The sequence below is a fragment of the Pongo abelii genome, chromosome 6 (assembly GCF_028885655.2).
Source record: "Pongo abelii isolate AG06213 chromosome 6, NHGRI_mPonAbe1-v2.0_pri, whole genome shotgun sequence".
Lineage (NCBI taxonomy): Eukaryota > Metazoa > Chordata > Mammalia > Primates > Hominidae > Pongo > Pongo abelii.
This window is the reverse complement of record NC_071991.2, coordinates 61330212-61542016: the sequence shown is the minus strand read 5'-3', so window position 1 is coordinate 61542016 and position 211805 is coordinate 61330212. Positions and strand designations below refer to the sequence as shown.

General features: G+C 38.5%; 2 protein-coding genes and 1 pseudogene across 7 annotated transcripts; 2 read left to right on the top strand and 1 right to left on the bottom strand.

Moving 5' to 3' along the window:
* Positions 1–19616: 19616 nt before the first annotated feature.
* Positions 19617–45607, top strand: FAM221A (family with sequence similarity 221 member A). Of its 5 annotated transcripts, none has more exons than XM_002818141.4 (7): positions 19617–19824; positions 23997–24170; positions 28742–28932; positions 30825–31031; positions 37662–37769; positions 40224–40306; positions 45501–45607. In XM_002818141.4, exons 1-7 carry the CDS (start codon positions 19760–19762, stop codon positions 45567–45569), a joined length of 897 nt encoding a protein of 298 aa, XP_002818187.2. In that variant the 5' UTR covers positions 19617–19759; the 3' UTR covers positions 45570–45607. The 5 variants fall into 5 exon arrangements, with proteins under 5 accessions (XP_002818187.2, XP_054415360.1, XP_054415361.1 ...); XM_054559385.1 differs by having other exon boundaries at positions 19663–19824; positions 40227–40306; XM_054559386.1 differs by lacking the exon at positions 40224–40306 and having other exon boundaries at positions 19663–19824.
* Positions 45608–46084: 477 nt separating this feature from the next.
* Positions 46085–188548, top strand: STK31 (serine/threonine kinase 31). 2 transcript variants are annotated; one of them, XM_054559383.2, is made up of 24 exons: positions 46085–53647; positions 55508–55554; positions 55643–55695; positions 60868–60966; positions 73674–73748; positions 75505–75663; positions 81959–82317; positions 83313–83487; positions 101682–101797; positions 103275–103434; positions 111383–111505; positions 117541–117720; positions 118178–118294; positions 119543–119662; positions 120683–120814; positions 135769–135870; positions 137954–138034; positions 139847–139972; positions 140874–140999; positions 141204–141290; positions 142323–142472; positions 145233–145355; positions 169796–169864; positions 187430–188548. In XM_054559383.2, exons 1-24 carry the CDS (start codon positions 53586–53588, stop codon positions 187658–187660), a joined length of 3072 nt encoding a protein of 1023 aa, XP_054415358.1. In that variant the 5' UTR covers positions 46085–53585; the 3' UTR covers positions 187661–188548. The 2 variants fall into 2 exon arrangements, with proteins under 2 accessions (XP_054415358.1, XP_009241222.2); XM_009242947.4 differs by having other exon boundaries at positions 46085–53746.
* Positions 165796–166214, bottom strand: LOC103891152 (translationally-controlled tumor protein-like; annotated as a pseudogene).
* Positions 188549–211805: the final 23257 nt, after the last annotated feature.

The following is a 211805-nucleotide window of genomic DNA, read 5'->3' as shown; positions in this document are numbered from 1 at the left end:
AAAAGTTTATAGGATGTTATAGCATAAATCAGCAGTTCATTTATTGTATTGCTGAGTAGTATTGAAACTGCCTTTGCAAAACTTAGAATAGTGAGAAATTTATGACAGTGAAGGAGATCTGATCTCACCAACCCCCATCTTGCCTTTAACTCCCAAATTGTCCTTAATCTTCCTAGGCGTGGGCCAAGTTAATTTTGGGAGAAATTTAGTTTGTAATTTAAATGATAATAGCCATTCCCCAGAACTATACTGCCTTTGTAAAGCTAATGAAAGACTACCAGATTAGAAGGATGAGAGGAGTCTGAATTCTGCTAAAGTGTAGACATTAACAGTTACCAGCCATTATTCCAGGGGTCACAAGATTTGCAACTTCCCCAATTCCTCCTGCAGGTAACATCATTATTGTAGAACCTAAGATTGGCCTTTTGAGATGTATTTCCAGGCTTTTGCATTTCTGACTACTGATGGCCTCACCCACACCGCGCCAACTGGTCCTGGGACCCGACCAGAAGCAGATTCAGTGCTTCTCAGAAGAGGACTTTTCCCACACCACTATGATTGCACCCCCAACCAATCAGCAGCACGTATTCCCTAGCCACTCCCCTCTCCCCAAACTATCTTTGAAAAACCCTAGCCTCCAAATTTTCAAGGAGGCTGATTTGAGTAATTACAGAGCTCCAGTCTCCCATTTAGCTGGATGTAGGTGCATCAAACTTTTAATCTTTTGCGCTTCTCCTGTCTTGATAAATTGGCTCTATCTGGGCAGTGGGCAAAACACTTTGGGTGGTTACAGTATTCCGTTGTATAAATGTACCATAATTTGTTTATCCATTCACCAGTTGATGGACATTTGGGCTATTTTATTATAGTTTCTTGTGATTATGAGTAAAATTAATATAAACATTTATGTGTAGGCCTTTACGTGTTTATATATATTTTTATTTCTCTTAAGTAAATGCCCAGGAGTGTTGGCATTTTTGGGTCATATGATAAGTGCGTGTTTAACTGTATAAGAAACTATGAAACTGTTTTCCAGAGTGGCTGTACAATTTTGTATTCCCAACAGCAGTGCATGAAGAGTTCTAGTTCTGCTTCTTCATCAACATTTGATATGGTCAGTTTGAAAAATTTTAGCAATTCTAATCACTATGACTAAATCACTGTCATAAAGCATTCTGATCAGTACTCAGTGGAAGACTTCCCTGCCTTGCAAATTCTAGCTGCACTGGCTTTGCTGAATTCTCAACCTTTCCTTTTCAATTTGGAGAGAATGGCCCTGTTTGCGTTCCCTTTCCCTGTGCTGTGGCCTGGAAACTCTCTTGCAGTGTGCTGGCGGCAATTACAGGGCTTACTTCATTTGTTTTCCTTCTCTCAGGGATCACTGTTCTGTGGTTCCTGTTGTTCAACATCTAAAACTGTTTTATATGTTTTTTCCTGGATTTTTGTTTGTTTAAAGTGGAGGAAGGGTGTATTAACAAAATCACCACAAATTTGGTGGATTAAAATGTCGGCCTAAAGGAAGAAACTGAGGCACAAAATATAATTTTAAAGAGTTGACTTGAGCCAGAATGAGGACAGTTGCCTGGAAGACAGACCCAAGTAACCTTGGATAGGTTGAACTCCATTAGACCTTTGTTACAAGCAGGTTTTTAAAGGCAAAAACGGAGAGGAGGAGTGGGCTGCTACAAAGCTATTTGTCAGGAATTCTCATGGCTTTCCAGAAAATAACACTGATTAGTAATTGGCTATACATTGTTGAACTTCAGGGTGTGGGTTGTGGTGTCCATGGTGACAGTCTAGAGCGGGGCTCCCCAACTCTCAGGCCGTGAACCTGCACCGGTCTGTGGCCTATTAGAAACTGGGAGCACAGCAGGAGGTGAGCAGCGGTGAGCAAGCATTATCACCTGAGCTCTGCCTCCTGTCAGATCAGCAGCAGCATTAGATTCTCATAGGAGTGCAGACACTATTGCACATGTGAGGGATCTAGGTTGCATGCTCCTTATGAGAATCTAACTAATGCCTGATGATCTGAGGTGGAACAGTTTCATCCCCAAACCATCCTACCCCACCTCCCCGGTCCGTGGAAATTTGTCTTCCATGAAACTGGTCCCTGGTGCCAAAAAGGTTGGGGACCACTGGTCTAGAGTCCACATAGCAAGCAGCTTCTATAGATGATTACTTAGCTCAGAGAGGGGAAGGGTGACGTGATGTGACTGCTGTCACATTTCCCATGCCTCTCTGGCCTGGTAATTTAGAAGAGGCTCAATTTCTCACATAAAAAGTTTCCTTTCTTTCTCAAAAACAATACATTTATTTTCGTAGAGTTCCGGAAGTCAGAAATCTGAAATTGGTTACGCTGACTGAAATCAAGGTGTTGGCAGGGCTGAGCTCCCCTGGAAGCTCTAGGGGAGAATATTTTCTTGCCTTTTCAGCTTCTAGAGCTTCATTCCTTGCATTCCTTGGCTTTAGGCCCCTTTTCCCATTTCCAAAGCCAGCAGCAGAGCATCTTGCTTCAGTCATCACATTGCCTCTGTTTCTGTTGTCAAATCTCTCTCTGCCTCCCTCTTATAAGGACACTTGTGACTACATTTAGTGTCCATTAGATAATCTCCTCATTGCAAGATCCTTAGTTTAATCTTCAAAGCCTCTTTTGCCATATAAGGTAACATTCACAGGTTCTAGGGATTTGGGCTTGGATATTTTGGGGGGTCATTATTCAGCCTACCACAGAGGGTAAATCTAGTTCCTATTTCTCTCTCACAGCTGGAAGTGGAAGTTCTTTTTTTGAATATGCCTGTTTTTGTGTATGTGCTTTTTTCCCTCATGCTTTGGATTTTTTCAAAAATAATAATAGATGTTGTAAACCAAAAATAAAATTCTAAGCCTCATGACCACCTGAAAGGACCCCTCCTCTCACAAAGGGTATTCCAAAGCTAACCTGAAAAACTGTTTCAGGCCATGATGGGAAGGGGGTGGTCGGACATGCCTCATTATATTCTTCTCCCTTTTAGAATTAATGATAGAACAGACTCATTAAGTCTGATAAGAAACGTTAACAATCTGTTCTCTCTGAGGCCTGCTACCTGGAGGCTTCACCTGCATGATAAAATCTTGGTCTCCACACCCTTATCTTAACCCAGATATTCCTAAGTCTTTAGACAATAATTTTTTCAACCAATGGCCAGTCAGAAAATCTTTGAATCTACCTATCACCTGGAAGCATCCCCTGCTTCCAGTTGTCCCACATTTCCAGACTGAACCAGTGTACATCTTACATGTATTTGATTAATGTCTCATGTCTCTCTAAAATGTATAAAACCAAGCTCTTCCCCAACCTTCTTGGGCACATGTTCTCAGGATCTCCTGAGGGCTGTGCTTTGGGCCATTGGTCACTCTTATTTGGCTCAGAATAAATCTCTTCAGATATTTTCGAGTTTGACTATTTTTGTTGACAATGTACTTATTTTGTTGCTGGAGGGCTTAGGTGGGTTTCCAGAAGCTGGTGAGACCCCAGCCCCAGCCAGTTTCCAGGTTCTTGACACTATCTCGAGAAAGAATTCAGGGATGAGTTGGAATGAAGCAAAAGGCAATAAGCTTTTATTGTCAAGTAAAAGTACACACTTAAGAGAGAAGTGTGGGCATGCTTGTGAGAATGAGTTGTGCACAGTGGAGTTTGGGTTTCTAATTTTATGGGTTCTTAAAAATTAGGTGGTGGAATAATCACTAGTTATTCTGGAAAAGGAGGGGATTTCAGGGACCCCCCCCATCCTCATTACCACCCCCTTTTATCCCTTATTTGGGGTTGCCTGGAGAGTCACAGACATGTCACCCTGACCAGGGTTTTGACTGTTTTCTGTCCCTCATTTTGGGTTTTCTGTTATCTATGGTTTCATTGCCTACTTCCTGTTTTATACCCAGTGCTATTCGTATCTCTGTTTCATAGTCTCAATCTATAAAATCCTATTATTATAATTGCCTGGTAGGTTCTTCCTGCCCACTGCACAGGCAAAACTAATTCACTGAGACCATGATATTGCAATAAAGAAAGAGTTTTACACATGGCCAGCCACACCACACAGGACACAGAGTTATTACTCAAATCAGTTTCCCTGAAAATTTGGAGGCAAGGGTTTTCCAAGGATAGTTTGGCAGTCAAGGGAATGAGTGATGCTGATTGGTTGGGGATACAATCATAGGGGTGTGGAAAATGGTCCTTGTATACTGAGTCTGCTTCTGGGTGAGGGCCACAGGACCAGTTGAGCCAAGAGTCGTGGGTCTTGGTGGGGCCATCCAGTCATCAGAAATGCAAAAGCCTGAAAGGAGATCTCAGAAGGCCAATCTTAGGTTCTACAATAGTGAACTGGGGAAGTTGCACATCTTGTGACCTCTGGAATAATGGCTGGTAATCATTTAACTATGCTTACATCTTAGCAGAATTCAGGCCCCTCTCATCTTCCTAACCTCTTGGCCTTTTGTTAGTTTTACAAAGGCAGTTTAGTTTTTGGAAAGGGCTATTATCATTTAAAATATAAACTAAATTTCTCCCAAAGTTAGCTTGGCCTACACCCAAGAATGAACCAGGGCAGTTTAGGAGGTTAGAAGCAAGATGGAGTTGGATAGATCAGATCTCTTTTACTGTCATAATTTTCTCATTGTTGTAATTTTTGCGAAGGTGGTTTCATTATTTAAAGTTCTTGGTGGTTTAAACCTGCTGTTTGTTGTAACTACGGATATTAATTCATGACAGTTTGTTCCTTATTTCTTTGTAATTTTGGATTGTGATCTCATGTTCAATGTCTTTTGTAGTGGGAATCCTGCCAGGCCTGGGCTGAAGTTTGTATCCTGATAGTCATTTTGCATTTGCTTTCTACCAGGTATCCTGGGAGTGTTGCTATCCCTCTAGGATTAATTTTTATCTTTTTATTTTGGTGGTTACAAGATTAGGTAGTTATGATGAATTAAACCTGAAACTCCTGTGAGGACAGGCTTCAAACACCTCCTTGAAACACATTTTTTACTTGTCTTCTGTGGCATACTTTTTCTTGTGTTTCATTTTCTTTTTTATCTTACTGGGGGCTTCTACTCAGTCTCTTTTCCTGGTTCCTCCTTTTCCTGCTCTAAACTTGGAAGTATCCGAGGACCTCTGTTCTACTCTATTCGCATTCACCTCCTACTAAACTCATCTTGTTTCATAGTTTTAAATACCAACGATTTTCTGACTTTCTGACTTTCAGTTTATGTCTCCTGCCTGGACTTCTTTCCTGAATTGCAGATCTAGATAGCCAGCTCTTTATTTATCATCTCCACTTGGGTGTCTAATAGGTAGTTTAAATTTAACATGTCCAAAAATGAACTCTTGATTACCACCCAACTATTCCTTTGGCAGCGTCCCCTGTTTCAGTAAAAGGCAACTGCATTATTTTGTTCAGGTATAATACCTTGAAGTTATTCCTGATTCTTCTCTCTCAAATCGCATATATCCATCAGTGTATCTTGTCAGCTTCTACCTTTGAAATATGCTGAGGATCCAATCAATCTTCCATTTCTCACCATCTCCACTGCCATCGCCCCAGGCTAAGTTGCCACTGGTTTGCCTGGATTATTGTGATAGCCTTGTAACAGGTCTTCGGGTTTCCATCCATGCTTCTCCTCCAAAATATTCAGGGTTTGGGGAGAGTGGGTGGAGATACAGGTGAATTAAGATTGGCCATGTATTGGCTGGGCACAGTGGCTCACGCCTGTAATCCTAGCACTTTGGGAGGCTGAGGGGCAGGCAGATCACTTGGGGTCACGTGTCTGAGATCAGCCTGGCCAACATGGCAAAACCCTGTCTCTACCAAAAATACAAAAAATAGCCAGGTGTGATGGCATGTGCCTTTAATCCCAGCTACTCAGGAGGCTGAGGCAGGAGAATCTCTTGAACCCGGGAGATGGAGGCTGCAGTGAGCTGAGATCATGCCACTGCACTCTAGCCAGGGCAACATAGCAAGACTCTGTCTCAAAAAAAAAAAAAAAAAAGAAAAAGAAGAAGATTGGCCATGTATTGCTAATTACTGAAATCTGGTGAGAGCAACATGGAGTTCATTATGCTGTTCTCTTTATTTTGGTGTAGTTTTCCCTTTACAATTTTCAATGCTTTACAATTTTCTATGCCTGCATAGTCCAATATGGTAGCTACCATATGTAACTATTGAGTACTTGAAACGTGGCTAGTCTGTATTGAGATGTGCTGTGAGTATAAGATACATGCTGGACTTTAAAGACTTAGCAAGAAAGAAAAAAATAAAAGATCTCATTAATATTTTGTTATATTGATTACATGTGGAGATGATAATATTTTGGTTATATAAGGTCAATTAAAATGTGTTATTAAAATTAATTTCACTTGCTTCTTTTCACTTTTTAAATACGGCTACTAGAAAATTTAAAATTACCTATGTGGCTCATGTCATCTTTCCGTTGGATGTATCAGGCCCTATGTGTTCTGGACCCTGCTTCCTCTCTGACCGCATCTCCTACCATTTTTCTCATCTTTATTCACACCATTTCAACCACACTAATTTCATTGCTTAGAACAGGCAAAATACATTTCTGCCTCATGTCCTTTGCACTTACTAATGTGTCTGCCTGGAGCTCTCTTTCTCGGTGTCTGTGTGACTCACTCCCTCGCTTCCTTCAGGATTCTGCTCAAGTCACCAACTTTTGAGAGATACTTACCTGATCTTTAGAACACCCCATCACCTTCACTCTCTACTCTCCTTAGTCTGCGTTCTTTTTCTTTTTCTTTTCTTTTCTTTCCTTTTTTTTTTTCAGACGGAATCTCGCTCTGTCGCCAGGCTGGAGTGCAGTGGTGTGATCTCAGCTCACTGCAACCTCCGTCTCCCGGGTTAAGTGATTCTCATGCCTCAGCCTCCCGAGTAGCTGGGATTACAGGCATGTACCACCGCACCCAGCTAATTCTTGTATTTTTGGTAGAGATGGGGTTTCACCATGTTGACCAGGATGGTCTCGATCTCCTGACCTCGTGATTTGCCTGCCTCAGCCTCCCACAGTGCTGCGTAAGCCACCGCGCCCGGCCCTTTTTCTTTATAATACTTAATACTTACCACCACTGATGCTTTTTTTTTTTTTTTTTTTTTGAGATGGGGGTCTCACTCTTTTGTCCAGGCTGGAGTGCAGTGGCGCGATTTTGACTCACTGCAACCTCCACCTCCCAGGTTCAAGCAACCCTCCCTCCTCAGTCTCCCGAGTAGCTGGGATTACAGGCATGTGCCACCATGTCTGGCTAATATTTTTGTATTTTAGTAGATACAGTGTTTCACCATGTTGGCCAGGCTGGTCTCAAACTCCTGACCTCAAGTGATCTGCCTGCCTTGGCCTTCCAAGGTGTTGGGATTACAGGCGTGAACCACCGTGCTTGGCTATGATGCTTTTATTTGTAGTCCTATATCCTGACTACTTAGTATAATGCTTGATACAGAATAGGCATTTACTAACAAATTGTGAAATGAATAGCTATAGATTGTGAAGATTTTATGTCAAGTTCAATATTGACTTCTTCCGCAATAAAGTTCAGGTTCCCTAAATATATAAAGAGTAAAATAAACTCTAAATTACTTATAACTACATGAAATTCCCTAAATAAGAAAACAGGCCAGGCATGGTGGCTCACATCTGTAATCCGAGCACTTTAGGAGGCTGAGGCTGGAGGATTGCTTGAGCCCAGGAGTTTGAGACCAGCCTGGGCAACATGGTGAAACCCCATCTCTACCAAAAATAAAAAATAAAAATTTAGCTGAGTGTGGTAGTGCATGCCTGTAGTCCCAGCTATTTGGGAGACTTAGGTGGGAGGATCACTCACCTGTGCCTGGGAAGTTGAAGCTGCAGTAAGCTGTGATTATGCCACTGCATTCCATCCTGAGTGACAGAGCGAGACCCTATCTCCAAAAAAAAAAAAAAAAAAAAAAAAAAAAGCTTTATAAAATAAGATGGAATGAATGGCTGTTTTATTCCTTTCAAAGGAATTAAGGTAAAATAAACAACTTAGTACTACTCAGTGTTTATATGTATTTGTAATTAGTAGCATGGAGAGTTTTAGAGATACTGGTGAGGAATTCAAGAAAGTAAATGAAATACAGATCAAGAGATACGTGAGAGTCAGAAACGACTTTTCCCCCATAGGTAAAATCCCATTTCTCAAAGGAATTTTTCAAATTCTTTTGTTGCTCTGGCATTTTTTATTGTATTAATAGTAATCCAGTAAATTGGATAATGTTAAGGAGCTTAGAAATTTTTGGGATACACTGAAATTTTTGTTGTGCTGGTAATTATTAACAAAACTTAATCTGGTTATAAAATAAATTTTTGAAAGCAGTCATTATTCTTTATTCAAAGCTTAAATGATGAGGCAGGGAAAGGAACAAAAAAGGGAAAAATGAGGACTATTTTTAACTTTGTCCTAATTTTTTAAATGTAAGATGACTATGACTAGGTACGGTGGCTCACACCTGTAATTCCAGCACTTTGGGAGGCTGAGGTGGGTGGACTGCCTGAGCTCAAGAGTTTGAAACCAGCCTGGGCAACATGGTGAAACCCTGTCTCTACTAAAATACAAAAAATTAGCCGGGCGTGGTGGCACATGCCTGTAGTCCCTGCTACTTGGGAGGCTGAGGCAGGAGAATTGCTTGAATCCGGTAGACAGACGTTGCAGTGAGCCGAGATTACACCACTGCATTAGAGCCTGGGCAACAGAGCAAGACTCTGTCTCCAAACGAATAAATAAATAAATGGTAAGATGACTAAATGTCTTAATGAAATAAAAGCAAAGGGATCTTGTCCTGAATATATTTATTAGGTTGGTACAAAAGTAATTGCTTTTTTATTACTTTTATGGCAAAAAACGCAATTACTTTTGCACCAAACTAATGCTTTTCTATTTCAGTTTCAGTCTTGAGCACAGCATCCCCTTCAAATGTAACTGGAAAAATGAAATGACACCAACATGATATATGACAATTTGGACTGCGAAATTTATTTTTGAGTCAAGGTCTTGCTCTGTTGCCCAGGCTGGAGTGCCATGGCATGAACACAGCTGATTGCAGCCTCTACCTCCTGGGCTCAAGTGACCCTCCCACCTCAGCCTCCCAAGTAGCTGGAACCACAGGTGTGCACCACCATGCCCAGCTAATTTTTAAAGTTTTTGTAGAGACAGGGTTTCCCTAGGTTGCCCAGGCTGGTCTCAAATTCCTGGGCCCAAGTGATCCTCTCACCTCGGCCTCCCAAAGTACTGAGATTACAGGTGTAAGCCACTATGCCTGGCCAGATTGTGAAATGTAAATAGATGAAATTGACAAATCAAGGCTAGCAGTACATTAAAGACTTTTAACTAACACTTTTAAAGTATATCTCCAGTGGGCTTTTTGGATATATTATTTTGTACTCATTTAAAAAACATTTATTAAATGTATATTGTATGCTAACAATGTGCCAACTACCCAAGGATAAAAAATTATACTTTTATAGTGGTATCCTTTACCGAGAGCTAACAATGTCAAGTAAGTTCTTTGCAAGGATTTCTCAGTCAGTTCTCATAGGAGAGGTAATTTTATTATTCTCAATACACAAATGAGGAGACAAAGACTTTTCAAAGAGTTTTGCTTTCAAAGAGTTCACCACCTTGAGAGATGAGAACAAGCATAAATTTAATAGAAGGTGCCAAATGCTACAATAGAGAGTGCAGAAAGATTGCCTTTAGGGGTGGCAATGAGGGAAGGCCTTCCAGAGGACAAGATGCTTGTCCTGAATTTGACAGGGGTAGGTGTTTGCAGGGTGGAGAAAAAGAGTGGAAATTATTGCTACCACATGCAAAGGCATTAAAATCTGAAATGATTTGAGCATTAATGAAAACTTTTCCATCGGTCTTTGAGTTATTCATTATGTAACACACATTTTGGGCAATGAAGGATCATCTGCTTGAGTTATTGCTGGGGGCCTGTAGTGCTGTCAGGGCTTGTTAGGATCAGTATATTGGTTAGAACTTCACGTCCTAGGCTCGGGCCTTAACTTTGCAGGTCAGTCAGGCAGATTCCACACCGAATAGCACAGAGGTTAGGAAAATAGATTCTGTGCCAGACTGCCTGAGTTTAAATCTCAGCTCTGTCACTAATTACCAGTGAATGTGACCTTTAAAAAATTGCCTAACATTTTTATGATTTAGTATCTTCATTCACAAAATGAGAACAGCAACAGAATCTACTTTATCATAGGACTATTATAAGAATAAAAGGAGTCAATATAGATAAAGCTCTGAGAACAGAGCCTGGTACATAGGAAACTCTACATAAGTGTTAGTTACTAGTATTACTTGAGACTGGTATTTAAACAGAAAGCTATTTTGTTCATTCAGAATAAACTTTGTTCCTTTCTAATGATGCCCCAGTCTCCTAGCATAGTACTTTTTAAATGTTAAGATACCTAAGAAGATAAATTTTGATTAAGAAAGTTGTTTGGAGGAAATAGGCTTAGAATATTTATTCCAAGCTCTGGTAAAGGCCAGTGAGATATTCCTACACCATAATAAAGACAAATTCACTATTGATTAGGTTACTTCTGTCTCCCAGAATCATTATCTTACTCCTGAGTTTCTTCCTGCCCATGTACAGCTAGTGGTTCAGGGTGGGGAGAAGATAGAATCAGGAAAGAATCCCAGAAGTGCTAGACATTAAGCTAAGATCTTTTTGATAATATACCAGGGTGACCTGTTTGAAGAACTACTGTGCTCTACTCCACTAACTCCCTTGGGTGGAATGTGGTTTGGGTTCCTAAGCTGTGGAAGGACTTTGGAATAGTCAAGGAAATCTAAGAATTGCTAAATGTCCCTGACAGACTAGAGAGAAGGAAGGTTTCACCATAGAACTAGAACTCTTTTTTTTTTTCTTTTCTTTTTTTAAGACAGTGTCTCGTTCCGTTACCCAGGCGGGAGTGCAGTGGTGCCATCTCGGCTCACTGCAGCCTCAAACTCCCAGGCTCAAGCAATCCTCCCACCTCAGCCTCCTGAGTAGCTGGGACTACAGGCACACACCACCACACCTGGATAATGTTTGTATTTTTTGTAGAGACGAGGTTTTGCCATGTTGCCCAGGCTTGTCTCAAACTCCTGGGCTCAAGCAATCTGCCCACCTTGGCCTTCCAAAGTGCTGGGATTACAGGCCTGAGCCACCATGCCTGGCCTACTATAGAACTGTTGTTACATTCTTTGGAACCCTCTACTAAGTAGTTGGCTCAGGAACTTTACCTTGTGGGTCTCAAAAACATGTTTTTCTAGGTTTGGCTTGGAGATGATGCTTCCATAAACCATCAGAGATTCATGACATGTTGGGTTGAAAAGACTGTAGTGGGATAGAGTTTACGTGACCAATAACCTTGTCAGCCTTAAGTCCTCCAAGACACTGGCCATAAATGCTTGAACAAGTGAAGGCAATATATAATCCAAATAATAGCGCAATGTGTTCACACTGATCAAGCCTTGTCTGGAAGTTTTTCTACTTGATTCCTTCTGGAATGAAGGTAAGTTTATAGGCACACTGGAGTTCTTATTTAGTAAAGACCCTCCTGTTCCAGGAGGCTGATTCAGAAGGCCAGAGATCAGTGGCATCCAATAACTCATGGATGGACCAGTTTGAGACTTCTACTGTGGCCATAGACACAAAGTTTATCTTCTTTTATTCTCACGAAGAACTGCTGGGGCTATCTCTGGGATCTCGAAGGACTTTTTATCGGCTGTCTAGAGGGGAGAGACGAGTCATACAAAGTAAAATGCCAAGTTCTAAAAAAGAGAGTTTAGAGAAAAATCTGTTGTTGGGAAGTGGGAATCAAGGAAGGTCTCAAAGAAGACAAGTTGCTTGTACTGAATTTTAAAGCTGAGGAGGAGCTTGCATAGTGGACAAGGGAGCAGAAAGACGAGTGTTGCAGGAATACAGCTTGCATAACCAAAGATTCAGAAATCTGAAATCATCTGAATCTTAGTCAAAACATTTCACATTATACTCTTAGCAATTTCAATATGTTTTGAAAGGGCCTAATACTGCAGGGCTGGGAAAGAAAGTTATTCTCTTTCCAGAGAAGAGGAAGTTTGAGCTGAGTGCTGAGGACAGGTGTTTGATAAATAGAATGCGATGGAGGAGGGCTGATACTGCATCCACCATTCTGTGATAACGAAGGAAAGGCTGAGGACACTGCAGCGATGTCAGCAATGACGTCTTCCAGCTACTGAACCGGTTACATTTTGTTTAGGACACTTAAGTTGAGTTTTCTGTTATTTTTATAAAATGAATTCCTAGCTATGGAGAATTCAGTATGATAAGTGGAGTGCTAAAGGTAAGAGACTCTGAAATATGAAACTGGCTGACTAGAGGGGTTACAATCACAGGGTTTGAGGATCTACAACTTTTATAGGCTAGTGGTAACAGTGGAAAAATTGGTCAAATTATTATCTACTGTGTCTTGGGACCAAGACTATGTAGTAACAGCATGGCTATAGTTTTAGGGAAAATGTTTGGAAAAATCTCAGGTTTTCAATGTGTGTTACCTATTACTTGCAGTTGAAGAGATAGGAAAGGATATATAATCAAAATAAAGTTGGGGGTCATTTTATTAATATAAAGTAAAATAGACTTCAAAACAAGAAAAAATTACCAGAAAGTTTTATTTCTTGTTGATATACAGTTTAATGCACCGAGAAAGTGTAGCATTTTAACAATTCTAAACCTAACACTGTCTAATACAAGTTTTGAATACTTGTATTTAAATACAAGTTTACTTATTTATTTATTTTTTGAAATGGAGACTCATTCTATTCCCCAGGCTAGAGTGCAGTGGTGTGATCTCGACTAACTGCAATGTCTGCCTCCTGGGTTCAAGCAATTCTCGTGCCTCAGCCTCCTGAGTAGGTGGGATTACAGGCACCTGCCACCACGCCTGGCTAATTTTTGTATTTTTAGTACAGAATGGGTTTTGCCATGTTGGCCAGGCTGGTCTCGAACTCCTGACTTCAAATGATCCACCCGCCTCGGCCTCCCAAAGTGCTGGGATTATAGGCGTGAGACACTGTGCCTGGCAAAATACAAGTTTAGTCTTCAAAATATGTAAAGCAAAAACTGAAGGAAGTAACTAGGTGAAAAGAGAAATTAGAGGACATATGGATCGGGCTGGCAACAACTCATCTCAGTGACCAATCTTTTAAAAAATTAAATATTTATTATTTTAGAGACGGGGTCTTATTCTGTCACCCAAGCTGGCGTGAAGTGGTGCTACCATAGCTCACTGCAACCTAGAACTCCTGGGCTTAAGTGATCCTCCTGCCTCAGCCTCCTGAGTAGCTAGGACTACAGGCAAGTACCTCCATGCTAGGCTAATTAAAAAATTTTTTTGTAGAGGCAGGGCGTTTTAACGTTGCCCAGGCTGGTCTTGAACTCCTGGCCTCAAGTGATCCTCTTGCTTTGGCTTCCCAAAGCGCTGCTATTACAGGCATGAGCCACTGTGTCTGGCCTAAAATTTTTTTTAATTGATATGTATTAGTTGTACATATTTATGAGGTACATGTGGTATTTTGAGGCGTACGTACAGGTGTATTGGTCAAATAAGGTTATTTAGGATATCCATCAACTCAAACATTTATAATTTCTTTGTGTTGGGAAGATTTCAAATCTTCCCTTCCAACTATTTCAAAATATACAATAAATTACTGTCAAGTAAAGTTACCCTCCCATGTTATTGAACACTAGAACTTACTCCTTCTGTCTAATTGTATTTTTATACCCATTAACCAATTTTTCTTTCTCCCGACCTTCTTCTTCCCAGCCTCTGGTAACCATCATTCTACTCTCTACCTCTATGAGATCAACTTTTTTAGCTTTCACATATGAGACAGAACATTTGATATTTCTCTTTCTGTGCCTGGCTTATTTCACATAAAATAATGACCTGCAGTTCCATCATGTTGCTGTAAATGACAGGATTTCATTTTTTTTTTTTTTTACAGCTGAACAATATTGTGTACATATACCATATTTTTCTTTATTCATTTGTCTATTGATGAACACTTAGGTTGATTCCAAATCTTGGCTATTGTGAATAATGCTACAATAAACATGCAAGTATAGGTATCATTTTGATATACTGATTTCTTTTCCTTTGGATAAATACCCAGTAAAGGGATTGCTGGATCCTATGGTAGTTGTATTTTTAGTTTTTTGAGAAACCTTCATACCGTTTTTCCTAATGACTATACTAATGTACATTCCCACCAACAGTGTATAAGAGTTCCTCTGTTCTCTGCATCCTTGCCAGCATTTGTTATTTTTAGTCTTTTTAATGATAGCCAGTCTAACAGGGGTAAGATGGTATGCCATGGTTTACATTTTGTCATATACCTCTTGGCCACCTGTATGTCTTCTTTTGAGAAATGTCTATTCATGTCTTTTGCCTGCCCACTTTTCAATGGGATTATGTGGATTTTTACTGTTGGATTGAGTTCCTTGTATTTTCTGTATATTAGTCCCTTGTTAGATGAATAGTTTGCAAATATTTTCCCTCATTCTACAGGCTGTTTCTTCAATTTGTTGATTGTTTCCTTGGCAGTGCAGAAGCTTTTTAGTTTAATCTAGTCCTATTTATCTATTTTTGGTTTTGTTGCCTGTGCTTTTGAAGTCTTAGCTATAAAATCTTTGCCTGGATCAATGTCCTGAAGCATTTCCCTATGTTTTCTTCTAGTAGTTTTATAGTTTCAGGTCTTACTTTTAAGTCTTTAATCCACAAGTTAGTTTTTGTATATGGTGAGAGATAGGAGTCTAATTTCATTCTTCTGCATATGGTTATACAGTTTTCCCAATGTATCATTTGTTGAAGAGACTGTCCTTTATCCAATGTATATTCTTGGCACCTTTGTCAAAAATCAGTTGGCTGTAAATATGTAGGTTTGTTTCTGGGTTCTCTATTCTCTTCCATTGGTCTATCTGTCTGTTTTTATACCAATACCATACTGTTTTGGTTACCATAGCTTTGTAGTATGTTTTGAAGTCAGGTAGTGTGATGCTTCCACGTTTGTTCTTTTTATTCAGCATTGCTTTGGCTATTCAGGGTTTTTTGTGGGTCCACATAAATTTTAGGATTGTTTTTCTATTTACGTAAAGAATGTCATTGGCATTTTGACAGGTATTGCGTTGACTCTGTAGATTGCTTTGGGTAGTGTGGTCATTTTAACAATATTAATCCATTAGCATGGGATGTCTTTCTATTTGTTTGTGTTCTCTTCAATGTTTTTTGTCAGTGTTTTGTAGTTTTCCTTGGGGAGTTCTTTCTCCTCCTTGGTTAAATTTATTACTAGGTATTTTATGTGTTTTTGGTAGCTATTGTAAATGAGATTGCTTTCTTGATTTCTTTTTCAGCTAGTTCATTATTGGTGTATAGAAACTTTATTTGTTTTTGTATGTTGATTTTGTATACTGCAACTTTACTGAATTTGTTTATCAGTTCTAACAGTTTTTATGATGGAGTCTAGGTTTTTCTCTATATAAGATCATGTCCTTTGCACCGAAGGACAATTTGACTTTCTTTATTTCCAATTTGAGTGCCTTTTGTTTATTTCTCTTGTCTGATTGCTCTGGCTAGGACTTTCAGTAGTATGTTGAATATGAGTGGTGTAAGTGGGCATCCATGTCTTGTTCCAGTTCCTAGATGAAATGCTATCATCTTTTCCCCATTTAGTATGATGTTAGCTGTGGGTTTTTCATAAATAGTCTTTATTCAGTTCAGGTATGTTCCTTCTGTGCCTAATTTGTTGAAAGTTTTTATCACCAAGGGATAACTGTAAGTCCAATCAAACCTCTTTCTTTTGTAAACTGCTCAGTCTCGGGTATGTCTTTATCGGCAGCATGAAAATGGACTAATACATGGCCCTTATGAGAATTTGCAGCCCCAATTCATCTCACCTGGGCTGTTCACAAAATTTCAATTTATGAATTCAGGACATAGCACTATCAATAAAGTGCTCTTCTGAGAAGACCTGCTCCTGACTCTAAATACCTACTCAAGTCTCAAGACTGATGTACAAATTTACAGGAAATACAGGGGATAAAGAACATAGTAAGTGATGCCTTTCTGTAAACAACCAAATTCAGAAAGATATTCTACAGGAAAAGTGATCCAAATTCTTCAACAAATTAATGGCACAAAAAATTGGGGTAGGAGAAAGGGAACTGTCTAAAATTGCAAAAGACTCGTAATATATTAAACGCATGTAAACCAAAGGTAGTATAGGCCTTGGTTGAATTCTAATTAGTATAAAACTAGGTTTATTAGATGATATCTAATAGATGATATCTAGGCTGGGTATTATTAGATGATATCAAGGAATTATTGTTTAATTTGTTAGGTGTGATAATGGCATTGTGGATTTTAAAACAAGTTATTGGCCAGGCACGGTAGCTCATGCCTGTAATCCTAGCACGTTGGGAGACCGAAGCAGGCAGATCATGAGGTCAAGAAATTGAGACCATCCTGGCCTACATGGTGAAACCCCGTCTCTACTAAAAATAGAAAAATTAGCTGGGCGTGGTGGTGCGCGTCTGTAGTCCCAGCTACTCAGGAGGCTGAAGCAGGAGAATCGCTTGAACTCAGGAGGTGGAGCCTGCAGTGAGCTGAGATTACACCACTGCACTCCAGCCTGGTGACAGAGTGAGACTCCATCTCAAAAAACAAAAAACAAAACAAAAACAAAAACAAAAACAAAAAACAAACAAGTTATCTGTTAGAGATACATACTGAATAATTATCTTTCTTGTCTTGTAGCTATCAACTGTGAAACCATTAAGACAATAAGAATCAGGCTGATCAGGATTAAGAATGACTGAGAGAAGATTGCAGAGACTTAGACTTTAAGCTGGGTGCAGTAGCTGGTTGAGATTTTGGGACTGCCTTACTTAGAGGTCTGATTACTAAATGCCTTTAGTGTACAATGCGTGCATGGGAAGAAGGGTATGCATGGATATTAATCAGTTTAAGGATAAGCTGTCGCCAACCATGTTTCATGGTGAACTAAATACATTTTTAACCCAACACACATTTCTTTTTTTTTTTTTTTGAGACGGAGTTTCACTCTTATCACCCAGGCTGGAGTGCAATGGCACCATCTCAGCTCACTGTAACCTCTGCCTCCTGGGTTCAAGCAATTCTCCTGCCTCGGCCACCCCAGTAGCTGGAATTACAGGCATGAGCCACCACGCCTGGCTAATTTTTGTATTTTTAGTGGAGATGGTGTTTCGCCATGTTCGCCAGGCTGGTCACGTACTCCTGACCTCGGGTGACCCACCTGCCTTGGCCTCCCAAAGTGCTGGGATTACAGGCATGAGCCACCGTGCCCTGCCCCAACACACATTTCTAACCCTCTCCTTGACAATTGCCATCATAGAGCCTGGAAAACTAAGTACTGGATTGGCTTTCCCAGTTTTCTTTATACCAAGGGGTGGCCACGTGAGACATAAATGAAAATCTTTTTGCAGAGAGGCCTCTAGGAAAACTCTTTGATAAAAGAAACAAATGATGTTGGTGGCCCTCCTTTTTCCTTTCTTGAATTTGGATATGATTTCTGGAGCTGTAACAGCTCTTGCAACCATGAGGAAAATGCTCTGAACCAATGTGAGCAACTACCTACCCCCACTCTTCTTTAGAGCAATAAAAAATAAAATTTATGTTTAATTAAGCCACTGTTAGTTGAATTATTCTGTTATTTTCAGAAGAAAGCATTCCTAACCTATACATCACAGCAAAATGCTGGCAAATCCTATCTCATAAACTTTCATGAGGATTGAATAAATAAAATGCCTAACACTTGCCTAGGCAATTTACATGTTCCTCTGTCCACCCTACTTCCTAGATCAATTTAGCTACACATTGGGAGGAAGTTATAGTTTGATTATACCTTTTTATTAAAGCAGAGGTGAGTACTATATACGGTATTTTAATTTGCAAAGCTGTCAGTTTTATGTAAGGTTAGGATAACATTTTCTAGTTTGTTCCATACTCATTCATCATGCTCAATATTTTTGTTGACTTCTTTGGCCAGAAGAGTTTACTGCTCCAGCATCTTCCTGGAAGAGTCCACAATTGGGCTAAATCTATTTTAACCATTTCCCTCTAGATTTTTAAATTGTACTTGCCTACACAGACATTCTCCTGCCACTTTTCTGTAAGCCTGCAGAGCATGGCGTTTTCTTCTATTTTTCTTTGTTAGTTTAGTTGCTGCCTAAAAGCAAGACTAGGCTCTCATAGAGGTAGAATGGGGCTGGGCGTGGTGGCTCACGCCTGTAATCCTAGCACTTTGGGAGGCTGAGGCAGGCAAATCACGAGGTCAGGAGATCGAGACCAGCCTGGCCAACATGGTGAACCCCGTCTCTACTAAAAATACAAAAAAAAAAAAAAAAAAAAAAAAAAAAAGCCAGGCGTGGTGGCTCGTGCCTGTAATCCCAGCTACTCAGGAGGCTGAGGCAGGAGAATTGCTTGAACCTAGGAGGCAGAGGTTGCAGTGAGTCGAGATCTCGCCACTGCACTCCAGCCTTGGAGACAGAGCAAGACCCCATCTGGGAGGTGTCGGGGGGAAGAGGTAAAATGGACAGCAGCAAACCACAGGTGTGATAGGAGAGAATACTGAGCTGAGATCAGTCTCCTAAAATATGAATCCTATTTCAGGATCACTCATTTATCTGACTGTCAAGAACGCTTCTGAACAGGAGGAAGACTTTGGGGAGAGTGTGGGGTTTGTTGAAAGGGCACTGAGAAGGGAGGGGGTGGTACCCAAACAATTTGTTTACATAATGTTTTTTGGACCTGAAATATGTAGAAAAGTACTTTGAAACTGAAGTTTAATTATTTTTCTTATTTGCTTATTCTCCCTCTCAGATACTTTACAGAGGGCGCTAAAGCTGATCCCTGGGAGCTTCAGAGTTTAATGACTTCGTCTGAAGATTTCCTATTCTTTTCCACAACGTGCTAAGTCAAATTATGGCCAAATTACCAATCGCATGGTAATTCAGCTTCTAAATATATTTTGCAGAGTGTTTCCAAAAGTTGAAAAAAAAACAACAAAATTTTACCTAAATTGTTTTTACTTGCTTCACCTTAAATCAGTTATTCGGTTCCTTTGAAGAACATGTTGCTTTAGCAACCCCGAAAGTAAACCCAGATACCCGGGACTACTGATTGTTACATCAGAGTTTTTGAAAACGCCAATACTGGAAACAGGCTGACAGTTAAGGAGAGGCAGGCCTCAAACTAAAGCAGAACCTTCTCAAAACCACTTATATTTCAAGAGATGGATTAAGCGAAAAGAGCTGTACAAAGAAATAAGCCGTTTTCTGTGTGCCTGTTATATGCAAGGCACTGCACTCCCTTGTCACTTGTTAATTTACAAGAAGACTCGCCGGTCCAGGGAAGGGAGAGGGGAACAGCGGCAAGGTTTGTGGAGGGCGGCAAACTGCACTCCACGTGGCGCGGGGCTGCGCTTGCGGAGATCCGGGTTCTGGTGCCTGGCGCCGGCAGCCAGTAGGGGCGCGCGTCCTGCGCAGTTGCCGCGCGCGGCCTCCTCGGGCTTCGGGCCAGGCCAATCAGGAGGTGGGCGGGAGGGGGCGCGGTACCGGGAGGGAGCCTGGCTGCGTCAGGCTTCGCTGTCGGCTGGCCGCTAGGGAAACCTTTGGCTTCCCCACCGGCCATGGAGCGGCTGACGTTGCCTCCCGGCGGCGTGGCGGCGGTGGACGAGTACCTGGAGTACCGGAGGTGAGACTGTGGCTCCGGGCCTGCCCCCCGCCACTCCAAGGGGCCAGGATCCCTGGGCTGGGGGCGCGGACAGGGGCCCGGCCGGCGTCCGCGGGGGTTCCCGGCATCTGTGCCTGGGCTGTTGGGGGAGGCCTAGATGAATTCCAGTTAAGTCTGCCTAATTAAATACTGTAGGGCCACGCAGTTCTATGCAGTGATGAGTCTTCCGATAACATTTAAGAGGTCCCTCTGCTCCCTTCCAGAAGAGTGACTAACTCTAGATTGATACAGAGGTCCAGCTGCTCTTTAAATGGCCATTGAAAACATGCACATCGAGTACTCGGGGCTATAGAAGTTAGCCATACATCAAATTAACCCAGTAATAGGGTCAACCGTGAAGTTCTGAACGCGCTCCCCACCCCGAGGTGCTGGTTTTAGGAGGAAGGCACCGACTGGTGTTTGGTGTTCTGGAGAAACCCCTTCCGAAACTGGAAACGTAGTCGCTCCTTTGGCCTGAGGACGCAGTTCATTGTCCTGGGTCCTGACCGAGGCTGGTGCACCTGCAGCGAGGCGCTCTTTTTCCGCTTCCTGGGGTTTTTGATCGTCCGGAATCTGGGCGGATGGGAAGTCCTGGAGAGGACCGCCTGAGGACGCCGAGTTGGGGCGGGAGGATGTGTGTGTTCAAGCAAAGGGGAGACGCTCCAGGTTCGGCCGGGGAGGCCAGAGCGAGCGACAGGGCCTCCTCTGCGGCATCGTAGGCGGCCCGGATGACCCAGAGGTGTGCTCGCAGAAGGCCCCCCAGCTGACTGCTCTCCCTCGCTCTGACTGCCCCGTTGGTGTAGTTTTGGGTCACCCTTAGAACTGCCTGGAGATTCTGAGCCAGAAGAAAAAGGGCTAGGAGCTTGATGGGGTCAGTTCCCACGACCGGTTCAGGGTCAGAACAACCATCATCCCGTCCTCGCCCAGAGCAGAGCCGGCTCCTTGAGCCTCCAGTTCTCCAGAGCTTTTGCCTGGGAGCAAGTTGCTGGAGCTGGTGTTGACTGATAACTTGGATATTTAGATATGTGAATTGTGGGCCTCCAGTTGACTCTTGCCTAGCTCCGAACATGTTAGGGCAGACCTGGTGAGAAATTATGTAGTTATTTATTTTATTGAGACAGGGTCTGACTCTTTCCCAGGCTGGAGTGCAGTGGCGCGATCTCGGCTCACCGCAATCTCCGCCTCCTGGGTTCAAGTGATTCTCCTGCCTCAGCCTCCCGAGTAGCTGGGACTACAGGCGGCCAGCTAATTTTTGTATTTCCTGTAGAGACGGGATTTCACCATGTTGCCCAGGGTGGTCTTGAACTCCTGGACTCGAGCTATCCACCTGCCTCGGCCTCCTATAGTGTTGGGATTACAGGCCTGGGCCGCCGCGCCCGGCTGGGAAATTATTTTTGCAATAGTAAATAACTTGAAACACTTCCCTCTGAAAGAGATTATCAGGTCCTTTACTGACGTCAGAATTTTAGAAAAGTGGGGAAAACAGGACTTGAGTGCCTGGATATGAAAAGGTGGGCTGGGAAGGTGGGGTGGGAAGATGAGTCAAAATATGAGTTTAGAAGGAAACAAACTTTCCTTCTTAAGAGTTTTCCTGGATTTGGTCTTGCCTAGGTACTTCAGTGGGAGTCAGTTGGGAGGGGAAGCATGCAGCCTTGTTACTCACACTGTGGGAGGCCCTGACCAGTGTCCTGGCATCATCTGTTAGCTTGTTAGAAAAGCAGAATCTCAGGCCCACTCCAGACCTATTATTATTATTATTGTTATTATTTAGAGTCTCGCTCTGTCTCCCAGGCTGGAGTGCAGTGGCACTGTAATGGCTGACTGCAACCTTGACCTCCTGAGCTGAAGCAACTCTCTCTTCTCAGCCTCCTAACTAGCTAGGACTACAGGCATGCATCACCACACCCAGCCAATTTTAAAATTTTTGGTAGAGATGGGATCTCACTAGGATGCCCAGGCTCATCTTGGGATCCTGGCCTCAAGCAATCCTCCCACCTCAGCCTCGCAAAGTGCTGGGATTACAGATGTGAGCCACCACACCTGGCCTTATTGTGTGTGTGTGTGTGTGTGTGTGTGTGTGTGTGTGTATTTTTTTTTTGGATAGAGTCTTGCTCTGCTGCCCAGGCTGGAGTGCAGTGGCGCTATCTCAGCTCACTCTAACCTCTGCCTCTGCGGTTCAAGCGATTCTCAGTGCCTCAGTTTCCAGAGTAGTTGGGATTATAGGCGCCCACCACCAAGCCCTACTAATTTTTGTATTATTGGTAGAGACAGGGTTTTGCTATATTGGCCAGGCTGGGCTCGAACTCCTGACCTCAAGTGATCTGCCTGCTTCGGCCTCCCAAAGTGCTGGGATTACAGGCATGAGCCACTGCCCTGTGAATCTTAATCTGCATTTGAGCAAGATCCCCTGGGGATTCTGTAAGTAAAATAAAATTTGAGTTGCACTGGTCTAGAACTTAAATACCAATGACATCTTACTTTTAAAAGATCTTTTAAAGATCCATATTTATCTTAAAATCTTAATACCTGTTGGTATTCTTGGTAGCTACAAGAAAGTGAAATGGCCCAAAATTTATCTCAGAATTAAATGCCCTTTGTTTCTTTACTATTACGTATCTAGATTGTTTATGTAAAGAAGGAGGTTTTGATTATTTCATAGCTTATAAATTGGTTTTTCTTTTTTTCTAATGGCAAGTACATAGAGCAATGGTTTTTATTTTCTACCGCAGCTAAAGTCTTCAAAGTATGGAAAAAAGCATGTATTGCACAAAAAAGTATGTAGCATTCTACAAACATCACTTTTTGTGACTTTTCAAGGGGAGTATTTTCAGGGAGAAATGTCTTCAGTTTTGGAAAAACTTCTTTTAATCGTGCTTTCTTTTCCTCCAGGGAGGCCAACTCTTAATTTCTTTTCATACAAATAGTGGGGGCTTAATGTTTTCCCATAATATTTTGGGTTCTTACTTCTGAAATTAAACAATGATAAATTTGATTACTTAACACACAAATGTGGTTTTAGCTTGTGCTGAACCAAGTGTGTATTTAGGTTCCGCATTAGTTTAAACCCCTGGCCAGGGTTTGGAGACAGGTATGGAAATTAGTCATGTTGGCTTCTGCTTTGATGTTTTTTGTACTTTTCTGGGATACATTTTCAAAGGAGGTAAATGTTAGAATTTTTAGCAGTTAAGGCTCTACCTTTAATGAGAGGTATGAGCATCTTTGCTTCAGTATCAAAGGAAGAACTGAGATGAATATGTGGTAATCCTCTGTTGATAAACCTGGATCAGTAAAGTTTCATTATGAATTCATTGTCTTTCCTATTTGTAACCCTCTTATATAGGAAGTGGAGGGGAGAAAAGATTTCTTTTCTCACCCATCGCTGGGTTCATGGCTGAGGCACCTATGTTTCTGGATCAAACCAAGGGTTGGGCTGCCTATTCTCGTGGCCCAGTAATGCGATTCAGATGAACTGGGAAAGAAGGGAGATTATTTCTGTAACTGGTTTTAGGGAGAAGGCCTGGAAGATATCGCCAGACCAATTCAAAATTACGTATGTTTATATGTATATATATGTTTATGTGTAAGTGTGCATTTATCTAAAGATATAAATGATTAACTTCTAATCTATAACTAAGATCTGAGTCCTGAAGACCTTCCTCTGGAGCCTCAGTAAATTTACTTAATCTAAATGGGTCCAGGTGCTGGGGTGATTACTCTCGTCTTGTCTCCTGCTAAATCATGGAGGTTTGGGGAGTTCCTTCAGACCCCCAGTAAACTTGTTTGTGGAGGTCTGGGGAGTTTCTTCAGACCCCCAGTAAAACTTGTTTAGTCCCAGACGGGTCCTTTAAGAATTCCTTTGTTATCTTGTTATGCTTCAAGGCCCAGGAAAGGCCTGGGCAAACGCTTGGTGGGCTTTTGTTACATTCCAGCCTTTGTATAAGGACCCTGGTTCTATCAGCTTTTAATATTTAACTTAACCACTCAGTCAGTGCTGAAACAGTTGTTACGGAGACCTGGCCTGCCACATCTGTAAGAAAAGACAGATTTACAAAATAAAAGCTTACAAATTTATTTAATATTTGCAGTGGCCTTGTCATAGCTCACCCGGAAAATAAATACTCAAAGCTTAAGAGAAATATATATTTTTGTTGTAGAATTGTTGGTGAGGATGATGGAGGGAAACTTTTTACTCCTGAAGAATATGAAGAATACAAAAGAAAAGTTTTACCTCTGCGCTTACAAAACAGATTATTTGTGAGCTGGCGGTCACCAACAGGGATGGATTGTAAACTTGTGGGCCCAGAGACACTGTGTTTTTGTACACATAGGTAAGATACTTTATTGCAAAATTTTTTGATAATTAGAAAATAAAAAGCTAAGCATATCTTACGTCTGCAAATTGTAGTGACTGAGAAACATTTAACAATTGTCCTTTATATAGTAGAGTAGAAATTATCCGCTGGGGATGGTGGCTCACATCTATGTTATCCCAGAACTTTGGGAGACCGAGGCAGGAGGACTGCTTGAGCCTAGGAGTTTAGTCTGCAGTGAGCTATGATTGTGCAACTGCATTCCAGCCTGGGTGACAGAGAGTGAAACCTTTTCTCTTAAAAAACAAAAACTGGCCAGGCGCAGTGGCTCATGCCTGTAACTCCAGCACTTTGGGAGGCTGAGGTGGGTGGATCATGAGGTCAGGAATTCGCGACCAGTCTGGCCAACATAGTGAAACCCTGTCTCTACTAAAAATACAAAAAATTAGCTGGGTGTGGTGGCACGCGCCTGTAATCCTAGCTACGTGGGAGGCTGAGGCAGGAGAATCGCTTGAGCGTGGGAGGTGAGGTTGCAGTCAGCCGAGATCACACCACTGCATACCACCCTGGGCGACAGTGTGAGACGCTGTCTCAAAACAAAACCAAACAAAACAAAACAAAAAACCCCACAAAAATTATCTAAAGGTTTTTAAAGCTATAATTAAAAATTTTCCATCATATCCTATTAGCGCTCATCATGGAGTCTATCACCTTAAGCAGTTCTCTTGCCATTGGCAAAAATGTTTGGTGGCCCTGTGGCTTTGCCAGGGGTCTTTCGGTTTGACTGGGGAGAGGAGTCTACTGACATCTCACATCATTGGAGAAGGTAGAGAATGGGTCATCAGATTGAGGAACTACTTTAAGCGTTGCTTGAATTGACCCACACTGATCATGCTGTCCATCTGTAAGTATAAACATTTCTCCTCAGATATACTAATCGCCTTTTATACCTTAAGGATCTGCTGTGTTGATACCTTTCTTTAAACAAACAAGCACACTGCTTTGCATTACAAATGGTCATGTTCCAAGAAAAGTGCCTAAAGGAAAGGAAATAGTGAGGCTCCAGTTTTTGACTTGAGTTGTATCTGAAGTTTGCATTTTGCTGTGTGTATGCTCTACTTTAAATTTTGCTACTGTCTCACAGTTGTCAAGTGCAGAATACTTAAGCTGCTTCACAGAAAAGTCTCTGAACCTGTTCCATGTTTTCAGGCAGCAACTTTAACTTTCGGTTCCAAGAGGAACCACCCTATTCTGATAGCAATTTCTGGGGCTCTTTCACAAAGACTCTTTGTATAGTTGCTATTTACAGAGTTGCAGTTTGCCAAAGTTTGTTAGGCAGTTGCTGGGATGAGTAATGTTGTATATAGATTGACTATAAATTTATTTAGCAACTCCAAGTAAAAACACTGAGGAGGAATGGAGGATAAGGGATGTGTTGATATCTTTCAGAATTAAAGAGGGGTTTGGTAAGTTTGTGATAGTTTTATAATTTATTCTTACACAAATTTAGTGCCACTGTGTAATCTCTGTATGACTTATACAGCATGGACTTGAACGTCAGAATTGATCCAACTCAGCTTTTTTGTTTTTTGAGACAGGGCCTTACCCTTTCACTCAGGTTGGAGTGCAGTGGCACGATCTTGGCTCATTGCAGCCTCGACCTCCTGGGCTCCAGCGATCCTTCGATTTCAGCCTCCCAAGTAGCTGGGACCACAGGCATGTGCCACCACATCCAGCTAATTTTTGTATTTTTTTGTAGAGAAGCGGTTTGGCTTTGTTGCCCAGACTGGTCTGGAGCTCCTGGGCTCAAGTTGTCTGTCTACCTTGGGCTTTCCAAAGTACTCAGATTACACGTGTGCACCACCATGCTCAGCTGACCAAACTCAACTTTGATGGAGAAGTTATTATATTTAGTACTGATCCACTGAGTGAGATTTCTTCCAAACTTTTTCCCCCCACTATAAAAGTGATACATGATTATCAAGGAAAATGGGGGATATATAGAAACATAGAATATATTCTATATACAATATATAGAAGCAGCTCACTACCCAAAGCCAGCTGCTAGTTTTTTTTTTTTTTTTTTTTTTTTTACAATATCTGTATGATTTTTCTTTTTTCTTTTTTTTCTGAGACGGAGTTTCACTCTTGTTGCCCAGGCTGGAGTGCAATAGCGTGATCTCAGCTCACTACAACCTCTGCCTCGTGGGTTCAAGCGATTCTCCTGCCTCAGCCTCCCGAGTAGCTGGGATTACAGGCATGCACCACCATGCCCGGCTAATTTTGTATTTTTAGAAGAGACGGGGTTTCTCCATGTTGGTCAGGCTGGTCTCAAACTCCTGACCTCAACTGATCCACCCACCTCAGCCTCCCAAAGTGCTAGGATTACAGGCGTGAGTCACTGTGCCATTTAACTGTTGTTAAGTATGTGTGTGCATAAAATACTGAGCCACTTTTTAATGACAGAATCATAGAAATATGTTTCCACATTGTTATTTGCTGATCAAAAACAAGATTTTTAATACCTGCCAGCTAGTCCAGCTAGTCCAGTGGTGTTTATCTGTGTTCTCCGGAGCTGTGAGGGAGCCTTGGGGGTGTGCCAGGTGGAAGGGCAGGTTAGGAGAAGGGGAAACTCTATTCTGTTCTTCCTCTCGCTTTAACCAATTCTGCATTTGTTTTATGTACTCTGGTTCTATAAAAGATTTTATTTGACAAAAGGGTGTCACTGCTAAAAGGTTTGAAAACTGTTGTCTAGTAATTTACTTACTGGTTCTCTTATGTTGTGTGGGTGTGTGTATAATGTAGCTGATGTAAGTACTATGGCTAATATTATTGGTATGCATAAAGCTTTTTCTATATATGGAATTATTTTCTTAGGGTATGTTTTCCAAAAATGAAATTTCTGGTTCAAAGAATGGACCTTTTCAAGTTTCTTGAAACATTATTAAATAGAATTTGTTCTTTTGTAACATTCTTTTTTTTTTGAGACAGAGCCTCGCCTGTTGCCCAGGCTGGAGTACAGTGGTGCCATCTCAGCTCACTGCAACCTCTGCCTCCCGGGTTCAAGGGATTCTCCTGCCTCAGCCTCCCGAGTAGCTGGGACTACAGGCATGCATCACCATGCCGGGCTAATTTTTGTATTTTTAGTAGAGATGGGGTTTCATCATGTTGCCCAGGTTGGTCTTGAACTCCTGAGCTCAAGCGATCTACCTGCCTTGGCCTCCCAAAGTGTTGGGGTTACAGGCATGTGCCACCGGCTCCTGACCCTTTCGTAACACTCTTGATAGCATTGTGTGTTACATATAGTTTTAAAAAACTTTGACTCTTTTTGCTAAGTTAAAATGGTATCTCATTTTAATTTGCATTTCTTTCTTTTTTTTTTTTCTTTTGAGACGGAGTCTTTCTCTGTTGCCCAGGCTGGAGTGCAGTGGCTCGATCTTGGCTCACTGCAAGGTCCACCTCCCAGGTTCACGCCATTCTCCTGCCTCAGCCTCCCAAGTAGCTGGGACTACAGGCGCCCACCACCACGCTTGGCTAATGTTTTGTATTTTTAGTAGAGACCGGGTTTCACCGTGTTAGCCAAGATGGTCTCGATCTCCTGACCTTGTGATCCGCCCGCCTCAGCCTCCCAAAGTGCTGGGATTACAGGCGTGAGCCACCGCACCCGGCCTTTAATTTGCATTTCTTTGATTAATATTGAGAATAATAAATTTAGTATTATTTTACTGAATATCACCTATGAGAAGAAAGTGAGTGATCTATTTAAGAAAATTACAATACTATAAGAAGGAGCTTTGGCTTTCAAAAATATTGATAATTTATTTTGAAGTCAAAAGTTATATTAAATTACATCAATACACGTTTATTGAATATATTTCTATTTTAAGTAGCAAACATGCAAATAAATTTAAGTAATGCACTTTGATAAAAATAACATTGGTAAAGAACTTTTTCTTTTCTTTTTTTTTTTTTTGAGACGGAGTTTCGCTCTTGTTGCCCAGGGTGGAGTGCAATGGTGCAGTCTGGGCTCACCGCAACCTCTGCCTCCTGGATTCAAGCAGTTCTCCTGCCTCAGCCTCCTGAGTAGCTGGGGTTACAGGCATGTGCCACAACAGCCAGCTAATTTTTTATTTTTAGTAGAGACGGGGTTTCTCTATATTGGTCAGGCTGGTCTCAAACTCCCGACCTCAGGTGATCCGCCCACCTCAGCCTCCCAAAGTGCTGGGATTACAGGCATGAACCACTGCGCCCGGCCTGAACTTTTTCATACTCTTAGGCTGTGCTTCTCTCTTAAGGAATCTGTAGAAGTAAGTGTTTTAAGGAAATTATATAATTATTCTTTGTATTGCTGTGAAACAGCTTCTTAAATAACTAAAAATAGAAATCTAAAAGAGTAAAGATTTCCTCTGACCAAAGCAACATAGGTGATACAAGTACTATATGTAGGAGAGTTTATTTTTACCTTACTATGAAGAATAATAAAGCAATAATAATTTAAAAAATCATGTCTGCCTTTAATATAATAGAAATTGTAATTTTTGATAATACCTGTATTGTGTTTGTATTTCTCTCTCTTTCTCCTTTTTTAGGTATAAACAACATAAAACTGACTTGGAAATGATTCCTCAGCAGCGCCCCATTGATCTGCCCTGCCAAGTGACTGGCTGCCAGTGCAGGGCTTACCTTTATGTCCCCTTGAATGGTAGCCAGCCCATTCGCTGCAGGTGCAAACACTTTGCTGATCAGCACAGTGCTGCGCCTGGCTTTACATGCAATACATGTGAGTTATATTATTATAAACACAGAAACTTCTGTTTATATGTCTTCCTTGAATATTTAACGTGCTTTTTTACTGGTTGTAGAGTTAATATTCAGTTATAGCGTTAATATTAAACAACTAAGGAGAATTCAATGGATAGATACTCTAAGATTTCATTTTTGTGGAAGAACTCAGAGTTAATGGTATGCTTGATAATCATAAACCCTCATCTCATGTAGTTCAGATAATTTAAGTAATAGTAATGGATTTTAAAGAATTACCAGATGTGATCTGATACAAATTTTTGGATATGGGAGTTGAAGCAACTAAATTCTATTCATAGATTTTAAAAAAGCGTTTTATAAGTCAAAAAACTTTTATGGTTTGCTGATAGATTAACACAGCATGATCATTTTAATGCTTTGTATGCAGTAATACCCTTACCTTAATACCTGTACCCAAATTCCAACCTCTACCCCTTTTGCCCTTACACTGGATCATCCACTGAACTAGGTAGAGTGCTAGTCCATTAGTTTCCTTCAGGAGATAGTCAATCCAGTTGTTTTTATAGTAGTTTGAGTTGAAATCTTATGATGAAGTATGTAATAAAACATTTTTAATGACAGTGGCAGGAATAAATGTTTCATTGGCTGAATATGGAAGTAGTTGGAAAAAACTGACTTATTTATATGTCTTGGTTCATATATATATATATATTTATTATTATTATTTTTTTTACGGAGTTTTGCTCTTGTCACCCAGGCTCTTGTCACCAGGAGTGCAGTGGTGTGATCTTGGCTCACTGCAACCTCTGCCTCCAGGGTTCAAGTGATTCTTTTGCCTCAGCCTCCCAAGTAGCTGAGATTATAGGCGCCTGCCACCACGCCCGGCTAATTTTTGTATTTTTATTAGAGACGGGGTTTTGCCATGTTGGCCAGGCTGTTCTCAAACCCCTGAACTCAAGTGATCTGCCCGCCTCGGCCTCCCAAAGTGCTGGGATTCCAGGCGTGAGCCACCGTGCTTAGCTGTTCCCATATATGTTTGTCAGAGGTGTGAATGGGTAAAGATTTTGTTAATGGTATATTCTGGCCTCCATTACAATGTGGCTTGATTTTTTTTATACAACAACTTTTTAAAGACGTAATTCACATGTCATACAATTAGCCTATTTAAAATGTGCAGTTTAGTGATTTTTAATATATAATCAGCATGAATGTTGTGTAACCACCAGCACAGTACATTTCAGAACATTTTTCTCACCCCAAAAAGAAACTCCATATTCACTAGGAGTCCTTCCTTACTTTTCTCTCTCCCCAGCCCTAGGCAACCCATAATCTACTTTCTTTTTCTGGATTTGCCTATTCTGGACATTTTATGTAAATAGAATCATAGAATATGTGGTCTTTTGTGACTGGCTTCTTTCATTTAGCATGATGTTTTCATGATTCATCCATATAGCCTATATCAATACTTCTTTCCTTTTTATTGCTGAACAAGATTCCACTACACCCTTTCTGTGTCTACAGGCTGGCCTTCTAATTTGACTTCTATGGTGAGTTGATCTGTAGGAAGATTTCTACATTATCTCTTCACCTGGTCCTGGCCACCGGGGTGTCCCCGCCATGCCTGCTTATAATTCAGTTTTTGAGGAGAAGGTCTACATTACCTGGCTCTTCAATTTCTTTTAGTCCTTGTTGTGTTTTGCAGTTTTTTTTTTTTCTGTGTTGTATCTGGTTACTACTTTAGCATGTTTTAGAAGTAAGAACAGTGGCTAGGAAGGAGTTCAGTGGCTGGAGGTAAGAGTTATAGGGGCCAGAAGATCTAGATTCAGCTGGCTTTTGCCAGGCTAAGTGTCTTTAGGGTAGACAACATAGTACCTTTAAGAATTTAACTCCCTTTACATCTTGATTCAGGTTCCAAGTGTTCAGGATTCCATAGCTGCTTCACTTGTGCTTGTGGTCAGCCTGCATATGCCCATGACACAGTAGTGGAAACTAAGCAAGAAAGATTGGCTCAGGGAAAACCAGTGGGACAGGACGTTCCTTATGCAGCCATGGGAGGATTAACTGGTTTCAGCTCGCTGGCGGAAGGCTACATGCGGTTAGATGACAGTGGGATTGGTAAGTGATACTATATGAAATGTGAGCCCATCGTATTGTTTTTATGTGTGCTAACAATAGTGAAGCCTTATATTTGTTAAGCAATTTATAGTATTTTTCTTTCAGAAAACATTCTCTCATTTGATTTTTATTTTTTAAAAGAGGTTTTTAAAATTTTTATTTTATTTTTTATTTTTTCAGACCTATTTAGTATCCATAAAAGAGGTTTTATTGCTACTATACAATGTATTGTCACTACAGAATTTAGAAAGCATGTGGCAGAGATCATTCCCATCCCAATACTTGTACTCAAATTTGAATCCACATCTCCATTGTTTGTATAGCTGAATAATATTTATTTTATTTGATATGATAAAGTTTACCTGTTACTCTACTGTATGTAACTTATGCTATTATATCCATTTCGTTTTGGAAACAATAGGCTTATGTTCATGTGTGTATATGAACATACATGTATATACATGTAATCACGTCTGTAGTAAAATATGTATGTATGTGTGTGCACATACATATATCTTCCTGCATACATATATGTTGTAAATAATGTAGGGAAAGTTTAATAGGATCTATTCTAAACTATTAAAGGTAGATGGATCCTTCTGAGAGCTGAGTGGGACTGGGGAGCAGAATGTGTTCCCTGTCTACTTGAAACACATGTGTGTAAGTTTTTTTTTCTTTTTTACAACAAGCATGTATTTTTTCATTTAAAAATTACATAAATACAAGTGTATATTTTCTTTTCTTTCTTTTTTTTTCGTTGAGATGGAGTTTTGCTCTTGTTGCCCAGGCTGGAGTGCAATAGCGTGATCTCGGCTCACCACAACCTCTGCCTCCCGGGTTCAAGCGATTCTCCTGCCTCAGCCTCCTGAGTAGCTGGGATTACAGGCATGCGCCACCACGCCCGGCTAATTTTGTATTTTTAGTAGAGATGGGGGTTTCTCCATGTTGGTCAGGCTGGTCTCGAACTCCCGACCTCAGGTGATCCGCCCGCCTCAGCCTCCCAAAGTGCTGGGATTACAGGCTTGAGCCACCACGCCAGGCCCATACAAGTGTATATTTTCTTGTAAAAGATTCAAACAATAGAAATTAAGTGGAAAAAAAAAAAAGAAAGTAAGTGCAAAGCACCCTTGAATACTTCTCTTTGTCTGATTCTTTCCCCGAGGGTAATTTGCTATCATCAATTAATTTTTCTCTTTAACATATAATTTTACTATTTACTTTTTAATTTTTAAAAATTATTGGTATATATTGTTTAAGAGATAGGGTCTTGCTATGGTGGTAGGCTAGGTTTGAACTCCTGGGTTCAAGCGATCCTCCAGTCTCAGCCTTCCTAGTAGCTGGGATTACAGGCATGCATCACGATACCTGGCTTTACTTTTTTAACTTAGAAAAATGTGAAGGCCTATTGTGTCAGGACACACAAGTCTACTTCATTCTTTTTAACTGCTGTATGGTATTCCACACTGTAGATAAAGCAGTTTATCTAACCATTTCCTTGTTCATGGCATTTAGATTTCCGTCTTTGAATTTGTCTGCCTGTATCCTTGCATGAATTTGACTCTAAGGTAGATACGGAGAAGTAAAACTATTGGAGCGTGTTAACCTGTAAAATTCTAATACATTCTGCCAAAATGTCCTCCAAAAATGCTCTTCTTGTTTTTACATCCTCTACTGATGCTTTAGCTTGCCTGTTTCCTCACATTTAGGCCAATCATTGATATTATTAAACTTGATTTTTTTGCCAGTCTGATGTGTAAAATTGTTATTGTTGTTTCAATTTGATTTCCCTGGTTATTAGTGAGATAGGGATCTTTTCATATTTATTGGCCATTTCACTTTCTGTGAATTGCCTGTTCATATCCCTTGCTCATTTTTTTTTTGTTTTTATCTTTTATCATTGACTTATAGGAAGTCTTTTTATATATTCTGTATTTTTTTGTTATTTATTTTGCAGACATTTTCTCCCAACCTGTCATTTGTCTCTTAACTTTTTTTTTTTTTTTTTACAGTTTAGAAATTTTGGAGACAGGCCTTTCGTATTTCAGTTTTATAAATATATTCTCCTGCATTTTATTTTAATACTTTTTTATGTTGAGCTTTTTCATATATCTGTAATTTATTTTTTGTGAAAGTATGAGGTAGATGTTTCTAACTTCAGTTTTTGTCTAAATTGATGGCCAGTTATTCAAGCACCATTCTTTCTCAAATCATTTGAAACTCTACCATGTTCTTTATTTTTATTTTACTTTAAGTTCTGGGATACATGTGCAGAACATGCAGGTTTGTTACCTAGGTATACATGTGCCATGGTGATCTGCTGCACCTATCAACCCATCATCTAGGTTTTAAGCCCTGCATGCATTAGCTATTTGTCCTAATGCCCTCCCTCCGCTCGCCTCCCACCCTCTGACAGGCGCCTTGTATGTGATGTTGCCCTCCTCGTGTCCATGTGTTCTCATTGTTCAACTCCCACTTGTGAGTGAGAACATGCGGTGTTTAGTTTTCTGTTCCTGCATTAGTTTGCTGTGAATGATGGCTTCCAGCTTCATCCATGTCCCTGCAAAGTACATGAACTCATTCTTTTTTATGGCTGCATAGTATTCTGTGGAAACTCTACCATATTCTGTCATATTCTCCATTTTGTTCCATTGGCCCATTTGTCTATCCTGTGCCAATATTATATATTTATATAACATATATTTTTTATGATAGCTTCCTGGTATGTCATGATATTTGATATGGTAAATTCCTCCTGTTTGTGATTGTTTTCAAGATTGTCTTGATATTTTTGTGCATTTTCTCTTCTAGGTAATTTTATAACTAGCTTGTTAAATTTCATAAGTAAATTCTTTTGCAGTTTTACGGGTGCATAATTGTGTTAGGCTCAAGCAACAGCTAAAGAAAACCCAACTACTAGTGTCAAAAAATGATGATGATGATGATCATGTTTGATGACTGCAGCTTTGTACTACCAGCAGTTGTTTGAGCCACATCACATATATTACTTCACTTAATCCTCACAACAACTCTGTGAGTTAGATTGTTATTCCTATTTTACAGATGAGGATACGCAGCACAGAGAAGTAAAATAACTTGCTCAGTGTTATTCAACTAGGAAGTAGCAGGGTTGGGTTCAACCGGAAGATTTCTGTGGGCTCCCTAGTCTGCCACATTGTTGGCTATTTGTGTACAGCTACGATATTGTTTTCATTACTGCAGCTTTATAATAAATAAATTAGTTAATATTTATGACTTCATTTTATTGCTTCAGAATTTTCTCGACCTGTTCTTATGTTTTAATTCTTTCAGAACTTTGGCATCATTTTGTTAAGGTATTAAAAACTCTATTATTTTAATTGAGATCACATTGAATATGTAGATGAATGTAGAAATAATTTTTTTTTTAAAGATGGGGTTTTGCTTTGTTTCCCAGGCTGTACTGCGGTAGTATGATTATAGCTCACTGCAGCCTTGAACTCCTGGGCTCAAGCAGTCCTCCCACCCAACCTCCCGAGTAGCTGCGCCCATGGGCACATGCCACTATGCCTGGCTAATATTTTACATTTTATATTTTTTTTAGAGACAGAGTCTTACTGTATTGCTCAGGTTGGTCTCAAACTCCTAAGGTCAAGTAATCCTCCCACCTCAGCCTCCTGAGTAGCTGGGACTACAGGTGTGATCCACCATGTAAAATTGATATTTTTAAATATTGTCTTTCCATTTATTTGTCATCTGTGCAGCTAAGTGGAATTCTGAAGTTGTTTTCCCAGAAGTCTTGCACAATCTTATTAGGTTTATTTCTAGGTATTTAATTTTTTTTTTGAGATGGAATCTTGCTCTGTCTCCCAGGCTGGAGTGCAGTGGCACGATCTTGGCTCACTGCAATCTCTGCCTCCTGGGTTCAAGTGATTCTCCTGCCTCGGCCTCCTGAGTAGCTGGGATTACAGGTGTGTGCCACCATGCCTGGCTAATTTTTGTGTTTTTAGTAGAGGTGTGGTTTCACTATGTTGGCCAGGCTGATCTTGAACTCCTGACCTCAGGTGATCTGCCCGCCTTGGCCTCCCAAAGTGCTGGGATTACAGGTGTAAGCCCCTATTCCTGGCCAATTTTTTTTCACTGGTATCATACATGAGATATTTTTTCTTCTATTATATCTTCTTACTGATTATGGTTTGTTTATAAAAAAGCAAGTGTTTCATTGCTTTTGTTACCATTCTTATTACTTAATCTTAGAGTTTTTACTCAATTTTTAGTTTATTTTATAAAAATAATGTTTTTTCCTCTTCCTTTCCAATATTTATGACTCTTCTTATTCTTGACTAGTCAAAATGCCTAGTACTTCCAGAACAATGCTAAATAATGGTGGTAGCTGGCATCTTTGCCCTTTAGTGACTTCTAGTATTTTAACACTAAGTATCTTCAAGGTATAGTCATGTGCCACTAAATGATGGGGATACATTCTGGAAAATGCATTGTTAGTTGATGTTCGTTATGTGAACATCATAGAGTGTACTTACATAAACCTAGATGGTAGAGCGTACTACACACCTAGCTACATGGTATAGCCTTTTGTTCCTAGGCAACAAACTTGTTCATCATGCTACTGTACTGAATGCTGTAGACAATTGTAACACAATGGTGAGTATTTGTATATCTAAATTTTTCTAAATATAGAAAAGGTACAGTAAAAATATGGCATAAAAAATAAAATTGGCTGTGTGCAGTGGCTCATGCCTGTAATCCCAGCATTTTGGGAGGCTGAGGCAGGCAAATTGCTTGAGCCCAGGAGTTTGAGACCAGCCTGGGCAACATGGCGAAACCCTGTCTCTACAAAAATACAAAAAATTAGCTGGGCGTGGTATTGTGTGTGTGCCTGTAATCCCAGCTACTTGGTGAGGGCTGAGGTGAGAGGATCACCTGAGCCTGGGATGTAGAGGTTGCAATGAGCTGTGATGGCACCATTGCCCTCCAGCCTGGGTGACAGAGCGAGACCCTGCCTCAAAATAAATAAATAAAATGTTACACTTTTATAGGGCACCTCTGTTACAATCTTATGGGGCCACCATTGTATATGCAGTCCATTGTTGACCAAAATGCCTTATGTAACACATGATTTCACAGGGAAAGAAAGCCTCTTCCTTTTGGCCCACGAAAGAAGGTGAGGTGAAGAAAGGTGAGAGTAAGGAGAGGAAATAAAAGATGTTTTTGTTCTGATTTCAGGTATAGAGGAACCTAGGGGCAGAGGGACTCCAGATTTTTAGCCATGTAGATACCTAGACCAAGGAAACCTCTTGCTGGAATTTGGTTCCTTTTTGATGTGGAAGGAGTCCATAATTCCCAGCTCTCTGGGGGTGTGGGAAGGCAGGTGACCTGTGAGTCAGTGGGCCAGTCATGCATCTATCATAGCAGGGGGCACAGCTGGAGGTGGGTCCCCTAAGCTGGGGGACTCAATAGAGGAAGTGACAGGTATTGAGGGGGTCTGTATTTATAGTGGGAGCAAGCATGAGGCTACCAGGCCCTATCAAGCTGAGAGACCAACTTATTAAATACAAGTTGAGCATTTGAGATCAGTAGCACATGCAGCCACCAGAGGGCAGCACAAGGACCTGCGTGGGCCAGAGCCCCTTCTCCCATATTCCCACATGCCCCATGGGAGCCACTGGGGATAAGAGCGGGGAGAGACAGAGCAATAGTCCCACACTGTTTATAAGATGGGGCTAACTTCTAACCCAATTAGGACCACCTGTGGTATAGAGATAGCGGTGTCGGGGGAAGGTGGTGGTTTGTGAAGAAGATAGAGCAGCTACACATTTCCTCCGCAGCTTCCTTCCTTTCGGTCCAAACGTCAATGTATTTAGCAATTAGTCTTTGTAGTTTACGGTTTGGAGTTGTGGATGTTTCCTCATTTCATTGAAGAAGGTACTTTCTTCTTTATTTTTCATACTTTGTTTTTAGATGGTTTCCTAGTAAGGAATAGAGTAAAAATACACTTATTCTACCCTTTTCAGCCAGAGGTTCCTTATTGTGAATGTCTTGCTTTTTTGATAGTGTTTTATAACTATTATATATTAGGGTTTTGAACTTCTATGCTAACATAGGTACATAATATTCTTTTTTTCTGTGAAAAAGTTCTCAGAAATGTGCAGAATACTTTTACCCATTTGCTTTTACTTTATATGTCAGACAAAAATCTAAATAAAAAGAGTCTCACAGTGTTGCCCAGGCTGGATCCAGTGAAGTGATGTGATCATAGCTCACTGCAGCCTTAAATTCCTGGGCTCAAGTGATCTTCCTGCTTTACCCTTCCAAGTAGGTAGGACTACAGGCACACACTACCATGTCCAACTAATTTTTGTATTTTATTTATTTATTTTTTTGGTAGAGATGGGGGTCTCCCTATGTTACCAAGACTGGTCTTGAACTCCTGGCCTCAAGTAATTCTCTTGCTTTGGCTTTCCAAAGTGTTGGCATTACAGGCATGAGCCATTACACCCAGTCTAAAATTTTTTTTTTATAGAAAGAATTTCTAATAATTCTGCTGAGGTTCCAATTTATTTTACATTAGAAGTAATAACTTGTTTGTATCCCTGTAAATATTTAATTTTTATTCTCCATGTATTGTTTTCTCAGGTGCACCTTCAGTTGAATTTTTAGAATCTCCCATTACGGCAGTAGACAGCCCATTCCTAAAAGCATTTCAAGCATCATCTAGTTCTTCTCCAGAAACGTTAACAGATGGTAATGAAATGAAGTTTAGAACTGTTTTTGGATGTAGTAAATTGGAATACGGAGCTTTGATTTGTTTTCTAGGCATCTCTCTTTTTTTCATTATTATGATAATTTAACTTCAAGTTAAGCTATCATTTTACTTTCTTTTATGTAAGCCACACACTGAGAAAGAGCAAGCAACTTCATTTTGTATTGGGAAAAATAGCTAACTCTGAGAATGTCGAGGATTCTGATACTACTATAATTTGAAGTTTTAAACCTTGTTCTGGTACATGCTGTTGCTCTGGTGTTTGAATAAGAGGGCCCTCTGGCGGACTAATTGCCTTTGGGTTTTCCCAAAGAGGCGTAATCCAGTGATAACCATAGGTTAGCAGGGTTTTATCATTTATAAATTAAGAGCAAGTAGAATTCATTTTTAAGCACCAGTATTCTATATTTTCCTTACTGAAAACAGGAAGAATGAATTTGTATGACTTATTAGGTATTTAAAACATAGTATTTTAGAATATTTTAAAATGAGAATTTTCTTTATCTGTATTTTCATACACCTAGACGTTCCCCACAAGGGATTTTAAGGCTGTTTGCCTTAAAACATACAACTTAGTACATAATGATAAAATATATATACAAGTAAGAAGCCAAGAAAAGGACACAGCTGTGGCAGCTTTCAAGGTTGATGTAATTGCTTTGTTTAAACTTCAGTTTTGACTCAGTTTAGTGGCAGCCAAGACACAGAGGAAAGTGCAATGAATTAAATGCTTTTCTTTATTAGACAGGAGGAAGCCTGAGTTCCTCAGTGCTAATGAATGTTACACCAATGCTGGAATTTTTTTTTTTTTGAGACAAGTTCTCTGCAGTGGTGTGATCATGGCTCACTGTTACCTTGAACTCCAGGGTTCAAGTGATCTTCCTGCCTCAGCCTTCCACGTAGCTAGGAGTACAGGTGTGCCCCCACACCTGGGTAATTAAAAAAACTTTTTTTTTTGCAGCAGCAGGGTCTTGCTATGTTGATTAGGCTGGTCTCAAACTCCTGGCCTCAAGCTAGCCTCCTGCCTCAGCTTCCCAAAGCACTGGGATTATAGCTATGTGTCACTGCTCCTGGCCTGGCATGCTGGATTTTAAGTTAGTATAGTGACCCTCAGTGATTAGTGGCCAAGGTAAAAGCTTTTTTTCAGCAAATACGGCAGACAGTTGCTTGTTTCTGATAGTCACCTTTTCCTTTTTTTTTTTTTTTTTGAGACAGAGTCTTGCTCTCTTACCCAGGCTGGAGTATAGTGGTGTGATCTTGGCTTACTGCAACCTCCGCCTCCCTGGCTCAAGTGATCTCCCACCTCAGCCTCCTGAGTAGCTGGGACTATAGGAATGCACCACCATGTCCAGCTAAATTTTGAATTTTTTGTAGAGACAGGGTTTTGCCATGTTGTCCAGGCTGGTCTCGAACTCCTGAGCTCAAGCAATCCACCTGCCTCCACCTCCCAAAGTGCTGGGACTACAGGCGTGAATCACTGCACCTGGCCTGATAGTCACCTTTGAAGAGTTTGTGATACACCATTTTACTAGATAAATGGTAATATGCCATTATAATGCAACTCAATGTAGATGAGTCTGGAAGAGGCTGGGCTCAAATGGTCCCACATGATCCAGGGATAGACCCAGAGTTTCCAGAGGAATGGGTGGATAACACTTATTTGAATAAGAATCCCTTGTTACTCTTCTCAATAAGACTTTTGTCAAAGATAGTCAACAGATTGTAGCTGTACTCTGTGGTGATTGTCTGGAGTTACATGTTGCTGATGGAGGGTGAATTCATATGCTTTAGAAACTAGAAGCGCAAGTGTTCAGGTTGCTAGTCTGCTTTGGAAATGAAGGGACCCAGTGAAGACCTTCACTCGCAATGAAGGTGTACTTTTCTATGAAATTAGGCTCTTGGGGTACCTACCAAGAAAACCAGATGTTTTCCTACTTAAGCGATTTTAAAAATTCCTTTCAGCATATAAATTAGTGCTTGATCCATTTTACAAAGTGAGTACCGTAAAAAATGGATAAAATAGTTCAGTTTCAAAAGATTTTGAAGCAGGTACTATCATTACTTATGGTTGCCTGTACCAAGTCTCAATAATTACTTTTGTGCATTATCTCAAAGTGTAACATGGATTTCTAGTTATAAAATGTAAAAAGTTGTTGGACAAAACTAAGTGTACTCTTATACGGAATAGCTATATGGTGCTATTTAATATGAACTGTGGAATATTTGGAGAATGTTTGCTAGTGAAAAACACTTCTGTCCTGTGATGCCATTCTCTCTAAAAGAGAATGAGATAGTAGGACCAATTATTCATTTAGGCCATTTTTGGTTTGAAAAATAAAACATTATCACCGAGCAGAAGAAAACTTTTCTTTCTTTTATTTCAGAGGAATATGTAATGATATAAATACATTACTTGGATTTTTTTTCCTTGTTAGTAGGTACAAGTAGTCAAGTTTCTTCTTTAAGGACACTTGAAGAGGATGATATGGCTTTCTTTGAAAGACGATACCAGGAAAGGGTAGGTTTTTGAGGAAATCCACTTGCATTAAGCATTTACTTGTAGCAAAAGCACTAGAACCATTATACGTTGAATGTGGAACATCCTTGAAAATAATTTATAAAGTCTTTACTTACAGTTGGTGTTAGGCCTTGAGGCTTATTAGAATAATTTACACAGAAACAGGGCTAAAGAATAACATGATATTTAATACACTGGTTGATTTATGAAGGCCATAAAGATTGGATAAATACGCAGATAAAATTGTCAGTAATAAACATCAATATCAGCAGATTTGTAAATTATATGTATCTTGAATTCCTTTTTTTATACATGTACCTTTATTTTTTATTTAAAAATATTTGCCAAATAAAGATTCAATATATTTTGAATTCTTTTTTTTTTTTTTGAGATGGAGTCTCGGTCTGTCGCCCAGGCTGGAGTGCAGTGGCGCCATCTCGGCTCACTGCAAGCTCCGCCTCCCGGGTTCACGCCATTCTCCTGCCTCAGCCTCCCGAGTAGCTGGGACTACAGGCGCCCGCTGCCACGCCCGGCTAATTTTTTGTATTTTTAGTAGAGACCGGGTTTCACCGTGTTAGCCAGGATGGTCTGGATCTCCTGACCTCGTGATCCGCCCGCCTCGGCCTCCCAAAGTGCTGGGATTACAGGCGTGAGCCACCGCACCTGGTGCCTATTTTGAATTCTTAATATGTATTATTTATTCTTCTTAGAGGCTTTTAGGTGTATCCAGACTCGTTAAAATTACCCAATATACATCTGGGCACAGTGGCTCACGCCTGTAATCCCAGCACTTTGGGAGGCCGAGGCGGGCGGATCACCTGAGGTTAGGAGTTTGGGACCAGGCTGTCCAACATGGCGAGACCCCGTCTCTACTAAAAAAAATACAACAATTAGTCAGGCATGGTGGTATACGCCTGTAATCCCAGCTATTTGGGAGGCCGAGGCAGGAGAATCGCTTGAACCTGGGAGGCAGAGATTGCAGTGAGCCAAGATCGTGCTACTGCACTCCAGCCTGGGTGACAGTGAAACTCCATCTAAAAAAAAAATTACCCAATATTCTTTAAGAAACGAACATTAAACAAACATATTTTAACAATTTCCAGGGCTCAACAAGTGAAGTCTTGATGTGTTCACAGCTTTAAGTAATAGTGACTCAGTTCACCAGTGTGTAAATGCCTTGGAGATAAGCATAGTGTTTTATTCATCTTTGTATTTTCCCTAGCACCTAGCACAGTGCTTTGTATGTAATAGGTTTTTAGTGAATTATGAATTTATGGAAAATTGAAAAAAATTAACACAAATATAATTGATACTTTCATACATGTCAACTTCTTATACTTTTGATATGTTTCATGGCCATGTTCATATTTGAGAATTTTATTTTGTTTTTATGTTTTACTAGATGAAAGAATGTTGGCTTAATGAGGTGTGGGGAATAGCATTTCAGCCATATGGCTGCAAGTACTTTCTTTAGGGTTGTTGTTTTGTGGGCATCATTATCTCTCCAGCCAGGTAATAAACGCCACAAAAGTAAAGATACTCCTGCCACTTTTTGTTGTATCCTGTACGACTCTTAGACAAGAGCTTGCTGAGTAACTGAAAGTGTGGAAAAAGTTGAGCATTAAGTAAATTCAGGAAGTAAGTTGGAGACAGGGTAGCTTAAGAATTTTGAAGTCGAAGGGGAGAGGACAGGATTTAAGTCAGAGACAGAAAATAGAGCTTTTTGCAGTGATGGAAACATTCTATATCCATGCTTTAGTCACTCTCCATATGGGGCTCTATAAGGCTAAATTTAAATTTTAAAAATTTAATGTTTATTTCCTCAGTCATACTAGCCACATTTCAAGTGCTTAGTGGCCCCATGTGGCTAGCGGCTTCCTTATTGGATAGCACAAGGCATTTCCATCACCGCAGATTTCAAAAGCTCTGGTCTAAGGGTGTCTTAGTCTGTTTGGGCTGCTGTAACAAAATACCGTAAAGCTGGATGGGTTATAAACAATAGACATTTATTGCTCACAGTTTCAGAGACTAGGAAGTCTAAGATCAAGGTGCCGGCAGATTTGGTGTCTCATGGAGGCCTGCTTCCTGGTCGGCAGATAGCATCTTGCCGTGTCCTCATATGGTAAAAGGGGCATGATGGGTCTTGAGGCCTCTTTTATAAGGGCACTTATCCCATTCATGAGGGCTCTGCCCTCATGATCTAATCACTGCCCACAGGGCCCATCTCCTAATACCGCTACATTGGAGATGAGGATTTCAACATGAAACATTCAGACCATAGCAAGGGGAAAGAGTTGTGGTAGGATGTCAGCGAGGGAGATGAAATGGTGAGAGTGATGGAAGAAAAGGCAGCTTTTGCAGCAGCATCAGGGTATAAACTTATAATCAAATCACTCTTCATTCTTGGAACACACACACACAAGCCAAGTTTTAGTTTTTCCTCACAGGCTTATGGGAGACTAGGTTCTAGAATTCCTTCCATCCCTTCTCCAGAAGCCTGCAGTTTTGGCTGCCTTGAAAACATGCCAATGGTGTTTGCTTGTGGGAAGATAAGGAGAGGAATTCTTATTTGTGAATGTTTTAAAGGATATACCTGGCCTGTCAAGATTGCTTATTATAGGCCGGGTGTATTATGCCTATAATCCCAGCACTTTGGGAGGCCGAGGTGGGTGGATTATGAGGTCAGGAGTTTGAGACCAGCCTGGCCAACACGGTGAAACCCCATCTCTACTAAACACACACACACGCACGCACGCACGCACGCACACACACACACAGAGTTAGCTGGGCATGGTGGCATGCGCCTGTAATCCCAGCTACTCAGGAGGCTGAGGCAGGAGAATTGCTTGAACCCAGGAGGCAAGGTTGCAGTGAGCTGAGATCGCGCTACTGCACTCCAGCCTGGGCAACAGAGCAACACTCTGTCTCGAGAGAAAAAAAAAAGATTACTTGACATAAACAAACCTGGAATTTGTGGCTTTATGAGATGTAGTTTATAACTTTCTAGCCTCTGTGATTTATAGATTTATGAGATATAGCTTATAAACTCTCCACCATGTGTGATTAATGGAGTATAAAAACTAAGACGCCTATACCTAAATAACTTCCTCTGAGGTGACATGGACTATACGTGCTATTAGTAGTCGTCTTTTACTCCAAAACCGTTTGGATGATTAAGAAGCTGTGCGTCTGATAGTTCAGAGCCTCTCTCAAGAGCAATGCCATTGTGTGTATCTGGTTTCTGCCTGCATTCTTTGCTAATCATTGGTAACATCTGGCAGGGAAGACTCTATGATGAGTGTAAGTCGGCTTTGACAAGTGAGGCCTTTGTGGTAACATAGTTTACCAGCTGCTTTTAGATACTCTTGAAAAGTTGCTTTTATATATCAGTTCAAGTTATTTTCTTCTGCTGTGGATGATTCTTGGTCTGTTTTCCCCAAGAAAGGAGAATTTTATTAAGGAAACAAATATCAAAGGTCTACTAGGTGCAAAGCACTGTATTCCTGCCAGGAAATTTAAAAAACAAAACAAAACAAAATAAACAAAACAAAACAAATCAAAAGAGGAGGTATCTTTGCTTTTAAGACTCTAGATGGTTTGCTGGGTGCGGTGGCTCACGCCTGTAATTCCAGCACTTCAGTAGGCCGAGGTGGGCGGATCACTTGGGGTCAGGAGTTCAAGACCAGCCTGGTGAACATGGTGAAACCCTGTCTCTACTAAAAATACAAAAATTAGCTGGGTGTGATGGTGCGTGCCTGTAATCCCAGCTACTTGGGAGGCTGAGGCAGGAGAATCACTTGAACCTAGGAGGTGGAGGTTGCAGTGAGCTGAGATTGTGCCACTGCACTCCAGCCTGGGTGACAGAGCAAGACTTTGTCTCAAAAAGAAAAAAAAAGAAGACTAGATGGTTGATGGATGTATTTGCTACCCACTATTTCAAATGACAAACACTGCTTTGGTTTTTGTTTGTATTTTAGCATTTTTGCTTCTTAAAAATTTATGTTCCTACGAATCTAGCACTTGGCTTTAAATGAGTGAGGAAAAGTGTCTAGCGTTTATCGAGTGCTTAAGTGCCTAGATCTTTATATATATTATTTACAGCTTTAGAACAACCCTGAGGAGTAGCTATTACTATGACATTTTTTACAAATGTAAAACTGTTAAATAAATTGCCCCAAATGCTTAATAAATGGTAGAAGTAGGATTCACATTCTCTTCTATTTGACATCAAAACTTATAATTTTTGCTCTAGAATAGGGTATTTTTGGGGGTCCTTCAGATGATCTGTTGTTTGATATGGTTTGCAGGAATGATATGAGTGTATGGTGTCTGAATGAGGTTCCCAACCCAACTCAAAGAGGCGAGAGAGGGAATAAATGTGGAGGAGACAGAGGTTAGATTAATCTGGTTTTGTGATTGGAAACTTTTATTATTTGCAGTTTGATGGGATTGGATAGACTGGTTTTTCCAGGTCTCTCCTGGTTTCTTGATATTATTCCTGTCAGTTCAGAAGGTCGGAGGCCCTGCCTTCTTCTACCATGGGCCCTGACTTCCTCTCCCCTTCTCTTGCAGGGGTAAGGCAGTGGGGTTGCCTCTGGAAATTGGTGTGTGTGAATGTGAGTGGTGGTGAGTAAGAGGCAGGTTGGATTTGTGTTCTCTGGGGTTTTTAATCCCATGGAAAAGGTCTCTATGTGTCTCAAAAGTTAGAATGCCACTGCTTAGGGTATGTGTGCTGCTTTTTTGCTTTAACTACAATGAAGGAGGAAAAGACTTTCAGAAAGGTAACTGTGGGAATGTAGAAACCACAATTATAGAAAACTATCCTTAAAGCAGTCCACGTTCCAGAGAGAATCCAGCTGGATTAGGTGCATTATGTAACTCTGTAGGGAAGGTGCATAGGCTGGATGTAAGTTTAGTCATTTTAAGCACTTGTAATTTTAGTGGCAATTGAAATTAATTTTTTTCTCTAAAGCAATATTCATATGTTACTTTTATTAAAATGTTTCTGTAAAATTAAAATAAAACCACTTGAAAATGTGTAATTATGTCCCTTTAACAGATTTTGGCTTTAGTATTTAGCAGCTTAATAACTGTGGAATGGCTGTGACATGAATCTGAATGAGTTTTCTGCAGGTTTTTTTTTCTTTAGAATGGTTTACAAGTTATTATATCAATAAATATGTTAAATTTACAGATGAAAATGGAAAAGGCTGCTAAGTTGAAAGGAAAAGCTCCGTTGCCATCAGCTACAAAACCCTCATGAAGACTACTGGAGAAATTAAAACTATTATCCAAGTATCTTTTTCATGTTTATTTAAATGTAATAATACAGTTTATTTTTCCTGAAATTATTTACTTTTTTTTTTACTGTATAAATGTCTTTTGGGATGTTTCCGTAATTTATTTAAATAAATAACTAAAAATGCCTATTACTTTTGTCAAAACTCCTAATTTACTACTTTGTATGTACCTTTCTCTCTCTTGACAAATGAGGTTATTTTATATGAGTCTGTCTGAGAGTACAGTAAATATTTTTAGTACATAATGATTTAACTGTTTCAGGTATTTAAAAAATTAAAGATATTATCAAGGGTTTTGGACAAATATATGAGCCTTTTTTTGTCATTCAAAATAGTAAGTTAAAAACAAGAAAACAAAACAAAAAAATAGTTAAAATCATTAATTTTTTTATTTTTCAAACTTTGTAATGTTATGTTTTTAAATAAAAAGTGTATCTTAAAATTATATAACCATTTTCTAGTGATATTACTGATTTTTTTTTCAATCATCTTTCTCAGGCCAAATATATCTACTGATTTTTAAGTTGTGTTGTCAACTACCCATTGTCTATAACTGTACTGGACACATCTTGTGTGCCACTGCAAATCCTGTTGGCCCCATTTCTTACTCCATTACTGCTGTGGAACACTTTCCAGCAGGCTTCTGGTAGTGGAAGCCATTTGATGGCACCTTGTCTTGGGCGCCTGTCACAGCTCTCTTGCTTCCTTCTGCAGGGATCTTCTGACACTGTGGCTTGGGATGCCCACTGGAACCCCACTGTGTCATACATATGCAGCCCAAAGATGTTGGGGAGCTAGTGACTTTGGGGCCACTCTTGATTAATGGGCGGTGGAAGCCCAATAGATAAGTGCTCTCCCGTCTGTTGGGACGACAATTCTGAAATGCATTTCATAAACTTCCTCAGAAAATCCTATCGAGCTCCAGTCACCCATAGCAGTGGCCAACTCAATAATAACATATCCTTATGTTATCTTTTTCTTTTTTCCTTTTCCACTCCTCTACCCCTCCCTCTGTTTCCCTCAGATCACTTCCCAAATAAATTACTTGCATAACAACACTTACAGGTATAAGAACATTTGTCTTAGGCTTTGCTTTTGGGCAAGGGATAAACTCAGGCTAAGATGGTTAGTACCAGGAACGGCCTTTGACAGCAAAGACTCAGGATAGTATCCTGTGACTGGATCAGTTACTGCAGTGGATTTGGATGAAGTGCAGGTGGGAGGTGAAGTGCTAGGTTATGCAGTAGTTGTGCCATTACAGTGAAATGGGACTAGTGGAAATTATAAAGATTAAGTATTCACTTGCTACTGTAAAATGCTTTAGGAGCTTTGAAAAAGAAAATGACACAGGCTCATGATAGCCATTTAACTCAAGGAATGCTGTGAAAGCCAGAGTCCCTCTATAGCACTTTCAGGAAACTCATCTGCAGATGCAGAGCAGACTGTGCTGCCAGTGAGGCCCAAATCTAATAGTAAAGGTGGCAAGGCTGCAGAGGAGACAGAATGCACAGCCTTGCTAGTCCGCAGCAAACTCAGTGCTGACACAAAAAGAATGGAATCCTAAATCACAGGATGGGGACATTTGTGTCGGTGAGCCTGAGAATCTTGAATCCTCAGGTTTCCATGAACTCTGAGCTGGCAAAAGCCGTGTCCTCCAATTTTCTAGTGGAGAATAGCCTGCCCGTACCTTGAGATTCTGTAAAGGCTTTATCTGAGGCAGTTGCATCACAAGATAACACTTTTTCTCCTCAAGATCCACCCTTGTTACCTCTCATTGACTCCAAAGTAATAACTAGGATCAGGTCTTAGCAAACCCTAAGTTGGGGAATACAGTCCTTCCTCTAGGAGGATAGGTTTCACTCTGAATCAACTGCAGATTCTGGTTAAAATGTATTGGGAGGAACCCAGGAAACATGTCTGAGAGTAGATCTTGAGGATATTGAGTCAAGGGGTGGGGTGGAGGTGGAATATAAGGCTTGACAGGAGAGAGTAACATGGGAGCACTCACTCATGATGTGTGATTTAATTCCCTGGCAAGAATCTGGAGTTGCTCCTGACACAATGCAAGGATGGCATATAGAAGATATGATAGGCATGCTAGCAGTTATCAGACATAGTATTGAGGAAGCGGTCAGAAAGCTCAGGGATGTATTTGTTGTTTGAAACTGGAGAAGTTATCACCCGACTTTTCCCCGGGAGGGCCCAGATGATATTCATAACTAAGGCAAAAAAATATATAATGGTAGTCAGGTGCAGTGGATCACACCTGTAATCCCAGCACTTTGGGAGGCTGAGGTGAGAGGATTGCTTGAGCCCAGGAGTTCAAGACCAACCTGGGCAACATAATGAGAGCTCATCTATAAACACACACACACACACACACACACACCACACACACACACACACACACACACACACACACGGTGGGCATGGTGGTGCATGCCTGTAGTCCTAGCTTCTTGGGAGGCTGAGGTGGGAGGACTGCTTGAGCCAGGAGGTTGAGGCTGCAGTGATACTTGATCATGCCAATACACTAGCCTGGGTGACAGAGTGAGATCCTGTCTCAAATAACAACAAACAGAAATGTAATGGTGAAGAGTATACTGTAAACTTTGAAAAGCTTGGCAATGGTTGATTGACCTCTACAGGCTAGAACTGATGATGGAAGATGCTGTCATGACAATGGGCTCTGTGGTATCAATGTAGATAGATGATGGGATGCCAAAATTTTGAAGGCCAAGTTGCAGAACTTAACTGTCAGGGGCCCAGTGGACATAATTAACTTAATGGGCACCTAGGCATGAATCTGTGAACAAGGTAAAGTTCATGATGCTCCAAGGGGCAAGACAGAAGGACAGCTGATTAGGATGTTATTTGAGTTGTATAATTGACTTGTTATATAATGATGTTGATTGAGTTGTATATTTGACTCCTCTTACCCCTCAAAAAAGAAAATTGAGAATTGGCAAGGAGAAGGCTGACATCAATCTTGGTAATGAAAAACCATAGCTCCCCATCCAGTTTCCAGATCTAAAGCTCATGATGCAAGGGAAGGCCCAGATCCCCTTGAGGAAGGATCATCCAATATATTTGGTAAATATCCCCCTAATCCTTTCTCCAAGGGGCAGTCACGTACCATCATTTACCAGGGTAACTCTGCAATGGATAAAAAGGAATAGTCAGATTTTTTTTTTCAACCAAGGACTGTTGGATACAGTGCCTGACCTGACATGGATTCCAGAGGACCCAAAATACCATTGTGGTTCACTGGTTACAGTAGGGAAGCTCAGTGACAAATGGAGTCCTGGCCAAAGTTCATCTCACAGAATGTAAAATGGGTCTGGTCCCACTCTTTATTTCTACTCTCCCTATATATACATAATTGAGATAGATATACTTTGAGGCTGACAGAACCCTTGGACCTACACTGATGGCTCTTGCTTCTTGTCCCAGGGCTTCTTAGATGCTGTAGGACGGAGTTAATGACCTAGATGCTTCTCTTGACCAATGGGTCATGTCGACATAAAGTCAGTAAGGATATAGAAGACTTGAACAACAGTATTAACCAACTTCACCTAATTGACATTTATAGAACACACTAACCAAGAACAGCAGAAAACACATTTTTTTTTAGTGCAAATGGAACATTTACTAAGATTGACCATATTTTAGGCCATAAAACAAGGCCCAGTATTCTTAAGATGATTCAGATCTTAAAGTATATCCCCTGACCACAGTGGAATTAAATTATAAATCTATAACAAAGATATATGGAAAAATCTCAAATGTTTGAAAATTATATAACACATGTAAATGATCCATGGGCCAAAGAAAAAAAAGTCAAAATGGGAATAAAAGCACTTTTAATTGAAAGGCAATGAAAACACAACATCATATTTGTGGGATGCAGCTATGTAGAGGAAAATTTATAGCACCAAAATGCCTTCATCAGTAATGAAGAAAAATCTCAAATTTCAAAGAAAATGAAACGAAAATAGATAGAAAAGGGAAAATAAGACCAGAGTATAAATTGAAATAGAAAACAAAAGCAAGAGAGAAAATCAATAAAACCAATAAAATTTATAAACCTCTAGCCTGACTAATACGAGAGAGAGAGAGAGAGAGAGAGAGAGAGAGAGAGAGAAGGCACAAATTATCCATGTTAGGAGTGAGAGTGGTGACATCACTATAGACTCTACAGATATTAAAAGGATACTAAGGGAATACTATAAATAACTATGCCAATTATTTTGACAACTCAGATGAAATGGACAAATTCCTTAAAAAAACACTGTGTTGTAAGTCCCCTTTGTGGGGTGTTTAAGGATCATTCCAGTTTGGCCATGGAAATTTCAGAGAGGCATATAAAATTAAAGACATTATTATACTCATTTGTTCTAGAAAAGGGAGGCATGACATGCCACATGGGGGCTACATATAAGGTTTGAACGCCAAGGGAGCATGCTCGAGCTTAGAGAGAGTGAGGACCCATGGGCAAGTGCCTTTACTGGGGGTCAGAGCAGAGTACACAAGAAAACCTGGGAAGGGATTTCATTGGTGCTTTTTGAATGTCATTAGGTCACAGTCGGGAGGTGGCAGGAACTAGCCTATCACCCTGGTACACCTGGTCACTTGGGCAGGGTGGTTATAGCCTATTTGTGGGGATATTGAGGCACCAGGAAAATATAAAGTTAAAAAAATTACAATATAGACACAACTATCAAGCTCATTAAATACTAAATGGGTAACATGATTAGCCCTATATCTATTAAAGATATTGAATTGGTAGTTAAAAACCTTATCACAAAGAAAATTCTAGATGGCTAGAATGTGCACTAGAGGAAATGATGCCTAGATGGCTAGATGGCCGCACAGTGAATTTTACCAAGCCTTAAAGGAACAAAGAATATCAATTCTATAAGACTCTTCCAGAAAACTGAAGTTGGGAATTCTTTGCGACTTATTCTATATGGCCAGCATCACTCTGATATCAAAACCAGACAAAGCCATTATGAGAAGAGAAAATTTCAGACCAATATTCCTCTTGAACACAGATGCAAAAATTCTTAACAATTTTAGCAAACCTAATAGAATATATAAAAAGGATAATACATCATGACCAAGTGAATTTTATCCCAGAAATGTAAGGTTGCTATAACATTTGAAAATTAATTGATGTAATTCAGCATATTAATAAACTAAAGAAGAACCACATGATCATCTCAATAGATATGAAAAGAAGTATTTGGCAAAATTCAACACACATTCATGATAAAAACTTTCAGCAAACTCAGGATAGAAAGTAACTTCCTTAATCTATTAAAGGTATCTACTATAAACCCACAGCAAACATCATACTTAATGGTGAAAGGAAAATGCTTTCCTCTTAAGAATAGGAACATGGCAAGGGTGTCTGCTCTCAGCACTTATTTTCAGCATTACACTGCAGGATCTAGCCACTGCAATATGGCAAGATAAAAATAAATAAAAGACTTCCAGATTGTAAAGGAGAAAGTAAAAACAGCCTTTATTTGCATAAGACATGATCATCTATGTAGATAATTCTGTTAAATTTATTTTAAAAACTATCACTAGAAATAGGCTAGACTCAGTGCCTAATACCAGCACTTTGGGAGACTGAGGCAGGAGGCTTGCTTAAGCCCGGGAGCTCAAGGCTGCAATGACCTGTGATAGCAGTGCAGCTCTCTCACCTGGGTGACAGAGCGAGACCCTGTCTTACACACACACACCCACCCACAAAAAAACTATCACAGAAATAATACACAATATACTAAAGTTATATTTCTATATACTAGCAACAAAACAAACAGAAGTTGAAATTAAGAAAATAATACAATTTACAACGGCATGAAAAATGAAATTCTTAGGGATAAATCAGACAAAAGTAAAACTTTTATAATGAAAAGCATAAAACATCACTCAGAGAGATAAAATAAGACCTAAATAAATATACTGTGCTCATGGATCAGAAGACTCAATATAGCTAAGATGTCCATTCTCCTCAAATGGTGTATACATTCAATATGATCCCAATCAAAATCACAGCAGGCTCTGTGTGTGTGTGTGTGTGTGTATGTGTGTGTATGTGTAGATGCTGACAAATTGGTTCTACGATCGCATGAAATAAAACTACAGTAATTAAGACAGTGTGGTATTAGTCTAAAGAAAGCAAATAGATCAGTGTAACAGAACAGAGAATCCAGAAATAGACTTGCATATGTATGGTTAATTGATCTCTGACAATAGTGCAAAGACAATTCAATAGACAAATGACAGTGTTTTCAACAAATGATGCTGGAAAAATTCGGTATCCATATGCAATAAAATAAAATTTGATTGTTTCACGTTATAAAAATAAACTCAAAAAGGACTATATATCAAAATGTAAAGCTTGAACATGTAAAATTTCTAGAAGAAAATATAGAAGAAAACTTTTGTGAACCAGGCTAGTCGGAGATTCCTTACATACAACACAAAAGCATGAACCATAAGACAAAACCGATAAATTAGACTTTATTGAAATTAAGTTTTGTTCTTTGAAGTACCCTTTTTAGAAAGCAAAAAGACAGCTGTAGACTGGGAGAAAATATTTTCAAACCTGAAGGAGTTTTATCCATAGTATATAAAGAACTGTCAAAACTCAATAATAAATTCAGTTAGAAAACAGGAAAAAGCTTGAACAGACACCTCATTTAGGAAGATCTGGATGGAAAATAAACATAAGAAAAGTTTCTCAACATTTTTAGTTAGTAGAGAAATAAATGCAAATTAAAACCACAAGGAGATACCACTTTAAACATTTATACATGAATGTTTAAACTTAAAAACACAGACCATATCAAATGATGGTGAGGATATAGAGCAACTAGAACTCTGAAACCTGCTGGTGGGAATATAAAATAGTACAACTATGTAAAACTATGCGGCAATTTTTTAAGCACATATACAATTCTATGACTTGGCCATTCCACTCCTAGGTACTAACCCATGAGATATGAAAACATATGTCCATACAAAGACTTGCACACAATAGCAGCTTTATTTGCAACAATTCAAAACTGGAAGCAGTCCAAACACCTATTAAAAGGTAGATAAACAAATTGTGTTATATTCATGCAATAGAATAGTAACAGCAATAAAACCCAAGAAAATCTTGATACATAGGATGAAATTTATCAATCAAAATAATTATGCTATTGGAAAGAAGCTAGATTAAATGTTCATACTGTATGATTCTATTATTGTAAAATCCTAGAAAATGCAAACTAATATGTGGTGACAGAAAGCAGAACGGGAGCTGGGAGGAGTCAGGTATTACAATCGGGCATGAGGAAACTCTGAGGTGATGGAAAAGTTTATCTTAATTGTGGAGGTGATTTCAACAGTGTATACATATGTTCACCCTTAACAAATTATGCACTTTTGATATCTGCAGTTTATTGTACTTTAACCTTCAAGCTGTTAAAAATTAACCGGAGATAATTTTCAGTTGTGTAAGGTTTGCCACAAAGTGTAGTATCTGCAAAGAAGCAGACAGCTAATTTTTTCTTCTTAAGATTGTGGAAAAAGTTGTAATACTACAGAGAGCTGTGGAATCTAAGGATTAGTTGACCAACGCTTGTAAACCTACTAATCTGAAAAACACATTTTCAGTTACCAAAGTTATTTTCTCTCTTCCATCGTGTAAACAGAATGTCGGGGTTCTTCTAATTTGGATGTTTCTAAAATTTAAATCCACGTGAACAGATTAGGAAAGACCACGAAATCCTACGTCACCTCTAACGTCACCGCTTGAAGCCTTGCGAAAGAAACTGGCCCCGGACCCCACCCCAGCCTATAAATCACCAGGGCGCAGCCTCAGTGCGTGGGGGTCGGCAGCAGCCAGCGTCAGGCGGCTACCCGCACGCTTCTTCCTAGGCGGTAGGCCGTGGCTGCCACGTGACTCCCGCTAACACCGAATGATGGCGCAGCGCTGTGCACGCAGGCGCAGTGTGGGGCCCTTGCGGTCGAAGCTCACGCGGTAAGCCGCTGCACGTGTGCTACGGCGGGCGGAGGGCCGAAAACCCAGTATGTGGGGCCAGGGTCACTTTTCTAGAGCTTCTGCAACGGAAAGTGTGAGGTCAGTAGTAGTTTTTGTGGTACGTGCAGTGGTGGCCGCTTCAAGGACTATTTTCGTCGCTGCTTGCGTTTTAAGTCTCCAATCCTGGGACGAGGCCCATTTCAGGGTTTTCTGTCACCTTCTAGCCGCCCGCCACCCCAGAGAGGTGCCAGATGCCCCAGTTTTTGAGTGCGTGCAGGCAGGCGAAAGTGGCTTGAAAAGACCTCGGGCCTGAATAATCTCCATGAAGACGAGGTCCCGCAGCCTCCACACTCTCTTCCCCTTCTCGAAAATTCTGTGCCATTTAAGTTTCAAAATCCCTTGTAAAATAAGTGTCAGAGAGCTACGTGTACCCGTTTCTTCCAAATTTTCATCACGAAGTGGAGATTTGGACGTACCGTTTTGTGATCTCTGTTTGCAGAAAGTGGGTACGGCATCAGTGCCTTCATAATCAGGGCAAGTCATTTTAAAATAAGATTTAAAAACTACTCTAGAATTAGCTTCTTGGAGTGTGTGGAGAGATTTCCAAAGTAATTTTAACTTTTACTGAATTTAAGCCTTAATGCCTTCCATGGGAATATATAGTCTCCCTAAAAGTTTTTACAGCTTTTCAGTCAGTTGAATTTAAAAACTGCTTTTTGACCAGTGGAAAATAACCCTTGTTTTGGAGACATTTTCATGCCACTTACGAAGAATTTTTTAAAAAAATTAAGTTGTAACAAAAGTAATCCATTTTTAAAATTTTGTTTTTCTGTGATGAGTTAATGTTTTCCTTTTCATGATGAGAGAGCATTTGAAACTTTAGTATAGTGGTGTTCCTAGACAACTTTTAAAGCTCTTAAAAAATTGCAGTGGCTTAGGCCTGTAATCCCAGCACTTTGAGAGGCCGAGGTGGGCAAATCACAAGGTCAGGAGTTCAAGACCAGCCTGGCCAACATGGTGAAACCCCGTCTTTACTAAAAATACAAAAATTAGCTGGACGTGGTGTCACGCGCCGGTAATCTCAGCTACTTGGGAGGATGAGGCAGGAGAATTGCTTGAACCCTGGAAGTGGAGGTTGCAGTGAGCTAAGATCTCCAGCCTGAGCGACAGAGCAAGACTTCGTTTGGGGGAAAAAAAAAAAACCATAAAAAAAATCTGTGTTTTAATTTTCCTTCAACACTTATGAATGGAAAATGCAATATCCTAGTATATTACAGATAACATTACATAGTAGTGTACATTTATTTTGGAATATTTTTGCATTTGATAAAGTATATTATGTAATGAAAATTATTTTTGAAGTAATAGGCAAAATTCTATGTATTTTTGCAGTCTTTAATCCCACGGAATCTTCAAAAATAGTAACCAGCGTGCCTTTTACATAAAATAGAGTACCAGTTTAAAGCATTTGTTCTATTACTTGTAATGTTTCTCTTTGTTTACATTGTGGAAGTCCTTTTTATGGGAGGATATTTTCTAAAAAAAGAATAGGTACATTGTTTCAAAGTATTGATTTATGTAAGTGATCAAAATGTATATGAGTTGTTCAGTATAAATTTGTAAAAGTTTGGCTAAAGAGGTAATTTTAAGGATAGAGATTATATATGATAAAATTGCATCTACTACAAAATACTCAAAAGAATTAGTGAAGGAAATATTGAGTTCATTTTTAATATAGAGTTTGAATTTTGATAACTGCATTTAGGACAAAACATTTGTAAGAATTGAACATGATGTAGTTTAGTCTTCATTCATTATTAATGGTGGATTATTATAATCTAATTTAAGGTATTGTTCTAGTTTTTCAGGAGTTGTTCAAATGGATGAAGATACACATTACGATAAAGGTACTGACACTAAAAATTATTTTGGGGTGTAAGAGCTAGATGGTACTGATTAATTTCTAATTTTCCTTGTATTGTGATTTGATTTTAGTGGAAGATGTGGTTGGAAGTCACATAGAAGATGCAGTAACATTTTGGGCCCAGGTAAATGGCAAACTGGTTGATATCCCCCCTCACCTCCTCCAATCCAGTTCCTCCCCAACAAAAACAAAAATAAAACACAGGAATAAATACATTTATTATTCTCATTGCCTAATATTTATTAAATTATTTGTCACCAGGCATTATTAGAGGACAAATGTTGACAGCTGTGACGTTACTTGACTCATGAATATTATGCGCATAATACACCAAGTTTGAAAAAAAGAAAATTGTCAAGATTGTGATTTCAGAATTCCACTCAATTCTAGGCTGCTTTTGCTGGAGTCTGAGAGCCTGTTGTATTTGTGAAGTTGTAGCCCCATCTAGGGGTCTTTTATAAGATTGTTTCTTGAAGGAGGATAAGTTAAAAATCTCGGTCGTTTTTTCTAATGGCTTAAATTTGAGATGTGGTATTTTTCTCATCATAAAATTGGAAGCATGAATGAAACATTTCTGATTTTCTGTCAGTTAGGTAAGGTTACTCAGTTTTAAATACAAAGCAGGCACTGAAGGGCTGTGTTCCACAATTTAAGAAGGTAAATTCCTCTGATGCACAGAATGACCTAATTTTTGGTTTTGTAAACTATACATGATACAGAAAGGAAAGAAATTACATTTTCTATACTCCCTGCAGCATGGGAACTCCTTTTGGTGGGGGGTGAGGTGAACTCTTAATGTGGGAAATAAGGAGAATATATGAGAAGAAAGTTCTAGAAGAATATGATTAACCCAGAGTTCTTAAATATATAGTCATGCATCACTTAATGACTGGGGTACATACAGAGAAATGCATCATTAGGCAACTGCGTCGCTGTATGAACATCGTAGAATGTACTTAGAGAAACCTGGATGATATAGCCTACCACATACCTAGGCCATGTGGTGTACCTCTACCCCATGTTACTGTACTGAATGCTGCAGACAATTGTAACACAATAATAAGTCTTTATGTATCTAAACATAAAGGTACAGTAAAAACATTTTATAAAAGATTAAAAAATAGTACACCTGTATAGGGCACTTACCATGAGTGGAGCTTGCAGGATTAGAAATTGCTTTGGGTGAGTCATTGAGTGAGTAGTGAGGAATGTGAAGGCCTGGGACATTACTGTACACTACTGTATACTTTATAAATACCATACACTTAGTCTACACTAAATTTATAAAAATATTTTTCTTCAATAAACCTTAGCTTACTGTAACTTTTAATAAACTTTTGACTCATTTGTAATAACAGCTTAAAACAAACATTGTAGAGCTGTGCAAAAATATTCCTTATGTCCTTATTCTAAAGCTTTCTTCTCTTTTTAAACTTTTAATTTTTTTTACTTTAAAAACTTTTTGGTTAAAAACGAAGACACAAGATCTTCAATATCACTGTCTTTCACCTCCACTTCTTGTCCTACTAGAAGGTCTTCAGGGTCAGTAATGTGCCTGGAGCTGTCATCTTCTGTAATAATAATAATGCCCTTTTGGAATACCTTCAGAAGGACTTGAGGCGGCTGTACAATTAACTTTTTTAAATAAGTAGGAGTAGAGTAAAATGAGAAAAATTATAGTTATATATATATACACACACACACACCAGTGATATAGTTGTTTATTTTCATTACCAAGTATTATGTACTGTACATAATTGTATGTGCTGTGCTTTTGTAAGACTGGGGCACAGTAGGTTTACACCAGCATCACCACAAATATGTGAGTAATGCATTGCTCTATGATGTTACAATGCCTAGGACTACACTAGGCAATAGGAATTTTTCAGCTTCATTATAATCTTATGGGACTACTGTAGTGTATGTGGTTCATTCTTGACCAAAATGTCACTATGTGGGGCATGGCTGCATGTAAAAAAAAACTGTAGAAGGGTGATGTTATAGAAAACTTGGGGCAAATTCGTGTGTCTGCTTATGCACATATATTTGGCAAATTTGTTTCTGCTTATGCATATTCTCTAAAGGTTGCTCACATGTTCTGGTTCCATGCCCATTGTCTCTGTATTAGTGACAACTGCATTACTCTCAACAGTGTCCCAGGGTGGATGATAAATTATATTTAAGCTTATTATATAGAAACATCATTTATCAGTGTAAAAAGATTTTCTAGACTAGTGCTGTCTAGTAGAAATGTATGAGCCACGTAAGTAATTTTAAAACATTTTTCGCAGCCACATTGAAGAAACTAAAAATAGCAGGTGACATTTTAATAAGTACATTTTATTTAACTCAATATATCCAAAATATTGTTTCAAAATATAATTAGCATAAAAATGTGAACAGGATAGTTTATATTTCCTTTTTAATATTGTCTTTGAAATCCAGTGTGCATATTAGACTTACAGCTTATCTCCTTAGTCTAGCCATATTTCAAGTGGGTATTGGCTGTTGTATTCACTAGTGCAGCTCTAGACTTTGATTTCAGTTTACTTTATTTGTGAATATGTTGATTGAATTTGGAGCAAATTCAAGAGTCAGCAGTTTTTTTTCTGTAAAGGATCAGATGATGAATATTTTACCATTTTTAGGCCATATAGTTTGTTTTGCAGCTATTCAATTTCGCGAACATAGTGCAAAGCAGCCATAGACATAATGTGAATGAGTGTGTGTAGCTGTGATGCAGTAAACTTTATTTACTACAACAGACGGCTGTAATTTGCCAACCTCTGAGTTAAACCATGAAGTTGAGGCTCTTGTAGAAGAACGTTTAAAACAGGAAACATGCACATGAAAATATTAAACATTAAAACTACTAATGGTATATAAATGAATGTAGTGGTTATTTCAGTAAGCAAATTGGCAAATTTGGTTGGGGTTATGGTGGGATATAGGCATAGAGAAGACTAAGTAGAGATTTGGAAATATGCGTAGGCAGATTAGGATGAAAATCTGCTCACATATATTCTCCATTTTTTTTGCCCTGTGGGCTTCTGCCTTATAAACCACTTATAAGCAGACGCTTCAGATTGGATGAGTGGCAGCTGAAGGAATCTGACATATTTGACTCCACCTGTTTCTTTGAAAGAACAAGCTTCTGGTCAGGCATGGTGGCTCATGCCTGTAATCCCAACACTTTGGGAGACCTATGTGAGAGGATCGCCTGAGCCCAGGAGTTTGAGACCAGCCTTGGCGACATAGTGAGACCTTGTCACTACAAAAAAAAAAAAAAAAAAAAAAAAAAAATTAGCCGGGCATGGTGGTGCATGCCTGTGTTCCCAGCTATGTGGGAGGCTGAGGGTGGGAGGATTGCCTGGGCCCAGGAGATTGAGACTGCAGTGAGCTGAGATTGCACCAAACAAACAAACAAAGAGCTCCTATTTGTTTTAGTCTGTATAGTGAAAAAATATAGTTATATGGAATATTTTGATTCCAGGGGTTTGTTCACAAAGGCTGCTTCTATTGTTTCTCAGGGTCAGTTTGAATTCAATTCCTGTTCTATGCTGAGACTTTGATATTCATAATGATGTTTTTTGAACTGCTCTTTCAGAGTTTTTTTTCAGTCATCACGGATAATCATGTTCTTTCTAGCATTATTGAATATTTTGTTGGTATATTTCTTTAGAACATATATATATATTTAACATTTTATTTTGAAGAAACTTTGACTTACAGGAATGTTGCAAAATTAGTACAGAGGCTAGAATGTGGCTCTGTATACTCTTCACCCAGCTTCCTTTAATGCTAATGTGTTATATAACCACAGTACAGTGATCAAAGCCAGGGAATTAACATTAGTACAATGCTATTAACTAAACTACAGCCCTTATTTAAATTTTAGCAGTTTTTTGTCTTTTTGTGTTCCAGGATCCAATACAGAATCCCAAATTGTATTTAGTTGTGTATCTTTGGTTTCCTTTAACCTCTGAATGTTCCTCAATTTTTCCTTGTATTTCAAGACTTTTGACATTTCTGATGAATATTAGTAATTTTGTAGAGTATCTTTTAATTTGGGTTTGTTTGATGATTTCTTATGAATAGATTAGCAAGAGTTCCACAGAACTGATATTGTAGTCCTCTCAGTATATCATATTGGGGTTTCATGATGTGATATACCTTCTTATTGATGATAACCTTGATTCACTTGGGTAAGGTGGCAACTTCCAGGTTTTTTCACTGTAAAGTTACTCTTTTCTTTTGTAATTAATAAATGTTTTAGGAGACTTATTGTGGCTGTCTAATCCAGTTTCTCTTCAGCTTTTCACCCATGAATTTTATTGTTTATTGCTCTAGTGCTTGCCTAATGATGATTTTCTATTCCCTTCATTCCTTCCACATTTATTAATTGGAATTCTTCTATAAGGAAGAGCTGTCTCTTCTCTGCCATTTATTTATTCAATTATTTATATTAATATAAACTCAAGGATATTTATTCTGTGGGTTATAATCCTATGCTATCATTATTTATTTTGTTGTTTAAATTATTCCGCCTTGGCCATTGGGACAAAGTTCACCAAAGAACACAGATTGGTACTTGTCCTTAAACGTCTCCTATTCTTTTTTGAGCACTTTTTTTTTTTTTTCAAGACAGGATCTCCATCACCAAGGCTAGAGTGCAGTAGTGTGATCATGGCTCACTGCAGTCTCGAACTTCTGGGCTCAAGCAATCCTCCCACCTCATCTTCCTGTGTAGTTGGGACTATAGGTGCACACTACCATGCCCGGCTAATTTTTTGTATTATTTTTGTAGAGACAGGGTTTCACCATGTTGCCAAGCTAGTCTCAAACTCCTGGGCTCAAAAATGATCCTCCCACCTCGGCTCTCCAAAGTGCTGGGATTACAGGTGTGAGCCATTGCAACCCGTTTTGTTTTGTTTTGTTTTTAGCATTTCTTTACTTTCTGGCGCCATCAAATGTTCCAGAATCATCTTTTATTTCCCAGTTTGAGCTCTGCAATCAAATCAATCTTTAAGGAATCCTTTCCATATGATTTAGTTATATTTGGTATCTTGTTTGAATTCTACCTAATTTGAACATATTGGGAAGTAAACTTTTTCTATGGCCTAGTCTCATTTCTTATAAATAACTCATTTAAATTATGAAAAAATACAGACATAAGAACTTGATTTAATTTGTAATGGCCTAAAATCTTTTAAGTTTATCATGCTTAGAACCCTCAAGTGTGTAACACTATAAAATAATATTTTATTGTATCTTATACTATATCTGATCTTTCTAGAGTATCAGTAGAAATAAGGATATCATGAAGATTGGTTGCTCACTGTCTGAAGTTTGCCCCCAGGCCAGTTCAGTTTTGGGGAATCTTGACCCAAACAAGGTGAGCCATATTCTTGAATATAATTATTTCATTCGTCCTGTCAGCTTTCCTATGTCTTAGATATTTAGTTTTTGGAGTTTCTGGTATATTTGAAAAGAAGAGGCTGATTTTTGGAATTTGTATAAACTACTGTTATGATACATTTATTAATTCAAAAATACTTATGGACTGAATATTACTCAGTCTTGAAAGGAAATTTGACGTAAGCTACAACATGGATGAATCTTCAGGACATTAGCTAAATAAAATAAGCCAGTCACAAAAGGACAAATACCGTTATGGTTCTACTTGTATGAAGTACTTAGAGTAGTCAAAATCATAGAGAGAAAAAGTGAGTGATGGTTATCAGGGACTGGGGGAAGATTGGGGATGGGGAGTTACTGATTAATGGGTATAGAGTTTCAGTTTTACAACATGAAAAGAGCTGTGGAGATGGATGATGAATGGTGGCGAAGGTTGCAAAACAGTATGAGTGTACTTAATGCCACTGAACTGTACACTTAACAATGGTCAGCATAGTCAATTTTATGTTATGTATAGTTTACTACAGTTAAAAATAGGAAAAGTAGAATTAAAAGCTACTCTATTCTAGCCAAAAAAACAAAAGTGAAGAAAACGTATGTACTGTCTGCCATGTACCTGGCACTGTATTAAGCATTAAGTATGCAGTGGTGAACAAACTAGGTTCCTTGCCTTTGACTTTGATTCACAAAAAATTTGTAAGATGCATCTTTATGCAGAGCAATTTGGCTTTTTTCTTTTTTACTGAGGTATAACTTGTATACAGTAAGGTATATATCTCTTAAGATCCTAAGTATATAGCTTGGTGAGTTTTTACGTATGTATGTATCCATGTAACCACCATCCAGATCAACATATGGTTCCATCATTTCAGAAAATTCCTTCAGGCCCCTTCTCAGTCAATTCTTAGTCAGTAGTTTCTCCATCAGAGGTATAACCATCATTCTGACACTATCACCATAGATTCATATGTCTGTTCTTAAATCATGCAGTATGTAGTTTATTGTATGTATCTGGCTTCTTTTGTTGAACATAGTTTCTGAGATTCATTTATATTGTTGTGTGTATTAGTGTATTGGTAGTCTGTTCTTTTTTAAGCTATTTAACATTCATTGTATAAATATAACACAATTTATTGATCTGTTCTCCTTTGATGGGCATTTGGATTTTTTGCAGTTTTTAACTACTCTGAATGAAACTGCTGTAAAATCCTTATATAAGTCTTCTGCTGGATGTATTGACTCATTTCTTTTGCACATATATCTAGAGTAGAATCGCAAAATTTCAGGGTAGGCATGTTTCTGCCAAAGTAGATACTGCCAAACAGCTTTGCAAAAGTGTTGAACCAATTTACATTCTTATCAGCAATTTATGAGAGTTATAGTTCCTCCATGTCCTCACTAGCTCCCTGGTTTGCTAGTGTACTGAGGTTGTGTTTTAATATTTTTATTAGCCCTTTGGAAGGGGTCTTGTGAAGTACCTATTCACATCTTTTCCCCATTTTTAAATTAGGTTATTTGTCTTGATTGATTTGTAGGCATTCTGTATATTTTTTTCACTTTAATTTTCATTTTTATTTCTACCTCTTAAAGTAAATGATAAAGTCACAACTGTAAAATGAATGCATTTAAAAAATAAAAGATATATTTCAATGACAAAAAGTATGCAATGATCATGAAAATCTACTGTACACTTTGCCAAGGCCAAAGAATGAAAGACAATGTGAAAAAGCCAATCTTCAAATATATCCTCAACAAAAACTCCCTCCTAAATAGTTATACCATCACTATTTATTGAAAAGACCATCTTTTCTTTGCTGAATTGTATTGGCATGTTTGTTTTAAATCAAGTGACTATATATGAGTATTAACCATCTTTTTCAATATAATAGGTAACTGTAATCTTGAGTGCATCAGATTCTCTGCCAAAAATTTACCCTGGGACATTTCTATAAGTAGACAAAGATGTTTGTACAAAGATATTCATTGGCAGCTAGTAGGCAAAACTGGAGATTAACTAAATGTCCTTTATATAATACAATAGTAGTAGTAATTATAATAGTATTTATTTCCTTTGTGAGGTAGTGCCAGATATTCTAAGCATTTTGTGTGTACTAACTCATTTAATGCTCACAGCATCCTTATGAGGCAGGTGTTATTTTTTACACCTTTTTTGAAATTCAGGCATAGCCAGGATAACTTTATGAAAGTCACTAGCTAATTAATGGTAGATCAAGTATAAAAACCCACAGAACCTATCTCCTTAACTGTTGCCCTACTTAGAAAAATGAACAAATTGTGGTAGAGCCTTATTTTTTTTCTTTTTCTTTTAATTGGCAAACATTCCTCAATTTTTTTCTCCTTCCCTTTCCTTTTTTTCTTTTTTTTAAATTATATTTTAAGTTCTAAGGTGTATGTGCACAACGTGCAGCTTTGTTACATATATACATGTGCTATGTTGGTGTGCTGCACCCGTTAACTCGTCATTTACATTAGGTATATCTCCTAATGCTATCCCTCCCCCCTCCCCCCACCCCATGACTGGCCCAGGTGTGTGATGTTCCCCACCCTGTATCCAAGTGTTCTCATTGTTCATTTCCCACCTATGAGTGAGACCATGCGGTGTTTGGTTTTCTGTCCTTGTGATAGTTTACTCAGAATGATGGTTTCTGCCTTCATCCATGTCCCTACAAAGGACATGAACTCATCCTTTTTTATGGCTGCATAGTATTCCATGGTGTATATGTGCCACATTTTCTTAATCCAGTCTATCATTGATGGACATATGGGTTGGTTCCAAGTCTTTGCTGTTGTGAATAGTGCCACAGTAAACATATGTGTGCATGTGTCTTTATAGCAGCATGATTTATAATCCTTTGGGTATATGCCCAGTAATGGGATGGCTGGGTCAAAATGGTATTTCTAGTTCTAGATCCTTGAGGAATTGCCACACTGTGTTCCACAATGGTTGAACTAGTTTACAGTCCCACCAACAGTGTAAAAGTGTTCCTGTTTCTCCACATCCTCTCCACCATCTGTTGTTTCCTGACTTTTTAATGTTCGCCATTCTAACTGGTGTGAGATGGCATCTCATTGTGGTTTTGATTTGCATTTCTCTGATGACCAGTGATGATGAGCATTTTTTCATGTGTCTTTTGGCTGCATAAATGTCTTCTTTTGAGAAGTGTCTGTTCATATCCTTTGCCCACTTTGATGGGGTTGTTTGATTTTTTGTTGTAAATTTGTTTAAGTTCTTTGTAGAGTCTGTTTATTAGCCCTTTGTCAGATGGGTAGATTGTAAAAATTTTCTCCCATTCTGTAGGTTGCCTATTCACTCTGATGGTAGTTATTTTGCTGTGCAGAAGCTCTTTAGTTTAATTACATCCCATTTGTCAATTTTGGCTTTTGTTGCCATTGCTTTTGGTGTTTTAGTCATGAAGTGTTTGCCCATGTCTGTGTCCTGAATGGTATTGCCTAGGTTTTCTTCTAGGGTTTTTATGGTTTTAGGTCTAACATTTAAGTCTTTAATCCATCTTGAATTAATTTTTGTGTAAGGTGTAAGGAAGGGATCCAGTTTCAGCTTTATACATATGGCTAGCCAGTTTTCCCAGCACCATTTATTAAATAGGAAATCCTTTCCCCATTTCTTGTTTTTGTCAGGTTTGTCAAAGATCAGATGGTTGTAGATGTGTGGTATCATTTCCGAGGGCTCTGTTCTGTTCCATTGATCTATATCTCTGTTTTGGTACCAGTACCATGCTGTTTTGGTTACTGTAGCCTTGTAGTATAGTTTGAAGTCAGGTAGCGTGATGCCTCCAGCTTTGTTCTTTTTGCTTAGGATTGTCTTGGCAGTGCAGGCTCTTTTTCGGTTCCATATGAACTTTAAAGTAGTTTTTTCCAATTCTGTGAAGAAAGTCATTGGTAGCTTGATGGAGATGGCACTGAATCTATAGATTACTTTGGGCAGTATGGCCATTTTCACGATATTGATTCTTCCTCTCCATGAGCATGGAACGTTCTTCCATTTGTGTCCTCTTTTATTTCGTCGAGCAGTGGTTTATAGTTCTCCTTAAAGAGTTCCTTCACATCCCTTGTAAGTTGGATTCCTAGGTATTTTATTCTTTTTGTAGCAGTTGTGAATGGGAGTTCACTCATGATTTGGCTCTCTGTCTGTTATTGGTGTATAGGAATGCTTGTGATTTTTGCACATCGATTTTGTATCCTGAGACTTTGCTGAAGGTGCTTATCAGCTTAAGGAGCTTTTGGGCTGAGACAATGGGGTTTGCTAATATGCAATCATGTCCTCTGCAAACAAGGACAATTTGACTTCCTCTTTTTCTAATTGAATACCCTTTATTTCTTTCTCTTGCCCGATTCCCCTGGCCAGAACTTCGAACACTATGTTGAATAGGAGTAGTGAGAGAGGGCATCCCTGTCTTGTGCAGTTTTCAAAGGGAATGCTTCCAGTTTTTGCCCATTCAGTATGATATTGGCTGTGGGGTTTGTCATAAATAGCTCTTATTATTTTGAGATACGTTCCTTCAGTACCTAGTTTATTGAGAGTTTTTAGCATGAAGGGCTGTTGAATTTTGTCAAAGGCCTTTTCTGCATCTATTGAGATAATCATGTGGTTTTTGTCTTTGGTCCTCTTTTTATGATGGCTACGTTTATTGATATGGGTATGTTGAACCAGCCTTGCATCTTGGGGGATGAAGCCAACGTGATCGTGGTGGATAAGCTTTTTGATGTGCTGCTGGATTCGGTTTGCCAGTATTTTATTGAGGATTTTTTCATCAATGTTCATCAGGAATATTGGTCTAAAATTCTCTTTTTTTGTTGTGTCTCTGCCAGGCTTTGGTATCAGGATGATGTTGGCCTCATAAAATGAATTAGGGAGGATTCTCTCTTTTTCTATTGTTTGGAATTGTTTCAGAAAGAATGGTACTAGCTTCTCTTTGTATTTCTGGTAGAATTCGGCTGTGAATCTGTCTGGTCCTCGACTTTTTTTTAGTTGGTAGGCTATTAATTATTGTCTCAATTTCAGAACCTGTTATTGGTCTATTTAGGGATTCAACTTTTTCCTGGTTTCGTTTGGGAGGGTGTATGTGTCCAGGAATTTATCCATTTCTTCTAGATTTTCTAGTTTATTTGTGTAGAGGTGTTTATAGTATTCTCTGATGGTAGTTTGTATTTCTGTGGGATCGGTGGTGATATCTCCTTTATCATTTTTTATTGCGTCTATTTGATTCTTCTCTCTTTTTCATTAGTCTTGCTAGCAGTCTATCAATTTTGTTGATCTTTTCAAAAAACCAGCTCCTGGATTCATTGATTTTTTGAAGAGTTTTTTGTGTCTCTATTTCCTTCAGTCCTGCTGTGATCTTAGTTATTTCTTGCTTTCTGCTAGGTTTTGAATGTGTTTGAGAAGCAGTTTGTTATAATTTCTGTTCTTTTACATTTGCTGAGGAGTGCTTTACTTCCAACTATGTGGTCAGTTTTGGAATAAGTGTGATGTGGTGCTGAGAAGAATGTATATTCTGTTGATTTGAGGTGGAAACTTCTGTGGATGTCTGTTAGGTCCACTTGGTGCAGAGCTGAGTTCAATTCCTGTATATCCTTGTTAACTTTCTGTCTCGTTGATCTGTCTAATGTTGACAGTGGGGTGTTAAAGTCTCCCATTATTATTGTGTGGGAGTCTAAGTCTCTTTGTATGTCTCTAAGGACTTGCTTTATGAATCTGGGTGCTCCTGTATTGGGTGCATATATATTTAGGATAGTTAGCTCTTCTTGTTGAATTGATCCCTTTACCAGTATGTAATGGCCTTCTTTGTCTCTTTTGATCTTTGTTGGTTTAAATTCTGTTTTATCAGAGACTAGGATTGCAACCCCTGACTTTTTTTTTTGTTTTCCATTTGCTTGGTAGATCTTGCTCCATCCCTTTATTTTGAGCCTATGTGTGTCTCTGCACGTGAGATGGGTCTCCTGAATACAGCACACTGATGGGTCTTGACTGTTTTTATTATTATTATTTTTGAGATGGAGTCTTGCTCTGTTGCCCAGGCTAGAGTGCGGTGGTGTGATCTCGGCTCACTGCAAGTTCAGCCTCCCACTTTCACGCCATTCTCCTGCCTCAGCCTCCTGAGTAGGTGGGACTACAGGTGCCCGCCACCACGCCCAGCTAATTTTTTGTATTTTTAGTAGAGACGGAGTTTCTCCATGTTAGCCAGGAAGGTCTCGATCTCCTGACCTTGTGATCCGCCTGCCTCGGCCTCCCAAAGTGCTGGGATTACAGGCGTGAGCCACTGTGCCCAGCTGGGTCTTGACTCTTTATCCAATTTACCAGTCTGTGTCTTTTAATTGTATTGGAGCATTTAGCCCATTTACATTTAAGGTGAATATTGTTATGTGTGAATTTGATCCTGTCATTGTGATGTTAGCTGGTTATTTTGCTCGTTAGTTGATGCAGTTTCTTCCTAGTATTGGTGGTCTTTACAATTTGTCATGTTTTTGCAGTGGCTGGTACCGATTGTTCCTTTCCATGTTTAGTGCTTGCTTCAGGAGCTCTTGTAAGGCAGGCCTGGTGGTGACAGAATCTCTCAGCATTTGTCTGTCTGTAAAGGATTTTATTTCTCCTTCACTTATGAAGCTTAGTTTGGCTGGATATGAAATTCTGGGTTGAAAATTCTTTTCTTTAAGAATGTTGAATATTGGCCCCCACTCTCTTCTGGCTTGTAGAGTTTCTGCCGAGAGATCCGCTATTAGTCTGATGGGCTTCCCTTTGTGGGTAACCCGACCTTTCTCTGTGGCTGCCGTTAACATTTTTTCCTTCATTTCAACTTTGGTGAATCTGACAATTATGTGTCTTGGAGTTGTTCCTCTCGAGGAGTGTCTTTGTGGCGTTCTGTGTATTTCCTGAATTTGAATGTTGACCTGCTTTGCTAGGTTGGGGAATTTCTCCTGGATAATATCCTTAAGAATGTTTTCCAACTTGGTTCTATTCACCCTGTCACTTTGAGGTACACCAGTCAGACATAGATTTGGTCTTTTCACATAGTCCCATATTTCTGGAGGCTTTGTTTGTTTCTTTTTACTCTTTTCTCTCTAAACTTCTCTTCTTGCTTCATTTCATTCATTTGCTCTTCAATCACTGATACCCTTTCTTCCACTTGATCAAATCAGCTACTGAAGCTTGTGCATTTGTCATGTAGTTCTCATGCCATGGTTCTCAGCTCCATCAGGTCATTAAGGACTTCTCTACACTGTTTATTCTAGTTAGCCATTCGTCTAATTTTTTTCCAAGGTTTTTAGCTTCTTTGCAATGGGTTCGAACATCCTCCTTTAGCTTGGAGAAGTTTGTTATTACCAATCGTCTGAAGCGTTCTTCTCTCAACTTGTCAAAGTCATTCTCCATCCAGCTTTGTTCCGTTGCTGGCGAGGAGCTGCGTTCTTTTGGAGGAGAAGAGGCGCTCTGATTTTTAGAATTTTCAGCTTTTCTGCTTTGGTTTCTCCCCATCTTTGTGGTTTTATCTACTTTTTGTCTTTGATGATGGTGACGTACAGATGGGGTTTTGGTGTGGATGTCCTTTCTGTTTGTTAGTTTTCCTTCTAACAGTCAGGACCTTCAGGTCCTCAGCTGCAGGTCTGTTGGAGTTTGCTGGAGGTCCACTCCATACCCTGTTTGCCTGGGTATCACCAGCGGAGGCTGCAGAACAGCAAATATTGCAGAACGGCAGATGTTGCTGCCTGATCGTTCCTCTGGAAGCTTCGTCTCAGAGGGGCACCTGGCTGTATGAGGTGTCAGTCTGCCCCTACTGGGGGGTGCCTCCCAGTTAGGCTACTCGGCGGTCAGGGACCCACTTGAGGAAGCAGTCTGTCTGTTCTGAGATCTCAGAGTCTGTGCTGGGAGAACCACCACTCTCTTCAAAGCTGTCAAACAGGGACGTTTAAGTCTGCAGAAGTTTCTGCTGCCTTTTGTTCAGCTATGCCCTGCCTCCAGAGGTGGAGTCTACAGAGGCAGGCAGGCCTTCTTGAGCTGCGATGGGCCACACCCAGTTCAAGCTTCCCTGCTGTTTTGTTTACCTACTCAAGCCTCAGTGATGGCGGATGCCCCTCCCCTAGCCTTGCTGCCACCTTGCGGTTCGATCTGAGACTGCTATGCTAGCAGTGAGCGAGGCTCCGTGGGCGTGGGACCCTCTGAGCCAGGCGTGGGATATAATCTCCTCGTGTGCCGTTGGCTAAGGCTATTGGAAAAGTGCAGTATTAGGGTGAGAGTGTCCCGAATTTCCAGGTACCATCTGTCACGGCTTCCCTTTGCTAGGAAAGGGAATTTCCTGACCCCTTGCACTTCCTGGGTGAGGTGATACCCCGCCCTGCTCCGTGGGCTGCACCCACTGTCTGACAAGCCCCAGTGAGATGAACCCGGTACCTCAGTTGGAAATGCAGAAATCACCCGTCTTCTGCGTCGCTCACGCTGGGAGCTTCAGACTGGAGCTGTTCCTATTCGGCCATCTTGGAACCTCTCTCTCCTCTTTTCTTTATAAATCTGATTTTACTTTTATTTGCTGAAACAATCTAATGCCAATTCTGCCTTCTATATTAATGGAGAATGAGCATGCAGATAAGTGTCTCTATATGATTCTTTGACAGATTTATTTCAGAGACTTGTCTATAAAAATTAGCCCATCTGAGACCCATCATTGGAGCCAACCCATTCCTCAATTTTTAAAATTTTTTTTATGGGGGGATTACAGGTGTGAGCCACTGTGCCTGACCTATGACTGTGTTGAATATTGTTATAAATTAAGACATACTCCTTTTCTTCTATTGAATATAAAATTAATTACATTATCAAAAATTTAAACAAGTGTCAGTAATAGGCATCTGATTATAAGTGATTAATCAGCTACTTCTGATTGTTCATAAATGGATTATACTTTGTCAGTTTTCCTTGGTGATCTAAATGGTTCTCTCCCTTTGCCACCATGTAGGAGGGTCATAGGCTGTGAACAATGGAGTTGTGGGAGGAGAAGATTGGGCCCAGGCACAATGAGAGTGAATATATAGTTTTCACTATGTCATGAGAACAGATAAGTCTATCTGGGATAGATTTGTATGTTTTGGTGGTTGTATTACACTAACAGAGCCGCGAACTTCAGATTCTTCACTTTGTTGAGTACTGTTATACCTACGCGAGTTAGAGAAAATGCCCCACACTGAGACGAATTAAGAGTCCTTTATTTAAGCCGGCGGCCAAAGAGACGGCTAACGCTCAAAATTCTCTCGGCCCCGAGGAAGGGGCTTGATTAACTTTTATACCTTGGTTTAGGAAGGGAAGGGGAACTCAAATGCAATAATTCTACAGAAGTAAAAACATGCAAGAATCGAAAGAAGCAAATGGTTACAGAGAGATAAACAATTTAAAAGACAAATGGTTACAAAAAGCAACGGTACCAGGTGCAGAGCTCTAAATCCTTCATTATAATTAGATATAAATGCTATGCCGGACACGAACTCAAGGCTTTATGTTGTTATCTCTTTGAGAAAAATCCTGGGAACTTCATACTTTGTTTGTGCCAGTACCTTATCAGTTAATTGGGCTCCTTTGAAATGCTGAGGATCTGCTTACACAGGTCAACTGCTTGCGGAAGGAGGTTGGGTAAGGAGCCCTTAGTGTCTTGTAAGTTAAGGGGTCAATTGGAGTTTGTCCGGCTTTCCCAGCTAGAGAGAGTCTTATTTACATGAGAAGCAAGGCTAGGTGATTAAAGAGACAAACAGGACAAAATTTAAAGTAGCGAGTTAGAGTAAAAACAAGGTTAGGCATTATAGTACCAGCTCTATTCTTGGACACAAGTGTTCCCAGCCCTGCCTCACCTGGTTTGTAATAAACTATTGCATATCTGCCGTTTACCTTATACGAAATTATTAATCATATTGTGATGTTATTAGAAAGCCTTAATTAAAGATGATGCAGTCTTTTGCGGGGATTGAAATTGGTTAGGACTGTTGATTGTTAGCTATTTTTGCTACTACCCCTATTTTCTTACCAGGGTTGGGAGAGAGTACCATACTGTTACTGCTCTCTCTTGCCCTTTAGTTGTTGAATGTTAGCTGAAGAAACCGGAGTTAATTATGAATTGAATACACTTATCCTTTGTAGCATTTAAATTGTTATTTATTTATTTGTTTGTCTGAATTTATGTGTACTTTATTGTTTTGGTGAATAGGTTTGGTGTTTAGGTTTCATAAAATAAATCTGTGGATTTGTCCTAGTTCAGAGTCATACATTGAAATTAATTTTATAATCCATAACTTAAAGCAGTATTCTTCAGCCATTTTTCTCATTATTCCCTCCTAAGGAGCATTTTTAGACCTGTTTTCTCCCTAATGGCCTAATGGGCCTTCTCCCCTTCAGATATTTTAATACTACAGATATACAGTATATAATAACTATGTTCTCAGTAGGGTTGAACTTTGGAGGGCTACAGACCATTGTAATATTTAAGATTTCCAACTCTCCATAAGGACCACTTTTCTTCCCCTTAGGGATATTGCCCCAGTTGAGAATGTATGATTTAAAGCGGTTAAGGCCAGGCATGGGGGCTCATGCCCGTAATCCCAGCACTTTGGGAGGCCAAGGCAGGAGGATTGGTTGAGGCCAGGAGTTCAAAACCAGTCTTGGGCAACATAGTGAGACCCTGTTTCTACAAAAAAAAAAAAAAAAATCTAGGTATGGTGTGTGTGCCTGTAGTCCCAGATATTTGGGAGGCTGAGGTGGGAGGATTATGTGAGCCCAGAAGTTTGAGGCTACAGTGAGCTATGATCATGCCACTGCACTCCAGCCTGGACAACAGAGTAAAACCTTATCTCAAAAAAAGTAGTTATCAGCCTGCAGTGATTTTTGTATCCTTCCCAATCCAATCATGTCTTACTTCATTTTTGTTACTGTAAAGAAATACCTGAGACTGGGTAATTTATAAAGAAAAGAGGTTTATTTGGTTCATGGTTCTGTAGACTGTACAAAAAGCATAGTCCAACATAGTATAGTTGAGAGTTAGACTTAAGTGGCATGTACTTCGCATGTTTATGTTTTAAAAAAATTATACCAATTATGTCTTCAGACATTAAAATAGTATGATTTTAAGTGTTTGATGCTTGTGTCTTCTAAAAAAAAGTCTTTCTGCTTTTTATACAACTCTAACAAGGGACTCAGGGTGCTTCCACAAATATTAGAAGGTGAAGAGGAGCCAGTGTCTGTAGATTACATGGTGAGAGAGGAAGCAAAGGGAGGAAGAGGTGCCAGGCTCTTTTCAACAACCAGTTCTCTTAGGAACTATGTGTGAAAACTCATTCACTTCCATGAGAATGGCACCAAGCCATTTTTAGGCATCTGCCTCTACTATCCAGTCACCTCCTACCAAGCCCCCCTCCAACATTGGGAATCAGATTTTAACATGAGATTTGGTGGATGATATCCAAATGATATCCATCTAAATCATAGACACCTTCAGGAGGCATTTGATGGTGTTTGGAGACATTTTTGCGTGTCACAACTGGAAGTGGTGCTATTGGCAACTAGTGTGTAGAGGCCAGAAGGGATGTTGGTAAACATCTTACAATGTACAGGACAGAGGACAGCCCCACTCTGCCACTCAACGCACACTCATCTGGTCCCAAGTGCCAGTAGTGCTAAGGCTACTTTGAAGTTCGAGAAAATGAAAGCCAGCCTGGGCAACATGGTGAGACCTTGCCTCTATCAAAAAAAAAAAAAAAAAAAAAAAAAAAAATTAGCCCAGGCATGGTGGTGCGTGCCCATGTTCCCAGCTACCCTGAGGACTGAGGTGGGAGGATCACCTGAGCTTGGGGAGGTCGAGTCAGCAGGACCTTGCCTCTCCAAAAAAAAAAAAAGAAAAAAAATACAAAAATTAGCCCAGGCGTGGTGGTGCGTGCCCATGTTCCCAGCTACCCTGGGGACTGAGGTGGGAGGATCACCTGAGCTTGGGGAGGTCGAGTCAGCAGAGAGCCGTGACTGCTCCACTGCACTCCAGGCCTGGCGACAGAATGAGACCCTGTCTCAAAAAAAAAAAAGAAAAGAAAATGATTGAAAGTACGTAAATTTTCTCTTTATTCTTTTATTAAACATCATTCAATTGAAATATAAAGTTCAGTATTAAAGATATTATCTAATTTAGTTTTATCTACTTAATAGGACTAATGTCCTTATACGTAAAGTAAAAAGTATGAAATCTTTCTTGGTTGGTAGGAAATATGAATTCCACTATAGTTGCAAGTTAGACTTATGTGGCATGTACTTGCCATGTTTATGTTAAAAAAAATTATACCAATTATCGCCTCAGATATTATAATAGTGTGATTTTAAGTGTTTGATGCTTGTGCCTTAAAATTTTTTTTTTTTTACTTTTTATACCCCTCCCTCCTCATTTTGGAGATGCAGAATAGCATAATGAACTCTGAAGTCAGAAGTTTGAATCTTGGTTCTGCAGTTTACTAGTTTATGTCTTTGGATACATAGTGGCATATACAAAGTACCTGCCTCATAGGATTGTGAGAATTAAATGAGTTATATATAAAGTACTTATTGACATATAGGAAGAGCTTAAATGCTAACCTTTATTCTGATCTTTTCAGCATGCTTTAAATGCCAAGTAATTTTGCTTTCTTTTCTCTTTGTAGATTTATGGTGGATTATTTTCTGAAGATCAGTGTTGGTACAGATGCAAAGTACTGAAAATCATCAGCGTTGAAAAGGCAGGAAATTAAGTGTTCAGTTTTTTTTTGCTTTAAGAAATATTTATTGTGGTTCCAAAATTTGATGCTTATTTAGCACTTCATTGCTTATTCATAGTACTGATACCTGGTTCAGTGATTAAAACAGAAGAAATTAATTGCTAAAAAACATGTTGTTTTATAATCACCTCAGATTATTCAAGAATAGATTATATAATATGTAGGTTATTTTTGGTGACTAGTTCTTTTTACCTCAGTTCTTTTTTTTTTTTTTTTTTTTTTTTGAGATGGAGTCTTTCTCTTTCGCCCAGGCTGGAGTGCAGTGGTACGATCTTGGCTCACTGCAACCTCTGCCTCCTAGGTTCAAGCTATTCTCCTGCCTCAGCCTCCCAAGTAGCTGGGATTACAGGCGCCCACCAACACATTGGCTAATTTTTGTATTTTTAGTAGAGACGGGGTTTCACCATGTTGGTCAGGCTGGTCGAACTTCTGACCTCAGGTGATCCGTCCGCCTCAGCCTCCAAAAGTGCTGGGATTACAGGAGTGAGCCACTGTGCCCAGCCTACCTCAGATCTTAATAATTATATTTGGTTCTTGATAATGAGTAACTTTTAAATGTTGATTTTATTAAGCTTTATAAGTAGGAGAAGAACATTTTGATTGATCCTTCTGAAGTTAGGTATATCTTTTATTTAGTTGATGTGAATATTGTTAATAATAACGATTGGCTTGCCACTTTCTTATGCCTGGGTTAAATGTGGTGAGTTTTCTTTGTGTTAAGCTTTTTTTTTTTTACATTGTGAATTTGTGGAGGATTTTTAAGAGGATTTAGGGAGACAGAATTCTGAATAGCTGTTTGGTGGCAGTTGCATATTGCAGGCTGTGTGAAAGCACCTCTGTAAGATTTCCTTTGGTGTTTTTTCTACACCTGCTTTCTGTACTTAAATTATAATATGTATGTTTTTACTGAACCTGGGAAAGTGGTTAAGGATAAAAGAGAAAAAATTAAAAATATTTATGTTTCATAAATATTTTCTTTGGTGTAATAAGATGTAACAATTTGATTAATATTCTGAATAGCTTGGTTTAAAAAAATTTCATTTTTTGCTGTCATAGATAATGGTTTATTTTAGTGGAATGGAACTTTCTAATTGACCTCTCTCCCATAATTTGACAACTGGAGATGATATTTTACATTTGCTTTTCAATTGGCTTTAATTTTTTAAATTAAAGGGCAGCATGATGTTTGACCTTGTAATAACTATTTTTCTTTTTTACTTTTTAAACAGATGTAGAGCTGGAGGTCAGGGTGGTGAATCTGATTAGTTTACATGGTCTACCTGGAGTGAGTTTAATTGTATCAAAGGAAGTTTGATAACTTTGCCTTTCTTTTCAGATTTTATTCTTTCCAACTTGAAATTGAATTGAATGTCGATTGATTTTAACATTAGGAGAAACAGGAGAGAGCTGTAAGCTTCATAGGCTGATGTTTATTTAAAATATCAATTGTCTAAAAACAAAAAGCACCCTAATGAGAAATGGTACTATTGGAATTTAACTAGTAACAAGTAAAGAAATCACTGTAATTTCATGGACTGTGGATTTTTTTTTATTTTGAAGATATTATTAGAGATCTATTTCTGAATGTATTTTGTCATTTTGAGATAAGAATGCTATTTTGATATACAGGTCATTAACAGAGAGCAGCAAATTGGTGGTTTCTTTGGAAATATTTAATCTGGGGTCAGTATTCGTATTTGTCTCTTATTTTTTCCAGTGTCTGGTGAGGTACATTGACTATGGAAATACTGAAATTCTAAATCGATCTGATATAGTTGAAATTCCTTTGGAGCTGCAGTTTTCTAGTGTTGCCAAAAAGTATAAACTTTGGGGACTACACATTCCTTCTAATCAAGAAGTTACCCAGTTTGATCAGGCAAGTCACGGATTTTAAATATTTTTGCTAATGAAAGTAAAACTATGTGCTTGAAACAAAATGTAGGTATAGTTAAATCTTACTTTAATATAAAAGTCCGTATAAATTAGTGAAAAATAGGAATTATAATTAGAAAGCAATTGTATATTTAATGCTCATCTTTGCTAGGTAAACATTGAACAGATAAGAATGACATACACATATATATGTAAATAGTTTCTTCTGATGTAAATGTTTAAAAGGATAGTCTCTTTTTGTTTTTTTTTTGAGTCAGAGGCTGACTCTGTTGCCCAGGCTGGAGTGCAGTAGCGTGATCTCGGCTCACTGCAACCTCTGCCTCCCAGGTTCAAGCAGTTCTTCTCCCTCAGCCTCGCAAATAGCTGGATTACAGGCCTGTGCCACCACGTCCAGCTAATTTTTGTATTTTTGGTAGAGTCAGGGTTTTACCGTGTTGGCCAGGCTGGTCTCGAACTCCTGACCCCAGGTGATCCGCCCACCTTGGCCTCCCAAAGTGCTGGGATTACAAGCATGAGCCACTGCACCCAGCCAAGGATAGTCTCTTATATGATGGAGAAAATAATGAATGCAGTTATTTCTGTAATTGTTTTGGGAAAGTATTTATTAAATAAAAGTGATCTTTACCTAGTCCTGGCCATAAATACCACAAATTTGAAATTAATGGGGTTATAATTAATCAGATTGTATCATTTTGGCAGAGGCTCATACTGTCCGATGTAATAATTGGCAGTGAATGTTTTGCTTATGTGGATTCTAGTTTATATTCCTTTCCATTGAATTTTGGGTTGGTAACCTAATTCTGGAAGACATTTCGATAATTTCAGGGGTAGTCTTACAGGAATCCTACCTCTTTTAAAATCTGTTATACAAAGATGATTCTTTTGGTAAATGGTAATGCTGGTGAGAGATATTACATTGCAAAGTAATCAGGTTTGTAATTCTGATTTATAATAGCAGCTCAAGTAGGTCATGTGGAAAACAGTTTAATCATTGTAAGCATTATAAAGAAATTAATTAAAATTTAATTAATTAAAATTAATTAAAATTGCCTCTATTTTCCTTTGAGAATCTTGTAGGTGTGTTGGGTATAGTTTTGTCTGCTATGTAGTTACTTATAAAAAACATTTCTGTACATGAAACTCAGGCTTTCATAAACATGAAATATAGATATTATAAAATTACACCCCAAGTTTCTGGTTTAAAATCTAAAGTTTGTTACTTTCTTCTTTAATATAAATGCTTTGACCAAGGTTGGGGAGGCTTGTTTTGGATTTCTTGCATGCATAAAACTCTAAAATCTTGTTTACAGACCTTAGAATATTATCTGCTCTCACTTTGTTTTACATATAGGGAAATTGTAGTCTGGAATAATTAAATGACTTCAAGTCGTGAAGCTAATTAGGGAAGAGCTAGGCCTAGAACTCAAGTCTATTGTTCTTTTCATAGTAAAATGCACAGATTTATGTTGATTGAAACACACATGAATCAAGGGGGAAAAAGATATTTAAAAAAGTTAATTTTAGAACTGAATTAATAAACTGCAGCTGAGAATGTTTTTGTGTGTTTTAAAGGTTCTTTATATATGGTACTGTATATAAACATTTATATATATATATATATATATATAAATGTGTATATATATATATTTTTTTTTTAGGTGGGGGGATGAAGTCTTGCTTTGTTGCCCAGGCTGGAGTGCAATGGCATGATCTCGGCTCACTGCAACCTCCGCCTCTTGGATTCAAGCAATTCTCCTGCCTCAGTCTCCTGATAGCTGGAATTACAGGCACCCGCCACCACGCCTGGTTAATTTTTGTATTTTTAGTAGAGATGGGGTTTCACCATATTGGCCAGGCTGGTCTTGAACTCCTGACCTCAAGAGATCCCCCCGTCTGTGCCTTCCAAAGTGCTGGGATTACAGGCATGAGCCACCCGGCCAAACATTTGTATTTGGATGCTTAGTTCAGTAAAAAGATCATTGATTAGAGTTAAGCTAATTGGCACACAATGTTTTCTGGAAAAAAATGAGCTATTCTTGAATAGCTCTGCTTAGAAAGTCCGTGTTTAGTTATTAATTCTCAGCCCAAAGCTCAACTCTAATCTTCTATATGAAGTCTTTGCTAATAATACCCACTTACCCGGTCCTCTGTGGTGTTTTAGTCATTCCATATATAAAGCCTATAAAGTTGTAATTTTTTCTTCCCCTACAAGCTTAGTGAGTTTGGTAGAGATAAGTATTCACTTTTCTGTGCCTAATTTCCCTGCCAGGTAGGTGTTAGATGAGCATTAGTTTATCTAGCATTTGAATAAATAGATGAACAGTAGGGATTCAGTAACAACACAAGTACCTCCCTCCTTCCCCTTTTCCAGAAGGTGTCCTGGGCACTGAAATTCCTTCACATTTTTTTAACTAACACTTTCATGCTATGCTACAGCACAGTCAGAATTGATACTCAGAATGGTAGTTTGCTGAAGATCAAGAGAATGTTACATTACTATTCCTACATGCCTGACTTTAAAAATTATATGTAGAGTAAGGGAATGAGAGCTAGAGCTTGGAATTTGTGTTTAACAATTTAAAGGCCTTTTAGCTTGTTTTCTAATAGATACAGGCAGAATTCAGGGGACTAAAGTAGAAAGCAAGTGATCCTTTCTTGTTTCTGAATGAAGCTTACCAGTTTGGAAAACAGAATGAAATATATTTCTAAAAAGTGACATTCATCTTTTTTAATGATTGAAAGCCTTATGTTCTAAACCAATGATCAGATTTATTTTAAAAAGTTAAGTTTTGCCCAGTGTGGTGGCTCATGCCTATAAGCCCAGCACTTTGGGAGGCTGAGGTGGGTGGATGGCTTGAGTCCAGGAGTGTGAGACCAGCCTGGGCAACATGACAAAACCCTGTCTGTATAAAAAATACAAAAAAATTAGCTGGGCATGGTGGCACATGCCTGTAGTCCCAGCTACTCAGGAGGCTGAGGTGGGAGGATTGCTTGAGCTTGAGGGGTCAAGGCTGTGAGACCCTGTCTCAAAAAAAAAGAAAAAAGTTAAGTTTTATACCTTTTAAATACCTAAATATATTTTTTAAGTGCAGGTATATATCTCCAGCTCATAAGGGTTAGTGGAAAATATATTTCTTATGATAAAAATTAAATGTTTATATGTATTATATATATATAAAGAGAAAACATACATATTTTTGGTAAAGTGTAGTATTAAAACACCCATGTATCATATACTCTGTCATTCTTTTTGTTAGTTGGAACTGAGGAAGACTCAGATTTTATTTCAAGGTCAAGGTTCTGTGTTTATGATTATATATGATTCAGGGAGAATCTGTTTGAACCACTTCATACTAATTGTGATTGGTGACTGTAACTAAAATGAATTTGAATTCAGAGAGAAATCTAAAATTAGATTTCCGCATAAAAATTCTATGCAAGGAGTAATGGACCTTTAGAACATTCAGCTTTAGGTAATTGAAACTTTTGTAGAAAATAGGTTATTTCCATTTGAATTCGCATATTGCCCAAAGACAGGGTTTCTTGAAATATTAATAATTCCACATATACCAGCAATAATTTTCAAAGACTTCCTAGGGGCAGAAGTTGTTCTTGAATTTTAGATAGACTTTTGATAATAAGAGTTGAAACCAAGGGTTTTTATGTGAAAGAGGTTAACTGGAAAACTACATCTAATTGATTAAAATCCTAACATATATTTCAGTTAGTTATATTTTGAGGTTGTTAGCTTTGCCTACTTGATCCCATTTGATTGGTGATAACTTCTGGACCGTATTTGTTATTTAATTGATATTCTTGGTGAATTCAAACCTCTTGATATAATGTGTGTATTTCTGAATTTTATGCCTTGAAAAATTTATAAAACCTGTGTTTTTGTTAACCTAAAGTATTTTCTTATAGGAATTTTATGCCTTGAAAAATTTATAAAACCTGTGTTTTTGTTAACCTAAAGTATTTTCTTGTTTTGTGGATTTAAAAAATTATTTTTTCAGCTAGGCACAGGATGTGTGCCTGTAATCACAGCTATTTAGGAGGCTGAAGTGGGAGGATTGCTTGGGCCCAGGAGTTCAAGACCAGCTTGAGCAAACATAGCAAGACCCCATCTAAAAAATTCTTTCTTTCTTTTTTTTTTGGGTAGTGATAGTTGGTGATTCTTGAGCATATGTAGTTTGAGTCTTGTTCTCTGCCCCTTCAGATGCATCATTGTAGGCCCAGGTATCCTCAACCTGTTGTTAAAATAAATGTGTCAGCTGGGTGTGGTGGCTCACGCCTGTAATCCCAGCACTTTGGGAGACTGAGGTGGGCGGATCACGAGGTCAGGAGATCGAGACCATCCTGGCTAACATGGTGAAACCCCATTTCTACTACAAAATACAAAAAATTAGCTGGTCATGGTGGTGGGCGCCTGTAGTCCCAGCTACTTGGGAGGCTGAGGCAGGAGAATGATGTGAACCCGGGAGGTGGAGCTTGCAGTGAGCCGAGATAGCGCCACTGCACTCCCGCCTGGGTGACAAAGCCAGACTTCACTCAAAAAATAAAAAAATAAAAAATAAATGTGTCCCAATGAAATAATTTTTTTTTGTAATCCTATGTATTTCATACATTTAAAAACATTCTGAGAAAAAGTCCAAAGATTTCACCTGACTGATAAAGGAGCCCCATGGCCACAAAAAGGTTAAGAATTCCTACATCGGTCTCACTTTTACCCTCTATACTACTGTGTAGTTAAAGAAGAGAAAATAGTTCTTAAAAATGTTATTTGGTTTCTTGGACCTTGACTTCCCCACACCCCCTATTTCTTTTAAAAATGTGACTGGTTTGTATTTTGTGGTTTTTAGTGTGTTTTTTACACTCTTGTTTGTCTGATTATTACAGGTATGATGTCCTATTTGGTTTGCTTTGTTTGCATAAACTATGTTTTCATATTTATAGAGTGGGAATGTAGCTAAAAATACAGCTCCACCTTCTAAGAGAGATACGTTTCATCAGATGATGTCCCTATTTCAAGGAAGTTGTGAACCAGTAAATTTGAGCTGTACCTACCCATTTTGTGTTTTAAATTTATGCTTTATATATTCCGAAAAAGAATACTTACTTTTAATTTCTTTTATAGTATGCACAGGGTGAAATTCAGGAAAATAACCTAGAGAGATTTGGGAAGAGTAGTTAGATTGTGTCGAAGTAATTTTAGTAATTACAGTTTTATGGAGGAGTAGATAAGTTCTTATTACAATTAAGTCTCAATATGTTCCAATCCCAAATATATTTTAGGTATATCTTTGCTTAGTTCTGTTGATAGATATTCAATAGCTCAAAGTTAGCAAGCACCTAATTTCTCATATGCCAGTTGTACAGTTGTAGCCCTCTTAAGCAAAAGTCTATTTAAGAGAGTTTTGAATGTAGAAGGCCAGGCGCGGTGGCTCACCCCTGTAATCCCAGCACTTTGGGAGGCTGAGGTGGGCGGATCACTTGAGGTTAGGAGTTTGAGACCAGCTCAGCTGACACAGTGAAACCCCATCTCTACTAAAAATACAAAAATTAGGCAGGTGTGGTATGTGCCAGTAGTCCCAGTGACTGGGGAGGCTGAGGCAGGAGAATCGCTTGAACCGGGTAGGCGGAGGTTGCAATGAGCCGAGATTGTGCCACTGCACTCCAGCCTGTGCGACAGAGTGAGATTCTGTCTCAAAAAAGAAGAAAAAAAAGTTTTGAATGTGTATTTGTGACACCTCACATTTTATAATTTCAGTTTGTTGATTTTTAAAGAATTTGTTCATATTTTGAGCTTTCGGTTTGTGGTTTTTTTCGCTTCTGCTCGTCTTACTTTAAAACCAGAGTTCCTGACTCTGCCTCTAAAACTTTTAAAGTTTTGTAAAATCGAGTACATTTTCTAGATATCAGAGATTCATTTTTATGTGCTATTGCTTTTCAGGAGACCATTATATTTAGTTGGGGCCAAAGTAATCAACGTAATCTGCTGGGTTAAAAAAAAACTATTCTAGGATATTTACTTAGTATACATTTTTAGATTTATAAATATGGCTGCCTATACAAGTATTTAGCTCTACTTCATTTTAGCAAGTGTGTAATTGGAATACATTCATATATGTGGAGATGCATATTTGCATATTATAGCCAACAACAAGGTAATATAGAGATTTTAGAATGAAGAAATATGATGCTTGGAAAAAATGGGTAGGAACAAAATAAGGGAAGAGAAACATGTTGGTGTAGCTGGTTTATGTTTTCTTCTTTCTTAGGGCACAACCTTTTTGGGGAGCTTGATTTTTGAAAAGGAAATAAAAATGAGAATTAAAGCAACCTCTGAAGATGGAACAGTTATTGCTCAGGCTGAGTATGGCAGTGTGGATATAGGGGAAGAGGTATTTAAGAAAGGATTTGCAGAGAAATGCAGACTTACTTCCAGAACTGACATCTGTGAGGAAAAAAAATTGGATCCTGGTCAACTTGTTCTTGGGAACCTCAAAAGCCCCATTCCTTTGTGGGGGCATAGATCAAACCAGTCAAACTTCAGCAGGCCCAAGGGGCACTTAAGTGAGAAAATGAGTCTTGACTTGAAGGATGAAACTGATGCAGGCAATCTTATAACATTTCCAAAGTAAGAATTTAGTCTTCACTAATTTCTAATTCATGGTAGAGGTCCCTGTCGTAGTAGAATAGAAGTTAAGGCTTATGCTTTTGGAATCCTTTACTGTGTCAGTGATTTTAAGGGCTGATGCTGATATTTCTATTTTTCTCAAATGTATTCCTCTCTGCTTTAGCAGGGATATTTTCATTAAAAGCTATTTTGAAAGAAAAATAATTCCTGAATTATTTAAAAGTTTACATACCAACTTTTCATGCCAACTATTTGGAATACACTTATCAAAAATAAAAATCTTCTCCTAAATCTGAATTATTCAGGCAAAGTCAGAATTTCAGATAAGATTTGAAGTTTTTCCTATGGCTTTAGGAATATTTTAAAGAGTTTCAGGAAATTGCCTTTACTTTTTTAATAAAAGTGAGGCTCGCTCTTCTTGTGAAAACTTGTGATGGAGTTTGATCATTCCGAATAGTTTACTTTTTAGGTAATTTTAAATCATCAACTTGAAGTAGAAATCCAGATTTGATATTTATATGTATCAAAACATTCTTCTATATCATGGTCCAGGCCATGATGCTGTATGTTGGATGATATAGCTGTTTAATGGGATCTCATCAGTGCTTTAAGAGCTAAACTGTCAAATGGGGGTGGGAGGTGGTGGACGGGGGGATCACAGGGGATCACAGGATGGGGGGATCACGGGGGGCTCACAAGAGGGATTGGAAAAAAACTAATAAAGAAATGCTTTTTACTTTGTAGTTGGTAGTGCTATGAAGAAGTTGGAATATATTTTCTTTGAGAATTAGAGGCATTATTGAATTATGACTTCAGTTATAAAATCTTGTTTGCATTAAATTATTTTTTAATATTATGAACTAGGTAAATATTTTAGTTTTCAAAATTAACTTTCAGATATATTGGGGTATAAAAGGACCAAGATAACTTAGATGTGTTTTCTGTGTCAGCCTTATACAGTTTGTTTTTCAAAATAAATGAATTTGTTTTTATAGGGAAAGTTTGGCTGTTGGTGACTTTAATTTAGGGTCTAACGTCAGCCTGGAAAAAATTAAGCAGGACCAGAAACTGATTGAAGAAAATGAAAAACTTAAAACAGAGAAGGACGCTCTTCTAGAAAGTTATAAGGCGTTAGAATTGAAAGTAGAGCAGATTGCGCAGGAGCTGCAGGTATGTTCAGTGGCTTAAGGTGAAGAGTGTCCAACTGGGAAATCTGTGTACTCATCTGCTGCTATTTATTTTTCTGTCACTTTCCTTTCCTTCCCCATCATTCTCTCCTTCTTTGCTAATCCCTGTATTTGTTTATAGGTGAATTTTTTTTCATATGCTCCAGACTAATCATCTTTGGATTTCATTGGATGTTTGAAAATTTAATAATTTCTCATTTACATTTCCCTTTATGTTCTAAAAACTTTTCAACTAAGGCAATTTTCAAATATTCTAAAAGGAGAGAGACTTGAATAATTAGTTCTCATGTGCCCATCACCCAGTTTTTACAATTATAACACATGGCCAATCTTTTTAAAAATTTACACTTCCTGGATTATTTTAGAAGTCCCATTCATATTATTTCGTAGTCTTCAGTATGTATGACTAATAGAAAAGGACTTTAAAAACCATAATAATAATACTATTCATACTTAAAAGTAAACAATAATTCCTTAATATTATTTATATCCAGGCAGTATTCAAATTTGCCATATTGTGTCATGAATGCCACATGATTGTAGGCATGTTGATTGTAGGTCTCTCCAATCAGGATCCCAGTTAGGCACATACATTGCATTTTGGTTGATATTTCTCTTAAATTGCTTTAATCTGTATCCTTGTGTTGCTTAACTGGATTCTTGATCTCCACGTGTGTCTTCTTTTATGGTAATCAGGTCTCCAGATTTGCTCAGATTCCAGTTCAGAAATTCCCCCCCCCCCAGGGATACAGTGTGGTTGATAAGTGTGTATGTGTGTGTGTGTGTGTGTTTTACACCAAATCTGTTGTTCCTGCACTAGTTCCTCCAATTCTCTGACACCAACTGGGTGTCTAATAATTCAGCTCCATTCTGACACTACATTACCTGTACTTAGCATATACCCTACAAGTTAAGGACTCAGTTCCATAAAGCTGCCTCTACTTTAGATGCCAGCCACAAATGGGGTCCCCAGGCTACTTGCATATCTACCCCCCCACTATAAATTCGGGGTTTCGCATGACTCTCCCTCAGGTTAGATAATTCACTAGAAGTACTCACAGAACTCACAGAAGTGCTATACTTACAGTTTTATTATTAAGGATATAACTCAGAAACAGCCAAATAAATGGAAGATATGCATAAGGCAAGGTACTGGGGCAGGAGGTACAGAGCTTCCATGCCCTTTCTGAGTGTGCCACCCTCCCAGGTCATGGATGTGTTTATCAACTCAAAAGCTCCCCAAATCTCATTCAGAGTATTTTGGTTTTGTTTGTTTGTTTGTTTGTTTTGAGACAGTCTTGCTCTGTTGCTTAGGCTGGAGTGCAGTGGTGTAATTTCTGCTCACTGCAACTTCTGCCTCCCGGACTCAAGCAGTCCACTCACTTTAGTCTCCTGCCTAGCTCGGACTATAGGTGTGTGCCCCATTCCTGGCTAGTTTTTGTGTTTTCTTTTCTTTTTTTTTTTTAAACTCAAACTTGCCTTATTTATATCCCCAATGGCATGATCTTGGCTTACTGCAATCTCTGCTTCCCAGGTTCAAGCAATTCTCCTGCCTCAGCCTCCTGATAGCTGGCATTACAGGCACCCGCCACCATGCCTGGCTAATTTTTGTATTTTTAGTAGAGACGGGGTTTCACCATGTTGGCCAGGCTGGTTTCGAACTCCTCAGGTGATCCACCCACCTCTGCCTCCCAAAGTGCTGGGATTACAGGCATGAGCCACTGTGCCCAGGCCACATTTTCTTTATCCAGTCTATCATTGATGGGCATTTGGGTTGGTTCCAAGTCTTTGCCATTGTAAATAGTGCTGCAGTAAACATATGTGTGCATATGTCTTTATAGTAGAATGATTTATAATCCTTTGGATACCCAAAGGATTATACCCAGTAATGGGATTGCTGGGTCAAATGGTATTTCTTGTTCTAGATCTTTGAGGAATTGCCACACTGTCTTCCGCAATGGTTGAACTAATTCACACTCCCACCAACAGTGTAGAAGTGTTCCTATTTCTCCACATCCTCTCCAGCATCTGTTGTTTCCTGACTTTTTAATGATCACCATTATAACTGGAGTGAGATGGTATCTCATTGTGGTTTTGATTTGCATTTCTCTAATGACCGGTGATGATGGGCTTTTTTTCATATGTTTTTTGGCCGCATAAATGTCTTCTTTTGAGAAGTGCCTGTTCATATCCTTTGCCCACTTTTTGATGGTGTTTTTTTCTTATAAATTTGTTTTAAGTTCCTTGTAGATTCTGGATATTAGCCCTTTGTCAGATGGATAGATTGCAAAAATTTTCTCCCATTCTGTAGGTTGCCTGTACACTCTGATGATAGTTTCTTTTGCTGTGCAGAAGCTCTTTAGTTTAATTAGATCCCATTTGTCTATTTTGGCTTTTGTTGCCATTGCTTTTGGTGTTTTAGTCATGAAGTCTTTGCCCATGCCTATGTCCTGAATGGTATTGCCTAGGCTTTCTTCTAGGGTTTTTACTGTTTGGGGTTTTACATTTAAGTCTTTAATCCATCTTGAGTTAATTTTTGTATAAGGTGTAAGGAAGGGGTCCAGTTTCAGTTTTCTGCATATGGCTAGCCAGTTTTCCCAACACTGTTTATTAAATAGGGAATCCTTTCCCCATTGCTTGTTTTTGTCAGGTTTGTTGAAGATCAGATGGTTGTAGATGTGTGGTGTTATTTCTGAGGCCTTTGTTCTGTTCCATTGATATTTATATCTATTTTGGTACCAGTACCATGCTGTTTTGGTTACTGTAGCCTTGTAGTATAGTTTGAAGTCAGATAGCGTGATGTCTCCAGGTTTGTTCTTTTTGCTTAGGATTGTCTTGGCTATACGGGCTCTTTTTGGTTCCATATGAAATTTAAAGTAGTTTTTTCTAGTTCTGTGAAGAAAGTCAATAGTAGTTTGATGGGAATAGAATTGAATCTATCAATTACTTTGGGCAGTATGGCCATTTTCATGGTATTGATTATTCCTGTCCACAAGCATGGAATTGTATTTTCTGTACAGTCGGGGTTTGCTATGTTGCCCAGGCTGGTCTCAAGCAATCCTTCCTCTTTTGGCTCCAGAGTTGCTGGGACTACAGGCGAGCCACCATGCCTTGCTAAATTAATGAATTTTAAACACATTTGACATGTTTTAATCCACTGAAGCCATTTTTTTTTTCTTTTTGGTGCACACATTATCCCCTTTGAAGTGTTTTTAAATTAGCTGCTGTGTCCTTTTGACATCATAACAGATGATATTCATAATGGATAAATCACCATTATTAAGTTTTTCATTAATCTGTGACCTAATGATTTTTGCAGCCGTCGATGATTGTTGTCTGCAACCATGTTTTCATCAAGTGCTGTATTTCTTTTTTTTTTATTATTATTATTATTTAAGTTTTAGGGTACATGTCCATGACGTGCAGGTTTGTTACATATGTATACATGTGCCATGTTGGTGTGCTGCACCCATTAACTCGTCATTTAGCATTAGGTGTATCTCCTAATGCTATACCTCCCCCCTCCCCCCACCCCACAACAGTCCCTGGTGTGTAATGTTCCCCTTCCTGTGTCCATGTGTTCTCATTGTTCAGTTCCCACCTATGAGTGAGAACATGCGGTGTTTGGTTTTTTTGTCCTTGCAATAGTTTGCTGAGAATGATGGTTTCCAGCTTCATCCATGTCCCTGCAAAGGACATTAACTCACCATTTTTTTTGGCCAGGTGCTGTATTTCTTAGCTGGAAAATTTCAACTATTTGGTCACACTGAAGCCTAGTTTGTTCGGTAAAGGCAAGATAAATACTTTATTCATTCCCTTTATATGTACATGTTTTCAGAAAAATAAGTTTATTCCCTAGGATTGTCCAGTGTTGACTAGCAAGGGTTATTTATTCTCCTTAAGTATTATTATGAACTAACGAATTTTAAACATATTTGAGTGTTTTAATTCACTGCAGCCATTATTCTTTTTGATGCCCATCTTACACTCTTTAGAAGTCTCTTTAAGTTGTTGCTCTGTCCTTTTGATGTGATTCCAGTAGTCTGATAGCTTCCTTGTTTTCTGGTGTCACAAGATGTTCCATACTCATCTGCATTTCCTACCCTAATCCTGGAAAATTTATTTCTCCAAGCTATGGTTCTTTTTAGTGGCAAGAGGTATTTCGATACCAGACTTTGGGTGCTAGGGATGTATATAGCTATTGCTTTAGTCTTTGCTTCTAAGTTATAGAATGTCTAATGGATAGGGTTAGGAAATATTAATTTTATTTTCTAATGCTATATTGAGAATATCATTTACATATAGTAAAAATGCACGAATACTGTGTAGAACTTGATGAATTTTGACGTATGTATACACTCATGTAACCTGCATCACCCTCATCAAGATTGGCTGATCAAACTATCATTAATCAGATATTTCACCTAGTATCAAGCTCTACCAGTAATTTCAGGGACACAGGTAACAAAGAGACTCCTTTGTTCCAGAGCAGGTGCCCCAGTCTCTGACCAGAGACTAGAATGTCTGCTGTGGCTACTGCTGCCAGGCATCAAACAATGTCTCTAAACTGTCATAAGGGTGCCATCTGTAGGATTGTAACTAGAGAGGGTGGGGCCCCTTTCAGGTGAGCGGTGTGGATATGAAGCAGTGGGGAGTGTGTTCTACTCAAGTCTAAGTCTCACAGCAGCCTATAGCAGAGCTTTGGGTGTTGTCCCAGGTGTGCATAGGAGAGCCTGGCTTTTCTGCCCCTTCTTGGCTGGGCAGCAGCTGCAGTCATGTCAGCCTAAAAAGTCAGGCGAAAGTTGGGCCACAGCTCAGAATTAAACTCTCAGAGTGACACTTTTGGCCTGTGCCCTGGGATACTGGGGCACCACCTAGGTGAGCAGCATGGGCAAAAAGCTGTGGGAAGTGTAGTCTGCTTGTGTTTCAGTTTCACAGCAGCCCATTGCAGGGCGGTGGGTATTCTATAGATATGTGTGGGGTAGCCTGGTTTCACTGTTGGTCCTTTGCTGGGCAGTGACTGGGGCCATGTCAGCCCAAACTCAGGCCAAGGGCAGGACTCAGCCCAGCATTGAACTCAGAAAATGGTGCCTTGAGCATGGGGCTAGAGAGAATGAGTCACCACCCAGCCAAGCAGCGTGAGCAAGAAGGTGTAGGGAGTGTGATCTACTTATGTCTCAGTCTCAACAGCAGCTTGTAGCAGGGTGACAACTATCCTCCTGGGGGTGCATGGGCATGCTTGTTCTCCCTCTCCTTTTTTGCAGCAGTACAGTGGCTGCAGCCATGTCTATAGGTTCCTGGTATCTAAACTCTTGAAGTGGCTCCCTGCTGAGGCTGCTCCAGACTTGGGTGCCTGTGGCATTCTGTGTGGATTCCTTTTCTGGAACAATGTCTTTGTGTGATCTTTAGGCAGCTCCATATGTGAGGTGCGAGGCCCTAGTGGATCGAGGGTTTCTCCTATAGCCAATGTTGTAAATGCTTGTTTCAGAGCTCTGGAGATTTTTCTCTTACTGTTTCCCTGCATACAGTAGCCTTTCCCAGCTCTCAGCTGGTTTCTGGCTAGGCATGCTTCCTCAAACCCTCTCCTTTCTTACTTCTGGGGCTTTCTCTCTCTTCTCTGGTGAATCCAAATGTTCGTTCTTAGACAGTCTGTTCAAAATGTGTCTACTTACCATTCTGATTCTTCCCTGTGGAAAAGGCACACACTATCTACTAGTTGGTCATCTTGATTATTTTCTCTTTCACTCATTGTTTGTCATTGTGGTTTGGTGTGTTTCTGTAGTGGGAACATTTGATTCCTTTCTTGTTTTTACTTGTGTGTTTGCTTTACTCTGTGGGTTTTATACTTTTTTTTCTTTGAGACAGAGTCTTGCTCTGTTGCCCAGGCTGGAGTGCAATGGCACGGTCGTGGCTCTCTGCAACCTCCACCTCCCAAGTTCAAGCAGTTCTCCTACTTCAGCCCCCTGAGTAGCTGGGATTATAAGCACCTGCCACCATGCCCAGTTAATTTTTGTACTTTATAGAAGAGGTGGGGTTTCACCATGTTGGCCAGGCTGGTCTTGAACTCCTGACCTCAGGTGATCTGCCCACCTCGGCCTCCCAAAGTGCTGGGATTACAGGTGTGAGCCACCGCGCCCAGCTGGGTTTTGAACTTTCATGTGTTTTTATGATCACAGATTGTGTATTGCCCTCCCTTAAGCATCTCTTGTAGGGATGGTCTAGTGCTGATGAATTCCCTCAGCTTTTGCTTGCCTGGGAAAGACTACTACTTCTTCATTCATGAAATACAACTTTGCTGGATGTAGTATTCTTGACTAGCAGTTTCCTTTCAGTGCTTTGAATATATTGTTTCATTCTCTCCTGTAAGGATTTTACTGAGAAATTTGCAGTTAGTCTGATGGGAGTTTCCTTATAATTGATGACACGCCTTTTTCCTTCTGTTTTTAGAAATATCTTTGTCTTTGACTTTTGACAGTTTGACTGTAATATGCTGTGGAGAAGACCTTTACGAATTTTATCTGTTTGGGCATCTCTGAACTTCTTTTATTTGAATGTCTAAATCTCTTTCTAGACTTGGGAAGTTTTCAGCTATTATTTTATTAAATATAAGAAGTTTTTGATCCCTTTTTTCTCTTTTTCTGTGACATTGAAAATTCAAATATTTGTTTGCAGTATGGTGTCTCATATGCCTTGTAGGCTTTTTTCATTTTTTGTTCTTTTTTTAAATTTTTGATTTACTGGATTAGTTCAAAAGTCTTGTCTTCAAGTTCTGAAATTCTTTCTTCTGTTTGATCTAGTATATTTTTGTTGTTGTTTGTTTTGTTTTGAGGCAGGGTTTTGTTTTGTTGCCCAGGATGGAGTGCAGTGGCACAATCACAGCTCACTGCAGCCTCCAACTTCTGTGCTCAATCAGTTCTCCTGCCTCAGCTTCCTGAGTAGCTGGGACTACAGGTGCATGCCACCATGCTGAGCTAATATTTTAAATTTTTATTAGAGATGAGGTCTTGTTATGTTGACCAGGCTCTTCTCAACACCTGAGCTCAAGTGATCCTCCTGCCTCAGCCTCCCAAAGTGCTGGGATTACAGGCGTGAGCCATCATGCCAGGCCTAGATCTAGTATATTGTTGAAGCTTTAGAATGTATTTTGTATTTCATTCAGTGAATCCTTTAGTTCTAGGATTTCTTTTTTTTTTAATGATACCTATTTGGTAAATTTTTCATTTATAACCTGAATTTTTTTTCTGATTTCTTTATATTATTTTTCAGAATTATCTTTTATCTCACTGAACTTCTTTAAAATCAGTATTTTGAATTTTTCATCTGGAATTTTGAAATTTCTTTTTGATTATGATCTGTTGGTAGAGAATAACTAACTTCCTTTGGAGTTATATTTTCTTGTGTTCTCATGTTTCTTTTGTTACATTGATATTTGTGCATTGGGTGTAACAGTTGCTTCTTCCAATTTTTTGGAAATAATTTTTTAGGGGAGGATCTTTTCCTGAAGATGTACCTATGGTGTTGGTTGGGTAGGGCACTTTGGCTTTAATTCTGGGTTCATGCAGTAGTATAGTCTTTGTATGATTCCTTTGGATGTGAATAGTCGGTGGTGTTTGTGATTTCCTCAATGGCTTAGGGTGTGGTTGTTAGTGGGGGCTGTGGAGAAGTTTTGCTGGGTATAGGAATGCCAGGTTTGCCAGTCCTCAGACCCCAATGGTGGCAATGCCAGGCCAAGTACGCCTGTCCTTGGTTTCCAGGACAGCACATGCTGGCACTACTGTTAGAGAGCCCAGGTTGGCCAATGCTTGGGTTTCCAGGAGTCTTGCTTGGGTGCTAGTAGCAGCAGTGGTGGGCCAGACAGGTGAGTGTGTTCTTGGGCTCTTAGGCAATGGGCACGATGTGGGTGATAGTAGCAATGGCTTGACAACCCTGTGCTTTCCAAGTGGTCTACACTGGCGTTAGTGCTGGCTGTGATGTGCTGAGTGGGTCAGTCAGGCCCACAGGTAGCATGTGCAAGTGGATGCCAGCTGTGTTGGTAGTGGCAGGTTGGGTAGGCCTGACCTTGGGCCCTTGGGAGGAGTGTTCAGGTACCAATGGTGGACTGGGCTGGGTGATACCCAGGGCCTTGGGTGGTATGCTCAGACACTGGTGAGAGGGGGTATGGAGCTGGGTAGAGTGGACCTGTCCTCAGGTCCAGGTGGTGAGTGCAGACTCTGATTGTGGTAGGCAGGTGCAGGATGATGCCCAGGTTTCCAGTGGAATGCTTGAGTGGGGGTGGCAGTGGTTGCTTTGCAGCCCTGTCACTGGGGAGGGTGAGGTTGCTTTCAGTGGCAGCAGATGTATGGAGGTGGCTGGTGAACATGTACTTTGCTCTTACATTTGCTCCAGTGGTGGCAGTTTGCAAGGGCAGCAGCTGCAGGTGGGAAAGTTTGTCCTTCGGGTGTGTGAAAATGTGCAGCAGCTTTGCTTCTTAGGGCAGCAGGGTCACTGTAAATGGCTCACACTTTGACACTGGTGGCAGCAGCAGCTAGCATTGTCTCAGGTTCTGGGTTGGGTAGCCCTCCCTTGGATCATGTGAAGATGCGTGGCTGCCCTTCTGCTGGTGAGGTTGGGGTTCCTGCCAGTGGCTTGCAGTTTGGCCTCAAGTGTGGCAGCAGCTAGTAGCAATGGTGGTTGTGGGATGGGGTAGCCTTTCCTCTGGGTCCGTGAAAATGCATAGTTGCCCTTCTTGGGGGTAGAGTGGCTGCCAGTGGCTTGTGTTTTGATTCTGTGGCAGCAGCAGCCAGTAGTGGTGGTGGCTGCAAGCAGGATAGCATTTCTTCAGGGCCATCAAGATGTATGGCTGTTCCTCTGCTGTAGGGAACAGGGTTGCTGCCAGTGGCTCCTACCTCTTTGCGGGTATTTGCAGCCAGCTGCAGTGGTGGCTGTGGGCAGGAGATGTCAGCTTTGCTCCAGGGTTGTGGAGTTGTAGGGGATGTTGGGCCCTAGACCACGATGCAGTCTAGTTGGGGCTGGGCACACAAAATGGCAGCGTGCTGTAGTTGCTTAGGATTGGGGGGTGGATGTATGGGACCCAACATGAGCTCCCTGTATGGAGCAATATACTTGTGTAGTCTCTGGGCAGCTCTCTGTGTCTCAGAGCACATGAGGATCAAAGGTCCCTTTCGTGGCTAGGATTGCAGGAGTTTGCAGTGAGAATATGGGCCACTGGGGTCTCTCATTTACCCCTTCTATGCATTGAGGAGCCTGTCCAGGCTCCCAGCCAAGAAGGCTGCTTCTCTTCTTTCTCCTTCCTTGCTTTATGTGTTTCCTGTCACCTCTCTGTTGAAGTCCCGTTTCTCTCTTAGATGATCTATTTGAAGTGTGATTATCTACTTGCTATTTTGGCTCTTTTTTCAGAAGGAGGCAAATACCAGTGGCCTCTAGTGAGTCATCTTGAAGCCCCTCTCTGAAATAATTTATTCTAACAAACACGTTTTTGTGTGTTATATTTATTGTATACTGTATCTTTACAATAATCTAGAGAAGGGAAAATGTTATTAAGAAAATCATAAGGAAGAAGAAATGTATCTATGTTTTATTAAGTCTTAATCCTCATTGTCTTCATGTTGAGTAGGCTGAGGAGGAAGAGCATGGGTTGGTCTTGTCTCACAGGTGACAGAGATGGAAGAGGTGGAGGGATAAATAAGTTAAATAATTTTAACTTAATATTATTTAATTTTAAAATAAGTTAAAATTATTTAACTTACTAACTTATTTAAAAATAAGTTAAAATTAAAATTATTTTAAAATAAATTAAAATTTTTACTTTTTTTTCTCAATAAGTTATACAAGGTGTACCAGGAAGGCACACCTTGTGTAACTTTTTGAGAAAAATCTGTTTGTAAGTGGACCTGTGCAGTTCAAACCTGTGTTGTTCAAGCATCAACTATGTTTCTTTTCATACATTTTTGGATTCAGTTTTCTAATTTTTTGGAAGGTTTTTACATATATGTTCATGACGTATATTGGTTTGTGGCTTTCTTTTTGTGTAATGTTGTTTTCTGGTTTCAGTATTAGGGTGATGCTGGCCTCATGGAATGAGTTTGGAAGTATTTCCTCTGCTTCTATTCAATGACTGAGAATTGGTATAGTTTTTTCCTTAAATGTTTGGTAGAATTTACCAGTGAACTTATATAGGCCTGACATTTTCTGTTTTGGAAGGTTATTAATGGTTGATTCAATTTTAAAAATAGAAATAAGTCTGTTCAGATTATTTTTTATTTTTATTTTTATTTTTTTGGAGACGGAGTCTTACTCTGTTGCCCAGGCTGGAGTGCAGTGGCACGATCTCTGCTCACTGCAAGCCCCGCCTCCTGGGTTCACGCCATTCTCCTGCCTCAGCCTCCCAAGTAGCTGGGACTATAGGCGCCCGCCACCACACCCAGCTAATTTTTGTATTTTTAGTAGAGACAGGGTTTCACTATGTTAGCCAGGATGGTCTCGATCTCCTGACCTCGTGATCCACCCGTCTCAGCCTCCCAAAGTGCTGGGATTACAGGTATGAGCCACCATACCTGGCCTGTTCAGATTATTTTTGTGTGGGCTTTGGCAGATTTTGTCTTTCAAAGAATTAGTTCACTTAATCTAGGTTATAAAATTTGTGGGACTTGAGTTTTTCATAATATTTTTAAGTTTTAATTTCCATTGGATCTGTACTGATGCCCTCTCTTTCATTTCTGATACTGGCAATTTGTGTCCTCTGTCTTTTTTTTCTTAATTAGCCTGGTTATAGTGTTACCAATTTTATTCATCTTTTCAGAGTATCAACTTTTGGTTTTGTTGGTTTTTCTCTCCTGATTTCCTGTTTTCAAATAGATTGATTTATACTTTCCTATTTTTGCATATTTAAGATTTAATTTGCTGTTCTTTTTATGTTTCCTAAGGAACAAACTTAGATTATTAATATTAGTTTCTTTTCACTTCTGATATATATGCATTTCAATGTTGTAAATTTTTGTCAATGCACTGCCTATGCTGCATTCTACAAATTTTGGTAAGTTGTATTTTTATCTCGAAAGTATTCTTAAATTTGTCATGAGATTTCTTCTTTGACTCATATGTTATTAGTAATGTTTAATCCTTACAGTTTTTGAGATTTTTTTTCAATTATCTTTCTGTTATTGGTTTCTAGCTTATTCTACTGTGGCCTGAGAGCAGACATTGTACAGTTTCTATTCTTTTAACTCTGTTAAGGTGTGTTTTATGGCCCAGAATGTGGTGGCGTATTTTGGTGAATCTTCCATGTGATCTTGACAGGAATGTATATTCTGCTGTTATTGGATGAAGCATAGTTCACCCTTGAATGTGAGTTTGAACTACGTGGGTCCACTTATATGTGGATATTTTAAATAAAAGGTACATCAGTTATGCCTGCCTCTCCTGCCTCCCCTTCCACTTCTTCCATCTCTGCCATCGGTGAGATAGGAATACCAACCTCTCCTCTTCCTCCTTGTCCTCAGCCTGCTCAATGTGAAGATGAGGGAGGATGAAGACCTTAATGATGATCCACTTCCATTTAATGAATAGTAAATATATCTTCTCTTTATGCTTTTCCTAATAACATTTTCTTTTTTCTGGCTTACTTTACTCTGAGAATACAGTATATAATACATACAACATACAGAATACTTGCTAACTGATGGCTTGTCTTATCAGTAAAGCTTCTGGTCAACAGTAGGCTATTAGTAATTAGGTTTCTGTGGAATCAAAAGTTATACATTAATTTTCAAGACTGTAGGGGATTGGCACCCCTAACACTTGCTTTGTTCAAGAGTCAGCTGTAGTCTGTAGATGTTAATTATCAACTGTACACTATAGATGTTAATTATATCCAGTTTATTGGTGTTGAGTTCAAATGTATCTTTACTGATTTTTCCATGCTAGATCTGTTCACTTCTGATAGAGGGATGTTGAAATCTCCAACTATAATACTAGATTTATTTATTTCTCCTTGCAGTTCTGTTAGTCTTTGAGTCATATATTTTGATGCTGTATTATTAGGCACATACAGAGAATTGACCCCTTTATCATTGTTTTGTGTTCCCTTTATCACTGAAAACTTTTCTTGCTTTGAAGTCTACTCTGTGTGAAATTAGTATAGCTACTAGTATTTAGTACCTATGTTAATTTGTTTCCCTTTAATTAGTGTTAGCATGGTATATTTTTCTTCATCTGTTTAATTTTTATTTTATTTATTTTTTTGATAAATAAATACACAGGCTGGAGTGTAGCGGTATAATCATGGCACATTGCAATCTCAAACTCCTCTCAAGGATAGCTCAAGCTATCCTCCTCCTGCCCCAGCCTCCTGAGTAGCTTGGACTACAGGCATGCACCACTATGCCTGGCAATTTTTTTTTTTTTTAAGAGATGGGGTCTTGACATGTTTTCCAGACTGGTCTTGAACTCCTGGTCTTCAGCAATTCTCCAGCTGCAGCCTCCCAAAGTGTTGGGATGACGGGTGTGAGACACTATGCCTGGCCACATTTACTTTTAATCTGTAGTTATCTTTATATTTAAAGTAGGTTCTGGTAGACAGTGTGTATTTGAATCTTGCTTTTTCATCCATTCTGACAGTCCGTCTTTTAATTGGTGCATTTAGACCAGTGGTCCCCAACCTTTTTGGCACCAGGGACCAGTTTCATGGAAGACAATTTTTCCAGGAGGGAGATTGAGGGTTTTGGGATTAAACTGTTTCACCTCAGATCATCAGGCATTAATTAGATTCTCATAAGGAGCATGCAACCTAGATCCCTCATGTGTGCACTTCACAATAGGGTTTGCACTCCTATGACTGTAATGCCACTGCTGATATGACAGGTGGCGAAGCTCAGGCGGTAATGCTTGCTCACCTGCTACTCACCTCCTGCTGTGTGGCCCAGTTCTTACCAGGCCATGGACCCTACCAGTTCATGGCCTGGGGGAGGGGACCCGTGATGTAGACCGTTGACATTTAAAGTGATTATTGATGTGGCTGCGTTGGATTAAGATCTATCTGATGCTCTTGCTTGTTCTTTTGTCTTCCACTTTTTTCCTCTTTTTTTGTGCTTTAATTGAGTGTTTTATATGATTCTGTTTTTTCTTCTTTCTTAGCATGTCAGTTATACTTTTTTAAAAAATGTTTTTTAGTGGTTTCTCTAGAGTTTGCAGTATACATTTACAATTAATTCAGGCCTGCTTTCAAGTAACACTATATCACTTAATGGGTAGTGTGAGCATCTTATTATAAGAAAATAATCATAATTCCTCCCTCTTACTCCTTGTGTTGTTGATGTCTTTCATTTCACTTATATATAATTATATGTAAGCATATATATGTACATATAAACATATATAATCAAATACATTGTTGCTATTATTTTTTAAGAAACTGTTTTCTGTTAGATCAATTGAGAATAAGAAAAAAAGTTTTTATTTTGCCTTCACTTATTCCTGCTTTGATGCTCTTCCTTTTTTATGTGGAGACAAGTTTCTGACCTATATTATTTTTCTTCTCTTTAAAAACATATTTTAACATTTCTTTCAAGAAAGGTCTACCAATTGCATAGTCCCTCATTTTTTTTTTTTTCTCTAAGAAGGTCTTTTATTTCATCTTTGCTTTTCCAGGATGATTTAGGACACAGAGTTCTAGGTTGGTGCCTTTTTTTTGTTCAACTCTTTAAATATTTCACTCCATTCTCTACTTCCTTGCGTGCTTGCCAAAGAGATATTTTGTTCGTTTTCATTGCTATAAAGGAATATCTGAGACTGACTATAAAGAAAAGAGGTTTATATTGGCTCATGGTTTTGCAGGCTATATAGAAAGCAGGGTGCCAGCATCTGCTTCTGGTGAGGGCCTTAAGAAGCTTACAGTCATAGCTGAAGGCAAAGGGGAGCCAGCATATCTCGTGGGGAGAGAGGGAGAGAAGGGGTAGGTCCTAACCAAATCTCATGTGAACTGAGTGAGAACTCACCACCAAGAAGATGGTGCTAAGCCATTCATGAGGGATCTGCCCCATGAACCAGTACCTCCCACTTGGCCCCACTTCTAACACTGGAGATTACATTTAAACATGAGATTTGGAGGGGACAAACATCCAAAGTATATCAGATGTTGAATATAATTCTTACCTTTACTCCTCTATAGGTAAAGTGTTTTTTCCCCTCTGGCTTCTTTGAGGATTTTTTCTTTATCTTTGATTTTCTGCAGTTTGAAAATGATATGCATAGTTTTATTATTATTATTATTATTTGCGTTCATTCAGCTTAGTGGTCTTTGAGCTTCCTGGATCCATGTTTTGGTTTAGGAAAATTCTCAGTATTGTTTTAGGTATTTCTTTTCCTTTTGGCATTCTCATTACTCATATGTTACATGTTTTGTAGTTGTCCCACAATTCTTAGGTCTTCTGTTGTTTCTTTTGAGTCTGTTCTCATTGCTTCTCAGTTTTGGGGTTCCTATTAATATACCCTGAAGCTCAGAGATGCTTTTCTCAGCCACTTCCAGTCTACTAGGATGTCCATTGAAGGCATTTTTGATTTCCGTTACAGTGTTTTGATATCTAACATTTCTTTTTGGTTCGTTCTTAGGATTTCCATCTCTTTGCTTACATTGCCCATCTGTTGTTACTACATGCTATCTACTTTCTCCATTATAATGCGTAGCATATTAATCATAATTGTTTTAAATTCATTGATAATTCCAACATCCCTTCTACATCTGGTTCTGAATGTTTTCTTTCTTCAAACTGTAGTTTTTGCCCTAGAGTATGCCTTGTAATTTTTTTTTCTTTTTTTTTTTTTTTTCTGAGACAGGGTCTTGCCCTGTTGTCTAGTCTGGAATGCAGTGGCGTGATCTTGGCTCACTGCAACCTCCACCTCCTGGACTCAAGTGATCCTCCCACCTCAGCCTCCTGAGTAACTGGGACTACAGGTGTGCACCACCATGCCTGGCTAATGTTTGCATTTTTTTTTTTTTTTTTTTTGGTAGAGACCGTTTTGTCATGTTGCCCAGGCTGGTCTTGAACTCCCGGGCTCAAGCAGTTCACCCACCTCAGCCTCCCAAAGTGCTGGAATTACAGGCATTAGCCACTGTGTCTAGCTGTAATTTTTTCTTGATAACTGTATATGATATATCAGGTAAAAAAGCAATTGGTTTAAATATGTCTTTAATAATGTAATTGTAAGATGTATGGGGGAGTGATGTGTTGTATAGTCCTGTGATTAGGTCTCAGTCTTTTTGTGAGTCTATGCCTCTGGCCTTTGAATTCACAAGCATTTCTCATTTTTTTCCTCCCCCTTTAGGTGGGATAGGATGGCTAGAATAGGATGGAATTGAGTATTTACCTCCTCCCATGTGGAAGGATAGAGCTGGCTGGAGTTGGATATTTCCGTCCCCCAGGTCAGTTAGGCTTTGATGAAACCTCAGCAGGTTAGGCTCTGCTTAACTGGTTTCTTTTCAGGGTAGATCTTATTAAGAAGTACAGAGTGCTCTGGGATATTTCAAAATGGTTTGTTTTCCCCTCCCACTGCTGGAAGCATGAGGGGATTTTACTGCGATGATATGTATGATACTGTATTTACTGTGAGAACCTGATCTAGCTCCTGGAGGTAAAACTCACAAAAGCATGGGGGCCCCCATGACTGGATGCCCCTGGAGCTTTCAGCTGTCAGTCTTGCCCACACCTAGTTTCCAGCAGTTTGTCAGCAGTCCGGGTTTTCCGATCTAGGCACTGCTTCCTGTAGAAATTTCTGTTCCAGTATGTTGTGATTCTCTGTATCCCTGTCTGTCTGTTTAATTTTAGGAGTAGCAGTTTTCCCAGTGACCCTGCCTATCTCACCTTTTCTTACAGATCCGAGAAAAGTTGTTGATTTCCACTTTGTTCAGCTTTTTAATATGTGTTAGGATGGCGTAGTGACTTCCAGGCTCCTTACATGTGAAACCAAAACCTGAAGTCCCCATATTATTGTTTTAAATCTTTTGTTCTTTTGTAATATACTTTTAGAGATAAAGATTTCTTTCTAAGCATTGCTTTATTTACAAACCACAAATTTTGATAGTTTTGTTTATTATTTAGTGAAGCATATTTAAAACATTTCCTCGTGAATCCTAGTTTGAACCATGAACTACTTAGAAGCATGTTGCTTAATTTCCGCAAATTTGAAGATTTCCCCAATATACATTTTATTTTTTTCTTGGTACATAGTATTTGTATATGTTTACTGGTGTATATGTGATATTTTCTCATATGCCTAGAATGTGTAATGATCAAGTGTAGGTATTTAGGATATTGATCACCTCAAGGATTTATCATTTCTGTGTGTTGGGAACATTTCAAGACCTCTTCTAGCTATTTTGAAATATATAATACGTTGTTAACTATAGTCATCTGTTATCAAACATTAGAACTTATCCCTTCTATCTAACTGCATGTTTGTACTTATTAACCAAACTTTCTTTATTCTTCTATCCCTACCACATCCTTCCTAGCCTCTGGTATCTATCATTCCACTCTCTACCTCCATGAGATCAACTTTTTTTAGCTCCTACATATTAACAAGAATGTAAAATATTTTCTTTCTGTGCCTGGCTTATTTCACTTAATAGAATGACTTCCAGTTCCATCCATGTTGCTGGAAATGACAGGATTTCATTCTTTTTTTATGGCTGAATAGTATCCCATTGTATATATACTGCATTTTCTTGATCCATTGATGGACACTTAGGTTGATTCCATGTCTTTGATGTTGTGATAGTGCTGCAGTAAACTTAGGAGTGCATGTTAATTCCTTCCTTTTGGATAAATACTCAGTGGTTCCTGCAATATATTTTGTTACTGATTTCTAATTTAATTTTATTGGTATCAGAGAGCATACTCTGAATGGTTTCAGTCCTTTTAAATTTATTGACATTTGTTTCATTACCCAGCATATGGTCTGTCTGGAAATGTTTCATGCATTTTTATAAGTTATGTGTATCCTATAGTTGTTGGGTGAAGTGTTTTATAAATATTAGGCTGAGTTGGTTGATAGTGGACTTCAAGTCTTTTAGACCCTGACAGATTCTTTCTCTACTTGTTCAGTCAACTACTGAGAGAGAAGTACTGAAATCTAAATATTATTGTAGTTTTGTCTGTTTTATTCCCTTTTGTTCTATCAGATTTTGTGATTTTTTTTAAAAAAGTTGTTATGCAAATATACATTTAGAATTGTTGGATCTTTTTGATGAATTGACCCATTTATCTTTATGAAATGTCTCTCTTTATTGCTTAGAAGATACTCCCTGTGCCAAAGGGAGTTGCTTGACATTAATACAGGCATATTTGCATACAGTATTTTTATTCGAGGTTCCTAGAGCAGTCAAATCTGTAGTGACCCAAAGTTGAATGGTGGTTTCTAGGGGCTTGGGGGAGGGGGAGGGGAGATAGGGAGTAGTGTTTGATAGATAGAATTTTAATTAGGAAAGATGAAAAAGTTCTGGAGATGGATGGTGCTGATGATTACACAACAATATGAATGTACCTAATGCAACAGAACTATACATTTTAAAATGGTTAAAATGATACATTTTATGTTATGTATATTTTACTACAATTTAAAAAAAGACATAGCACCAAAAAAAGATGATGAATGAATAAATTCCAAAAAGCTGTGCCAAGAGTGATAATGTATAGTTTGTTTAGAATCATTAAAGCCTTCATTCTTTATTTAATTGAAGCAGTTAAAAATAAATATTAATTTGAAATAAAAATCAGCAGCTAGATTCTATTATATTTTATTCAAATTTGGAAACTTTTTTTTTTTTTTTTTTTTTGAGGCAGAGTCTGGCTTTGTTGCCCAGGCTGGAGTGCTGTGGCACAATCTCAGCTCGCTGCAACCTCTGCCTCCCTAACTCAAGCCATCCTCTCACCTTAGCCTCCTAAGTAGCTAAGACTACAGGCACGCACCACCACACCCATGTATTTTTTCGTAGAGATGGGGTTTTGCCACATTGTCCAGGCTGGTCTCAAACTTCTGAGCTCAAGCCATCTGTCCTCCTTGGCCTCCCAAAGTGTTGGAATTACAGGCATGAGCCACTGGGCCCAGCCAAAAATTATTTAAATTATAGCAGAAATACAGTTTCCTATTTGGGTCTCACTAGGATGTGCTTATTCTTTGTTTCAGCAAGAGAAGGCAGCTGCTGTGGATTTGACTAACCACTTAGAAAGCACTCTGAAGACCTGTATAGATACCAGAATGAAAAATCTGGCAGCTAAGATGGAAATACTGAAAGAAATGAGGTAGGTAAAACCATATTTTTCAGAAGGATATCTTAAACTAATTGTTAATCAATTGGTGCTTTGTTTAAATTGTGTGCTTGCCATTTTTGCTTTAAAATTTAACCTTTGTATTTTTATGACTTCAAAGAGAGAAAGATAGTTATTTCTGAGATGAATTTTATGCTGTTTTTGTCAGGTTTCTACTGTCACTGCTTGGAGCTATAGTGTTCTAAGGTCATAACTGAGACTGAAATTGAAAAAACAGCAACATAGCTTTTAAGTGATAGTTTGATGGGAAACTACCATATCCAGTTATTTTGCTTGGGGTTATTTTCAGGAGTACAGCATGTCCTTGAATAACATGTTTTCATTCAACATTATTTCATTATAACATTGAAGAAGAAAATCAGTTCCTAGCTGGAGCCACACTGTCTGTGTGGAGTTTGCACATTCTCTCCATATTTGGGTGGTTTTCTTGGAATACTGTGGTTTCCTCTCACATCCCACTTAGGTGAATCGGTGTGTCTGTATTGTCCCAGTATGAGTGAGTGTGGATGAGCATGAGTGTGCCCTGCAGTGCAATGGTGTCATGTCCAGCATTGGTTCCTACCTTAACGCTCTGAGCTGCTGAGATAGATGTGGCCACCTGCAATCCCTGGATTGGAATAAGCGGGTTGGAAAATGAATGAGTGAATGAGTATGTACAGATTATCATAAAATAAAAATTTGTAAAGTATGCAAGAATCATACAGATGCCTTTGCAATAAACGATGTGACATGAAAGCATTCAGTGAGCCCACTACGTTTGTTATTGTTTTTGAACCTGTGGTGGTAGGGGGCGCTTCTTAAAATTTTCGCTTTGCAAACATTTATTCCTTGATTTAACCCTGCTGTCACCCACTCATTCACCAAAGTTTGGGTAAATAATTATCTTTGTTGTTTTTATTGCTTTTTCTTAAATGTATGTATAGGACATGTATATTTTAGTGTTTAATATTAGAAATGTTTTGGGTCTTTATTTGGAAGTGCTGTTTTTGTGACTAAAAATATGCCATAGGAACTTAACTCTTGCTTAGATCAATTAGCCTATGATACAGTGGGTTTCTTATATGTCTTTTCTCTTAGACATTGTAAATTATCTGTAGACCAAAAATTGAAGGTTCATTTGGTACCATTTCAAATTCTGCAGACTTTCGAAGTTGCCTTTTTTATAGTTTCAAAAATTTTTAATTTTTTCATATTTTTTATGTCATGAAATTAGTATATCCACAGATGTTTTTTAATTAAAAGTTTATATTAAATTATGCATGTCTGCATAAAAATATGTGGACTGAAAAAAATAAGTTATACATGATTTTATATAAAGTTTTAAAAGGTACCCCTTCAAAGCCAGTGCTGTAAACAATAACTTTTAGACCATTACTATTAAAGTGTAACTTTTTCTCACACCAGCTTTCTAATTTATTGATCTTTTTCTTTTTGATATTTTTAAAAATAGGCATGTCGGCATCAGTGTCCGTTTTGGAAAAGACCTTTCAGATGCTATACAAGTGTTGGATGAAGGGTGCTTTACTACTCCAGCTTCTTTGAATGGATTAGAGATAATATGGGCAGAATACAATCTGGCTCAGGAGAATATTAAAACTTGTGAATATGTGGTGAGTTGAGAATTTTTCTCTATTGTGGTTTTTATCTGTTGAACATAAGGAAATGTTTTTTTTTAAATTTCTTCTAAAAAAAAATAACGGGATACATGTGCAGAATGTGCAGATTTGTTACATAGGTATACATGTGCTGTGGTGGTTTGCTGCACCTGTCCTCTAAATTCCCTCCCATCACCCCCCATTTCCTAACAAGCCCTGATGTGTATTGTTTCCCTCTCTGTGTCTATGTGTTCTCAGTGTTCAACTCCCACTTATGAGTGAGAACATGCAGTGTTTGGTTTTCTATACCTGTGTTAGTTTGCCGAAGATGATGGCTTCCAGCTTCATCCATTTGGCTGCAAAGGACATAAACTCATTCCTTTTTATGGCTGCACAGTATTCCATGGTGTATATGTACCGCATTTTCTTTATCTAGTCTATCATTGATGGGCATTTGGGTTGGTTCCAAGTCTTTGCTATTGTGAGCAGTGCTGCAGTAAACATACATGTGCATGTGTCTTTATAGTAGAATGATTTATATTCCTCTGGGTATATACCCAGTAATGGGATTGCTGGGTCAAATGGTATTTCTGGTTCTAGATCCTTGAGTAATTGCCATATCGTCTTCCACAATGGTTGAACTAATTTACGTTCCCACCAACAGTGTGAAAGTGTTCCTGTTTCTCCACATCCTTTCCAGCATCTATCGTTTCCTGACTTTAATGATCGTCATTCTAACTGGTATGAGATGGTATCTTCTTGTGGTTTTGATTTGCATTTCTCTGATGATTAGTGATGTTGAGCTTTTTTTCATATGTTTGTTGGCCGCATAAATGTCTTCTTTTGAGAAGTGCCTGTTCATATCCCATATCCTTTGCCCACTTTTTGATGGGGTTGTCTTTTTCCTGTAAATATGTTTAAGTTCTTTGTAGATTCTGGATATTAGATCTTTGTCAGATGGGTAGATTGCAAAAATTTTCTCCTGTTCAGGAGAACAGGTTGCCTGTTCACTCTGATGATAGTTTCTTTTGTTGTGCAGAAGCTCTTTAGTTTAATTAGATCCCATTTGTCAATTTTGACTTTTGTTGCATTTGCTTTTGTTGTTTTTGTCATGAAGTCTTTGCCCATGCCTATGTCCTGAATGCTATTGCCTAGGTTTTCTGCTAGGGTTTTTATAGTTTTAGGTTTTACATTTAAGTCTTTAATCCATCTAGAGTTAATTTTTGTGTAAAATGTAAGGAAGGGGTTCAGTTTCAGTTTTCTGCATATGTCTAGTTTTCCCAGCACCATTTACTGAATAGGAGATGTTTTCCCAATTGCTTGTTTTTGTCAGGTTTGTCGAAGATCAGATGGTTTTAGATGTGTGATGTTATTTCTGAGGTTTCCGTTCTGCTCCATTGGTCTATATGTCTGTTTTGGTACCAGTAACATGCTGTTTTGGTTACTGTAGCCTTGTAGTATAGTTTGAAGTCAGGTAGCGTCATGCCTCCAGCATTGTTCCTTTTGCTTAGGATTATCTTGGCTATATGGGGTCTTCTTTGATTCCATATGAAATTTAAAATAGTTTTTTCTAATTCTGTGAAGAATGTCAGTGGTAGCTTGATGGGAATAGCATTGATTCTATAAATTTTTTTGGCCAGTATGGCCATTTTCATGATATTGAGTCTTCCTATCCATGAGGATGGAATATTTTTCCATTTGTTTGTGTCCTCTCTTATTTCCTTGAGCAGTGGTTTGTAGTTCTTCTTGAAGAGGTCCTTCACATCCCTTATTAGCTGTATTCCTAGGTATTTTATTCTCTTTGTAGCAGTTGTGAATGGGAGTTCATTCATGATTTGGCTCTTTGCTTGCCTCTTGTTGGTGTGTAGGAACGCTTGTGATTTTTGCACATTTATTTTGTATCCTGAGACTTTGCTGCAGTTGCCTATCAGTTCAAGACGTTTTTGGGCTGAGACGATGGGGTTTTCTAAATATAAAATCATTTCATCTGCAAACAGACAACTTGTCTTCCTCTCTTCCTATTTGAATACCCTTTATTTCTTTCTCTTGCCTGATTGCCCTGTCAAGAACTTCGAATACTATGGTGAATAGGAGTGGTGAGAGAGGGAATCCTTGTCTTGTACCGGTTTTCAAAGGGAATGCATCCAGCTTTTGCCCATTCAATTTGAGGCTGTGGGTTTGTCATAAATAACTGTCACTATTTTGAGATATGTTCTGGCAGTACTTAGTTTACTGAGAGTTTTTAACATGAAGGCATGTTGAATTTTATCAAAGCCCTTTCTGCATCTATTGAGATAGTCATGTGGTTTTTGTCATTGGTTCTGTTTATGTGATGGATTACGTTTATTGATTTGCATATGTTGAACCAGCCTTGTGTTCCAGGGATGAAGTGGACTTGATCGTGGTGGATAAGTTTTTTGATGTGCTGCAGGATTCGGTTTGTCAGTATTTTATTGAGGATTTTCGCATCGATGTTCATCAGGGATGTTGACCTGAAGTTTTCTTTTTTTGTTGTGTCTTTTCCCGGTTTGGGTATCAGGATAATGCTGGCTTCATAAAATGAGTTAGGGAGGAGTCCGTCCTTTTCAATTGTTGGGAATACTTTCAAAAGGAATGGTGTCAGCTGTTCTTTGTATTTCTGGTAGAATTCAGCTGTGAATCTGTCTGGTCCTGGGTTTTTTTTGGTCGGTAGGCTGTTAATTACTACCTCAATTTCAGAGTTTTTGTTATTGGTCTATTCAGGGATTCAACTTCTTCCAGAAGGGGTGGCCTGCCCCTGCACACCTGTGGACGTTTCTCGTCAGGTGGAACAAGAGACTTGAGAAAAGAAAGAGACACAGAGACAAAGTATAGAGAAAGAAAAGTGGGCCCAGGGGACCGGCGCTCAGCATATGGAGGACCCGCGCCGGCAAAGGTCTCTGAGTTCCCTCAGTATTTATTGATCATTATCTCTACCATCTCGGAGAGGGGGATGTGGCAGGACAATAGGGTAATAGTGGGGAGAGAGTCAGCAGGAAAACATGTGAACAAATGTCTCTGTGTCATAAACAAGGTTAGAAAATGTGCTGTGCTTTGATGTGCACATACATAAACATATCTGGTGCATTAAAGAGTAGTATTGCCTTCAGCATGTCTCACCTCCAGCCTTAAGGTGGTTTTCTCCTGTCTCAGTAGATGGAGCATACAATCGGGTTTTACACCGAGACATTCCGTTGCCCAGGGACGAGCAGGAGACAGATGCCTTCCTCTTATCTCAACCGCAAAGAGGCCTTCCTCTTCTACTAATCCTCCTCAGCACAGACCCTTTATGGGTGTCGGGCTGGGGGACGGTCAGGTCTTTGCCTTCCCACGAGGCCATATTTCAGACTATCACATGGGGAGAAACCTTGGACAAGACCTGGCTTTCCTAGGCAGAGGTCCCTGCGGCCTTCCGCAGTGTTTTGTGTCCGTGGGTACTTGAGATTAGGGAGTGGTGATGATTTTTAACAAGCATACTGCCTTCAAGCATTTGTTTAACAAAGCACATCCTGCATAGCCCTAAATCCATTAAACCTTGGACACAGCACATGTCTTAGGGAGCACAGGGTTGGGGGTAGGGTTACAGATTAACAGCATCTCAAGGCAGAAGAATTTTTCTTAACAAAGAACAAAATGGAGTCTCTTACGTCTACTTCTTTCTACATTGACACAGTAACAGTCTGATCTCTCTTTCTTTTCCCCACACTCCCTGGTTTAGTCTTGGTAGGGTGTAGGCATCCAAGAGTTTATTCATTTCTTCTAGATTTTCTAGTTTATTTGTGTAGAGGTGTTTATAGTATTCTGTGATGGTAGTTGGTATTTTTGTGGGGTCAGTGGTGACACCCCTTTAACATTTTTTGTTGAGTCTATTTGATTCTTCTCTTTCTTCTTCTTTATTAGTCTAGCTAGTGGTCTATTTTGTTACTTTTTTTTTTAAAAAAACCAGACCCTAGATTCATTGATTTTTTTGGAGTGTTTTTTTTTGTGTGTGTGTGTGTCTCTGTCTCCTTCAATTCTTCTCTGATCTTATTTCTTGTCTTCTGCTAGCTTTTGGGTTCGTTTGCTCTTGCCTTTCTAGTTCTTTTAATTGTGATGTTAAGGTGTTGATTTGAGATCTTTCTGGCTTTCTGATGTGGGCATTTAGTGCTATAAATTCCTCTCTTAACACTATCTGTGTCCTAGAGATTCTGGTACATTGTCTCTTTGTTCTCATTGGTTTCAAAGCACTTCTTGATTTCTGCCTTAATTTCATTATTTACTCTGGAGCCATTCAGGAGCAAGTTGTTCAATTTACATGAAATTGTGTGGTTTTGAGTGAGCAATACTAACCTTAAATGTAAATGGGCTAAATGCCCCAATTAAAAGACACAGACTGGCAAATTAGCTAAGTGGTGTCAAGACTCATCTGTGTGCTGTATTCAGGAGACCCATCTTCTGCACAAAAACACATACAGGCTCAAAATAAAGGGGTGGAGGGAAATTTACCAAGCAAATAGAAAGCAAAAGAAAGCAGGGGTTGCAGTCCTAGTCTCTGACAAAACAGACTTTAAATCAACAAAGATAAAAAAAGACAAAGAAAGGTATTACATAATGGTAAAGGAAACAGTTCAACAAGAAGAGGTGACTATTCTGAATATGTATGCACCCACGGAGCACCCAGATTCATAAAACAAGTTCTTAGAGACCTACAAAGAGACTTAGATTCCCACACAATAATAATGGGAGACTTTAACACCCCACTATCAGTATTAGATCAACGAGACAGAAAATTAACAAGGATATTCAGGACTTGAACTTAGCTCTCTATCAAGTGGACCTGGTAGATGTCTGCAGAACTGTCTACCCCAAATCAACTGAATATACATTCCTCTCAGTGCCACGTGGTACTTATTCTAAAATTGACCACATAATTGGAAGTAAAACACTCTTCAGCAAATGCAAAATAACTGAAATCGTAACAAACAGTCTCTCAGATCACGGTGTAATAAATTAGAACTCAGGAAATGTTATCTTTCTAGAAAGAAAAGGAACTGGAGATATTGTAATGATAGTTGGTGTAAAATCTTTAACTTTTATAGTATCTTCATATTAATAATTTCCTTCATTTATAGCCTTGTAAGAAAGGTGTAATAGACAACTGGTGACTGTGGATAAGGGGTAACAAAATCTTTTCCCCTTTTGCATGAAAACTTTACCTTTGGTTAACTCCCTCTCTTTGTTCCCTTCATAATATGATAAAATATTTCAACTGTGTTACCAGGCAACATTATTTATGGTAAATATAACTTATGATTGTCAAATTGCATCTGTACTGGGAGGAACTACAAACTACAAATACTTGATGTTGACTCTTGTAACTAAACATGCCCCTTGAGAGACCCTGGAAGCTATACCTATGGAGTTGTTATAAGAGATATTGGCTTTTGAGGGACATTAGGCTTGTAAACCAGAGTGGCTTTCATACATGCTAATGTGGATCTTTTCTGGTCTGAGTGGTGTGTTTTATGCATATAAGACTCTGCCTTACTATTAATTAGTGTCTGAGTCACCTACTGTTGGGAGGTAGTTGTTTGTGTGTGTGAGTAGGGGTATGAAAATGAAATATTTCACATAAATTCTTTATTAGCTTAGGTACAAGTATATTTATTTCCTGTTGCAGTTTTCTTTAATTTATTGTATTGGGCTGAACAGAACTTCCTGTTTTTCTTGTAAACCATTCCCTACAACCACCATAACTTTCCCTAGCACCTGTGAGCTCTATACTTGTTGTGTTTGGACTTGTTCCATCTTAAATATTTGTGGTTTCTGCCTCTGTGGATTGTACCCTGTAAATCTTACTCCCTAATCATACCTAGGTTGATCAGTTGGCAGCCTGACTGGCTCTGAATGAGAAGTATGAGCAGGATAACTAGGCTTTTGAAAATGCCAGGAATGTTTAGTTTGGAGAAGGGATTTGATTTTGGTTATTTTACATATTAGATTTTAACTGATCACTTCTGATTATGGGAGAAAGAAGATGACAGCAGAATTAATAATTTTTTAATTTCTATGAAACACAGGCAGTGTGTTTATAAACATTTTCTTACATTAACTTTTAAAATGGGCGTATTTGCTCCCATTTTATAAGTGAGGAAACAGGCTTACAAGGGTAAGGAAATTGTTCAAGATTACCTAGTTGTAATTTTTTAAAATTAAAAAATTACTCTTTTTTTTGAGGTATGGTCTCACTCTGTCATCCAGGCTGGAGTGCAGTGGCACGATCCCAGCTCACTGCAGCCTCAACCTCCAGGGCACAAGAGATTCTCCACTTCAGCTTCCCAAGTAGCTAGGACTACAGGCGTGCACTACCAACCATGCCTGGCTAATTTTTTTGTACTTTTTGTAGTGACGGGATTTTACCATGTTGTCTAGACAGGTTTTGAACTCCTTGGCTCAAGTAATTCTCCTGCCTCGGCCTCCCAAAGTCCTGGGATTGCAAGTGTTAGCCACCATGCCCGGACCCTAGTTCTAAATGTTAATATGGAACTTGAACCCAGACATGTCTGACAGCAAAGCCTATTCTTTTTCCATTTAAACCACACTATTGATATTAAAATACTTCTTAATGTATTTTCATATAAGATGAAAAGATGAAAAAAAACCTGCCTTATTTGTTTTTGTGGTTTGAGCATAGTGAAAGTATTCAGGATGGAGCTTTAGCACTTAGTATCCTATGAGTACAGATGTGACTTTTTTTGAAAGCAGAATTTTTTTTTTCTACTACTGCGTTTCCGGACTTAAAGTTTACTTGATAGATGGAAGGGTAGATTATTGGCTAAATATACAATCATAATAGCCACTCAAATGAAATCATCATATTATTTCCCTTATTGTACTGATTTTGGCTTAGAATTGTTAACTTTTATTCAAGTATTTTGCATAGTTCTTTAACTTGATTGCCATGTGGACATGTGTTTTTTTTTTTTGAGACGGAGTCTTGCTCTGTCGCCCAGGCTGGAGTGCGGTGGTGTGATCTTGGCTCACTGCAAGCTCTGCCTTCCGGGTTCACACTGTTCTGCTGCCTCAGCCTCCTGAGTAGCTGGGACTATAGGCGCCTGCCACTGTGCCCAGCTAATTTTTTGTATTTTTAGTAGCGATGGGGTTTCACCGTGGTCTCGATCTCCTGACCTCATGATCCTCCTGCCTCGGCCTCCCAAAGTGCTGGGATTACAGGCGTGAGCCACTGCACCCAGGTGTTTTTTTTTTTTTTTTAATGATGAAAACAATAGGCTTTACTTGAGGTCTTTTCTTTTTTATTTATAGTTTTAAAATAGCCTGGTTGAGCTTATGCAAGAAAAAATATCCTAAAATTCAGGCTTTTAAGTGTATGTGCCAGACACTGTTATAGGTAATAGAGATAAAAATTTTTAAAAGACATCATCCTTTCTTTCTTTCTTGGATACAGGATGGATATATTAATATATAGTTTTAATACAGTATGGTAAGTGCTATAATAAAATGCATAGAGTTCTTGGATATCTTTCACATATGTATTTCCAAACACAGCCTGTTGGACAAATTGGAGGATTTATCCTGGTGTTTAAGTGTATCTTGAAGGATGAGTAGCTGAAGGAGTTGAGAATGGGATGGGAATAGAAAAGAGGCCATATATAATTAGTAGGAACTTATATAATTTTCTGTAAGAAAAACAAAAATTTCATTGTTGCAGAAGTAATGGGAAAAATAAAAATTAGCAGATCAGAGTTGTTGAACTTAAATGTTTTATTTTTAATTAAGAGAAAGGAAGTTTTTTTGTCATTATGTTGATCTAAGGAGAGAAATGTCCTAAATGCTATTACGTTTGGAGAATATAAAGTTAATTTTGGAGATCACTTTTTTTCATACAGGTCATATGCAGAAAAGACCTGATGTATTAATGATAGTTATTCTTTTTTTCTTCCTCCAGAATGAAGGGAATATTTTGATTGCCCAAAGAAATGAAATGCAGCAGAAGCTGTACATGTCAGTAGAAGATTTTATTCTGGAAGTTGATGAGTCATCTCTTAATAAACGCTTAAAAACGTTGCAGGTTGGAATTAAAAATATATTAAATATACGTTAAATTTGTAAGTTTATTTAAGAAGTGAAATTAGCATTTACCTTAAGACTTTAGATTGTTCTGTGATGGTTGCAAAAGTTTTTCTTGTTTCCTGAATTCTGATTTCTTTTTAATGGGATTAAAAGTTTATATTAATATATTTTGTGGCTATGTTTATATGCATATCTATCTTGCAAACAAGGTAAAATGGCTAGGGACTCCAGTATTCACTGGGGAAATTAATGGAGACAGGAGCAGTAGCAGGTATGTGGGTCCCTATCGTCCATTGCATGCTAGCAGAAAATGTAGTAGGACCACATGTTACAGGGAGAAGGGATCAACTCTGATCCATAAATTAGAGGGTTTTTAGGCTCCATGACCAGGGAAGTTTCTCCCTGATGTGATCAGAGGCTAGAGTACTGTAGTACATATAGCTATATGATATGGTGGAATCTTGTCTTCAGCTCTGTCTTGCCAGCTCAGGAATGACTTTAATTTGGGGTGAATGAACATGACAGTGTTAATTTCATCTAATAATAATGTTTCTCTCTACTTATTCAGATCTTTTTTGTCCTTTAATATTGTTTAAAATTTTTCTCTATAAGTCCTCATGCTTTTTTCTTCATTTAACTTTTATTTATTTATGCTTTTGATTGCTTTTATGAATATTATCTTTTCATTTCCTATTTTTGATTGAATAGAGGAATACTGTTCATTTTTATGTACTGGTGTTTCTCTGATAACTCTGCTGATCTCTCTTTTAGTTCTCATTTGTCTGTTGATACTCTGTGCTTTCTGTGTTTTCAAATGTTTTCATTTGAAATGTTTTCATTTGAAATGTTTTCATTTCATTTTCATATGTTTTCATTTGAAAACAATAACTCTTTAATCTTTTCTCTTCTAGTCCTTTTACTTTTTATGTATCTTTGAATTTTTACTGCTTTGGTCAGTTACTCTAGTACTAAGCTGACCAGTAGCTAATATCGATCTTGTTGTGGACTGCAGGGAATAAGCTTGCTAGAAATTTGGAGAAGAAGATATTCAGGGACATCTGGGCATTGTTTCTTTCTGTCCTGCTGGATGAAGATGTAGTTTTGATGATGTTCCACATGGCTTAAGAACCATTGGAGCCCTGGTTTGAAATATTTTCTTAAATGGAATTGCATAAATAATATAAGTTCTTCCAGAATGTTGAAGTAAGCCTTGCATATAAAAGGGCAGTAATATAGTAAGTATTTAGCTTTCCACAATGCAACTTCTACTTTATCCCTTAAAGGTTTATTTCTTCTCACTGTTAGTAAATGTAGGTTAAGGTTCTGTAATTAAGATCATCTTTAAACCTCTTTTCTTTTAAAAGTTCAATGCTAGAAGACTTTTTGCCTTATCTGGCTTGTCTCCACTTCTAGTATTCCCTCAGGTCACCAAAATATTCTTTAAACTTCTCTTTATTTTGCTGAGAAATAGTTTATATTTTTCAAGTAGCCAAGAAAGATACTTCTGTAATGAAGGTCAAATAAATTTTAAAGTTCTTGATTTCTGATTTCCTCAGCATTTTATTTAGACTTCTTTTGTGGCGTACAATACATGGTTGATTTTTTGTGACTGGTCTTAAGTTCAAAAAGAAATTGTATTCTCGGTTTTCTTGGTGTACAGTTTTAGATATATCTAAAACTTGCTTAGGTTTTGGTTGGTTCAGTATATCAGTCTTTGAGATATTTTTGTTACATATATCTGAAATAGATAGGTTTGTCCCTATTTGTCCCTATTGTTCTTTTGGTTCTTGTTCAAAGTATTTCAGTGCCACATTGTTGGGTGTTAAGGTATTCATGATTGTAATGTATTTAAAAATGTGTATCCCCCCCATGACACATGTTTACCTATGTAACAGACCTTCACATGTACCTCCAAACCTAAACTAAAAGTCAAAAATAATAAAAATGTTTTCTTTTTAACTACTATGTAATCTTATTTTTTCACTTAGATTTTAAAAAATAAAATAAAAATTTTTTTTGTTTGCCTTTTAAGTTCCTATCCCACCTTTCTTTTTGGTTAACACTGTAACATCTTTTCTTTTTTTCTATTTTTATTTTATTTATTTTTATTTTTCTTGAGATGGAGTCTCGTTCTGTCGCCTAGGCTGGAGTGCAGTGGCCGATCTCAGCTCACTGCAACCTCTGCCTCCCGGGTTCAAGTGATTCTCCTGCCTCAGCCTCCCGAGTAGCTGGGATTACAGGCACACACCACCATGCCTGTCTAATTTTTTGTATTTTAGTAGAGATGGGTTTCACGATGTTGCCCAGGGTGGGCTCGAACTCCTGAGCTCAGGCAGTCTACCCACCTTGGCCTCCAAAGTGCTAGAATTACAGGTGTGAGCCACCGCACCTGGCTTCTCCCTTTATTTTTAACCTTTTGTATTCACGTTTTGAAATGCCCTCTTGATAACACACTAATGGATTTAATTTTTGAAAGCACCCAACGTATATCTTTTTTGTTGGTAACAATTTACATATTTATAATTACTGTTTTATTAAAACTTGTTTCTGTTTATCATGGTTTCTTTTTCTCTCCTTTTCTAACTTACACCTCTAATACTTTTTTTTTTTTTTTTTTTGAGATGGAGTCTCACTCTGTTGCCCAGGCTGGAGTACAGTGGCACAGTCTTGGCTCACTGCAACTTCTGCCTCCTGGGTTCAAGTGATTCTCCTTCCTCAGCCTCATGAGTGGCTAGGATTACAGGCAGGCCTGGCTAATTTTTGTGTTTTTAATAGAGATGGGGTTTCATCATGTTGGCCAGGCTAGTCTTGAACTCCTGGCCTCAAGTCATCCACCTGCCTTAGCCTCCCAAAGTGTTGGGATTACAGGCGTGAGCCACTGTGCCCGGCCACTCTTCTAATACTTTAGAACATTCTTATCTGCCTTTGGTGTCTTTCCTCTCTTTCTCCACCTCCTTCCCCAAACCAACCAGTGAACCAACCACAATTGTCTAGGATTTTAGTCACAGGTTATTATAGATATTGTGTGTGATAGCTCAGTTAAATAGACTTTAGAGTTATTTTTCCATTCTTATTTCGTAAGTCATTATCTCTTGGCTCTTTCTGTATATTGGAATATTTTCTCTAAGAGTGCTTTCAAAGAAATCTTTGTGTATTTGATTTTGCGAGTTATTTGATATTTTAGGATATCTCATTTCAATCTCAAATACAAATAGTCGTTTAGCTGACTATAAAATAGCAAGTTCAAAGGCCATGTTTCCTTTACACCTTTGACAATAATAATCTATTGTATCTTTCTATAATTTTATTTCTTTCTTTATTTGAGAGAGAGTCTTGCTCTTTCACCCAGGCGGGAGTGCAGTGGTGCCATCTCAGCCCACTGCAACCTCTGGCTCCTGGGTTCAAGCAATTCTCATGCCTCAACCTCCCGAGTAGCTGGGACTACAGGCATGCACCACTGTGCCCGGCTAATTTTAGTAGAGATGGGGTTTCAGCATGTTGGCCGGGCTGGTCTCGAACTTCTGACCTCGAGTGATCCACCTGCCTTGGCCTCCCAAAGTGCTGGGATTACAGGCGTGAGCCAAAGTGCCCAGCCTTATTTCCATAATTGTTGATATCAGTCTAATCTTTGTTCTTCTGTGATCTTTTTTCCCTCTGGAAGTTTTAAAATTTTCTCTTGACTTTGTTCTTAAGTTGCATCAGAACATGTTTATGTTTTGACTGAATCTGAGCCAGTTCAGTCTGAGGTTTTATATATTTCTTTAATTGTAGGTAATACTTGATAATTATTTCTTGAGATACTTCCCTCCCCCATTAAATTTTTCTCTTATTCTGAGACTTCTGTTAGATAGATATTTAAACTTCTATTTCTGTTATCTACATATTTTAATGGCTAATCTATTGTTTAAAATCTTTTTATCTTATGTAGGAGGTGGGTTAAACTAAATAAATAAATAAAATCTTTTTATCTTGTTGGTGTCTTTTTGGTGGGATCCTTGGCTTAACCGTGTAGTTAATAAATTAATCCTCTAGCTGTGTCCCTTCTGCCATTTAGCCAATCCATTGTGTTTTGTATGTCAAAGATTCTTTCTTTTATATTTAATATCTTCAGTTGGTTATTTTTTATAAGTACTTGGCTTTGTGTTTCCAATATTCTTTCTTTTATTGAGAATATTTATTGTGCTTATTTTTGAGTTCTTACTGTTATCTGGGCCATTGACACTGATTTTGCTTCCTTTTTATAAAGTGGCTTAGTTTTTTATACTTCTTTCAGAGTGCTTGTGCTGTTCACACCATTTTATCCTCTTCTTATCTCTCCTCAAGATCTCATATTCCCTTGGAACTATAAGCTACCTTAGTTCTTTGCTCTTGTGTAGTTATATGAAGGGCCTAGGGAAGAGTGAAAATCTGGACCACAACTTTTAAGACTTTGGATAGGTTTAGGGAATAGAATGGAGTTGTTTTTAAGGGTCCAGAGCTTCTGATGTTGCAATCAGGGATTATCTACTCCCTCTTTGCTTCTCTCCTGGGTGGTCTGTCTTACTCCTCAGCAAACCTCTATTCCCTCTGCCTCAGCTACTGCTCCTTTCCAGACACTACCACCCTTAGATGTAAATGCTGCCAGATATTCAGCGGAGAAGTGAAGGAAAGAGAATGGTCAGGGGCTGGCCAGCTCTTCTATATTGGTTATCAATTTTTGCCTCATCTGTGTTCTTGTGCTGTACTTGCATAAACCTGTTGCCTCTTGATGGTGCTGCTGTTTTTCTTCCTGATGTGAGGGAGAGAGAAGGGCCTATGAAAAAAGTTTTCTTTTCCCACAGGTAATTCTATACTGTGACACAGTCCTTCTTTCACTTGTAGGGACTTTGTTAATTCAGTGCTAAACACCAACCATCCTCTGCCTAAGATTTCTCAGAGTTTTGTGATTAAAAACTTCTGAGATCTCTTAAGCTTTTTTCTTATCTCTGTAAAATTTCTAGAGTTTTTATTTCTGGAGAGAGCTAGCAGACTGTGCCTATCTTGTCTTTTCCAATTCTTTATTACATTAAAAAATTTTATTATTACTGTTTTTTTTTTTTTTTGTGCACCTGCCCCGACAAACCCAGCCAGGCCAATTCATTAAAAAAATGCCTTTAAGTACAGTCAAGGGCTGCATGGTTTGGTCAATGATGGACTGCATGTATGGTGGTGGTGCCATAAAATTATATTACTTAACTGTACCTTTTCTTTGTTTACATAGGCAATCATTGTTACAATTGCTTACATTATTCAGTACAGTAACATGCTATATCTAGGAGCAGTAGGCTATAGCATGTAGTTTGGTTGTGTAGTAAATTTATACCATCTAGGTTTGCATCAGTACACTCCATGATGTTTGCATAATGATGAAATTGCCTCACGATGCATTTCTTAGAAGATATCCGTGTTGTTAAGTGATGCATGATTGTCCATATATATGTTTAATGTCTTTACTTAATTAGAATTATTTGTCTATTTTGGTGTGTAGTTTATTTTTATTTGGCAATCGGTCTTAGAAACTTTCATGCCAGGACAAACAGTAGTGATTCTTATGATAGACAAAGGAGACTCAGAAAGGTGATTAGGGGTGGAGGGTGGTGGATGTTGAGAAATTACTTAATGGGTTCAGTGTACATTTGGATGATAGATACGCTAAAGCCCAGACTTTACCACTGCGCAATATATCCATGTAGCAAAATTACTCTTGTACTTAATAAATTTATACAAAAAGTTAGGGAAAACAGGGTAATGTCTACTTAATTAAAAACCATAAGGATATAAAGCTTTCTATTTGTAACTAATTCACTTAATAAACTTTACTGTTATGGTCCAAATAAACCACCTTCTAGGTAGTTTTGTGTTTTCATCTCTATCTGATGATTCTAAGTTGTATTTATGAAATTCTCAAGAATGGGGATTCAGCATACTGCTTTTTTACCCCTTAGATCCTAACACAGTGCTTGAATCCTGAATTAGTTAATAAACTTTAATGAACAGAAGTATATCTCTCTGCAGGATTTGTCAGTCTCTTTAGAAGCAGTGTATGGACAAGCCAAAGAAGGAGCAAATTCTGATGAAATACTTAAAAAATTTTATGACTGGAAGTGTGATAAAAGAGAGGAGTTCACCAATGTTAGAAGTGAAACAGATGCTTCTTTGCAGCGTCTTGTAGCATGGTTCCAAAGAACCTTAAAGGTAATAAAAGCTCCTGCCCAGTTGTGTTTGTAGCATAAACCAGGGAATATATATTTTAAAAATCACGTGCTTTGTTCAAGAGCTGACATCGTCTACCTACTATGTATCAGATTTAAACTTGCCACCTTGCCAGTCAAGGTTCTTTATTAGCTTTTAGTCAGATTGCTCCTTTCATTAGTCTCAAAAAAATCATATCGGTCTTGTTCCTTCTTTTTCTCAACTTTTCCTAAGGATTGTCCTCTTTCCTCTTTTAACCATTTATTTTCTTACAGTATGCTATGTGTATGTACCTTTTCCTTTCAGTGCATAAATTTTATGAGGGTAGGCACTTTTTTTTCCTGCATTCCTAGTTCTTTTACATTGCCCAGGGTGTAGCTTAATACTCTGCTTCAGGTATTAAGGCACAATGAATGCTGATTGAATTAAATGAGATATTTCATGTGTTTTTGCAAATGAGGTTTTTGACCTATCTATGGAAGAATCACTGATTTCAGAAGACGCAATGGATAATATTGATGAAATCCTAGAGAAGACTGAGTCAAGTGTGTGCAAAGAGCTGGAGATAGCTCTGGTTGTGAGTATCAATATTCTTTATTATTGCCTCCTTTGAAGCAGTGTGGTTTCCTTTCATGGTTAGAAGGTATTAACCAATAATAGAGTTTTTCTTGCTAGTTAGAAAGTATTAAGACTGATCTTAGCTTTCTTCTGATAGGCTTGTTTGAAAGAGTAACAACGTCTAGTTCTAATCCAAACACAATGCAAAGTCTTATTCTTAGGTGACATTTTTGTTTTAATAGGACATTTCACGTAAAAAATTTGTTTAATTCTAAGAAAACTGCTCTTAATTTGAGTGGACAGTCTTGTCTATATTTTTTGATTCTTGAATGTGTCATACCAAATGACTATAAGAAGAGACTCCTTAAAGTTTGTGAAAACTTAAAATCTGAGAGAGCTCTGAAAGTTGACACACAAGATGGATTGGTCATCTTTCTTTCTCCATTGTGTATATTCTTTGTTACTGTGTCAAGGTAAAAATTAGTGTAGTTACTCCAAAGGGTGTTTTGTAATTTTAATTACTGCTCATTGGGACTCTTCCCAGTTATTCAGGCTGCTTTCCAATGTTTCAGTGGTTAGGCTTCTCATTTTACTTGTTTTTTCTTTTTTTTACTTTTTATAATTTTACTCATATTGGCATTAAAAATACATTAAGAAGTTTTATATTGTTAAATAGTCCTGATATAGATAGTTTTGTCAGACTTGATTTTAGAAGTAGTTGTTAACAGGTGATTTTTAAAAGTAAAGTGTTGAAGGTCTATATATTGTTTACAGTTCTTATATTTAGCATATTAGTATCCCTGATTTCCATTAATGCTCTTACTCCACACAGCTTTGGGAATAATGGTGTAATACGGGTAAAGTTTCCCATATCAATGGCTTTGCTTTTTTTAGAGAGACAGTGTCTTGCTCTGTCCCCCAGGCTGGAGTGCATTGATGTGATCCTAGCTCACTGCAGCCTTGAATTCCTCAATCTCCCTGCCTCAGCCTCCCTTGTAGCTAGGACTACAGGTGTATACCACTGTGCTCAGCTAATTAAAAATTTTTTTTTAGGGACTGGTCTCACTATGTTGCCTGGCCGCCATATGAACATCTTTGATATCTATCTGTCTTCTCTGTAGGAAAACATTTGTGTTTAAGAACTGTTTTGAAATCACTGCAGAAATCTGTTAAAGGCATAATTTTGAAGTTTATCTATTGTTATTGGAGGCCTTAGCTGTTTTGGATATTCCTTTGTGTATAATTCTGTGTGTGTGATTTCATTTAGGATCAAGGTGATGCAGACAAGGAGATAATTTTAAATACATATAGTCAAGTACTGCAAAAGATTCGTTCAGAGGAAAGGCTCATTGCCACAGTACAAGCTAAGTACAAGGACAGTATTGAGGTTTGATTGTGCTTTCTCTTATTGATCTTATAAATTGATGCTTTGAATTTTTCAGTACTTAAATTTTTCTCGTTGTTTAATACTCAGTGTCAGTAAATTATCTATTATTATTAGAATTCACTATCAACTGGAAATGGTGATTTTTAATGATATAAATATATCAAATTTTTTATTGTTTTAAAAATTTTATTTTCTTATGTCCATGAGAACCATAATCTTTAACATCATTTTCTTTTTGCCTGTATAAGTCTACTGTAGATAATTTGCTATATACAGAAAGATAAGAAATAAAACATTGCTTGTAATTCCCTTAGCCTAAGAGATAGTTTTAGAGTATTTACTCACTGGATGTGCATCTGTATGTTTGTGAGCATATATATATGCATTGCATTGTTTTTTAAGTTACTTCAAACATACTTTCTTCCTTTAATGGTATATTATGAACATTTTTCTATATGATTTTTCTATACTGTCATCTTGAGTGACTAAATCCTCATCCCTATGTAGATGTACAACATTAACCTTTCATGTGTGTTGGACATTAAGATTACTTCCAATTTTTCCTACCATAAATAACACTGTACATATGTTCGTGCATAATTTTTTGTTTTTATTTCTCAGATTTCTAAATTCCATAATTACTGAGTTAAAAGGAATGGACATTATTAAAACTTGATACATATTTTCAAACCACTTTTGGGAAAGATGATTTCAGTTTACATGCTCACTAGAAATTCCTTTTTCATCCATACTAACAATGTGTGTTTTATTGTATGTCTCAGTTTGAAATATTACTTTGTCTTTGCTACTTTGAGTGCTGGAACTGATATTCTTCTAAATAGAAACATGGATAAAAAGGAAATCTATTGAATTGTCTTGTTGAAAATTATAGATTTTCTAAGTATCTCAATCTGAACTCAGTACATGCTAGGTGAATCTTAACAGAGAAATAATAAATGATCACTGTTCAATAAATATTTTTCTTATGTGTTTGAAAATACATAACTTTTGTTTACTTAGTTTAAAAAGCAGCTTATTGAATATTTAAATAAGAGTCCCAGTGTGGATCACTTGCTATCCATTAAGAAGACATTGAAAAGCTTAAAAGCTCGACTCAGATGGAAATTGGTTGAAAAAAATAATTTGGAAGAGGTAAGGAAACAGTTGTTTCTTACTGATCTTTATGTGCATCTCATTTTACTTGATCTCTGCTTCATAAAAATAATGCATAAATACACTCTTTACAATAAGAGAGCCATTATATTCACATTTTGTTTTATATACTTTATCTTGTTTTCTGTGTATATAAATAAAATTGAGATTACAGTAATAGTGTAAAAATTTTCCTATATCATTAAATATTCTTTAAAAACATTTTCCTAGGCTGCCTTGGTTCTTAGTAACATGAACATTTTAGAATAATTTTAAAAGCTCTTTTGGTTTGGACTGTTAGAATGTTTATTGTAATACCAACTTGCTACATGCAGGTGACAGGGTACCCCCTTGAAGGTAGCGTTTTGTCATAAAGTATTTTTAAGATCATGGTATCTTTTGTTAACTCCGTTTTTATGGATAGATGTAATATTTCTTGCAAGTATTTTAAGTTGCTTTTATATGATAATAGAACTGGAGAGGATTAGGATGCCGTAATCTGGACTAACTTCTTCCTTTAGGCTTGAAACTTTGTGAATAAGATAGTAAACTTTGTGTTCCTTTGAGGATTTGATTTATGTACAAGGATCTGTATTATGCCTTAATCCAATTTGAATTATCTGTCTTCTGCTTCTGAGCACCGAATTGGGGGTGGAGCAGAGGACTATTCTAGAACTAATATCATAGTTGAAGAACTTTCTAGTTTTTTTCTATTCTGGGCTTTGGGGAAGTTGATTTTTTTAGTCTGATTTTTCAACTTTTGGAGAAATCTGACTTTTGTTATACTTTAAGTTCTGGGATACATGTGCAGAATGTGCAGGTTTGTTACATAGGTATACACGTGCCATGGTGGTTTGCTGCACCCATCAACCCATCACCTACATTAGGTATTTCTCCTAATGCTATCCCTCCCCTAGACCCCTACCCCCTGACAGGCCCGGTGTGTGATGTTCCCCTCCCTGTGTCCATCCATGTTTTCTCATTGTTCACCTCACCTTATGAGTGAGAACATGCGGTGGTTGGTTTTCTGTTCCTGTGTTAGTTTGCTGAGACTGATGGTTTCCAGCTTCATCCTTGTCCCTGCAAAGGACATGAACTCATCCTTTTTTATAGCTGCATAATATTCCATGGTGTACATGTGCCACATTTTGTTTATCCACTCAATCGTTGATGAGCATTTGGGTTGGTTCCAAGTCTTTGCTATTGTTAATAGTACTGTAATAAACCTATGTGTGCATGTGTCTTTATAGTAGAATGATTTATAATCCTTTGGGTATATACCCAGTAATGGTATTGCTGGGTCAAATGGTATTTCTGGTTCTAGATCCTTCAGGAATTGCCACACTGTCTTCCACAATGGTTGAACTAATTTACACTCCCACCAACAGTGTAAAAGTATTCCTATTTCTCCACATCCTCTCCAGCATCTGTTGTTTCCTAACTTTTGTGTGTGTGTGTGTGTATTTGCATGTTGCCTATGTTGTTTTTTTTTTTCATTATTATACTTTAAGTTCTACGGTACATGTGCACAACGTGCAGGTTTGTTACATAGGTATACATGTGCCATGTTGGTTTGCTGCACCCATTAACTAGTCATTTACATTAGGTATTTCTCCTAATGCTGTCCCTCTCCCTGTCCCCTCACCCCACAACAGACCCTGGGGTGTGATGGTCCCCTTCCTGCGTCCAAGTGTTCCTATTGTTCACTTCCCACCTATGAGTGAGAACATGTGGTGTTTGGTTTTCTGTCCTTGTGATAGTTTGCTGAGAATGATGGTTTCCAGTTGCATCCATGTCCCCGCAAAGGACGTGAACTCATCCTTTTTTATGGCTGCATAGTATTCCATGGTGTATATGTGCCACATATTCTTCATCCAGTCTATTATTGATGGGCAATTGGGTTTGTTCCAAGTCTTTGCTATTGTGAATAGTGCCACAATAAACATACGTGTGCATGTGTCTTTATAGTAGCATGATTTATAATCCTTTGGGTATATACCCAGTAATGGGATGGCTGGGTCAAATGGTATTTCTAGTTCTAGATCCTTGAGGAATTGCCACACTGTCTTCCACAATGGTTGAACTAGTTTACAGTCCCACCAACAGTGTAAAAGTGTTCCTATTTCTCCACATCCTCTCCCCCATCTGTTGTTTCCTGACTTTGTAATGATCGCCATTCTAACTGGTATGAGATCGTATTTCACTGTGGTTTTGATTTGCATTTCTCTGATGACCAGTGATGATGAGCATTTTTTCATGTGTCTGTTGGCTGCATAAATGTCTTCTTTTGAGAAGTGTCTGTTAATATCCTTTGCTCACTTTTTGATGGGATTGTTTTTTTCTTGTAAATTTGTTTAAGTCGTGGTAGATTCTGGATATTAAACCTTTGTTAGATGGGTAGATTGCAAAAATTTTCTCCATTTTGTAGGTTGCCTGTTCACTCTGATGGTAGTTTCTTTTGTTGTGCAGAAGCTCTTTAGTTTAATTAGATCCCATTTGTTAATTTTGGCTTTTGTTGCCATTGCTTTTGGTGTTTTAGTCATGAAGTCCTTGCCCATGCCTATGTCCTGAATGGTATTGACTAGGTTTTCTTCTAGAGTTGTTATGATTTTAGGTCTAACATTTAAGTCTTTAATCCATCTTGAATTAATTTTTGTATAAGGTGTAAGGAAGGGATCCAGTTTCAGCTTTCTACATATGGCTAGCCCGTTTTCCCAGCACCATTTATTAAATAGGAAATCCTTTCCCAATTGCTTGTTTTTGTCAGGTTTGTTAAAGATCAGATGGTTATAGATGTATGGTGTTATTTCTGGGCCCTCTGTTCTGTTCCATTGCTCTATATCTCTCTTTTGGTACCAGTACCATGCTGTTTTGGTTACTGTAGCCTTGTAGTATAGATCGAAGTCAGGTAGCATCATGATGCCTCCAACGTTGTTCTTTTTGCTTAGGATTGTCTTGGCAATGTGGGCTCTTTCTTGGTTCCATATGAACTTTAAAGTGTTTTTTTCCCAGTTCTGTGAAGAAAGTTATTGGTAGCTTGATGGGGATGGCATTGAATCTATAAATTACCTTGGGCAGTATGGCCATTTTCACGATACTGATTCTTCCTATCTGTGAGCATGGAATGCTCTTCCATTTGTTTGTGTCGTGTTTTATTTCCTTGAGCAGTGGTGTGTAGTGCTCCTTGAAGAGGACTTTCACATCCCTTGTAAGCTGGATTCCTAGGTATTTTATTCTTTTTGTAGCAGTTGTGAATGGGAGTTCACTCGTGATTTGGCTCTCTGTTTTTCTGTTATTGGTGTATAGGAATGCTTGTGATTTTTGCACATTGATTTTGTATCCTGAGACTTTGCTGAAGTTACTTATCAGCTTAAGGAGATTTTGGGCTGAGACGATGGGGTTTTCTAAATATAGAATCATGTCATCTGCAAACAGGGACAATTTGACTTCCTCTTTTCCTAATTGAATACCCTTTATTTCTTTCTCTTGCCCGATTCCCCTGGCCAGAACTTCGAACACTGTGTTGAATAGGAGTGGTGAGAGAGGGCATCCCTGTCTTGTGCCAGTTTTCAAAGGGAATGCTTCCAGTTTTTGCCCATTCAGTATGATATTGGCTGTGGGTTTGTCATAAATAGCTCTTATTATTTTGAGATTCCTTCCATCAGTACCTAGTTTATTGAGAGTTTTTAGCATGAAGGGCTGTTGAATTTTGTCAAAGGCCTTTTCTGCATCTATTGAGATAATCATGTGGTTTTTGTCTTTGGTTCTGTTTATATGCTGGATTACATTTATTGATTTGCATATGTTGAACCAGCCTTGCACCCCAGGGATGAAACCAATTTGATCGTGGTGGATAAGCTTTTTGACGTGCTGCTGGATTCGGTTTGCCAGTATTTTATTTAGGATTTTTTCATCAATGTTCATCAGGGATATTGGTCTAAAATTCTCTTTTTTTGTTGTGTCTCTGCCAGGCTTTGGTATCAGGATGATGCTGGCCTCATAAAATGAGTTAGGGAGGATTCCCTCTTTTTCTATTGATTGGAATAGTTTCAGAAGGAATGGTACCAGCTCCTCTTTGTACCTATGGTAGAATTTGGCTATGAATCCGTCTGGTCCTGGACTTTTTTTGGTTGGTGGGCTATTAATTATTGCCTCAATTTCAGAGCCTGTTATTGGTCTATTTAGAGATTCAACTTCTTCCTGGTTTAGTCTTGGGAGGATGTATGTGTCCAGGAATTTACCCATTTCTAGATTTTCTAATTTATTTACGTAGAGGTGTTTATAGTATTCTTTGATGGTAGTTTGTATTTCTGTTGCATTGGTGATGATAGCCCCTTTATCATTTTTTATTGTGTCTATTTGATTCTTCTCGCTTTTCTTCTTTATTAATCTTGCTAGCAGTCTATCAATTTTGTTGATCTTTTCGAAAAACCAACTCCTGGATTCATTGATTTTTTTGAAGGGTTTTTTTTGTGTGTCTATATGTACTTCAGTTCTGCTCTAATCTTAGTTATTTCTTGCCTTCTACTAGCTTTTGAATGTGTTTGCTCTTGCTTCTCTATTTCTTATAATTGTGATGTTAGAGTGTTGATTTTAGATCTTTCCTGCTTTCTCTTTTGGGCATTTAGTGCTATAAATTTCCCTCCACACACTGCTTTAAATGTGTCCCTGAGGTTCTGGTACGTTGTGTCTTTGTTCTCATTGGTTTCAAAGAACATCTTTATTTGTGTCTTCATTTTGTTATTTATGTAGTAGTCATTCAGGAGTAGGTTTTTTGGTTTCCATGTAGTTGTGTGGTTTTGAGTGAGTTTCTTAATCCTCAGTTCTAATTTGATGGCACTGTGGTCTGAGACACAGTTTCTGTTCTTTTACATTTGCTGAGGAGTGTTTTATTTCCAACTATGTGGTCAATTTTAGAATAAGTGTGATGTGGTGCTGAGAAGAATGTATATTCTTTTGATTTGGGGTGGAGAGTTCTGTAGATGTCTATTAGGTCCTCTTGGTGCAGAGCTGAGTTCAAGTGCTGGATATCCTTGTTAACCTTCTGTCTCGTTGATCTGTCTAATGTTGACAGTGGGGTGTTAAAGTCTCCCATTATTATTGTGTGGGAGTCTAAGTCTCTTTGTAGGTCTCTAAGAACTTGCTTTATGAATCTGGGTGCTCCTGTATTGGGTGCATATATATTTAGGATAGTTAGCTCTTCTTGTTGAATTGATCCCTTTACCAGTATGTAATGGCCTTCTTTGTCTCTTTTGATCTTTGTTGGTTTAACGTCTGTTTTATCAGAGATTAGGACTGCAACCCCTGCTTTTTTTTGCTTTCCTTTTGCTTGGTAAATCTTCCTCCATCCCTTTATTTTGAGCCTATGTGCATCTCTGCATGTGAGATGGGTTTCCTGAATACAGCACACTGATGGGTCTTGACTCTTTATCCAATTTACCAGTCTGTGTCTTTTAATTGGGGCATTTACCCCATTTACATTTAAGGTTAATATTACTATGTGTGAATTTGATCCTGTCATTATGATTTTTACTGGTTATTTTGCCCATTTGTTGATGCAGTTTCTTCCTAGCCTTGATGGTCTTTACAATTTGGCATATTTTTGCAGTGGCTGGTACTGGTTGTTTCTTTCCATGATTAGTGCTTCCTTCAGGAGCTCTTGTAAGGCAGGCCTGGTGGTTACAAAATCTCTCAGCATTTGCTTGTCTGTAAAGTATTTTATTTCTCCTTCACTTATGAAGCTTAGTTTGGCTGGATATGAAATTCCGGGTTGAAAATTCTTTTCTTTAAGAATGTTGAATATTGGCTCCCACTCTCTTCTGGCTTGTAGAGTTTCTGCCAAGAGATCTGCTGTTAGTCTGATGGGCTTCCCTTTTTGAGTAACCTGACATTTTTTCCCTTCATTTCAGCCTTGGTGAATCTGACAATTATATGTCTTGGGGTTGCTCTTCTCAAGGAGTATCTTTGTGGTGTTCTCTGTATTTCCTGAATTTGAATGTTGGCCTGCCTTGCTAGGTTGGGGAAGTTCTCCTGGATAATATCCTGAAGAGTGTTTTGCAACTTGGTTCCATTCTCCTCATCACTTTCCAGTACACCAGTCAAACCGTAGATTTGGTCTTTTCACATAGTCCCATATTTCTTGGAGGCTTTGTTCGTTTCTTTTTACTCTTTTTTTCTTTAAACTTCTCTTCTTACTTTATTTTATGAATTTGATCTTCAATCACTGATACCCTTTCTTCCACTTGATTGAATTGGCTATTGAAGCTTCTGCATGCGTCACGTAGTTCTTGTGTCATGGTTTTCAGCTCCATCAGGGCATTTAAGGTCTTCTCTTCACTGTTCATTCAACTTAGCCATTCATCTAATCTTTTTTCAAGGTTTTTAGCTTCCTTGTGATGGGTTTGAACATCCTCCTTTAGCTCGGAGAAGTTTGTTATTACCGACCTTCTGAAGCCTACTTCTGTCAGCTTGTCAAAGTCATTCTCTGTCCAGCTTTGTTCCGTTGCTGGCAAGGAGCTGCGATCCTTTGGACGAGAAGAGGAGCTTTGGTTTTTAGAATTTTCAGCTTTTGGCTGGGTGCGGTGGCTCACCCCTGTAAGCCAGCACTTTGGGAGGCCGAGGCGGGCAGATCACAAGGTCAGGAGATCGAGACCATCCTAGCTAATATGGTAAAACCCCGTCTCTACTAAATATACAAAAAATTAGCCGGGCATGGTGGCGGGCACCTGTAGTCCCAGCTACTCGGGAGGCTGAGGCAGGAGAATGGTGTGAACCTGGGAGGTGGAGCTTGCAGTGAGTTGAGATCGTGCCACTGCACTGCAACTTGGGTTACAGAGTGAGACTCCATCTCAAAAAAAAAAAAAAGAAAAGTGTTTTCTGTTTTTCTGCTCTGGTTTCTGCCCATCTTTGTGGTTTAATCTACCTTTGGTCTTTGATGTTGGTGACCTACAGATGGGGTTTTGGTGTGGATGTCCTTTTTGTTGATGTTGATGCTATTCCTTTCTGTTTGTTAGTTTTCCTTCTAACAGTCAGGTCCCTCAGCTGCAGGTCTGTTGGAGTTTGCCGGAGGTCCATTCCAGACCCTGTTTGCCTGGGTATCACCAGCGGAGGCTGTAGAACAGCAAATATCATAGAACAGCAAATATTGCTGCCTGATCCTTCCTCTGGAAGCTTTGTCCCAGAAGGGCACCTGGTTTTATGAGGTGTCAGTCGGCCCCTTCTGGGAGATGTCTCCCAGTTAGGCTACACAGGGTCAAGGACCCACTGTAGGAGGCAGACTGTCCATTCTCCAAGCTCAAACACCATGCTGGGAGAACCGCTGATCTCTTCAGAGCTGTCAGACAGGGACGTTTAAGTCTGCAGAAGTTTCTGCTGCCTTTTGTTCAGCTATGCCCTGCCCCTAGAGGTGCACTCTACAGAGGCAGAGACCTGGCTGAACTGCAGTGGGCTTTGCCCAGTTTGAGCTTCCTGGCTGCTTTGTTTACCTACTCAAGCCTCTGCAATAGTGGACGTCCCTCCCCCTACCAGACTGCTGCCACGCAGGTCAATCTCAGACTGCTGCGCTAGCAGTGAGCAGGGCTTCGTGGGCGGGGGACCTGCCGAGCCAGGTGCAATCTCTTGGTGTGCCATTTGCTAAGACCGTTGGAAAAGTGCAGTATTGGGGCAGGAGTGTCCCGTTTTTTCAGATACTGTCTGTCACAGCTTCCCTTGGCTAGGAAAGGGAAATCCCCCAACCCCTTGTGCTTCCTGGGTGAGGTGATGCTCCACCCTGCTTCGGCTCACCCCCTGTGGGCTGCACCCACTGTCCATCCAGTCCCAGTGAGATGAACCAGGTACCTCAGTTGGAAATGCAGAAATCACCTGTCTTCTGTGTCGATCACACTGGGAGCTGCAGACCAGAGCTGTTCCTTTTCGGCCATCTTCGAGCGGATGTTTCCTGACTTTTTGATGATCGCCGTTCTAACTGGCCTGAGATGGTATCTCATTGTGGTTTTGATTTGCATTTCTCTAATGACCGGTGATGATGAGCTTTTTTTTTATACGTTTGTTGGCCGCATAAATGTCTTCTTTTGAGAAGTGTCTGTTCATATCCTTTGCCCACTTTTTGATGGGGTTGTTTGCATTTCTCCTGTAAATATGTTTTAAGTTCCTTGTTGATTCTGGATATTAGACCTTTGTCAGATGGGTAGATTGTAAAAATTTTCTCCCATTCTGTAGGTTGCCTGTTCACTCTGATGATAGTTTCTTTTGCTGTGCAGAAGCTCTTTAGTTTAATTAGATCCCATTTGTCAATTTTGGCTTTTGTTGCCATTGCTTTTGGTGTTTTAGTCATGAAGTCCTTGCCCATGCTTGTGTCCTGAATGGTATTGCCTAGGTTTTCTTCTAGGGTTTTTATGGTTTTAGGTCTTAAGTTTACATCTTTAATTAATCTTGAGTTAATTTTTGTATAAGGTGTAAGGAAGGGGTCCAGTTTCAGTTTTCTGCATATGGCTAGTTTTCCCAACACCATTTATTAAGTAGGGAATCCTTTTCCCATTGCTTTCCCAGTTTTCCCAATACCATTTATTAAATAGGGAATCCTTTCCCCATTGCTTGCTTCTGTCAGGTTTGTCAAAGATCAGATGGTTGTAGATGTGTGACATTATTTCTGAGGCCTCTTTGTGTTCCATTGGTCTATATATCTGTTTTGGCACCAGTACCATGCTGTTTTGGTTACTGTAGCCTTGTAGTATAGTTAAAGTCAGGTAGCATGATGCCTCCCAGCTTTGTTCTTTTTGCTTAGGATTGTCTTGGCTATCTGGGCTCTTTTTTAGTTCCAAATGAAATTTAAAGTAGTTTTTAAAAAAATTCTGTGCAGAAATTCAGTGATGGCTTGATGGGGATAGCACTGAATTAATAATTTACTTTGGGCAGTATGGCCATTTTCATGATGTTGATTCTTCCTATCCATGAGCATGGAATTTTTTTCCATTTGTTTGTGTCCTCTCTTATTTCCTTTAGCAGTGGTGTGTAGTTCTCCTTGAAGAGGTCCTTCACATACCTTGTTAGCTGTATTCCTAGGTATCTTATTCTCTTTGTAGCAATTGTGAATGGGAGTTCACTCATGATTTGGCTCTCTGTTTGCCTATTATTGGTGTATAGGAATGCTTGTGATTTTTGCACATTGATTTTGTATCCTGAGACTTTGCTGAAGTTACTTACCAGCTTAAGGAGATTTTGGGCTGAGACGATGGGGTTTTCTAAATATACAGTCATGTCATCTGCAAACAGAGACAGTTTGACTTCCTGTCTTCTTATGTTAATACCTTTTATTTCTTTCTCTTGCCTGATTGCCCTGTCCAGAACTTCCAATACTATGTTAAATAGGAGTGGTGAGAGTTGGCATCCTTGTCTTGGTGACAGTTTTCAAAGGGATACTTCCAGATTTTCCCATTCAGTATGATATTGGCTGTGGGTTTGTCATAAATGGCTCTTAATATTTTGAGATGCATTCCATCAATACCTAGTTAATTGAGAATTTTTAGCATGAAGGGGTGTCAAATTTTATCAAAGGCTTTTTCTGCATCTATTGAGATAGTCATGTGGTTTTTGTCATTGGTTCTGTGTATGTGATATATTATGTTTACTGATTTGTGTATTTTGAACCATCCTTGCATCCCAGGGATGAAGCTGACTTGATTTTGGTGGATAAGCTTTTTGATGTGCTGCTGAATTCAGTTTGCCAGTATTTTATTGAGGATTTTTGCATGGATGTTCATCAGGGATATTGGCCTGAAATTTTCTTTTTTTTATTGTGTGTCTGCCAGGTTTTCCTACCAGGATGATGCTGGCCTCATAAAATGAGTTAGGGAGGATTCCCTCTTTTTCTATTGTTTGGAATTGTTTCAGAAAGAATGGTACTGGCGCCTCTTTGTACCTCTGGTGGAATTCGTCTGTGTATCTGTCTGGTCCTGGACTTTTTTTGGTTGGTAGGCTATTAATAACTGCCTCAATTTCAGAACTTGTTGTTGGTATATTCGGGGATTCGACTTCTTCCTGGTTTAGTCTTGGGAGGGTGTATGTGTCCAGGAATATTTCCATTTCTTCTAGATTTTCTAGTTGATTTGCATAGAGGTGTTTATTGTATTCTGTGATGGTAGCTTGGATTTCTGTGGGATCAGTGGTGATATCCCCTGTATCATTTTTTATTGTGTCTATTTGATTCTTCTTCATTAGTCTGGCTAGTGGTCTATCTATTTTGTTGATCTTTTCAAAAAACCAACTCCTGGATTCATTGATTTTTTTTGAAGGGTTTTTCATGTCTCTATCTCCTCCAGTTCTGCCCTGATCTTAGTTATTTCTTCTGCTAGCTTTTGAATTCGTTTGTTCTTACTTCTGTAGCTCTTCTAATTGTGATGTTAGGGTGTTGATTTTAGATCTTTCTTGCTTTCTCCTGTGGGCATTTAGTGCTATAAATTTTCCTCTAAACACTGCTTTAGCTGTGTCCCAGAGATTCTGGTACATTGTGTCTTTGTTGTCATTGGTTTCAAAGAACTTATTTATTTCTGCCTTAATTTTGTTAATTCTCCAGTAGTCATTCAGGAGCAGGTTGTTCAGTTTCCATGTAGTTGTGTGGTTTTCAGTGAGTTTCTCAATCTTAAGTTCTACTTTCATTGCTCTGTGGTCTGAGAGACTTGTTTGTTATGATTTCTGTTCTTTTCCATTTGCCGAGAAGTGTTTTACTTCCAACTATGTGGTCAATTTTAGAATAAGTGCGATCTGGTGCTGAAAAGAATGTATATTCTGTTGATTTGGGGTGGAGAGTTCTGTAGGTGTCTATTAGGTCCACTTGGTCCAGAGCTGAGTTCAAGTTCTGAATATCCTTGTTAATTTTCCGTCTCATTGATCTGTCTAGTCTAATATTGACAGTGGGGTGTTAAAGTCTCCCACTATTATTGTGTGCGAGTCTAATTCTCTTTGTAGGTCTCTAAGAACTTGCTTTATGAATCTTGGTGCTCCTGTATTGGGTGCATATATATTTAAGATAATTAACTCTTGTTGTTGCACTGATCCCTTTACCATTATGTAATGCCCTTCTTTATTTTCATTTTTTTTGATCTTTGTTGGTTTAAAGTCTATTTTATCAGATACCAGGATTGCAACCCCTGCTTTTTTTTGCTTTCCATTTGCTTGGTAAATCTTCCTCCATCCCTTTATTTTGAGCGTATGGTGTGTCTTTGCACATGAGATGGGTCTCCTGAATACAGCACACCAATGGGTCTTGACTCTTTATCCAGTTTGCCAGTCCTTGTCTTTTAATTGGGGCATTTCACCTGTTTACATTTCAGGTCAATATTGTTATTGTGAATTTGATCCTGTCATTATGATACTAACTGGTTATTTTGCCCATTAGTTGATGTAGTTTCTTCATAGTGTCGATGGTCTTTACAATTTGGTATGTTTTTGCATTGGCTGGAACCAGTTGTTCCTTTCCATATTTAGTGCTTCCTTTAGGAGCTCTTGTAAGGCAGGTCTGATTGTGACAAAATCTCTCAGCATTTGCTTGTGTGTAAAGGATTTTATTTCTCCTTTGCTTGTGAAGCTTAGTTTGGCTGGATTTGAAATTCTGGTTTGAAAATTCTATTCTTTAAGAATGTTGAATATTGGCCCCCATTCTCTTCTGGCATTTTACGGTTTCTGCAGAGAAATTGCTGTTAGTTTGATGGGCTTCTCTTTGTGAGTAACCCAACCTTTCTCTCTGGCTGCCCTTAACATTTTTTCCTTCATTTTAATCTTGGTGAATCTGACAATTATGTGTCTTGGGGTTGCTGTTTTTGAGGAGTAGGTTTTTGGTGTTCTCTGTATTTCCTGAATTTGAATGTTGGCCTGTCCTGCTAGGTTGGGGAAGTTCTCCTGGATAATATGCTTAAGTGTGTTTTCCAACTTGGTTCCCTTTTCCCTGTCACTTTCAGGTACACCAGTCAAACGTAGGTTTGGTCTTTTCACATAGTCACATATTTCTTCAAGGCTTTGTTCCTTTTCATTTTTTTTCTTTAATCTTGTCTTCATGCTTTATTTCATTAAGTTGTTCTTCAATCTCTGATATCCTTTCTTCTGCTTGATTGATTTGGCTATTGATACTTGTGTATGCTTCATGAAGTTCTCATACTGTGTTTTTCAGCTCCATGAGGTCATTTATGTTCTTCTCTAAACTGGTTATTCTAGTTAGCAATTCGTCTAACCTTTTTTCAAGGTTCTTAGCTTCCTTGCATTGGGTTAGAACATGCTCCTTTAGCTCGGAGGAGTTTGTTATTACCCACCTTCTGAAGCCTACTTCTGTCAATTCATCAAACTCATTCTCCATCCAGTTTTGTTCCCTTGCTGGCGAGGAGTTGTGATCCTTTGGAGGAGAAAAGATGTTCTGGTTTTTGAAATTTTCACCCTTTTTGTGCTGGTTTTTTCTCATCTTTTTGGATTTATCTACCTTTGGTCTTTGATGTTGGTGACCTTTGGATGTGTTTTTTTTGTGTGTGGACGTCCTTTTTGTTTATGCTGATGCTATTCCTTTCTGTTTGTTAGTTTTCCTTCTAACAGTCAGGCCCCTCTGCTGCAGGTTTGCTGGAGTCTGCTGGAAGTCCACTCCAGACCCTGTTTGCCTGGGTATCACCAGTGGAGACTGCAGAACAGCAAAGATTGCTACATGTTCCTTCCTCTGGAAGCTTCATCCCAGAGGGGCACCTGCCAGATGCTAGCCAGAGCTCTCCTGTATGAGGTGTCTGTCGTCCCCTGCTGGGAGGTGTCTTCCAGTCAGGAGGATGGGGGTCCGGGACCCACTTGAGGAGGCAGTCTGTCCCTTAGCAGACCTCGAGCACTGTGCTGGGAGATCCGCTGCTCTCTTCAGAGCTGGAAGGCAGGAACATTAAAGTCTGCTGAAGCTATGCCCACAGCCGCCCCTTCCCCCAGGTGCTCTGTCCCAGGAGGATGGGAGTTTTATCTATAAGCCCCTGACTGGGGCTTCTATCTTTCTTTCAGAGATGTCCTGCCCAGAAAGGAGGAATCTAGAGAGGCAGTCTGGCTACAGAGGCTTTGCTGGGCTGCGGTGGGCTCCGTGGAGTCTGAACTTCCTGGTGGCTTTGTTTACACTGTGAGGGGAAAACTGCCTCCTCAGGCCTCAGTAATGACAGAGGCCCCTCCCCCAACCAAGCTGGAGCGACTCAGGTGGACTTCAGACTGCCATGCTGGCAGTGAGAATTTCAAGCTAGTGGATCTTAGCTTGCCGGGCTCCATGGGGGTGGGATCTGCTGAGCAGGACCACTTGGTTCCCTGGCTTCAACCCTCTTTTCAGGGGAGTCAACGGTTCTGTCTTGCTGGCATTCCAGGCGCAAGGCGGGTATGAATAAATATTCCCGCAGCTAGCTCGGTGTCTGCCCAAATGTCTTCCCAGTTTTGTGCTTGAAACCCAGGGCCCTGGTGGTGTATGCACCTGAGGGAATCTCCTGCTCTGTGGGTTGTGAAGACTGTTGGAAAAGCATAGTATCTGGGCCAGAATGAACTGTTCCTCATGGCACAGTCCCTCACGGCTTCCCTTGGCTAGGAGAGGGAGTTCCCCAGCCCCTTGCACTTCCTGGGTGAGGTGACGCCCCACCCTGCTTTTGCTTGCCCTCTGTGGGCTGCACCCACTGTCTAACTAGTCCCAGTGAGATGAGCCGGGTACCTCAGTTCAAAATGCAGAAATCACTCGCCTTGTCCGTTGATCTCGCTGGGAGCTGCAGACCGGAGCTGTTACTATTTGGCTATCTTAGTATCTGGATCCTTGAAATCTGACTTTTAAAGTGTAAACCAAACTATCTGAGGCAGGTATCAATCAATTTAGAAAGTTTATTTTGCCAAAGTTAAGGATGCATGCCTGCGAGGCAGGTCTGTGCCTTTCTCAGAGATGATTTTGAGGGCTTAAATATTTAAAAGGGAAAGGATGGATACTGGGGAAAGAGGAAGAAATTTTAAAAAGATGTGAGTAGATAAGAGACAGATGGTTTGAATTCTTTAATCTTTGATCACCTTTCAGCAAATACACTATTTACATTTGAGAGAGTGATAGAGGCATAGTCACTAGCTCAGTGAATCTGCATTTTTACAAATCAGAGGAAGGAATCAGATATGCATTTGTCTCAGTTGAGCAAAGGGATGATGACTTAGAGTTCTGTCCTTTGTCCTGCACCTGAGAAAATAAGCCACCAATTTACATTGTCAGGGTAAAATTCAACAGAACTGTTTTAGGGTGAAGATCCTGGGACCCATAAGGAATTTCCTACTGAGAAAATTGTGAGAGAGGTATGCAGGGTTTTTATGGTTGCAGCTATCTTATTTAGGAATAAAATGAGAAGCTGGTTTGCCTGACACAGTTCCCAGCTTGACTTTTTCCTTTGGCTTAGTGATTTAAAGTTCCCAAGATTTATTTTCCTTTCACAAACGCATACATACTTTTTAAGGTGGCTTATGTATTATCATTGGAGACAGTTCACACATTAACTCATCCTTTTGTTTTGTTTTTAACCAAATATCGTGTAGAAGACAATTCTAGGGAATTCAGGTGTATTCTGGTTGCTATTATTAACATTTCTTTTGTTCGAATGACAGTTGGCCATCTTTATCTTAGAGAAAATCTACAGCAGATGAAGAGACAAGAAAAATCTATGTAATTGATTTTATGTCTTTACTTTTTATAATTCCTTTTTCTAGGTTTCAGAAAAGTCAATTGTTAGAATAAATTGACCTAAGTTAATTCAGCAAGTATTAGAAGGGTCTTTTATATGCTAGGTACTGAAGGATACATAGAAACCACACAGAGTAATTTACTATAGAACTTGAATTCTTAAAGGAAACCACACAGAGTAATTTACTATAGAACTTGAATTCTTAAAGGAAGACTTGTTTTCTTTATGTTAATAAAAAACACTTTTTCTTTCTGATTCAAGTCAGATGATCCTGATGGCTCTCAAATTGAGAAAATAAAAGAAGAAATAACTCAGCTGCGCAATAATGTCTTTCAAGAAATTTATCATGAGAGAGAGGAATATGTAAGTATTTGGTTCTTTGAAGTTTTACATTAGGTTTTACTCTAGAAATTGAATTTAAATAGCCATTTTATGAAGTGGACTGTAATCACAAGGCTAGAGGTATTATATAGAAAGTTTATATATATATTGACCTGGTAAGATTTTTGTAAATTTAGAAATAAATTTCACATGACAAAATATTCAGACCATTGTACCCGTGTGGAAATAACTGAAAATTGTAAAGAAGGAAAAACATCACTTGTAATATTTCCACTCAGTGATAATAGTAGTAATCACTGTTAACTTTTGACTTTCTTTTAGTCTTTTTTTGTTTGTTTTTAGAATTGAGATTATAGCACAGACACACTTTTGCATATTGCCTTTTTTCTGTTTAACATAAAACCTAAAGACCTTTTCCTTACATAAAATTTATATCAACATCATTTTCCCATAATGTTGCAAAGAAAACATTAATGGAGCAGCATAATTTAGTTGAAGAATGTAACAAAATAAGACTACCTGGTTTTGGGGGCAGGAGAAGTTACATCTTTTAAGTCTCTATTTTTACCACTGATTTTTGTGAGCTTGGGAAAACAAGTCATTGTATTTTTTCTTTAAAATGGAAGAATATTGTATTTTATGTCTGGGAGATGTTACCAGGAAGAAGTTAGTTAAGAAACAGTGCTTTGAAAGTAAAAATACTGACCGGGCATGGTGGCTCACACCTGTAGTCCCAGCACTTTGGGAGGCCGAGGCGGGCAGATCACTTGAGCCTCGGAGTTTGAGACCAGCTTGGGCACATGGTGAGACCCCATCTCTACAAAAAATACAACAATTAGCTGGTCATGGTGTCATGTACCTGTAGTCTCAGCTACTTTGGAGGCTGAGGCAGGAGGATTGCTTGAACCCAGGAGGTTGAGGCTGCACTGAGCATGATCATGACACTGCATTCCAGCCTGAGCAACAGAGCAAGACCCTGTCTCAAAAAAAAAAAAAAAAGAAAAGGAAAGAAAATAATAATATTAATACTGTGAAAACAGTAGGTATTTTAAGTGTCATGCTTTCTTTAGCAAATTCATCTGAGTATATGTAAATACCTTATGGACCTTGGGTTAAAATAGTGATCTTCCAATGATTCGACAAGTGTTCAGAAGTTTTGCTTAATAAATATGTGATAAGTGGCTTTTCTTTCGTGAGGATACTCAATTTTCACATTTATTTCAAAGTTACTTATGTAGAACTATGTGTTTTTTCTCTCAGGCTTTAAAAATTTTTCTTAACGAAACAGCTGTTATTTTAAAATGTCACTGTGTTCTTAATATTTTGAGAAATAATGACAGTTTTATGCCTCAAATTGAAATATTATCAGACATTTTCATTTTAGTTTGGAAGTGGGTGAGGACTTTGACCTTGCAAGATTTGTGCTTATGTATGTATCCAAAGCTTAAAATTGGTAATTAAATTTTTCTTCATTTAGTAAGATGGTAGTTTAGATGGGTTAAAAAAAAAAACAACCAACTTCAGCCAACTTAAATTTAAAGGAGCAATGAACAGTTCGCAAATTGGGCAGCTGAATCACAGCATATTCGGAGAGACTCTGGGGATGCTTTGTGGTCAGAACAAATTAATAGACGAAAAAAGGAAAGTGGCTTTCAGAAATTGGCAGCGAGGTACAGAAACAGCTATATTGGTTACAGATTGGCGTTTGCCTTATTTGAACACAGTTTGAACACTTAGCAGTCTGTAAGTGGTTGAAGTATGGCCCCTGGGATTGGCCAAGACTCAGCTATTGTTATAGATCCACACTGCTAAGTTACATTTTCAATCTTGTCTGCCTGTTAAGCTAGGTTGCAGTTCATCCACAAAGACTCAAATATAGAAGTACGGAGTCCTTCTCAGGCCATGTTTAATTTGCTTTAGCAGATGCAAGGTGAGTCTTGGTTTTCACTTGTTACTTCTTGAAGTAGAAGGCAAAATCAGTGATTATGTATCTTACTGGATATGTTATAAGGTAGATGCTGATATATTTTCCTGAAGAGCAACATGTTAAAATTGAATATATATTAATCTACAGTTAAAAACTTTTTTTTTTTTTTAACTTTAGGAGATGCTAACTAGTTTGGCACAGAAATGGTTCCCTGAGCTGCCTCTGCTTCATCCTGAAATAGGATTACTCAAATACATGGTAAACTTTGTTTCCCTTGTGAATTACTTCTCTGCAGAGGGTGTTGAAAAGTGATAATATTAAATTTGTGTCAGTGTTAAACTTATAGTATCTTTTAAATAAAAATACTCCTGATGAATATTTTATGGGTATTAGAACTTTTTCTTATGACCCTTTAATGGTTGCATGGTATATATTTGTATTTTTATGTAAATTTGCATTATCCGTTTTTCTGTTTTCCTCATCCTCATTCAGTACATTGCATGGCACTTATTTGAATTATAGGTGTTTACTTTTTGAAATGACAAAATAAAATTTTAACTGCTATTTCAAGAGTTAGGATAAAAACAAGATATTGCTAGCCCTGAGGGATTTGAGCACAGTGGGTTTTTAAAGTTAAAGCAGTCTGGGAAAAAATTCTAGAGAGGTTGGTTAAGGTAAAGATGTTGAGGTGGGTATGGTTTTCTAGGTAGGCAGGATTCAAAAGCTGGAGATCAGCATATTAGATAGGGGCCATATGGAGCAGGATTAGTAAACCCTGGTTCTCAGGACAGAATCTGTTAGTCCTGTGATTTATATTGACTTCTATGGTGAGGGCCTAGATGAGGTATTTATTCATTAAGATTGTCATGAAGTCTATTATAATGGCTTAAATATGGTACAGAGAGGGATATTTGTGTAGACATGTGAGTTTATTCTAAAAAATATTTAAGATTAAAGTTCCCTAACTTAAATAATTACTCTAAACTCTTTCTAGACTAGACTTTAAAATAATGTGAGTTTTTTCTTGCAACTATTTAACTCTAGCTGAGCGATTACCTTATGCAGTGTGGGCAAATGAGTATATACTGCCACATGGGACTTGAAAATTAATATTTAAAAATATGCTAATCTACTTTATTATAGAAGATTATAAAAGGTTTGACTCATGGTTTATTGAAGTCTTTAATGGCTTTCTGATGTTTAACTGTGATGTATGCTTAGGAATTTTTTGTAGGTTGATTATATGTTGTAGAATACTTAAATGTACTGACAAGACTTAAAAAAAAAACCCAGAAAACAATTCTACAATGCCTCTTACTGAAACTGCACCACAGTAAAACTTAGCTTTGTTTAAAATGTTGATGATCATATTTTAGTGTGAAAAATTATTCCTTTTAAAAAGTAGCAGAAATATCTAGTAAAATTAGTTATTGAAAGCCATTTTCACTTTTGAGGACTCCAAACAGGGGCAGAGGTGTTAGAATTACTTCATGGTAGTCATAATTTTTGGACTAATCTTTCCCATTTGACACCTACATTTTTGTCATTATTTTACCTTATTTATTTTTTGTTTTTTTTTAAATGTTTATTTCAGTAGTTTTTGGGGTACAGGTGTTTTGTGGTTACATGGATAAGTTCTTTAGTGGTGATTTCCGAGGTTTTAGTGCACCCATCACCTGAGCGGTGTACACTAACCCAATATGCAGTCCTTCATTCCTCACCCCCGTCCCAATCAGTTGTTACTTTATAATTTTTTAGGAAGCTTAAGTGGTTTTTCAACTAAACATTAGGGATCCTAGGATGCATGTCTGGTTAATTCTAGTCATTTCCTCAATCTGTTCTAAAATTATAGCAGTAATTAAATGTATGGTGATTATACTTTGGGTAGGAGGAGTTTTAAGAGCCAGGAACTGGAGAAAGTACACAGTTTTAAAGATTTTAATTTTGTTGGTTTTTCCAGTACAGTTGATGGTGTCCAAGTCATTTAATAGCATGTAACTAATTATTTTGATGATTTTTAAGTGCTGGGATTGTTTGGATTCTTTAACTGTCATAAAAACTTGTGCCTAGAACTCTGGTGGTCTCCTTACAATGAGCTTGGAACGAGATCTTCTTGATGCTGAGCCCATGAAGGAACTTAGCAGCAAGCGTCCTTTGGTACGTTCTGAGGTTAATGGGCAGATAATTCTGTTAAAGGTAAGCCTAACTTCTTCTTACTTGTGGGATATTCAGCAGCATAAAGGATAGTGGTGCTGTTACATTTCAAGAAAGAAAAAACCTCACTGTTAGTTTTCTAAAGTATATAAGTTGACTGGCATGATAATTGTGCTTGTAGTTTGGTTGCCAGAGCTAATTTTCACTTTTAAAGTTTCCCTCAATTGAACAATGAGAACACTTGGACACAGGGCGGGGAACATCACGCATGGGGGCCTGTCATGGGGTAGGGGGCAGGGGGAGGGGTAGCATTAGGAGAAATACCTAATGTAAATGATGAGTTAATGGGTGCAGCAAACCAACATGGCACATGTATACATATGTAACAAACCTGCATGTTGTGCACATGTACCCTAGAACTCAAAGTATAATAATAAAAATAAGTATATAAAAGTCATTAAATAAAGCTTTGTCTCACAAGAAAAAAAAATAAAGTTTCCCTCATTTCCCTAAATAGAATATGTCCTTAATAGGATATACCTTCCTTTTTTTTGGGTGAACTTATTATATTCATCCAATATCTTTTTAAAATTCTTGATTTTCTTACATTTCTCCTTGAAATCTCAGCTATGTTGTCAGTACAATCTTCTACTCCTTAATTTCTTCTTCTCATTGATCTGGGAAACTTAATCATGATAATAAGATAATTAATTTGGCCTTAGTTGCTACACATTCTAGAATGTGTAGCAGGCTACAGGTAGAATTGCAGTTTCCTTTTCCAAATTATAGCATTCAAAGAAGATAGAAAAGTACTTATAAAATTAAAAAATAAAATTAGATTTGATTTAACTTAAAATAATGAATTATGTTTAAATTGGAATGGTGTATAATTATAATGAGATTTTCATCTTGGAATTACCAGTGCCTCTTTTTTTGGTACAAGGGCTATTCTGTGGATGTTGACACAGAAGCCAAGGTGATTGAGAGAGCAGCCACCTACCATAGAGCTTGGAGAGAAGCTGAAGAAGACTCAGGGTTACTACCATTGATATTCCTGTTTTTATGTAAGGTAAAGTTCTTATGCTAATCTCTTGCAGAAACCATTTTATCTTGCAGAAACTATTTTATTTAAAATAAATTTTAGCTCCAGGTTTTAGAGCAGCAGTTCATTCCCCTTAACATAAAAGAAAAATTATCCCATGGAATCAATGTATGCTAAAAATATGTTGAAGAATTTTTTACTTGGAGTCATATTCTCTGTTTTGCTTCTTAGTCTGATCCTATGGCTTATCTGATGGTCCCATACTACCCTAGGGCAAACCTGAGTGCTGTTCAAGCCAGCATGCCTTTAAATTCAGAAGTAAGTAAAAAGCACTATTTCTTTCCATGGATGTATTAAATGAGAAAATAACACCTAATATTTATTCAGGCATACTACATGCTATATACTTTGTAAAATTTTGACTCGTGGTATTCTATTTAATTGTCACCTGAAGCCTGGGATAGAAGTTATCGTATTATATGGATGAGAAAAAGGGTTAAAGGGATTAGATTAAGTGACTTGCACAGGGTCCCTTAGCCAGAGGTAGAGTTGGGACTCAAAATTAAGTCTTTCTGGTTCCAAAGCCCAAGCTTATAACTGCTAAGCTGTGCTGTATGTGAACTGCCTAATATAGCACTTGGTACCATAAGTGCTTAAGTGGCAGCTTTAATTTTTGTCATTGTAAATTTAGGATTAGTAATAACAGTAAAGGAGGCCCCGATTCTTCTTATGGAGTAACACTGTTTCAGTCTCTTATAGCTACTTTACATGGTTGGTGTTTGTAATCCAAGTCTTCTTTGAGATGATAGAACAGGTTTCCTCAAACCCCAGGTCGCAGACTGGTACCAGTCTGTGGCCTATTAAGAACAGGGCAGCACAGCAGGAGGTGAGTGGCAGGTGAGCAAGCATTACTGCCTGAGCTCCACTTCCTGTAAGATCAGTGGAGGCATTAGATTCTCATAGGAGCATAAACTCTATTGTGAACTGTGCATGTCAGGGATCTAGGTTGCGCACTCCTTGTAAGAATCTAATGCCTGTGATCTGAGGTGGAACAGTTTGATCCTGAAACCAACCCCCTGCATCTATGGAATTGTCTTTCATGAAACCGGTCCCTGGTGCCCAAAAGGTATGATTGTACACACACACACAAACAAACACACACAGGCACACACGGTATCACCATTACAAAATCAAGCCTTCATCTGGTCTTTCTCTGTGCTGTATTCTTATTAATGGTTCATTTGGAGGAATCTTTACTCACTTCTAGAGCAGTCTTTTAATTAGAGAACAGTTTCAAGATTAAAATGATTTGCCTACTTCCTCACTTCTTTTATGTGTACTTATCTATAGGAAACTTTAAAGGTCATGAAAGGTGTTGCCCAGGGCCTGCATACATTGCATAAGGCTGACATAATTCATGGATCACTTCATCAGAACAATGTATTTGCTGTAAACCGTGAACAAGGAATTGTTGGAGATTTTGACTTCACCAAATCTGTGGTAAGATATCATGATTTTACAAATAGGTTCTAGACTTTATTTAATATTATTTTATTATTTTATTAATATAATTTTATTTTTACAAATAGGTTCTAGACTTTAATATTAAGCAGTAGTTCAGCACTTATATATAATGTAATACTTTATGATAGGATCTTTGTCTTCAGTTAAACTGTGTCATGTAGTATAAGCAACTGTTTGCCCTCAGCTAGGTGCTAGAACAACAGGAGTATTGTGTATTTTAACCATAAGTCTTAGGAACTACCTGACATTATATTCTCAATGGCATTGACAACATTAATTATTTTATCATCATTAGGAAACATTTAATTCCTAGGAAATGTGCAAGGAAACTAGGTGGCCATCTCCTAAACCTCTCTCCACTGGTGTCCTTCCGTCTATAGATAGAATTTACATATACATACTTTGCTGTTTTTTGATTAATAATGTGCATTTTTAGAAACCGGGGAACCTTGGACTTTTTAGTTTAAATCCTGATTCACCTCTAATGGCTGTTAATTCGGTGTCATATTACCTCAGAATAGGCAGTTTGTAGAGATAGCAAAATCACACAATTTAAGAGCATGTTGTGATTTTTTTGTCGTTGTTATAATGGAAACAATTCTCTATTTTAATTGAGAAATAAAAATTGTATATATTTATCATGTACAACATGATGTTTTGAAGTATGTATACAATGTGGAGTGGCCAAATCAGTAATTATTTTTCTAAACATAACAGCTTTATTGAGATACAGTTCACATAATGTATACAATTCATTAATAGTTTGTAGTACATTCACAAAGTTGTGCAGTGATAATCCGTATTGAATTCCAGAACATTATTATCATTCCCAAAAAGAAAATCCATACTGATTAGCAGTCACTCAAATTTCTCCCTTCTTCTCAAGCCTGGAAACCACTAATACACTTTCTGTCTCTATGGATTTGCCTATTTGGACATCTCATGTAAATGGAATGATACAATATGTGGCCTTTTATGCTAATTTCACTTAGCATAGTGTTTTCAGAGTTCATCCACGTTATTGACTGCATCAGAATGCCATTCCTTTTTATTGCCAAATTATATTTCATTGTATGGATGCACCACATTTTGTTTATATATTCATCAGTTGCTGGACATTTGGGTTGTTTATACTTATTGGTTATATGAATAATGCTGCTATGAGCTTTAGCGTACAATATTTTTTGTGTGGACATGTTTTCATTTCTCTTGGGAGTGGAAATACTGGGTTACATTGTTTTACTTTTTGAGGAGCCAAACTGTTTTCCAAAGTGGCTACATCATTTTATATTCTTACCAGTAATGTATAGGGATTTTGTTTTCTCTGCATCCTTGCCAGTATTTGTTATTATCTGAGCAGTTCCCTTTGACTAGTATATGTTATAATGCTTTTATACTTTGGTCATCTGCAAGTCATAGCGTAATGCTACTGGAGTATATGTAGTCTTAATGGTTTTCATATGGTAGTTCAAAAAGATGAGAAAATGAAACTGCAACTGTAATCAAAAGCTGGATTGTACATGATTTATACAGATTGATTTTCTGAAATATTTACTTTATTACATTAGTTTAACAGAAAATTAAGATATCCTAAGAAATATAACTAAATTATGAATTTTGAAAGATCTCAACCTTCAGGGGTTCTGGTTAGTTTACCTTTTGAGCATACTATTTGCATAATTGTAGATATGACTACAATAATTACTCTTCTCTTTACTCATTCGTCATCTGTTATTATTCCCCAAAACATTGTTTTTAATTTTCAGTTAAAATATTTATTCTGAAATATTGATCAAACTCACCTTTTGCTACATTTTCCATGCAATTTTCAGATTGAAGTGGTCATCAGGAAGATAAATTTGAAAAGTAGTCTGAGGTCAAGATCATTGCTTTTCACACCTTATAGTGCATACGACTCACCTGGGGTTCATGTTAAAATGCAAATTAATATACAGCATTTCTGCAGTGGATCATCTGCATTTCTAACAAGCTACCAGTTAATGCTGTAGCTCCTGGCCCTTGGACCATACTTTGAGAAGCAAGGATCAAAATTGTAGCTAGAAAAAAGATAACACTTAGTGATACATGCTAGGCATTGTATCTCTGTAAGGTAGACATTATTTCCATTTTACAAATTAATTTAGGCTCAAAGAGGTTTACACCTACTATTTACCCATAAAAATTAAAAATAAATTTTAAAAATGGACAAAAAAGAGGTTAAAGCCCTCGGTCCCACAGCAAATAAATAGGAGAGTGGGGAATTGTAACCAAGATCTGCCTGAATATAGGGTTCATGCTGTTGTCACTGATCATCTTTGACATGTTAGAAATGGTATATTTAGAGAATGATCAGTAAGGAAGGAAAGTGCTTTGTAGGATTTCAGTTCTTAAATGAATTATTTAGAATTTTCAGAATTAGAACATGGCACTGCTGCTCACTCTTGTGAAATTTATTTTTTAAAAAGAGTATCAAATGTTTAATCACAGAATCAGTGGTTGTTAGTATTAAATCTGTTCAAGTCTACGAAGTGAATGTAAAAAAAAGTCCCATAGTTAATTTATTAGACTGATTTTAAGAGCAATTTATAATAGCAGAAATTGGTAAAAATATTTGAAAGCAAGGGAATGAAATATTTAAAATGAATTTGTTTTTTGTATTGATTAAATGCAGAGTACTTCACAGAAAGTCTCCTCAACTGTGTTGTATCTAAAATATTTAAAATACTGTTTTCGCAGAGTCAGCGAGCCTCAGTGAACATGATGGTTGGTGACTTGAGTTTGATGTCACCTGAGTTGAAAATGGGAAAACCTGCTTCTCCAGGTTCAGACTTATATGCTTATGGCTGCCTTTTATTATGGGTATGTTATTTTTTTGTTGAAATAGATCATATATATATATTTCAGTGTATAAAGTGATGATTTTATAGTGATTCTCCTTAAAAATAAAAAGCGGCAGACTTTTAGTAGAACTTTAAGTTTTATCAAAAACTATTGATATGCTTCCTATTACCTATTGTGTACTTTCTACAAATTGGCTTGATATATATTTTAGGCATCATGCTATTGTCTTGGTTCTGTTGAAGTCAAGATTAACAGTGAAGATGATTTTGTCCTACATTAATCTGAAAGCAGTTCATGCATATGTGGAAAATAAATGTTAAATGAGCCTTGGATATATTCCTGCTTCCAGTGTAAACCAAATAGCTGTTTCTCATCCATAGTTTAAGAATTAAGAAGTTGGATGGAGTTGGAGGCCATTATCCTAAGCAAATTTACTCTGGATCAGAAAGCCAAATACTGCATGTTCTCACTTATAAGTGGGAGCTAAACACTGAGTACATATGGACACAAAGAAAGGACACTGGGGTCTACTTGAGGGTGGAGGTTGGGAGAAAGGTAAGGATTGAAAAACTACCTGTTAGGTATTAGGCTGATTACCTGGGTGACAAAATTATCTGTACACCAGACTCCCATGACACACTGTTTACCCATGTAACAGACCTGCACATGTACCCCTTGAACCTAAAATAAAAGTTGGAAGACAGAAAAATAAAAAGCTTGTTTCATTTTGTACTGCTATTTTACATAGAGAGTGCCTCTTTTTCCAAAGTCTTGAGCGTGACAAAACCTTATCTTTGTTGATCACATAAATAAAAATAATCTCCTTGTTAGAAAAACAAGAGTTAAGAGGGATTAAGTATTAAGAGGAGGAAGACTATTCTTATCAGCCCAGGGGCCAGCAGGCATTTTCTGTAAAGGACCAGATGGTCTCTGTTGCAAGTACTGAGTTCTGCTGCTATAGCATGAAAGCAGCCATAGACAGTATTGTAAACAAATCAGTGTGGCTCTTTTCCAGTAGTACTTTATTTACGGATATTGAAATTTGAATTTCATGTAGTTTGCATGTGCATGAAATAGTATTCCTTCAGTTTGCTATTAAACATTTAAAAATGTGAAAACTACCCTTGGCTTGCAGCTATACAAAAACAAGTGGTGGAATCAGTTTGGTGCAGAGGTCATATAGTTTGCCAATCTCTGTTCCAATCAGTGTAATAAGGTCAAAAAAAGAAATAAAAGTCATAGAGTTTGAAAATGAAGAAATAAAGCTGTCTTTATTTGCAGATGACATGCTTAATTATGTAGAAAATCTTTGAGAATGTACATAAAAGCTGCTAGAACAAATGAGTTTAGAAAGATAGCAGTTTTAATTTCAATATAATTGTGTTTTTATATAAGCAACAAATAATAGGAAATTAAAATTTAAAAATCATTTACAAAAGTATTAAAATATGGAATTTGTAGGGGTAAATTTAGCAAAAGATGTGCAAGACTTGCACACTATTAAAACTACAAATCATTGTTCAGAGAAACTCAAGAAGACGTAAATAAATGGAGAGATACACCATGCTCATGGACTAGAAGACATTGTATGGATATCAGTTGTTCTTAGATTGGCTTATAGATTTGCTGCAATTTCAACAAAATTGCTGGTAGATTTTGCTTATTTTTTCAGAAATTGACAATTAGATTTTACAATTAATATAAAAATGGAGAGGATCTGAGATAGCCCAAACAAGTTTGAAAAAGAACAAAATTGAAGGACTCAAACTACCTGATTTTATGACTTAATAGATTCTAGGAAACTAAGACAATGTAGGCCTAGAGTGGTGGTTCAAAACTGTAATCCCAGCACTTAGGGAGGCTGATGCAGGAGGATTGCTTGATGCCAGGAGTTGAAGACTAGCCTAGGCAACACAGTGAGCACCCCCTGTCTCTACAAAAAATAAAAATTAGCTGGGTGTAATGGTGTGTCTATGGTTCTAGCTCCTTGGTAGGCTGAGGCAGAAAGATTGTTGGAGTCCAGGAGTTTAAGGCTACAGTAAGCTATGACTGCTCCACTGCATTCCAGCCTAGGCTACAGAGCAGGACCCTGTTTCTAAAAACAAAAGTGATACTGCTGTGAAGTTAGATGTCCAGATGAATGGAGCAGAATAGAGACAATATAAATAGACTGCACATATATGATAACTGGCTTTTGACAAAGATGCCAAGGCAGTTCTCTGGGTGAAAGGAGAATCTTCAACAAAAATGATACAGGACAACTCATACCATATGTAGAGAATAAATTTTGATTCATTCTTTATACCATGCACAAAAATTAGCTCAAAATGTGTATCAGAACTAAATGTAAAACCTGAGTCTAAAACTTATAGAAGAAAACATAGGATGAAATATTTGACTTCCGATTTGGCAAAGATTTCTTAAGTAGGACACAGAAAACATCAACTCTAAAAGAAAAAAATCATTTGGATTTCATCAAAATTGAAAACTTTGCTCTTCTAAAGACATTGTCACAAAAATGAAAGGCAAACTACAGACTAGGAGAAAATATTTGCAAAACATATATCTGACAAAAATATTATATCCAGATTATCAAGAGTTCCTACAATCAATACTAAGAAGACTGCCCAGTTAAGAAATGGGCAAAATATTTAAATAGGTACTTTACCAAAGAAGGTGTCCACATGGCATGTAAGCATGTGAAAGATGCTCTGAACACCATTTGTCATTAGGGAACTACAGATTAAAACCAAAATGAGATACCACTATACTACTCACTATAATGTCTAAGATTAAAAAGATCGTACCAAGGGTTGCTTAGATGTGTTGTACCTAGAACTCATATATATTGCCCAGGGGAATGTAAAGGGAACAACCACTTTGAAAAACATTTGGCAGTTTGTTAAAAGGTTGAACATATTCCTACCCTATGACCCAGAATTCCACTTCTAGATATTTAGCCAAGAGAAATGAAAGCATATGTCCACACAAAGACTTGTATGTAAATATTGAAAGAATTTGTGTGTAATAGATGAAAACTAGAAACAACTCAAATTCCATCAACAGATGAATGGAAAAACAGTCTGCTATGTATGTGTCTATCCATTGGAATACTACTCAGGAATAAAACGATTGAACTATAAATATAACTCAGTAAGATGGGTGAGTCTTAAAATAATTCTGCCAAGAGAAAGAAGCCAGATGATATGGTTTGGCTGTGTCTCCACCCAAATCTCACATTGAATTGTAATCCCCACGTTTCAAGGGTGGGGTCAGGTGGAGATAATTGAATCATGGGGGCAGTTTCCCCCATGCAGTTCTCGTGGTAGTGAATAAGTCTCACAAGATCTGATGATTTTATAAGGGGCATTTTCCCTTTTGCTCGGCACTTCTTGCTGCCACCATGTGAAGAAGAATGCGTTTACTTCCCCTTCTGCCATGATTGTAAGTTTCCTGAGGACTCCCCAGCCATGCTGAACTGTGAGTCAATTAAACCTCTTTCCTTTATAAATTACCCGGTCTTGGGGATGTCTTTATTAGCAGTGTGAGAATGGACCAATACAGTAAATTGGTACAGAGTGGAATGCTGCTGTAAAGATACCCGAAAATGTGGAAGCAGCTTTGGAACTGTGTCATGGGCAGAGGTTGGAGGGCTCAGAAGAGGACAGGAAGATGTGGGAAAGTTTGGAACTTCCTATAGACTTGTTGAATGGCTTTGAGCAAAATGCTGATAGTGATATGGCCAGTGAAGTCCAGGTTGAGATGGTCTCACCTGGAGATGAGGAACTTGTTGGAACTAGAATAAACATGACTCTTGATGTTTTAGCAAAGAGATTGGTGGCATTTTGCCCCTGTCCTAGAGATTTGGGAAACTTTGAACTTGAGAGAGATGATTTAGAGTATCTGGTGGAAGAAATTTCTAAGCAGCAAAGTGTTCAAGAGGTGACTTGGGTGCTTTTAAAAGCATTGTTTTATGTATTCACAAATATATGGTTTGGAATTGGAACTTATGTTTAAAAGGGAAGCAGAGCATAAAAGTTAGGAAAATTTGGAGCCTGATGATGTGGTAGAAAAGAAAACTTATTTCTTGGGAGAAACTCAAGCCAGCTGCAGGAATTTGGATAAGTAACAAGTAGCTGAATGTTAATCGCTAGGACACTGGGGAAAGTATCTCCAGGTCATGTCAGAAACCTTCGCAGCAGGCCCTCCCATCACAGGCACAGAGGACTAGGAGGAAAAAATGGTTTCACAGGCTGGGCCCACGGTCCCCCTGCTGTGTGCAGCCTTGGGACATGGTGCCCTGTGTCCCACCTGCTCCAGTCGTGGCTAAAAGGGGCCAAGGTACAGCTCAGGCCATGGCTTTAGAGGGTGCAAGCCCCAAACCTTGTTAGCTTCCGTGTGGTTTGAGCCTGAAGGTGCACAGAAGTCAAGAATAGTGGTTTGGGAACTTCCACCTAGATTTCAGAGGATGTATGGCAATGCCTGGATGTCCAGGCAGAAGTTTTCTGCAGGGGTGGAGCCCTTATGAAGATCCTCTGCTGAGACAGTGCAAAACGGAAATGTGGGGTTGGGGTTCCCACACAGAGCCCCAACTGGTGTACCGCCTAGTGGAGCTGTGAGAAGAGGGCCACTGTCCTCCAGACCCCAGAATGGTAGATCCACTGACAGATCGCACTGTGTGCCTGGAGAAGCAACAGACACTCAGTGCCAGCCCATGAAAGCAGCCGGAAGTGGGGCTGTAGCCTGCAAAGCCACTGGGGCAGAGCTGCCCAAGGCCGTGGGAGCCCACCTCTTGCATCAGTGTGACCTGGATGTGAGACATGGAGTCAAAGGAGATCATTTTGGAGCTTTAAGATTTGACTGCCCTGCTGGATTTTGAATTTGCATGAGGCCTGTAGCTGCTTTGTTTTGGCCAATTTCTCCCATTTGGAACAGGTGTATTTACCCAATGCCTGTACCCCATTGTATCAAGGAAGTAACTAACTTGCTGTTGATTTTACAGGCTCATAGGCAGAAGGAACTTGCCTTATTTCAGATGAGACTTTGGACTGTGGACTTTTGACTTAATGCTTAAATGAGTTAAAACTTTGGGGGACTGTTGGGAGGGCAGGATTGTTTTTGAAATGTGAAGACATGAGATTTGGGAGGGGCCAGGGGTGGAATGATATGGTATAGCTGTTTCCCCACCCAAATCTCACCTTGAATTTTAATAATTCCTGCGTGTCAAGGTCAGGCCCAGGTGGAGATATTTGAATTACTGGGTGGTTCCCCCATACTGTTCTCATGACTTTAGCCCTATGCCTGCATGTATATTTAAAGTTGTCTGGTTTCATTGAACCAGCACCCTCATGGAAATAAACTGGCATGATTTTCATCAATGCTTCAGTAATCTGTTCTTTATATCAGAAGGGTGAAAGTAAACATATCAAGTATTTTTTTGTTTGTTTGTTTCTGGGAGGACTCATAAGATATCCCATAAGTGTGATAATAGCAGTTTTTATTCCACCTGTTTCCTTTAAATGATAGTAAAAAGCTCCATGAGTAAATATATTGTCTGATTTTCTACTCTTGTGTATTGTTAAGTCCTTTAAAAACTTTATTTTTAGATTAACTTGTACAATGGACTTTTTTGGTATACATTCTATGAATTTTAACACACCTATAGATTAGTGTAATAACCACTGCCACAGCCAGGATGCAGAACAGTTCCGTAACCCAGAAAATTCCTGTGTGCCATCCCTTTGTAGTCACAGCCTCCTCCCAACCCTTAAACGCTGGCAACCACTGACCTTTTATCACTGTGTTTTGTGCTTTTAAGAGTGTCTCACACATAACAATATGAACCTTAAATGTAAATGGGCTAAATGCCCCAATTAAAAGACACAGACTGGCAAATTGGATAAAGAATCAAGACCCATCAGTGTGCTGTATTCAGGAGACTCATCTCACATACAAAGACACACACAGGCTCAAAATAAAAGGATGGAGGAATATTTAGCAAGATAATGGAAAGCAAAAAAAAAAGCAGGGATTGCAGTCCTAGTCTCTGATAAAACAGAATTTTAACCAACAAAGATAAAAAAAATCTAAGAAGGGCATTACATAATGGAAAAGGGATCAATGCAACAAGAAGAGCTAACTATCCTAAATATTATATACACCCAATACAAGAGCACCAAGATTCATAAAGCAAGATCTTAGAGACCTACAAAGAGAATTAGACTCCCACACAATAATAGTGGGAGACTTTAACACCCTACTGTCAATATTAGATCAACAAGACAGAAAATTAACAAGGATATTCAGGACTTGAACTCAGCTCTGGACCAAGTGGACCTAATAGACACCTACAGAACTCTCCACCCCAAATCAACAGTGTATACATTCTTTTCAGCAACACCATAACACTTATTCTGAAATTGACCACATTACTGGAAGTAAAACACTCCTCAGCAAATGCAAAAGAATGGAAATCTTAATGGTCTCTCAGACCACAGTGCAATCAAATTAGAACTCAGGATTAAGAAACTAACTCAAAATTGCACAACTACATGGAAACTGAACAAACTGCTCCTGAATGACTACTGGGGAATTAACAAAATTAAGGCAGAAATAAATAAATTCTTTGAAACTAATGAGAACAAAGACACAAGGTACCAGAATCTCTGGGACACAGCTAAAGCAGTGTTTAGAGGGAAATTTATAGCACTAAATGCCCACAGGAGAAAACAGGAAAGATCTAAAATCGACATCCTAATATCACAATTAAAAGAGCTACAGAAGCAAGAGCAAACAAATTCAAAAGCTAGTAGAAGACAAGAAATAACCAAGATCAGGGCAGAACTGGAGGAGCTAGAGATATGAAAAACCCTTCAAAAAATCAATGAATCTAGGAGCTGGTTTTTTGAAAAGATTAACAAAATAGATAGACCACTAGCCAGACTAATAAAGAAGAAGAATCAAATAGACACAATAAAAAATGATAAAGGGGATATCACCACTGATCCCACAGAAATCCAAGCTACCATCACAGAATACAAAAAACACCTCTATGCAAATCAACTAGAAAATCTAGAAGAAATGGAAAAATTCCTGGACACATACACCCTCCCAAGACTAAATCAGGAAGTCGAATCCCTGAATAGACCAATAACAAGTTCTGAAATTGAGACAGTTATTAATAGCCTACCAACCAAAAAAAGTCCAGGACTAGACAGATACACAGCCGAATTCCACCATAGGTACAAAGAGGAGCTAGTACCATTCTTTCTGAAACTGTTCCAAACAGTAGAAAAAGAGGGAATCCTCCCTAACTCATTTTATGAGGCCGGCATCATCCTGGTACCAAAACGTGCCAGAGACACAACAGAAAAAGAAAATTTCAGGCCAACATCCCTGATGAACATTGATGCAAAAATCCTCAATAAAATACTGGCAAACTGAATTCAGCAGCACATCAAAAAGCTTATCTACCAAAATCAAGTCAGCTTCATCCCTGGGATGCAAGGCTGGTTCAACATACGCAAATCAGTAAACATAATGCATCACATAAACAGAACCAATGACAAAAACCACATGATTATCTCAATAGATGCAGGAAAAAGCCTTTGATAAAATTCAACACCCTTCATGCTAAAAACTCTCAATAAACTAGGTATTGATGGAATGTATCTCAAAATAATAAAAGGTATTTATGACATACCCACAGCTAATATCTTACTGAATGGGCAAAAACTGGAAGCATTCCCTTGAAAACTGGCACAAGACAGGGATGCCCTCTCTCACCACTCCTATTTAACATAGTATTGCAAGTTCTGGTCAGGGCAATCAGGCAAGAGAAAGAAATAAAGGGTATTCAAATAGGAAGAGAGGCAGGCAGTCAAAGTCTCTCTGTGTGCAGATGACGTGATTGTATATTTAGAAAATCCCATCGTCTCAGCCCAAAATCTCCTTAAGCTGATAAGCAACTTCAGCAAAGTCTCAGGATACAAAATCAGTGTGCAAAACTCAAAAACATTCTTATACACCAATAATAGACAAAGCCAAATCATGAGTGAACTCCCATTCACAATTGCTACAGAGTACGATACCTAGGAATACAGCTAACAAGAGATGTGAAGGACCTCTTCAAGAAGAACTACAAACCACTGCTCAAGGAAATAAGAGAGGACACAAACAAATGGGAAACAAATTCCATGCTTATGGATAGGAAGAATCAGTATCATGAAAATGGCCATACTACTCAAAGTAATATATAGATTCAATGCTAACCCCATCAAGCCACCATTAACTTTCTTCACAGAATTAGAAAAAAACTACTTTAAATTTCATGTGGAACCAAAAAGCCTGTATAGCCAAGACAATCCTAAGCAAAAAGAACAAAGCTGGAGGCATCATGCTACCTGACTTTGAACTATAGTACAAGGCTACAGTAACCAAAATAGCATGGTACTGGTACCAAAATAGATATATAGACCAATGGAACAAAACAGAGGCCACAGAAGTAATGCCTCAGAAGTATCTACAACCATCTGATCTTTGACAAACCTGACAGAAGCAAGCAATGGGGAAAGGATTCCCTATTTAATAAATGGTGTTGGGAAAACTGGCTAGCCACATGCAGAAAACTGAAACTGGACCCCTTCCTTACACCTTATACAAAAGTTAACTCAAGATGCATTAAAGACTTAAGACCTAAAACCATAAAAACCCTAGAAGAAAACCTAGGTGATACCATTTAAGACATAGGCATGGGCAAAGACTTCATGACTAAAACACCAAAAGCACTGGCAACAAATGCCAAAATTGACAAATGGGATCTAATTAAACTAAAGAGCTTCTGCACAGCAAAATAAACTATCATCAGAGTAAACAGGTAATCTACAGAATGGGAGAAAATTTTTGTAATCTACCCATCTGACAAAGGTCTAGTATCCAGAATCTACAAAGAACTGAAACACATTTACAAAAAGAAAACAACCCCATCAAAAAGCGGGCAAAGGATATAAACAGACACTTCTCAAAAGAAGACATTTATGTGGCCAACAAGCATATGAAAAAAGCTCATCATCACTGGTCATTAGAGAAATGTAAATCAAAACCACAATGAGATACCATCTCATGCCACTTAGAATGGCAGTCTTTGAAAAGTCAGGAAACAATAGATGCTGGAGAGGATGTGGAGAAATAGGAACGCTTTACATTGTTGGTGGGAGTGTAAATTAGTTTGGCCATTATGGAAAATAGTGTGGCGAATCGTCAGGCATCTAGAACCAGAAATACCATTTGACCCAGCAATCACATTACTGGGTGTATACCCAAAGGATTATAAATCGTTGTACTATAAAGATATGCACACTTAAGTTTATTGCAGCACTGTTCACAATAGAAAAGACTTGGAACCAACCCAAATGCCCATCAGTGATAGACTGGATAAAGAAAATGTGGCACATATACACCATGCAATACTATGCAGCCTTAAAAAATGATGAGTTCATATCCTTTGCAGGGACATGGGTGAATGTGGAAGCCATCATTCTCAGCAAACTAACACAGGAACAGAAAACCAAATACCACATGTTCTCACTCATAAGTTGAACAATGAGAACACATGGACACAGGGAGGGGAACATCACACACAGGGGCCTGTTGGGGAGTGGGGGTCTAGGGGAGGGATAGCATTAGGAGAAATACCTAATGTAGATTATGGTTTGATGGGTGTAGCAAACCACCATGGTACATGTATACCTATGTAGCAAGCCTGCACATTCTTCACGTGTATCCCAGAACTTAAAGTATATAAAAAAAGAAAAAATAGAAAAAAAATAAAATAAAAATAAAGAATATCATATTAGTGGTATCATACAGTATATAATTTTGTGAGTCTAGCTTCTTTCATTCAGCATGTGAATCATCTTTTGTGATTCATTCAAGTTGTCTAATGTAGTTTTTCCCTTTTTTGTTTCTGAGTAGTGCTCTGTTGTATGTACATACCAAATTTGTTTGTTCACCTGTTGCAGAACATTTGCATTGTTTCCAGTGTTTGACTATTGCAGATAAAGCTACTGTGAACATGTGTGTATAGGTTTTTATGTGAACATAAGTTTTTTTCTCTATGGTAATTACCCAGGAGTGAAATTTCTGGGTCAGATTGTAATCGTATGTATTATTCTTTAAGGACCTGCCAAACTATTTTCCAGAGTGGCTGTACTATTTTTCATTTTCACCTGCAATATATGAAACTTTCAGTTGTTCAGCATCTTTGTTGGCACCTGGTATTGTTATTATCTTCTATTTTAGCCATTCTCATAGGTGTGTGGTAGTGTTTCATTGTGGTTTTAATTTCTCTAATGGATAATGATGTTGAGCATCTTTTAGTTTGTTTATTATGGGCTTTCTATATTTTCTTTGGTGAAGTGTCTGTCTTTTGCCTGTTTTTTAATTGGATTTTTGTTTTCTTGCTGTAGAGTTTTGGGCATTCATAAATATATTCTAGATACAAGTCCTTTATCAGATGTCATTTGTAATGATTTTTTCTGGCCTGCAGCTTTTCTTTTTATTTTCTTTTCAGTGTCTTTTGCAGAGAAAATGGTTTTAATTTTGAAGTTTAATTTATTATTGTTTTCCTTTTATGTATCATGCTTTTAGTGTTGTGTATAAGAACTCTTCGCATAACCCAAAGACTTGAATAATTTTTCTTATATTTTCTTCTAAAAGCTCTATAGTTGTATGGTTTACATTTAGAGCTGAGATCTCTTTGGATGTAATTTTTGTGTAAGGTGGGAGGTTTATGTCAGGGTTCATGTTTTTGCATATGGATGTCCAATTTTACAACACCATTTTTTTAAAAGAGTGTTATTCTCTGTTGAATTGTCTTTGTATCTTTATCAGAAATAAATCGGCCATTTTTGTGTGAGTCTGTTTGTGGACTCTTTCTGCTGTTGATCTGTGTGTCTGTCCGTTTACCAACATCATACTGTCTTGGTTACTGTATCTTTATAGTATGTCTTAAAATTGGGTAGTATGATTCTTTTTCAGATTTTAGCTATTCAGCTATCTTTTCTTTTTTGTATATATTTTATTTTATATTTTACATCTTACCTTATTTTATTTTATTAAGACGTGTAAGGTCAGCTGAGAGAAACGAAAAATAGACCTAAAGTCAGGCGAGTAAGTTTATTGAACCTGCGGGGCTGCTTCACTTCACTCAGAGGAGGCAGCCCTGAGTTTACAAAATGAGGGGTTTATATTGGAGAAGGGAGTTTGAGGGAGTTCTTTGGTATGGCCGCATTCCGGGGTTGTTTGCTGGTTAATTTTGTCACATATCACCTTGTGACGTTTGTGGTAGTAGAACTTACAGGAAGGTGTAGGTAAAGTTTGTTTATGCTTCCAACGACCTCCCCCTGTGCGGTCCAGATGGTTCGTAATTGGGGTTTGTTTATCGCAGCAAGGTCTGATAAGTGAAGTCTGCTGGCTTCACTGTGGTGCCTAGATAAGGGCTTAGAAATGTAAAGAGGCTTGGGGGAAGGGTGGGCAGCACGGAGACGTTTGAGGGGAGCACCAAGAAGCTTTTTGGGGCAGTTTGTCTTTAAGACGCAGTCTCACTCTGTCACCCAGGCTGGAGTGTAGTGGTACAATCCTGGCTCACTGCAACCTCTGCCTCCCGGGTTCAAGCGATTCTTGTGCCTCAGCCTCCTGAGGAGCTGGGATTATAGGCACCCGCCACCACGCTCAGCTAATTTTTGTATTTTTAGTAGAGATAAGGTTTCACCATGTTGACCAGGCTGGTCTCGAACCCTTGACCTCAAGTGATCCACCTGCCTTGGCCTCCCAAAGTGCTGGGATTACAGGAGTGAGCCACTGCACCTGGCTGCTTTTCCATGTATATTTTACAAACAGCTTGTCTGTGTGCACAAAAGCTCTGCTGTGATTTTGATTGGAATTGCATTCAATCTGTAGATCAGTATGGGGAGAATTGACATCTTTACTACCTTGAGCCTTTAATTTGTGAACTCCATTTATTTAAATTTTCTCTGGTTTCTTTTATCAACGTTTTGTTATTTTGGGCTTACAGATTCTATACATGTGTTATTAGATTTATACCTAAGAATTTCATGTTTGGAAGCTATTGTGTTTTTAAAAAATTTTTGTTTTCTAGTTGGTCGAGTTCTTTTTTACAACAGTATTTTTTTGATAGTAAAGTTAGTTTGGTACGAAGGGCTGTATATACTTTGACCTTCCTCCTGAAAGAATTGGGCAATTTATTATGAAAGCACATAGTGTAAAATATATAAAAGGGCAAAAAGTCAAGATCCAAGGGCTGTGCTTAAAAAGGTAATATTCAGAGTTAAACTGGAACCATTATCAAAAGATTTTATTTACAAGGCCATGAAGGGATTACTGTCACTTTGTCTTTAAAAAAATTTTAGAAATAGCAATAGTAAAAAAGTAATAGTTTGATAGCAAAGCTCTAGAATACTAACTAGATATTTTGGGCATATCAAAGATACTGTGGTTTTAGATCATTTTTCTTATGAGACCCAGATTAAATGAAGTGTTCTGAAGACTGCCTACAGAAAATTCAAAACAATGGACAATTCAAGTGTTGTGGGTTATTACCTTCAGTAATAAACCGTATCTTTTTAAAAATGTTTAAATTAGGTTTGGGGGTACATATGCAGGTTTGTTATATAGATAAACTTGTGCCACAGGGGCTTGTTGTACAGATTATTTTGTTACCCAGATACTAAGCCTAGTACCCAATAGTTATTTTTTCTGCCCCTCTCCCTCCTCCTACCCTCTGCCCTTAAGTAGGCCCAGTGTCTGTTGTTCCCTTCTTTGTGTTCATGAGTTCTCAACATTTAGTGAGAACATGCAGTATTTGGTTTTCTCTTTTAACTGAAATACATGGAATATAGTTTTATCATGACACCATTTGTTTTAAGGTTCTTCACTATATTTTTAGGTTATTATGGAAATCTTAAAGGCTTTTTCTAGAAATGAGTTTTTAAAAAGTATAACAGTTCTGTCTGATGTTACATTGAAAAAGAATTGTGTTTTTGTGTGTGTTGAGGAGTACTGCTGTGAAGAAGTTGAATATAAAGAAGTGAATGGCCCCCTTTCTTTGTTTATTTTTATTTATATATTTATTTTTAAGAGATGGGGTCTCACTATATTGCTCAGGCTGGTCTCAAACTCCTGAGCTCAAGCGACCTTCCCACCCCGACCTCCCAAAGTGCTGGGATTACAGGCATGACCTACCACATCTGTCCCCCTTTTCTTTATTCAGAGACACATTTTCAGTGTTGCTTTCTCTAAAATGCATTTTTTCCTGCTTTATTTTTCTCTTACCATATTATACACTTATTTATTATTCTGCTTCTACCACTCGAGTGGAAGCTTTTTGGGAGTAGCTTGTCTATTTTGTTTGCCACTATATCCTCAAATGCCTAGAACTGTGCCTGGTGCAAAGTGGGCATTCAAATATTAGTTGAACGAATGTTTAAATTTTAGCCACAGTTATATGCTGAAGTATTAGGCTTTAAAAAATAGTTCCATGTTTTTTTCCTGAGTTCATTTACTTACCTCTCATTTATGGCCCCATGTACATCATTTTATTCTTTAAAACCTTGCATGAAGATTTTATTTGGACTCTTAATATATTTCTAGGAGATGTTAGTGGTCATACTGATCACCCAGTGAACCTAACTTTGCATTTCTGGACCTCCTTAATAACTTGAGATCCAAACCTTTATGTAATTTCAGTCACTTCCCCAAACCAGGATTTTGTGAATCTCTACAATTGTTATTTTTCAAAAGTAATAGAATCCAATCCATTATATTTTTCTCCTAACAGGATTTCCTGTCCTCTCATTTACTGTGTCTGCTAATCTTAAATCTCCAGTGTGTTTATTTACTGTCTCTCTTTTCTTCTAGTTTATCAGCAACCTTCTAGCTTTTTTCTTTATTTACTCAGCTTTGGACCCTATCATGTAATTCCCATACTATGCCTTATATTCCCATTTACTCCTGTTCTTCTGTTTAGTCTTTTTGGAAAAAACTCAATTTTAGATAAGCTATGGCCTGCCATTTATGAGTAAAAAATTCTTTCTCATTTCTCTCTCTCTTTTTTTTTTTTTTTGAGATGGAGTCTTGCTCTGTCGCCCAGGCTAGAGTGCAGTGGTGCGATCTCGGCTCACTGCAACCTCTGCCTCCTAGGTTCAAGCGATTCTCCTGTCTCAGCCTCCTGACTACCTGGGATTACAGGCGCACGCTGCCATGCCTGGCTAATTTTTTGTATTTTAGTAGAGATGGGGTTTCACCATCTTGCTCAGGCTAGTCTCAAACTCCTGAGCTCAGGCAGTCCACCTGCCTCGGCCTCCCAAAGTGTTAGGATTACAGGCGTGAGCCACCGTGCCCAGCCCCATTTCTCCTTTTTAAAAAGTTTTATTTCTATGTGTCAATAACTTTTATAAAGGCATTACATTTTATTTCTTTAACAGAGTGTGACCAAACATATTTGTTTTTATTTCTATTTTTTTTATTTTTTTGGAGATGGGGTTTTGCTCTGTCACCTGGGCTGGAGTGCAGTGGCACTATACAGCTCGTTGCAGCCTCAATCTCTTGGGCTCAAGTGATCCTCCTGCCTTAGACCCCTGAGTAGCTGGGACTACAGGTTGTATCACCACTCCTGACTCATTTTTGAATTTTTTTTTTGTAAAGATGGGGTTTCACCATGTTGCCCAGCTTGGTCTCAAACTCCTGGGCTCAAGCAATTTGTCCACCTTTGTCTGCCAACGTGCTGGGACTACAGGCATAAGCCACTGTGCCCAGCCAATATTTGTTAATTTAAGGACATTATTATGTCTATTTATAACATGGTGGTAACATCCTCCCTTGGTGGGAGCACATAGAACATGTTTGGAACTAACTGCTTTAGAAAGTTTTATCTCATTACACCCTCCTAACAAGCATGTGAGGGAGTATGTTATTATCCGAAGTATAGATATGAGAGTTTTGTGTGTCAGAGAGGAAGTACCTGAGTGATGTCCCATTTCAGAATTTTAGTGTCTTGAGGCTCCATGCAAGACCACCTTCTGCCTTCACATCACATTAAGCCTTAAAGGCAGTCTTCATTGAAGCCAATGATGAACAATTGATGAAGGGAACCCAGGGCTGGGAAATAAGTTACCAGTAAATGTCATGGCATTGACCACTATGAAGTCCCTTGTATCATATTATTCCCCTTTTAGGCATCTTTAGGCTTGTCTCCTATGTGCTGTTTTTTAAGAAGTTCTCTGCTTACAAAGTCTTGCGTGGATGTATTTAATACTTTTGTTTGGAATACAGGTACACTTTTCACACATGATGCCTGGTTTTCATGCGTAATCCAAAAATAAGAGACAATGGGAAAGTAATGTTCCATATGCTGTCCTTTCTTGAGGCCCAGCTCATGTGACTTGTGATGAGCTCCCCCACCTTCTTTGAACCTTAGCAGTGCCTCTCAGGAATATGCTAACTAAGATAAATGGAGGGAAAGGAACATGGGTAGCAGCCCCTTGAAATCTAGAGGTTTTATGATTCTAACATCATAATCAAGCAGACTGGGGAATAGAACTCATTATTGTAGAATTGAATGTAGGAGGATTAAGAGATACAGGTTGGGCTCGGCGCGGTGGCTTACGCCTGTAATCCCAGCACTTTGGGAGGCCGAGGCGGGTGGATCATGAGGTCAGGAGATTGAGTCCATCCTGGTTAACACGGTGAAACCCCTTCTCTACTAAAAATACAAAATATTAGCCGGGCTTGTTGGCGGGGGCCTGTAGTCCCAGCTACTGGGGAGGCTGAGGCAGGAGAATAGCGTGAACCCGGGAGGCGGAGCTTGCAGTGAGCAGAGATCGCGCCACTGCACTCCAGCCTGGGCGACAGAGCAAGACTCCGTCTCAGGAAAAAAAAAAAAAAAAAAAAAAAAAGAGATACAGGCTGGATGGACTCACTAATCTCTCTAGTGCCCTTCCCTGTACAGGAATTTTGTGTATTAATATTTCTGAAACTGCTTTCAGAGCCAATCAAGAACCTTAGACTGGTCATTCCTTTCTTATCCGATCCAAATGCAGAGAACTTGGAGGTGGTTCACCTTTCAAGGTTTTTGTTTTTGTTTTTTTAAGATAGTCTATTTACCCATATTTTTATTCTTATTCTTTTTAAAATTTCTAATGTTTCAGCATTTCTCCTTTTATCATTTTTATCCTAATAACTTCTTTTGGCCATTCTTTCAAGGTAAGTCTACTGGTGACAAATTTTTAGTTTCCTTTATCTGAGAGCATCTTGATGTCACCTTTATTTCTGAAGAATATTTTCACTGGGAATAGAATTCTGGATTGGTAGTTCTTTTTCTTTTAGCATTTGGAAAAGATTGTGCTGCTTTCTTTAGGTGTCCATGGTTTCTGATGAGAAATTCACTGTCATTTGAATCATTTCCTTTATAGGTAATATTACATTTCTCTCTAACCGGTTTCAAGATTTTTCTTTTCTTTAGTTTTAAGTTTATTATGGTATGTAGTGGCATGTGTTTATTTAAGTTTATTCTGTTTGAGGTTTTCTCAGCTTCTTCAGCCTGTGGGCTTATGTTTTTCAACAAATGTGGGAAGTTCAGCAATTATTTACTCAAATGCATTTTAGCCCCCCACCCTTTCTCCTCTTTTTCTAGGACTCTGATGATACAAATTTTCTGTCTTTTGTTATTGTCTCACAGGTTCTTGGGGCTCTGTTTATCAGGGTGTTTTTTTTTTTGTAATGATGGTTGTTCAAATGGGTTATTTTCAATTTTTTCATCTTCAGATTCATTAGTGCTTTCCTGTCATATTTATTCTACCATTCAGTCCACCTAATGGGTTTTAACATTTTTGATTACTGTTTTTCTGTTATAAAATTTCCAATTGATTCTTTTTTATATCTTCTGTCTTCTGTTTCTTTGCTTTCTATTTTAAAAATTTAAGTGTGTTTGTAGTTGCTCTATGCAGCATTTTTATGATGGCCGTTTTAAAATACTTCTCAGATAATCACAACATCTGTTTTATTTGGTGTCCGTTGGTTGTCTTTTTCTCAGTCAAGTTGAGATTATTCTGGTTCTTGATATAAAGTGATTTTTTATTGTACCCTAAACATTTGGGTTATTATGTTGTGAGACTATGAATCCTTTTTAATCTTTATATTTTTTTTTGTAGGCAGCCACCCTGTTTAGGTATAGTATGCAGTTCCAGATGGGGTTAGATATTTAGCTCCCCACTGGGCTCTGCTGACATGACCCCAGCAAAAGTGGAATGCCCAGTTGTACTGCCTTACTTCTCCTTGCTGCTGACAGATGGGAGTGTAAATTCACCACTTTATTGAGTTGTTTTGACACTGGGAGACCAGGAGGAGCAAAGTGTTAGCTATAACTGTTTCACCACCACCTTATTCCACCTTCTTGCACCTTGTTGCTACCTGGTGAGAGTGGAAGTTTTACTCCCCAGTGGGTCCTGCCAACACCATGGGGAGTGGGCAGTGAAAAACTGAATGCTGACTCGCACTACTTCACACTGCTTTGTTTCACTTTTTTTGCTGCTGGGTGGGAGTGGAAGTAAGCCCTGTTCTGAGTTCCACTGACAGTACCCCAGACTGTGGAGTGCCAGCTGGTGCTGTTTCTCACTGCTGTCTTCTGCCTCTGTCGATGGGTGGAAGTAGAAGTTCAGTTCCCTGTTTGGCTTCATGGATACCATGCTAGTGGAGGAAGCAAAGGGATGACTTCTCATGACTTATTGCTGCCGGGTGGGGCTGAAAGTCCAGCTCCTCACTCAGCACTACTAATACTACGGATGGCATAGGGGGCAGTTTTTCGTTTGGTGTATGACTGGAATAGGGTATGTTACCTATTACAGTTTTCTGTTCTGCTAGGCTACCCTATTCCCAGTCCTGTGGCTACAGGAAGCAGGCTTTTCTTGGAGCTTTTGTGTGTGTGTGTGTTTGCCTGTGTCTGTTGCCATTTCTGGGTGGCAGACTTCTCTAGGACCCCATCAGAGATATAGGGGGGCAAAAAGAAAGCTGAAGGAACTCACCATTGTATTGTTCCTCAAGTGGCAAGGTCCTAGCTACTTCACCTTCTTCTTTCCACCTTTTAGGGTCTTCCTGTGTTGTATTATATCTAGAGCTGTTAGTTTTTTTAAGAGGAAAGATTGATGTGAAATGTGACTACTCCATCTTGGCTGGAACCCCTTGCATGCTCTTGTACCTTGGGAGCTGAATGCTGTTGCACTGCATTACTTTAATTGAGCCCTTGGTGCTTTCTTTTGGTTCTTTAACCTCCTCACAGCCACCTCATTCTCACATTCCCCTCAACAATTATTTTAAACCTTTTCATCAAGTCTCCACTTAAATGCTATCCTCATTCTTCTCAGATGATCTTACTTCTTATTTTACTGAAAAACTTGAGATCATGTTATGTGCTTTTCATCAAATTTGAGCACTTACGAATTACAGTCATCCCTCAGTATACACAAGGAATTGGTTTCAGGACCCCCACATATGCCAAAATCTGCGCAAAGTCCCACAGTGAGTTTTGTGGAACCTGCTAATATGAAAAGTGGACCTTTTATATATGCAGGCTTTATGTCTCATTAATAGTGTATTTTTCCATCCATGTTCGGTTGAAAAAAATCTGCATATTAGTGGGCCAACACAGTTCAAATCTACATTGTTCAAGGGACTACATTATCTGTTTACCCAGTATTCTATCTTTGCCTCCTATTTCAGAGAATTAAAATGCTCCTTCCCCAGTGCAAGTAATTCAGTACTGTAACATACAATATGGGGTTGTAACCTTGGAGCGGTAGGCTACACTGTATAGCCTAGGTGTGTTGTAGTAGGATATATCATCTAGGTTTATGTAAGTACATTTGTTATGATGTTCACACAAGGATGAAATTGCCTCATGATGCATTTCTGAGAATATATTCCTGTTATGTATTCCTGTTGTTAAACAACACGACTGTTGTTTTGTCAGTTACTGAGAGTTGAAGTCCCTGGCTATAATTGTAGACTTGCCTATTTCTCCTTTCAACTCTATCTTGTGGTTTAAGGTCATCTTGTATAATATGTACATATTTAGGATTGTTATGTCCTCTTAGTAGATTGATACTTTTATCATTACGTAATATCCCTCTTTTTCTGTACTAATTTTCTTTGCTCCAGTGTCTACTTTGTCTGATATTAATACAGCCATTCTTGTATTATGTTGTAATGTGGTAATGTTGAAACATTCTTTCAACATTAATGTTTGCATGGTATATCTTCTGCCATCCGTTTACTCCAAAGGTACCTACATTGTTGAATTTGGAGTAAGTTTCTTATAAATGACATATGGTTGCATTGTTTTTTATTTACTCTTGCTAATCTCTGTCTTTTAATTGGGGTTTTTAGACCATTTACATTTAGGGTAATTATTGATATTTTAGGGCTTAAATCTACCATTGTATTACTGGTTTTGTTTGTTTCCTGTTTCTTTTTTTCCCTTCCTGTGGATTACTTGAAAAAATTTTAAGAGTCCATCTTTATATATATATATAAAAAATATATATAAATATATATAAATATATATAAATATATATAAATATATAAAATGTATAAATATATATAAAAATATATATAAATATATATATAAAAATATATATAAATATATATATAAAAATATATATAAATATATATATAAAAATATATATAAATATATATAAATATATAAAATATATATAATATATAAATATATAAAATATATATAAATATATATAAAATATATATAAATATATAAAATATATAAATTATATATATAATATATGTAATATATATAAATGATATATAAAATATATATAAATATATATAAAATATATAAAATATATATAAAAATATATGTAATATATAAATATATATAAATATATAATATATATAAATATATAAAATATATATAAATATATATTATATAAATATATTATATATAAATATATATAAATATATATAAAATATATATAAATATATATAAAAATATAAATATATATAAATATATATAAATATATATATAAAATATAAATATATATAAATATATATAAATATATATATAAAATATATAAATATATATAAATATATATATAATATATAAATATATATATAATATATATAATATATATAAAAATATATATAAAATATATATAAATATATACACATATATGTGTATATATATATACACACATGTCTACATGATGTCTTTTTTTTTTTTTAAACAACACCTGTACTCCAGATAAATATGGTCAAAATAAATGAAAAACTCAAGATGACGTTATTCCAATTTGTCTAAAGGCCGGGTGTTGTGTGGATGATAAGCAGCTGCCATTTATGATGACAAGTGATAGATCCAAAGTAATTGCCAGATTTGTTAATTTTTTTCCATTTCTAAATCATCGATAAAGAAAATCACATATAGGGTCACATCATCCTTACAGTAGTTTAGCAGAACAACCGTGCCATCTAGATTGATGTTTTCACCAGTAAAGGACTGGTAGTTTTTGAAATTAGCAAGTGTGTGCTTGATTTGTTTTGTAGCTTCTGCCATAAAAGGTTTTGCTCTTTCTGGTCTTCATTCTTCAAGTTTGCCTTTGATTGATTTAATGTAATCTTTCATATACATCTTGTAGGCTTCTTTTAGGAAGCCAGCTTGCTGCAAGTGATGGTTCATGACAAAATATCAGTACCAGTGATTACTGTGCTTTCAGTACCTTGACCCTTGAGTCTTTCAGTAGAGGCATTTACACCAATGAGCAAGTCATCAATATTACCCTATGTCTTACTGACCATCTTCCTCTCCCCCTCCAGGCACAGCCTGTTTGCAGTGTCTCAGATCTTGTAATTGTCACAGATAATCATGATGGTGGCTGGAGGTAGATGATAGCAGTGCTCGCTTATAGCTTAAGCCTGGAGCTTGAAGCAAATATGCAGTTGGAAAGGCACTCCAGGGAATAGGAAGCATCCAGAAAAGTATATTGTGTTTTTGAGTGTATTGCCTCTTACAGTTTTCCTAGTGGTTGGTTTGCGTATTACAATATACATATGTGGCTTATTACATTCTAGTGATGTCAGCATTTCACCATTTTGAGTGAAGTATAGAAACCTCACTTCCTTTGAGGTGCCTTTATTCTCCCCACTTTTAAATATCATTGTCTTGAGTATCAGATGGTGGTGTAATTTTGGTTTGAATCATCATATATGATTAGAAAACTCATGATGAGAAGGATAGTCTGTGGTATTAGTCATATTTCTGTTTTTTTCCATTGTTATTTCTTCCTTCTTGATGCTCCAAGACTCGTCTAAAAAATTACTTTCTTTTTGTTTGAAGTACTTCCTTTAGCCACTCTTTAAGATTGTGTCTAGTGACAAATTCCTTTCGTTTTCCTTTATTTGAGAACATCTTGATTTCACTTTCATTACTGATGGGTAGTTTTACTGGACATAGAATTTGTGGTGGTTGAGAGTTATTTTCTTTTAAAAGTTGAAAAATGTGCTACTCCCTTCGGTCTCCATAATTTCATATGATAAACGTTTATCATACAAGGTAGTATTTCTTATAGGTAATGTTTTGTTTTTCTCTGGTTGCTTTCAAGATTTTTTCTTTGTCTTTAGTTTTCCTAAACATCTTTTTTCATTCTTTTCTTTTTTTTTTTTTTAAGATTTTTTCTATTTGGGGTTTTCACATCTTCTTTAATCTTCTTCAAAATTTGGGAACTTTTCAACCATTATTTTCTTAAACTTTTTTTATTAAATTTCTCTAGATTTAGGGAGAACAAGTGCAGTTTTGTTACACAGATATATTGTTTAATGGTGAAGTCTGGGCTTTTAGTGTAATTTTGAACAGTGTACATTGTACTCATTAAGTAATTTTTCATACCCCACCCCTTTCCCACCCTCCCACCTTTTTGAATCTTCAGTGACTTTTATTCGACATTCTGTGTCCATATGCACATTTTATTTAGCTTCTGCTTATAAGTGAGAAAATGCAGTATTGGGCTTTCTGATTTTGAGTTGTTTCACTTAAGATAATGGCTTCCGATTCCGTCCATGTTGCTGCGAAAGACATGATTTTATTCTTTTTTATTGCTGAATATTCTATTGTATGCGTGTGTGTACATATGTATGTATGTGTATATGTGTACTCACACACATACATACACACACACACCACAGTTTCTTTACTCACTCATCTGTAGCCACTATTTTAAAATACTCCTTTAGCCCCATTATCTTTTTCCTTTTCTTCTGAGACTCTGAAAGTTGGATCTTTTGTTACTGTCTCACAGGTCCTTGAGGCTCTCTGTTTTTGTTTTTGTTTTTTGTCTGTTTTCTCTCTGATCAGGCTGAGCAAATTGTATTGATCTGTTCTGAAGTTCACTGATTTTGTCTTCTGTCATCTCTGTACTTTTCAGTTTATCCCATCCAGTTTTAAGATTTTGGTTATTGTACTTTGTAGTTCCGTAACTTTCATGCAATTCTTTTTAATAACTTTTTTCTTTGCTGAAATTTCTTTTTATTTACCTTAGAGAAATTATAATTGTTTGTTGAAGCATTTTATGACCATTGCTTGAAAGTTCTTGTCAGATAATTATGTGATTCATCGTGGTGTTGATTGCAGTTTCTCGTTGAAGTTGTGGTTTTCCTGGTACTTTGTATGACAAGTGATTTTTAATTTTATCCTGGACATTTTGGATACTATTTTAATAGATTCTGGGTCCTACTGAAAATTATATTTTAGCAGGCAGTCACCTTGTTTAGGTTTAAACAGAGGTCCTGGACTACTTTTTGAACTGTGCTTTTAACGACAATCTAATTTTCAGAAACTTTTCAGTTATATTTTGATCTACTTGAGTTGTTGCGTGCTGCTGGGCCTCCAGTGGTCCCTGCTTGATGGTGTTTGAGAGAATGAAAGGAACTTTTCAAGGCTGAACTGCCTGGTGCTTCTAAGTATGGGAATGGAGACCCTGGTCTATGGGATGAAGCTTCTTGAGCTGGGTGCTAGTTGTGGCAGGATCTCTCCTTTCCTATGACAGGTGCAGAATACTTCCAGAACCATCCCTTGTTATGGTGGGATCCCCCTACTTATGGGTGTCAGAGTGTATTTACTGGACCAGCTGCTTGTGGTGTGGTTTCCCTTTGTTGGTGTCTGTGGCCTCGTTGGTGTCTCAGGTGGTGCTGCTGCTGAGGATGGTGAATGCTTCCCCTGACTGCTTATTGACAGTGAGGTTTCCAGTTGAACCTTCTTGCTGTTTCTCCTGGCCTCACCTGGTGGTGTTGATGGCAATCCTATTAAATTCAAGAGAAGAATGAATCTACCTGGGCTACTTTCTGTTGCAGGCTTAGGAGTTGGGAAACATCAGATCTGGCTCACTTTTTTTTTTTTTTTTCAGTTGGGAGGGTTATAAGACAACCTGTTACTATGTTGTTCCTCTAGTCCTGGGGTCTTCAACTAGCTTTTCTTCCTTTTTTAAACCTTTCAGTGTTTTCCTTTGGTTATATTTTATGGTATTTTCAGGTTTTATAATTGTACTTAATGGAGAGGAACAGGAAGAGACCAAAAGCCCTTTTGCTCATTTTTTAATTGCAATGGGTGGAACTTATTTGGATCTGGATTTAAATAAACTAAAAAAGTAAACTAATTTGACATGAGATTACTCAAATTTTGAAAGCTAGGTATTTTGTGTAAAAGTATTTTTCTTATAATGATATGATTGTGTAAAAATAAAAGACTGTCTCTTAGAGATATGTACTAAGATATTTATAGGTGAAATTATGAAATACATAGGATTTGCCTCAAAGATAATATATATGCGTTTGTTCATAGGGTAAGAGTGGTCATTGGCTGATGGTTGTTAGGGCTAGGGGATAAATACATGGGACTCAGAATACCTTTGTGTATGTAAAAAATTCTCCATGTTTTAAAATTAAATTTAATTAATTTATTTTTTGCATCCCCCTTATTTCTGAAGTTTTTTTTTAAGTTTAGCTTATATTTCTTGAACAAAGGTTAGATATGGTGGAAAGCAACTTGCCTGATTTATTTTCTTTGTGCCTAATTTTTGAGTATTGGTGGGGCTAACATGATATAGGCTACCAAGTTTTAACACATTTTCTTATAAGGTGAGGAAATATTAAAGTGTTCATAGTGTGTACATCCCCTCTGATTGGTACTTTAGGAGCCCCAGGAACCATCTGGTTGTTTGTGAACAAGTAATTACAATGAAAGTGCTTTTACCCTGTAAAAGAGTTAATGTGCTTTCTTTAAGTAAGCTCTTTTCTAGTCACCAGGATCTGAAGTTCCAGAGTTGACTCTTCTATAGATCGGTGTATTAATACATTGGACATTTATTCATTCTTACTTTCTTTCACAGCTTTCTGTTCAAAATCAGGAGTTTGAGATAAATAAAGATGGAATCCCGAAAGTGGATCAGTTTCATCTGGTATGTGACCTTTTTGACATTTACTGGTTTGAAACACATGCAGTAATATAAACTTAGATATCTGACTGAAAGTTGTCCTCCAGTTTTTCTAAGAATCCAAATTAACATTTGCAGTAAATGAAGTATTGGAAAAAATTCAGGTGCCCTACTTAACACCACTTAATTAATACACCAGTGTTACTGTGCTGGGTTGTATGTTTGTCACACAGATTATATAAATAATCTAACAATTAGGGAAGAATATTGTTTACTATGTGTTTCAAGATCATATTATAGTAAAATAATGTTTTCTTATAACTTAGTTTTTTATAAGTACCTAACTATATCTTTGTTATTCACATATGTGTTCAGCCAACATATTTTGAGTAGCTATTTCTGTGACAGGAATTGAACCAGGTGCTAGGATTACAAGGATTGTGGCATTGAGAATGAAATTAATAATTTAGAAATGTGAACAAGTAAATAATTAACATCTATAAGTTGAGTAATTAGCAAGTACTTTGGGAGTACTCCATTTACCCTGATTTGATTATTACACATCATATGCTTGTATTAAAATATCTCATGTACTTCATAAGTGTGTCCATAAAGATTTAAAAATAATGAAGCCCCTAAAAAAAGTACTTTGGGGGAAGCTGATTTTTAGTTCTGCAAAGAAAGGGGGAATTCAGTATGACTAGATATAAAGAGGATAAATATGACAGTAAATGAGTCTATAAGAGTATAATGATCAGGCTCTGGAAGTTCTTAGCTATTTTGAGTTAAGATTACAATGAAAGAGTACATATAATTTTGTTAAACTCAGTAGTTCCTTATTTGACCACACAAATATTGTATAATACCTTCTAATGTCCCACGAAATCATTTTTAAAAAACATACCTTAGAAATGATATTAAGGAGCTTTGCCACACTTCTTGGGTAGTAGTAAAAAGCATTTCAGACAACTTTTGTGAGATTATAAAACTTTGTGTTACACTTCCTGATTATCTCTGTAGAAGGGGATAACAAAGAAGGTTGACTATGGTTTACAGTTTTGAAAAGGCTGTGATAAAAATTTCTTGCTATTAGATAGAAAAATACCAGAAATGCTACATTAGAGGTTACAACTTCACCAAAAGTGCACATCCAGAACCCTTGCTTTCAGGTTTGATAGAAAAATTACCTTGTACCAAGTTATCCTGAAATTTAATTTACACTTAAAACTTATATTAGAGTTTCGTGAGTCAGGAATCTGGACACAGCTTATTTGGGATTTCTGCTTCAGTGAATTTAAGGTTGCACTTAAGATGTTGGCTGGGCTACAGTCATCTTAAAGCTCGATTGGAGATGAATATGCCTCTAACCTCACATGTTTGTTCATAGGATTCTTTTTCTTTCAGTTTATTAGAATGAGGACCTCAGTTCTTCTCTAGTTGTTGGCCAGAGGTTGCCCTCAATCCTTTGCCCTGTTTCCATCATGGCTGCGTGTTTCATTGAAATGTATATGCAGAGAAGGCAGTAGACTCTGTTCACTAAGACAGAAGTCACAGTTTTTCTTTTATTTTCCCAGAGTGGCGTCTGCATTTCTTTTTTAATTTTTTTAATTATTATTATACTTTAAGTTTTAGGGTACACACAATGTGCAGGTTAGTTACATATGTATACATGTGCCATGCTGGTGTGCTGCACCCATTAACTCGCCATTTAGCATTAGGTATATCTCCTAATGCTATCCCTCCCCTCTTCCCCCACCCCACAACAGTCCCCAGAGTGTGATGTTCCCCTTCCTGTGTCCATGTGTTCTCATTGTTCAATTCCCATCTATGAGTGAGAACATGCGGTGTTTGGTTTTTTGTCCTTGTGATAGTTTACTGAGAATGATGATTTCCAATTTCATCCATGTCCCTACAAAGGACATGAACTCATCATTTTTCATGGCTGCATAGTATTCCATGGTGTATATGTGCCACATTTTCTTAATCCAGTCTATCATTGTTGGACATTTGGGTTGGTTCCAAGTCTTTGCTATTGTGAATAGTGCCGCAATAAACATACGTGTGCATGTGTCTTTATAGCAGCATGATTTATAGTCCTTTGGGTATATACCCAGTAATGGGATGGCTGGGTCAAATGGTATTTCTAGTTCTACATCCCTGAGGAATCGCCACACTGACTTCCACAATGGTTGAACTAGTTTACAGTCCCACCAACAGTGTAAAAGTGTTCCTATTTCTCTACATCCTCTCCAGCACCTGTTGTTTCCTGAGAAGTCACAGTTTTTCATAGCAAAATCATATAAGTGATATCCCATAGTTTTTGATAGTATTCTCTCTGAAGCAAGTCTCTAGGTCCAAGAGGAAAGAATTATGTAAAGTTATGAATAACAGAAGGTTGGGGTCCTGGGGCAATCTTAGAAGTCTGCTTACTCTAAAATGTAATGTGGCCGGGCGTGGTGGCTCACGCCTGTAATCCCAGCATTTTGGGAGGCTGAGGTGGGCAGATCAACTAAGGTCAGGAGTTCAGGACCAGCCTGCCCAAAATGGTGAAACCCTGTCTGTACTAAAAATAAAAAAAAAATTAGCTGGGTGTGCTGGCGGGTGCCTGTAGTCCCAGCTACTTGGGAATCTGAGGCAGGAGAATCACTTGAACCTGGGAGGCAGAGGTTGCAGTGAGCCAAGATTGTGCCATTGCACTCCAGCCTGGGCGACAGAACGAGACTTTGTCTTAAAAAAAAAAAAATAATAATAATCTGCCAGTAATCTGCAAGTAATCACGCCTTGCTAGGCATGCTGCTAGGTATATGTATAATGAAAGTAAATGTAAATACACAGTGCCCGTTTAATGTGGGTAGCTACTCATGGATTCAAGGATTGTGGCATTGAAAAAGAGATTAATAATTTAGAAATTTGAACGAGTAAGCAAGATTTATAAATTGAGTAATAAGCAAGTTCAAATTATAAAAATCTTGGCTTGTATAGTATTTGCTTCTGTGATCTGAGTCAGTTATTAGTGCTGGTAATGGAATTACCTTTACCTACATTTTGTGTTCACACATAGCTACAAAACAAGTCAAGGCTCCGTAGTCAGCACATTACAGATACCATACCACAAATGGAGAAGAATATAAATTTATGGAACCATGTAGTTGAGAGAGTTATTAGAGGATAATTAATACACCATTCTCATCCTTCAGAATCCCTCCAATAATATCCCCAACAGATGGCCTTCAGCCTCTGCTTAAGTACAGTAATGCCGATTTTGGTAGTTTGTGTCTAAAAGTTGGTCCATTCCATTTAAGTTATCTAGCTTGTTGGTATACAGTTGTACATATTTTCTTTATAATTATTTTTATTTCTCTAAGTTCAGTAGTGTCCCCTTTTTCATTTCAGATTCTAGCAGTTTCATTCTTCTCTTTTTTTCTCTTTGTTAGTCCAAATAAGTTTTGTCCATTTTGTTGATTTTTTAAAAAAATACCTAGCTTTTGGTTTTATTAATTTTTCTCTATCGTTTTTCTGTTGTCTATTTTCTTACTTTCTAATCTTTATTATTTCTGTCCTTCTGCTTTTAGGTTTAGTTTACAACATATATTATACAGTTATCACACCTTATAAAATTAACAAATTGTAATATTATATTTAAATTTCCCTAATTGTCTTAAATATATTTTTAAATGGTTGCTTTTTTGAAATTAGCATATCAACAAGATCTACCTGTATTGGGTTAATATATCTCTAAATCTCTGTTGAGCTATAAAGTTCTCCCACAACTCTTTTTCTCCATGCCATGTATTGTGTGAAAAAAGTGATTTCATTTTCAATACTTTGGAGTTGGCGGATTGAATCCTTATGGTATTATTTCATAGTTCTCTTTTCCCCAGTTGAAAAAAGTGGTAGATAGAGAGGTTAATTAAATTTACATTCAGTTTTTACAGGCAGTATATATTTTTAGTTTTTCTATCCCATTGGTTTGTTTATTCATATCCCAGTGCTGCACTCATTTAACTAAAATAGACTTTATAGTAACTTTTTAATACTTATAGGGCTAGTTCCTTCTTCACTGCTTTTTTGTTTTGTTTTAAAAAAAACAAAAAACAAAAAACAAAAAACAAAGTCTGAAGTCCCAGGTTGGAGTGCAGTGGCACGATCTCAGCTCACTGCAGCCTCTGCCTCCCAGGTTCAAGTGATTCTCGTGCCTCAGCCTCCTGAGTAGCTGGTACTACAGTCACATACCACCACGCCTGGCTAATTTTTGTATTTTTAGTAGAGATGGGGTTTCACCATTTTGGCCAGGCTGGTCTCAAACTCTTGACCTGAAGTGATCCACCTGCCTCAGCCTCCCAAAGTTCCGAGATTACAGGTGTGAGCCACTGCACCCAGCCCTCATTGCTATTTTTAAAATCAGCTTTCATGGCTATTCTTGGCTGTCATTCTTCTAAGACATCTTTATAATTAACTTGTTTGGTCTCAAGGAAGAAAATTATATTTTTACTGGAATAATGTAAACTTTTTAAGTCAACTTAGGGAAAATTGACTCATTTGTTATGAGAGTCATTTTTGTTGAAGACCATAGTAAGACTTTTGTTCCTGATTACTTTTGTGGTTTTCAGGAGTGTGTGTTATTTTTTCTCATTTGGATTTTGTAATATTTAATTGTTTGCACCTAGGGAAGATAACTATCTTTAAATGTTCTTAAAAACATATTCTGTAGAGTACAGACATTGGCATTCATTCATTTATCAAATATTTACTGAATGCTGTATTCAGATACTGTGCTACTTTGTGGAGATGAAGTGACAAACTAAAATTTCAAATCTTAAGGATCTTAGAGTGTAATGCAGACACTAGCAGTAAACAGATGATTTCTTTCTTTTTTTTTTTTTTTGAGACAGTCTTGCTTGGTTGCCGAGGCTGGAGTGCAGGGGCACGATCTCAGCCACTGCAACCTCTGCCTCCCAGGTTCAAGCGATTCTCCTGCCTCAGCCGCTTGAGTAGCTGGGATTACTGGCATGCGCCACCATGCCCAGCTAATTTTTGTATTTTTGGTAGAGACAGAGTTTTGCCATGTTGGCCAGGCTGGTCTTAAACTCCTGGCCTCAATGATCCACTTGCCTTGGCCTCTCAAAATGCCTTCCTGGCCAGCAGTAAACAGATTATTTTTATTCGGTGTGATACGTGCTTTGGTTGGAATAATCATAAGAGGCAAATAAAAGGTATACCAAGGTGTCTCTGCAGGTGGAAATAATGGAATAGCAACATTACAGGATCATTTACATGTTCTAATACAAATAATGTCCTTTGAAATGGAGGGATATAATAAATTCTAGCTCCCATAATGATGGTGATAATGATAGCAGCAGTAGAGGTGATCCTAGAGGGTGATCACTTAAAAACCAAAACCAGAAATAGTTGACTAGATGAAGAAATTTACCCTTCCAGACAGAGAAGCTTCAGTGTGACATTTTAATGGTGTCAAATTCTGACCAGTACCCTGTTAAAAGAGGGAGAAGGGAAGTAATAAAATTTATTTGTTCGCATTTCACTAATTTTTGAGAGATTTCAGCTATGATTTTTTTCCTTTTACATTTTTTCCCCATAATTCAATTCCATTGTTTCAGTATTGGAGGCACTCCGTTTCACCAAAAAGTACATTCGTCCCTCTGTATACACAAGGGATTGGTACAGATAAAATCTACGCATACCCAAGTCCTGCAGTTGTCCCAATGGAACCTATGCATATGAAAAATCAGTCCTTTGTGTCTGTGGGTGTTGAGTCCTGAGAATACTGTGTTTTTTATCTGTTTGGTTGCAGATGTGGAAACTGCAGATAGGGAGGGCTGACTGTACTTATTTATTTCATATTGATACATAATATTTGTACATATTTATGGGGTATATGTGATATTTTGTAACTTGTATGGAATGTGTTAATGACAAAGTCGGTATTTAGGGTATCCATTATCTTATTTATTATTTCTATGTTTTGGGAACATATCAAGTCCTCTCTTCTGGCTAGTTTGAAATATTTAATACATTGTTAACTGAAGTCACCCTACTCTGCTATCAATCACTAGTACTTATTTCTTCTGTCAACCTGGTTGTTTGTACCCATTAAACAACTCTCTTCACCCCCTTCCACCTCACCCACATTCTCTTAGTCTCTGGTATCTGTCATTCAACTCTACCTCTATGAGATCAACTTTTATAGCTCCGACATATGAGTGAGAACATTTGATATGTCTTTCTGTGCCTGGCTTATTTCACTTTACAGAATGACTGTTCCATCCTTGTTGCTGAAAATGACAGAATTTAATTCCTTTTTTATGGTTGAATAGTATTCCACATTTTCTTTATATTTCTTTAATAGTGTTCCACATTGTCTTTATCCATTTGTCCACTGATGGATGCTTAGGTTTGAGTCCTTACCTTTGTAATTGTGAATAGTGCTGCAGTAAACATGGGGGTGCAGGTTTCATATACTGATTTCCTTTTTATTTTGATAAATATCAAATATTTTGACACTTAGGTTGAGTCCTTACCTTTGTAATTGTGAATAGTGCTGCAATAAACATGGGGATGCAGGTTTCATATACTAATTTCCTTTTTATTTTGATAACTATCAAGTAGTGGGATTACTGGGTTGTATGATAGTTCCATTTTTAGTTTTTTGGAAAATATTTGTGCTATTTTCCATAGTGGCTATACTAACTTACATTTCCACTAACAATGTATAACAGTTTCCTGTTCTCCACATCTTTCTGGAGATTTTTCAAAATAGTATTTTGCTATTTTTTGTCATTTTTTAAAATAGTAGCATTCTAGCTGGTGTAAAATGATACCTCATTGTGGTTTTGATTTGCATTTCCCTGATGATTAGTGATGTTGAGCATTTTTCATATACTTATTGGTCATTTGTATGCCTTCTTTTGAGAAATGTCTATTTATGGCCTTTGCCCACTTTTTAATAGAATTGTTTTCCCTGTCGAGTTTCTTGTATATTCTGGATATTAGTCCTGTGTTGGATGAGTAGTTTGCAGATTTTTCCTTCAATTCAACAAATTGTCTCTTTACTCTGTTGATTATTTCCTTTGCTGTGCAGAAGCATTTTAGTTAAGTATAGTCCCATTTGTCTCTTTTTGTTTTTGTTGCCTGTGCTTTTGAGGTCTTAGCCATAAAAATCTTTGCCTAGGCTAATGTCATGAAGTGTTTCCCTTATGTTTTCTTCTAGTATTTTTATAGTCTTCAGTTTTACATTTAAGTCTTTAATCAATCTTAAATTGATTTTTATATATGGTGAGAGGTGAGGGTCTACTGTTACTCTTTTGCATATGGATATCCAATTTTCCCAGCACCATTTATTGAAGTGGGTGTCTTTTCCCCAGTGTATTTTCTTGGTGCCGTTGTGAGAAATTGGTTGGCTGTTTATTTCTGGGGTTTCAATTCTATTCTATAGGTGCATATATCTATTTCTATACTAATAAAATGCTGTGTTGGTTACTATAGCCTTGTAAGATATTTTGAAGTCAGTGTGATGCCTACACCTTTGTTCTTTTTGCTGATAATTATTTTGACTATTTGTGCTCTTTTTTAGTTCTACATGAAATTTAGGATTTTTTTCTATTTATGTGAAAAATTACATTGCTATTTTGATAGGGATTGCTTTGAATTTGTAGATTTCTTTGGGTAGTATGGGCATTTTAACAATACTAATCTTCTGATCCAGGAGCATGGAGTGTCTTTCCATTTGTTAGTGTCCTCTTCAGTTTCTTTCATCAGTGTTTTGTAGCTTTCTTTGTAGATATCTTCCACCCCCTGTTTAAATTTCTTCCTAGGTAATATATTTATTTTGTAGCTATTGTAAATGGGATTACTTTCTTGATGTCTTTCTTAGCTAGTTCATTATTGGTTTATAGAAATGCTACCGATTTTTACATATTGATTCTATATCCTGCAGATTTACTATATTAATCAGATCTAAAAGCTTTTTGGTGGAGTCTTTAGGTTTTCCTAGATAGAAGATCATGTGATCTGCAAAGAGGGGTAGTTTGACTTGTTCTTTTTCTTTTTTTAATTATTATTATACTTAAAGTTTTAGGGTACATGTGCACAACGTGCAGGTTTGTTACATATGTATATACATGTGCCATGTTGGTGTGCTGCACCCAGTAACTCGTCATTCACCATTAGGTATATCTCCAAATGCTATCCCTCCCCCTTACCCCCACCCCAGAAGAGGCCCCAGTGTGTGATGTTCCCCTTCCTGTGTCCATCTGTTCTCATTGTTCAATTACCACCTGTGAGTGAGAACATGCGGTTTTTGGTTTTTTGTCCTTGCAATAGTTTGCTGAGAATGATGGTTTCCAGCTTCATCCATGTCCCTACAAAGGACATGAACTCATCATTTTTTATGGCTGCATAGTATTCCATGGTGTATATGTGCCACATTTTCTTAATCCAGTCTATCATTGTTGGACATTTGGGTTGGTTCCAAGTCTTTGCTATTGTGAATAGTGCCGCAATAAACGTACGTGTGCGTGTGTCTTTATAGCAGCATGATTTTATAATCCTTTGGGTATATACCCAGTAATGGGATGGCTGGGTCAAATGGTATTTCTAGTTCTAGATCCCTGAGGAATCGCCACACTGACTTCCACAATGGTTGAACAAGTTTACAGTCCCACCAACAGTGTAAAAGTGTTCCTATTTCTCCACATCCTCTCCAGCACCTGTTGTTTCCTGACTTTTTAATGATTGCCATTCTAACTGGTGTGAGATGGTATCTCATTGTGGTTTTGATTTATTTCTCTGATGGCCAGTGATGATGAGCATTTTTTCATGTGTTTTTTGGCTGCATAAATGTCTTCTTTTGAGAAGTGTCTGTTCATATCCTTTGCCCACTTTTTGATGGGGTTGTTTTTTTCTTGTAAATTTGTTGGAGTTCATTGTAGATTCTGGATATTAGCCCTTTGTCAGATGAGTAGGTTGCAAAAATTTTCTCCCATTCTGTAGGTTGCCTGTTCACTCTGATGGTGGTTTCTTTTGCTTTGCAGAAGTTCTTTAGTTTAATTAGATCCCATTTGTCAATTTTGGCTTTTGTTGCCATTGCTTTTGGTGTTTTAGACATGAAGTCCTTGCCCATGCCTATATCCTGAATGGTAATGCCTAGGTTTTCTTCTAGGGTTTTTATGGTTTTAGGTCTAATATGTAAGTCTTTAATCCATCTTGAATTAATTTTTGTATAAGGTGTAAGGAAGGGATCCAGTTTCAGCTTTCTACATATGGCTAGCCAGTTTTCCCAGCACCATTTATTAAATAGGGAATCCTTCCCCATTGCTTGTTTTTCTCAGGTTTGTCAAAGATCAGATAGTTGTAGATATGCGGCGTTATTTCTCAGGGCTCTGTTCTGTTCCATTGATCTATATCTCTGTTTTGGTACCAGTACTATGTTGTTTTGGTTACTGTAGCCTTGTAGTATAGTTTGAAGTCAGGTAGCGTGATGCCTCCAGCTTTGTTCTTTTGGCTTAGGATTGACTTGGTGATGCGGGCTCTTTTTTGGTTCCATATGAACTTTAAAGTAGTTTTTTCCAATTCTGTGAAGAAAGTCATTGGTAGCTTGATGGGGATGGCATTGAATCTATAAATTACCTTGGGCCGTATGGCCATTTTCACGATATTGATTCTTCCTACCCATTTGTTTGTATCCTCTTTTATTTCATTGAGCAGTGGTTTGTAGTTCTCCTTGAAGAGGTCCTTCACATCCCTTGTAAGTTGGATTCCTAGGTATTTTATTCTCTTTGAAGCAATTGTGAATGGGAGTTCACTCATGATTTGGCTCTCTGTTTGTCTGTTATTGGTGTATAAGAATTCTTGTGCTTTTTGTACATTGATTTTGTATCCTGAGACTTTGCTGAAGTTGCTTATCAGCTTAAGGAGATTTTGGGCTGAGACGATGGGGTTTTCTAGATATACAATCATGTCATCTGCAAACAGGGACCATTTGACTTCCTCTTTTCCTAATTGAATACCCTTTATTTCCTTCTCCTGCCTGATTGCCCTGGCCAGAACTTCCAACACTATGTTGAATAGGAGTGGTGAGAGAGGGCATCCCTGTCTTGTGCCAGTTTTCAAAGGGAATGCTTCCAGTTTTTGTCCATTCAGTATGATATTGGCTGTGGGTTTGTCATAGATAGCTCTTATTATTTTGAGATACATCCCATCAATACCTAATTTATTGAGAGTTTTTAGCATGAAGCATTGTTGAATTTTGTCAAAAGTCTTTTCTACATCTATTGAGATAATCATGTGGTTTTTGTCTTTGGTTCTGTTTATATGCTGGATTACATTTATTGATTTGCGTATGTTGAACCAGCCTTGCATCCCAGGGATGAAGCCCACTTGATCATAGTGAGTAAGCTTTTTGATGTGTTGCTGGATTCAGTTTGCCAGTATTTTATTGAGGATTTTTGCATCAATGTTCATCAAGGATATTGGTCTAAAATTCTCTTTTTTGGTTGTGTCTGTGCCAGGCTTTGGTATCATGATGTTGACGTCATAAAATGAGTTATGGAGGATTCCCTCTTTTTCTGTTGATTGAAATAGTTTCAGAAGGAATGGTACCAGTTCCTCCTTGTACTTCTGGTAGAATTCGGCTGTGAATCTGTCTGGTCCTGGACTTTTTTTGGTTGGTAAGCTATTAATTATTTCCTCAATTTCAGAGCCTGTTATTGATCTATTCAGAGATTCAACTTCTTCCTGGCTTAGTCTTGGGAGAGTGTATGTGTCAAGGAATTAATCCATTTCTTCTAGATTTTCTAGTTTATTTGCGTAGAGGTGTTTATAGTATTCTCTGATGGTAGTTTGTATTTCTGTGGGATCATTGGTGATATCCCCTTTGTCATTTTTAATTGTGTCTATTTGATCTTCTCTCTTTTCTTCTTTATTAGTCTTGCTAGTGGTCTATCAATTTTGTTGATCTTTTCAAAAAACCAGCTCCTGGATTCATTGATTTTTTTTTTGAAGCGTTTTGTCTCTTAATTCCTTCAGTTCTGCTCTAATTTTAGTTATTTCTTGCCCTCTGCTAGCTTTTGAATGTGTTTGCTCTTGCTTCTGTAGTTCTTTTAATTGTGATGTTAGGGTGTCAATTTTAGATCTTTCCTGCTTTCTCTTGTGGGCATTTAGTGCTATAAATTTCCCTCTATACACTGCTTTGAATATGTCCCAGATTCTGGTGTGTTGTGTCTTTGTTCTCGTTGGTTTCAAAGAACACCTTTATTTCTGCCTTCATTTCGTTATGTACCCAGTAGTCATTCAAGAGCAGGTTGTTCAGTCTCCATGTAGTTGAGCGGTTTTGAGTGAGTTTCTTAATCCTGAGTTCTAGTTCATTGCACTGTGGTCTGAGAGACAGTTTGTTATAATTTCTGTTCTTTACATTTGCTGAGGAGTGCTTTACTTCCAAGTATGTGGTCAGTTGTGGAATAGGTGTGGTGTGGTGTGGTGTTGAAAAGAATGTATATTCTGTTGATTTGGGGTGGAGAGTTCTGTAGATGTCTATTAGGTTCGCTTGGTGCAGAGCTGAGTTCAATTCCTGGGTATCCTTGTTAACTTTCTGTCTTGTTGATCTGTCTAATGTTGATAGTCGTGTGTTAAAGTCTCCCATTATTATTGTGTGGGAGTCTAAGTCTCTTTGTAGGTCACTCAGGACTTGCTTTATGAATCTGGGTGCTCCTGTATTGGGTGCATATGTATTTAGGATAGTTAGTTCTTCTTGTTGAATTGATCCCTTTACCATTATGTAATGGCCTTCTTTGTCTCTTTTGGTCTTTGTGGGTTTAAAGTCTGCTTTATCTGAGACTAGGATTGCAACCCCTGCCTTTTTTTGTTTTCCATTTGCTTGGTAGATCTTCCTCCATCCTTTTATTTTGAGCCTATGTGTGTCTCTGCACGTGAGATGGGTTTCCTGAATACAGCACACTGATGGGTCTTGAGTCTTTATCCAATTTGCCAGTCTGTGCCTTTTAATTGGAGCATTTAGCCCATTTACATTTAAGATTAATATTGTTATGTGTGAATTTGATCCTGTCATTATGATGTTAGCTGGTTATTTTGCTTGTTAGTTGATGCAGTTTCTTCCTAGCCTTGATGGTCTTTACAATTTGGCATGTTTTTGCAGTGGCTGGTACCGGTTGTTCCTTTCCATGTTTAGTGCTTCCTTCAGGAGCTCTTTTAGGGCAGGCCTGGTGGTGACAAAATCTCTCAGCATTTGCTTGTCTGTAAAGTATTTTATTTCATCTTCATTTATGAAGCTTAGTTTGGCTGGATATGAAATTTTGGGTTGAAAATTCTTTTCTTTAAGAATGTTGAATATTGGCCCCCACTCTCTTCTGGCTTGTAGAGTTTCTGCCGAGAGATTAGCTGTTAGTCTGATGGGCTTCCGTTTGTGGGTAACCCGACCTTTCTAAACTCTGGCTGCCCTTAACATTTTTTCCTTCATTTCAACTTTGGTGAATCTGACAATTATGTGTCTTGGAGTTGCTCTTCTCGAGGAGTATCTTTGTGGCGTTCTCTTTATTTCCTGAATTTGAATGTTGGCCTGCCTTGCTAGATTGGGGAAGTTCTCCTGGATAATATCCTGCAGAGTGTTTTCCAACTTGTTTCCATTCTCCCCGTCACTTTGAGGTACACCAATGAGACGTAGATTTGTCTTTTCACATAGTCCCATATTTCTTGGAGGCTTTGTTCGTTTCTTTTTATTCTTTTTTCTCTAAACTTGTGTTCATGCTTCATTTCATTTATTTTGTCTTCCATCACTGATACCCTTTCTTCCAGTTGATCACATCGGTTACTGAGGCTTGTGCATTCGTCACCTATTTCTCGTGCTGTGGTTTTCAGCTCCATCAGATCCTTTAAGGACTTCTCTGCATTGGTTATTCTAGTTTTCCATTTGTCTTATTTTTTTCAAAGTTTTTAACTTCTTTGCCATTGGTTCGAACTTCCTCCTTTAGCTTGGAGTAGTTTGATCTTCTGAAGCCTTCCTCTCTCACCTTGTCAAAGTCATTCTCCATCCAGCTTTGTTCCGTTGCTGGTGAGTAGCTGCGTTCCTTTGGAGGAGGATAGGCACTCTGATTTTTAGAGTTTCCGGTTTTTTTGCTCTGTTTTTTCCCCATCTTTGTGGTTTTATCTACCTTTGGTCTTTGATGATGGTGATGTACAGATGGGTTTTTGGTGTGGATGTCCTTTCTGTTTGTTAGTTTTCCTTCTAACAGTCAGGACCCTCAGCTGCAGGTCTGTTGTAGTTTACTGAAGGTCCACTCCAGACCCTGTTTGCCTGGGTATCAGCAGTGGTGGCTGCAGAACAGCGGATATTGGTGAACTGCAAATGCTGCTACCTGATTGTTCCTCTGAAGTTTTGTCTCAGAGGAGTACCCGTCCGTGTGAGGTTTCAGTCCGCCCCTACTGGGGGGTGCCTCCCAGTTAGGCTACTTGGGAGTCAGGGACCCACTTGAGGAGGCAGTCTGCCCGTTCTCTGATCTCAAGCTGCATGCTGGGAAAGCCACTACTCTCTTCAAAGCTGTCAGACAGGGACATTTAAGTCTGCAGAGGTTACTGCTGTCTTTTGTTTGTCTGTGCCCTGCCTCCAGAGGTGGAGCCTACAGAGGCAGGCAGGCCTCCTTGAGTTGTGGTGGGCTCCATCCAGCTCGAGCTTCCCGGCTGCTTTGTTTACCTACTCAAGCCTGAGCAATGGCGGGCACCCCTCCCCCAGCCTTGCTGCCGCCTTTCAGTTTGATCTCAGATTGCTGTGCTAGCAGTGAGCGAGGCTCCGTGGGCGTAGGACCCTCCGAGCCAGGTGCGGGATATAATCTCCTGGTGTGCCGTTTGTTAAGCCCATTGGAAAAGCGCAGTATTAGGGTGGGAGTGACCTGATTTTCCAGGTGCCATCTGTCACCCCTTTCTTTGACTAGGAAAGGGAATTCCCTGACCCCTTGCGCTTCCCGGGTGAGGTGATGCCTCGCCCTGCTTCGGCTCACGCATGGTGTGCTGCACCCACTGTCCTGCACCCACTGTCCGGCACTCCCCAGTGAGATGAACCCGTTACCTCAGTTGGAAATGCAGAAATCACCCATCTTCTGCATCACTCACACTGGGAGCTGTAGACTGGAGCTGTTCCTATTCGACCATCTTGGCTCCACCCCCCGACTTGTTCCTTTTCAATTTGGATTCCTTTTATTTTTCTTGCCTAATTGTTCTGACTAGGACTTCCAGGACTGTGTTGAAGAGGAGTGGTGAAAGTGGAGATCCTTGTCTTGTTCCAGTTCTTTAGAGGAATGTTTTTCTTTTTCTTTCTTTCTTTTTTTTTTGTTTTTTTGAGATGGAGTTTCGTTCTTGTTGCCTGGCTGGAGTGCAGTGGCGTGGTCTCAGCTCGCTGCATCCTCCGCTGCCTGGGTTCAAGCAGTTCTCTTGCCTCAGCCTTGCCAAGTAGCTGGGATTACAGGCACCTGCCATGATGCCCAGCTAATTTTTTTTTTTTTTGTATTTTTTAGTAGAGACGAGGTTTCACCGTGTTGGTCAGGCTGATCTCGAACTCCTGACCTCAGGTGATCTGCCCACCTGGGCCTCCCAAAGTGCTGGGATTACAGGCATGAGCCAGTGTGCCTCACTAGAGGATTGTTTTTCTTTTCCCCATTTAGTAATGATGTTAGCTGTGGCTTTGTTTTAGATAGGCAGGCTTTATTTTGTTCAGGTATGTTCCTTATATACCTACTTTGTTGAGAGCTTTTATCATAAAGGGGTGTTTTAATCTATGAAATACTTTTTCTGTGTCTATTGTGATGGTTTGCTATATGGTTTTTGCTCTTTGTTCAGTTGATGTGATGGATCATGTCATTGATTTGGGTATATTGAACCATCCTGGCATCCCTGGGATAAATCCTAATTAATCATGGTGTATTATGTTTTTGATGTGCTGTTGGATTCGGATTGCTAGTATTTGGTTGAAAAATTTTGCATCTGTGTTCATCAGGGATACTGGTCTATAGTTTTTTGTTGTTGTTGTGTCCTTGTCTGGTTTTGGTATCAAGATAATGGTGGGCTTGTCCTTGTAGAACAAGCTGGGGAGAATTCTCTCCTCTTGAACCTTTGCAGTAGTTTGAGGATAATTGATGTTAGTTCTTTGAAAGTTCAGTAGAATTCAGCAGTGAAGCTCTCTGGTCCTGGACTTTTCTATGTTGGGAGACTTTCTCTTACTGACCGAATCTGGTTACTTGTTACTGGTCTGTTCATGTTTTCTATTTCTTACTGATTCAAACCTGGTAGGTTGTATGTGTCCAGGAATTTATATATTTCCTCTAGGTTTTCCAGTTGTTCATGTATAGTTATTCATAATAGTCTTTGTGTTTTGTATTTTTTTTTTTGTTTTTGTTTTGAGACAGAGTCTTCCTCTGTTGCCCAGGCTGGAGTGCGGTGGCGCAATCTCGGCTCACTGCAAGCTCCGCCTCCCAGGTTCACGCTGTTCTCCTGCCCCAGCCTTCCACGTAGCTGGGACTACAGGCGCCCACCACAACGCCTGGCTAATTTTATGTTTTGTATTTTTGTGATACCAGGCATAGTGTCTTCTTTTTCATTTCTGGTTGTGCTTATTGCAGCTTTTTAAAATTTTTAGTACAGCTAGCAGTTTATTGATTTTGTTTATCTTTTCAAAAAATTTTTTTTGTTGATCCTTTGTATTTTTTTTAGTGTATTTCACTTAGTTCTGCTCTCGTCTTTATTCTTTCTTTCTACTAATATGTATCAGGTCATTTATTTGTAATCTTACTCCTTTTTTGATACAAGAATTTATTGCTATAAACTTCTCTTTTCTCACTGCTTTTGCTATATCTCATCGGTTTTGTTATGTTGCTTTGATTTTCAGTTGTTCTAAGACATTTTCTTATTCCCTCTTTAATTTCTTCCTTGAACCAGTGATTGTTCGAAGACATTTTCTAATTCCCTCTTTAATTTCTTCCTTGACCCAGTGGTCATTCAGCAGCATGTTGTTTAATTTCCATGTTTTGTGTGTGTGTGTGTGTGTGTGTGTGTGTTGTTTCTTTTTGAGATGGGGGTCTCACTCTGTTGTCCAGGCTGGAGTGCAGTGGCGTGATATCATCTCACTGCAACTTCTCCCTCGTGGGTACAAGCAATTCTCCTGCCTCAGCTTCTTGAGTAGCTGAGATTATAGGTGTCTGCCACCACGCTCATCTAATGTTTGTATTTTTAGTAGAGACGAGATTTCACCATGTTGGCCAGGCTGGTCTCAAACTCCTGACCTTAAGTGATCCACCTGCCTCCACCTCCCAAAGTGCTGGGATTATAGGCATGAGCCACCGTGCCTGGCTAATTTCCATGCGTTTGTATAGTTTTCAGTTTCTCTTGTTGATTTTTAGTTTTCCATTGTGGTCTGTGATGATACTGGATATGATTTTAATTTTAAAACATTTTTTGAGCTTTGTTTTGTGGCTTAAGATATGGTCTATTCCTACAGAATGTTACATATGCTCATGAGAAGTATGTGTATTCTGTTGCTGTTGGGTAAAGTGTTCTGTAAATATCTGTTAGGTTAATTTGGTTTTTAAGTGCAGTGTAAAATCAGTTTTTTTAAAATTAATTTTCTCTCTAGATTATCTGTCTAGTGGTGAGAGTTGGGTGGAGTGTGTTTCTCCCTTTAGATCTAATAATATTTGATTTATATATCTGGGTGCTCTGTTGTTGGATTCATATATATGTTTAGAATTGTTATATTCTCTTGCTGAATTGATCACTTTATTATTATATAATGACCTTCTTTGTCACTTTTTGCTCTTTTTGACTTAAAGTCTGTCTTACCTGATACAAGTATAGTTACATCTGCTTGCTTTTGGTTTCCTTTTGTATGGAACATCTTTTCCCATCTTTTTGCAGCATATAATTTGGTCATTTAAAAAAAAGAAAAACTCCTTTCAACCAGTCTCTATCTTTTAAGTGGAAAGTTTAACTGGTTTACATTCAAGGCTGTCATTGATACATGCATGAGGGTTAATTTCTGTCATTGTATTAATTGATTCTGGTTGTTTTGTTTATCTTTTGTTTCTTATTTTCTCTCTTGTTCATTGTGGTTTGGTGGTTTTCTGTCATGGTAACACTTTTGAATTCTTTTTCTTCTTTATTTGTGTGTTTGTTTTACCAGTGGAGTTTATATGTGTTTTGTAATGGTAGATATTGTTCTTTCACTTCCAAGTATACAACTCTCTTAGTAGAGACGGGGTTTCACCATGTTGGCCAGGCTAGTTTTGGACTCCTGACCTCAGGTGACCTCAGGTGATTCCCCCAACCACGGCCTCCCAAAGTGCTGGGATTACAGGCATAAGCCACTGTGCCCAGCCAGATGATCTATTTGAAGTGTGATTATCGGCTCATTATTTTGGTGTTTTTTTTTTGTTGAGGGGAGTACCAGATACCTCGTCAGTCATCTTGAAACCCCTCCTTCCTGACTGTATTTATTGAAAAAATAAGTCCACTTCCTTCTTTATTACAATTTGTCCTTTTGTGCCTTTATTTTGTAACACCTGTTTTTCCTTGCAGGATGATAAAGTCAAATCCCTCCTCTGTAGCTTGATATATTATAGACGTTCAATGACTGCTGAACAAGTTTTAAATGCTGAATGTTTCTTGATGCCAAAGGAGAAATCAGTTCCAAACCTAGAAAAAGATACTGAATACACCCTATATAAAAAGGAAGAAGAAATAAAGATGGAGAACTTGGATAAATGTATGGAGAAGACAAGAAATGGTGAAGCCAACTTTGATTGTTAAATTATTATTGTTGTTGTTGCACATGTTCTTTTTAAAAACTTTGTTTAGTTTGGTTAATACACAGAAATATCTAGAAATGTTCTGTGACTAGTTAGGTTGTATCTTTAGTATTCAGGTTGTGAAAAATAAAGATGTTTGGCCATGCACAAAATAGTTTGTATGCTTTGAACTTTAGTTTACTTGGAGTTTGATATGGTTTGGCTGTGTCCCCACCCAAATTTCATTTTGAATTGTAATTCCCATAATCCCCACGTGTTGTGAGAGGGACGTGGTGGGAGGTAATTGAATCATAGGGGCAGGTTTTTCCCATACTGTTCTCATGGTAGTGAGCAAGTCTCATGAGATCTGATGGTTTTATAAAGGGGAGTTGCCCTACACAAGCTTTTTGCCGGTTACCAGTAAGACATGCTGTTACTCTTCCTTCACCTTCCACCACAATTGTGAGGCCTCCCCAGCCATGTGAGCAACTATGAGTCCATTAAACCTCTTCCCTTCATAAATTATCCAGTCTCACGTTTGTCTATTAGCAGCATGAAAACAGACTAATAAAGTAAATTGGTACTATGAATGGGGTGCTGCTGTAAAGATACCCAAAAATGTGGAAGTGACTTTGGAACTGGGTAACAGGCAGAGGTTGGAACAGTTTGGAGGGCTCAGAAGAGGACAGGAAGATGTGGGAAAGTTTGGAACGTCCTAGAGACTTGTTGAATGGCTTTGACCAAAATGCTGATAGTGATATGGCCAATGAAGTCCAGGTTGAGGTGGTCTCAGATGGAGATGAGGAACTTGTTGGAAACTGGAATAAAGGTGACTCTTGCAATGTGTTAGCAAAGAGACTGGTAGCATTTTTGCCCTAGAGATTTGTGCAACTTTGAACTTGAGAGAGATGATTTAGGGCATCTGGTGGAAGAAATTTCTAAGTAGCAAAGCATTCAAGATGTGACCTGGGTGTTGTTAAAAGCATTCAGTCTTATGTATTCACAAAGATATGGTTTGGAATTGGAACTTATGTTTAAAAGCAGAGCATAAAAGTTCAGAAAATTTGCAGGCTGATGACGCGATAGAAAAGAAGAACCTATTTTCTGAGGAGAAATTGAAGGCACCTGTAGAAATTTGCATAAGTAATGAGGGGCCAAATGTTAATCACTAAGAGAATGGGGAAAATGTCTCCAGAGCATATCAGAGACCTTTGTGGCAGGCTCTCCTATCATTTATCCCAGAGGCCTAGGAGGAAAAAATGATTTCTTGGGCTGGGCCCAGGGTCCCCCTGCTGTGTGCAGCCTAGAGACTTGGTGCCCTGCATCCTAGCTGCTCCAGCTGTGGCTAAAAGGGTCCAAGGTACAGCTCAGCCCATGGCTTCAGAGGGTTCAAGCTCCAACCCTTTGGCAACTTCCAACTTCCAGGTGGCATTGAGCCTGCAGGTGCACAGAAGTAAGAATGGAGGTTTGGGAACCTCCACCTACATTTCAGGGGATCTTTGGAACCACCTGGATGTCCAGGCAGAAGTTTTCTGCAGAGGTGGGACCTTCATGGAGAACCCCTGCTAGGGCAGTGTGGAAGGGAAATGTGGAGTGAAAGCCCCCACACAGAGTCCGTACTGGGGCATTGCCTAGTGGAGCTGTGAGGAGAAGGCCACGGCCCTCCAGGCCCCAGACTGGTAGATCCACTGACAGCTTGCACTTTGCACCTCGAAAAGCTGCAGACAACACCAGCTTATGAAAGCAGCTGGGGTGGGGGGTGGTTGCTGTACCCTGCAAAGCCACAGCGGCAGAGCTGCCCAAGGCCATGGGAACCCAACTCTTGCATCAGTGTGACCTGGATATGAGTCAAAGGAGGTCATTTTGGAGCTTTAAGATTTGGCTGCCTTGCTGGCTTTTGAACTTGCATGGGGCACTGGATTTCAAACTTGTATGTAGTCCCTTTGTTTTGGCCAATTTCTCCCATTTGGAACAGGTGTATTTAACCAATGCCTGTACCCCCATTGTATCTAGGAAGTAACTAACTTGCTTTTGATTTTACAGGCTCATAGGCAGAAGGGACTTGCCTTGTCTCAGATGAGACTTTGGACTCTTGAGTTAATGCTGAAATGAGTTAAGATTTTGGGGGACTGTTGAGAAGGCATGATTGGTTTTGAAATGTGAGGACTTGAGATTTGGGAAGGGCCAGGGATGGAATTATATGGTTTGGCTGTGTCCCCACTCAAATCTTACCTTGAATTGTTGTAATCCCCATGTGTCAAGGGTGGGCCCAGATGCAGATAATTGAATCATGGGGCCAGTTTCCCCCATACCATTCTTGTGATAGTGAATAAGTCTCATGAGATCTGATGGTTTTATAAATGGGAGTTCCCTGCACAAGACCTCTTGCCTGCCACCATGTAAGATGTTCCTTTGCTCTTCCTTTGTCTTCTGCCATGATTGTGAGGCCTCCCCAGCCATGTGGAACTGTGAGTCCATTTAACCTCTTTCCTTTATAAATTACCCAGTCTTGGGTATGTCTTTTTCAGAAGCATGAGAACAGACTAATATAAAGTTATTAAAGAAGGATATTCTGATTCTAATTATCTTTCAAAATTGAGTAATTAGAATGTGATAATTGTGATAGGAAAAGATATTACATGGCTTGACAAGTCCTATGCAGATTTTCAGTGTACTGGCTAGCTGGATATGAAGGCTCATGCTTTTATTCAACAAATAATAGTTGTAATCTGTTTTGTATCCAGTTCTGGAAATATAAAAATACATAAAACTGGTCCTTACACTTATGAAGACTACCATCTATTGAGACATCCAGAGATACAAACAGATTATAATACAACATGGAATATCCAGTGACAGCTCTGGGCTTGATGAGATTATACAGGAGTACTCTTCCTATGGAGGAGGGTTGTCAAGGAAATCTTTCTGGAGAAGGTAGTATCTTGGTTAAATCTTAGAGGATGAGTTGAAATGGTAAAGAGAGTAGCAGGAGTATCTTTTTCTTTTTTCTTTTTTCGAGACAGGGGCTTGCTCTGTCACTCAGGGTTGAGTGCAGTGGTGAACTCATGGCTCATTGTAACCCTGAACTCCTGGGCTCAAGCAGTCCTTTCACCTAAGCCTCCCAAGTAGAAGGATTACAGGTACAAGAGTATCTTAATAGCAGAGAAAGCATCATGAAAGCACTGAAGGGAGAAACAGTTTGTTGTCTTAAGTAGTATGAAGTAAAAGGTAGGGAATAGGTAGATGAGGGCTTCATATAAAATAATAAAATGCTTATATCTAATTATTTTATAGGAAATGTGGAGTTATTGAAGAATTATAAGCAGATTTAGCTCTCTCGAAATCCATCTTCTACCTATCATCAAGATAGTAGGTAGGGAGACTAGTTAGATGGCAATTATGATAAAGTAGGGGAGAGATGATTAAAGCAAGATCTAGAGAAGTAGAATTAGAGATGAAACCTACAGGACAAACTTATAAAATAATTGGGAGGCAAAATCAGTAGGACTTGGTAATTGGAGTATATGTAGACTTAAGTAGTATGGCAGAGTTTTTTTGTTGCCTATTCAACATCCAGTCTTCCTTAGTTATAGATCCCTAGTATTATTTGGACTGTTGATATACTCAGCAAGAGTATATTTGCCATTTTCTCTGTAATGAGGTCTTTTGACTAAGTTCTTGCAAATAAGGCTCCTAAAAAGGAGCTGACGAGGCTGGGAGATGTTCCCTTTGCCTTTACTCCTTTCCTACTACCCTGAAGCTAACATGACGGCTAGAATTGGAGGAGCTCCCTTAGATCATGAGGTGATTTTGAGGATGCAAGCCATGAGCTAGGTTGGTGGAACAGCAGGTTAGAAGGAGCTGGTCATCATTCTTGAGCCTCTGTACTAGCCTTGAGATTTTATGTTGAGAGAGTAAACAAAATGTAGTTCCTGTATCAGCAGCTTCAGCATCACCTGCGAAGTTGTTAGAAATGCGAATTTTTGGCTCCACTGCAGACCTACTAAGTTAGAATCTCAGGGTGAGGGGTGGAGCCAACAATCTGTGTTTTAATAAGCCCTTTAAGTCATTCTGATGAATACTGAAGGGAAATATTGCCACATATTCAAGTCTTTGCAGCCTTTCAGCTTTTCTGTTTTATAGCAGAATTTAATTTCAGTTGACTCAGTAGTGAAAGCACAGCAGTAGATTTAAAGCAAACTTGTATAATTAACGGGAACAAGGATAAACTCCTTTTTTTTTTAACATTCACTATTTTAAATAAAGTATTAGAGCTATATTTTCTAAGTGTTTTCTGAAGACTAGCTTTTGGGGATTCTCAGCACAAAAATGAATTCTGTGATTTGTTGTTTATGAAATGAACGCTAAGTTGGAGATTTGAAACCACCTTTGCAGAAGTTATACTAGTCAGAAAGCATGACAGTCAAAGAGATCTGACCTAAGCAATTCTATCTTGCCTTTAACCTCCAAACTGCCCTTGTTCATTCCTGGGCATAGGCCAAACTAACTTTGGGAGGAATTTAGTTTATAGTTTCTCTCTGAAACAAAGATGATAACCCCCTTCTCCAAAACAAACCCCTCCCTTGCTTGGGGTACAGACTGACTTTGTAAAACTAACAAATTAGCCACAAGATGGGAAATTATGGCTCAGGAGTCATGCAGCCAGAGGCCACAAGGTTCCTAACCTCCCTAATTGCTCCTATGGATAACATTACTACTGTAAAACCTAAGATTGGTATTTGAGATATTTTTTCAGATCCTGCATTCTGATGGATTTGCTGGTGCCACCAGACCGGTAAGCTGGCTCATCTGGTCTTGTTGTCCCCCATCCAGGAACTGACTCATTGCAAGAGGACAGCTTAGACTGCCTATGATTTTATCCCCTACCAGCCAATCAGCATTTCTCATTCCATAGCCCCCTGCTCAGCAAACTATTTTTAAATAACCCTAGCCTCTAAAATTTCAGGGAGGCTGATTAGAGTAATAATAAAACTTTTGACTCCCATTTAGCTCCTTCTATGTGTATTAAACTCTTTCTCTGTTGCAGTTCTCCTGTCTTGATAAGTCAGCTCTATCTAGGCAATGGGCAAGAAGAACCTGTTGGGCCGTTACAGATTGATCATGCATGTTAGACAGTAAAGTTTCTAAAAAGTCCTATAGGAAAGAAACCTGATTAGTTTTATTTAGCCCAGTGTTTGCCAAATATACAGTGATAACTCCCCTTTCCCCCACATAATACCTAGCAACTTCTCTCTTATAAAACTAGTGTGAGGATCAGATTTTGTGGGATAAGGTAATTTTTTTTTAAATTTCATGTTTTAACATGAAAATACTAATGGGTGGTGAGAAGAGACAAATTACATGTATCTGTGTAATGAAGTAAATGTCTCTTGAAATACGTGTATATATGCATAAAGCCAATGCAAAGGCAGGCAAATGTATTCACTGCCCTGTAGGCAGTCTTTGAGTGACGCAGCGTATAATATTCTATAGTAAGAGCAATGACGTATGTCACCAAAAGAAGAGGAAGGCAAAAGAAAGATGATGAGGTTGAGGAAGAGACAGTTGACTCATTTTGGAGGAAGACAGTAGATATATGCTTGTTTGAAACTGGAAGAGGGGCATTTCAGGCCAAGAAAATTAAGGAAGTTCAGTGGGTGGATTTGAGAGAGGTAAAATTAGCCACAAAAAGAATAAAATACCTAGGAATACAACTAATCTGGGAGGTGAAAGATATCTACCATGAGAGTTGCAATACCCTGCTCAAGGAAATCAGAGATGACACAAACAAATGGAAAAGCATTCCATGCTCATGGATAGGAAGAATCAATATTGTTAAAGTGGCCATACTGCCAAAAGCAATACAGGTTTAATGCTATTCGTGTCAAACTACCAATCACATTGTTCACAGAATTAGAAAAAGGTATTCTAAAATTCATATAGAACCAAGATTGAGCACAAATAGCTTAAGTAATGCTAAGCAAAAAGAACAAAGCTGGAGGGATCACACTACCTCACTTCAAATTACACTACAAGGCTTCAGTAGCCAAAACTGTGTGGTATTGGTACAAAAAGAGACACAGAGACCAAAGGGAACAGGTTAGAGAGCTCAGAAATAAAGCTGATCTTTGACAAAGTCAACCATCTGATCTTTGACAAAGTCGACAAAAGCAATGGGGAAAGGACTTCCTATTCAATAAATGGTGCTGGGATAACTGGCTAGCCATATGCAGAAGATTAAAACTGGAGCCCTTCCTTTTACCATATTAAAAAATCAACTTTAGGAATTAAAGACTTAACTGTAAAATTTACAACTATAAAAACCCTAGAAGAAAACTAAGGAAATACTATTCTGGATGTAGCCCCTGGCAGAGATACTATATGAAGACTCCCAAAGCAATTTCAACAAAGCCAAAAATTGAAAAATGTTACCTAATTAATGAGCTTCTGCACAACAAAAGAAAACAGAATAAACAGTCTACAGAATGGGAGAAAATATTTGCAAACTATGCATCTGACAAAATTCTAATATCCAGAATTTGTAAGGAAGTTAAATTAAGCAGAAAACAACCCCGTTAAAAAATGGGGAAAGGACATGAACAGACAGTTCTCAAAAGAAAACATACACATGTTCAACAAGCATATTAAAAAATGTTCCACATCACTAATCATTAGAGAAATGCAAATCAAAACCACAATGAGATACCATCTCACACCAGTCACAATATATATTACCAAAAAGTCAGAGAAAAAAAAGCAAACTTCCAGATGCTGGCAAGACTGCAGAGAAAATGGAATGCTTATTATACACTGCTGGTAAGAATGTAAATTAGTTCAGCCACTCTAGAAAGCAGTTTGGAGATTTCTCAAATAACTTAGAACTACCATTTGACCCAGCAATCCCATTACTGGGTATATGCCCAAATTAAGTTGCTCTACCATAAGGGCACATGCATGTTTATCTTCATGGAACGTAAGCATAAAGCCAATGCAAAGGCAGACAGTGATGTTCACTGCCCTGTAGGCAGTATTTGAGTGATGCAGCATGTAATAAGCTATAATAAGAGCAATAACATATGTCACCAAAAGAAAGGAAAAGAAAGATGAGGTATTTGCACAAGTATTGTGAATATTAAGATTCACAATAGCTAAGACATGGACTCAACCTAGATGCCCATCAGTGGTGGACTGGATAAAGAAAATGTGGTGCCTATACAGCATATAATACTAAACAGCCATAAAAAGAATGAAATAATGTACTTTGCAGCAACATGGATGGAGCTGGAGGCCATTATCCTAAGCAAAGTGACACAGGAAGAGAAACCCAAAAACTGCATGTTCTCACTATAAGTGGGAGTTAATATTGAGTATATAAGCAGGGAACAGTAGACACGGGCCTAGTTGAAGGTGGAGAATGGGTGGAGGGTGAAGATTGAAAAACTACTCATCAGGTACTATGCTCATTACCCAGGTGATGAAATAATCTGTACACTAAACCCCCATGACATGCAATTTTCCCGTGTAACAAACATGCACATGTATTCCTGAATCTAAAATGAAAGTTGGCAAGAAAAAAAAATTCATCCAGTAAAAAAAAAAAAAAAATTAGTAATGAAAGTAAACTTGAGGACCTGATGTGGTTTCTTAAAAACCACAAGTTCCCATTTACATATGGGAAAGATTTTTCCTCCAGTTTTATTTTCCCAATAGAACTGACTCAATTTTGTAGGCTCATTATTCTTCCAATTAAACTGTCCTTTTGCAGTTTTAAAGGAGTATAAACTTTCCCTCAAAACTTACAGGAATCCTCCTCTGGTCCAATTCATATCAGTGCCAAGTCATTTTAGTGTGTATTTAATGCCAACATTTATTACATTTCTTCTTAGCATCTCTCTTTTATCTCAGCAAATGATAAGCTTTACCACTTCTTAGTTGTTGGCGTAATTGTATGTTCTATTTTGGAGTATTTTGAGGTTTTTTTCAAGATTTAGAACTCCTTTTAGCATTTCTTATAGTGCTGATTTGGTAGTGGCAAATTCTCTCAGCATTTGTTTGTCTGAAAAAGACTATCTCTCCATTTATGAAGCTTGGTTTTGCTGGATACAAAATTCTTGACTGAGAGTTACTCTGATAAAGGAGAATAAAGATAGGACCCCAGTCCCTCTGGCTTGTAAGGTTTCTGCTGAGAGGTCTGCTGTTAATCTGATAGGTTTTCCTTTGTAGGTTACCTGATGCTTTGTCTCACAGCTTAACTTAAGATTCTTTCTTTCATCTTGACTTTGGATAACCTGATGACATCATGCCTTGGTGATCTTTTTGTGATGAATTTCCCAGGAATTCTTTGAGTTTCTTGTATTTGGATGTTTAGCTCTTTAGCAAGGCCAGGGAAGTTTCCCTCAATTAGTCCCTTAAATAAATTTTTCAAACTTTTAGATTTGTCTTCTTCAGGAACACCAATTATTCTTAGGTTTGGCCGTTTATCATAATCCCATATTTCTTGGAGACTTTGTTCATTTTTTAATCCTTTTTTCTTGGTCTTTGTCTGATTGGGTTAATTTGAAAACCTTGTTTTTGAGCTCTGAAGTTCTTTCTTGTACTTGTTCTAGTCTATTTTTGAAACTTTCCACTGTATTTTGGATTTTCCCAAGTATGTCTTTTATTTCCGGAAGCTGTGATTGTTTTTTCTTTAAGATATCTACTTGTCTGGAAATTTTTTTCATCCGTATCTGGTATTGTTTCTTAATTTCTTTAGGTTGGTTTTCAACTTTCTCTGGTACCTCCTTCAGTAGCTTAATAATCAACCTTCTGAATTTTTTTTTTCTGGCAATTCAGAGATTTCTTCTTAGTTTGGATCCATTGCTGGAGAGCTAATGTGATCTTTTGGGGGTGTTATAGAACCCTATTTTGTCATATTGCCAGAATTAGTTTTCTGGATCCTTCTCTTTTGGGTAGCCTGTTTTTTCAGATTGTTCTTGAAATTTTTGGTGGGACTGTGTGTGTGTGTGGTTTTTTTTTTTTTTTTTTTTTTAAGAATTTCATTTTTTCCCTTAAGGATTGGACTTTAATGTTTGTTTTAGCCTAATTTGATTCTTTGTGCTTGTAGGAGTGAAGACACTGTATGAGTTCTCTAGTTATAGAGAGTCTTTGTGTGCTGGCTTTCCCTGATGCTGGTTGTAGTAGTTATGTTCTTGGTGTGTGGGCAGGTTCACTGTCTCCTATGGAGTTGGAATGACAGGGATCTCTTGGAGCTTATATTGTTCTCTCACGGTGTATGTTTTATTTATTTATTTAATTTTTTTCTCAGTTTTTAATTTGCTGAGCTGATTCTGGCTTCAGGCCAATAGGGGAGGTATCCCTGGGTAAACACTGGTTGTAGCTAAGGCAGGTAGATAGATGTAATATCTAACAGTGGGCTGAGGTCCCAGCCTTGATGAGGGTAGCTGGGGAAGCTCTCAATTAGATGTGCTGAGGTTTTATCAGGATGAAGAGTGGGAGCTACCTGAGCTCCCCTGCCAGGCCAGCAGGAAAGCGATTCCCCTCACAGCCTCACTTCTGTCCTAGTGTTTCGGCTACTCAGATGAGACAGGCACCTCTTTTTGTGTATAGAAATGTTGATGTTCCAAGTCGGGAGGAATTGTGTCTCTGTCTCTCGTGTAGGGTTGAATCTAGGGGGTGCTCTTCCTGTGGGGCTGAGCTTACCCTGGATTGTTCCACAAAGGCTGTCTATATGTGCCTCCATGCTGCATTCCCGTGGGGAAGTCCAAGCTGTGTCTGTAGTAGAGTGCCAGGGGAGAACAAGAACCCCTTCTTTAAGGCCCTTCTTGGTCACAGAGGCTGCCTGCCTATTGAGGTAGAGGTGCAGACTTTGCCTTCTGCACCCAGCACTGTACTTGTGACTCTGCTGTGAGAAACGTCCCACCAGCAGAAAGATCTGGAACTCAAGGCCTGCTTTTCAGAATCTTTCATCCTATGGGGTGATTCTTTGATAGGGTGCTCTCCTCCTTCTCCTAGGAATGGGGTTTCCTGAGAGCTGGACTGCAGTGATTGTTATTACTCTTCTAGGTCTAGCCATCCAGTGGGGCTATCAGGCTCTGGACTAGTGCTAGGGAATGTCTGCAAAGAGTCCAAAGATGTGGCTAGTCTTCAGGTCTCCCAGCTGTGGATACCAGCACCTGCTGTGACGGGGGTGGCAGGGTAGTGATGTAGGCTCTGAGATTCCTTGGTTGTAGATAGGCTTAGTTTGCTGGCTTTCTCAAATGCTGGCTATGTTAGCTGTGGAGTTGCCATGTGGACAGACTCCGGACCTCTGGTTAGCCAGGCTGTTGCAGGCAGTGATGTTAGCTGTTGTTTTCTTCTTCCTGGGAGCATTGTTATTCTGCCAAGTGCTGCTATAATGGCCTGAATTAGTTGGCCTCCAGCCAGGAGGTAGCACTTGCAAGAGAGCACCAGCTGCAGTAGTAGTATTGGGATTTAAGCTTGCCCTACATTGACCAGGGGTAGTATTCTGGTTTCTCAGGTGATGGGTGAGGCCATGAAGCTCCCAAGAATTTATGTCTTTTGTGTTAACCCACCAGGGTGGGTAGAGAAATACCATCAGGTTGGGGCATGGTTAAGTGGATCTGTGCTCAGACTTTCCTTGGGTGGGGCTTGTCACAGCCCTGTAGGGGGTGGGAAAGTGGTTCTCAGATCAGTGGGATTATGTTCCAAAAGGGAGTATGGCTGCCTCTGCTGTGCAGAAGAACTCACCAGGGGAGTGGGGATTAGCTGGTAATGAAAGGCCTCACCCAACTCCCATGCAGTTGGCAAGGCCAGTCTCACTCCTGCAGTGCCCTGCTAACAGCCCCGAGTTAGATCCAGGCAGCCTGTGCACAGAACTCAGACCTGCCCCAGGTCATAATCTTCCCTGCTGAGAAATCAAGCATGGTTTTTGAGCCCTGCCGCTCCCCATCTACTGGTACTGCTGGGCACCCCACACTCACGTTCACATTTGCTGCAGTTTCCCTTCTCTCCCGGATTCCATTCAAGGGGGTTTGTGCCCACTCAAAATTATGACAAAATTCAGTTGGGAGTTTCTTTCACCCTGCGACCTCTCCCTAATTCTGCTGCCTGCCTTCCCTACAGATCCCTGTGAGATATAGTCAGGCATGGCTTCCTTGGGCTCGAGCTGAAGACTGGGAGTGCCCACAAGGCACTTCCTGCTGCTGCTTCTGTTTTTATTTTTGTGCCACTCCCTAAATCCATTCCAGCTCTAGGTAAGGTTAAACCATTTTCCTGTGATCTGGATTTTCAGATTCCCCAGTGGGGATGTATGTTCGGAGGTAGGTTCTCCCTCTCTCTCTCTCTCTCTTTTTTTCTTTTTAGACAGAATCTCACTCTGTCACACAGGCTGGAGTGCTGTCGCCCAGGCTGCTGGAGTGCAGTGGCGTGATCTTGGCTCACTGCAACCTCTGCCTCCTGGGTTCAAGCGATTCTCCTATTTCAACCTCCCAAGTAGCTGGGATTACAGCATCTGCCACCACGACCAGCTAATTTTTATATTTTTAGTAGAGATGGGGTTTCGCCATGTTGGCCAGGCTGGTCTTGAACTCCTGACCTCAGGTGATCTGCTCGCCTCAGCCTCCCAAAGTGCTGGGATTACAGGCATGAGCCACCATGCCCAGCTGGTTCTCCCTCTCTCACACTTTGGGAACTCAGTTTTTCACATATTTCATGGAGTTTGCAGTGGTGTGCCACTTCTTTAAAAGGATCTGTGAATTCTTTCAGTTTTCCTGATACGTTCCTGCATTGGTTCTAGGAACCAAAGTTCACAATCTGAATCTTCACGCACTATTCTGTCTGTCCAAATGGGAGAGGCATGCTAGTACTGCCTCCTACCCACCATCTTGGACTAAAGAAAGCCTTAGTAAATTTTAAAGGATTTAAATAATAAAAAGCATATCCTCTAGCCACTTTGGGATGCAATTAGAAATCAGTAAGGAAATTTAGAAAATTTACAGTTTTTATATGAAAATTAAACTACATACTCCTAAATAATCAAAAGTCATAGAAATAAGGCAAATTATAAAATAGTTTGTGATGAATGAAAACAAAAACATATCAAAACTTATGAGATGCAGCTACAGCAGTTCATACAGATAAAGCCTATGTTAAAAAGTAAGATCTCAGTCAATAACCTAACCTTTCACCTCAAGAGACTAGAAAAATATGAAAAGGTGGCCAAATAGGAACAGCTCCAGTCTGTAGCTCCCAGCGTGATTGACACGGAAGATGGGTGATTTCTGCGTTTCCAACTGAGGTACCTGGTTCATCTCATTGGGACCAGTTGGACAGTGGGTGCAGCCCACAAGGGCGAGTTGAAGCATGGCGAGGTGTCGCCTCACCCAGGAAGCACAAGGGGTTGGGGGATTTCCCTTTCCTAGCCAACGGAAACCGTGACAGACTACCTGGAAAAACGGGTCACTCCTGCCTAAATATTGCGCTTTTCCCAAAGTCTTAGAAACCAGCAGACAAGGTGATTCTCTCCCATGCCTGGCTCGGCAGGTCCCACGCCCACGGAGCCTTGCTCACTGCTAGTGCAGCAGTCTAGAGATGGATCTGCGACGCAGCAGCCTGGCTTGGGGAGGGGCCTCTGCTATTGCTGAGGCTTGAGTAGATAAACAAAGTGGCTGGGAAGCTCGAACTGGGCGGAGCCAACCCCAGCTCAACAAGTCCTACTGCCTCTAGACTCCACCTCAGTGGGCAGGGGATAGCTGAACAAAAGGCAACAGACAACTTCTGCAGACGTAAACGTTCCTGTCTGACAGCTCTGAAGAGAGCAGTGGTTCTCCCAGCACGGCGTTTGAGCTCTGAGAACGGACAGACTGCCTCCTCAAGTGGGTCCCTGACCCCCTGTAGCCTTACTGGGAGACACCTCCCAGTGGGAGCCGACAGACACCTCATATGGGCAGCTGCCCTTCTGGGACGAAGCTTCCAGAGGAAGGATCAGGCAGCAATATTTGCTGTTCTGCAATATTTGCTGTTCTGCAGCCTCTGCTGGTGATATCCAGGCAAACGGTCTGGAGTGGACCTCCAGCAAACTCCAACAGACCTACAGCTGAGGAACCTGACTGTTAGAAGGAAAACTAACAAACAAGAACAGCATCAACATCAACAAAAAGGTCATCTACACCAAAACCCCATCTGTGGGCCACCAACATCAAAGACTAAAGGTAGATGAAACTGCAAAGATGGGGAGAAACCAGAGCAGAAAAGCTGAAAATTCTAAAAACCAGAGCGCCTCTTCTCCTGCAAAGGATTGCAGCTCCTCACCAGCAATGGAACAAAGCTGGATGGAGAATGACTTTGACGAGTTGACAGATGTAGGCTTCAGAAGATCAGTAATAACAAATTTCTCCCAGCTAAAGAAGGATGTTCGAACCCATCTCAAGGAAGCTAAAAACCTTGAAAAAAGATTAGACAAATGGCTAACTAGAATAAACAGTGTAGAGAAGACATTAAATGACCTGATGGAGCTGAAAACCATGGCATGAAAACTTCACGACACATGCACAGGCTTCAATAGCTGATTTGATCAAGTGGAAGAAAGGGTATCAGTGAGTGAAGATCAAATTAATGAAATGAAACAAGAAAACAAGGTTAGAGGAAAAAGAGTAAAAAGAAATGAACAAAGCCTCCAAGAAATATGGGACTATGTGAAAAGACCAAATCCACATTTGATTGGTGTACCTGAAAGTGATGGGGAGAATGGATCCAAGTTGGAAAACACTCTTCAGCATATTATCCAGGAGAAATTCCCCAACCTAGCAAGGCAGGCCAACATTCAAATTCAGGAGATAGAGAGAACATCACAAACATACTCCTCGAGAAGAGCAACCCCAAGACACATAATTGTCAGATTCACCAAGGTTGAAATGAAGGAAAAAGTGTTAAGGGCAGCCAGAGAGAAAGCTCGAGTTGCCCACAAAGGGAATCCCATCAGACTGACAGCAGATCTCTCATCAGAAACCCTACAAGCCAGAAGAGAGTGGGGGCCAATATTCAACATTCTTAAAAGAATTTTTAACCCAGAATTTCATATCCAGCCAAACTAACCTTCATAAGTGAAGGAGAAATAAAATCCTTTACAGACAAGCAAATGCTGAGAGATTTTGTCACCACCGGGCCTGCCTTATAAGAGCTCCTGAAGGAAGCACTAAACATGGAAAGAAACAACTGGTACCAGCCACTGCAAAAACATGCCAAATTGTAAAGACCATCGATGCTATGAATAAACTGCATCAATTAACGAGCAAAATAACCAGCAAACATCATAATGACAGGATCAAATTCACAAATAACAATATTAACCTTAAATGTAAATGGACTAAATGCCCCAATTAAAAGACACAGACTGGAAAATTGGATAAAGAGTCAAGACCCATCAGTGTGCTGTATTCAGGAAACCCATCTCACGTGCAAAAATGCACATAGGCTCAAAATAAAGGGATAGAGGAAGATCTACCAAGCAAATGGAAACAAACAAACAAACAAAAGCAAGGGTTGCAATCCTAGTCTGATAAAACAGACTTTAAACCAGCAAAGACCTTAAGAGACAAAGCCATTACATAATGATAAAGGCATCAATTCAACAAGAAGAGCTAACTATACTAAATATATATGCACCCAATACAGGAGAACCCAGATTCATAAAGCAAGTCCTTAGAGACCTACAAAGAGACTTAGACTCCCACACAATAATAATGGGAGACTTTAACACACCACTGTCAATATTAGATCAACGAGACAGAAGGTTAACAAGGATATCCAGGACCTGAACTCACCTCTGCACTAAGCAGACCTAATAGACACCTACAGAATCCTCTACCCCAAATCAACAGAATATACATTCTTCTCAGCACCACATCTCACTTACTGTAAAACTGACCAAATAATTGGAAGTAAAGCACTCCTCAGCAAATGTAAAAGAACAGAAATCACAACAAACTGTCTCTCAGACCACAGTGCAATCAAATTAGAACTCAGGATTAAGAAACTCACTCAAGGCTGGGTACGGTGGCTCACGCCTGTAATCCCAGCACTTTGGGAGGCTGAGGCAGGCGGATCACAAGGTCAGGAGATTGAGACCATCCTGGCTAACACAGTGAAAACCTGTCTCTACTAAAAATACAAAAAATTAGCTGGGTGTGGTGGTGGGTGCCAGTAGTCCCAGCCACCTGGGAGGTTGAGGCAGGAGAATGGTGTGAACCTGAGAGGTGGAGCTTGCAGTGAGCTAAGATCATGCCACTGCACTCCAGCCTGGGCAACAGAGTGAGTCTCCGTTGGAAAAAAAAAAAAAAAAAAACTCACTCAAAACCACACAACTACATGGAAATTAAACAACTTTCTCCTGACTGACTACTGGGTAAATAATGAAATGAAAGCAGAAATAAAGATGTTCTTTGAAACCAATGAGAACAAAGACACAATGTACCAGAATCTCTGGGACACATTTAAAGCAGTGTGTAGAGGGAAATTTATAGCACTGAATGCCCACAAGAGAAAGCAGGAAAGATCTAAAATTGACACCCTGACATCACAATGAAAAGAACTAGAGAAGCAAGAGTAAACAAATTCAAAAGCTAGCAGAAGGCAAGAAATAACTAAGATCAGGGCAGAACGGAAAGAGATAGAGATACAAAAAACTCCTCAAAAAATCAATGAATCCAGGAGCTGGTTTTTTGGAAAGATCAACAAAATTGATAGACTGCTAGCAAGACTAATGACAGAAGAATCAAATAAATGCAATAAAAAGTGATAAAGGGGATATCATCACCAATCCCACAGAAATACACACTATCATCAGAGAATACTATAAACACCTCTATGCAAATAAACTAGAAAATCTAGAAGAAATGGATAAATTTCTGGACACATATACCCTCCCAAGACTAAACCAGGAAGAAGTCGAATCTCTGAAGAGATCAATAACAGACTCTGAAATGGAGGCAATAATTAATAGCCTACCAACCAAAATAAGTCCACGACCAGACGGATTCATAGCCAAATTCTACCAGAGGTACAAAGAGGAGCTGGTACCATTCCTTCTGAAACTATTCCAGTCAATAGAAAAAGAGGGAATCATCCCTAACTCATTTTATGAAACCAACATCATCCTGATAACAAAGCCTGGCAGAGACACAACAAAAAAAGAGAATTTTAGACCAATATCCCTGATGAACATTGATGAAAAAATCCTCAATAAAATACTGGCAAACCAAATCCAGCAGCACATCAAACGGCTTATCCACCATGATTAAAGTTGGCTTCATCCCTGGAATGCAAGGCTGGTTCAGCATGCCCATATCAATAAACGTAATCCATCACATAAACAGAAACAATGACAAAAACCACATGATTATCTCAATAGATGCAGAAAAGTCCTTTGACAAAATTCAGCAGCCCTTCATGCTAAAAACACTCAGTAAACTAAGTATTGATGGAAGGAATCTCAAAATAATAAGAGCTATTTATGACAAACCCACAGCCAATATCATACGGAATGGACGAAAACTGGAAGCATTCCCTTTGAAAACTGGCACAAGCCAAGGATGCCTTCTCTCACCACTCCTATTCAAAATAGTGTTGGGAGTTCTGGCCAGGGCAATCAGGCAAAAGAAAGAAATGGTATTCGATTAGGAAATGAGGAAGTCAAATTGTCCCTGTTTGCAGAGGACATGATTGCATATTTAGAAAACCCCATCATCTCAGCCCCAAATCTCCTTAAGCTGATAAGCAACTTCAGCAAAGTCTCAGGATACAAAATCAATGTGCAAAAATCATAAGCTTTCCTATACATCATTAACAGACAAACAGCCAAATCATGAGTGAACTCCCATTCACAATTGCTACAAAGAGAATAAAATACCTAGGAATCCAACTTACAAGGGATGTAAAGGACCTCTTCAAGGAGAACTACAAACCACTGCTCAACAAAATAGAACACAAACAAATGGAAGAATATTCCGTGCTCATGGATGGGAACAATCAATATCGTGAAAATGGCCATACTGCCCAAAGTAATCTATAGATTCAGTGCCATCCCCATCAAGCTACCCATGACTCTTCACAGAATTGGAAAAAACTACTTTAAAGTTCACATGGAACCAAAAAAGCCTGCATTGCCAAGACAGTCCTAAGCAAGAAGAACAAAGCGGGAGGCATCATGTTACCTGACTTCAAACTATACTACAAGGCTACAGTAACCAAAACAGCATGGTACTGGTACCAAAACAGATATATAGATCAATGGAACAGAACAGAGGCCTCAGAAATAACACCACACATCTACAACCATCTGATATTTGACAGAACCAACAAAAACAAGCAATTGGGAAAGGATTCCCTATTTAATAAATGGTGCTGGGAAAACTGGCTAGCCATATGTAGAAAGCTGAAACTGGATCCCTTCCTTACACCTTATACAAAAATTAATTCAAGATGTTAAATGTTAGACCTAAAACCATAAAAACCCTAGAAGAAAACCTAGGCAATACCATTCAGGACATAGGCATGGGCAAGGACTTCATGACTAAAACACCAAAAGCAATGGGAACAAAAGCCAAAATAGACAAATGGGATCTAATTAAACTAAAGAGCTTCTGCACAGCAAAAGAAACTACCGTCAGAGTGAACAGGCAACCTACAGATCGGGAGAAAATTTTTGCAATCTACCCATCTGACTAGGGCTAATATCCAGAATCTACCAAGAACTCAGATAAATTTAGAAGAAAAAACAATCCCATCAAAAAGTGGGCAAAGGATATGAACAGACACTTCTCAAAAGAAGAGACATCTATGCAGCCAACAAACATATGAAAAAATGCTCATCATCACTGGTCATCAGAGAAATGCAGATCAAAACCACAATGTGATACTATCTCATGCCAGTTAGAATGGCAATCATTGAAAAGTCAGGAAACAACAGATGCTGGAGAGGAAGTGGAGAAGTAGGAATGCTTTTACACTGTTGGTGGGATTATAAATTAATTCAACAATTGTGGAAGACAGTGTGGCTATTTCTGAAGGATCTAGAACTAGAATTACCATTTGACCCAGCAATCCCATTACTGGGTATATACCCAAAGGATTATAAATTATGCTGCTATAAAGACACATGCACACATATGTTTATTGTGGCACTATTTACAATAGCAAAGACTTGGAACCAACCCAAATGTCCATCAATGATAGACTGGATTAAGAAAATGTGACACATATACACCATGGAATACTATGCAGCCATAGAAAAGGATGAGTTCATGTCCTTTGCAGGGACATGGATGAAGCTGGAAACCATCATTCTGAGCAAACTCTCACAAGCATAGAAAACCAAACACTGCATGTTCTCACTCATAGGTGGGAATTGAACAATGGGATCACTTGGACACAGGGTGGGGAACATCACACACCAGGGCCTGTCGGGGGGTAGGGGGCTGTGAGAGGGATAGATAGCATTAGGAGAAATACCTAATGTAAATGACGGTTTGATGGGTGCGGCAAACCACCATGGCACATGTATACCTATGTATCAAACCTGCACGTTGTGCACATGTACCCTAGAACTTAAAGTATAATAATAAAAAGGAAACTAGAAAAATATGAGCAAACTAAACTCAAAGTGAGCAGAAAGAAGAAAATAATAAGGATGAGAGAGGAAACACATGAAATAAAGAATAAAAAAATAGAGATGAATCTGTAAAACTAAAAGTTGGTTGTTTGAAAACATCAGCAAAATTGGGAAAAGTTTAGCTAGACTGACTAAGAAAAAAAAAGACAAAACCCTCCAATTATTAAAATGAAGAATGAAAGAAAAGGCTTATCTATAAATCTTACTGATATATAAGGAATATTGATCTTCCAAGTAGGCGGTATTGTGACTCTGAGTATATAGTCCCTGCCAAATCTCATATTGAATTGTAGTCCCCAATATTGGTGTGGTCTAGTGGGAGGTGATTGGATCATGGGGGCAGATTTCTTCTGCATGATATAGCACCATCCTCTGGGTGCTGTCCTCATGATTACAAGGGAGTTGTCACCAGATCTGGTTGTTTAAAAGTGTGTAGCACTTCTCCTGCTCCTGCTCCTTGCTCCTGCTCCCACTATGTAAGATGCTGGCTTTACTCTCTGCCTCCTGCCATGATTGAAAGCTCTCTGAGGCTCCCCCAGAAGCCAAGCAGATGCGAGCACCATGCTTCCTGTATAGCCTCCAGAACTGCAAGCCAATTAAATCTCTTTTCTTTATAAATTACCTAGTCTCAAGTATTTCTTTATAGCAATGCAAGTACAGCCTAACACACTTATTGGGATAAGAAGGATCATGTGGGAATATTATGACAATGGCATGCCAACAAAGTAGAGAACCTCGATGAAATGGACAAATTCCTAGAAAGGTTATATTCCTATAAAACTGATACAAGAAGTAGGAAATATAAATAGACCTGTAACATGGAAAGACAGGGAATAAGTAATTAGAAAATTCTTAGAAAAACACAGGCCAAGATGACTACATGGTGAATTCTACCAAACATGTAAAGAGCTACTACTATTCCTTCACAAGCTCTTCTGAAAAACAGAAGAGGAGGAACACTTTCCAACTCATTCTATAAGGCCAATATTACCCTGATACCAATGGTAGACAAATCGCAAGAAGAGGAAACTACAAATATGTCTTATGAATACAGGTGCAGAAATCCTTAACAGAATACTAGCAAACTGAATCTAGCAACATTTAAAAAGGAATATACACCATGAACATGTAGCATTTGTCTCAGGAATGCAAGGCCGGTTTAATATTTGAAAACCAATCACTTTATTTACACTATATTAATAGAATAAGGACAAAAACCTATGATCATCTCAATAAATGCAGAAAAAGCACTTAAAATCCATCACCCTGTTATGATGGAAACACTCAACAAATGAAAAATAGCAAGGAACCCACAGCTGACACTAAACAAACTAAAAATAGTCGAAGAATTAATAGCTAACATTATACTTCATGGTAAAAAACTGGATGCTTGCCCATAAGATAAAGAACAAGAAAAGAATGTCCACTCCTGCCACTTCTATTCAACACTGTAGTGTTGTTTCTATCCAGGGCAATTAGACAAGAAAAAGGAATAAATGGCATCCAGATTGGAAAGGAAGAAGTAAAAATGTTGCTATTTGCAGGTGACATGATCTTGTATATAGAAAAAAGGTATACACAAAAAACTTTTGGAGCTAATACGTTCAGCATGGTTGTAGTTTACAAAATCAGTATACAAAAATTCATTTCTATAGAAATGCAACAATATGAAAGTGAACTAGAACAATATGAAAATGACATTTAAAAATCTGACTTATAATAGCATCAAAAAGGAAAAAGTGTATATATAAATTTGGCAAAAGAAGTATAAGACTTGCACATTAAAACTGCAAAACATGTTGAAATAAAGTAAAGAAGACCTAAATAAATTGAAAGAAATGTTAGTGGATTGGAAGATACTAGATGGCAATACTCTTCAATTATCTAGAGATCCAATGCAGTCTCTATAAAAATCTCTGCTTCTGTTTTTACAGAAATTGGCAAGTGTATCCTAAAATTCATGTGGAAATTGAACGTGTAACTGAGTAGCTTAGATTGAAAATGCATTTTGAAACTTTTTTCCCCTTCCTTTCTAATCTCAGAATATAACCCTGTACTTTAAATGTAGCCTTGTACTTTAAAACTCTTAATTTCTCTCCCTTTTCCACCAGGCACTCTGTGCACAGTGCTCACTTATCTAATTATGTGCTCACTTAGAAATTTCAGAGGCTAATTTTGAAACAAAGCAGGCATAGAGACACAGCTGTGGAATCCTCCCACTTAGGGGGAGTTATGAACAATTAGTCCACCACCACTGGGCGAAGTCAAGATGATGCAGTCCGGACCTTCAGACAAGTAATTACTTAAAATAGCCAAGATATGCAAACCTGTACCCTCCTGCACCACTCCTGCATGTTTTCCACACCAAGTTTTCCTTCTGAAACCTCCCTACTTATCCCAAAAGGCTGATATGGTTCCTCTGAGGCTTGAGCTTGGCCATTCTCCCATCTGCTAGCATGATCAATAAAAGCTACTTTCCTTTTACCACACCTTGCTTCTCCTGCTTTGACTTCTGAGCAGTGAGCAGCCCAGACTTGAGTTGGTTACAAGTGGACCTAGGATAGACAGAATGATATTGAAAAAGGATAACTAAGTAGGAGGAATAACACTTCTAATTTCAAAACTTACTGCAAAGCAAAGATAATTGAGACATTGTGGTACTGGTATAATGATAGACATATAGATCCATGGAATAGGATTGAGAGTTTCTGTTTTCTATTTACATATATGTAAATAAACCCTTATATATCTGGTTAGTTGATTTTTGACAAAGGTACCGGTACAATTCAATAAGGAAAAAAGTCTTTTCAACAAATAGTGTTGGGACAACTGCATATCAACATGTAAAAGAATGAAGTTGAAATCCCATCTCACACCATAGGCAAAAATTAATTCAAAATGATTAGTAAACATAAATGTAAAGCTAATACTAGGAAACTTTTAGAAGAATATATAGAGTCATAAATCTTTGTGACCTTGGGCTAGACAAAAGTTTTCTGGGAAATGATGGCCAAGGCACACAGAAGAAAAATCCGTACAGACAGAAAGTAGCCTGGTGATTGGGGATGGGAGAGAGTAGAGGGAATGACTGCTAATGCGCATAGGATCTTTTTGTGTGTGTGTGTGTGTGAGATAGGAATGTTCTCTAATTATATAGTGGTAATCGTTTCACAACTCTGAATAGACTAAAAGTCACAACTATTTATTTTTTTAAAAGGGCAAATTTTATGGTAAGTGACTTAGATTGCGAAAAGCTGTTATGTAAGAAAAAGTCATATGTATGTGTTATTTCAATAAATATTTGAGTGACTCCTGATTATCAGGCATCTATGTTGCTTCCTTATTTTCCATTAATCCCACTGTATGTGACTCACCTGGAATCTTCTGGTTTGTGATTTTCAAGCCTAAATATACGTGAGAATCACCTGATTATCTCTATTAAAAATGCAGCTCCCTATTGTCTCTACCTAGAGATTCTGCCTCAGTACATCAGAGATAGGACTTGGGAATCTATATGTATAACAAGTACCTTAAGTATCTGATGTAGCTAACCCATTTATGCCAGAAGTTGCAAATATTTTTTGGGAAAAACTAGACCTTGGCGATGACCTTGAGCTGTAGTGTGTCCAGAATTGGTTTCTTCCGGTGGGTTCTTGGTCTTGCTGACTTCAAGAATGAAGCTACGGACCCTCATGGTGAGTGTTACAGTTCTTAAAGATGGTGTGTCTGGAGTTTGTTCCTTCAGATGTTCAGATGTGTCTGGAGTTTCTTCCTTCCAGTGGGTTCGTGGTCTTGCTTGACTTCAGGAGTGAAGCCACAGACCTTCACAGTGAGTGTTAACAGCTCATAAAGGTAGTGTGGACTCGAAGGGTGAGCAGCAGCAAGATTTATTATGAAGAGCAAAAGAACAAACTTCCACAGCATGGAAGGGGACCTGAGTGGGTTGCCGCTGCTGGCTCAGGTGGCCAGCTTTTATTCCCGTATTTGGCCCTGTCCACATCCTGCTGATTGGTCTGTTTGTATTACAGAGTGCTGATTGGTCCATTTTACAGAGCACTGATTGGTCCATTTTACACAGTGTTGATTGTTCCGTTTTTACAGAGTGCTGATTGGTGCGTTTACAAATCTTTAGTTAGACAGAAAAATTCTCCAAGTCCCCACTCGACCCAGGAAGTCCAGCTGGCTTCACCTGTCAGTAGGATATAAAATAACTCCAAGCTTAGCGTTCCAATAATGGAACACTAGGCATAAATGAGCTAATATGGGGGAACCACATTTAGAAATATAGTGCTCTGAGAAAATGTGCTCTCAATTTTACCAGCCATATTATTATTTCCCCATTATCTTCTTAAAGGGAGCTTTGCTCTCTGACATTGACTAATTAAAACAAAAAAATTTTTAGAGTATTTGTCACATTCATGGAGTGATAGTATATTTCCTAGCTTTGAATGGTATCACAAAGGTTAAGATTGACAGATTAGAGTATATAAAAGTTAACACGGTGAAAATAACTAAAGTATGGCAGTTGACCAGGAAAACTTGCATGAGTTTAGGAGACAAAGGTTAATAGTTAAAGCACAAAAAGTGATTATTCAAATTTACAAGGAAATTATTGAGATTCCAGTAGATAAGTACAAAAATAAATATGTAATTTTTTTTAATTTCAAGAAGTACAAATTAACCTTTGGATTGTATTTCATGGTTAGTAAAGCAGTAAAATCTAAAAATGTCTAGGTCCTATAATATTGGTTAAAATTGGTGTATGTTTCCCTTTGTGATAACAGTGTGAACTTGGTAGAAAGTAGCTTGGTCATATGTCTCAAAAGCTATAAAAATGATCATCTCCTTTGATCCCAATGACATCATTCTTAAAAGTTTGTTTTAGGAACATGACTTAATAGAAACAAAAATACACGTGTAAATGTCCAATTGGAAATTGAATAAATGTGGAACGAGTGAATTTTTTCATAAAATATTGTACAGCAATATAATAGACTATTACACAGCATGAACTGTGAAGACACACATTATGCTGATACATAAAGGAAACAATATCTAAAAGGTATTTCTGGTTAAAAAAATGGGTGCAAAATTCTTAATTTAAATTCTTACTTTTCAACATTTTATAGTGACTATTTCCCAACATACTGGAAAGTTAAAATAATTTGGTGAATATCCATATAGCCATCACTTACATTCTATCATTAACATGATGTTAGACTTTATTATAACTATCTACCTTAACATTTTTCCGTTTTTCCATTAAAAGTTTAACTTTCCCCAGCTATCAAGAAATAACATGTTGCTGTCTTGAGAGATTTTTGATTAACAGAGGGGTAACTTTTAAACTTCTGTTGAGGTTCAGAATGGTTTCTTGTAAGTTTGTGTACGGCCACCAGGTGTAGCTCTGGACCACAGCATTCAGTGATAAGCACCTGCAGGGAGGGTTTTAGGAAAGGCAACTTCTAAATGAAATCAAACTTGATTTGTTTATTTGGATGAG

Coding starts and splice junctions, on each gene's coding strand:
- FAM221A (XM_002818141.4), top strand. CDS start 19,760: ATGGAGCGGCTGACGTTGCCTCCCGGCGGCGTGGCGGCGGTGGACGAG. Junction 24,171..28,741: donor CTGTGTTTTTGTACACATAG/GTAAGATACTTT, acceptor CTCCTTTTTTAG/GTATAAACAACATAAAACTG. Junction 28,933..30,824: donor TGGCTTTACATGCAATACAT/GTGAGTTATATT, acceptor ATCTTGATTCAG/GTTCCAAGTGTTCAGGATTC.
- STK31 (XM_054559383.2), top strand. CDS start 53,586: ATGATGGCGCAGCGCTGTGCACGCAGGCGCAGTGTGGGGCCCTTGCGG. Junction 119,663..120,682: donor AGTACAAGGACAGTATTGAG/GTTTGATTGTGC, acceptor TTGTTTACTTAG/TTTAAAAAGCAGCTTATTGA. Junction 142,473..145,232: donor TTGACTTCACCAAATCTGTG/GTAAGATATCAT, acceptor CTGTTTTCGCAG/AGTCAGCGAGCCTCAGTGAA.